Source organism: Oncorhynchus keta, chromosome 2, assembly GCF_023373465.1.
Source record: "Oncorhynchus keta strain PuntledgeMale-10-30-2019 chromosome 2, Oket_V2, whole genome shotgun sequence".
NCBI classification, from domain to species: domain Eukaryota; kingdom Metazoa; phylum Chordata; class Actinopteri; order Salmoniformes; family Salmonidae; genus Oncorhynchus; species Oncorhynchus keta.
This window is the reverse complement of record NC_068422.1, coordinates 44049097-44310008: the sequence shown is the minus strand read 5'-3', so window position 1 is coordinate 44310008 and position 260912 is coordinate 44049097. Positions and strand designations below refer to the sequence as shown.

Below are 260912 nucleotides of genomic sequence, written 5' to 3'. Positions count from 1 at the left end.
GCTTCACAGGGACTTTAGTACAGCCCCACACCTGGCAACAATAAGAGGTCATTTGTCAGAGACAAATGTACACATTCCTGGCATGTGAGGGTTTTTTTCCCGTGGAAAAAAAAAAGACAAAAAAAGGCAGTGTAATTGGGAAACTCCACAGAACTCACCAATCAGAAGATGGGCGTTGTGAGCACACGAGCCAATGAGACACTAGAACCGTGCTCTTTGAAACCACATCGAGATTCATTGCAGCCCTCAAACTATAGAATGGTGGGGTAAGAAACAGGAAAATATGAGAGTGAGAGGGAAATGAAAGGATATTCAAGTGTGGTCAATGAAAAAGCATGTTAAGACTAGAGAGAAGGAAGCGAAAGTTATGAAATGACTGAAGTGTGTGTGCCTTCTGATTATCAATGTTATGAGTGTGCTTATACTACAGAAAAACTGCCGATGTTTGTGTGCAATGTGTTCCGAACTCATGAAAATAAAAATAGAGTACTTAGGTCACAAATACATGGAAATACACGGAAATGCCAAATTGTATCTAGCTAGAGCAAAAACAATGGCATTTTGTACTGGGGAGTGCCCTAGTCTGATCCCTTAATACCATTAAAATCCATTTGCTGCAGGTTAAAACAGGTTTAATATCTCCTGGAGTCGCGTCCTGAGGTGTACTGGTCTTATTTCATTAAACGTCACCACTTCCTATAGTGATGTGAAAAGAAGAAGCACCTCTCCCTGACCTCATGACATTACCATCACGACCTAGTTAATATAATATGCACACACAAACTGGCCCATCATGTCTCATACAGTAATTTGGCCAATTTGTCCTTTAGTAGTCTTACTGGTTGACACACTTCTCTTCCAGAAGCCCCTGGAAAAGAGCTGTGGTTGATCATTGCTAGATTTCTAATTTAAGCAAGCGTGGTGGACTGTGTGTGTGTGTGTGTGTGTGTGTGTGTGTGTGTGTGTGTGTGTGTGTGTGTGTGTGTGTGTGTGTGTGTGTGTGTGTGTGTGTGTGTGTGTGTGTGTGTGTGTGTGTCCGACCCCAGGGGTGATCTTATCTATTTACTCAGGGTAGAGTCTACAGCAAGGGGGTCGGTAATTCCCTACACAACTAACACCAGTTTAGAGGTAGTAAGGATTTACAAAATGAAACAGCTTTGTATAGCAAGGATGCAACATGTGGAGCCCACTGAGGCTTGCGGTTGGACACACTCAATCTCAAATGATTAGTGATAGATCTACATCCAGACGTCAGATTGGGAGTCACCGGTACAGATGTGACACGACATCCTTCTTCCCTGACATCCTATGGCTTCAGGAGGACACCCATAAAACACACCAACGTGCATTGTCTAACTACAAGGGACACGGTCTGCCTTGGTGTTCATTCCTAAAAATTGGGCTGTAGTGGTGTATGACTTTTACAGTCTCTACAACTGCTAAAGTCTGCAAAATAAATGTCAAGATATTGTGCAGGAGAATGTAAGGCTATCTGTCCGCCAATTGAAGCTCAACACAAGTTGGGTGACGCAACAGGACAACGACCCAAAACAGAAGTAAATCAACAACAGAATGACATCAGAAGAAAATACGCCTTCTGGAGTGGCCCAGTCAGAGTCCTGACCTCAACCCGATTGAGATTCTGTGGCATGACCTCAAGAGAGCGGTTCACACCAGACATCGTAAGAATATTGCTGAACTAAAACAGTTTGTAAAGATGAAATGGTCCAAAATTATATGGTTGAATCGTCAGCATACATGGACACACATGCTTTATTTAACGCCAGTGAGCTGCCCTGTGGTACACCACACTTTACATGTTTGACATTAGAGAAGCTTCCATGAAAGAAAACCCTCGGAGTTATATTAGATAGATAGCTCTGAATCCAAAGACACGTTTCTTCAACAACAGGTTATGGTCAATAATATCTAAGGCTGCACTGCCATCTAACAGCACAGCTCCCGCAATCTTCTTATTATCGTCAATTTCTTGCAACCAATCATCAGTCATTTGAGTCAGCGCAGCACATGTTGAGTGCCCTTCTCTATAAACATGCTGAAAGTCTGTGGTTAATTTGTTTACAGAGAAATAGCATTGTATTTGGTCAAACAATTTTTTTCAACAGTTTGCTAAGAGCTGGCAGCAAGCTGATAGGACTGCTGTTAGAACCAGTAAAGGCCGCTTTACCACTATCGGGAAGCGGAATGACTTTGGCTTCCTTCCAGGAATGAGGACAAAGACTTTCCTCTAGGCTCAGATGAAAGATAGGCGTGGTTATAGTCAGCTACCATCCTCAGTAGCTTTCCATTTATGTTGTCAATGCCAGAAGGTTTGTCATTATTGATCGATAACAATTTTTTTCACCTCTCCCAACCTTTGAAAATTGAAACTTACAATGCTTTTCTTTCATTATTTGTTTTTTTTTGTGCATAAGTACGATTGCTCACTGTTCGTTGTTGGCATTTCCTGTCTAAGTTTGCTCACTTTGCCAATTAAGTAATCATTAAAATAATTGGCAACACCAAATGGTTGTGATGAATAAGTCATCTGATTCAATGAAAGATGGAGTTGAGTGTCTTTCTGCTCATAATTTCATTTAAAGTATATTTTTTTCTCCATAATTCTTTATATAATTAATCTTGGCTCCATAATACAGTTTATTCTTCTTTTTGTTGAGATTAGTCACATCATTTCTCAATTTGCAGTAAATCAGCCAGTCAGATGTGCAGACAGACTTATTAGCCTTTTGCACCATCTCTTTCAACCATACAGATTTTCAATTCCTCATTAATCCATGAAGCCTTAACAGCTCTGATCAGGCCCTACACCCAAACAAGGGCACTGCGTTCATCCACCTCTGGCCTGCTCGCCTCCCTACCACTGAGGAAGTACAGTTCCCGCTCAGCCCAGTCAAAACTGTTCGCTGCTCTGGCTGTATCAAGTGTATCAAGTGCAGCATCTGGATGTTCCTTATTAATCACATCAGACCAACATTTTTTTTTTTTTACATCATCCACATAAGAGTCACAGCAAAATCTTTTGTATGATTGCTCATACAATATTTTAGGCCCAGCTTTTAGATGTTTGGCTTTCCTGGATATTAGCCAATATATTATGATCACTGCATTCAATGGGCACGGATGCAGCTTTAGAACAAAGTTCTGCAGTATTAGTAAAAATGTGATCGATACATGTGGATGATCTTCTTCCTGTAGTGCTTGTAAACACCCTGGTAGGTTGATTAATAACCTGAACCAGATTACAGGCAGTGGTTACAGTAAGAAGCTTCCTCTTGAGCGGACAGCTTGAGGAAAACCAGTCAATATTCAGGTCCCCAAGAAAGTAGACCTCTCTGTTTACATCACATACACTATCAAGCATTTCACACATTATTTAGACACGGAGTGTCAGCACTTGGTGGCCTATAGCAACATCACAAAAGAAAAGGCTTTAAATGTGCCAGGTGAACCTACAACCACAACACTTCAATAACACTTGACTTAAGATCTTCTCTAAGCATTATAGGGATATGGCTCTGAATATATACAACACCTCCCCCATAAGCATTTCTGTCTCTTCTATAGATGTTATATCCTTGTGTTGCTACTGCTGTTTCATCAAGTCAATTATCTAAGTGAGTCTCAGAAATGGCTAATATATGAATGTTATGTTAGCAAGTTATTGATTTCATGAACCTTATTTCTAAATCTCCTTCCGAAATCATGGGCATTAACATGGAGTTGGTCCCGACTTTGCTGCTATAACAGCCTCCAGTCTTTTGGGAAGGCTTTCCACTAGATATTGGAACATTGCTGTGGGGACTTGCTTCCATTCAGCCACAAGAGCATTAGTGAGGTCGAACACTGATGTTGGGAGATTCAGCCTGGCTCCGCAGTCTGCATTCCCATTCATCCCAAAGGTGTTCTATTGAGTTGAGGTCAGGGCTCTGTGTAGGCCAGTCAAGTTCTTCCACACCTACCTTGAAAAAACATTTCTGTATTGAACACACTTCGTGGGCAGAATCGTCTAGAATGTCATTGTATGCTGTAGCGTACAATGGGACCTAGCCAGAATCATGAAAAACAGCCCCAGACCATTATTCCTCCTCCACCAAACTTTACAGTTGGCACAGTGCATTGGGGCAAGTAGCATTCTCCTCGCATCTGCCAAACCCAGATGGTGAAGCAAGATTCATCACGCCAGAGAACGCGTTTCCACTGCTCAAGAGTCCAATGGCGATGAGCATTCCACATGGTGATCTTAGGCTTGTGTATGGCTGCTCTGCCATGGAAACCCATTTCATGAAGCTCCCGACGAACAGTTCTTGTGCTGAAGTTTCTTCCAGAGGCAGTTTGGAAATCGGGAGTGAGTGTTGCAACCAAGGACAGACAATTTATGCACTACGCACTTCAGTGGTCCCATTCTGTGAGCTTGTGTGGCCTACCACTTCACAGCTGAGCTGTTGTTATTCCTAGAAGTTTCCACTTCACAATAACAGCACTCACAGTTGACTGGGGCAGTTCCATCAGGGCAGAAATTTGACGAACCGACTAGTTGGACAGGTGGCAACCTATGACGGTGCCACGTTGAGAGTCACTGAGCTCTTCAGTAAGGACATTCTACTGCCAATGTTTGTCCATGGAGATTACATGGCTGTGTGCTCAATTGTATACACCTGCCAGCAACGGGTGTGGCGGAAATAGCCAAATCCACTCATTTGAAGGGATTTGAAGGGCCCACATACTGACTGGGATAAATTATTTCCTCTTCTGGCACACAGCTTCAGGTTAGTCCTCGTTGAGGAAGATGTACATTCCTCCCAAGTTCTTGGCTCTTTCCAGAACAGCTACGTTGTCCTTGAACCTCAGGAACTGGACCACTATCGGCCTGGACCTGTCACCTGGGTTGGTGGTGGGTTTTCCAGTCCTGTGGGGACACTCCATCTCAATCTTCCTGTGGTCCATCTTCAGTTTCTCCAAGATTATTTACCTCACTTTGTCCCCAGACTCCATCCAGGGCTCGTGGAGAGTCTGAAATTCCGTTGTTGTTGTTCTGCCTGGACTGTCCCTGGAGATAATCTGATTTCTCTGTCATTGTTATCATGAATTCACATACAGAACTGATGTCCTCGCTCAATGATTTACAGATTGCTGTCATCTTGCCATTCTCCTGTTTTAACTCATCGAGTTAAAACAGGAGAAATTTTCAGGTCGTCTTTTATTAGTTGACTCCACTAGTATTTGGACAACACTTGAAGCCATTTTCTTCTTGTTGGAACAACTGCTTGTAGAACTATTTTTGTTTGTTTAAAAGATCCTTCACCTGTGATAGAGAGACACCACTGTCCTCAATGATACTCCCGCCGGCTTTGGTCATGGTAGCAACGTACTCCTCGCCGTTCCAGAGGAGCAGGTTACAGGGAAGATGGGAAACAACAAACGGCAGGGATCTAGACAGCCACAAGCCCAGGACACGGTCCCAGCCACAACGGCTAACTGCGGCGTGGGCTGCGTTCAAGCCCTCAAGAAAACCCTGCTAGCTTGATAGGCAGCTAGGCTAGCTATTTTTTAAATTTATTTTACCTTTGTTTAACTAGGCAAGTCTTATTTTCAATGACGGCTTAGGAACAGTGGGTTAACTCCCATGTTCAGGGGCAGAACGACAGATTTTTACCTTGTCAGCTCGGGGAATCGATCTTGCAACTTTTCGGTTACTAGTCCAATGCCCTAACCATTAGGCTACCTGCCGCCCCTGAACATGGCAGTTCCTCAGACCCGGCCTTGGTCGGCAGTATCACTGGACAGATAAGAGAGCCGAGCAACTTATGCTAACCGCGTTGCACGATCCAAATTCAAAAAGGCAGCTAGCTAGTTACGAAACTTTTTCAATAGACTTTAAAAACTTTCCAAAACAACAAACTGAGCTCTCCCTCGTTCAATGATGTGCCATAAAGAACCTCAGAATCAAGGCAAAGGTAACAATATCTGGATTAACTATCTAATGTTAGCTAAATGTAGTTATGAATAAATTGGCAAAATGTCTTTAAATTGACAATTCTGTGAACCTGACGTGCAGGAGCTTGCAGGGATTTGTAGTTTTGCATGATGTCTACTTTGATGCTAAGTAGCATTTTTTAATCAGAGTAAATAGAGACAAATATATTGATAAAAGTCACCTTGTCAGAGTAAGATTTACATGGTTATCAAAACGTCACACTAGGGTAAGCCTACACAAAACACAGACCTTATTTTAAGTGTTTCTAAAATCCCCTATGGAAAAATGAATGGAACCATTTCCCTGTTTGGCCGCTAGGTTTTATGGGTATTATGACACCTCCACTGTGGGGTTCTATTCTACAAATGCAAATTAACCCTCTATGCTACCACATAATTCACTGTACAGGATTACAAAAGTATTGACATTTAGCTTTAAATTAACATCAAGAAAACAGGGCCATGTTCAGTAAGAGAACGTTGTGGAGGTTGCAGATAGAAATGCCAAGACGAGAGCTGATGTGATTCCTTATTATCAGTGGCAATTTTAGCATGTAAATCTAGGTGGGGCAAACTCAACATATTTTTTTATTTTATTTTTACCCCCTTTTCTCCCCAATTCTGTGACATCCAATTTGCAGTTACAGTCTTGTCTCATCACTGCAACTCCGGTACGGACTCGGGAGAGACGAAGGTAGAGATCCCCTAACCCGGACAGGGCTGGGTCAACTGTGCGCCGCCCCATGGGTATCCCGGTCGCAGCTGGCTGCAACAGAGCCTGGACTCGAACAAGGATCTCTAGTGGCACAACTAGCACTGCCTTAGACCACTGCGCCACTCAGGAGGCCAAACTCAACAATAAACAATACATTAATTGCACTATAACGGTGACAAACAGTGCCTACATAAAGCTGTTCCATAAAGATGTTCTTTTCAGCCCCATGGAGTGAATCCTTACCACCGCTACAGCTGGCTATCAGCGGATCCTTGTCGAAAGAGTTCATTCAGCCTCATTTACTGCCTTTTTAAAAACATAGCTGATAAGGCTGACTTTCTTAAACAAATGTGGTTTCTACTGACAATTGAGATGTACAAACTATGGCATAAGGGAACGATGAGCAATGCGTAATTTTGATTAAGATATTAATGAGTGAGCTAAGACGGACGGAGTCAATGTAACAATTTGTTTAACACTTTTGAACGTACAGTGACAGAATTCAGAACATGGGCCGTTCTTACAGTATTCTCCCTGTACACCAAGTCAGAACCGTAGTATAAATAAAGGGGGCCTATAAGCAGACAATGAAATCTCTTACAATAGTTGATGATGACATTTCTCTAAAGCAGGCTATAGGCTACATGTGCAACACCAAGTCAGAACAGTAGGCTAAGTTATGAGGGGAAAGGGACCAAATTATTAGGGTGAGGCACATGGGCTACTAACAGCTTACTACACAACATAGACTTAGTATTACTTTCTTTGCTACAGTACACATATCACATAATTTATGCAGTAGCATACATGACATTTTCGGACCCTTGTTCTATGTGCTCACTTGAACAGGAAGGTGGTGCAGAGGTCCTTCTTGTGGGAAAATTGTCATCAACTTTGTCATTCTCTGGATTTATAGTGCGTTCAAGACAACTGGGAACTCGTAAAAAAAAAGTTAAAAAAGGAAAATCATGACATCAGTGATCTTCAGGTCGGAGCTCTTGAAAGACGCTTGAGTTCCTGACTTGGATAACCGTTTTAGCCAGTCTGACCTCGTTTTTCCGAGTTCCCAGTTGTGAGTTTACAGTTGTTTATTCAACCCTTTCTGGTCCATGGGGTTGCATGTGAATGTGTATCCTTTAAAGCTTGAAAAAGACTTGAACCACACACCCTCTCTACTAAATAGCAGGCTAGTGATTGCTTTGCAACATTTGCAGTTTGCCACTGACTCCAAAATATGAGTGACATAACACTGAGCCAATCACAGCGCAACTAGAGAACATAACCAACCAAAACTCTGTATGTTTCTGCTGGCTGCTCCACCACCACAGATAGGACTGAGCTAGCCTGAAACACCTGCATTTTGGAGCTGCCTTACTCTAGAAAGCAAAAAAAGATACCATGTTTTTATGCGATTTCAATAACTCAAATGTTTTTTGTTACACTGTTTGCAAACTGATATGTAACACCTTTAATGCCAAAATAGCATGCAAAACAGACAGGTGGGGCTCAAAACATGTGGGGCTCTGCCCTGTAATGGGGTATTCATTACGCCGATTCTGTTGAATCGGTTTTCGGTTTCTTAACCGAAAGCAAACTGAACGAAACTGGGTGGAAACTACCTGAATTTGTCCAAAATAAATGATTGTGCTAGTTGCAAAACGGAACGTTTCCAATTGTTTGGCTAATAATTCACCACTACACACCTGCGGAACACTTCCCAGGGAGCGGAAAAATGTGTCGCGGAGACGCGCATTACTTCGCATGCGCGTTCAAGTGGAACCCTCCCCAGTGAGGTGCGCATACACACAAACACGCCTGTTCTCTTAAAGAAGCGGAATGCACGACTGCTGTCAGATCAGTACGAAACAGGACCAGAAGCAGAGCAGTTGTCTCGTTACACGTTTGGTTTCCCCCTACCCATTTCATTGTCTTCCCCTCACTTTGCTTTAAGTTTCATTCGTTACTAACGCCTTAACTCAGTGAAAAATGTACAGGTATTTCGGAGAATTACTTACTCGTGGAGCAAGCGGTGCTCTGGCCTCGGGATGTGTCAAGTCGGCTCTTCCAGTTTCCGCGTCGCTGATGCGGATGCGCCACTACAGCGAGGTCGCAGGAGAGAAAGATGCAGATGACCCCAACTTCTTTGGAATGGTGGAGGGATTCTTTGACCGCGGTGCAAATATCGTTGAGGATAAACTGGTGGAGGACCTTAAGAACAAGGAGACGCCAGTGCAGAAGAGACACCGAGTACGCGGAATTCTCAAGATCATCAAGCCCTGCAACCATATACTGAGTGTATCGTTCCCTATCAAGCGAGACGATGGCGAATGGGAGGTGATTGAGGGATATCGTGCCCAGCACAGCCAACACAGGACCCCCTGTAAAGGAGGTAAGCCGGCGAATGGGTGGTGCTGAAGCGGAGTATAGCTCGCATGCTATCTAGCCTATCAAGTTGAGAAGCGGGTAGCTGCAAACAAATGGCCTAAGGTGTTTAGAACTAACCCAACTGGACTACACCCTGTCAGTTCCAATTGGAACAAATGAGCCATAGTGGGCAGAACTAAGCACGACCTAGCGAGATCCTATTGGCTCGATCTACTATCGTCTGCATAACAACGCTATTAAATTTTAAAAAAACTTTTTTTTAAAAACTTTTCATAACAGATGTTTTGGGAACATCAAACTGTATTGAGATCAAATGTTTCATCGTTGAACATTTGCAGAATGTCGGCCAAAATCCAACTCGTTTCACCTTTTCCCACTTCCATATTTGGCAGTGAGTGGAAACGCCAATTGGATGCTTCACATTTAAACATCCAGTGAAATATCTGTCTCATTGTTCTGTCTGTGATAGGGCGGCTGGAGTACGGGCGAGTGGGTGTGTCGAAAGAAAAGTAGTGGGTGTGTCGAAAGCGCTCCGCTATAGAGGGAGTTATTTTATGCTGTCCAGGTTTGAACCGGGCAATGGCCCATGTCATCTGGCGAAAAGGGTGGGTGCGGAGCGCCCATCTCAAACCGTAATCTTTGCCTCTAGGTCATGTTGTCAACCAGAAACATAAATCTCTTTTGTAATAAAATAAATGTTTGAATTTTCACTTGGAAGTTCTTTATCTGCCTTATCAAAAGCGGTCACTTTTGCATGGGAACGCAGAATCCTACTAATTACTATAGTGCTTAATTATTTAACGTTTGGTTTGAGAGGACATGGCCACCTGACAGACCGGGGCACCAAATAAGATGTTCAGTTTAAAAAAGGTTAAGGATACAAGAATATGTACATATCTGGCTGTGTTGGCAAAATCATTACATATCCCATCTAGCCAGGCTGGGAGAGGCTTCCTGTTGTCACAGTTCCAAGACAAGTCATGCCGTGTTCAAAACAACTGGGAACAGGGAACTCCGTAAATCTTCGGGCCTCTCTTTAGAGCTCTGACTTTCAGACCTAGAGATCACTGACCTCAGGATTTGACCTTGCATTTTTCTGCGTCCCAATTGTCTTGAAAGCACCATAATATCTGAAAATGTAGCTAACATGTGTAATAGGCTGACCACACCGCTCGCACATGCTTTGCAAAATAAATTTAGAAGTCTGTTATTCAATTATTGCACCCACACTGCTCGTGAGTGTCTGCGTTGCCAAGGGCTAAAATAGAACTCCTTTCTATTTCTGACCTAGATCGCGCTGCAAGTCCTGCCTCTCCCATCTCCTCATTGGTTTATAGAAGCAGGTACCCACATGCCATCTCCTCATTGGTTATACCCACGTAGGTGATTGAAAGATGAACTGTGTTGCTGGTTGTCGTGGTAATGCCATGAAAGTTTAGATGCCAATCACCATATAAATTCAAGGATGAAAGCCTGGAAGGAGGAAACATGACTAGAAACGATTCGATTGACTGTTTTTATGTGTGGATTAACCTCTCTAGGATATGTGGTACGCCACCTCGCCAACGGCCAGTGAAATTGCAGGGTGCCAACTTCAAACAACAGAACCTTTGATCTTCACCGGATGGCACTCCCAGGACTCCATTTTAGACCACAAATGTGTGTTTTGTTCGATGAAGTTCATCTTTATGTCCGAAACCTCCTTTGAAATTGGCGTGTTATGTTCATAAATGCATTGTCTCAAACAAATATCTGGTGAAAGTGCAGAGAGCCACATCAAATTACAGAAATACTCATCATAAACATTGATGAAAGATACAAGTGTTATACATACGATTAAAGGAACTTCTCCTTAATGCAACCGCTGTGTCAGATATCAAAAAGGCTTTACGGCGAAAGCACAACCTACAATTATGTTTGGTCAGCTCCTAGCCACAGAAAACCCTACACCCATTTTCCAAACAAGGAGAGGTGTCACAAGTGAAAACTAACATTAAAATGAATCACTTACCTTTGATGATATTCATCTGATGACACTCCCAGGTCTCCCATGTTAGACAAATGTTTGTTTTGTTCGATAAAGTTCATCTTTATGTCCAAATACCTCCTTCTTGTTGGAGCATTTAGTCCAGTAATCCAAATGCACACTCACAAATAAGACATTTTTTTAAATGTTCAATAATATTCCAACAGGACAATTCCTTTGTCATTAGAAAGGAAAGGGAACGGAGCTCGCGTGCGATAAACAACTCTAGGCTTTCAGCCTGACCACTGGTTGAAACAGCTCTTATTCGCTCCCCCTTCACAATAGAAGCCTGAAACAACTTTCTAAAGACTCTTGACATCTAGTGGAAGCCGTAGGAAGTGCAATCTGACCCCATAGACACAGTATACAGTACACTACCTCCAGATTTCCCACTTTCGGGTTGGATTTTCCTCAGGTTTTTGCCTGCCATATGAGTTCTGTTATACTCAGACATTATTTTAACAGTTTTGGAAACGTTAGTGTTTTCTATCCAAATCTATGCATATTCTAGCTTCTGGGCCTGAGTAGCAGGCAGTTTACTCTGGGCACCTTATTCATCCAAGCTACTCAATACTGCCCCCCATTCCCAAATAAGTTAATTGTCGGAGTAGAGGACATTGTGCATTTCAGGTAAAATAACAACCGAATGTTTATATCCCAGGACAAATTAGTTAGCAACAGCAAGTTGGCTTGCTAGCTAATTTGTCCTATTTAGCTAAATTGCCATAAATGTTTAATGCTTTTTGACCTGTCCCCAATTTATTGTCATTGGTTCAGAGTTTGTTTTGATATTTTAACCTGTGTGTCGTGATCGCATTTGGTGTAGGTGGACAAAATGCATTTATGCACGATGGCGCATGCGCGTAGCCGGTTTGGATTCCGTGTTGGCCCTTGGCAATGCAGAGCCTCGTTGGCGCAATAATTTAACATAGATTTCTAAATGTACGCGACGCAAGCGGTGTAGTCAGCCTGTTACCCATATACCTGGATGAACTCTTCTCCTCTGTCATGGATGCCATGGTTGCCCTTAGCTAACCAACTGCATTCAATGTTGGCTGGCTAGCTAACATTAGGCTTTAACTAGCGATGTAAATGGCTTTCTGAGATACCAATAATATTTCTACACAGGTTGTAGAAAAGGCCCATGGAGTTGGTGGAAGAATCCCTTAAGTCATGGCCACTTGCTCAGCTAGGCCAGGGGCTCTTTAATTAGGTCAGGTGGAAATGTCAGACAGATCTCAACTCATTAAAAAGAGGAAATCGCCATCGCCCGATCTCGCTGCTTTCTCTTCCTTAACTCCGTCCGTCTAATCCAAACGTTCTGTGCGTCCATGAATCAACAGACTACCCAGTAAATATACCACTTCATGGTTAAAGGAATTCCTGCCTCAGTCTCATCCATTCCTGTCACCTGACCTGTGACCACCTGTTCACCTTCACTGTCAGTCGTCCTACCTGTCTACTAATCTTTCAATGGTCCTTCGAGCAGGATGATGACTGAACCAAAGACGGGTGAAAAGGAAATGGAGAAGGAAGAATTGTCTGATTCCGTACTTGATCAAGTACAGAATCTCCTGTCCAAAGGGGATTTCAAGGTCCGACAATGGGCGAGTAACAGAGCGAGGTTATCCAGCACCTCCCGCCACAAGCCAGGTCCAGTAGTAGTGAACTATGGCTTTCGCAGTCTGGCGCTAACCCACAAGAGCCCACTCTAGGACTGAGATGGAGCTGCATACCAGATACTGTGGGGCACAAGCACTGCTCAGCCCTGAGTACGGAAACCCCCACTCTGCGCACCATCTATCCGAACCTGGCCAGTCAATACAATCCCCTTGGGTATATCCTGCCATACACAACCCAGGCCAAAGTCTTAGTCCAGGACCTGTGGCAGACCAAGAGGGACTGGGATGAACCAATCCACCCGGCTGACCTAGTAGAACGATAGATCTGTTGGGAAACAGAGTTATCGGAACTCTCTGAAGTCCAAATGCCAAGATGTTATGTACCACCCTGTGTTGACCAACTGGGATCATGCTTGGAACTGCATGTGTTCGGTGACGCTTCGGAGTGCATCTAAGAGTGGAGGATAAGGCAGGCCACACCCATGTCTCCTTTGTCATGGCCAGGTCCAGTGTCGCACCCAAGACGCAGCTGTCAATGCCTAGGCTGGAACTCGGTGCTGCCCTTTCCGGAGCCCAGTTGGCCTCTCGGAGTCCTGCAGGTATAAAGTGTTCGTCGGAACTCGCATTGTGGAAACCCAAGACCTAACAGAAGTCCAGGACTGGGGGTATGTTGACAGCATAAACAATCCTGCTGATGACGTTACTTGTGGTAAAACCCTTAAGGAACTGGCTCAACCCCATCGCTGGAACTTGGGACCACCATTTCTGTCCCAACCAGAGAACGAGTGGTTGACAGCTCTGTCGTGCGGCCCCTCTGCAACCAACTGAAGCTCATGAGTTAAGGAAGTCCGCCCAATGCTACAGAGGAACCAACAACCGCTCTCCCTGACCCAGCACAATACCTAACACTGCCGGATCTGATCGCCGCCACAAACCGGACCTCAGATGGGGTGGCTTCCATACCCACCTCCCTCGCGGCAGAGACACTACTCCTACAGCATGCACAGGCAGTTAGCTTTCCTGAGGAGCTGAAAGCCGGTAGGGAAGTGGCTAAGGACAGCCATCTTCTCTCTTGCCCCAGAATATGACCAAATCCTCGGGGTGATCAGAGTCGGAGGGAGGCTGCACATAATGTTAGCCAGCGAGCCAGCCAGCTAATGTTAGCTAGCTAGCTAACAGTACGCCTTAACTTGCAATAAAATCAACTCTCTGACCAAATTAGAATGTATAATATCTGAAAATGTAGCTAGACTCTTACCCGTATACATGGATGAACGCTGCTCCCTCTCTATCATGGATGCCATGTTTGCCCTTAATTTGAAGATGAAATCCGGAGATTTTATACGACAGCCGCCCGTGTTCTCTTTTCGAATCCCACCGCATTGGCAATCATACTCTGATTCAAACAAGCATTCCACTGATTTCAAAACTTGATCAACTTCCTCCATGACAACACTGTTGATAGCTGTTTCTTCCCCATCACTGACATCAGAAGACTCTGCAATGTTTGATTCAATGGAAATGTTTTTACCTAAATCGGATTTCCTCATTGTCTGATTCATTCAGAGTAAGAGAGTCAGCAAGGCATGATCATCCTCCAGAAAATAGTCCATCACAACATTTTCCCACTGCACTGATCTTTGTTGATAACACCTGTTAAATACAGTTGTGAGCAGCAGAAACACTTTTGCAGTTTTTTATGATATCTTTTTTTAAAGCTGTCGTACGCGGCCTCCTGAGTGCCACAGTGGTCTAAGGCACTGCATTGCGGTGCTTGAGACGTCACTACAGACCTGGGTTCATTCCCAGGCTGTGTCACAACCGGCCATACCAGGAGTCCCATAAGGCGGTGCACAATTGGCCCAGTGTCGTCAGGGTTAGGGGAGGGTTTACGTGGCTCATAGCACTCTATGCCTCTCCTGTGAAGTAGGGACGTGCCTCATACGCCTAGCTTCTGAAATGGGTTGCATTTTGTCTTGTGCTCTTTCCAGGGGTCACTCGTAAACAAAGGGGGAGAACAGATTACATATTGTCCCTGGTGGCCTTTATGACCTAGTCATATAATGAAACCCATTCTAGCTCTGGTGACCAACTCAAAGGCAGGAAGGGTGATCCCGGTTCCCGTGTTAATGTGTAATTGTAAATCACCCCCGTTGTGCATGGCCTCCTCATGGGCCCTCGAAACAACACCACATTACCTACAAAACCGACACACACCTGAGAGCGAGGGAGAGTAACACAATCACCAGATGGTGCCACAAAGTACTATGGGTTGCAACTCCGTCACTAGGTCGCATCATTGCCATTGTTATCATCGTTCCACAGACGCTGCAGCCACATTGGTGTCCAAAAGTAGAACGGGGGCTAATGACTGTTTCGCCTAGTGATGTAGTCGAGTCACTAAACCTAGAGTCCAAATCAATTCCCAAGTCCCCTGTACTCAAGACCAAGTGACTCGACCATTGGTGACTGACAAGTCATAGTCCCAGTGCTCGAGTCCTGGTCTGAGTCACTGGATCCACATGAACTCAAAATAAAGTCAGATATGTTACCAGGCCCACATTCAGTGGCGAAACGTTCTTGAACGTTACAGGTAGAAATACCATGAATAGAGCCAACGTTATTTCTTATTCAACATGTCAGAAGTATGCTTGTTCAGATAGAAATATGCTATGTAGAACATTAGTCTTGCTGACCGCACCCCAGGTTGTTAGCTATAGCTAGCTAATGAGGTAACATGACTGAACAAGGTGTAGCCTAAACCAATGATTAATAGTCCAGTCCGCAAGTAGCTCACTTTTAGAACGGACCACGATATGCTTTATGAATGTAAAATGCAGTGCCGCTATTATGGGTCATATATTTTGAACGTTAAGGGCTAGCCCTTAACGACGTTTTCAACACGTTTTCTCTTAGGAAAAGAGGAAGACTTTGCTACAGAACCTGGCTATGAAATGTAAGGGGGAGGGTTGAACGCGACTACAAAGTCTACTTTTCTATACTTAAGGGAGAGAAACATAACTAGACAGTTGTTTTACTATTAAATCCAATGCATTTTCTTTTGTTATTAAGTATAGCAGCTGGTGTTTCTTAACCAGGCGAAGGGTAGCTAACTAGAAGGCTGGTGGTGACAAATTTTAGTCACAGATAATTTAGTCTTGTTTTAGTCAACTAAAATGAAATTATATATACTTTTTTTTCTGGATCTATTTCAGTTAGTCTCGTCAATCGCCATTGAAAAATAGGTGTTTGGCGATTTTTATTTATTCGCTGTTTTTGTTTGACGTAATCATCAATTAAGGTATATTGTACTGAACATATCTACTTTACAATGCTTTACTGTGCTGAATTGTCTACAATGGGAACTCAGTAGTCACAAACCACAGTTGGGTCACTTGTCCATATGTCAACTGACATACAGTAGGTGTATGCCTATTGCCTATGGCAGATTGTTAAGTATGAAATCTGATTTTGTTGAAGAAAAGTGGTGGTGACAAATTAAACTAATCACACCAAACCACAATTATTTCCCCAGGGGAAATGCATTAATCTCCTTTCAATCCTAAATCCTGTTTGGTCTGCTTTTGAATAGAACACCTTTCCCAAAATCTGTTCTCTGCATCAATTTTTAACCATTAGCTTCATATTGCACGAATTAGAAATATCCTACTTTTTATTCAGCTATTAAAAGCTTCAGTGTCTTCAGAAGTAGAAGGGTTTGTGAGGTAATATGTGTAGTATATAGTGGTAGTCTGTGAACAAGACAAACCTACCAGGACCACACCCAGTTTCCATCTCACTATGTTTTTCCTCTTTGTGGAGGAGAGGAGTGGAGGGGGCCTGGCCTGTGGTCTCAGGAGTGAGGGAGTTTTTTTAAGCTGGCCCCGGGTGGGTGGAGTTTGCACTGGGTGAAAAGTGATTGATGGTATTAGCTGTAAAACCTGGCTGCCTTCCAGGTGTGAGCAGGGCGCCCCATTCAAAGCATTATGGTGAAGTCTACTCAACAAAGTGACGTATGTCAGACACATGGAGTAGTGATTTAGGATTCTGAGCATGCGAAAGTGTTTTTGTTTTTGATTTAAAAAAAGGGGGGGGGCTTTATCTGCCTTCACGAGGAAAACTAGTTTGAAAGTTTAAGCATACACTTGTGTTTCTGAACAATGCACCATACTGCCTGGTTGATAATAGGACTGGGCGGAGCAGATTACTGTTTGAGAAGGGCGCTCCTACCTCCCTGCTTTTGCCCGGTCGCATTACAGGCCATAGCCTAGTGCAACCCGGTTCAGCCTAATTGAATCCCCTCAGTGAGTCATAGCGCAAGGCGGTGTGTGTGGTTTCTACCTCCCTCAAATGCAAGCGTCTCCTCTCCTACGGAGCTCTAGTGTAACTCTCAGACACTGGGCAGCTGCAACCATTTTGTGCATTTCCTAAAACTGCCTCCCTGCGATAACTACAAGAGGCCTAGTATGAAATGGAGTATTTGGATTTTGTAAAATAAACAATATGGAGTCTTGTTCCAGAGCTGACTGGGCTGGCATAGACAAGGGCAAGCCTACATTGGACAAATTGTGCCCTCATTTTCTCTCCCGCTCATACTCCTCTAAACAAGTTCATTTTTTTTATGAGTGGTTCTGAGACCAGTTAAAGGCTTAGTAATCAGGGCGCAAAATACCCCCGAGCTTGTGATTGTGTGCGAGTAGGCTAATTGCATTAATCCACCTCCTTGTGTTGGAGAATAAAATCCCAACCTGATGAAGCTAGTGGGATCGCTGGTTTTATTGTACAGCAACTTATTAAGACATATTGTTTTCGTCATGCAGAAAGTATAAAGTTAAAGTATACCATTTTCCTAATATTCTTATACACACGTACTCTAGCTCGAGGTGAAAATGGGAAAACGAAACTTTTTTTTCAGCCATGTTTGATATCACAGGTTTCGCTCTACTAACTCTGTCATGTTGTGTTTTTCCAGGTATCCGTTACAGCACCGAGGTGTCTGTCGACGAGGTGAAAGCCCTGGCCTCGCTGATGACATACAAATGTGCTGTCGTGGGTAAGGGCTTTTTCTAAGCCTACACAGTATATTCTAGACACAAGTCCTCCAGACATAAGTAATTCTTTATATGGCCTATTGCTGTTCTTTCTGTTGCAACCCCGTCCATTTAAATCCTTTACAGATGTGCCGTTTGGAGGAGCCAAAGCTGGAGTGAAGATCAATGTAAAGAATTACACTGTGGGTATTCGTGTGTTTCTGGATTCGCCAGAGTATTTGATGACATACTTATTGTTGATGTCCTTTCACCCAGTCACGTGTCACTTTCACATTAGCTTTTAGGGTGTGTTCCCTTTCAACAAGGCCATTTGGTCTTTTATTGTGAAATGGTTTATCTGTGATTCTCAGAGCTTAGCATACAGGCTCACATTACCAAGTCATCTAAACCAGTGATTAGAGTGTTGTCATGGCATTTAATTTTTACCTCACTTGGTTCGTTGCTCTGTATTTACCCCTAGTGCAGGATGTTCTATTATGTGACCATTCAGTGGGGTTTGTTTTCGCAGTGATAGGAACAAGGATGCGGGAATCCTCCACCTTCAATTTTGACCCCAAAATAGTTGGATTACTTATAGAAAATATGCATATCCTGCACTTAATAAGGTTCTCTTTTGAATTTGCAAATGACATGATTAAGTGCAGGTTGTACATACTGTATCAGAAGTTAGTAATATATTGAATATCTTGTGTAAAATAATAGATCGCCCCATTCAGTGTTCTATAGAGCTCTACACAGGAAGCTGTTAGTCATTGGGATCTCGCTCCCCTTCCTGTTGCCAGCCCAGTGCTGACCCATCCCGTCTGTTGTTGCCAGTGGCCCCAGGGCTCCATTAGGCATTGGCAGCTCTGCTCTGGGGGAGAACTGCTGAGCCATCAGCTGGTAAACATCATGACTGGGACACCCACCCCCCTCTTATCTGCTAGGCTGCTGGCTCTGAAAGTTGAAGAATTTTAGTCACTGATACTCAAGGGCTTTCTGTCCTTGAGCCAGGTGGATGAGTCACTTTTGGTGTTCTTTTGAATAAATTCAAGTAATCTCGCTTTTAACTTAGTCGTATTAACTTACCTGAAGACGATGTTGCTTCTTAATATTTGAGTAGGAAGTTTTTGTTCTGTGATAGTAGTGCCTTTACTTCTTTTGTCTGGCTTTACTACCAGTGAAATATGCAATGCCCTTTATCATACTGTTATACTCTGTGCAGGACAATGAACTGGAGAAAATCACCAGAAGATTCACCATTGAGCTGGCCAAGAAGGGTTTTATTGGTGAGTAGTGTCCAGGGGAACATTGAAGGCTGCTGGTGAAAGATATCTGGCGGTAATGTCTATGGCCGCATTAACACATGGTCCCCTGGAATGGGTCTGCCTTCCCCCTAGCGCATACTGTCAGAGTCAGGGTTTCATGAGCCCAAAGTGCAGTACACACAAATGGCCACAATGCGAGAGGGGTTAAACAAAAGGCTTGACAAGGCATGAAGGCAGCTTGACCTTCCAGGAATCACAAGGGGAACCTCTCAGGATGGGAATACAGGGAAAACGGGTACACCAGAAACGATCTAAAACGCAATAATCGCCAAAATATTTTTGGGGGGTTTTGACATCGCAATTAGAGAAGAAGTTCACATATATATATGCCATTTAGCTGACGCTTTTATCCAAAGCGACTTACAGTCATGTGTGCATACATTCTACGTATGGGTGGTCCCGGGAATCGAACCCACTACCCTGGCGTTACAAGCGCCATGCTCTACCAACTGAGCCACAGAAGGACCACAAGGTCACATTTCCTTGTAACAATTCCCTATCACTCCCGAGGTCGTCCGCTTGTTTAAGAGTTATTTTAGGGTTATGCATTCAATGCTTGAAGTGCCTGTGACCTATTAGGGGCTTCTAGCATGACAAGTCCACATTGTTTCAAAAGGCAATAATTGCTCTCTTTGTCGCTATGTGTTATCCAAAGCTGTAAATGTGGTCCACATGGTCACTAATCAGCAAGGTATCAGACCAGTCCAGAGGAGGCTGTTATTAAAAGGCATCCCCAACATTCTCCCATAGAGGGAGGAGGGGACTGTTTGTATAGCTACATGTTTTCGAATAGACTGACGAGTTTCAGAAGAAAGTCCTTTGTTTCTGGACATTTTGAGCCTGTAATCGAACCCACAAATGCTGATGCTCCAGACACTCAATTGGTCTAAAGGCCGGCTTTATTGCTTCTTAAATCAGAACAGTTTTCAGCTGTGCTAACATAATTGCAAAAGGGTTTTCTACTGATCAATTAGCCTTTTAAAATGATGAACTTGGATTAGCTAACACAATGTGCCATTGGAACACAGGAGTGATGGTTGCTGATAATGGGCCTCTGTATGCCAATGTAGATATTCCATTCAAAATCTTTCGTTTCCAGCTACAATAGTAATTTACAACACTGTATTTCTGATCAATTCAATGTTTTAATGGACAAAAACAAGGACACTTCTAAGTGACCCAAACATTTGAACGGTAGTGTGTGTGCTTAAGGGGTGTGTAACCCTGCATGGCAACCATACCCTCTGGCACTGTGTCTTCCGTACACTGCCATAGCTTCAAAGTGGGCCATGAGTGCCTCTATTGTTTCACAGCAATATATTTAGATGGTTCTACATGTTTCAGTAAGAGTTTGTTGGTGTATTGGTTGTTTCTTCTTTACTGAAGCCATTTTAGTTATCCTATAAGTTTACTTTAAAATGACATTATTATTTTGTCTTTCTCCTGTCAGGACCTGGCATTGATGTCCCTGCCCCTGACATGAGCACTGGAGAGAGGGAGATGTCATGGATCGCTGACACCTATGCCAACACCATGGGCCACCATGTACGTGCTCCCTGTATAAACCCACTGCCCTCTCCAACAATAGACATTGAGTTTTCCCCAGAACTTCCTATCAACTCAGTTAAATGGCTTTTAACAATTACTGTAAACCACTGAAATGAATGAAAAATGAAATGTGTATACAGGTAACTGCCAAAATACAGAAAAGTGGCAACACAAACGTGTCTTATCGGGGTGTTGGTCCACCGCGAGCCGTCAGAACAGCTTCAATGCGCCTTGGCTTAGATTCTGCCTGGAAGGGATGCAACACCATTCTTCCACAAGAAATTCCATAATTTGGTGTTTTGTTGATGGTGGTGGAAAACGCCGTCTCGGGCGCCACTCCAGAATGTTCCATCAGTGTTAAATTGGATTGAGAGACACGCATACAACCATTAAACCACCTATGCTCCTTTGAGACCCGCTTTCAACGTCACCGAGATCTCCTCTACTAGCAACTGGCCATTTTTATACATAACCCTAAGCATGATGGGATGTTAACTGCCTCATTAACTCAATAACCACACTTATGTGGAATAACCTGCATTCAATATACTTTGTATCCCTCACTTTCTCAAGTGTTTGCTTTATTTAGGCTAGTATATACGTAACTTTCTCAGGTGTTCCTCTGCTTTGCATATTTTATCACCATTAATCTGTTCATGTCTTATCACCCTGATAACGAAGCGATTGTTACACAACCGCAGACCACAAAGCTGAGCTTATCTGTGTACGGTTGCTAAGTAGTGATTCTGTTTGCACACTAGCCATCCCTATTGTCTTTGCTGAGTAAACATCTCCACTATGTCACTTTTTTTTCCCCTATCCCTTTTGTTGATTAGTGTTTTTCCAGGAAGTTCTGCTGGCCTCGTAACCCCCGCTCCTTGGCTCCAGACAGTATTCTGAGATCCATTTCCAATCGCCCTGGCGGTAGAGGAAGTGCTTTTTGACTTTCCCATAAACTGACACTTCTACCAGTATTTTTCTTGTCATAAGGCTACTGTTCCAGTTCTCATGACAGCGTTTCGAAAGACGAAGCTCAACCAGTCTCTTGCTGGATTGCATGCTCATATATGTTTTGTTGATTGTCAGGGAGCACTCCAAAAGGTAAAGCATTTCAACTGTACACTACAACTTCTACCCTATAGCCTCGTCATAGAAGTTGGTCTCAGTCTAAAAAACAGCACTATGAAGAGATGTGTGCTCTTGTGCTGTCTAGGATTAGGCTTATCACAGTTTGAGGACAGGACAGTGCTGTGGACGATACCAGTATTGTGATATTTGTTAGTATCGTGGCAAGGAAATGCAACACGAAGCGGATTTAACTTCTTGAAGAAAACCGAGAAGAGGGCACAGTGACTTTTTTGGGGGGGGGGAGGCATAGTCATCGACTGCAGATTGCTAATTAGATTTGTTTCTGAGTCAAATATTTCTTTAGTGGAGTCTCGCTAGATCCTTATCGTTTCCCCTTGAAAGACTTGTCTTCAGTAGATCCCAACATATGTTGTCTACACTGTCCAGAGTACCTAATACAAGGTTTACAAAATATGTATAATAAAATGGCCGACTTGAGGAATTTGTTTTCTTTGAAGTTGCTAATTCCACCACTAACCAATCACACGCTCCTCTCCTCTGTGTCCAGGACATCAACGCCCATGCCTGTGTGACTGGTAAGCCCATCAGCCAGGGGGGCATCCACGGCAGGATCTCAGCCACCGGGCGTGGAGTATTCCACGGCATCGAGAACTTCATCAACGAGACGGCCTACATGACCCAGTTGGGCCTGAGCCCCGGCTTCGCCGACAAGACCTTTGTCGTCCAGGTACACAGACACGGCACTTATTGATTAGGAATGGCATTTCAAAGCGTCTTTCATCAGGTTTCAAAGCAATAAGAGGTTTGGCTCTGCACCTAACAGTGTCTTCTGTTATGGCAGCGCTGTTTAATGCAAGGTATGCATCTACTTCAGCACTGCTTATATGTCTACAGAATGACTGTACCTTTTGGCACTGAGACCAAGCATTAAACCTTTATGTTCCACATATAGATTCCCTCCCTCATGTTGACAAGATATCAGCTGTACGTGATTCAGTGCAAAATTGGCCAGAGAATCAATTGCTCTGTTCTGCAGCCTTCTAATGTAATTATGGGAAATGTCATTGGGAAAACATCTTGGAGGCAAGATTTAATTTGATCCAGATGCCTTTTTAAAAAAAAAATGTGTCTAATCTAAAGCATACTTATCCCTTGAAATCCATACCTAACGAGCATGTTTCTGCTCGACCTGGAAAGACCGGGGGGAGGGAGTGCCGTCAGTAATCTAGGTTGCTGACTTGTCTTTCTATTGGCCGCTGCTGTAGTGGAGCTGCCTACTTTCCTCATGTCATAAATAATTGATATCTGAGTGATGTATGAATATGTTCCGGATGTTAACAGGTATTGGAATATCCACTCTGCATGGTCATCAGATCAAGCACAACATGTATTTTCGTTTTGTTTAGAGGTAGCAACATTCGAGAGTACTATTAGATGGAACCCACGAGGTCGGTATAATCACGAACAGACGGGATAATGGCTCGTTAGCAAGGTGTTCCATTTGGATGTGTAGAGGACTGTCCTCCCTCCTACAGTAGAACACATTGCTACTGCTAATTACAATCTCTACTGATTACTGTGTCCTCATTAGCGTTAGCGAACAATAAACTCATTGGACCAGAAGACGCTACATGACATGTTTACTGTGCCAACCGAGCATGTGTCTCATGAACAAGAACATAAACGTAAATGGACATTTGGTGCAAACAAGCGGAACAGGCTTAGCAACTCGTGAATGATCTACCACAGGGCACCCAGGTTGGAACCTCTTTGGCCCATTTTCTCTATTTTATTCTGAAGCGTGTCCTTCTTCCTCTTCTCCCAGGGTTTCGGTAACGTGGGCATGCACTCCATGCGTTACCTACACCGTTTCGGTGCCAAGTGTGTCGGTGTTGGAGAGATGGATGGAAGCATCTGGAACCCCAATGGCATCGACCCCAAGGAGCTGGAGGACTACAAGCTGGTCAGTACACAACTCCTAGCTACGGTCAATAGCCTGCAGGTTGCCCGACCTCTGGCTGTTCCCTGTCCTTGTGGGGAGCACAGTGGAGCGTACTGTCTAAGGCTACCACCTAGAGGACGTACAGTGTCCCTACACTTTGAAAGTCCCCCACAGCCATACAGCCATCTGAGACTGATGACAAGTGGTACTGTCTACTTTATCTCTCGTCTCTCGTCCTTCTCACCAGCAACACGGCACCATCGTGGGCTTCCCCAACTCTACACCGTACGAAGGCAGCATCCTGGAGGCCGACTGTGACATCCTGATCCCCGCCGCCAGCGAGAAGCAGCTGACCAGGAACAATGCGCACAAAATCAAAGCCAAGGTCAGACCAGCATTGGGCGATGTGCAACGATTCCACATGAATGTGTTTGTTCCAGTCAGTTTGAACCGGGCAGGCTAATTGGGGGGTGTTTAGTCATGTTTATGTAAGTTAGGTAAAACGTACACAATCATCACTAATAGTAAAAACACATTTGTGGAGAGCTGGATTCTGTATGTTGATTGTATTTAAATCCTCTGTTTGTTCCAGATCATTGCTGAGGGAGCCAACGGCCCCACCACTCCGGACGCTGACAAGATCTTCCTGGAGAGGAATATCATGGTGATTCCGGTAAGAGGCTGCAATCATATTTCAGACTGCATATGAATTAATTATCCACTTGTGTAGTTGGGAAATATTTATCATGTTTGTATATTATTTATACCTCACATGCGACCCGTAATAAGACTGTAGCGTGTATGCTAACAAATTCTATTAAGTTAATTATCTGACTCCATAAAGATGATTTAGCAATGTGCAAGAGACTGTAGTTGAGTTAAAGTATTAGAAAGGTCTGGGAATGGAATTCTAAAGGCTAATTGGTTTAATTACATTGTAAAATGAATGAATTCACATACAAAGCTTAAAGGGATACTTTGGGATTTTGTCATTGAGGCCCTTTATCTACTTCCCCAGGGTCAGATGAACTCGTGGATACCATGTGCTAGCAGTTTGAAGGGAGTTGCTAACTAGCTCTAACGCAATTGCTAACTAGCGTCAGCGCAGTGACTGGAAGTCTATGGGTATCTGCTAGCATGCTAGTAGATACCCAGTTTTCAGCTGTGCTAACATAATTGCAAAAGGGGTTTCTGATCAATTAGCGTTATCTTAAAATGATAAACTTGGATTAGCTAACACAACGTGCCATTGGAACACATGAGTGATGGTTGCTGATAATGGGCCTCTGTACGCCTGTGTAGATATTACATACAAGATCAGCCATTTCCAGCTACAATAGTGGTCATTTACAACATTAACAATGTCTGCACTGTGTTTCTGATCAATTCGATGTTATTTAAATGGACAAAAACATGTGCTTTTCTTTCAAAAACAAGAACATTTATTTATAAGTGACTCAACTTTTGAACGATAGTGTAGATACAGGGCCTCATTGCCAAAATCCTGACATATCCCTTTAAGTTACAAGGCATTACTAATATTTCAAAGCATTATTCAAGGCATGAGAGGGAGAGAACGAGACAAAGAATCCATTGCTTGTGCCTTAGCTCATGGGAGAGGGAGACAGAGAGAGACAGAGAGAGAGAGACGTCATAGCCTGAAAAGCCACGCCCCAGGTATCCCTGGGGTGGCGAGAGAAAGAGAGAAAGAGGGCGAGTGTATCTCACCAGCGCAGGTCAGGAACAAAGAGACACAATGAAGCTCAGACCCTTTTTCTAACCCTTTGAATATGTTTATATATAAATCCGAGTTAACTCAACAGTAATCCTATTGGTCAACTTCCAATCAGATAGCAGACCTACTGGATGTTTTCACAACAGAACCTACTGCTTCAGAGATGTGAGAAAATGGGGAAAGGCAAGAGCAACGCGGAGAATGCTGAATTCTTGAGAAGACAAACCCTCTTACTTAGAGTTGATAAGAGTCCCTTCAGGGGCTGGCCCGCCCTACACCTGTAGCAGGTTCCATTAGATTCTGTTGGTCCTGGAGACGTAGATATTTTTAGTCTGTTTCACAGACCAAGATCAACAGCAGAAAAATAGCCTGGAAGTAGGCCAGATTCTGACTTGTTAAATCTACATGAAGACTGGGATTTCAGGAACATTGATGAGTTGGATTGCATACCTCTGGGTTCCAGAGTCTGACTCTACTTCTTTGATTGGAGATGAATCATAGTCCAGGGATATTTTAAGACAATGCATACAATAACAATTATCATATATTTGATTTAGAAATCAATGTAGTGCGGATAGTTGCTTCATCTGTCTCTGACTTCACAGCTCTTGATTCGCCCTCTCTTGTTTATTCAGGACATGTACCTGAATGCTGGTGGAGTGACTGTCTCCTACTTTGAGTGGCTGAAGAACCTGAACCATGTCAGCTACGGTAGACTGACCTTCAAGTACGAGAGGGACTCCAACTACCACCTGCTCAGTAAGTCTGACATTTCTCTACCTGTAGCGAAGCACTCACTCCTACTAAGTTCAGCCTGCTCTCTGTTATGTCACAAAGATGGATGTTGTTGATATTGTATTATACTAAAGTGTAAATCTTTAATTACTTCCCCGTGTCAACGGGGAGATTTGTTAGAATGGGAATGAGAACTATTAGAAATGTCAAACCCAAGGCTGATTAAACACAATGTTGTTTTTTTTACAGCTGTGACTCATGTTGCACATAAAAAATGTATTAGACTGCAGAGTAGGCACACGCGCACGCACAGCACACAGAGTACAGCACACAGAGTACAGCCCCTCCTCCGTGCCTGGTGAGGGAGAACATTGTCAGTCCCTTTATGTAGGGTTTCCAGGAAGAGGTGGATGCTGACTGTCTGCAGGCCTTGTCTAACACTCACCCTCTTTCTCTCTTCCCGGTCTATCAGCAGCATCAATGAGGCAGTCTGATATTGTGCACATGAATTTTCACACAAAAGCCCCTCAGAACATGTATGTAGATTCGGTTTTCACATTGCAGTGGAGGACTGAGCTGGGGTTAAGCTAGTCGCTGAGTGGGATGGTTTCTGAATATTTTAGAAGCTGAAGCCATTCCCTAGTCTCACGAGAGTGGCAAGACTGGACAGTGTTGGAGACATGGAAAAGAGCTCAGAATAGATACGGCTGTGAATTGCCAAACCCATGAAGTTTTTGTAGAAAAATAACATTTATACCAGATGATTAATGCAGGTGAACTAACTAGAAAATGACCTAAAATTTAAGATTTATGAGCTGTATCCTTCATGATGGTTCAATGAGGATTTAGTCAGATTCATATCCATATTCACTACAACATAATATACATCATCTAGTCATATACATATGAACTGTCTGTGGTCTCCCTCAGTGTCCGTCCAGGAGAGTCTGGAGAGGAAGTTTGGGAAGCACGGAGGAGCCATCCCTGTGGTCCCTACCTCTGAGTTCCAGGCCAGGATCGCTGTGAGTACAACCCTCCCCACACTGGCCTTTCTATGATCCTGGATTACTCTCCCTTCAATCAAACAATATTGTATTAAGATATGATATACACTATATTTACAAAAGTATGTGGACATCCGTTCAAATGAGTGGATTTGGCTATTTCGGTCACACTCGTTGATGGCAGGTGAATAAAGTTGAGCACACAGCCATGCAATCTCCATAGACAAACATTGGCTGTAGAATGGCCTTACTGAAGAGCTCTGACTTTCAACGTGGCACCTTTCCAACAAGTCAGTTGGTCAAAAGTATGCCCTGATAGAGCTGCCCCGGTCAACTAAGTGCTGTTATTGAGAAGTGGAAACGTCTAGGAGCAACCGACTCAACCGCAAAGTGGTAAGCCAGTGTAAAAAGTTTTGTCCTTAGTTGCAACACTCTACATGGTCAAAATGTAGCACTACATGACCAAGAGTATATGGACACCTGCTGGTCAAACATCTCATTCCAGAATCATGGCGGTGAGCTCTACATCACTCCAGCCGACACTTGGCATTGCGCATGGTGCCCTTTTGTCTTGTGTGCGGCTGCTCGGCCATGGAAAACCATTTCATGAATCTCCCGACAAACAGCTTTTGTGCTGACGTTGCTTCCAGATGCAGTTTGGAACTCTATATATCACAGTTAAGCTGCATTTCTCCAGAGATGAGTAAGGGTTTAGTGGGCTAAATGTGAGCTCTGAGCCCTATTTTCAATGTATTTTTCTCTGTTTGATTCCAGGGAGCTTCAGAGAAGGACATTGTGCACTCAGGACTGGCCTACACCATGGAGAGGTCTGCCAGGGTAAGAGGCCGATTGCTTAAATATGGTTATCTGGGCTAAATGGTTCCTCACAGGTCCAGGGACAGAGGTTTTATTCAAAGGAAATGCTGTGTTAATCCAACACAAGGTCCTGAGGCATCCCATTACTCCTGTTCGGGGAAATGAATTCTTGAAAGTTGAAGTCATGCTTCAACGGTCCAGTGACAAGCTCCATTTCTGTTTTCACATCTCATTACCCAAACAGCACTAAGCTCATATTGCCTTTTCACTGCTATCTTGCCACCATTTTTTTTGTTCCTCATTCATGCTCATAAAATAAATCTCTCTCGAACATGGTACACACACACACACACACACACACACCCACATCCACACCCACATCCTCTCTCACTGGTTTGCTGTGCGTGTGAGCAGTGGTAACTGGAGCAGCTTTGTTAGTCTCTCATCATTGCTAAGGCCCAGCACTGATGCCAGAGAGAGCAGAGATAGGATGAAGATTCAGACCGTTACCCTGCTCCCCTCTCCCATTAACACACTATCTATCCCACAAACACAGATGACTTTAATGTCACGTCTGACTGAGGATCCAGCCTTGGTGGAATGACATCCCCCTGCATCATATGGGGTTGCCTATACCATCTCCCAGGAAATATCGTACTCTGTGCAGACATACTGCATTAGTGTCTGCTGGTTTGTTACTTGCTTATTGCTCCCTGGGGGTTATTTCTTTAAAAGTACACATAGAGATGCTTTATTATCCTGTGGGAATGGATCACTGCATTGATAATGGAACAATAGTGGTGTATTGCTGTAGGTAAGAAATGGAGGAGGGGAAAATAATGATTACTTGAAGGGACACTGAGATGAATATCTTGGTTGAGTTTATATTCTTTGTTTTCTCTCCCCTTTTTAGCAAATCATGCGCACCGCTAACAAGTACAACCTGGGCCTTGACCTGAGGACGGCAGCATACGTCAACGCCATCGAGAAGGTCTTCAAGGTGTGCAACGAGGCTGGTGTTACCTTCACATAGGCGGCTCCTCACCACCCCGCCCGCCTCCTGTCTGTCCGTCCACCCGAGCAGACCCAGGCCCAATCACACAACATATCAAGTGTTTACATTTTACACATGACCATTAGCTTTACTCGTTGTATATGTAAAACCAGCCAAGCAATATGCACCTTCTTTTGCGTTCTCATGTCTTCAAGAGAACCCATGTTCTAGCTTGCCTTAAATCCAGTAGGGCTGTTCTATGATGCTACTGTGTCTATGGTCATTTTTTTTCCCTTTACCGTAGAAACCTCATTTATTTTCTCAGTCATTCTATGGACTCCAACCCATTTATTCCTGTTACTATATTCTTATGTCAGTAAACACCAAAAATTCTGGTTTACAGCTTTCACGGGATACTGCTTTTATGAATCAGTGTTGTGCTTTTTCAGCATCTGTTATGGATCTACAGACAGATTTGAGTAAGTTAGTCAATATAATAGAATGTAGAGCGTATCAGAAACACACTTAAAGCCTTAATTGCACCGGTTTCTCCTGTGGTGAAATGGAGCAAATGTTTACCTAAATGGAGAAAGTTTTCTTACCTACACCAGAATGTTCTTTCTATTTAAAGTCTCCCAATAAGACTTCAGTGCGTTTATAAAGCAGTGCACAACGTGTGCTTCTACACTATTCAAGATTATATCATAAAATACATTTGTTACAAATACAGACTTATTACATGTTTGTAAGTAGGTTGACACAACACTAAAACGCTGAATTCCAGAAGATTGTTCTGTTCACCGTTTCGGTGTCTTTGTTCTAAACCTGAACGCTTTGTCTTGCGTCAGAATTGGACCCATATCAGAATGGTTTCTGTGCTGAAGGCTACTGGAAGGGGAGATGGGAGGGAATATGTGAGAACGGCCTTTATTGACTGCTTTGGGATTCTATGTAAGAGAATTTGTACTGCCTTTTTGTTGATACAGAATTAAACTTTCAAATGCTCAATTGTTTTTATTTAATGTATTCATTGATTCAAACCAGAAACCATGATTTCCCCATGAGGTATGGGAAGATATTTCCATTGAAGTCAATTCTGCGTATTTTGTATATCAATAGCTAGGTTTTGGTTGTGTAATCCCCACTAAATATTTCATCCAACATTGGCCTACTCAACAGACTTTTGAAATAAACATTTTTATTTATTTTTCAAATATAATACATAACATTAACATTACACAATGTAGCATAGTGACAGTAATAGATTATGATGGTAAAATAATATATTCTTCATAGGCTATAACCAGAGGTCTGACTGACAATGAGAAGAAGAGAAACCGCTTCAAAGTCTGACTCAGCCGAAGAGACTTTTCCCAAATGACAGCACTTGGTCTGCGGCGCTGTTGTCCTTAGATTTGTCATCACTCTCACCAGACATCTCTCCTGCAATTTCTCCCAGTGTGTCTGTCAGGTCTGAAGGATAAGCAGAGTTTAGCAGGATTGTAGAATGTATAGATGAAATGACCGGAGTTGGTGAGGCTACAGATGGAGCTCAACATGAATTATTGTCTAAACAGCAGCAGCAAAAACAGCTGCAAAGCTTAAATCAGACAATATATTTACATTTGAGTCATGTAGTAGAATATCTTATGCAGAGCGATTTAGCTAGGTGATACAACCATATATCACTCTCTCCATCCAATTGGCAACACATTTTCATGCTGAACATTCTAAATCTGCATTAAAACAATAGGCCTATGCACATTTTCCCTTCCAGAAATGTATTTCCATCAAATTGACCTGTTGCGGATAAAAGCCTGTGTTTGACAGTGCACATAAAAGGTTGGAGACAGGTTTTCAGACGTTTTCGGCCGTCAGATGACAGGCAGGGGGTGCTGTTTGGAAGCTTCATCGCAGCCATTTTGTACTCCTCCATTGTAAAAAAAAAAAAAATGCTATACTTTGGAGCTTTTTTGAAAAGACACCTTAATGCAGACTCTTAAAAGATATTATGTGAACTAAACATAAACATGTTATATAAAAACATTCCATTTTTAGAGAGTACTAATGTTATTGTCCCCACTACAACAAATACATACTTAAATACATGTCATTTTGTTACTTTTTTGAAATACTGTTGAATTCCATTCATTTCTATAGAGGGAGGACTGCTCCTAATGAGGGTTACCAATATGGCTGCTTGTGGCTTCAAAGCCTCTCATTGGTGACAGTAACATAATCAATCCAGGGTTTATACACATAGTTGGTCCTGACATTAGGGGGAAGTGTTTTCAACGATTTGGGTGCCAGGTCAGAGAAGAGTTTTGACAGGGTTTTGTTTAGAAGGGATACAGCTTTTTTCTAGATGGACTTTTCGTGGCCTTAAGATAAGGGTTTTTCTAAATTGACTTTGAATAGCCTTAAGCAAGCAAGGGGCAGTTCCCCTTGCTTCATGTGGAGAATATACAGGAAATACAACATACTAAGGCACACCTGAATAGGATGCATGAGGTTTGTACTTCATAGTACTATGTCATTTGTACATTATTGTACTATGTAATGTAGGGTATTTATTTATTACCAAATGTAAGTTGATTTACCTCTGTTACCTCCTCCGGCCCCACCTGCTCCAGTACTTGACTCTTCTTTCTCATCCTTGCCAGAGAAGAGACTTCCGAAGCCGCCTCCCTCTTTGTCTTTGCCCTTGTCGTCATCCTTTGATCCTCCAAACAATCCTCCAATACCCCCACTGCTGCCCCCGCTGGACTCCTCCTTCTTTGAATCATCCCCTCCAAGCATGCTCTTCACCTTTTCTTTGGCAACTTTAGCTGAGAAACATCACCAAGTGAACTGTTTAGAAATCTGACCAGAAACATATATGATGCATGAAACTAAAATGTGATTATTGTTATTATTATTATTATAATTATTGTTGTAATGACACCCTTCTACTGTATTTTAAAGTTTAATCAACTGTGTGATGTCGTATTTGAAGATACTTCAGAGACAGCAACAGTCTACGATATAAAATACATCTGTGGTTTTATTTATTTGGTCGCAGATGCCACATTCACGATGACCTTCTATGGGTGTAGCTTTACATAGTGGACTGGCAGCATTGTCAGACAACATTACAAGCAAACATTTCTTCGGCCTACATGTTGTTGACATCTCGGTAATTACACTGTGATGCAGCTAGTTTCAAGGATATGCACATTTAACAAACAGGAAATGCATATTGGAACATAATTGTGGCCTAGCTTCCAGTACATTACTAAAAGACAAATGCCATGTATTGCCTTTTGTATGCTTCCCGTCATGAGCTGTCCATAAATGACATGGTTAATAAGCACAAGTTGAGGCTGATGCCGAGGTTCCAGTTGCCAGTCAAATCCAGAAGGATTCATCTCACTTTCTCTGTTAACATCTAATTAGAGTAAATGAGAAACTGTGAAAACAGAGGATCAGATTGATTCAAAGCGTGCTGACATGCTTACAAAGAGTTTAGAGGAGAGATGGTCGGATCATTATTTACTGCAGCTGAAAGAGGAATGTCATTGAGCTGAGTTTACACGCTGATCTGAGCGCAGAGGCCAAGGCGATGGAAAAAATGACAAAAACAAGTCAGGTCTGTCCAAGCCTAGCAACCGCCCTTAAATGCCAAGGTTTGTATGACAGAGGCCCAACTTATACCAAAGGATGCTGAGTTTTAAAAGTAAACGTCAGTTTGTGTGTGTTTATGTGTAAAAGTGGATATTTAGAGGAAAGTGAAATGAATCTACGTTTAATCATTTCCAGCTGCTACCAGCCTCACTCCAGCCTATGCAAAGTAGGACAGTGGAACGCTCCACAGAAATGAATCACGCAGAACAAAAGTCAAACAAACCAGTTCCAGCTGTGCGTCACTCCCTTCTCCTCACTCAACCCCATCTCCTCCCCCTTTCCTGCATCCCCCCAATGCTCACCTGCCGTATCCACTGCCTGGTCCACATATTTGTCAGCCGAGTCACCCAAAATGCCTGAGAGGAAAGACATGTCTCTGAAGAGTAGTCAGCGTCTCAGTGTGTATGAGTCTGAGAGAGTATGTCGGAGTGGTATGTGGGGGCGGAGGAGGGCATGGAGTCTTATAGAGGTTGGCACTCTCAGTCCCTAAGCCTACGCCTCTCATAGCTCTACCGATTGGCCAGAGAGTTCAGGATATGGCAAGAGGGTGTAACTCAGGACGGTAGGAAGGGGAAGGGAGGGGGGCTGGCTTGCTTGCTTTTGAGAGTGAATTCCATGACTGCTTGCCTTTCCCCCCGAATAAAAGCTTCTTTGTAGAGCTCGGTAGCTACAACACAGCACAGGAGTGAGTAGCCTGTGAATGTGTGTGTTGGGGAGGCTGGCTCTTGGAAACTGTGAAAGGAAAGTTTGGCACGCTGCCCTGTCTCCACCCTCAGTAGGAATGCTTGAAATGACCATAATGATACTCTCTGTCACAGACGAAGAGATGAAAGGGGCCTAAATGCAGTAGCCAAAATACAAGTCTGCCCATTGGAGCAGAGCTCTGTTTTGAGTCTGTCTTCAAAGTGCACCATGAAGAGTGGTGGGAAAAACAAGAAACTGTCCATCTGCCATCATTCGTGTGATTGGTTCAACATTCCACAAGCTCATGAGTAACCGAAAAATACTGCATCCACGAGACCTGTGCTCGCAATGAACAATGTAACAAAGTAAGAAATCAATCGGCCATGAGGCTACTTACCTCTCATCAATATTTGATGATGCATTGTTGTGGATTCTATTTCTATGGTTGTGCCATATGACTCATCAATTTGCAATGTACTAATATCCGAGTTTGCATAGGATCTGAGGTGGGATGGTGCATTCACAATTTCCTTTATTTTTTTTATCTCAGACATGCTTATCCTGACTTTATCTATAATTGTATAAGAGCGCCTTCTTTTTGAGTAGATGTAGACCTACAGTGTACACATAATACAAGACAGTTAGACAGGAAGGGGGATTCGACACCAGTGGGAGCAGAACATATTTTGGGTATCTCAGATTGTTCTGGCAAATCTCACATATGATAGTAAATTGTCAAATACGGAGTATGTCCAGATAATGAAACACCATTTCCACATTCATTTATTCAACATTACAAATATGAATATGAATATCTCTAAACTACCCTTCTTTACTATTTTTAGATATTTCCTAGTTCCGACTAGCACATGAATGCAACATAAGTCTCAAAAGCCAGACCCTAGACAACACAGTGACTAAAGTTTGGTTTCAATGATAGACCCTCTTGGCATAAAGGAGCGATGTCACTGCCTACGTCGATAAGGGAAAATGAATCATCACGAGGTATGTCTGCCAAATCACAAGGCAGACATGCCAGAACATTGCAATTCAAAACACAGGTTTGCAGGCAAAATCTTTGCAGTGGTTTTAGTTAAGGAAGTTGTTGCAAACTAGCCATTTGCCAAAAGCACTCCATAAAAATAACCTTGATGATCTGCATCTTGCTAGCTTTATTACATTTTTTACCTTTATTTAACTAGGCAAGTCAGTTAAGAACAAATTCTTATTTTCAATGACAGCCTAGGAACAGTGGGTTGACTGCCTGTTCAGGGGAAGAATGACAGATTTGTACCTTGTCAGCTTGGGGGTTTGAACTTGCAACCCTTCGGTTACTAGTCCAATGCTCTAACCACTAGGCTACCCTGCCGCGCCTAGCTACTACACTGAACAAAAATATAAATGCAACATGCAACAATTTCAATCATTTTACCGATCACAAGGAAATCAGTCAATTGAAATAAATTCATCAGGCGCGAATCTCTGGATTTCACGACTGAGAAAACAGATATGCATCAGTTGGTCACAGATTCCCTTTAAAAAAAGCTAGGGGTGTGAATCAGAAAACCAGTCAGGATCTGGTGTGACCACCATCTCCTTCGCATAGAGTTAATCAGGCTGTTGATTGTGGCCTGTTGTCCCACTCCCGTTCTGGATGCGCAAAGATGCTGGATATTGGTGGGAACTGGAAGACACTGTCATACACATCGATCCAGAGCATCCCAAACATGCTCAATGGGTGACGAGTCTGGTGAGTAGGCCATGGAAGAACTGCGCCATTTTCAGCTTCTAGGAATTCTGTACAGATCATTACGACATGGGACAGTGTATTATCATGCTGAAATATGAGGTGACGGCGGGGCGGATGAATGGCACGACAATGGGCCTCCGGATCTCGTCACGGTATCTCTGTGCATTCAAATTGCCATCAATAAAATGCAATTGTGTTTGTTGTCCGTAGCTAAGGCCTGGCCATACCCTAACCCCAGCGCCACCACGGGGTACTCTGCTCACAATGTTGACATCAGCAAACGTCTCGCTCAAACGAAGCCATACACGCTTTCTACCGTCTGCCCAGTACTGTTGAAGCTGGGATTCATGTGAGAAGAGCTAACTTCTCCAGCGTTCCAGTGACCATTGAAGGTGAGAATTTGCCCATAGAAGTTCGTTGTGAAGCCGAACTGCAGTCAGGTCAAGACCCTGGTGAGGACGACGAACACGCAGATGAGCTTCCCTGAGACAGTTTCTGCAGAAATTGTTGTGCAAGCCTACAGTTTCATCAGCTTTATTGGTGGTGGTCTCAGACAATCCTGCAGGTGAAGAAGCCGGATGTGGAGGTCCTGTGCTGACATGGTTACACGTGGTCTGCGGTTGTGACGCCGGTTGGACATACTGCCAAATTCTCTAAAATGACGTTGGAGTCGGCTTATGGTAGAGAAATGAACATTGTATAGAACAAGAAGGCCCGCAAACCGTTAAAGCTCCGAATTCACCGCTTTATTGCCAACGTTTCAATCCGAAACAACAAATGAACATACCCTTTTCTGGCAATAACTGTGGTGGACATTCCTGCAGTCAAATTAAATCAAAATCAAATCAAAATGTATTTGTCAGATGCACGAAATACAACAAATGCAGACCTCACCGTGAAATGCTAACTTACAAGCCTTTAACCAACAGTGCAGTTCAAGAATAGTTAAGATATTTACCAAATAAACTAAAGTAAAAAATAATAACAATGAACAGGCTATATACAGGGGTTACCGGACCCGAGTCAGTGTGCGGTGGTACAGGTTAGTTGAGGTCATTTGTACATGTAGGTAGGGGTCAAGTGATATTAAACAGTGAGTAGCAGCAGTGTACAAAACAAATGGAGGGGGGGTGTCAATGTAAATAGTACGGTGGCCATTTGATTCATTGTTCAGCAGTCTTATGGATTGATGTTAGAAACTGTTAAGGAGCCTTTTGTTCCTAGACTTGGTCGCTCCGGTATCGCTTGCCGTGCGGTAGCAGAGAAAACAGTCTATGACTTGGGTGACTGGAGTCTCTGACAATTTTATGGGCTTTCCTCTGACACCGCCTATTATATAGGTCCTGGATGGCAGGAAGCTTGGCCCCAGTAATGTGCTGGGCCGCACGCATTACCCTCTGTAGCGCCTTACGGTCAGATGCCGAGCAGTTGCCATACCAGGCGGTGACGCAACTGGTTAGGATGCTCTCGATGTTGCAGCTGGAGAAATTTTTGAGGCTCTTGGGACTCATGCCACAACTTTTCATTCTTCTGTGGGGGAAAAGGTTTTGCTGTGCCATCTTCACGACTGTCTTGGTGTGTTTGGATTATGATAGTTTGTTGGTGATGTGGACAACAAGGAAGTTGAAACTCTCGACCCGCTTTGTATTTTATTCAAGAGGGGAAAGTAGTAACATAGACAGTGACATAGTTTTTCTATGCCAAAAGAGACCATCATTGAAACCAGTCCCTAGTCCCTGTGTTGCTTAGGGTCGAGTTCTTGAGAATATTTACCAGTTACCACTGTGTTGGTGGTGCTCATAATATGTGATGTATATTGTTCAAAACAATATAATTGAACAAAATAAAAGTAGTTTGAGATATTCATATTTTTATGTTGAATACATTTAGGTGAAAAATTGTTTTTCAGAATCAAGACATACTTTATATTTTAGAGTATAATGACACCAAGATGTTGTCTGTTTCATGTACGGTTCACAGATCAAAGGGTCTTATAGGAAGCGTGTATGGGCCTAAAATGGCCACTTTCATCATGCTTTTCTCAAAAATGGTTTGTGATACAAATGTAAAAAGGATTTCAAACATCCTTCTCCCAATGAAATGTATATGTGAGAATTGCCAGAACAATCTGAGGTACCAAAAATATTTTCCGCTCCTGCTAGTGTGGAATCGACCCCATTAAGCTCATGTTATTGTTTGGTGATGTAGGACGGCTGTGTATCTATTTGGCCCTGATGAATATTTGATAGTAGGGAGCAGATGGACCTGGGCACAGGGAGAATGAATAGGAGGGTGAGTGCTGTGTTGTACATTAGGTCCTGAATGTGTCATCTCAACTGCTGTTGTGCTCTCATCATGCCGGAGGTTCAGATTGGCGGTGTCGGTATCATCAGATGCACCGCCTGGTAACCACCTTAGTGCAGTGGTGCTAAGTAATACCTTAAAGTACTACTTAAGTGTTTTTTGGGGGTATTTGTACTTTACTTTACTATTTCTATGTTTGACTACTTTTACTTTTACTAAACGACATTCCTAAAGAAAATATTGTACTTTTTACTCCATACGTTTTCCCTGACAACCCAAAATGGTCACATTCACGCACTTATCAAGAGAACACGTGGTCATCCCTACTGCCCATGTTCTGGCGGAATCACTAAACACAAACGCATCTTTTGTAAATAATGTCTGAGTGTTGGGAGTGTGTACGATGTTTATATCGTAACACTAGATATTTTAACATTAAAGTTAAGAAACTGCTTGTCTCAACCTTGATTCAGTGTCATTTTGATTATGCCTGCTCTGCTTGGTATAGAGGGCTATCGAAAAAGCAGAAAAAGATCATGCAGGCAAAGGTTTTAATTTGGATAAGGTTGTCTAAGGGAAACCACTCCTCTGCCCCTTGTGCCCCCTACTGCTGGTCAGGTGTATTTATTTAAAGGATCGGTATGATGTGAAATGAATATGGTTGATTTTTAAGGTTAGGGAGAAGTGCAGTGAATAGTGTCACTTTTTAGCATGTCAGTATAAATACATGTATTTATGGTTGTTTGTCATTTTGTCTTGTGGTTTAATCATTATGTGTTGTTGTTTTTATTAATAGCTTTTTAAGTGATATCCTCTGGGTCCACATTGTCCATTTGGTTGTATATGTCTGTTGCCAAAAATACATTCACTTCAATTTAAAAAAATATATATAATATAAGACATTTTAAATTATTTACACTGTTACTTTTGATACTGAAGTATATTAGCAATTACAGTTACTTTTGATACTTAAGTATATTTAAAAACAGATACTTTTACACTTTTAATAAAGCAGTATTTTACTGGGTGACTTCCACTTTTACTTGAGTAACTTTCTATTAAGGTATCTATACTTTTACTAAAGGACTTTTCTCCAACACTGCCTTAGTGCCTCGTGACCTGACCAGAGAATAACTACAGAAGCACTCACAAACTTCTACAGGTGCACAATCGAGAGAATCCTGGCGGGCTGTATCACCGCCTGGTACGGCAACTGCTCCGCCCTCAACCGTAAGGCTCTCCAGAGGGTAGTGAGGTCTGCACAACGCATCACCGGGGGCAAACTACCTGCCCTCCAGGACACCTACACCACCCGATGTTACAGGAAGGCCATAAAGATCATCAAGGACATCAACCACCCGAACCACTGCCTGTTCACCCCGCTATCATCCAGAAGGCGAGGTCAGTACAGGTGCATCAAAGCTGGGACCGAGAGACTGAAAAACAGCTTCTATCTCAAGGCCATCAGACTGTTAAACAGCCACCACTAACATTGAGTGGCTGCTGCCAACACACTGTCATTGACACTGACCCAACTCCAGCCACTTTAATAATGGGAATTGATGGGAAATGATGTAAATATATCACTAGCCACTTTAAACAATGCTACCTTATATAATGTTACTTACCCTACATTATTCATCTCATATGCATACGTATATACTGTACTATACATCATCGACTGCATCCTTATGTAATACATGTATCACTAGCCACTTTAACTATGCCACTTTGTTTACTTTGTCTACATACTCATCTCATATGTATATACTGTACTCGATACCATCTACTGTATGCTGCTCTGTACCATCACTCATTCATATATCCTTATGTACATATTCTTTATCCCCTTACACTGTGTATAAGACAGTAGTTTTGGAATTGTTAGTTAGATTACTTGTTGGTTATCACTGCATTGTCGGAACTAGAAGCACAAGCATTTCGCTACACTCGCATTAACATCTGCTAACCATGTGTATGTGACAAATACAATTTGATTTGATTTGATTTGACCATATCAAGGGCCCTGAGTTGGTCAGGCCTCCTGGGACGACCATCCTACATTGTCCACTGAGGGATGAATGCTTACACATGCTAAAATCAGGACAAGAATACACAGAAGTGTCACTGAGGGAACAGAAACAGCCCCTCTGGTAAACAATGTGTGTGTGTGCACAGTATGCGTGTGACGCAGACGGACCCGTGTGTGAAAACATTCTCACCGCCCTGTCTCCTGTGTATGTTTGTGACTTTGTGTGTGTGTGTGTTTGTGTGTGTGTCCTCTCAGTGGCTGCCTTTACTGATCTTTTTTTCCACTAATTGGTCTTTTGACCAATCACTTCAGATCTTTTCATATCAGATCTTTTCAGCGCTGATCTGATTGGTCAGAAGACCAATAAGTGAAAATAGATCAGAATTGGGCTGCCTGTGTGAACGCAGTCTTTGTTGCAGACTTTAATTGGTGTTTGTTGTTTCCGGCTGAGCTGGTCCAAACACTGAAACAATGAATAATATGCATAGCATAACAAGCATAAACATGTCTGAAGACGAATTGTGATAACCAGGTTGAAGGACGGGGCAACATCAATATTATTTCTAGGAATGTCTCCATAGCAACTTGATTCAGGATCGGGTTTTGCAACAATGTCAAACACTTTCTATGTCAAACACTTTTGTTATATTTCTGTCTTCTGTGATGTCCTGTGTGGCTCAGTTGGTAAGAGCATGGCACTTGCAAGGCCAGGGTTGTGGGTTTGATCATTCCCACAGAAGGCCATTAAAAATGAAAACCTGTCCATTCACTACTATACGTTCCTCTGGATAAGAGCTTCTGCTAAATGACTAGTGTATATGAAGCGTAATATTGGGACTCAAAGTACATTTCAACTCTAGTTCTGACATGTTTACGTGTGTGTGTGTGTGTGTGTGTGTGTGTGTTTGCTATCCCTGGGGAATCACTCTCGGAAGCAAATGGAAGGGCAGGGCATGTGGCTTAAATAAGTAATTGCTCTGTTGTTGTTTTCAACTAGAGCCAAGCGGACCACTCTGCTTTTCACAAATCAACACCAGGTGGCAGTCGAGAGTCTGTGACGACGTTCTGTCTATTACGGCAGCTGCTCTGCTGTTCGTCCCTCTGCAGGTCATCAGTACACCAGACAAAGAGTCAATAAAGAAAAGAACCCTGCTTCAATAGCATTGCAGAATGACCATACAGTTTACAGACCATTTCTTTCTAGAGGCATTCATTAGGCTCCACTGCACAGATAGTCTGGTGAGTATGGAAATAGAAAGGGAAAGAGAGAGAGAAAGATGGAGAGAGAGAGAACAAGAGAAGACAGAATAATAAAGGAGTAGCCAAGAATATCATGCATGAGAGAAAATGTAAATAATTAAATGAGCAGTCTATTGGTGTTTGCCCCAATTTTGTATTGTGTCAGGCTTGAGAATAATTATTATCCCATAATGAAAGAGAATAAAACAAGACAGATACAAACAATCATTTTGGATTTAAATAAAATTGTATTTATTTCAGTTCAGTTGTACTGTTTATAAAAGAAGCAGTCTGCTTTGATGCCAACATATATATTTTGCATTTTTGGATGAACGTGTGTGTCAGTGTGTATGTAACCTCTAATTCTTGGATACGTGTGTGCAATAGGTGAATTTGAATGTGTCTGAGGTTGTGTTTTTAGTCCCAATGAATGTGTGTCTGAGTCTATGTGTCTGGATGTTAGTAAGGCAACACGCAGTCTCGTTTGAGACGGCTTCAAAAGGACAAACACCGCGATGGTTTAAAAGACCTGTTCAAGTCACCGAAAGCAGACAGACAGGGGGGAGGGGGGCAGAGGGTACACTGTTGAGTGACCTGTAGCCGTCGCTTGAATGAAGGATCAGAGTGAAAGCATGATGAGGGGGCGGAGAAATTGTATTCCTCGAAGACCAGATGTACGGGATGTCAAGGTATTTGACCTGTCGACTACTCGTATTCACGTCTTGAGGTAGGCATGTGCGAGACGGCCTGGGTCATGTGATGGGGGAGCTGTTAATCCATAACTTCACCTTCACTCTGACCCTGAACCCTGTTTCGCAACACTTTATTTGGATAGTCTGTAGAGTATCGACAGATGGACAATCTATAGACTATCAGTAACATTTCAACTAACTATCTACTAAACCCTAACCCGTATTCTAAACCTAACCCTAGCAGTAACCTTAGCAAGATAGTTTGCTGATCGCATGGCCATCTGTAGAGCGCCTACAGATGGAAAATCCGGGCTATCTAAATAAAGTGTCACCCTCTGTTCTGTCACAATAAGGATGAGGGGGCGTCAGGCATTAAGACACAAGGGGTTAAATGAACTCACTTCAACACACATCTTCATCAACAAACCTGACCAACGCATACACTGACATAAGTACATCTACTGTATAAGTACCGGTGTTACATTATCTGACAGAGTGCACACTACCAGGAAGTCTCACATTGCCAACCCTCTCGGAGAAAAGTATTACTAAAAGTATTGTTCTGCCAAGTCTTTCTCAATGTCCTGGTGTGTATGCATGTGTGAACTGTATGTTTGTGTATGTGTATGTGTGGTATCGTGTAGGATGACCTGGAGTGGTGGGCAAAGGGAATGGGGGGGTGGGGGTCACAGTGGTAAGGTGGGTAATAGTCAGGGGTGAGGGACATGGACGGTAAAGGTATACGGGGCAGGAATGTGTAGCTTGTATGGTGAGGGATGTTGTGGATGGGGAGGATCTTTCAGAATGTTTAGTTTCCATCGAGTCACACAAAGAAAGCATCAGAGGGAGGGGGGCACACCGGGGTTGGTAGTCCTCCCCAGAAACAAGAGTTGGCAATGGGAAACGCAGGTCGAGCAGCATCTAACACGGTATTTCTTCCGGAAGAGAGGACGAGGGAGGCTGCTGCAGATCACTGATGTCAGAACCAACACTCCTGAGGTAAGGAGAGAGAAAGAAAAAGGAAGAAAGAAAGAAAGAAAGAAAGGGTAAATATTGTGAATGAGAGGAGCAGAAGTCACATATTTCCACTGCAGATGGTACACATCAGTACACTTTACGTTCCAAATGAAGTGATTATAATGGATAAAGACTATCCAATGTGTCTGTTTAGGCAGAGTGTTGGATTATCTGGCAGTTTTGGGTGCCATCCTCGTTTCGTGCCCCATTTTAGACAGTGGACGTAATATAAATACAGTATATAAAAAGGTCTGCTTCAATTTACGAGAGCATATGGTTCCTGCTATAGGGTATGAGTGAATGATGCACAGGTGTACCAAATCCCCCAGCTCACATCTAACCCCATATCTGGAGCTGTGGGGTCATCATAACCGCTTGGGTCTTTGAGCTAAGGCTTTTTTCCCCACGGCCCCTCGAGTAAAACAAAACCTTTTCACGTTAGTAGATCACTTCTGTTATTTGAACACTAAATCAAATGTCACAGCAATATTAGAACCCCCTTAAAGTGGCAATCAGCAGTAGAAATAATATCAAAGCAAGCTCCCCAGCCCTGTTTCGGTAAAAAAAAAAAAGCTGAGGGATGGGGCTGGAGAAATGTACCCACTCTCAAATTCATAGGCAGAGCTATGGGCGCAAGGACTGACCATCCATGATATCAAAATGATAGTTTTAACCATGTTTTGAGACTGTACAGTGTTTGTTTACATGTCATTTGTTTACAAACGCTGGAGTAAAACAAGCTGATATCTTGAGTTCTGATGGGGTACGACAGTTGAACGAAGCTCACGATGCGTCTGTCTATAAGTTATGTTCTTCAAGAATCAATGGGTACATATGATTCATTTCTAAGTCCCAAAGATTGATGTGGCAACCGCTGATTGCCCCTTTAATTAAGCAGTTCACATTAGCATATGGCTATTCCAAGAGGAGATGGGTGTTATACCACCTTACGCCTGGTCATACATAAACACATGAACATAGGTAATACTTCAACACGCAAAGCACACACAGAACCCACCCCTTTATACACCTACTGTACAAACAAACACACTCACCTACTGTCCTGCCTGCTCAGCTCCCTGAGAGAAGTCACTCTGTGTGGTACAAACAGAGAATGGGGATCAGCATGTGAATGAATAGATACCGTCTCTACACCTATCGCTGCGGCAGCCGCCTGTTGCTGCTACAGAGGAGGATGGCGATGACAACTTCCTCTGATGCAATATCCAGCTGAGCATGTGAGTTATGGATTTGGAGGAGGGTTAAACTGGAAAGAAATACAGATGTCCGTGTATTTAAACCACGGTTTTTGGTTAATGGACATGCACGGGCATCTCTTTAGTAGGGGAGTTGAGGCTTCAATGGGAGAACATGCATTGCGATATTACGGGCTCAGGCACTTAGGAAAAAAGATACGTCCTAGACAGTTTCCTCACGAGTTTATTCATGCCCATCAATTAGCTTTGCAATCATCTCTACTAGGATATCAATTATAATTATGATTCCCGGCATGGTATTATGGTAATAGTTTGGTGAATGGTCTAAAGTTTGATAATCAAGTTTGATTCTGATCATTCATTGCAGTGGCAATATTGCCTGATTTGGTTGTAGAAATGTTAATATAATTAAAGTTATTGCTGTGGGAATAAATATGACCTCAATCCCCAATATTATAATGATTATAATTCATACGGGCAATTCTAGCAGGAACTGACTTTAATCATGTCCTAACCACATAATATATCAGAGACTGAGATTGTGAAAATGAGAGTGATTGTAGCATGTCATCGGGTATGGATATGGTTGTTATACTTGACCTTGCCCCTACTGTACTCTCTCCCACAAAAGGCTTTTAAGTGCCTTTGAAAATGGCACATGACAGAGCTGTGAGAGCGAGACGGAGAGATAGGAGATTGAAAAAGGGAGGGGGTTGAATGTATGTTGTGGAGAGGAGCGATGGACAGATGGTTTGAGCTGTGGATGTAATTGCAGATGGATCTTCTTGATTTACATTATAAAGAGCCTGAAAGAAGAAAGGACACACACACACACACACACACACACACACACACACACACACACACACACACACACACACACACACACACACACACACACACACACACACACACACAGGCATGCACAGCAACCTGGTCTCGGGGCTCAGGGCATTCATATTATTCTGTACGTAAATCAGAGACACTCCATTTAGTATGATATATTACGTTTCGTATAGTAAGTATTCATTTGTGGACGTCCATCACCCATTACGTGAAGGGTTAGCTATAAGGGTTAGGGGAAGGGTTAGCTATAAGGGTTAAGGTTAGGGTTAGGGGAAGGGTTAGCTATAAGGGTTAAGGATAGGGTTAGGGGAAGGGTTAGCTATAAGGGTTAAGGTTAGGGGAAGGGTTAGCTTATGGGTTAAGGATAGGGAAGGGTTAGCTATAAGGGTTAAGGTTAGGGTTAGGGGTTAAGGTTTTAGCTATAGGGTTAAGGGTTAGCTATAAGGAAGGGTTAGGGTTAAGGTTAGGGTTATAAGGGTTAAGGGTTAGCTATAAGGGTTAAGGTTAAGGGTTAGGGTTAGGGAAGGGTTAGCTATATGGGTTAAGGTTAGGGTTAGGGAAGGGTTAGCTATAAGGGTTAGGGTTAGGGGAAGGCTATAAGGGTTAGGGGTTAAGGGTTAGCTATAAGGGTTAAGGGTTAGGGAAGGTTTATTATAGGGTTAGGGGAAGGGTTAGCTATAAGGGTTAAGGTTAGGGTTAGGGAAGGGTTAGGGTTAAGGAAGGGTTAGCTATAAGGGTTAAGGATAGGGTTAGGGGAAGGGTTAGCTATAAGGGTTAAGGTAGGGTTAGGGAAGGGTTAGCTATAAGGGTATAAGGGTTAAGGTTAGGGTTAGGGAAGGGTTAGCTATAAGGGTTAAGGTTAGGGTTAGGGAAGGGTTAGCTATAAGGGTTAAGGTTAGGGTTAGGGAAGGGTTAGCTATAAGGGTTAAGGATAGGGTTAGCTATAAGGGTTAAGGTTAGGGTTAGGGAAGGGTTAGCTATAAGGGTTAAGGTTAGGGTTAGGGGAAGGGTTAGCTATAAGGGTTAAGGTTAAGGGAAGGGTAGGGTTAGGGTTAGGGGAAGGGTTAGCTAGCTTAAGGTTAAGGGGAAGGGTTAGGGTTAGGGGAAGGGTTAGCTATAAGGGTTAAGGTTTAGGGTTAGGGGAAATAAGGGTTAGCTATAAGGGTTAAGGTTAGGGTTAGGGGAAGGGTTAGCTATAAGGGTTAGGATAGGGTTAGGGAAGGGTTAGCTATAAGGGTTAAGGGTTAGGGGAAGGGTTAGCTATAAGGTTAGGGTTAGGGGAAGGGTTAGCTATAAGGGTTAAGGTTAGGGTTAGGGGAAGGGTTAGCTATAAGGGTTAAGGATAGGGTTAGGGGAAGGGTTAGCTATAAGGGTTAAGGTTAGGGTTAGGGGAAGGGTTAGCTATAAGGGTTAAGGGTTAGGGTTAGGGGAAGGGTTAGCTATAAGGGTTAAGGTTAGGGTTAGGGGAAGGGTTAGCTATAAGGGTTAAGGTTAGGGTTAGGGGAAGGGTTAGCTATAAGGGTTAGGGGAAGGGTTAGCTATAAGGGTTAAGGTTAGGGTTAGGGGAAGGGTTAGCTATAAGGGTTAAGGTTAGGGTTAGGGGAAGGGTTAGCTATAAGGGTTAAGGTTAGGGTTAGGGGAATGGTTAGCTATAAGGGTTAAGGTTAGGGTTAGGGGAATGGTTAGCTATAAGGGTTAAGGTTAGGGGAAGGGTTAGGGGTTAAGGTTAAGGGTTAGGGGAAGGGTTAGCTATAAGGGTTAAGGTTAGGGTTAGGGGAAGGGTTAAGGTTAGGGTTAGGGGAAGGGTTAGCTATAAGGGTTAAGGTTAGGGTTAAGGTTAGGGGAAGGGTTAGGGGAAGGGGAAGGGTTAGCTATAAGGGTTAAGGTTAGGGTTAAGGTTAGGGGAAGGGTTAGGGGAAGGGTTAGCTATAAGGGTTAAGGTTAGGGGAAGGGTTAGCTATAAGGGTGAAGGTTAGGGTTAAGGTTAGGGGAAGGGTTAGGGTTAGGGGAAGGTTGGCTAACATGCTAAGTAATAAAACATGTGTAAGTAAGAAATAAAATGCTAAAGTTGTCAATGATGAGATTTGAACTCTCAACCTTTGGGTTACTAGACGTTCACATTATACGTCCACCCATCGACCCCGACCAACCATCCTACTTTAATTTTTGCCTTAAGTAAACATCTGTTAACATAGCTAACGTAACATATAATACTAATTTGAGTGTCTCAGATTGACATTTACTATGTTACGTCAAGTCTACACATGCACAAATGCACACATGCCCCCACACACGCATACCCACGCACTCAGGCATACATAAACGTACACTCACCCATGCCTGCATGTTCACCCACAAACACAGAATATAGATTTAGAGTGGAATTAGTAATTTTGCACCCGAGTGGTGCAGCGGTCTAAGGCACTGCACCTCAGTGCTAGAGGCGTCACTACAGACCCTGGTTCGATCCATGGGCTGTATCACAACCGGCCGTGATCGGAAGTCCCATTGGGCGCCGCACAATTGGCCCAGCGTCATCCAGGTTTAGGGGAGGGTTTGGCTGGGATAGGCCATCATTGTAAAATAAGAATTTGTTCTTAACTGACTTGCCTAGTTAAATAAAGGTGAAATAAAATCTGCATATCTAAGCATGCATCTTGAGCAGTCTGGATCCTCCTGACTGGTTATTCTTTTCTTTTTTTTAAGGAACATAATATGCTTCTCTGCATATCTGCTATGATCTCTGGGTAAAAGATGGGAGAAAGGAATGTGAGTCTTATTCAGTACATTTAGCTTCATTTTCCAAAGTCCGCCAACCTAGTTAGACAAGCTAGCTACTCTAACTTGATTGATAGCCTGAAATGTCTTCTTGGTAGCTAGTTATGAGGTTGTGAGATTGGATCTATCTGGGCGAGCTAAAGCCAACTTCATCACATTGCTAGGTGGCTATTAGTATTACAGAGAAACAAACAAACAACAAAAAATGTAAATACATTTTTTTAAACAAGACAAATCTGAGGGAGCACGTGCCCCTGTGCCCCTGTGCCCCCTCTGGGCATGATGCCTCCGACTGTAATATAGCGGGGACACAGCTGCTGTATCTTCACTGCAGTACAAACGACCACAACACAATAATGAATTGAGTATTCATACTCTACCTTGACATGTGTTGTGTTATTTCATGTATATTTCATGTATATTTCATGTATATTTCATGTATATTTCATGTATATGCATAGAAAACAATTACATGGTCTACATTCCTTTGAATTCATTGTATGATTTGTGATTGGAAATGTTTTCTCAATGTGAACATACATTCCCAGTTTGAGGAAATATTAGCTCATTTGGAGCTGACCGGTCGCACGCCCACCTGTCCACCCTCAAACCAACCAGCACCCAATCACCACTGCTGCCTACCTGCCAGCACCCAATCACCACTGCTGCCTACCTGCCAGCACCCAATCACTACTGTTGCCTACCTGCCAGCACCCAATCACTCCTATAGACGACTGTACCAGCCAGCACCCAAGTTGACAGCGTATTACTGCATATAAAGGCATGGTGCTTCAATGAGAAGAAGACAATAAAGGCAGCAAGCATCATGCCGTGCATTCATTCATTCATTCATTCTACGAAACTATCCACCACACACCCCTTCAGAACCAGAACCAGCCACCTCAGGCTCAGTGTCCAGAGCTACAGCTTCTTCCTGTTCCTGCCAGACACAACAGTTATGGGTGGAAGGAGAAGAAATTATACAAGTTACCAACAACACGCACAGACAGACAGACACAAACATAAAAGACACAAGTAAGCGTTGATCCTTTTCCTCTGCATTCCTTATAACAGAGACACTAAAATCAGAGATATGAACACAAACATTAATACGACAAGTCAACTTGGAAAAATCTGTCTTTTTGAGACCAGGATAAGATTGTTGAAGGATGGACCTGTTGAAGTCTCTACTCCTGTAATCACAAGGCTGATCTCAAGTCTGTTATAACTGTCTCTATTACAACCACCTCCAACCGTCCAGCCCACAGTTCCCCGTAGTGGAGAGGGGTTTGTAATAATGTTCACAATATGAAAAGACAGGATGTGACTCACCTGGTTCACCAATCCGGAGTTCACCGCTGCGTTCTCCATCCCTTCCACTGTTTGCTGAGACAGCTCATTGGCTCCGGCGACCGTTGCGTCCCCGACAATATTGGCTTGGTCAGTTGTTCTCTGGGCCACTGGGAGAAGGGGGACAGGGGGTTGTCACACTCTGTCCTCGGAGAACCGATGTTTCACCTCAGAATTTGTTTTGTGAAAAAAGCCTGATCCCTGTATACTTCTGCGATGTAGCGCAGGATACTTTCTGTGGGTAGTGTTTACCTGTGTTCACACCTGCTACCATTCCGTCCTTTGTCTTGTTGCCTGTAAAGGAGAGAAACAGATGCTAGATGATTTATGTTTAAATGACGTTTCTCAAACTCCAAGTACTGTAAACTCGGACAAAACGGAGTTGCTAGTTCTAGGTCCGAAGAAACAAAGAGATCTGCTTTTGGATCTGACAATTCATCTTGATGATTGTACAGTCGTCTCAAATAAAACTGTGAAGGACCACGGCATTACTCTGGACCCTGACCTCTCTTTTGACGAACATATCGAAAATATTTAAAGGGCAGCTTTTTTTCCATCTTCGTAACATTGCAAAAATCTGAAACTTTTTGTCCAAAAATGATGAAGAAAGGCTAATCCATGCTTTTGTCACTTCTAGATTAGACTACTGCAATGCTCTACTCTCCGGCTACCCGGATAAAGCACTAAATATACTTCAGTTAGTGCTAAACACAGCTGCTAGAATCCTGACTAGAACCAAAATATTTGATCATATTACTCCATTGCTAGCCTCTCTACATTGGCTTCGTGTTAGGCTAGGGCTGATTTCAAGGTTTTACTGCTATGCTACAAAGCATTACATGGGCTTGCTCCTACCTATCTCTCCGATTTAGTCCTGCCTTACATACCTACGTGTACGCTACGGTCAGAAGACGCAGGCCTCATTGTCCCTAGAATTTCTAAGCAAACACCTGGAGGCAGGGTTTTCTCCTATAGAGCTCCATTTTTATGGTCTCGACCATTAAGTCATTACTGAAGACTCATATTTTCCGTTGGTCCTATGATTAAGTGTAGTCTGGCCCAGGGGTGCAAATGTGAACCACATGGAAGTAGAGCGACGAACCACCCTTGCTTTCTCTGCCTGGTCGGCTCCTCTCTCTCCCCTGGGATTCTCTGCCCCTGACCCTATTATGGGGGCTGAGTCACTGGCTTACTAGTGCTCTTCCGTACCGTCCCTCGGAGGGGTGCGTCACTTGAGTGGGTTTTATCTTGGTCTTATCCTGGTCACAGACGTGATTTTCCTGTCCGGTTTTGCGCCTCCTCGGGCTCGTGCGGTGGAGGAGATCTTTGTGGGCTATACTCAGCCTCGTCTTAGGGTAGTAAGTTGATGATCTGTTGATATCCCTCTAGTGGTGTGGGGGCTGTGCTTTGGCAAAGTGGGTGGGGTTATAACCTGCCTGGTTGGCCCTGTCTGGGTGTATCGTCGGACGGGGCCACAGTGTCCCCTGACCCACCCCTGTCTCAGTCTCCAATATCTATGCTGTAATAGCCTATGTGCCGGGGGGCTAGGATCAGTCTGTTATATCTGGTGTTCTCCTGTCTTATCTGGTGTCCTGTGTGAATTTACGTATGCTCCCTCGAATTCTCTCTTTCTCTCTCTCCCTCTCCTGGAGGACCTGAGCCATAGGATCATGTCTCAGGACTACCCGGCCTGATGACTCCTGGCGGTACCCAGTCCAACTGGTCGTGCTGCTGCTCCTGTTTCAACTGCTCTGCCTGTGGCTAGGGGAATCCTGCCATGTTCACCGGACATTCTACGTTCGACTCTCTCTCTTTCTACCACACCTGCTGTCTCGACCTCTGAATGCTCGGCTAGGAAAAGCCAACTGACATTTACTCCTGAGGTGCTGACCTGTTGCACCCTCTACAACCACTGATTATTATTTGACCCTGCTGTTCATCTATAAACGTTTGAACATCTAGAAAAACACTCTGGCCTTAAATGGCCATGTACTCTTATAATCTCCACCCGGCACATCCAGAAGAGGACTGGCCACCCCTCAGAGCTTGGTTCCTCTCTACATGGATTAACATTGGATGGGGGGACTCAGCTTCCAAATCAAAAGGCAAATTGGAATAACTTAGCGAGGACACCAGGATCAACATCTCCAGGCTTCCCTAACACTTCAATACTTGATGAATTAGGCACAGAGAATCAGTCTCCCTCTCTAATGGTTATTACATAGGGCCAGATCCTTGTTGTCTGTTCTAAGAGCAATGGGTTCTGCTCAGCTGGTCCAGTATTGTCTGTTCTCTCCCAGGCTCTGTCACAGTGCTCTGCTCTGTCTCTCTGGGCCCTCTGGAGCTCAGCTCATCTCTGGCTCACAAAGACTCCTTGAGGAGAGAAAAGGTCAGCCATTCCTTCAGCCATAGAGCTGTATGGGTTGAGGCCTGCTGGCCGGCCAAACCCACTCAACCTCCTCAATACAACTGGCATGGAGCATTGGAGTGGATCTCTCACTCCCCCCCCCCTCTCTCTCCCTCTCTCTCTCTCTCTCTACCTCTCTCTCTCTACCTCTCTCTCTACCTCTCTCTCTCTACCTCTCTCTCTCTCTCTCTCGCTCTCTCTCTCTCTCTACCTCTCATGCAAATCACCAGCACAACAAGCCGTTGCTCTGTTCCCCCTGCTGACCCTTTGAGCTGGGCGTTTTTGAAAATCCCTCCCCAGTCCCCACACAAACACATCGCTCAAGTCAAGCGTGTCATTGTTATTTAACTCCCTACACAACAATGGGCTAATTTAGTACTAGGGACATGGAAATTGCCATGAGCTAAAGTCCAACTGTCCAATGTAGAACACAGGAAAAAACACAGACACAGGAGCCAGGCTATTGTATTGTTAATGCTGTAAAATCAATAGAGAGGTAACATCAGCAGGCAGCCATCAATGTTGTAACTTGATGTCAGTTTTCGTGAGGAATCTAACATGACTTCATATCAGCAGAGAGACATTGTGACTGTGGCAACAGTTACCTCCCCTGCACCTGAGATGGTAAATACTGTTACTATAATACATGACTACACACCCACAAAACATCCTGTTCGCGTGTTTATATTCAAAGATAACAACTGAAACACAGGACCTCATTGTCTCATCAGAATGCTATAGCATCTTTGATTCTGTGTGTAGTAATCTCGGCACTCAGAAACAAATCTCACATGCGTGCTGGCCAGCTAAATGTTTTGTCTGCCATGAGAGATGTATTGGTGGGTTTCATTGCATTTTCTTCTCCCTCTCTCTCTCCATCCAGTCTCTCTCTCTCTCTCTCTCTCTCTCGCTCTGTCTCTTCTCACTGCTTCTGATTCATCTACACACATCTTAATCCTTCTATGGTAAGATGGTGCTTATTCTGTAACCATAAGAAGAAAGAGGGAGTGGGAAGGCAGCGGACGAATGAGGAGGAGGAATAAGAAATATTGCATTTTAACATTGTTTATCAATTGAAAGACACACACTGTACAGCTCAGTTATCGTTTGATGAACAAAAGAACACTGTGGCTAAATTAATGGAGAGCAGTACAATCCAGACATAATAGGATCATTACTAACCATTGTGTGTGTGTGTGTAGACATACATACGCAACTGTGTGTGTGTGTGTGTGTGTACATGCGTACGTGCAACTGTGTGTGTGTGTGATGGCGGTAGTGGTGGTAGTATATTCACGTCTCAGCTGTGATGTGAGGGGACACTCTGGCACACTGTGACCTCTCATCTGTGATTGTAGGAGACAGCCTGTGCCCTCCCTCCCTCCTCTCAGTTCTGCACACTCCCTGTCCTGGAGCACTGGGCCTCGTGACTGTCTGCCACCCACCCAGCAGCAGCTGAGCATCACATACACACACCAATATAGATACATGCCTGCACCATTGCACACACACACACACACACACACACACACACACACACACACACACACACACACACACACACACACACACACACACACACACACACACACACACACACACACACACACACACACACACACACACACACACACCTACACCTCACGCCAATATATAGATACATGCCCGCACATACACACACACACATATATATATATATATATATATAAAAACAACACATAATGCACCTGGTCAATGCCTAGTATGTTGTAATAAGTCCATACCACAGGAGGCTGCTACCATTCCCCTGATTCCGCTCCAGCCATTAGCACCAGCATCCTGTGGACCACACAGTAGTGAATTCACACTAGATCGCCTCACACGATAGTACACTGCGTACAGACATCAGTCAATCCCGCACTCACTGAATAAAGTGCTCACACTCAAACAGATGAACGTAGTCAACGAACACAGGCACGGGCAGACATGGACACACACACACACACACACACACACACAGGATAAGGGCTCACTGAGAGGCTGTGCAGATAAACAGAGGCAGCAGATCAGGGTTCGGGGGGATTCGTGACAAATCTCCTCCTTAAAAAAAAAAACATAATCCATTCTCTCTTACACTCTGTAGATGACTCACACAGTAACGTGTGTGATGGAGGCCTGGTGGGGCTTGGCTGTGTGTAAAAGCCTCAGTATGCTCCGCACGCTCAACTGCTCCAACAGCACTGTCTCAGAGCACTCGGTTGTTTGATCACATATCTGATGGGGGGGGGGGGTAGTACGCTGCACCCTTCTCTCTCAGAAGAAGGGGAAAGAACAACGAAGATGAAAAAATAAAGGAGAATAGACCGACATGTAGCTTGGTCATGCTGATGAGATATCTGGCTGTGCAGTAGAGGTTCAATGATCTCTTTACAGTGCTGTGAAGATCAATACACCAATGAAATGTGATGGGCTCTGCCCTCTGTGGCTGAATGGCTCCACCAGGTCGTTCAGCAGAACGGGGTGGATGACAGACCGCCTCCGTGTGGTGGGGATGATTTATGATGATGGATGAAGATGGATACAGCCTCCTCTATCTCTGCTTATTGACATCCAATGAATGATAATCCCACGAACTGGATTCTGAGTGCACCACCCACTCATTCATAATCTCGTTCCCTCGCTCTCATTCTCTCATCTCTCTTTCTCTGCCTCTCTCTCTTTTTCTTTTTTCTTCCCATCCTCTTCTCCTCCCCCCAGGAATCACGTCACTCTCAAATGTTTCATTTATTAATTCATTTATCCTTTCCCTCTTGTTCTCCTTCATTCTCTACCATTTCCTCTCCGCCCCTCTTCTCTAGGTTGTTAGTGCTGTAATCTGGTACCCAGACACTTCCGCCCAAATGTGTGAAGAGTCTGGTGGACCAACTCGCCAAACTTGGCCTTCGTTCTCCAACTGGCGGCACTCAAGCCGAATTTGGCCAGCGGGTGGTTTCAGTTGGCCCTACAAGTTTCATTTTTTATTTTCTTATTTTCATTGATGGACATAAAATGTAAAAATATCAGGAAATTAAGTGATTTTAATTCAAGAAATCTCTTCAACTATTCCCACGCATAATATGGAGACGTGATCGTATACAAATGTAAGAATGGTTTGAAATTATTATATTTTAGCTTCTTGAGGTCCATTTGCAGTCTACAAATGATTTTGAATTATGTTCCGGACCCCCAAATGATGACAAATACAATATATATACAAAAGCATGTGGACACCCCTTCAAATTAGTGGATTTGGCTATTTCAGCTACACCCGTTGCTGACAGGTGTATACAATTGAGCACAAAGCTATGCAATCTCCATAGACAAACACTGGCATTAGAATGACCCGTACTGAAGAGCTCAGTGACTTTTAATGTGGCACCGTCATAGGACGAGTCAGTTCATCAAATTTCTTCCCTGCTCGAGCTGCCCCGGTGAACTGTAATTGCTGTTGTTGTGACGTGGAAACGTCTAGGAGCAACAACGGATCAGCAGCGAAGTGGTAGGCCACACAAGCTCACAGAACAGGACTGCCGAGTGCTGAAGCGTGTAGCGTGTACAAATTGTTGCAACACTCACTACCGAGTTCCAAACTGCCTCTGGAAGCAATGTCAGCACAAGAACTGTTTGTCGGGAGCTTCATGAAATGGGTTTCCATGGCCGAGCAGCCGCACACAAACCTAAGATCACCATGCGCAATGTCAAGCGTCGGCTGGAGTGGTGTAAAGCTCACCGCCATTGGACTGTGGAGCAGTGTAAACGCGTTCTCTGGAGTGATCTGGCAGTCAGACGGACTAATCTGAGTTTGGCGGATGCCAGGAGAATGCTACCTGACCCAATGCACTGTGCCAACTCTAAAGTTTGGTGGAGGAGGAATAATGATCTTGGGCTGTTTTTGATGGTTCGGTCTAGGCTCCTTAGTTCCTGAGAAGGAAAATCTTAACGCTACAGCATACAATGACATTCTAGACGATTCTGTGCTTCCAACTTTGTGGCAACAGTTTTCTGGAGGCCCTTTCCTGTTTTAAGCATGACAGTGCCCCCGTGCACAAAGCAAGGTTGATACAGAAATGGATTGTCGACGTCAGGGTGGAAGAACTTGACTGGCCTGCACAGAGCCCTGACCTCAACCCCATCGAACACCTTTGGTAGGAATTGGAATGTGACTGCGAGCCAGGCCTAATTGCCCAACATCAGTGCCTGACCTCACTAATGCTCTTGAGGTTGAATGGATGGAAGTCCCCGCAGCAATGTTCCAACATCTATTTGAAAGCATTCTCAGAAGGCTGTTATAGCAACAATGGGGGGAACCAACTCCATATTAATGCTCATTTTGGAATGAGATTTTTGATGAGCAGGTGTCCACATCATTTTGGTCATGTAGTGTACTTTTCTTAATAGGTCACGCCCATAGAATTCTATGGCCACTCCCACTAAGGCCAACTTTGAATTGTTGATATCTGTATGAATCAGTGTTCTAATGTGTCAGTGTTCTAATGTGTCAGTGTTCTGTATGAATCAGTGTTCTAATGTCTCAGTGTTCTTATGTGTCAGTGTTCTAATGTGTCAGTTCTAATGTGTCAGTGTTCTGTATGAATCAGTGTTCTAATGTGTCAGTGTTCTGTATGAATCAGTGTTCTAATGTCTCAGTGTTCTAATGTGTCAGTTCTAATGTGTCAGTGTTCTGTATGAATCAGTGTTCTAATGTCTCAGTGTTCTAATGTGTCAGTGTTCTAATGTGTCAGTGTGTCAGTTCTAATGTGTCAGTTCTAATGTGTCAGTGTTCTGTATGAATCAGTGTTCTAATGTGTCAGTGTTCTAATGTCTCAGTGTTCTAATGTCTCAGTGTTCTAATGTGTCAGTGTGTCAGTTCTAATGTGTCAGTTCTTTGGCTGTCCTCATAGGTGAATCCTTTGAAGAACCCTTTTTGGTTCCTGGTAGAATCATTTTGAGTTCAATGAAGAACCCTTTCCGCAGAGGGTTCTACAGGGAACCCGAGAGGGTTCTAGCGGGAACCAATAAAGTTTATCCTATGGGGACAGCCGAAGAACCCCTTTGGAACCCTTTTTTCTTAGAACGTATGTGTCAGTGGTGCTCAGGGCTGCAGAGCTGGGCTGTGCTATATTGTGCTGTGTTGGGTTGGGCTGGGTTGACGGGGGGTCCAACAGTGGAGCTGCATTAGTCACTCTGAGAATCCGAGACGCCCATGTTAAATCTCACTGCTGCAGCGGGCTGACAGCCAGGTGGGTGGTACAGCAGAGATGAGCTGATCTGAACTATACTCAGAATCATAGACCTCTCCCTAGCACCACTATACTGTATTATCACATACGCACCGATTGGGGAAAATATGTGAACACACACACAGTACAATCACCTCCCAGTGCTCTACAATAGGATTTTCTCATCCATATCCCCCTGTCACATTAAGTGGGTGTACTGTATGTGTAACAGGTGTACTGTATGTGTGTGTGTGTGTGTGTGTGTGTGTGTGTGTGTGTGTGTGTGTGTGTGTGTGTGTGTGTGTGTGTGTGTGTGTGTGTGTGTGTGTGTGTGTGTGTGTGTGTGTGTGTATGACCATCAATATTGTTTGTCAACGTTCTGTTGGTCATTACACTCTACATAATGAATAGAGTACCTCAGTACCACTCAACCAGACTTTTCCCTCTTTGAATAGAACATCTCTTGCCTGAGGCATATGCAATCTAAAATACATCAATATCTTTCTCTCCCTTTCTGACCCTTTTTTCTGCTTTTCTCCATTGTCTTTGCCATCATTCTCCTTTTCTTGTTCAACGTTCCCTTCCTATCTGTATCCATGTTTCCATCACCAGCCATATTTAGCCCTGCCTGGTTGTCTGTCCCATTTTATTCAAACCTTGCTGAACAATTAGTGCACTCACCCATCCCTCACACATCACTCATCCATCACTCATCCATCAAATACAAGCACCCCAGGAGGGCTTCACAGGATCAAAATGTAAGCCAGATTATCCCACATAAAAACTGTGATGTACTATTTTCAGCTAACCCTCTCCACCACTGTCTATCCTCCACACCTTTCCCCATCATCACTCCTGTACTCACCCACATACATTACCCCCTCCTTGGTTTTGGCAGCTGCCCCCTCCACCCCTGCCTTGGTCTTCTCCGCTGCAGCCACCGCGCCTTCCTTGGCCATGGAGAATCCCTTCTTCAGATAATCCATGCTGGTCTGCTGTTACAGGGCTGTGTCTTTTAGCTGGCTCTGGCTGTGTCTTGGAGCTGGTAGATGAGGTTGCTCAGTGTGCCCTTCTGTGCCTGCGTGTGTGTCTGCGTGTGTGTGAGCGCGCCTGAGGTTGTGTCTCTGCGTGGTAGGTGGGTGTGTGCGCGAGTGTTTGTGCATGCGTTGCTCTTATGAGAGAGAGAGAGAGAGAGAGAGAGAGAGAGAGAGAGAGAGAGAGAGAGAGAGAGAGAGAGAGAGAGAGAGAGAGAGAGAGAGAGAGAGAGAGAGAGAGAGGCTGGACTGATCTGTGCTGCTGAGGCAGATTGGGACACCCTTAACAAGGAGAGCAGCTGAGCGAATGAAATGGAGAGAGGGAGGGTAGAGGGGGGGGAGGGAGGGACATGGGGAGATAGATGGAGAGAGGGGGAGAAGAGGGGGGGAGGGAGGGACATGGGGAGAGAGATGGAGAGAGGGGGAGAAGAGGTGGAGAAAGAAAGAGCAAGTGGGTGAGGAATGCAGAGATGGATGCTGCAGTGTTGCTCAGTTATGCTGCCCCATTTCTTCTGCTGTCATGCACACAGAGGCACAAATACACTCACAGGTTTAGTGGATAATTCAAGCCTGGATTAATCTATCTGTCAAACCTGGAATGACACATTTTAAATGCTATTCAACACCAAAACTGCAAATTCTCTGCTCCCCCTCTTTCATTACCCCCTAAGATTCAATGACATGCCATCCTCAGCAGTATGAGATACAGATACTGATACTGATATGATGCAATGTAATATAGCAGTAAGATATATGATCTTACACTTTAATGCCCAATTTTATTTAAAAAAAATAGTTTTGTGAAGTTTACAACACATCAAACAGTGCATATAAATCAAAACTGGATAGTCTTCAGAGATGGGAGGGGTTGAGTGGAGATGAAGGATGGGAGGGGTTGAGGGGAGCTGAAGGATGGGAGGGGTTGAGTGGAGCTGAAGGATGGGAGGGGTTGAGTGGAGCTGAAGGATGGGAGGGGTTGAGTGGAGCTGAAGGATGGGAGGGGTTGAGTGGAGCTGAAGGATGGGAGGGGTTGAGTGGAGCTGAAGGATGGGAGGGGTTGAGTGGAGCTGAAGGATGAGAGGGGTTGAGTGGAGCTGAAGGATGAGAGGGGTTGAGTGGAGCTGATGGATGGGACTAAAAATAAACAAAAGATAACTCATGTAAAATAAGCTGTGTCTGAAAATGTTTTATATAATATGTAAACTCAGCAAAAAAAAAGAAACGTCCTCTCGCTGTCAACTGCGTTAATTTTCAGCAAACTTAACATGTGTAAATATTTGTATGAACATAACAAGATTCATCAACTGCGGGTAATGGAGTCGCCAATGACTAGAGTTTTCAATTTGTCAGAGCTAACGGTGGGAAGCTTCACGGGAGGAGTAGAGACCAGAGAAGACTCGGCCTCTGACTCCGACCCGCTTTCCTACAGCATTTCCTTCCAGAAACCGTGAGAAAGTTGTCCAGCTGTGGGGACTGTGCCAGGGGATTTATACTACTATCTGTACTTACTGGTGGCACAGACGCTGTTTCATCCTTTCCTACACTGAAATTACCCTTGCCTAACGATTGCGTCTGAAGCTGGGCTTGTAGCACAGCTATCCTCGCCGTAAGGCGAGAACAGCAACTACAATTAGAAGGCATCATGTTAATGTTACTACTTAGCTTCGGCTGTTGGAGGTCCTGACGAATCGTGTCCAGATAAAGCGTCCGGAGTGAAAAAGTTGAGGAAAAAATAAATAAATATATGAACGGTAATTAAAAAAGTGAAAACCGTAAAGTTGTCAGGTAGCAAAATAGGTTGGCAACAAAACGCACAGCAACTCGAAAACAAGCCTGCAACTAGAATGCTATTTGGCCCTAAACAGAGAGTACACAGTAGCCGAATATATCTGACCACTGTAACTGACACAAACTTAAGGAAAGCTTTGACTATGTACAAACTCAGTGAGCATAGACTTGCTATTGAGAAAGTGAGGGAGGAGGATGTCTTTCCTGTAACGCACAGCGTTGAGATTGCCTGCAATGACAACAAGCCCAGTCCGATGATGCTGTGACACGAGCCCCAGCCATGACGGACCCTCTAAATCGATCCCGCTCCAGAGTACAGGCCTCGGTGTAACGCTCATTCCTTCGACAGTAAACGCGAATCTGACCATCACCCCGGTGAGACAAAACCACGACTCGTCACTGAAGAGCACTTTTTGCCAGTCCTGTCTGGTCCAGCGATGGTGGGTTTGTGCCCATAGGCGACGATGTTGCCGGTGATGTCTGGTGAGGACCTGCCTTACAACAGGCCTACAAGCACTCAGTCTATCCTTCCTCAACCTATTGAGGACAGTCTGAGCACTGATGGAGGGATTGTGCGTTCCTGGTGTAACTCGGGCAGTTGTTGTTGCCATCCTGTGGAGGTGCTGTTACAAGCGGTCTGCCACTGCGAGGACGATCAGCTGTCCATCCTGTCTCCCTGTAGCTCTGTCTTAGGCGTCTCACAGTACGGACATTGGAATTTATTGGCCTGGCCACATCTGCAGTCCTCGTCTCTCCTTGCTGCATGCCTAAGGCATGTTCACGCAGATGAGCAGGAACCCTGGACATCTTTCTTTTTGTGTTTTTCAGAGTCAGTAGAAAGGCCCTTAGTGTCCTAAGTTTTCATAACTGTGACATTAATTGCCTACCGTCTGTACTCTGTTAGTGTCTTAACGACCGTTCCACAGGTGCATGTTCATTAATTGTTTATGGTTCATTGAACAAGCATGGGAAACAGTGTTTTAAACCCTTTACAATGAAGATCTGTGAAGTTATTTGGATTTTTACGAATTATCTTTGAAAGACAGTTTCTTTTTTTGCTAAGATTATAAGCTGGAAGTAGAAGCCTTATTGTTGTTGTCAATTAGTTTACTCCAATTAGGGGAGGGGTGGTAGGGTTGGTTGAAAATAATAAAGAACAAAAATAGCAAACAAAAGCAGCACAAAAAATAGCCCGTATACACACACCACACTTATTTGTACATTGACAGGCAGGTTTTCCCCTAATAGAAATCGAGATGCCACTGCGATATTTCCCATTAATAATACAGAAAACCATAGAGGCACTAATGAGATTTAAGTGGCCACTCTAATCCAGCTCGCTGTATTTGATCTCATTGGCAGCAGGAGGACAGGGATCATGAAGCCCAGAGCTATAATTAGCGCATGTGAAGTTAGTTACATATGGCTCCTCTCTACATCAAAGTGAATGGCAAAGAGAGCCCCTTTAGAGTGCTTTACCTGGAAAAGCTATCCATAATCATGGCACATACTAAAAGGTGGTGCAGATATAGTATCACATTTTTTAAAAATTATGTAGAGATAAATTGTATATACAGTAGATACGGTTTCGTATATTTATGCTTCAGTTAAATACAGCTCCGGATGTTCTACAAGGAGAGTTGAGGGAAAGACCAGAGAGCGTAGAAGTCAAAATCAAAATCAAATCAAATTTATTGGTCACATACACGTGTTCAACAGATGTTATTGCAGGTTTAGCGTAATGCTTGTGCGTCTAGCTCCGACAGTGCAGCAATATCTAACATGTAATATCTAACAGTTTTACAACATATACCCAAAATACACGTACATCTAAGTAAGGGATAGATTAAGAATATATACATATTTGTTAGAGATACAGTGACATAATATAGAATACAGTATATACATATGAGATGGGTGATGCAATATTTACACACAATTAAATTGACTAAAATACCGTAGAACAGTATAGAGTACAGTTTATACATAAGAGTGGCTAGTAATTCCAAATCTGTCTATAGGCAGTTGCTTCTCACAGTTGAAGTCAGAAGTTTACATACACCTTAGCCAAATACATTTAAACTCAGTTTTTCACAATTCCTGACATTTAATCTTAGTAAAAAAATCCCTGTCTTAGATAAATTAGGATCACCACTTTATTTTAAGAATTTAAAATGTCAGAATAATAGTAGAGTGAAGGATTTATTTCAGATTTTATTTCTTTCATCACATTCCCAGTGGGTCAGAAGTTTACATACATCCAATTAGTATTTGGTAGCATTGCCTTTAAATTGTTTAACTTGGTAGCCTTCCACAAGCTTCCCACAATAAGTTGGGTGAATTTTGGCCCATTCCTCCTGACAGAGCTGGTGTAACTGAGTTCGGCTTGTAGGCCTCCTTGCTCGCACATGCTTTTTCAGTTCTGCCCACATATTTTCTATAGGATTGAGGTCAGGTCTCTGTGATGGCCACACATACCTTGACTTTGTTGTCCTTAAGCCATTTTGCCACAACTTTGGAAGTATGCTTGGGGTCATTGTCCATTTGGAAGACCCATTTGCGACCAAGCTTTAACTTCCTGACTGATGTCTTGCGATGTTGCATCAATATATCCACATAATTTTTCCTTCCTCATGATGACATCTATTTTGTGAAGTGCATCAGTCACTCCTGCAGCAAAGCCACCTCCACAACATGCTGCCACCCCCGTGCTTCACGGTGGGGATTCTTCGGCTTGCAAGCCTCCCCCTTTTTCCTCCAAACATAACGATGGTCATTATGCCAACAGGTCTATTTTTGTTTCATCAGATCAGAGGACATTTCTCCAGAAAGTACGATCTTTGTCCCCATGTGCAGTTGCAAACCGTAGTCTGGCTTTTTTATGGTGGTTTTGGAGCAGTGGCTTCTTCCTTGCTGAGCGGCCTTTCAGGTTATGTCGATATAGGACTTGTTTTACTGTGGATATAGATACTTCGTACCTGTTTCCTCCAGCATCTTCACAAGGTCCTTTGCTGGTTGTTCTGGGATTGATTTGCACTTTTCATAGCAAAGTACGTTATTGCTCCCAAGGATGAACCAGATTAGTGGAGGTCTACAAATATTTTTCTGATGTCGTGGCTGATTTCTTTAGATTTTCCCATGATGTCAAGCAAAAAGGCACTGAGTTTGAAGGTAGAAATACATCCACAGGTACACCTCCAATTGACTCAAGTTATGTCAATTAGCCTATCAGAAGCTTCTAAATCCATGACATCGTTTTCTGGAATTTTCCAAGCTGTTTAAAAGCACAGTCAACTTAGCATATGTAAACTACTGATCCACCTGTACTGGCCTCACCTTCAGGATGATAACTGGATGAACAGGCAGTGGCTTGGGTGGTTGATGTCTTTGATGATCTTTTTCTTCCTGTGGCATCGGGTGGTGTAGGTCCAGGAGGGCGGGAAGTTTGCCCCTGGCAATGTGTTGGGCAGAACGCACCACCCTCTGGAGAGCTTTGCAGTTGTGGGCGGTGCAGTTGCCATACCAGGTGGTGATACAACCCAACAGGATGCTCTCAATTGTGCATCTGTAAAAGTTTGTGAGGGTTTTAGGTGTTAAGCCAAATGTCTTTAGCCTCCTGTCCACCCACACTGTCTGTGTGGACCATTTCAGTTTGTCAGTGATGTGTACGCCAAAGAAATTGAAGCTTTCCACCTTCTCCACTGCAGTCCCATCGATGTGGATAGGGGGGTGCTCCCTCTGCTGTTTGCTGAAGTCCACAATCATCTCCGTAGTTTTGTTGATGTTGAGTAAGAGGTTATTTTCCTGGCACCACACTCCCAGAGCCTTCACCTCCTCCCTGTAGGCTGTCTCATCATTGTTGGTAATCAAGCTGTACTGTTGTATCATCTTCAAACTTTATGATTGAGTTGTAGGCGTGCTTGGCCACGCAGTCATAGGTGAATAGGGAGTACAGGAAGGGGCTGAGCATTCACCCTTGTGGGGCCCCAGTGTTGAGGATCAGCAAATAGGAGGTGTTGTTTCTTACGTTTACAACCTGGGGGCGACCCGTCAATAAGTCCAGGACATAGTTGCACAGGGTGGGGTTCAGACCCAGGGCCTCGAGCTTGATGATGAGCTTGGAGGGTACTATGGTGTTGAATGCTGAGCTATAGTCAACGAACAGCATTCCTACATAGGTATGCCTCTTGTCCAGATGGGACAAGGCAATGTGAATTGTGGTGGTGATTGTGGATCTTTTGGGGTGGTAAGCAAATTGAAGTGGGTCTAGGGTGGCAGGTAAGGTGGAGGAGATATGATTCTTGACTAGTCTCTCAAAGCACTTCATGATGACAGAGGTGAGTGCTACGGGGCGATAGTCAATTAGTTCAATTACCTTTGCTTTCTTAAGTACAGGGACAATGGTGGCCATCTTGAAGCATGTGGGGACTACAGACTGGGATAGGGAGAGATTGAATATACTGTATCTGTAAACACACCAGCCAACTGGTCTGCGCATGCTCTGAGAACATGGCTAGGGATACCGCGGCTAGGGATACCATGGCTAGGGGCAGCAGGTAGCCTAGTGGTTCGAGTGTTGGGCCATTAACCGAAAGGTAGCTGGATTGAATCCCAGAGCTGACAAGGTAAAAAAACAAGGCAGTTAACCCACTAGTTCCCCGGGAGGCTGTCATTGTAAATAAGAATATATTCTTAACTGACTTTCCTAGTACATTTTTAAAATTAAAATACCATCTGGGCTGGCAGCCTTACGAGGGTTAACATGCTTAAATGTCTTACTCACGTCGGCCTCAGAGAAGGAGAGCCCACTGTCCTTGATAGCGGGCCGCGTCGGTGGCACTGTATTATCCTCAAAGCTAGCGAAGGTGGTGTTCAGCCTGTCCGGAAGCAAGACGTGGCTGGTTTTCCTTTTATAATCTATGATTGTCTGTAGACCCTGCCACATAAGTCTGGTGTCTAAGACATTGAACTGGGACTCAACTTTGTCCCTACACCGACGTTTAGCCAGCTTGATTGCTTTGCGGAGGGAATAACTACACTGTTTGTATTCTTCCACATTCCCAGTCGTCTTGCCCTGGTTAAATGCGGAGGTTCGCGCTTTCAGTTTTGCTCGAATGCTCCCATCTATCCACGGTTTCTGGTTGGGGTAGGTTTTAATAGTCACAGTGGGTACAACATATCCTATGCACTTCCTGATAAACTCATTAACTATTTCGGTATATGTGTCAATATTATTTTCTGAAGATACTCTGAACATATCCCAGTCCGCATGATCAAAACAATCTTGAAGAGTGGATTCTGATTGGTCAGACCAGAGTTGAATAGTCCTTACCACGGGTGCTTCCTGTTTGAGTTTCTGCCTATAGGAGGGGAGGAGCAGGATGGAATCGTAGTCCGATTTGCCGAATGGAGGGCGGGGGAGGGCCTTATATGCATTCTGAAAGGTAGTATAACAATGGTCGAGAGTTTTAGCAGCGCGAGTACGACAATCAATATGTTGATCGAATTTCAGGAGCCTTTTCCTCAAATTTGCTTTGTTGAAATCCCCAGCAACAATAAATCCAGCCTCAGGATATGTGGTTTCCTGTTTGCATAAAGTCCAGTGAAGTGCTTTGAGGTCCTTCGTGGTATCGGCTTGAGGGGGGGATATGGACTGCTGTGGCTATTATTGACAAAAATTCTCTCAGGAAATAGTACGGTCGGCAATTGATTGTGAGATATTCTAGGTTGGGTGAACAGAAGGACTTGAGTTCCTGTATGTTATCACAGTTACACCATATGTCATTCATCAGAAAACATATACCTCCACCCTTCTGCTTCCCGGAGAGATGTTTGTTCCTGTCGTCGTGATGTACTGAGAACCCAACAGCCTTTACAGAGTCAGACAGTATATCTCGAGACAGCCATGTTTCCTTGAAGCAGAGTATGTTACAATCTCTGGTGTCTCTCTGAAAAGCAACTCTCCCCATGAGCTCATCAATTTTATTATCCAGAGATTGGACATTAGAGAGTTATACTCGGGATGGGTGGGTGGTTTGCACGCTTCCTAAGTCGAACCAGAAGACCGCCCCGAGTACCTCTCTTTCGCCAGCGTTGTTTTGAGTCAGCCTCTGGAATAAGTTAATTGCTCTGAGGTGAGCAAACAAAGGATCTGCTCCAGGGAAGTTGTAATCCAGGTCGTAATGCTGGAAGTTCTGGTGAGTTACTGCCGCTCTAATATCCAATAGTTCTTCCCGGCTGTGTGTAATGACACAAAACAATTCCTGAGCTAATAGCGTGAAAAAAATAGCACATAAACAAACAAAATACTGCAGCATAGTTTCCTAAAAGCTAGTCATGATGCTGCCATCTCCGTCAGCGCCATCTTCACGGACGGCAGGCAGGGTGGGGTGATAGGTCACGGCAGGAAGAAGAACTATGCGTTGCACATTATGTGTATGTGCAGCTGATAGATAAGAAGCTCATGTAAGAAATTTGAATATGGTGTGTTAAAGTAGTGCTTAAGGAAAAATGTGTAAACATGTTTGCGTGTGTACCCAAGAAGTCTGGCTCAGGGACCCAGAGTTAGGCCTTTACCTGTAACATTCAGGACGGGGTTGAGGGTCATCATGACTCATCTCAACTCAACGTTATCAAGCAACAAACAGAGTTCCGTGACACTCCCCTCTGTGTCAGCAAGGAAGTAGGATGGGGATATTTTCTGCAGTGGTGTTACCGTTGAAGCTGATTCATGTCTGATTGTCTGTACTATGTACGTGTGACGTGAATGTACGAATGAAACAGACATTGAATGAGAAAGAGAATTAAGGGGGAAAGGAGGGGCTGAGACAGACATTGCTGAGAGATGTTGAGGTAAGGTGTATGGGAGATTGGGGACTTGAAGTCGGCTAGGTTCGGGGTTATTGGGATAAGAGGGAATCGGAGACCCATGGTTCTAGTCCCAGGGGTGTGGGTGTCCATTAGAGGGTAAAGAGGCACCATCCTCAGGAGTAATGAATTGGTTCTATGGACACATTCAGACAACCAATGATCTTGTCTATTAATGACAACCAGAGGATTGCCTCCACTGTGATGATGGGTTTTACTGTATTGCCGACTACAGCTCTGGCCTTTGATATACAGTGTTGGTACAGAAGGCGTGCCAGACATTATCCCCTAACCACATTTGACCAACATGTTATTTAAAGTTAAAAGTAAAAATGATAACATCGAAAATAAGTATCCACTAATATCAATGGAAAGAACATTTGAGTTTGAGAAAATATCTTTGGATCTTTTTATTCAGGGGAAGGTTGATCTTTGTGATCAGAAGAAGTGGCCAATTGAAAAGTGAATAAAGAGCTGCAAATGGCAAGTGATAATTGGATAATTTTGCACCATTATCAGTGCTGTTGTAAATCAGTTTGTTGTCTCTTCGGCTCCACTGCAGTCGTCCATTTAAACCCGAACAGGCTGAATAAAGCTGACATTTCACCCTGGGTTTGTTGGCCAGATGCCTTGCATAGTCCCGGTTTTACAGCTGTCTCCCTCCCCTCGTGTCCTGACTCCTGGGCAGAAAACAGGGTGACTCAGCGAATAACCTCTAGCAGTCAGCCCCAATACCCGACCAGCCTCCTCCAGCCAGCCACCTCTTTCTCTCCTTCATGCAGCCTCCATCTCTCCTCGGATTGGCTAAGGGCCAGCGCAGGGCTATTTTTAGAGGAGCTAATTTCTCGCATAACAATGATAAAATGTATAGTGACACGGGCCCCTATGGGTCTCTGGATAGCAGATCACCCACCCTACATGAGGTCAGAGGAGCAGTGACCAATACAGATCATGAGGCTCTCTGCGGTGTGTTGCTGTGAAATATCCCTCTCTTTACCCCCTCCCCATCTCTCTCACCAGCTGGGAGTGGCCACAGGAGCCAAGGCCTATTGACCAAGACAGGAGAAGGAGAGTGATGGATGTCCACAATCTCCACATCCACCACAGGCTGAGAGGAGCTGGCGATCAAGCAGACATACCGTGATTGCAAGTCCTTCATCAGGATCCAGTTCTCCCCGCCCTGTGGTCTAAGCCTTTTATGTAGCTCATATCCAGTGGAGCATTTCAGATACAGTGCAGCACCTCTGCGTTGAGAACCCCAGCATGTTCCCAGTCCAGTCAAGCCTGGTCACGAGACAGTATACTAGAACCAAGATCAGGCAGCTTTTGTTTTGTATTCTTTCTTCACCCAATTTGCTTGGAGAAGAAACAAAATGTTCTCAGAATATTTGTGCCAAAATGGGTCAGCAAGTCGCACTGAAAACTCAATACAATTGAAGACATTTGAACTATGTAGCACTTGCAACCTAAGTGACCTGTTTGGTCAAGTGGATTCTTTAGAAAATGAGGGTCAGAGGGCTGTTTTGAGTATATTGACGTATTAATCAGTATACTCTGTTGATTACGAGGGCCTGATTGAGGAGATTGTCCTGGTCAATTTATATCGCGGAAGCGTAAATTTAAAGGTAATTTCTGATTGAGCTGACGTAGGCAGCATTTACCGTGATTGCAGTCTCCACAAACACAGGAAAGTTGCCTTTAAATTTCAATCAAGCTGTAATGCTGAACTTCCGCTATATGGAATGAAGAGAGCCCTAAGCAGTGTTGGAAAAAGTACCTAATTGTCATACTTGAGTAAAAGTATAGATAACTTAATAGAAAGTTACTCAAGTACCAGAAAAAGTCACCCAGTAAAATTCTACTTGAGTAAAAGTCTAAAAGTATTTGGTCGTAAATATACTGAAGTATCAGAAGTAAAAGTACAAATAATTCCAAGTTTCTTATATTAATCAAACCAGATGGTACAATATTTTAAAAATATTATTTACATTTAGCCAGGGGCACACTCCTACAATCAGACATAATTTACAAACAATGCATTTGTGTTTAGTGAGTCCCCCAGATAAGAGGCAGTAGGATGACCAGGGATGTTCTCTTGATAAGTGTGTGAATTGGACCATTTTCCTGTCTTGCTAAGCATTGAAAATGTAATAGGTACATTTGGGTGTCAGCAAAAATGTATGGAGCAAAAGTACGTTATTTTCTTTAGGAATATAGTGAAGTAAAAGTAAAAGTAGTACAAAAAATATAAATAGTAAAGCAAAGTACAGATACCCCAAAAATCTACTTAAGTTTAAAGTATTTTTACTTAAGTACATTACACCACTGTCCCCAACCCACTACACTATCATACACTGCTAATGATATTCCAAAAGGTAGGCCTGCTATATGTAAAACCTCAGATTAAAAATTAATAATAATCATTTCACCTTTATTTAACCAGGTAGGCCAGTTGAGAACAAGTTCTCATTTACAACTGTGCCCTGGCCAAGATAAAGCATAGCAGTGCGACAAAAACAACAACACAGAGTTACACATAAACAAATGTACAACCAATAACACAATAGAAAAATCTATGTACAGTGTGTGTAAATGTAGAAGAGTAGAGAGGTAAGGCAATAAATAAGGCATAGAGGCTAAATAATTACAATTTAGCATTAACACTGGAGTGTCACATTCTGATCTGTTTCACATGTCCTTGTTATTGTCTCCACCCCCTCCAGGCGTCACTTGTTTTCCCCAGTGTATTTATCCCTGTGTTTCCTGTCTCTCTGTGCCAGTGTATTTATCCCTGTGTTTCCTGTCTCTCTGTGCCAGTGTATTCATCCCTGTGTATCCTGTCTCTCTGTGCCAGTGTATTTATCCCTGTGTTTCCTGTCTCTCTGTGCCAGTGTATTCATCCCTGTGTATCCTGTCTCTCTGTGCCAGTGTATTTATCCCTGTGTTTCCTGTCTCTCTGTGCCAGTGTATTCATCCCTGTGTTTCCTGTCTCTCTGTGCCAGTGTATTTATCCCTGTGTTTCCTGTCTCTCTGTGCCAGTGTATTTATCCCTGTGTTTCCTGTCTCTCTGTGCCAGTGTATTCATCCCGGTGTTTCCTGTCTCTCTGTGCCAGTGTATTTATCCCTGTGTTTCCTGTCTCTCTGTGCCAGTGTATTTATCCCTGTGTATCCTGTCTCTCTGTGCCAGTGTATTCATCCCTGTGTTTCCTGTCTCTCTGTGCCAGTGTATTTATCCCTGTGTATCCTGTCTCTCTGTGCCAGTGTATTTATCCCTGTGTTTCCTGTCTCTCTGTGCCAGTGTATTCATCCCTGTGTTTCCTGTCTCTCTGTGCCAGTGTATTTATCCCTGTGTATCCTGTCTCTCTGTGCCAGTGTATTCATCCCTGTGTTTCCTGTCTCTCTGTGCCAGTGTATTTATCCCTGTGTTTCCTGTCTCTCTGTGCCAGTGTATTTATCCCTGTGTTTCCTGTCTCTCTGTGCCAGTGTATTCATCCCTGTGTTTCCTGTCTCTCTGTGCTAGTGTATTTATCCCTGTGTTTCCTGTCTCTCTGTGCCAGTGTATTTATCCCTGTGTATCCTGTCTCTCTGTGCCAGTGTATTTATCCCTGTGTTTCCTGTCTCTCTGTGCCAGTGTATTTATCCCTGTGTATCCTGTCTCTCTGTGCCAGTGTAGTTATCCCTGTGTTTCCTGTCTCTCTGTGCCAGTGTATTTATCCCTGTGTTTCCTGTCTCTCTGTGCCAGTGTATTCATCCCGGTGTTTCCTGTCTCTCTGTGCCAGTGTATTTATCCCTGTGTTTCCTGTCTCTCTGTGCCAGTGTATTTATCCCTGTGTATCCTGTCTCTCTGTGCCAGTGTATTCATCCCTGTGTTTCCTGTCTCTCTGTGCCAGTGTATTTATCCCTGTGTATCCTGTCTCTCTGTGCCAGTGTATTTATCCCTGTGTTTCCTCTCTCTCTGTGCCAGTGTATTCATCCCTTTGTTTCCTGTCTCTCTGTGCCAGTGTATTTATCCCTGTGTATCCTGTCTCTCTGTGCCAGTGTATTCATCCCTGTGTTTCCTGTCTCTCTGTGCCAGTGTATTTATCCCTGTGTTTCCTGTCTCTCTGTGCCAGTGTATTTATCCCTGTGTTTCCTGTCTCTCTGTGCCAGTGTATTTATCCCTGTGTTTCCTGTCTCTCTGTGCCAGTGTATTCATCCCTGTGTTTCCTGTCTCTCTGTGCCAGTGTATTTATCCCTGTGTTTCCTGTCTCTCTGTGCCAGTGTATTCATCCCTGTGTTTCCTGTCTCTCTGTGCCAGTGTATTTATCCCTGTGTTTCCTGTCTCTCTGTGCCAGTGTATTCATCCCTGTGTTTCCTGTCTCTCTGTGCCAGTGTATTCATCCCTGTGTTTCCTGTCTCTCTGTGCCAGTGTATTCATCCCTGTGTTTCCTGTCTCTCTGTGCCAGTGTATTTATCCCTGTGTTTCCTGTCTCTCTGTGCCAGTGTATTTATCCCTGTGTTTCCTGTCTCTCTGTGCCAGTGTATTCATCCCTGTGTTTCCTGTCTCTCTGTGCCAGTGTATTCATCCCTGTGTTTCCTGTCTCTCTGTGCCAGTGTATTCATCCCTGTGTTTCCTGTCTCTCTGTGCCAGTGTATTTATCCCTGTGTTTCCTGTCTCTCTGTGCCAGTGTATTTATCCCTGTGTTTCCTGTCTCTCTGTGCCAGTGTATTTATCCCTGTGTTTCCTGTCTCTCTGTGCCAGTGTATTTATCCCTGTGTTTCCTGTCTCTCTGTGCCAGTGTATTCATCCCTGTGTTTCCTGTCTCTCTGTGCCAGTGTATTCATCCCTGTGTTTCCTGTCTCTCTGTGCCAGTGTATTTATCCCTGTGTTTCCTGTCTCTCTGTGCCAGTGTATTCATCCCTGTGTTTCCTGTCTCTCTGTGCCAGTGTATTCATCCCTGTGTTTCCTGTCTCTCTGTGCCAGTGTATTCATCCCTTTGTTTCCTGTCTCTCTGTGCCAGTGTATTTATCCCTGTGTTTCCTGTCTCTCTGTGCCAGTGTATTCATCCCTGTGTTTCCTGTCTCTCTGTGCCAGTGTATTTATCCCTGTGTTTCCTGTCTCTCTGTGCCAGTGTATTCATCCCTGTGTTTCCTGTCTCTCTGTGCCAGTGTATTCATCCCTGTGTTTCCTGTCTCTCTGTGCCAGTGTATTTATCCCTGTGTTTCCTGTCTCTCTGTGCCAGTGTATTCATCCCTGTGTTTCCTGTCTCTCTGTGCCAGTGTATTCATCCCTGTGTTTCCTGTCTCTCTGTGCCAGTGTATTCATCCCTGTGTTTCCTGTCTCTCTGTGCCAGTGTATTTATCCCTGTGTTTCCTGTCTCTCTGTGCCAGTGTATTTATCCCTGTGTTTCCTGTCTCTCTGTGCCAGTGTATTTATCCCTGTGTTTCCTGTCTCTCTGTGCCAGTGTATTCATCCCTGTGTTTCCTCTCTCTCTGTGCCAGTGTATTCATCCCTTTGTTTCCTGTCTCTCTGTGCCAGTGTATTCATCCGTGTGTTTCCTGTCTCTCTGTGCCAGTGTATTCATCCCTGTGTTTCCTGTCTCTCTGTGCCAGTGTATTCATCCCTGTGTTTCCTGTCTCCCTGTGCCAGTGTATTCATCACTGTGTTTCCTGTCTCTCTGTGCTAGTGTATTTATCCCTGTGTTTCCTGTCTCTCTGTGCCAGTGTATTTATCCCTGTGTTTCCTGTCTCTCTGTGCCAGTGTATTTATCCTTGTGTTTCCTGTCTCTCTGTGCCAGTGTATTTATCCCTGTGTTTCCTGTCTCTCTGTGCCAGTGTATTTATCCCTGTGTTTCCTGTCTCTCTGTGACAGTGTATTTATCCCTGTGTTTCCTGTCTCTCTGTGCCAGTGTATTTATCCCTGTGTTTCCTGTCTCTCTGTGACAGTGTATTTATCCCTGTGTTTCCTGTCTCTCTGTGCCAGTGTATTCATCCCTGTGTTTCCTGTCTCTCTGTGCCAGTGTATTTATCCCTGTGTTTCCTGTCTCTCTGTGCCAGTGTATTCATCCCTGTGTTTCCTGTCTCTCTGTGCCAGTGTATTTATCCCTGTGTTTCCTGTCTCTCTGTGACAGTGTATTCATCCCTGTGTTTCCTGTCTCTCTGTGCCTGTGTATTCATCCCTGTGTTTCCTGTCTCTCTGTGCCAGTGTATTCATCCCTGTGTTTCCTGTCTCTCTGTGCCAGTGTATTTATCCCTGTGTTTCCTGTCTCTCTGTGCCAGTGTATTTATCCCTGCGTTTCCTGTCTCTCTGTGCCAGTGTATTTATCCCCGTGTTTCCTGTCTCTCTGTGCCAGTGTATTCATCCCTGTGTTTCCTGTCTCTCTGTGCCAGTGTAGTCATCCCTTTGTTTCCTGTCTCTCTGTGCCAGTGTATTCATCCCTTTGTTTCCTGTCTCTCTGTGCCAGTGTATTCATCCCTGTGTTTCCTGTCTCTCTCTGCCAGTGTATTTATCCCTGTGTTTCCTGTCTCTCTGTGCCAGTGTAGTCATCCCTTTGTTTCCTGTCTCTCTGTGCCAGTGTATTCATCCCTGTGTTTCCTGTCTCTCTGTGCCAGTGTATTCATCCCTTTGTTTCCTGTCTCTCTGTGCCAGTGTATTCATCCCTTTGTTTCCTGTCTCTCTGTGCCAGTGTATTCATCCCTGTGTTTCCTGTCTCTCTGTGCCAGTGTATTCATCCCTTTGTTTCCTGTCTCTCTGTGCCAGTGTATTTATCCCTGTGTTTCCTGTCTCTCTGTGCCAGTGTATTCATCCCTTTGTTTCCTGTCTCTCTGTGCCAGTTCGTCTTGTAAGTCAACCAGCAGTTTTTCCCGTTCTCCTGCCTTTGCTATTCTCCTTTTTCTAGTCCTCCTGGTTTTGACCCTTGCCTGTTTCTGGGCTCTGTTCCCGCCTGCCTGACCAGTCTGCTTGCCTTGACCTCGAGCCTGTCTGCCACTCTGTACCTCCTGGCCACCCTGGCCACTCCTGCCACTCTGTACCTCCTGTACCTTCTGAACAGGTTTTGACCTTCTGCCTGTCCACGACCATTCTCTTGCCTACTCCTTTTTGGATTATTAAACATCTTAAACTCCAAAAAAGAGTCAGTCCGAGAATTGAACCCTGTGGCACCCCCAATAGAGACTACCAGAGGTCCGGACAACAGGCCCTCCGATTTGACACACCGAACTCTATCTGCGAAGTGTTTGGTGAACCAGGCGAGGCAGTCATTTGAGAATCCAAGGCTATTTAGTCTGCCGATAAGAATGCGGTGACTGACAGAGTCGAAAGCCTTGGCCAGGTCGATGAAGACGGCTGCACAGTACTGTCTTTTATCGATGGCGGTTATGATATCGTTTAGGACCTTGAGCGTGGCTGAGGTTCACCCATGACCAGCTCGGAAACCAGATTGCATAGTGGAGGAATTCGAAATGGTCGATGATCTGTTTGTTAACTTGGCTTTCAAAGATTTTAGAAAGGCAAGGCAGGATGGATATAGGTCTATAACAGTTTGGGTCTAGAGTGTTCCCCCCCCTTTGAAGAGGGGGATGACAGCTTTCCAATCTTTGGGGATCTCAGACGATACCAAGAGCGGTTGAACAGGCAAGTAATAGGGGTGGCAACAATTTCGGTGGATAATTTTTGAAAGAGTGGTTCCAGATTGTCTAGCCCGGCTGATTTGTAGGGATCCAGATTTTGCAGCTCTTTCAGAACATCAGCTGTCTGAATTTGGGTGAAGGAAAAGCGGCTTGGGATAGTTGCTTCAGGGGGTGCTGAGCTGTTGGCTGGGGTTGGGGTAGCCAGGTGGAAAGCATGGCCAGCCGTAGAAAAATGCTTATTGAAATTCCTCGATTATCGTGGATTATCAGTGGTGACAGTGTTTCCTAGCCTCAGTGATAGGAAAAGCTAGCCTTAGCTTTCCTAACTGACTGCGTGTATTGGTTCCTGACTTCCCTGAAAAGTTGCATATCGCGGGGGCTATTTGATGCTATTGCAGAACGCCACAGGATGTTTTTATGCTGGTCGAGGGCAGTCAAGTCTGGGGTGAACCAAGGGCTATATCTGTTCTTATTTCTACAATTTTTTAATGGGGCATGCTTATTTAAGATGGTGAGGAAAGCACTTTTAAAGAGCAACCAGGCATCATCTACTGACGGGATGAGGTCAATATCCTTCCAGGATACCCGGGCCAGTTCGATTAGAAAGGCCTGATCACTGAAGCCTTTTAGGGAGCATTTGACAGTGATGAGGGGTGGTCGTTTGGCCGCGGACCCATTACGCACGAAGGCAATGAGGCAGTGATCGCTGAGATCCTGGTTGAAGACAGCAGAGGTGTATTTAGAGGGCAAGTTGGTCAGGATGATATCTAAGAGGGTGCCCCATGGTTACTGATTTCGGGTTGCACATGATAGGTTCCTGGATCATTTGTGTGAGATTGAGGCCTAGACTGGGCCTAGATAATAATAGAGCTACAACACAAATCTTGGTGTGTGACAACCACTGCTTATTTCCAACAATCTGAAGGTGATTGATTGCTGGAGTGCAACCTGAAAAACTATTCCTTACTTTTCCATGATGCGCAACAAAACAGTTGCGTCTACACATCTGCTGTGTAAAAGTGTTATTGTCAAGATGTAAATTGGGGGTTCAATCATGTGGTTAAAAACTCCTGTGAACGTTTGTTGTCTGTCTTTGGGAGTTGGGCTGGGTTGCATGGGTTAATATATTTTTTGGGTCACGTTGTTGCGAAAACCAAAAATAACAAAACAGTCACATGGGGCGGCAGGTAGGCTGGTGTTTAGAGCATTGGGCCAGTAACCGAAAGGTTGCTAGATCGAATCCCTGAGATGACAAGGCAAACATATGTTGTTCTGCCCCTGAACAAGGCAGTTAACCCACTGTTCCAAGGCTGTTATTGTAAATTATAAGTTGTTCTTAACTGACTTGCCTGGTTAAATAAAGTTTAAAAATAAAAACATGGAAGGGCATCAATATAGGACCCATGCATCTGACGTCCCCCTCATGAAATGGAGAGGGAGGACCCATTAGAAGGTGGGTGCTAAATTACTCACAGTGGTGGGTTGTAGCATTCTGATGTCCTCACCCAGGAGTAACTACGCAGGCCTACACACTGTTACGGCCCAAGTTCACTGTACATGGATACTGATACAACTATCCAACCGACAGAGGCACTGTATCAGTCCCCTAAGTCCAACAAAACAACGGCTATCAATGAAAGAGTCATGAAAATATGTTAGTTAAGTTTTGATCTGGCAGCAGATAATAACAGCTGAGGCTGCAGGATGTCAATACCATTTGGACTAATCATACCACTTCACGACTGCCCAGAGGTTCCTAAACAGACCCGCTCACCATTTGCCCATGTTATATCAGCACTAATAGAGCCAACTATAGTCTCTGAACCTCAACTCCAGGAATCCATAGAGCTACATTATTGTGTCGGTAATAAGCTAAAGCCACTTCACAGCTATTACTCAAGTCTCCCCATATCATTCTCCACTTTCGACTCCACTTCAGGGAGTGGGAGAGAATAATGCAGTTCACGCTCACTGTAGTAGCTACTGTAAATTGGATAATGCAGTTAGATCAACAAGTATTTAAGCTTTCTGCCAATATAAGATATGTCTATGTCCTGGGAAATGTTCTTGTTACTTACAACCTCTTGCTAATCGCATTAGCCTACGTTAGTTCAACCTCATGCTAATCGCATTAGCCTACGTTAGCGCAACCGTCCGGTGGAAGGGACACCGATCCCAAAGAAGATTTCTTTTAAAGAGAAGACACCTGTACCATGTCAGATGTAGAGTTGAAATGTATTACATTTTGAGTTTGCATCCCAACATTAAACTTCATATACATCACAGAAGACTGAAATAATACAAAACTGTTTGACATAAAAACACTGTTTTTTTCCCAATTATGTTTATTAATGATAAAATTATGAAAAATATGAATTACATTCCACCCATGAGGCCACGTAGTAATTTGACTGCAGGAAAGGGCTACAATGCATTGGAATGTGTCATCAAATGTACACAATTCCCTATACAGTCATTAACACAATTAGACTCACACAGAGACCCAGACTACCTCATTAAACATATATTGCATTTAGGAATATATGAATGTACACTATGCAGTGAAATTAGTTTCCTTGAGAAACATGATGACAAGGGAAATAGGTTGCTTTCTCTATTGTGGGTCCCATGTGGGACGACCCCTTTGGGACTCCTGTGGGGACTCCTTCCTAAAGGATAACATCAGTAACCCGGTACAGGAGATGCATGAAATACCCCGAGGTTGTGTGACTCTCCCAAAAGTTTTCTAACATAGCTGGAGACAAGCTAAATGTCCAACTTTGATTCTTTGTAACAGGTTTCCTTTTGTTCCACCCATACTGATGGTGAGATGTCTGGGCCCCACATGAATTAGAGAAAAGCCTCCTCTTGGTGCCTTCGCTGTTTGGATGAGGAGGCCATGTGAGGTACTGGACCATTATAATCTAAATACATGAAAGCCCTCTAAAAAGAACTGTCCAATTATGCACATGAGCAGTTTTCAATTAGAACTGCAGTGTTAGTTCAGTATTTTATGGAAAATAATTGAATAGAAAAAGACAAGTAAAACAAATGGTTCAAAGAATTCTCACAAGAGAAGTTTGAGGGTAGCCTATATTAGATTATAGTTTCTCAGGGAGTGCTAAATAATAGGCATTTTCCAATAGCCATATCAATGTCACTGTCCATGTTGCTGCGTGGCGCAGTGGGACACCACTAGCAGACCGTGCTGGTGTCATGGCTGGCTGCTCTGAAGTAATATCTGTTGCGTCTCGTGTAAAACATTTTATGGCCTTGTCTGCCTTCCTCGCCCTGCTGTAGCCCTGTTTTGCTGCTGCTGTACGACTATACACAGGTGCATGATGGGAGGGACTGCAGCGATGCGCTGGTCTGCAGGGTGTGGTGGCTGCAGCCTTGGCATGGTGGGTCTGTCTGGAACGAGCTGGCAGCAGGCCCACTATTTGGGCCTTTATGTATCACTGCTCTGAATGCAGGAATTTGGTGGAACTGGGAATAGGGCGAGGATCATTTTCTTGCAACCCCGGGGAATTCTTTCTAGAGATCAGTTTGTCTTATTTGTTCCAGGAAATGAAATGTGTTTGAGTGGCTTGTTAGAGTGACACAGCACAGGGGCTGCTGGATCTCGTATATGTCTCAATACAGCTGCATCTACCACAAACACAAGCACACATTAACAGACATTAGGACACTTCTCAGATCGTTTAGGTGAAAGAATACCATGCCATTGTTTGAGGAGTACCTTTGTTTGAGGAGAGTGCACAATTTTGAACATGAAAAGTTATTAATAAACAAATTAGGCACATTTGGGCAGTCTTCATACAAATTCTTGAACAGAAATGCAATGTTTCGTTTGATCAGTCTAAAACTTTGCACATACACTGCTGCCATCAAGTGACCAACATTTTAACTGCACCTGAGCTGGAATAATACATTTTGGCCTTTCTCTTGCATTTCAAAGATGATGCACACACAAAATACAATAGAAGGGTTGTTTTGGTCTTTGTATTATCTTTTACCAGATCTATTGTGTTATATTCGCCTACATTCCTTTCACATTTCCACAAAATTCAAAGTGTTTCTTTTCAAATGGTACCAAGAATATGCATATTCTTGCTTCTGGGCCTGAGCTACAGGCAGTTAGATTTGGGTATGTCATTTTGGGCGAATATTTAAAAAAAGGGGCATGTGTATGAGGTGTATACATTTGTTTCAAAGTAGATTTGTTTAAGACAACCAAGAAATACTCTGTGTGACCCAGATGTAGCCCACTGCAGTAAAAGGTTAATGGGATACTTCATCTAAATTACACATTGGTTTCCTTTCCCTGTAAGTAGTTGGGGGCAAGGCACTGTTTCCAAATGCTAATGCTAACAATACCATGTATGTCATTGTACCGATATTAGCCAAATCATCTTTAAATGAATTTGTTGAGCTACACAATCAATTTGAGATATTTTATTATTTTATTTATTATTATTATTTATTATTATATTATTTTATAAGGATTTGGAAATAACGTGCGAAAAATGCTACAATAGGTACCATGAATTGCATCGGATTTGTGCCAAAAATTCTAAAATTCTAAGCATTTGAAAACACTGTCATGGAAACTAAACCATAGGATGGTTGCGGTCCAATATCCCTTTTTCATATCTACCATTGGAAACCCATGTAACATTACAACCACTGTTGATGGACAGGACACTATACACGACAGTACTGCATATACAGTTATACAGCTCTAAAAACATAATAACACAGAGATCAGTAATGACCAGAGCTCTCCCTCCTGGCCTGTCCCGTCTGGGCCTGTTGATCCCCAGCCCCAGATAGCCAAAGCGGCTGTCACCTCTCCCCCCAGGGTGTTTGGCAAAACAAGGCCCCGTCAGCTCTCTGCGTGTAAAACTAGTGCCACCTGCTGATGATACAGTGAACACTCACTCTCTCTTCATTTCTCTCTCAGCTCATAATTTACCCTGTGGTCCCTAGCTGCTTGGCTGCAGCCAATAACACCAAATTAAGTCTTTGATCACACGGACACCCGGCAGGGAGGGGCCCCACTACTAGAGCTCCACCTGGATGCAGACAAGGACAGTAAAACGATGTTGCTATGGAGAAGAAGAAAAAAATGTTTCCTTTCTTTTCAGTAAGAACCTAGTGCAGAATAGCTTACAGTGTCGAAGCGTCTTACTGTATTGTGCTGCGCTGTACTGTTTAATGGGCTACAGAGGTCCGTCTCTCCTCATACATAAGGGTGGGATTTCAGGTCCTGCTTCTACTAAAGAGTTACAGGGCTATCCACGTTAAAGCACCTTAAGGAGCACCGTAAATCCTACTATGGCGAACAAGTCTGTCCCAAAACACTGGGAAAGATAGTAACAGCAGCAGCACACATTACAATGTCAACTCTTTAAAGTTAGTGGGACACTGACACCGTCACCTCTCCGAGGTCCACGGGAGTAAGGTCTTTAATCAGGTCAACACCCCGCAAGGCTGTGGTGCCCGACGGTATTCCCGGGCGCGTTCTCGGAGCATGCTCGGGACATCTGGCAGGCATATTCATATTTAAGCCTCACCTTAATCTGTAATCCCCACGTGTTTTAAGATGACCACCATCGTTCCTGTTCCCAAGAACTCTTAAGGCTTCATGCCACAATGACTACCGGCCTGTAGTACTCACGTCTGTAATCACGAAGAGCTGTGAGTTGTGGCATGAAACTCCATCATCCCCGGACACCCTGGACCCACCCCAATTTGCATACCGCCCCAACAGAGCCATAGATGACGCAATGTCAAGTCCTCTCCACACTGCCCTCGCCCACCGAGATGAGATACTTAATACCTATGTGAGAATGCTGTTCATTGACTACAGCTCAGCGTTCAACACCATTGTCCCCTCCAAGCTCGTCAAACAAGCTTAGGACCCTGGGACTGAACACCTCCCTCTGCAACTGGACCCTGGATCCTGCCACGCTGGCCCACAGGGCTGTGTGCTTGGTGCCCTCCTGTACTCCCTGTTCACCCAAGACTGCGTGGCCACCCACGAATCCAACAGCGGATTGCTGATGACACGACGGCGGTGGGCCTGATCACAGCTTGTATCCCCAAGCCAGAAGACCACTAAATAGCTAACTAAAAATCCTACAATGTGATTTTCTGGATTTTTTTTTCTCATTTGCCTACACGGACTATCTGAGTTGACCGTTGTATTTTATTTTTTGCAATGTCTCTATGCACATCACAAGACTCTACACACACACACACACCCACCCACACCCACCCACATACAATCATCATATACGCTGTTGCTACTCTTTTTATCATATATCCTGACGCCTAGTCACCTTACCCCTATACATATCGACTTCTATCACTCCAGTGGCTCTCGGGGTGTGCAGCGGTCTAAGGCACTGTATCTCAATGCTAGAGGTGTCACTACATATCCTGGTTTGATTCCAGGCTGTATCACAACCGGCCGTGATTGGGAGTCCCATAGGGTGGCGCACAATTGGCCCAGCGTCATGCGGGTTAGGGTTGGCCGGGGTAGGCCGTCAATGTAAATAAGAATTTGTTCTTAACTGACTTGCCTAGTTAAATGTGCACATTGTATATATGGTACTGGAACTGACTGTCCCTGTATATAGCATACTTTCTTATTTATTATTTTTATTTCTTGTGTGTTTTTGTTCTACCTTATGCTATTTATAGTATTACATTGTTATTGATTACTGCATTGTTGGGTTTAGAGCTTGAAAGAAAGGAATTTCACTGTACTTTTGCACCTGACATTAAAAACTTGAAACTTAACATGGGAGTTACATCACTCAAATATTGGAACATCCATCGCCGTGGCAGCAGATGTATGATAAACCGAAAAACAATACAGTTTCAACTCACAACACTAACTCATCTGTGACCTAAACAACAATGTATAGTCATAACTAGGGTTTAAAAATTCTGGGAACTTTCAATAAATTCTTTGGTTTAATTCAATTTAATTTGGAGGATTCCCAGAATCAGGAGGGAATTAGCAGTACATTTGGAATCCTCCAACCAGGGAATTTATTGAAAGTTCCCGGAATGTTGCAACCCTAGTCATAACATCATTCATCTTCCCACTATCTATTTAAAAACGGATTACTCATACGGGTCAGTGTGGGGGTCTGTGTGTGATCCTGATGCATAGAGACAGAGATAACTAGAGGGAAAAGTCTCTCCTATGCAGATACATTTGACTGATTCCCTCTATCCTCTGGTCAACAACCCTTTACACCCCGTTAAAAGCCATCCAATCTCCCGCTCTCTCTCCGCCCTAACATCCCTTTCCTGCACTCCGCCAGTCAGAGGAAGAGAGACAGAGGTGAGGTGATAAGAACATAAGAAATGGGCCGCTTCCTCACCGGCCTGGCTGGAGTATGTGTGTCTGCGCGCGTGAGTGTGTGTGGTGAAGGTGGTGGTGGGAGGGGGGGTCCTAACGGCATCTCCAGCCTGCGGGCCTGAGGGAGGGAGGGGATGGGTCAGTAGGAGGCTCATTTCCGAGGATTGTTAGAGGGCTTTGAAAAGGGCTTTGGGTGGCTGGGGTGTGAGTGCATGTGTGTGTGAGTGAGGGGAACAGTGGGAGGGGACTCCTAGCCTGAGGAGGAGGAGGGTGACTTTTGAACATGGGGGCGGGGTATTTCCAAAACGTAACTCTTTAAAAACAAATAGCAGTCCCGGAGAGTTCTCAGACACTTTTGGCAACTAGCTAGTGTGGATAGATCAGGACCAGGCAGCGTAGCAGACATGACAACTGTGGGGGAACTGATGCTGCTGGTGCTGGGGCTGCTGGTGACAGCTCATTGTGAGGTCAGGGCCAGAGATCCAGAGGTGGAGGAAGAGGACCCAGGCCTGCCTCTGGAGAAAGAAGGCTTGGGTACCCAGGGGATGGGGGTAGGAGTCCATCCTGAACCTGGGGGGATTGACATTCCCCACCTCAGGACAGGACCCCGTGGCCATGAACCTGATGTGCCTGGATCTGCCCACCACCCTCTGGGGCATGGGCCACATGGACAACCCCATCAGGTTGGTCCTGGGAAAAAAAACCTGGGTCTGCTGCCCGAGGAGAGTGCTCCCCCACCAGGAGAGGGAGGGAGCTACCCAGCCCGCACTGGGTAAGTGATTATTCACAGTAGCTAGCCACCTCTCAGCTGACAGACAGCCTGTGCAGACACGTATTTATAGGAGAAGGAAAACACAGGGACAACCACCTGTGGATTGACAAACACACACATGCACTTCGCAGCATGCACATCAAACAGAATATTAAATGTTTGGTCTACCAGCATGTGTGTAATAACAGCTACCACCATAGCTGTGGGAAGCAGGGGTGCTGAGGGTGTTGCAGCAACCCCTGAAAAAAAGGAAAAAAATGTATGTTTTTCTTCACAAAAGTAGGCAACAACAACAAAAAATCCCAGCACCCCCAAACATCTTCCCGGTGGCTATGGCTACTACCCACGGTAAGAACGTGGAGCAGCTCACATATACAGTTGAAGTCTGAAGTTTACATACACCTAGCTAAATACATTTAAAATCAGTTTTTCACAATTCCTGTCATTTAAACCTAGTAAAAAATCCCTGTCTTAGGTCAGTTAAGATCACCACTTTATTTTAAGAATGTGAAATGTCAGTATAATATAAGGCAGCGCCTGCTGCCTTCCTTATACTATAGTATAGTATAATATATAATGCTTTTACAGTTCTGCCCACATATTGTCTCTAGGATTGAGGTCAGGGCTTTGTGATGGCCACTCAAACACCTTGACTTTGTTGTCCTTAAGTCTTTTTGCCACAACTTTGGAAGTATGCTTGGGGTCATTGTCCATTTGGAAGACCCATTTGTAACCAACCTTTAACTTCCTGACTGATGTCTTGAGATGTTGCTTCAATATATCCACATCATTTTCCTGCCTCATGATGTCATCTATTTTGTGAAGTGCACCAGTCCCTCCCGCAGCAAAACACCCCACAACATGATGCTGCCACCCCGTGCTTCACTGTTGGGATGGTGTTCTTCGGCTTGCAAACATCCCCCTTTATCCTCCAAACAGAACGATGGTCATTATGGCCAAACAGTTCTATTTTTGTTTCATCAGACCAGAGGACATTTCTCCAGAAAGTACGATCTTTGTCCCCATGTGCAGTTGCAAACCGTTTTCTGGCTTTTTTATGGCGGTTTTGGAGCAGTGGCTTCTTCCTTGCTGAGTGGCCTTTCAGGTTATGTTGATATAAGACTCGTTTTACTGTGGATATAGATACTTTTGTACCCGTTTTCTCCATCTTCACAAGGTCCTTTGCTGTTGTTCTGGAATTGATGTGCACCAAAGTACGTTCATCTCTAGGAGACAGAATGAGTCTCCTTCCTGAGCGGTATGACGGCTGCATGGTCCCATGGTGTTTATACTTGCGTACTATTGTTTGTACAGATGAACGTGGTACCTTCAGGCGTTTGAAAATTGCTCCCAAGGATGAACCAGACTAGTGGAGGTCCACATTTGTTTTCTGAGGTCTTTGCTCAATTATTTAGATTTTCCCATGATGTCAAGCAAAGAGGCACTGAGTTTGAAGGTAGGCCTTGAAATACATCCACAGGTACACCTCCAATGGACTCAAATTATGTCAATTAGCCTATCATTAGCTTCTAAAGTCATGACATCATTTTCTGGATTTTTCCAAGCTGTTTAAAGGCACCGTCAACTTAGTGAATGTAAACTTCTGACCCACTGGAATTGTGATACAGTGAATTATAAGTGAAATCATCTGTCTGTAAACAATTGTTGGAAAAATTACTTGTGTCATTACTTGTGTCATATACTTGTGTCATTGTACTAACCGACTTGTCAATACCAGAGGTGGGACCAAGTCATTGTTTTACAAGTCACAAGTAAGTCTCAAGTCTTAGCACTCAAGTCCCAAGTCAAGTTACAAGTCAAGACAGGCAAGTCCAAGTCAAGTCTCAAGTCAAGATTGTCAAGTATCAAGTCCTGAACTTTGAGTTTTGAGTCCTAAACAAGTCATAATGTGCTCTTTACCAAATGTAATACCATTTCATATTTTTAACAAGAGTACGTTAGTATATTACATTTACGCAAATCATGAATGCTTTTAAAAATATCTGTATATTTATTACTTTCCAAATAGACGTTATATTTCCATGGATATACATGAGTAGCTATGAGAAAGACCCCCCCAATAGTGATCGACTATCGAGGATCGCTGTGGGGAGCAATTCGGCAATGTAGGCTTGTACACAATTGCCCAACACACAAACACACACACACTGTGTGGTTATAGTAGGCTAATGTATGTCAATGGTTTTAGGAACAGCAGTAACATCAGCCAGGATTTAGGCTACCAACTGCCTAGCCAGTTGTAGCTCAATCTTGGGTGCAATGATCACCTTCCCGCACTGACTGACTGTGTGGAGGCTCATTGATTTAACGTTACGTTAACCTACATGCTACACTAGTAAAGTAATAACATATATAGCTGTCGACTATATTAGCCACAACTTACCGTTCTTTGTGCAGCTTCAAATATCGAACAAAGTTGGAAATTGTTGCGCCTCCGTCTGTAATTTTCTTCCCACATGTTTTGCGAGTTGCAATCCGTTTTTTATTGATACAGTGTCGTCTTTATATCTGAAAATAATAATTTGGGGTATCATCTTTCTAAGGGCTCCATCTGAATTCACCCGCCGACGTTCCTCTGCACTGCCACGCACAACTTTTTCTCAGCTAGCACAATTTGATTGGCTGCTGTCCGATTCTAACTGTAATCCGTTAAATGAAGAGTTGATGGGATGCACACATTTTTAATAGCATCATTTTTAATATTTGGGCTTGGAGGGTATCAGGTCCAAGTCACGAGTCATTGGTGTTAAAGTCAAAGTCCAGTTGCAAGTCATCATATTTGTGACTCGAGTCTGACTCGAGTACAAGTCATGTGACTCGAGTCCACACCTCTGGACAAAACTATAGTTTATTAACAAGAAATTTGTGGAGTGGTTGAAAAACTGTTTTAATGACTCCAACCCCAAGTGTATGTAAACTTCAGACTTCAACTTTATATGCAGTGCCCCAGAAATATGTTTTTTTTTGGGGGGGGAGGTTCTTATCTCATCGCTACAATCAGCATGAAGCTTGAGCTGATGGGGTGAACTAAACCAAGTCTTTTAGTAAACTTTTACATGTGCGCAGAACTGCTGGGATTTCACTGCCTTGGTTTGGCTGGGCTTCTTGTTTAATGTGCTCTCTCCAATCCCACCTCACCAAAGTGTCGAAAGTAGGCACATGGTTTTCCTTACCCGAGCTTAATCAATCGCAATTCATCTTAATTGCATAGAAAGCCATAAGAGAGCAATAGGTTTCCTGCAGTTTGTGCTCAGAGCCCAGGCTGCCGGCGGAGCCTGATCTTTGCTCCAGAGCTGAGTTACTGGACATTTCATTATTCTAACCTGGATACATACATTGCACCCTAAATTGCAGCGCAGCTAGCCTGATCCGCTGATAATGTGCTCCCTGAGGAGCTAGCTCAAACAGCTAGCGATTATCCCTCCTTAAGAGCGGCCATTTAAACGTTTACTTAACGACATCGTTCAAAGAAGACCTTTTTCTTATGTGTCACCATCATTACTGTAATGGAGTTCAGGTTTGGGCCGGCCAGCGTGTAGCCTGTGATATCTCTGAGGGTCAGGTTTGGGCCGGCCAGCGTGTAGTCTGTGATATCTCTGAGGGCCAGGTTTGGGCCGGCCAGCGTGTAGTCTGTGATATCTCTGAGGGCCAGGTTTGGGCCGGCCAGCGTGTAGCCTGTGATATCTCTGAGGGCCAGGTTTGGGCCGGCCAGCGTGTAGCCTGTGATATCTCTGAGGGCCAGGTTTGGGCGGGCCAGCGTGTAGCCTGTGATATCTCTGAGGGCCAGGTTTGGGCCGGCCAGCGTGTAGCCTGTGATATCTCTGAGGGCCAGGTTTGGGCCGGCCAGCGTGTAGCCTGTGATATCTCTGAGGGCCAGGTTTGGGCCGGCCAGCGTGTAGCCTGTGATATCTCTGAGGGCCAGGTTTGGGCCGGCCAGCGTGTAGCCTGTGATATCTCTGAGGGCCAGGTTTGGGCCGGCCAGCGTGTAGCCTGTGATATCTCTGAGGGCCAGGTTTGGGCCGGCCAGCGTGTAGTCTGTGATATCTCTGAGGGCCAGGTTTGGGCCGGCCAGCGTGTAGCCTGTGATATCTCTGAGGGCCAGGTTTGGGCCGGCCAGCGTGTAGCCTGTGATATCTCTGAGGGCCAGGTTTGGGCCGGCCAGCGTGTAGCCTGTGATATCTCTGAGGGCCAGGTTTGGGCCGGCCAGCGTGTAGCCTGTGATATCTCTGAGGGCCAGGTTTGATTGGATCCTCTCGTGCTGGAGGAGGTCAGTGAGAGGTTCACCCTGTGTGTGAATAACTCTTACTCTGCAACAGAAAAAGTGAACTGTCTTTTGCAAACTCTCAACTCAACCAGGGTTCATGGTTCGACTGGATGTGAGAGGTATGCATACAGTCCTTCCTCTTCAGTGTAAAAAGAATGAATCAATGTGCTTCGGCCTTGACGTCTGTAAACACATTGGTTGTTAACAAAAAGAAAATCGAGAAATTTCAATGACTGAATACCTCGGACATATGAAGAGCACTGACCGTGCAAAGGAAAAATTAAACTGTCGATAAACATGCAGTCCAACAAAGATGTATTAACAGATGAACAGAGTGGATATGTGAGAGGTATTCAGACACTCAAGGATGACCAATACGGAAGGCTGTGAGGCCGAAACGTCTCTTCTTCTTCTAAACCGCAAAAATGTTTTTTTTTTTTTACAAACTTCTATTTGTTCACCAAGTGTGTCTGAATAACTTTAGCATATGAATAACACTGATTTAAAGGTCAGATATATCCATTTATTTTAGTGCTGAATGGTTTTCAGTTTTGTTATTGGCATGTTTTCATCCCCAGGGTGTAACAGCCCCTGTTGTTTTGGTGAGTGCTCAGGGTCTAGGTGATATATGTGTATATATATATATATATATATATATATATATATATATATATATAAATATATATATAAATGTGTGTGTGTGTGTGCATGGGCGCGTATGTGTGTGTGTGTGTGTGTGTGTGTGTGTGTGTGTGTGTGTGTGTGTGTGCGTGCGTGCGTGCGTGCGTGCGTGCGTGCGTGCGTGCGTGCGTGCGTGCGTGTGTGCATGGGCGTGTGTGTGTGTGTGTGTGTGTGTGTGTGTGTGTGTGTGTGTGTGTGTGTGTGTGTGTGTGTGTGTGTGTGCTACAGTGCTAGGATAATTCCCTCCTGTGGTGTAGACAGTGCGCTTCACTGCTGAGTCCGAGGCTGTTTCATTCTGCACACTTTTGGGCCCCCAAAATGCATGTGTTAGAACCCAGGTGGTGGGCGAGGAATGTGGATATACGAGGGGCGTTGGGATGGATGGTTCACGGCTGACGTGAGGCATTGGGTCTTTGGTACGCATGGGGAGCTCTGAAAGGCCACAGACAGCGAGGGAGTGAACTTGTGTGGACTCCTACAATCTAGCTAGCAAAACAGAACTATGCAGAAGCAAAGAGGAGCAGACCCAGACATCAGGCTAAACAACTCGTTACAAGAACCCATGAAAACAGGAAGTATGAGGGAGTAGTAGTTTACTGCTTAAGCTGTTTTCAACAATTCTGCTGAGATATTTAAATGCAACGCAGCTCATTCTAGTGTGGGATGTTACACCGGTGACGTCATCGCTAATGGCGAAGCTCCGTAGACATAATGAACAGTCGCTTAACGGCAATTACACTTTTCGCAAATGTCGTTCATCAAGCACTCTCATTAAAATCAACATAATAGTGAGAAAAGCTAAAAGAATGAAATCAAGACATGAAAGTGCAGCCCATGTCTAAAGCCTGGCCCTCCTGCTGGGGTCCACCGTGGGGCTCGGAGGTTGTACTGATGACCGTACTGATGACATGTACCAGCTCCAGCTTCAAGAGCGGAAACCTCCGCTCCCTTTCCATCCCTCAGTGGCCCTTCCCGGACCTCTCGGAACAAGGTCATTCCCGACCCATCACCAACGCAGCCAATGGCTGTGTGTCCGGAATGGATGTGTGGAAAAGCCTGCTTGTTGCTGCTATGCTCTCACGTCTCTCTAAAACATGTCCTAAAGGAATCAGCTTCGATTCCCAGTGTGCTCGGCCTCGCCGCTCAGCCACTGGCATTGGCACAAAGGCCTTTTGTGAACAGTCGGGTTTCAGAGTCCATGTCGACTCAATGGCTAACAGGACCCCCATACCCATCTGGTTATTTTCTCTTTTCGTTTCTGAATCAACATCATCTGCAGCAGTCAGGGTCCTCTGCAGAATTGAAACACTTTGAACACTCTCCGACACAATGTGGCTTTTCTTGAAAGCAAAAAAATAAATCATAATAATGGCCACTAGTGCAGCATAAAGGGGATATTGTTATCCAGGCCAGCTGTACTGTATAAGAAACAAGCAAAGGGGAGTCCTGGCTTTGAAACCCAGCCAAAATAACATTGTAGATCTACTGTTAACATTAGTTCTTCATTTATCTTGCGAAAGGAGTATCTGGTCTGGTGTTATTGGTACTATAAAACATCTATGAATTAGTTAAATGACATGACTCTTCAACAAGACTACAGAGCCTCTTAGCTTAGCTTAGGTAGCCCTTTTTGGAAACCTCAGCTCCTCCAACCCAGAGGCCTAATCAACCACCCAGGACGCCATGATTGGACTGTGGGAGAGGACAGTGTCGCTGTGGGAACACAGGCCTAGTATCATATCACCATAATAGAGAAACTCACCACCAAAGCTGTATGACAGAGCTGTATGAAGGTTGGTCCAGTGGATTTGCAGTGGGTGTGTGTGTGTGTGTGTGTGTGTGTGTGTGTGTGTGTGTGTGTGTGTGTGTGTGTGTGTGTGTGTGTGTGTGTGTGTGTGTGTGTGTGTGTGTGTGTGTGTGTGTGTGTGTGTGTGTGTGTGTGTGTGTGTGTGTGTGTGTGTGTGTGTGTGTGTGTGTGTGTGTGTGTGTGTGTGTGTGTGTGTGTGTGTGTGTGTGTGTGTGTGTGTGTGTGTGTGTGTGTGTGTGTGTGTGTGTGTGTGTGTGTGTGTGTGTGTGTGTGTGTGTGTGTGTGTGTGTGTGTGTGTGGTGGAGTGTCTCAGGATGGAGTAGGTTAGCGCTGCGTGAGAGCGTCAGATGCTTCCTTCCTGGTCGGAGCCAAAGAGGGGTGATGTTCTGGGAGTTGTAGGCCTACAGGAGGTATGACGGCTATTGTGCTCTCCCAGAGATGGCCCTTCATGATTTCACAGCAGACCAGGAGGAAGCGACACCGGCAGCTCTGACTCAGATCTGCCAAGCTAGTAGCACAGTGGTGGGGTTGAGCATGGAAGGGACAGATATTGGACGTTGACAAATTTGAATTTCCAATGAAAAAGTTCAACTTTGCAAGCAGTCGGTGGGAACCCTAATTCCTAGACTGTGAAAGAACATTGCCATTGGCTGGTAAGAAGCTAGTACCCGCCTTCTTCTCAGCCAGAAAGGGAGTGCACATTTACCTTGGGAGGGCAGAAAGGGCAGACCTCAATGTTCTCACATTGTAAAAGTTTAATATTATTGTTCTACTGTGAAATATCAAAGACGGATCAAGCGCAGAACACTGTTTGTGACACACTAGAGGCCAAAACAAACTTAAAGTATCAGTGACCCTCTAGTCAATTCACCAGGCATTCCACTCTCTGAGTTTCCATTCAGTCCTGTTGAAGGAGGATATTGCTCAAAATGTCCTTTGTTTTTGTATGGGAAGGGACACAGTCTTTCCTTGTGTTTGCTTTCTTATTTGCTTTCGAATGGCAATCGTCATGTACTGAAAACTTGTTAGACGAGCTTGTTTGCTGTGGCACTGTTTAGTCTGTGTAAGGGTGGACACCGTCGTAGAGCTGGAGGCTGGTAGGGGGTTCAGGAGACCTTGTTCTCTCAGTTTATGAAATATAAACTTAGTACTGGGTTGTGACACCCCTCCTCCCCACTCTTTATCCAGCAGGAATTCCCCTCCTAAAGGGGGTTGTAGCTTACTGGGCCAAGAGAAAGACAGTCTTGGATCAGAGTGAGAAAAGGTGAAACATCTTGTAAACGCCAACTGTCTAGTTTCTACACATTCTCTGTCTCTGCAGTGTAAAGTAAGTCTCAAAACAAACCGCAGTGGTATGTGTGTCTGTACAGTACATGAAGGACTTCAGCAACACTCCAATGTCAGGGCCACAACGATGCAGCCACTTGCTTGTTGCCTTGGAAACAGATGAAGTATTTTGGTTTAATCCTCTCCTCTCCACTCCTCTGCAGCTGCACCCCTGGGACGTCAAGGCTCTTTGTTTGGTCTGGCCTGGGCGCAGAAGTGGTGGATTAGAGAGCCAATGACATAGACATGTTGAGAATTCCAATACAAGGTTAGGCTGAGAATGGCACACATACTGTACATAGATACGACTTAAGGTTCCTCTTAAGCTTGAATGGGTGAGCCAGGTCAGATAAAGATTGTCCTTTTTCGGGAAACTCCTACTCAAGCACACAGGGTTACTTAATTCAGCCTCCATACAATGCTACACACCACAGTGGAAGGGAGCGGTTTGGCAATCACTTTGCCTCGTCTCACTGGTTCAGCGAGGTAAGCCAGAAAAAACACCAAACCTGATATGTCACACTCTACCACGTCAGTTTGAGGGGCCCCAGGCCGACCTGTTCGCCTGGTGTTTAGTAAACTCTGTCTCCTGGTTGATGGGACAGATGGGCGTGAGGTTTGTCTCAAACAGACTGGTCGAGACAGGGCCACCCAGGAGCAGTGAAATTCATCCCCCTCTGCACCTGTCTCACCGGGTGTCAGGGGCGAGATGACCCCTGCAGTGTTGTAGACTGACCCCTGGCTATCCTATACCTTCTCTAATGGGTTGCTTGGACAGTTTGGGTCTGAAGCAGGTTAGCAAAAGCTCAGTGCAGGTTTGTGCTGGTAAGGGAGGGTCAGAAGGGGAGAGCCGCTGTAGCAAATGAAGGTCAATGGGGGCCAAATGGAATAAGAAGGCATAATTCACCTGAAATGGAGATGAATGAAAAGCTGTGGAATTCGTTGAAATCAAAATCTGCTGGTAAATTAAAGTGACTACAATTTCCCTGATTAGATATATGCAGACAGCAGTGTGAAGGTCCTGGCAGGAAAGACAGCCCATAGATGATGTCTTGGCCCAGTCAGTAGTTGTTATGTGCTAAGAAGGCCGAGTTGGAAGCAGGGGGGGGTGGTTCTTTCAGCACTACCCTGGAGAGAAGCCAGGCGGGTGACTCACCGTACCAGGCCTGGGCACTGAAGCTGGCAGTAAAAGACCCATTATATAGTAATGTAGGGTAGATAGGGGCCAGGAGGGAGACTGTCAAACATAAAAAGCAATTCTAAAATAGAAAAGGGTTAAAAACGTCATAAGAAATGTCGGCCACCGAAACAATACGTTCTTCAAGAGTCCGACAACACCCAAATAACGTTGCAACGACACCCAAATAAGGTTGGATGAAAAGGCAGATGCTGCTGAAATAGATGTTTATTTTTGGCACTGTTACAAATAAATCAAAATGACTGTTAGATTATGGGAAGTCCAGTGGTCAGTGCCGGATGCTATGTTTGTAGCCTTGACCTGTAGAGACAGGAAGGAAAACCACAGAATTGCAAACAAGCAAACTGTGAGACAGCAGCAGTAGCAGCAGGCGTTGAGGGAGAGAGCGCTGTAAGCCCAGGAGGAAGATAGACCTTCACCCCAGAAACCTACAATAGTAGAGTAGAACAACTTTACTGTCCATCCAGGATGGAAGTTCTTCTTTGGCATCACCTTACATTTAAAGAGTGACATACACATACAACCTCACATCACACACGTAAAACAGTCAGTTCAGCATACTGCATACACGTAAAACAGTCAGTTCAGCATACTGCATACACGTAAAACAGTCAGTTCAGCATACTGCATACACGTAAAACAGTCAGTTCAGCATACTGCATACACGTAAAACAGTCCGTTCAGCATACTGCATACACGTAAAACAGTCAGTTCAGCATACTGCATACACGTAAAACAGTCAGTTCAGCATACTGCATACACGTAAAACAGTCAGTTCAGCATACTGCATACACGTAAAACAGTCAGTTCAGCATACTGCATACACGTAAAACAGTCAGTTCAGCATACTGCATACACGTAAAACAGTCAGTTCAGCATACTGCATACACGTAAAACAGTCCGTTCAGCATACTGCATACACGTAAAACAGTCAGTTCAGCATACTGCATACACGTAAAACAGTCAGTTCAGCATACTGCATACACGTAAAACAGTCAGTTCAGCATACTGCATACACGTAAAACAGGACATGGATACATTCACTCACAACTGACAGCTGCCCCAACTGCACTGTTAAAATAGATCGACACGTACATATAGCGATACAATTGACATTGCATTTATTAGTCCATCACCTTCGTCTTCGCCATGGGCATGCTAAAGCGCCAGCCAGAGGGAAGCCTTTTGAACTGAGGGTGTAGAAGGTGGGAGGAGGTCGCCAACGATGCCAAGAGTGTGCAAAGCTGTCATCAAGGCAAAGGGTGGCTTCTTTGAAGAATCTCAAGTATAAAATATATTTGGATTTGTTTAACGCTTTTTTGGTTACTACATGATTCCATATGTGTTATTTCATAGTTTTGATGTCTTCACTATTATTCTACAATGTAGAAAATAGCACAAATAAAGAAAAACCCTGGAATGAGTAGGTGTGTCCAAACTTTTGACTGGTACTCTACCAGAATAATGGTAATCTGTCCAATCTCGCGTGGTAGATAGAATGGCCTGAATGATATGAGCATCTCATAGTCTCTGGTGAACACTTGTTCAATCACAATACACTGTGTGGCCCAAGTATTAACTACAAAGATACACAGCTGCCAGCTATTGATTTATGTGATGTTGTTTTGTCTTGATCTGCTCTGATTGCTGTGTATCCATCAATGTTCACATCAATATTGTCCTGCTTGAGCCACGTTTCTGTAAAGCAGATTGCTTGCTTTTCCCAAAGTCGTCTTCAAATTTAACCTTGGCCACTAACTCATCCAGTTTATTATTCAGTGACCGTACATTTGTCATGGTGATCACTGGGAGCGGGTGACGGCTTCCCCACATTTGACATGGTGATCACTGGGAGCGGGTGACGGGTGACGGCTTCCCCACATTTGACATGGTGATCACTGGGAGCGGGTGACGGCTTCCCCACATTTGACATGGTGATCACTGGGAGCGGGTGACGGCTTCCCCACATTTGACATGGTGATCACTGGGAGCGGGTGACGGCTTCCCCACATTTGACATGGTGATCACTGGGAGCGGGTGACGGCTTCCCCACATTTGACATGGTGATCGCTGGGAGCGGGTGACGGCTTCCCCACATTTGACATGGTGATCACTGGGAGCGGGTGACGGCTTCCCCACATTTGACATGGTGATCACTGGGAACGGGTGACGGCTTCCCCACATTTGACATGGTGATCACTGGGAGCGGGTGACGGCTTCCCCACATTTGACATGGTGATCACTGGGAGCGGGTGACGGCTTCCCCACATTTGACATGGTGATCACTGGGAGCGGGTGACGGCTTCCCCACATTTGTCATGGTGATCACTGGGAACGGGTGACGGCTTCCCCACATTTGACATGGTGATCACTGGGAGCGGGTGATGGCTTCCCCACATTTGACATGGTGATCATTGGGAGCGGGTGACGGCTTCCCCACATTTGACATGGTGATCACTGGGAGCGGGTGACGGCTTCCCCACATTTGACATGGTGATCACTGGGAACGGGTGACGGGTGACGGCTTCCCCACATTTGACATGGTGATCGCTGGGAGCGGGTGACGGCTTCCCCACATTTGACATGGTGATCACTGGGAGCGGGTGACGGCTTCCCCACATTTGACATGGTGATCACTGGGAGCGGGTGACGGCTTCCTCACATTTTACATGGTGATCACTGGGAGCGGGTGACGGCTTCCCCACATTTGACATGGTGATCACTGGGAGCGGGTGACGGCTTCCCCACATTTAGCATGGTGATCACTGGGAGCGGGTGACGGCTTCCCCACATTTAGCATGGTGATCACTGGGAGCGGGTGACGGCTTCCCCACATTTAGCATGGTGATCACTGGGAGCGGGTGACGGCTTCCCCACCTCCGTAGTCTGTTCCTGACACCACCGCTTGAGTCTCGCTTCTTCTTAGTTTCCGTTTTTGACTTTGTAGAACAACAATCAGGTAAGGCAAGGGTGTTTGAGGGTGCAAGCTTTATCTTGGAAAGAGAGCAGATTCTCACGGGTGTATAGTTAGGTGACGGTGGTTGTTTTACTCACTGGCTCCATACAATCTCCGTTTGTCATTGTAAAGCTTTTTGAATATTACATTTACATTACATTTAAGTCATTTAGCAGACGTTCTTATCCAGAGCGACTTACAAATTGGTGCATTCACCTTATGACATCCAGTGGAACAGCCACTTTACAATAGTGCATCTAAATCTTTTAGAGGAGGGGGGTGAGAAGGATTACTTTATCCTATCCTAGGTATTCCTTAAAGAGGTGGGGTTTCAGGTGTCTCCGGAAGGTGGTGATTGACTCCGCTGTCCTGGCGTCGTGAATATTACAGCAATCAGGATGAACATGCCATGTACAATCCACTTTCAAACTTGCGATGCACTTGGGACTTAACAAAACAAAATAGAGCGATATAACTATAAACAAACGAACAGGGTCTGGCAGCAGCGCCGTGCCCCTAGAGGATGTAATATCTCTCCATAGATTCATCTCAACGGTCTCCCAGTTTCCGGTGTCATTACACACAGAGATTGCACAGTATCAAAGGAATGGCGCTGTCTCTCTCTCTTTCAGGAACTGGTGTGCATTCGTGCACCGCCGCATTGTCACCACGGCCGTCTCCTGTGGCACGGAGGAATACACCATCAAGTCTCAGAGCCCCTGTCCCAACGGCACACCTGACTGCCAGCTTGTCATGTGAGTTCATCCCAATGTGCATTCAAACGTCAACTCAAACCACATACTAACATTACAATGCATTATATTACAGATTGCATGATGCACACTCAGATTCTCCAATCTCCCACACATTTTTTTTTACCTTTATTTAACCAGGCAAGTCAGTTAAGAACACATTCTTATTTTCAATGACGGCCTGGGAACAGTGGGTTAACTGCCTGTTAACTGCCTGTTCAGGGGCAGAACGACAGATTTGTACCTTGTCAGCTAAGGGGTTTGAACTCGCAACTTTCTTGTTACTAGTCCAACGCTCTAACCACTAGGCTACCCTGCCGCCCCTGCTACTCTTGTGTATTTTTGCATGTTTTATTTCAACTTTATTTCGTCAAGGAGTCAATACTGAAAGCAAGGCCTCTTTTACAGATGAGCCCTGACTGACAGAAAATACACATCAAAATATCAATACAAAATACAAAACACGGTCATAACAAACACACACATTCATTCATCCGTAATAAGGTCCTCAATCAGCTTTCTGAATTGCAATAGAGGCACCAGAACATCACATTTAAGAACATTTTGAAACTTGTTCCACGTATAAGATACATGAAAACTAAAAGCTCATTTACCTACAGTGCATTCGGAAAGTATTCAGATCCCTTCCCTTTTTCCACATTTTGTTACGTTACAGCCTTATTCTAAAATGGATTAAATAATGTATTTTTCTCATCAATCAACAAACAATACCCCATAATGTCCAAGCGAAAAGAGGTTTTTATACATTTTTGCGAATGTATAAAAAATAAAAACAGCAATACCATTGTTTATATAAGTATTCAGACTCAAAATTGAGCTCCGGTGCATCCCTCTCCATTCACAGCAAGCACATTAAGTCTGTGCCCTCAGGCCATTACTTTACTACCACATACTGTATCTACAACACAAAGTGTGTGTGTGTGTGTGTGTGTGTGTGTGTGTGTGTGTGTGTGTGTGTGTGTGTGTGTGTGTGTGTGTGTGTGTGTGTGTGTGTGTGTGTGTGTGTGTGTGTGTGTGTGTGTGTGTGTGTGTGTGTGTGTGTGTGTGTGTGTGTGTGTGTGTGTGTGTGTGTGTGTGTGTGTGTGTGTGTGTGTGTGTGTGTGTGTGTGTGTGTGTGTGTGTGTGTGTCTTCATAGTCCCCGCTGTTCCATAAGGTATATTTTTATGTTTTTACTGCATACATCAGTTATTTGATGTGGAATAGACTTCATGTAGTCATGGCTATATGTAGTACTGTGCACCTCCCATAGTCTGTTCTGGACTTGGGGACTGTGAAGAGACCTTTGGTGACATGTCTTGTGGGGTTTGCATGGGTGTCCAAGCTGTGTGCCAGTAGTTCAAATAGACAGCTCAGTGCAATCAACATGTCAATACCTCTCACATGTTAGGAAGTCAATCTCTTCTCCACTTTGAGCCAGGAGAGATTGCCATGCATATTATTAATTTTAGCTCTCTGTGTACATCCAAGGTCCAGCTATAATGCCCTGTTCTGAGCCAATTGCACATTTACAAAGTCCCTCTTTGTGGCACCTGACCACACGACTGAACAGTAGTCCAGGTGTGACAAAACTAGAGCCAATAGGACCTGCCCTGTTGATAATGCTGTTAAGAAGGCAGAGCAGCGCTTTATTACAGACAGACTTCTCCCCATTTTAGCTACTGTTGTATAAATAACGTGTGTTTTGACCATGACAGTTTACAATCCAGGGTTACTCCAAGCAGTTTAGTCACCTCAACTTGTTCAATATCCACGTTCTTTATTACAAGATTTAGCTGAGGTTTAGGGTTTAGTGAATGATTTGTCCCAAATACAATGCTTTTAGTTTTAGAAATATGTAGGACTAACTAATTCCTTGCCACCCACTCTGAAACTAACTGCAGCTTTTTGTTAAGTGTTGCAGTCATTTCAGTTGCTTTAGTAGCTAACGTGTATAGTGTTGAGTCAACCGCATACATAGACACCCTGGCTTTGCTTAATGCCAGTGGCATGTCGCTAGTAAAGATTGAAAAAAGTAAGGGGCCTAGACAGCTGCCCTGGGGAATTCCTGATTCTACCTGGATTTTGTTGGAGAGGCCTCCATTAAAGAACCCCATCTGTGTCCTGTTAGACAGGTAACTCTTTATCCACAATATAGCAGGGGGTGTAAAGCCAGAACACATACGTTTTCCCAGCAGAAGACGATGATCGATAATGTCAAAAGCTGCATTGAAATCTAACAAAACAGCACCACGGTATTTTTAGCGGCAGTCCTTTGTGTAAGTGCATGTTGAATGTCCTTCCCTTTAAGCACACTGAACGTTTCAATTTGTTTACTGTAAAATAGCATTGTATCTGGTTAAACACCATTTTCCCCCAAAGGTTTACTAAGGGTTGGTAACAGGCTGATTGGTTGGCTATTTGAACCAGTAAAGGGGGCTTTACTATTCTTGGGTAGCGGAATGACTTTTGCTTCCCTCTAGGCCTGAGGGCACACACTTTCTAGTAGGTTTAAATTGAAGATATGGCCTCCCGAGTCCCTACAGTGAAGCATGGTGGTGGCAGCATCATGCTGTGGGGATGTTTTTCAGTGGCAGGGACTGGGAGACTAGTCAGGATCGAGGGAAAGATGAACTGAGCAAAGTACAGAGAGATCCTTGATGAAAACCTGCTCTAGAGCACTCAGGACCTTAGACTGGGGCAAAGGTTCACCTTCCAACAAGACAATGACCCTAAGCACACAGCCAAGACAATGCAGGAGTGGCTTCGGGACAAGTCTCTGAATGTCCTTGAGTGGCCCAGCCAGAACCCGGACTTGAACCCGATTGAAAATCTCTGGAGAGACCTGAAAATACCTATGCAGCAACGCTCCCCATCCAACCTGCTAGAGCTTAGAGGATCTGCAGAGAAGAATGGGAGAAACTCCCCAAATACAGGTGTGCCAAGCATGTAGCAGCATACCCAAGAAGACTTGAGGCTGTAATCGCTGCCAAAGGTGCTTCAACAAAGTACGGAGCAAAGGGTCTAAATACTTATGTAAATGTAAAATTTAATTAAAAAAATATTTGAAATGTGCAAAAATGTAACAGATTTTTGTCGTTGTATAAAAATGGATAATCAACGAGGGCTGTGGAAAATAGTGAAGGTCATCACCTTCCATAGGCCTATTTATTTGGCAAGACAGCTGTGCATGGCTGCATCTCACTGTCGAAGACTATATGATATGTTTCGGTTATTTGGCTCTCCATTCACCTTTTGTTTGTTGCGTCTGTCTACTATTAATGTAACTAGCCTAAATATAGATTGCGTCATGACTTTATTGACCTTATATTGTGTACTTGTTACCACTGTTTTGTTCTGTTCACATTCATTTGTACGCATTCACAGTTATGTCGGTATTCAAAGCCAAACTGCTATTCAGTACTTTTGGTAAGACAGCTGTGTGTACGGCTGCATTCACATAGGCTGTTTGTAATAGGTGAATTACCCCATCTATCTTGTAGCGTATACTCATTACCAAAACGACCAAGCTGTAGGGCGCTGTCCATTGTGCTGATACAGCGCAGCATAGATTGGTGTGAAATCTGTAGTCTACCTGTCACTTCAAAAGCACTCCATGATCTCAGAGTCTCACCGTTTGAACTTTGTTTACTGTGATATAGTGTAATTATATAAGCAGAACTCAATACAATTCCAACGCAAGAACCCCCAAAAATTGTGCCCCCTCATCAGTTTCAACTGCCCCTTAGTCACTTTATCCTGGCCCTGGGTTTACTCCTGCGAGTACTGCCCATCACCGGCAGGTAAAATTAAATCAAACGCTGTGTGTGGTGCACCTTGGAAGGGACCACTTACTAGGGAGAATAGGGGGGTTTACTATTTGCCTGGTCCAGTGAGTGTGCCCACTCCGCAAAATACCGCTGACAGATTAAAAAATAATAATAATAATCTCAGGGGGCACTTGCCCTTGTGCCCCCTATGGGCATGAAGCCTCTGACTGTAACTAACACATATCATATGAAAACCCTATTACTACCACTGACATTACTACTGCCGCAAGTACCATTACCACTACTACTGTTATTTCACAACCATAAATATTTCAAGACTAGCACGCACACCACATTTACTTCAGTAAATGGTATTTTTCTAGTTTTATTTTGTTCTTTTATTAGGATCCCCGTTAGCTGTTGCTATTGCTGTAGCTACTCTTCCTGGGGTCCACACAAAACATAAAGTATGACACAATACAGAATATTAATAGGCAAGAACAGAGGTATGTACATGTAAAATAAGAATAAGGTCCTGTACGGACATAAAGCTATAAAAACACAGAGACCTATACTCTTGGCCTAGATTCAGTAGCATCTTCATACATACAGTAAACTGCCAAAATAAAGGAAACGCCAACATAAAGTATCCTAATAGGGCGATGGGCCACCACGAGCCAGAATCACTTCAATGCGCCTTGGCGTAGATTCTACAACAATCTGGATCTCTATTGGAGGGATGCGACAACATGACAAGGTGAAAACTCTGTCAATGTGCTCTTGAGCAAGGCACTTAACCCTAATTTGCTCCAGGGGCAGCATAGTGCTATGGCTGACCCTATAAAACAACACATTGTACTGCTGCTATCCGGTGTATGCGTCAATAAATTATATTTAGTATTTTTTTCCTAAAGAAATTCCATTATTTAGTGTTTTGTTGATGGTGTTGGAGAACGCCGTCTCAGGCGCCACTCAAGTGTCTCCAATAAGCGTTCAATTGGATTAAATTGGATATTGATCATATTCTGAACTCGATTAGAAAAGGGGACCGTCGTAAACAGCTAAACCAAAGGGACAGTTTTTGGATTTACAAACTACAGGCCACTAAATACCCTGGTTTAAATAAAGATATGGATTTCTCACTTTTCCTGTCGGGTCGTGAGAGGTTCCTTTGCTGTCATCTAGTGGGCATATTGCTCTATTGCCCTCTGGTATGTTTAGACGGCTGTGGTCCATGTCTGATCTAGTGTACTATAAAATAGATGGCTCTCCTATTCTTACCACTTTGCCTTGCATTTTGATAACGTTTCACTTTTTAATGTGTAAAGTACTGCTTACTGTGTGTTGTCCTTTTTAATGTGTAAAGTACTGCTTACTGTGTGTTGTCCTTTTTAATGTGTAAAGTACTGCTTACTGTGTGTTGTCCTTTTTCATGTTTAAAGTACTGCTTACTATGTGTTGTCCTTTTTAATGTGTAAAGTACTGCATACTATGTGTTGTCCTTTTTAATGTGTAAAGTACTGCTTACTATGTGTTGTCCTTTTTAATGTGTAAAGTACTACTTACTATGTGTTGTCCTTTTTAATGTGTTAAGTACTGCATACTATGTGTTGTCCTTTTTAATGTGTAAAGTACTGCTTACTATGTGTTGTCCTTTTTAATGTGTTAAGTACTGCTTACTATGTGTTGTCCTTTTTAATGTGTAAAGTACTGCTTACTATGTGTTGTCCTTTTTAATGTGTAAAGTACTGCTTACTATGTGTTGTCCTTTTTAATGTGTAAAGTACTGCTTACTATGTGTTGTCCTTTTTAATGTGTAAAGTACTGCTTACTATGTGTTGTCCTTTTTAATGTGTAAAGTACTGCTTACTGTGTGTTGTCCTTTTTAATGTGTAAAGTACTGCTTACTATGTGTTGTCCTTTTTAATGTGTAAAGTACTGCTTACTATGTGTTGTCCTTTTTAATGTGTAAAGTACTGCTTACTGTGTGTTGTCCTTTTTAATGTGTAAAGTACTGCTTACTATGTGTTGTCCTTTTTAATGTGTAAAGTACTACTTACTATGTGTTGTCCTTTTTAATGTGTAAAGTACTGCTTACTATGTGTTGTCCTTTTTAATGTGTAAAGTACTGCTTACTATGTGTTGTCCTTTTTAATGTGTAAAGTACTGCTTACTGTGTGTTGTCCTTTTTAATGTGTAAAGTACTGCTTACTGTGTGTTGTCCTATTTAATGTGTAAAGTACTGCTTACTATGTGTTGTCCTTTTTAATGTGTAAAGTACTACTTACTATGTGTTGTCCTTTTTAATGTGTAAAGTACTGCTTACTGTGTGTTGTCCTTTTTAATGTGTAAAGTACTGCTTACTATGTGTTGTCCTTTTTAATGTGTAAAGTACTGCTTACTGCGTGTTGTCCTTTTTAATGTGTAAAGTACTGCTTACTATGTATTGTCCTTTTTAATGTGTAAAGTACTGCTTACTGTGTGTTGTCCTTTTTAATGTGTAAAGCACTGCTTACTGTGTGTTGTCCTTTTTAATGTGTAAAGTACTGCTTACTGTGTGTTGTCCTTTTTAATGTGTAAAGTACTGCTTACTATGTGTTGTCCTTTTAACTCTAGAAGCATGTCCTCTTCAAATCAGGGCTAATTGTACAACACTGTTCAAAAGAGGACATTGTATTATCATATCTTTGTACTCCCTGGTGAAAGCCATGCAGCGAAAACACGTCAGTTATTCATCTTTGTTTCCATTGAACGCGCCATACAAATAAAGGCATTTTAATTCATTATATGAAGAGCGCCTTGGTCCTCTCTTCTTTCTGAAGAGTTCAATTGGATTGAGATCTGGTGACTGAGATGGTCACGGCACATGGTTTACATCATTTTCATGCTCATCAAACCATTCAGTGACCCCACCCTCGTGCCCTGTGGTTGTGGGCATTGTCATCCTATGGCGGCATAGCTATGGTAGCCAAAATAATGGCCTACCCAGCATTTTTTTATAGCACGATGGGATGTTAATTGCTTAATTAACTTAGGAACCACATCTATGTGGAAACACCTGCTTTCAATATACTTTGTAGCCCTCATTTACTTAAGCGTTTAATTTGGCAGTTACCTTTGTGTCAGTTTACATATACATACACCTTATTTAGGTCAGATAGGAGAGAGGCGTTGTGCAGTGAGTTGTTTTATTTGTCGATTAAAAAAACAAAAACATTTTGCTGTTTGCTTGAGTAATTTGACGAGATGGAAGGGAGTTCCATGTAAACATGGCTCTGTATAACACTGCATTTCCTTAAATGAGTTTTTTGGATTTGGGGACTACGAAGAGAGCGCTGGTGTCATGTATGGTGGGGTTAAGCAGGTCTGTCCGAGATGTAGGTTATTTAATTATACAACGTGGGATCTCTAACACAGTCATTTTTCACATATAAACAAGAAGTGATGCAGCACGTTTGTTCCTCTACTTTGAGCCTCTTGTTGCATCTTGTTGATATCGACCTTCCGTTTACAGTGAAGCGCAAGATGTGCTGCTCTGTTGTGGACCAGCAGCTGGTCTCCCGAGCAGCTCCAGACCATATAACTGGGCCGTAGATCTGGTAGAACCAGAGCCTGCAGGACTTGTTTGCTCGAACGTGGTGTTAAAGATGCACCATCACAGATAGAGCCCTCCTCATCTTCACAAGAATAAAATCAAGATGCCTTGACCGTGATCATTTACAGTGTACGGTAACACCAAGAAGTTTATTTGCCTCTGCTCAATATTCATGAGCAGATTCAGCTGAGGTCTAGTAGTTAGGGGATGGTTTGTACCAAATGCAATGCTTTCAGTCAGAATGTGACTTATACCGTCACATTCAGGGGTGTCTCAATTATTTTCAAGGGACCTCCTATGGCGCACACTTTATGTGCTCTAGTAAAGACGCCATGTAACAGTAATACGTTTTTTTTATTTAAGGTGGGTGGGTGGGTGGGGGGCATGAACACAACCAGTCATGATGTTTTCATCTTATTGTCAAACAAATCACTTCAAAAAGTAGGCTGCCTGTCCGTCCACTCAAAAAAAACTAATCCAGCATCCAAACCGTGCACTGGTGCCATTTGATGAATGGAGAAAGAGATCTGTTACAAAGCACCAAAAAGTGTAATGACTTTTTCACTGACTGTCATTGGGTCCACACTCTTGTAGGCGGAATTAACTGATGTTTCTTGCTGACAAAATGACCTTTCTTGTAGAAATAAAAGTTGGGGCACCTGAAAAGGGGCTGAGATATGGGACTTTCCTAGGATGACAAGTGCAGCCCAATACCTGTGCAGCCATATGGAATATATATATTTTTTAAACCATGTCACAGAGGTGGGGGTGTACGTTTAATATGGAATAAGTGTTTATTTTAAAATGTACCACTGTAGCAGTACAAATTTAATTTTAAACAAATAGGAGAATGATTCAATTTGCATTGTTTAGAACCCCCCCAGAAAAAAAAAGTTAAACTTCGCTGCATTTAGTGGGACTCATGTCTCATTAGGGGTTAAACAAAATTTGTTCGATAAGTTTACTGAGAACTGGCAGCAAGTTGATTGGTTGGATATTAGAGCTTAAGTAAGGGAGCTTTACCATTGTTGGGTAGTGGAATCACTTAAGCTTCTCTCCAGGTTTGTGGACAAACACTTCTCAAAAGACTCATATTAAAGATATGGCAAACAGGAGTTGTAATCAGGTGTAAATCCAATCTTTTTTGGTTTGTGTGTTTAGGTACAAGCTCTCTACCCGGCCAGTGTACAGATTAAACCCGAAGATCTTCACCGCCTTGTTGTGGAGGTGCTGCACGGGACATGGAGGGGAGAACTGCGAGGAAACAGGTACTGATACAGAGCTACACACAACTGATGCACACATTGTATAAGAAGTAACCTTATAGTGCAATATGCCTCCACAGCCCTGCTCTAAATTGTCTCCTTTATCACTTGCAGAGTTTGGCTCTTGTTATCTCAAGTAGATTTCCTGTGTGTGAAATGGCCCTTAACTCTGCGAGAGGAACCGGCTGGGGAATTAACGTGTTTACGAAAACTGTGGAACCAATAAAAGTAACATCCTCCCTTTGAGCTTCTGCTCTCTTCCTCTATCTCCCTTCCCCAGTAGCTGATGGCCATATATCTGACTCTGCAGACCCCACAATGGCAGGACAACCACATCCAGGAGACACCGGACCTCACCACACAGGTAGAGGTCTGCTCATCTGAGGGAGGGGGGGTGACTGGGTAAGCTGCCCTTAATCAAATGCCCCGTGACGCCCTCTCTGACTCAAACTGAATAAACGGAGGAAACGCCAGTGGCCCAGGAGAGCGAGTGTTTGGGTAAATGCTATAGCAGGCTGTGTGGGATGTTTGTCACTTCCCGGGGGGAGGGAGGAAAGGGTTTGTGAACCGTTCTCAGGACATCAAGCAAGGCCTTAAAAGGGGGTGTTGACCCCATCCCAGCCTGCCCTAAGCCCTTTAACTATGTCTCTCATGTGTAGCTATGAGCCCAAACACACAGAGTCACCAGTACACAAACACAATTGCAGGCATGAGAGAAAGACTGAAAACAGTCAGAAGCCTGAGACACTAGGGACCTAAAAAGAACCCTCTGCACTTTTGGGCCAGTTTTAGGTAACAAAGACGCAAAGTCCCTCGTTGTTGGCTGGTCCGCTTTCAGTCCCTCCGCGTGCGTCCCTTATTGAGAGGGCTTCCTAAAACGTTGAGGGCTCACATACTGAATTCTTTACCACCACTGGAGTCAAATAGCTATTGTATTACACACACTAATCAAGCACACCCACAGGGTTGGCTGAAGTGGGGTGAGAAGTGGTGGCCAGAGAGCAAACCTAAGGCTGTTTCTCAGGGTCGGGGGAGAGTCCAGTTCACATCAATAGATACAACAATGTGCCACTGGAGAAACAAGGATAAAGTGTGGTTAAACATATTTACCTTGATAAAAGCCATGGTTGAAATCCCCCCCCCCTCCTAAAATTCTATCCATCTGTCTGTTATCTGTCTAGGCGCTCAGTCTAGACTCACGCACCAGCCTGAGTGGGAGCAGAATGACTTCCAGGTGTCTGAGAATCCTCTGTACGAAAGCCATCCCTCAGAGGCTGACAACAACAACAACGACACACACACAGATTCCCGAGAGCCCCACTCATACCCTCGACAGGCCCAGGAGCACATCCCTCACCATGGCGATGACCACCCCCACCACCCGCACCCGCACCCCAACCACCGCCTGCAGGATTTCGATAATGGAGGTAAGTTGGGACCCTAGAATCACCATGACTGTACTAAAATCATGATAATCACACTAGGCAAAAGTTAGGGAAACGTTAGGAAGCCTGACTAAAATAAGTTGTTAGGACCTCCAAGACCAGGATGGTGACTGTGCTTTAGGAAGTCGAATGTTTTCACCACTGCCAAAATCAGGGCCATGAAAAGGAGGCACGGTCGTCATTGGCAACACCCCTAACACCATCTATCAACCTCTTTGGGACATGCAAAAACATGTTCACTCACTATCTCGTAAGCAATAACAAACCTGCAAGGAACGGCCCATTCAAGGTCAATAGAAAACAACTTTGAAAATCAACAGAACTTTCGGGGAGTAGCAAAATCATGTCTCTAAGCTCCTGTTTGGCATGTTTACACTCCCAGCTCTTATTTATGCCCTACTGTCTGGTCAATTGCCTGTCTCATCCACATCCCCTGAGAGAATTGACAGGCTTTAGACTAGTGCAGTAAATAATCGGAGGACGGCTTGACCGGGAGGGGTGGGGGGCATTTCCACAAACGCCTGCTTAGTGTCATCCCACCCCCTTCAATAGCTTCCTTCTCAGGAAATCCTCTTCCTTCTGGAAAAAATGTCCCCCCCTCCATACATTGTGTACAGATGATGTAACCCACAATAGGATGGTGGGTGACTTAAGGGGCCTAATACACCATAGTGTGAGGTCTCGTATTCTAGCCACACATGGTGACATTGCCACAGGAAGTGGCACTGCCAGCACCCCCTGGCAGTGAAATTGTAAAACTGCAAGGATTTTAAAAAAATAGAGATTTTTCATTGCATTATTTATATAAATTATCATAAAACCTGAGATATTTACAGCCTATTTGGGCCCCATTCTGCATGGAAAGCTCTCAGCTCTGTTTTGTAAGCAGTGCCCTCATGATATGCTATTATCTATTCAGTTGTGGGGGTTTGGAGTTTGATACGAGCTCTGCTGTACGGTGGACATTTAAGTTTGAGTCAGGTCTCTTTCGCCCCCTCTTCCATAAACAGCACGTGAGTTTCAAGTTTGGGGAAGCAAATGTTAATCCTAAAAATGCCTGCAACCATCTAATCTATCTAATCTAGGCATATAAAAACTGTCCTTCTTTAGACTATTTGAGAATCTGGAGCATCAGTATTTGTGGGTTCGATTACAGGTTCAAAATGGCCAGAAACAAAGAACGTTCTTCTGAGACTCATCAGTCTATTCTTGTTCTGAGAAATGAAGGCTATTCCATGCGAGAAATTGCCAAGAAACTGAAGATCTCGTACAGAGTGCTGTACTACTCCCTTCACAGAACAGGGCAAATGGGCTCTAACCAGAATAGAAAGAGTGGGAGGCCCTGGTGCACAACTAAGCAAGAGGACAAGTACATTAGTGTCTAGTTTAAGAAACATACGCCTCACAAGTCCTCAACTGGCAGCTTCATTAAATAGTACCTGCAAAACACCAGTCTCAACGTCAACAGTGAAGAGGCGACTCCGGGATGGATCCAGGGAGGGGGGCCCTGTTCACGTTGAGACTGGTGTTTTGCGGGTACTATTTAAGAAGCTGAAACCTCGCTGACCAACTCCCTTCTTACCTGATTGTTCAGTTTGACCGGGCGGCCAGCTCTAGGAAGAGTCTTAGTGGTTCCAAACTTCTTCCATTTAAGAATGATGGAGGCCACTGATGCTGCAGACATTTTTTGATACCCTTCCCCAGATCTGTGCCTCGACACAATCCTGTCTCGGAGCTCTATGGACAATTACTTTGATCTCCTGGCTTGGTTTTTGCTCTGACATGCACTGTCAACTGGGGGTCTGAATACTTTCCGAAGGCACTGTATATGTGGGTGGGGGAATTCAATGTCACATATTCACTCACACAGACGAGTATGCACGCACACATGCTTGTTTTACTATCGTTGTGGGGACCAAACCATTTATTCCTATTCAAAATCCTATTTTCCCTCAACTTAATTGTAAACCTGACCTCTAAGCCTAAAATAGCCCTTTTTCCATGTGAGGACTGGCATAATGTTCCCACGTGTCTGAATTTTCGTTTACTATTCTTGAGAGGACTTCTGGTCAAGGATAGTAAAACCTAAAACGCACACACCCCCACACAATTTCTAGGAGGAATGTGAGAATCCCTGCAGCCTGTATCTTATAACTCTAAAAGGAACTGCTTCCATTAGGGCCGTCTCTGGGGTGCACTAACACTGCCATGAAACAAACCCATCCAACATTAAATCACTCTGCTTTCTTGTAAACAAAGAGGTCCAGTCAGGAAGAACAATACATTGGGGAAATTAAATTCCAAAATATTGGTCAGGAAATAGGAATTAACACAGAGCATATCTATATTTGGCAACTTGGCATTTTACTTTGGCTACATCAGCAACAAAATAATAATTCAATTGCAGATTTCTTGGAACTAAAGCCTCTCATAACTGTTCCTGAGAACTAATGGCACAACTGATATGAATGAATAGCTTTTACAAGAGAATACATTCTAACAGGTTTTGAAAAGGAGCCTTGCTATGCTCCTATGCACATTGGTTGGTGTACAGTTGTGGCGTCATCTCAGCCTTGTGCACTGTTACGATTTACAAATGTAAAGTGGATATGTCTAAAACTGAAAATGAGTCTTGTTCTGAATCCTTCTACCGATTGACGTGAGTAAATATTATGCACTGACTTCCTGGTTTGTCTCTCAGATCCAATCATGGGTGAGGTGGATGCTGTCGCTCTACGGCCCTACGCAGACTCCCTGTCTCCCCTCCCTCTGCCCCATATGATGGCCCTGCTGATGTCCCAGCTCCAGCCCATGTTGGATGGCTTCAACCGCACCTTGGAGCGCCTGACCTCGGAGGTCGGGGGTCTGTCCCAGGATGTGGCCCAGCTCCGGAGCACCCAGTGGGAGGTAAAGGAGGAGGCCCTGCGGGGTGCAGGTGCCGGAGAGGGTCCCGAGGCCTTTGACGCTAAGCTGGAGCAGAGTTTCCAGGACATCAAGGAGGTGAGGAAGGAACTGGAGAAACAGAGAGCTGAGATGGCGAATCGGCTACACTCCCAGCATGCCATGCTGCACTATAACATCACCAACTTCAAGACAGACATCGACGCCAAGATCAAACACAACGACAAGATGTTACAGGTCAGTGAATCCCTCATGACGTGATGATGAAACTATGTAATAATTCTTAACTTTGAGACTTAGTTTCTCACTTCGGTGTTAGTATCATACACCTTTAGACTTTTTATGGGCATTAAAGTGAGAATGTTCTTCATGCCTTTCATATGTTTCCCGGGTAGGTTAATCTCGAGTCCCTGAATGCCACCCTGTCAGACATGAAGCTCGAGCAAGAGCATCTGAGTGAAGAACTCCAGAGGGACCTGACCAGCCCAGGGGACAGGAGAGAACCCAACCAGGCCCAGCACCCTCCAGAGGACTCGGCAGTGTGGGAGTCTATCGCTCGTCTGGACAACAAGGTGGTCAACAACACAGGGAGGGTGAATGCCCTGGTTGAAGACTTGGAGATGTCCAGGACGTTGTCATTGGCTCTGAAGAGGGGCTTCCGAGGCCTTGAGGAGAACATTGCCCAAACGTGGAGGAACAGCCAGATCCAGTTCATGGAGACGGGCCTGGAGGTGGAGGCGGCTAAAGTAGCCGTGCTGAACCGCGTCAATGAGCTGGCCAGCAACCTGACCCACCGCTGGGAGCAGCTGCAGGAGATGGAGACTGACATGGACTACCTGTACACACAGTTCTACAAGAACGCCAGCTCTGCCAGAGACTGTGACTGCAAGGCATTCACCGCCACCATCTCCCGCTTGGAGCAGGGACTGACCAACGTCACAGAGCTGGCCAACGACAACCGGCTGGCCCTGGATGGGAGTACCGATGCTGGGTCGGAGCGCTGGAGTCCCTCTGTGGAGGACATCTACCAGGGGTTGGATCACGTCAAGGCCTCCCTGGCCTTTGAGCAAGAGAAGAGCAGGACTCTCCACCACAATGTGACCCAGCTGCTGGCCTCCTTTCTGGGCATCCAGAGGGACATGCTCAGTCTGCGGGAGAGCGACGAGTGGTTGGCAGGTGAGATGAGTCACCTCTCCAGCTCCTTCTTTTCTCTTTTGAACGATGCCATCCGCCACACCGACGTGCTGGAGATGCTCCTGGGAGAGGAGGTGATGGGGTTTATGGACTGGCCCCAAAGCAACCAGGAGGCCCACTCCATCCCTGCACTGCAGGAGAGGCTTCGCCACATGCAGGAACAGATCAGGGGCCAGAACCTCAGTCTCACCTCCCTGCTGGAGGCCGCCCGGGCAGAAGAGTTCCCGGCCTCAGACGAGCCCTCTGTGCTGGTAGACTTGGCCTCCCGCGGCCTGAAGAGGAGGAGTGGAGACCAGAGGAGTGACCACCTCATGGTCTCAGCAGCCTCTGAGGACCGGCAAGACTACTCTGACAGTGACCTGTGGAGCCTTGAGAAAGCAGTGAAGGAGCTGGGGGAGAAGGTCCACAGGCTGGAGTACAGGCCTTGTACTGCCAGCTGCAACAACACCAAAGATGGCACCAAACTGCAGGCAGAGGTGGCCTGGCTGAGGAGGGGTTTAGAGAATCATTTGAGTCTCTTCAAGAACGTCTTCAGTAACTCGGAGGGATTGGCCGACTCAGAAAGCACCCTGGACTTGGACCAGCTGTGGGCCCTGATGAAGAGGAAGGAGGGGAAGAGACAGAGGAAGCGCAATAACAACAAAGAGGGAATCAAAGACCACATTGGAGAGAGAGATAACCTTCGCAGCAGGAGGGATACATCAGGTAGGCATCAATCTATGAAAGACAAAAACACTGTCAGATCTACCTCTCAATCAAGCTGGGCTACACTTCTTTCTAACACCCACTAAGACTGGAAGTTCACTTTAAACTCTTATCTATACATGTGAAACACCCTCAAGTCAGTTCTCGCAATGGGTTAAAACAGGGAGTCGCTTAGCATGAGAGAGAATCAACCCAAGACTGCCCCCTGGTGAACCACAAATGTTTTAGTTCAGGCTTAAGTGGTCTAAGCAGAAGTATAGCGAGTGTCTATGGGTTAAACGCATTTTGCTACACCCGCAATAACATCTGCAAAATGTGTATGCGACCAATATTTTTTCCCCCGATCTTTGATACCGCCCATGAAGTTAGCAGGTAACAACTGATAATTCCCTGTATGTTCTCTTTCAGTGCTATCTAAGCTGGGGGACAGTCCCCTTATGTTTCTGGCCAGAAGCATACAGCGCAGCAGACCAAGTGACAGCAGCCTCCTGGTGTTTGAGGACACGTCGCTAAACCCGGGCCAGATGTACTCAACTCACACTGGGATATTCCAAGCACCTTTGGCAGGAATCTACCTCTTCACGCTGACGCTGAACTTTGAACCTGGCCCCTCGCTGTCTGGGCTGAGGAGAGAGAACAGGGAGCTGGCTGCCACTTTGCATCAGGACAAGATGGCATTGTTGGGCCCCGTCACCCGTGTGTGTCTCCTACAGCTGCAGCAGGGAGAGGAGCTCCGGGTTGAACTGTATGAGGGGACTCTGGTGACTGATGACCCCAAAGACAACGCCTTCGCTGGGCTTCTGCTTTATCAGACCACCTGAGGACGCCGGGGATGCTCTGTATAGTCAGAGGAGAGATGTTGGCCTGAGAGCAATCAATCACTAGACTGACAGCTACTATGCCACCTGCGTTTCAATCTCTTACATTGATATGGGGGGGGTAGTATAAAACATTTGTCATATCGTACACCATTTAGAGCTATTCTAGGTAGTTGTAAGGGAAACAGGAACATTTGAGCATTCTAGACCATAAAACAATATTTATTAGAAACTCTGACTTTCAGAATATAAAGGTGGGCTTCTTTAAGATATCAAACTCCCCTCCATGCAACCACAATGCTGGCCTATCAAGCAACAAGGCAGTAACTGCTCATTTGGTCTGAAACGAGTTAGTCATTTTTGCTACATAAAATACATGCTTAATCACGTGGACAAGTATCCTGCCTCTAGTTGTGTTTTGGAGAAAATGGGGGTCATGTTAGCAGTAACTGTATAAAGTTACTGTGAAACCAAGGTAAATCAAATAAAATAATCTCAGTTCCTCGCTATGAGCAGTTCCTGCCTTTTTGCTTGGTAGGGCAGAATACAGGGCTGTCTGTGCTTTATGTCTTCAACATTTCTAATTCAGTGCCGTGAAAAAGTATTTGCCCCCTTTCTAATTCTCTACTGTACATATTTTAGATACTGAATGTTATCAGATCTTCAACCAAAACCTAATATTAGATAAAGGGAACCTGAGGGAACTAAATGATACATATTTTAATAAACAAAGTTATGCAACACCCAATTGCCCCTGTGTGAAAAAGTAATTGCCCCCTTACACTGAGTAACTGGTTGTGACACCTTTAGCTGCAATGACTGCAACCAAACGCTTCCTGTCGTTGCTGATCAGTCTCACGTCGCTGTGGAGGAATTTTGGCCCATTTTGCATTCAGAACTACTGTAACTCGGCGACATTTGTGAGTTTTCAAGCATGAACTGCTTGTTGCAAGTCCTGCCACAACATCTCAAATGGGATTAGGTCTGGACTTTGACTAGGCCATTCCAAAACAAAATGTGTTGCTTTTTAGACATTCATGTAGACTTTAATTGTGTTTTGGATCATTGTCTTGCTGCACTTCATCTTCAGCTCACAGACAGATGGCCTGACATTCTCCTGTAGAATTCTGACACAATAGAAGGAACCATGAATTCTGCTTTAAGGCAAGTCGTCCAGGTCCTGGGACAGAAAAGTATCCCCAAACCATCACACTACCACCACCACACATGACCGTTGGTATAAGGTTCTTACTGTAGAATGCAGTGTTTGGTTTTCGGCAGACATAATGGGACCCATGTCGTCCAAAAAAAGTGATACTTTTGAATCATCTGTCCATAGAACATTCTTCCAAGAGTCTTGATGATCATCTAGGTGCTTCCAGATGCCTTTTGGCAAACTTGAGTAAACATTTTGGATGACATGGGTCCAGAACTAATCCCAAATAAGATGTTGTGGCAGGACTTGAAATGAGCAGCTCATGCTTGAAAACCCACAAATACCACTGAAATAAAGCAGTTCTGAATGCAAAATGGGCCAAAATTCCTCTACAGTGACGTGAGACTGATCAGCAACGACAGGAAGCGTTTGGTTGCAGTCATTGCAGCTAAAGGTGTCACAACCAGTTACTCAGTGTAAGGGGGCAATTACTTTTTCCCACACAGGGGAATCGGTTATTGCATAACTTTAATTAAATAAAATAAGTATATTTTGTTATTTGTAAACGCATGTTCCTTTTATCTATTAGGTTGTTTTAAGATCTGATATAATTCAGTATCGAAAGGGGCAAATACCTTTTCATGGTACTGTACATGTATAAGGCCTCAGGTAGAGAAACAGACCCTTTTCTACAAGACACGGGCTCCATACTGACGAGTTTTAAACTCTTATTACAGTACATCAATATGCCGTACCATTCTCCTCCAGCAGATGGCAGTGCTAGACACCTTTACTGGTTTTAGGCTCAGTCTCCACAGTCAAACCAACAGTTAATTGGAAGGAAATGAAACAATAACCCAAGACCAGACCACAAAGTTGTGTACTAAAATAAGGTTATTTACTTTCAAATTGATACATTGGACAGGCTGTGTACAGAAACAGAATCGTTTTCTTTCCTTGGTAAACTCGAAAAAGGCACCTTTTAACCAGATGCTGTATAAAAACACATTAAAGATGTACATAGAGATTATTCTATATGGTTTTCTTGCATATTACAAAAGAGGAAAACACTAGTTACTGCTCAGGTGAAATATTTTTTAAATATCTACCATATGTACTGTTAGCTTAATTCACAAAGAAAAATGTCCTGACACACTAGGTTGCACGTGATTTCAGCGGGACATGCACACTTAAACATGTGCGCAAAACCCACAAGAACTGCAAGATATTTTTTTAAGAATTTGTATGGACACAAGGGAAGCAAAAGCAAACATTGGATATAGATGAAGAGGCAGACACAATAGGAGCAGGGACTTGGAAGACAAAGTTAAGAATACACTGGCCAAGACTTGGATCCTACGCAAGAGGGTTAAACAAAGGGCACGATCTGCGTCTAGAGTTGAGGACAAGTGGTTCAGCCAAGGATATTATTTATGTTGTTTTCACTTCATACCTGTATGAAGTTCTAAATGTAGAAATGCAGTTCCTCTTGTGCTAAATGCTCATAAATGGGCTTGCTCACCCCTCTGCACTGGCCCGCAGATAACATCACTGAGGAAACCTGCAAATATGTATATATTTGCATGTGTCCCAAAGCAAGCGGAAGTGGTTTCACTTCAGTGTTGCATCTACTGTATGTTCCCTCTGTACTTGACTGTAATTCTGTCACACAAACCCAAGGAAGCTTCATGGATCAACAAACGTCAATGGCATTACAGCTCTGGCTAACTAAATGTTTTTAGCACAAGTAAATATGCCATTTACCATAGCATTGAGTAAGCTATATAATTGTACATTAAGTTAGTAAAATATTGCATATTTTCTGAATTAATGTTGACTTGTGAGCCCTATGACAAACCTGACATGTAGGACCCCGGAAGACAAAAAATTACTGCACAATGGTACAGTTCAATGGCTGAGCTCACATGATGTTTGGCAATATGAAAGTTGGCCACTTAATGAATATATATCTGTAACTCAAAATGGAATGAAAAGCAAAAGAGCAGAGCAGGGGGGTCTATGAATGTGGGTAAGAAAGCGGGGCGTGGGGACAGCAGAAATGTCAGATTAATCATTTTTTAGAAAGGCCTAATTGCTGTGTGCCCTCTAAGCTGCACACTTTTGCATAGGCTTCATGAGGGCCAAAATATGCCATTTTTGTGTTCTGAACGTTCCTCCCAGAAGACATACAGAATATAACATATAGGAAGAAGAGGTAAGCATAGAGACATGATGGGACACAAACTCCCTATTCACAAATGTCATTTGAATACAATTTTGCGTTAAATATGTTTTTTTTTTTTTTAACCAGACGTCTTTTTTGACAAGTTACTGAGTTGAGGTTTGTTGTAGGAAGCACAGTGACAAGTTGATTTAAGGCAAGTCAGGTATCCCCTCTTACAACGTCCTTGGTTGACTGGATTGCTCATAGCTCTTGAAGCAGGTCCCGTTTGAAGCCCACTGGACGCGAATACCATTGCAGCATGTTTTTTTTTTTGAGGCACGGCATCTATCGATACAATATATTTACATATTAAATTCACATATAATTATAGTACCTTATTTCGTATTTCGTAATTACTCTACTTATGAGTCGAGAGACATTTTAACATGGCAGGAGAAGACTGTCCTGAAGAGAAAAAAATGTTGGCATAAAACGCTTACAGGCAAAAATTGAACATAATTGGCAGGTGGTGACACTTGCGAGGGCAGTGTCTTGGTTTGAAGTGAGGCTCTAAGGTTCCTCCATCATATTCCTTTCTGCCCATCAACATGTGAGCAGGAAAATGCCATCCCCTTCCACACACAATGTCATGTTTTGACTTTCACAGAAAGCATTCAATGCAGCACGATAACCACAAACTCCTCTGGCCAGGGAGGGAATAAGGGAAAGAGCCTCTGGCAGCAGCATCTGTCCGTTGTGGTGATAGAGATTCATGGAGGCTAAGGCTCTATGCCCAAGGCCCAGTGACAACAGGGCCCTTTTTCTCCCATACCCTGTTCCTCCTCCCCTGCCAACTGAACAGAGGTGACACATTCAGCATTAGGACACACTGGGGAGTTCTGTCTCTAGGTCAGGCTGTGTTGAGTATGTAGGGGGGAAAAGGATCAAATCTTGATGTCCTGCGATTCTACCATTTTGGCCAAGGTCTTCTTGACTCGTAAGATGGTGAGGCGCGAGGCGGGGTTGTGGGCCCAGCACTCAGACATCAGCTTCAGCATGGCTCTCAGACACTGGAGAAAACACACACACACCCCGCTTTAGGAGTTTGGTCTAATTTAAATAACCTCTAAATACACAGTATTGCCTAGGCAGATTTGTACTTAGTTTTTTTTAAAGTACTAAATGGAAATGCTTTCATATGGGTTACAACTGGATAAAAGACAACCTTTGCCTTCTTTACTCATTTACATGTGTTTATGCATTGATCTTCAGGTTCTTTCTCAAGGGTCTCGTACAGACAAAACCATATTTGCCCTGATAAATCAGAACTCACCTCGTCACCGTTCCACCTGTTGGACACGGTGGGCCGCAGCCCTTTCACACACACCACCTCCAGCATGTCCTCAAAGGACGGCTCTGCCGGCACCATCTCATAGTAGGGCAGCTGGTGGTCCTCCACTATGCCTGAGAGAGGAGAGGGAGATAGTGACACGTAAGCAAAGCGCAAAAGAACACCGGGTTCAACCATACCGTCAGTGTAGCGCTTTCCATAACCAGTTGAAATCTTAAGCCTATCTGGGGGGTTTTTCTGTAGCGGTTGGCAGGGCCTAAAAACAAACACCCGCAGGTAGATTTTTGGCATTGGCGTGTAAATATGTTTGTTTTCACAAGCCATGTTGGCGGGTGGTCGGGGCTCCACAGCATTTCACTCACATTTGAGAATAAAAATAGAACTCTGCGCTCATTTATAGCTAAATAAATGCTTCAGAAGCTTTTCTCTAAGTGTTTCTGTCTTTTTGTTGCATAGCCGGTAGCTAATCATCACGCAAATAACTACGAATCCTGTAGTATATGCTGCAGGACACGCATCAACACCGCCTGGCTGGGAAGCAGTGCGCACTGTGATTGAAGAGCTGAATATTACATTTTTAGATGCGCTATGCACAGGCATAATAGTTGGTCTAATTTATTCAAAAGTCTGCCTAAGTGAGACTTTGTCCTTGTGTTTCTTGTCTTTTTACATTGTTTTGTTCACATGCTAGGTTGTTTTGAATTTTTGAGTTCGCTTCAGCGAAGACACATCGGGTTCTAGTCAGATACTATCTGACAGGCACACGGTCACTGACAACTCCAGGGGCTATGTGCCCTCGTTGCCACGGTAACCTCCTGCCTTAAAGGGGCAGTTGAACAATTGTCTCATTTGTAAAAATGTTGGTTAAAAGCCTAAGGTAACAAAAATGAAATAATATTTAGCAATATAAGACCTACCTTCTGACTAGTAATACATTTATTGTTCTTGGTTTTGTTATTTTGTCAGAAAAAATATTTAGGCTGGTAAAGAATCGGAGTGGCTGGTAAGACTTTTGGTCCTGGTGACTGGTCTGGAATATCAGTATCAAATGTGTACACAAATGCCTGTAGATTCATGACTATAAGGAGTGTGTGCGTATATGCATCTATATCTGTGTGTATACACGGCTATGTCGGTGTGTGTGAGCATGCACGCACGTGTCTATGTCCCCATACCTCCCGTTACACAGCGGCGGGCCATCTCCCAGATGATGAGGCTGTAGCTGTATATATCAGCCATGATGTAGGCCTGGAAGTGGTTCTTGTTCAGGGTCTCGCCCAACACCTCAGGGGCCATGTACCTCCGGGTCCCCACCCGCGTACTCAGAGGAACGTCCACCTCGTTGGTATCACTGACGACAAGAGAAGAACAGGAATTCACAGGGAAATGGTCAGTTGCTCCAGAAACAAAACTTCAGCACTGTTTAGAAGAGCGGCCATAAGTGAAAACATGGGTGCATTCATTAGCACACACCATAGCAAAACGTTTTGCATCACAAAACGATTGTTGCTTATTGGACAAGTTCATGTACTCCCTCCCTGCGCGTCAGTTTTCTTACATTGAGTGCCTAATGAACACGACCTTGAGTAAAACATTCATTCAACCTGTTGAACTTGACAGCCAGACCCAGGTCAGCGATGCAGCAGGTTCCATTTTTCTTCATCAGGATGTTCTTGCTCTTGAGGTCTCGGTGGGCGATGGCCGGCTTGCCCTGGGTGCCGTAGATCTCCGTGTGGAGGTGGCACAGGGCACAGGCAGCGGAGTAGGCCAGTCGCAGCAGGCTCTGGGTGTCCAGCGTGGTGAACTTCAGGTAGTCGTACAGGGAGCCGTTCTCATGGTAGTCTGTGATGAGGAGGAGCTGCGTGAAGGCCCCGGTACCCTTGATGTCTGCTGCTATGAACCCTGAGAGGGGTGAGAAGAGAGTTGAGGGGTGTTTAGTGCTATATTGCCCTGATACATGACTGTTGACCTCATGTATTAGGGCAAATGTAGGCCTAAAACCACTCCAAGTCAATCAAGACTAAAAACTTAGATTCAGACCATTTTAGATGGAGACAGAGAAGGCAGTCTTCTTTACTACAAGCGAGTGGTAAGGAACAAAGCTTACCCAGTATGTTCTCGTGCCTCATGAGGACAGTTTGGTAAATCTCAGTCTCTCTGAACCAGCTGGCCTCCTCCCGGGTGAAGAACACCTTGACGGCCACCTTCTCTCCCCGCCAGCGGCCCAGCCACACCTCGCCGTAGCGCCCCTTGCCGATCTGGCGTACCATCTGGATCTGCTTGGCAATGGTACGCTGCACCTACACGACATACCAGGGAGAGGCATTGAGCATCAAGTGTGCCACAGATCATACCTACTACAACTTTGACCATTTGTTATTTTCTTCACGTGATATTCGCCGTTTCAAGCATAGATGTGTGCTAATGCTTTGTACGGCAGTGTTGTTATCATTTTCAATTTGACTGAACCTACTATAAATCTAGTTATGACCAAAGACACACAAAAACAGCCGTTACACTTTCCTGGAAAGCAGAAAAGTCACATTCCATACATAGCCAAAGGCTTTCCATCCAGGCCACATGCTCCAAAGCCCCTCCCTGTGTCGTGTGGGGGATCTTACCAGCAGGGGGAGCCCAGAGCCACTGCTAGAGGACTGGGACAGGTTAATGAGGTCTTTGAGAGACTCTCCCACAGGGATGAAGGCCTCGTCCTGCTCCAGGTCCCGGTGGTACCGCTGCCTCTCCGTCTGCCACTTGTACCTGGCAGGAACACACACAGATCAGTACACAATGCTAAAGTTACAATATGAACAACAAGTGCTGTGAGGCAACAAGTCAATCATTATTAGAAAAGGGGTGAAACCGACTAATCTCAAAGAAATGCTTAAATGGCACCAACAGTTGACTTGTATTCTACCACCACGACTCAAGTTACTGTATATTAGAGACAGGACATTTGGAATCGCTCTCTTTCTGTTAGCTAGTCTGTAATAGCCAGTCCTACCTGTAGTAACAGACTACCGTGATGCAGATGAGAGTGCAGCAGCACACAGTCATTGATATAAGGAAAGCCAGCCAATGGGCACTGCCAAAGTAGGTACCTGCAAAACAAAACAATTTGTGTTCCCAAATACAATTTCCGACCCAGACAAACTAGTAAAAGAATTCCATAGTGGAGCCCCTACACAGAGGTAAACACCAACAGTAGCGTAACAGTTGGCCCGGAGCCTCACCAGTGTCCATTGGGGGAGGTAATGTGGGCTGCAGGTCCCGATTACAGAAGTCTGTATCGCAGCATTCGATCGTTCGCCTTGTCTGAGCCCTGGGCGAATCCTGAAACAATGGTTTGTTGGCATAACAAGGGTTATTTAGAATGACTAAACGAGAACAAAATATGAACATTAGCTATAGACTCCGTGGCCAGTTTATGAGTTAACGTCTCTCCTACAGACAGTGAGTCAAGTGGCAGTGGCTTGCTATATAAAGCAAAGGCGTGATTGAATGTTAGAGTGTGGTAGGATTGGCGGTGCCAGGCACGCCGGATCTCAGCATCTCAGGAACGGCCACCATCCTGGGCTTTTCACGCACAACAGTGTCTAGGTTTGACCAAGAATGGTGTGACAATTTTTTTGAAATAAACATCCAGTCAGTGGCAGTCCTGTGGGTGAAAACAGCTCGTTGACGAGAGAGGTTGAAGTAGATTGGCAAGAATCGTGCAAGCTAACAGGCATGTCACAAACAGAAAAATAACTACGCGGTACAACAACTCGCCGATCCTTGTCATGGATGGGCTATTGCAGTAGACAACCACACCGGGTTCCACTCCTATCAGTTAAAAATGAGAAGAAACTGCTCCAGTGGGAACGCAATCACCAACCCTGGACAATTTGCCTAGTGGAAAAACATTGCCTGGTCTGACGAATCCCGGTTCCTGTTACTTCATACTGATGGTAGAGTCAGGATTTGGCATAAGCAGCATGAGTCCATGGACCCATCCTGCCTGGTGTCAACGGTACAGGCTGATGGTGGTGGTGTGGAGAATGTTCTCCTGGCACATGTTCAGTCCCTTGATACCAATTGAGCAGTGATTGGACGCCATGCCCCGAAGAATTCAGGCTGTTATGGATGCAGTGTCCAACCCGGTACTAAACTTGCTACTGAGTGTACATATACATTCAATAATGACATTCATGTAACATGACATAATTGACATCCATGTGTCCTTGTCTTGTCCTGCTCCCTCCAAACCGACAACATGCTTACCTTGCATTGAAAATGTGAGCCTTCATACTTCATGCAGCCAGAGGTCAGAATAGCTTCTCCATTCTCGTCCTCCTCGATGATGGCAAAACACTGGCCATTCGTCCTACAATATACACATTCAATGACTACAATTCCAAAACACACATAGGTTAGCGTTTTGACCAAACCTGTCATTCATTGACATTCATCACAGACCCAAAAGTCAGAGTTTGAACAAACATCTAAATGAAAGATTCTGGTAATGCTGAATACTTTTAGCAAAAAGCTCGGAAGGTTGCTCTCACGAAACAAAAGCGGTCCCCGAAAATTATTTGCAGATATGTACGCCACATCACATTCCTCTGTCTCTTGCTCTGCTGTGGGTGTATCATGTGCATCGTTCTAGCTGTCACTCATATGGCGAGGGGCTGAAGCTCATTTGTTGAACTCAAATTATTAGGGGCGGGCCCAAGTGGGGGAAATGTAGGAAAAATAGCGCAGCACAGCTCCCAGAAAAACAGTCGCTATCAAACTAGTGATTTCGAGGTAAGACCGTAATTCTGCTCATACATTTAGCATTTATGAACGACACGTTGACACATCCAGCCCAAAGCGGGAGGTAGAGATGCACGATATGTCGGTGAACATATCGGAATCGGACGATATTAGTTAAAAATGCAAACATCGGATTCGGCCCGATGTCTAGTTTAACGGCGATGTGAAAAACCGATGTCAAAGCTGACGTGGATACCTATATAACGTAGGTACATGACGTAATGACGCCACGTAAAATGTTGCGCTACACGTTCAACACAGCATTCCTAACCTAAGCCCACAATGTCTGCTGTGTGGAGTGAGCATTCAACAAGTCCAGCAGTCATTTGAAAGAGTAAGAACATTTCAGCGAGACAACTCAAAGGCGAAATCCATTAACGCCGGGATATTGGAATCCATTGCCTTTGACAATCAACCGTTCTCCGTTCTCTGGCGTTCTCTGTTGGCTTTCGCGACTGGTCGTGCACCGGTACACACTAACATTACCAAGTGTTCAGATGTTGCCCTACCTGAGTTGCACAGTAACAGCGTCACTGCTATTATCTTCACGACATACTATGGAACGCCAATTGGGTCTTTGCATGTCAAAAAGATAAACGTCAAATAACACTATTTGACGCTTAAAGCGTCAAGCTTTCAAAGCCTATAAGCTTTTAATTTGCCACGTCAAATAACACAGTTCTATTATAGAATGTTGTGTGTTCTGAATTTGCATGTGCAAGCCAAGCGCCAGCACTACTATCAGTAGCACTGTCAATGCTGTACAAAAAAAGTCTGCAAACACCAGCCACAAACGATATGTGTACAATACCACGTTGATAATAAAGCATTATGTGTTCGACTGCAAATTTGGGGTAGCTAGCTTTAGCTTGGTACCTACCCAGCACCAACACAACCAGCCTGAAAACAAGGTTACAATTGGTCGAATCATGCCATATTTAGACTAGATGTTAAACAAGGTTGGAATGTGAAGCAATGGAATTGGGTATCAGTCTACTCAGTGACACCCACAGAACACAACGGTGAAGAGTTTACGCAAATATTAGCGTTGTAGCCCTTATCACGGGACTGTGTCAGCTTATTGTGTGTATTGACATTCATATTCCACTGTATAGCTTTACCTAAAGATTGGGGATCAATGAAATGGAGTAACAGTCTACTCAATACCCAATATATTTTTTTCCCCAACGTCCTCAGAGTTATCAGACTCCAAAACATCCACGCAGTATTAATTTTCCTCTGGAATGGTGTTCAATACACATGGGTTGACAATAAATGTGGCTTCAATTCACCGTTGTTTCAGAGTCCCGCAATAAGAGCTACGACGCTAATGTTCACTGGGTGTCACTGAGAGGACTGATACCTATGGATTGTGGATCAATGACATGGGGTAAGGCTGTGCAGTGAAATAAGTATGCCCCAATGCAAATCTAAAGTATAATACATCCAGTGTGATTTCAACAGATTTGTTACATTTTCTATAACATTCCAACTTTCCGAATAGTGTTTTTTGACACGCAAAGACCCAAACGGCGTTCCATAGAAATCCTGGTTGAGAATGAAATGACTGAACAAACGAACAACAAAACAGCACAGCAAGTGAAAGAAAACAGTTTTGATGATGATGTTTTACTGGTAATGGAGACATACGTAAATGCCAACAAAACAACTTTTTGGTCAGTGTGGTGTGTGTGTGTGTGTGTAACCTTTATTTAACTAAGCAAGTCAGTTCAGAACAAATTACTATTTACAATGACGGCCTACCCCGGCCAAACAGGGACGACGCTGGGCCAATTGTGCGCCGCCCTCCCAAATCACAGCCAGATGTGATACAGCCTGGATTCGAACCAGGGACTGTAGTGACGCCTCTCTTGCACTGAGATGTCGTGCCTTAGACTGCTGCGTCCATGTGTGTGTTAACTATTTAACTGTACTAGAATGCTTAAAAGGACGCAAAATGTTAATATTGCTTATTGGCATCAGGTTTTTTGTCAAGGAAAAAATTGGATATCAGTATCAGCCAAAAATATAATATCAGTGTGTCACTTGCGGGAGGTTTAAAAAAGTATACTTAGTAGTCGCCAAAGTTACGGAGCATGTCTTTAAGGATTTGGCCTTTAGGAAAGTACAGAGTGTACAATGAGGTGGTTGGTCACTCACTCGCAGGTGTTATTTTTGTGGTCCTCTGGACAGTGGCCCGAGCAGTAGCAGCTCAGAAAGCGGGCGGCGTCCTCTGGGGCCACCGTGGGCCCGTCTCCGGGCTTCCTGGACTCGTGCTTGTGCCCGGTGCCATGGAGCATGTGGTCTGGATTCTGACCAGCTGGATGGACGGATTGAGGAGAGACAGAAAGGGAGGACAAGAGACAGGGCGAGAGAGAAAAACAGTTGTGTTTTATAATGACAGTAAAAATATCACAATCCATCATTCTTTCCTTCCATCTGTTTTAAGTGCACGCATCACCGTTGTCTGGCATACAGAACATATAAATACACTGTGTCACTTATTCCACCACGTCTGGTTTGAAGAGTTACAGTAGCCAAATACTAGGCTATGTAATCAGAGTAAACACAATAGCCTTACGGTTATTTTTAATCTGCTGTCCCACCCTCTATTAGTTTCTATCTGAGAGCGGTCTGCTCTGGTCCTGATTGGGTCCTCATCTGATGAACCTGATCCATATAAGGCCAGAGGGCTATTTATACACCGTACTAGTGTCCAGCCAGGGCCATCAACATGGATGAGTGTAAGCAGAGCAGACCAGAGTATGAAAGGGCCAAGCCAACCACTGTTGTTCTCTCAGAACAACTTTAGCACCGTTGCCAATCTGATCGCAATTACATATGAAATTGAAAACAGTGTGGTTTTATTGGCGGAAAAATCAAATATTCATGCAGGCTATGATGTTGTGGTTCTTAATAATGGCAAGGTTTAGTACACAGCAAACTTTTACGGGTAAACTCAGTTTACGGTGGTTAAAGTAGCCGAGCGCTCACTGCCAGCGCTCTGTATTACCAGCGTCTAGAAAAGGGCATCGGCAACAAATCTAGACACATATTAAGGAGCCAGTCAGAGCCATTAAGATTTGATACACGGCACCATGGGTACAAGGTCAGGAAAATAACATTTCACAGAGCAACACGCTCATTTTAGGTTAAGTATCTTATGTTGTATTAAATGTGAACGAGCTCACCGTGTTAATCCTCCTATTAGTCTGACACTCCTGCCACCTCTCCTCATGCCCTTTCTCCTGATCCATTTTCCTCTCTCTCCCCTTCTTTTATTTAACTAGGCAAGTCAGTTAAGAACAAATTCTTATTTACAATGACGGCCAAGGAACAGTGGGCTAACTGCCTTGTTCAGGGGCAGAATGACAGATTTTTACCTTGTCAGCTCGGGGATTCAATCTAGCAACCTCCCGGTTACTAGTCCAACACTCTAACCACTAGGCTACTTGCTGCCCCGATGCCCCCCTGCAATGTCGTGTCCCACTTTCCTTGTCATTTCACCTCTTGCCCTCTTTTTTTCCCAGTCCTACAACCTGTTATTCTCTTCCTTCTGTCCATATCCTGCTCTTCTTGACTTCCACCTCATCCTAACCCCCCCACCCATTTCTCTGCCCCCTATTTATTTTCCTAGCCTCCTTGTCCTTTCACCTCTGCCTTTTTCCCAGTTCCCTTCCTCCCCCATGCTGCTCAGGAGAGTGAACCTGGGCTGTGGGCCTCGTGAGCACAAAGAACAAAGTGATGTCTGTGTGTGGTGCTCGGCGCGGCTGCGGGCACTTCCTCTGGAGCATGACGCGACTCGAGCCTGCTCGTTCAGACATGTCTGCAGAGGGGCCAATCACCTGCAAAACCTACAATTTGAAACGTCTCGGCAGCAGGACAGCAACAGGGCAGACGGTTTTTTTCTCTCCCTGCTGCTGTTGTCTCCATCGCCGCATTCCTTTCCTAGACCCCATTAACTGGCTTCAGAGTTGTTGTTCTAGTCTTTCTCAGGGATATTTCCCTCGTTTTACAACCGAGTGTCCTGGAGGTTCTACATTCAGGCTGCATTCTCTGAGTAATTCCATTGGTAAATGACCATTAAAAAGGCAAGTGGAGCGATACAATAGCTTCTGCTGGGCTTCAGTTCCTTTTTACAGTTCATTTGTACACTGATCTCGTACATAGAGACTCACTGGCATACTGATGTCAGCTAGCCTAACTGCAGAAATAGACTACCACAACTACAAATGCTTCACTTTAGGTACTGTACGTCAGCCAAGAGAATTTCCAAGAAATGTAATTGAAACCCCAGAGGGTGGCAGGTAAAAAACCTGCCAGACAACTTGGTTTTGGGATCCTAAACTAAAATGATTACGAAACACTTCTACAAACACATGACAGCAGTATCGAAAAGGAAAAAAAAGCCCATTAGAACTCTATATTATTTCACTTCATCAACTAAAAGCAAAGCTGATCACAACTTTCTTCACTAAGATGTTCTGTGCATAGAGAAGGGCGACTCACTACAGTCCTCATTAATGTGTCAAGACGATATTTCACCAGGACAGATTTATGAAGCCCGAGTGAGAAGAGAAATCAGTGTGGCAGAGGTTGTGAGCACATAGCTGTATCGTTAGAGCTGGAGTCCTAGGGCATAGAACAAACCATAATGTGTTGAACAAACAAAGGTGGCGGGGGCTACCGGTTACGGCAGCACCACCCTGAAAATAATTAAGTGCTAATGGAAACCTGAGCAGTCCTACAGTGAGATAGCAGAGCTGGCCTCGGGAAGCTGGGAACCAGGGGCTTTGAAGTCTGCCTTCTATCAGTGAAGGGGGAAAACGACACACAGATTACAGGACTCCAGAGTTCCGACAATCTCCTGGGTGGTGGGAATAGACTCACGGTCTCGCGGTTTCTTCGCTCTACATCCGTCACAAACACGGTCTCACACACACACACACACACACACACACACACACACACACACACACACACACACAGAGAGAGAGAAATAAAGCTCAGAAAAGGAAGCAGATAGTCTAGACCTCTTGCCATTGATATTACACACAGGAGATTTAAATCAAAATCATATCAGAAATTGTTCCGCTAATAAACTACGCTTAAGTGGTGGCATGGCCCAGGGCCCAGTTTGAGCTGGGCTGTCCCTTGCTGATGTCAGAGCTGTGTAGGGAGGCAGAGTGGAAACTTATAAACACACAGCAGACTGGAACCGGATCAAATGGGCCAGGCCCCAAATAAAAACCAGAGCGCTATGGGTAGATGGCTCTTTCTCCCTTCCACACTCTCAGTTCCTTCACTCTTCTTTCTGGGAGCTGTGCCTGGTCTAGACTGGCTTAAGTCATGTTTGAGTGATGGGGGGATTCAGGAGGCTCCCGACGCTTTGATGAGGTGATGAAAGCCTCTGGTAGTCCACATAAAACTGACACGTTTTTACTGCAGTCACTGGGGTCTGTGAGGACTTAAGGCCTCTCTCTCCATCTCATTGGAGTCAGAGAAGGCCATGTTGACAATACAAGATTTAAAGTTCAACATCAATCCCCTCCAAAGAGCCTCAAAGCCCTTTTTGTTCCTATATGGCCTCGCTAGTGAAAAGCTGGAGTACCTCTTTCCCCCCTCGACAAGGAGGCCTGTGATTGGCTGGGGAGCAGTGGCTGTCAGTGAGGCTGGAAATGGCTGCTGCTCTCTCTAACTCTGCCTCCACATGTGTGCTTAATTCTGCCGCCAGTCACGGCGGAGTCTGAGGTCTGGCAGAGCACGCCCAGTAATGAGCCTTTCAGTCAGCCACATGCTGCACTCTTAAGGGGCCAGCACACTCTGACGCTAACGAGCCACTCCATCTACAGGCAATGTAATGCATGGCTCTTAAAGGGCCAGCAGCAGAATTGTTTTTATTGTCAGATCCAGCCTTAAGAGTGCCGCACCATGATCTAAACAGTGTTCTGAACTGGTTGTTCTACCAACAGGGGCCACTGTGGAGATGAGGCGACTAATATGTCCTATACCTGCAATAGTGGTGCGCGGTTCAGCTGTTCGTTCACCTGCACGAAATTGCTAATAGACCATGCGCAAACAACTATGTGATCAAGTGAAAATCTGAGACACCGCAACCGACCCTTACCCGCTATTATAGAAACGCGCTGTAGGCTACAGTCAGGCACGGTGGAAAGGTTATTTGACAGGGGTTGCAGGATTTTCTTTGCCTGATGTAGATATGTTTCTTCTTATAATTTCCGGCATTTTGGTAGGCTATTTGTAGTTAACTTGCCTATAATTAGATACATGCAGCTTCTCTTCTGTCATTGCCCTAGAAGACTAAATAAACCCTCGCTAGACCAGAATGTCAGAAAGCGATGGAACGAATGCTTCAATCTAGTTGACGTCCATAAAGTTCTTGGTCATCTCTGCTTCTTTCACGAAGCAGAAACTAAACTTTGTTGCTCCGCGAAAGCAGCAGCGATGTGAGAACTTGACCGGGGAGAAAATGACAATAACCAAACGGACATCAGTTTGACCGTTTATTAGAAAGCTATGAAAATGACCCAACATGTTTATGATAAGATTTCCGTTCGGCCTGGATGCATATTCAGTGCGCACACACACACACACACACACACACACACACACGGTTGAATTACTATAAGGTTTATTTCTATGCACAGGATGCATGAAGGAATAAAACATATGTATTCACCCCGTTCGAGTCTAATTTTAGTCTACATTTGGTGTATAATTTCACTGAAAGAAATGCTTAATTCTGCAGGAGTTAATATTAAGACTATGGGAGTGGTTATAGACCTCAGTCAGTGTCCAGATATCAGTTTCCATTTAACTCATCTGAACAGTAGGGCTAGTTTCCTTGACATGCCATAGGCCTATTTGAAGTTCCTGTCTTGTGACTGTCGAATTTGTACAGCGTTTCACAATCATCATAACCGACACTGATATCAAGATCGACCAACTGGCAAGTGTCTTCACTGACATTTTCAACCTCTCCCTGGCCGAGTCAGTAATACCTACATGTTTCAAGCAGACCACCATAGTCCCTGTGCTCAAGGAAGCGAAGGTAACCTGCCAAAATTATTACCACTGCATAGCACTTACATCTGTGGCCATGAAGTGCTTTGGAAGGCTGGTCAAGGGTCACAACACCATAATCCCGGAAACCCTAGACCCGCCCCAATTTGCATACCATCCCAACAGATCCACAGATGACGCAATCTCAATCGCACTCCACACTGCCCTTTCCCACCTGGGAGGAACATCTAAGTAAGAATGCTGTTCATTGACTACAGCCCAGTGTTCAAAACCACATTGCCCACAAAGCTCATCACTAAGCTAAGGACCCTCGGGACTAAATACCTCCCTCTGCAACTGGATCCTGGACTTCCTGACAGGCCGCCCGCCTGGCGGTAAGGGTATGCAACATCTGCTGCGCTAAGCCTCAACACTGGGGCCCCCCAGGGGTGCATGCTTAGTCCCCCTGTACTCCCACGACTGCATGGCCAAGCTCGACTCCAACACCATCATTGAACTTGCTGACGACACAACAGTGGTAGGCCTGATCACTGACAACAATGAGACAGCCTATGGGGAGGAGGTCAGAGACCTGGCAGTGTGGTGCCAGGACAACAACCTCTCCCCCAATGTGAGCAAGACAAAGGAGATGATCTTGGATGACAGGAAAAGGAGGGCCAAATACGTCCCCCATTCATGTCGACAGGGCTATAGTGGTGCTACAGAGGGTAGTGCGTATGGCCCAGTACATGGGCATGGGGGGCCAAGTTCTAGCCATCCAGGACCAATTAACTAGGCAGTGTCAGAGAAAGGCCCCAAAAATTGTCAAAGACTCCAGTCACCCATGCCATAGCCAAGTCTATGTCCAAAGGGTTCCTTAAGAGCTTCAACCCCAAGCCATAAGACTGCTGAATAATAAATAAAAAGGCAATCTAGACAATTTGCATTGACCCCCCTCCCTCCATGTTTTTATACTCCTGCTACTTGCTGTTTATCATCTATGCATAGTCACTTCACCCCTACGTACATGTACAAATGACCGACTAACCTGTACCCCGCACATTGACTCCCCGATACCCCCTGTATATAGTCTGTTATTTTGTGATGACATTTTTTTAACCAGTTTATTTTGTAAATATTCTCTTAACACTGCATTGTTGGTTAAGGGCTTGTAAGTAGGCATTTCACTGTATTCAGACCATGTGACACACAAATTGATCATCCTCTTTTACCACTTCCCCAAATCTTTCCCAAACACATTATTTGGCCATTCATTGTCTTTTTTCCCCCTCTCCATTTCGTACCTTTTCTCTTATTGAATTAAACGTTTTGCCTCCGTATCAGCGTGAAATTTTCCTGCTCTTCCCAAAAGCATTTGGTGTATAGGCCATTCGGCGCACATACAGGTAGGCCCTAAAGTCCAAGGCTTACACACTAATGCCAGACAGCCTCAAAAAATGAAAGAAAAAAAAAGCCTATAGCTTTAAATTGCACAAGAATTATACATTTTTTTAAAAGGGCATCGTTTTCTCTTTATTCATCCTGCCCGACACCCACCACCCATCTTCCACACAATATTTCATGACCTTAAACCAGCCCCACAGATATAACCCCGCGGGACTGTGGGTTATGAGTCAACCTGCGCATCACTAATCTGCATAAACACAGTAACTAAAACATGCCCTCCACTAAAATCTCAGGCAGGAGAAAATGTGTGCGCGCATGTGTGAGAAACAAATAGATGAGAGAATAATTATACATCAGTTCACAGCAACTAACCCCAGAGACTATCAATGTCACCTTTCTCTCAAACCTTGGGGATGAATCTGGACGGGGAGAGAGCTGCCTGAAATTAAATTACAGCTCGAGGTTGGTGATTCGGCAAGAAATAGTATGGAGGTATTAGCTGACAATTATAAGTCATACAACAAGTGAGGCACCCAATTTGAAGGCTCCCCTTTCAGCTCCATCATCACTTTCACAGTAGCAAAGGACACATATGTATACCGCTCATGTTGTTCCTCAGGTTTGTGATGCAGACAATAGAAAAATGACAGGTGTTACCGTAACCTCTTCACCACAGTACATTTCAACACCACAAATCGAACACATTTTGTTCATATTAATCACTACAAGGCTTTTGTCCAAAACGTGGCAGGGGGGGAGGGGGGGGGGGCGGACCCACCTTTCCTTCCATCTGTTCTTTGAGTGCTATTGGAGAACTTCCTGAGATGTTTATTCAACAACCCTTGCAACTCAGCAACAGTACCTTGAAAAATATTTAACAAGTTGCTACAACCTCACACATGGAAAACAACAGAAAATAAAACTAGACCTATAAAACATGCATCTTTCCCCCTTGGTGAGACAACAGTGGCATTTTAATTGGTTTGTTGACACCTTTGGAACAAAAAAAAAGTGAGTCTGAAAAGAGCATTCATAAGTTGGCACAGCAGGCCCCTTATACAGCCACCCTGGCAGCCTATTGCCCAGCGGGCACCTCTGTCCCTGCCCCCTCTCTCTCTCTCCGTAACGCTTGGCATATGCCAGACCCCACACTCTCTCTCGAGTATCAGCTAGTGTGGTGTAAAAAAAAAAAGAAGAAAAGCGGTGGAGAGAAGAGAAGAAAAAAAAAAACTCTTGTAGGATTTAATTATTTCCGGAGAACAATGAATGTTTGGAGTGGTTTCTGCCCTGTAACGACTGACAGTACAATAGAGGAAACGGTTAATGTGCAAAAAGGAACCCAGAGCACCGACAATCAGTTCAACAGCTTCCTGTAGTGGGGGGGGGGGGGTCCCCCGACAAGTCACTACTGTCGATGACTAAGCTGCAAAGGAGGAAGGAAGGAGAGGCTAACCTGGCCCAGTGGGTACAGAGGCACCGTTTCAATGTATGGCTGGGACAAGGGCGACAGAGTCAACAGAGGCTAATTAACAAAATAGCGTGGGCTCTGTGATAACAAAACACGGTCATAAATTCACAACGGATTCAGAGCTACGCTCTCTGAGACCAATCATCATACCTAACACTTGGACCAGCCTCGCCTTCCTCTTATCAGCTCGCTTGTTTGTGTGTGTGTGTGTACGCTCGCTCAAAGGCTCTGCTTTCAGAGTAATCAACTCCTGATACTTGCCTTAACATCTCATTGGCTGGTTAAAAGGTGACCTTTTACGAGCCTGGGAGCTGCATCTTTATGGTCATGGTTGGCTTTATGGCTGCCGGGTGAGTCACTGTGGAGGCCCAGCTGGGAAGGCAGTACGAGAGCAACAGTAGGAGCAGCTAGGGGAGCAGAGAGAGGCCCTTTTCTGAGCGCCATATCCTTCCGACATCAAACACGGCAGTACAAAACCAGCGTGATGCTTGAGTCTTCCGTGACTACAATTTTTTGTAGTCGGGGCATATTCCGTGTCTTTTGGACACACATTTGGTACATGTAGGCCTAATTTTCCAATTTAATGGCAAAATAAGGCAGAAAGCAAGCCCACAGTGCTGTGATGATCTATCCGCTGTATCCTGGGAACACCACATGACATTCAACATGTTCTAATCTCATTGAGAACAGTGCATTTTCCAAGTGGCGGGTACCATTCACTCCTCATGGGTGTTTCTGCACGTCATGGTAAACTTGGTATTGAGAGAAGGGACTGCGAGTTGCACCTATGGTGTTTGGTCCCATTGGTTATGTCCCATAATTAGAATATAAAACAGTTCGGACCACCTGGGGGGTTAGGGTAATATTCTTTAAGTAGGTAGCTTAGGCCATGCATTTCTAAAGGCCCTGCATTTGCCGCTAATTCACTCTAATCACGGCCATTACAACAGCTTAAGATACTGATCTCTCCATAGTGAGGGGTGGGGGACCATGGGTGACATGAAGGGGTAGCTTAAAGGCTGAAAAACCAAACGATTCATGATAATTTAGTTTAACAATGTTTATCAAGCCTCCTCCATATGTATTTGACAGATGAGTGTTTTATTATTATTATTATTATTATTATTATTATTATTTATTAACAGTACTATTGCCTTCTGAAGTTAGTCTGGTCTTGGATTCATAAGGGAGATCAAATTGGAAATTGCAGGACAGATTGGGTTAAATTGTTACTAGCTATTCAGTATTAATCATACGAGAACAATGGGCAAATTGGACAACTATTTATAATAAATATAAAATAATTGCCTTTTTAAAAACAGAGATTACGTTATAAATTCTCAAAGAGGACTGCCACAGAAACAAGTCAACTTTCCATGTGGCATGTGGACCAGATTCGGCCCGTTTATTCATTTATAATGGCCCTTTGATAAATCATGAACATTAAAAGCTGCACTATGCAGAAACAAAACAAGCAAATATGATTTAGAGAATCATTGTACCATCTAAACAGTGAAATATATTTTCCATAACCAAAACTATTGTATTTTCAGCTGGTGTACAAAACCGAAAGTAAAAGACGCACAAACGGGAAAAAGAAATATCGCTCATAGAAAATATCTACAGATTCTTAGACTTGCTTTCAATGATTGACAGATCTATAACTCACATTTCTATGTGAAATTGGTCAGGTGACCCAAAACGTTACATATTGCATCTTTAATGAAATAGCTGTAAAAAAAAATTGGCGGCAAAATATGGAGTTCAGTGCCAAAATGACAAGCACTATTGTCTCTCTAGTGTGCAGTTTTTAGCGTTTTTTTAGCACCTATGTGGCACGTCGATAATTTTTTTCATAATTTCAATTTGTCTCTAGTGTTTGAACGGTTTAAACTACAAAAGATTATGACCCAACACGTACGTCCCTTCTGTTTTCCTCTCTGAGGAAGGACTGGTTAGAAGAAAGTGGAACAATTTTTTTTATTGAATTCAAAAGCATACTTCCTTCAGACTGGAATTTGGCATTACCCGATTTGACATATCTTTTCATTATTTATTTAGATGATTCGTTTTCAGATTAATTTAAAATGACAAATTACTTTTAACCAACCTCTCTGCGCTAGCTGGCTGAAATTCCACAACATACGGTGGTCGCTACATAAATAGTCATATTAAACATTCGTGAAAATACAAGTGTCTCACCTGTATCGAAAGCCTAGAATCTTGCTAATCCAACTGCGTTGTCAGATTCAAAAAAGGATTTACTGCGAAAGAATACGATGCGATTATCTGAGGATAGAGCCCCATAAAAAACAACTATTTCAACCAGCACAGGCGCAACAAAATCACAAACTGCAATAAAATAAATCGTTTAACTTTGACGATCTTCGTCTGTTTGCAATTCCAATGCTCATTGTTACACAATGCATGATATTTTGTTTGATAAAATCCGTTTTTATAGCCTAACACAAAACATTTTGTGAACCGCTTGTGTAGTGAATTCCGTCTCATTCCATTTGACGACACATTCCAGGTAAATCACCCACACAGAACGTGACTTCTCCAGTCATGTTTGGTTTCACTGCAATCAACTGGTTTGTTTCTAACACAATCAAACTTGATGGCCCATTTCGCGGGACGTATTGACTGAAAGAAACCGATTTGAAGACAACAAGTAATGACATCATTGTGCACCAATGATTTGCCCGCTGTTTCGTTGATTGACTGTCTTTTAACCCAATGACCACTGATCGTCTTGAAATCTAGCTGGGTAGATAGCCAATGAGCTGAGCTAAACAGCAATACGCCATGTTTATGTGTTGCAAGACCAACCCATGTAGTAAGCTCCAGCGTAAAGAGAGTCATGCGCTATTGCATTTTCATACCGGAAGGAGAAACACATTACGCATTGCATTGTTTGGTGAACGCGCAGATTCAGCTGTTTATATATCAATCATTATGGCGACTAAGTCAAGTCTAGATATACAGATGTACACACAACCTTAGAATAAATTGATTGGGAAGGTGAGACAGAGATGGTTGTAGGACGCTTCATTGAGCGATTGTAGAGGAATATTTTTTGAACAGGAGAGGACATCGTTTTGGACTGGTAAGTTCTTATCATGCTAATGCCCTTGTTTGAAATTAATAATATAAAATATTATTTGTGATTTTTTATTTATTTTAGAAGCAATATATAAACATTTAACCTCTTGAGACTCTAGGGGCAGTATTTCATTATTGGATAAAAAAAATGTGCCCGTTTTAAGTGCTATATTTTGTCACGAAAAGTTGCTTGAATATGCATATAATTGGCAGCTTTGGAAAGAAAAAAACGGACGTTTCCAAAACTGCAAAGATATTATCTGTGAGTGCCACAGAACTCATACTACAGGCGAAACCAAGATGAAACCTCAAACAGGAAATTAGCCAAATTTTTGAGGCTCTGTTTTCCATTGTCTCCTTATATGGCTGTGAATGTGCCATGAACGAGCCTAAGCTTTCTGCTGTTTGCCCAAGGTGTCTGCAGCATTGTGACGTATTTGTAGGCATATCATTGGAAGATTGGCCATAAGAGACTACATTTGCCAGGGGTCCACCCCGTGTCCTTTGTCTAAATTGGTGCGTAATCTTCAACTGGAGGCATTTTCCATTGAGATTCAGAGGAGACCGCACACTTCCACGAACGATACATCATCGAAGAGATGTGAAAAACACGTTGAGGATTGATTCTAAACAATGTTTACCATGTTTCAGTCGATATTATGGAGTTAATTTGGAAAAAAGTTTGGTGTTTTGACGAATGAATTTTCGTTTTTTTGGTAGCCAAACATGACGCAGAAAACGGACCGATTTCTCCTGCACAAAAAAATCTTTCAGGAAAAACTGGACATTTGCTATCTAACTGAGAGTCTCCTCATTGAAAACATCCGAAGTTCTTCAAAGGTAAATGATTTTGTTTTCTGTTTTTTTGTGAAAATGTTGCCTGCTGAATGCTAACGCTAAATGCTAACGCTAGCTATCAATACTGTTACACAAATGCTTGTTTTGCTATGGTTGAGAAGCATATTTTTGAAAATCTGAGATGACAGTGTTGTTAACAAAAGGCTAAGCTTGAGAGCTAGCATATTGATTTCATTTTATTTGCGATTTTCATGAATAGTTAACGTTCTGTTATGCTAATGAGCTTGCGGATAGATTTACACAATCCTGGATACAGGTTTTTTTCTTAGCTAAACGTGACGCACAAAATGAAGCGATTTCTCCTAAACAAAACAAATAATCTTTCAGGAAAAACTGAACATTTGCTATCTAACAGAGTCTCCTCATTGAAAACATCAGAAGTTCTTCAAAAGGTAAATTATTTTATTTGAATGGTTTTCTGGTTTTTGTGAAAATGTTGCCTGCTGAATGCTAACGCTAAATGCTATGCGAACGCTAAATGATGTTACACAAATGCTTGTTTTGCTATGGTTGAGAAGCATATTTTTGAAAATCTGAGATGACAGTGTTGTTAACAAAAAGCTAAGCTTGAGAGCTAGCATATTTATTTCATTTCATTTGCGATTTTCATGAATAGTTAACGTTGCATTATGGTAATGAGCTTGAGGCTGTATTCACGATCCCGGATCCGGGATGGCTCGACGCAAGGAGTTAATGTCATGAAATGTGAGATGCGCGTGTATGCCGCCCCACCCCAACCCACATGAAATAGCCTATTTGAGGCTGTTGAGGAGAGGGCAGGACCACACCATTGGCCAAAGTGAAATGGAGACAGTAGATACAGCTGGTCTGTTGTAATATAATAAAGACAGTAGATCTAGCTGGTCTGTCATAATAGAGACAGTAGATCTAGCTGAAATGTCATAATATAAAAGAGACAGTAGATCTAGCAGGCAATAATAATATATTCAACCTTCAACTCTCTCTCTATATATATATATCTGTTTATTATACCTGTTGATACAGGGCTCATATGTGAAACTATTCTAACTGAACATTTTCTTTCACAGTGACACTGACTCCGAATGAGAGTCTTATCCGGTGTCCTGTGTGAATTTAAGTATGCTCTCTCTAATTCTCTCTTTCTCTCTCTCTCGGAGGACCTGAGCCCTAGGACCATGCGTCAGGACTACCTGGCATGATGACTCCTTGCTGTCCCCAGTCCACCTGGCCTTGCCGCTGTTCCAGTTTCAACTGTTCTGCCTGCGGCTATGGAACCCTAAACTGTTCATTTTTACTCGAGGTGCTGTCCTGTTGCACCCTCTACAACCACTGATCTCCACCCGGCACAGCCAGATAAGGACTGGCCACCCCTCATAGCCTGGTTCCTCTCTAGGTTTCTTCCTAGGTTTTTGCCTCTCTAGGGAGTTTTTCCTAGACACTGTGCTTCTACACCTGCATTGCTTGCTGTTTGGGGTTTTAGGCTGGGGCTATATAAATAGATGTGATAGAGGACTGAGGGTCTTCCAAATATTTAAAGTGTGTAAATAGTTACCCCATGTGAGAAAAAAGAAAAATAAATAAATATATATATATATATATATATTTTTTTCCCCCTCATATTTTTGAATCAATAATTATTATGTTTTCATTTTATTATTATTTTTTTCATTTATTTTTGGGTGTGTTAGAATACCATTTTGGTATTTTATATATAGTTATTTGTTTCAAAATGTATACCTACATTTGGGCGACTTGTGTGGGACACCTGGGTGACTTCATAATAAATGCCATGTAGCACACTCATTTTGGAAGTTATCATTCTGAAACTTTGCACAAGTACTGTTGCCCTCTTATATTTCTCACTGAAATGGTCCCCATCATCCTATCTGAATGTTTGTTTTATCTTGTTAATTTTAAAGATGATACAAAAATAAAATACGTATATTTTTTTCCATTGTTTTATCTAAACCAGATCTATTGTGTGTTATTCTCCTACATTCAATTCACATTTAAACAAACTTCAGAGTGTTTTCTTTCAAATGGTACCAAGAATATGCATATCCTTGGTTCTGTGCCTGAGCCACAGGCTGTTAGATTTGGGTGTCTTCAGGCGGAAATTGCACAAAGTAGGGGGGAGCTGCAAGAGGTTAATGAAGCTTTTAAATAGCTGTTTTGAAATTAATAGTCTCACATATACATATTTGGGTTGCACCTCGACTCACGTTGGTTGAGCGCCCTCCGATTCTTTCCTAATTCATTTTTGCAACATTTAATTTTAAGAAAAGTGCTTTACTGGTGTGTGCGCGTTGCCTTTTTTTATACATTTCTACTGAAGAATAATCACATGTAGAAAATGTCTGGCACCTATGCAATTCACCATTTACATGTTTTTTTATAGTTTTTTTTTACACCCTTTAAGAATATAGTTAAATCGCTCTGTATTAGAGTGGCCATCCAACTAAAGAGAGTGGGAGGCACAGTGTGAGTTTGGGTGCAGTGGGACAACAGAGGACTATAATAACAGAGGAGCCAGTCTTACTTTGAATACCTTCAGCTCTGATCACCAGTAGGATGCAGAATCCCACCGTGGAAATGTAAGAGGGCAACCCTGTCATCCTGGCACAGTGACTTGTGGAGACTGGGCTGGACTGCTCTCTGTGGGAGCTTGTTGGTCACCTCTGTAGGCTGATGGTGGGCCTAGTCCTGTCCCTTCCTGGTTCAGCACAGGTCGAAGAGGTGCAGAGTAGTTTTCCCCCGTTAGGGGGGAGTGGAGGTACGGGTGAATATGTATGGGTACGATGGCAAAAAAAAAAAAAAAATTCAAATCTTCTTTCTCACAAGCTCCCTCGGACCAAAACCCTGGAAAATCAGAGAGAAAAGGAAAATATTGTTATAGGAAGTACAGTGTAATCACACAATTCTAGAACACTTGATCATCATTTTATAGGCTGGTTTTCCTCACGCGTGTCACTGCAGAGAGTGGCATGCCCTCACAGCAATGTCATGATCAAGTTTAGAGAGGGCAGCGGGTTTGACACCGACAACCGACCACTATTTGTCTGTGAGCCCTCGGCTGCAAGTTATCAGATTTGCTGAGCAATTTAGCACAACTCGGGAGGAAACATACAGGACTGCGGTGGATAGAGAATAATGGTCAGTGGGGGCATCATTGCTCCTCTCAAACCGCACTGAGAAGAGCGACAGCATGAAAAGAGGGTAACATTACTCCCAACCAACAAATGGATTTTCCACTGGAGACTTTCAAGCCTCCAATCCTCCCAGTCAAGTAAAAGCAGAGTTTAAAAAGGACAAAATGGCAGACTAATCAAATAAGGGAGATACAGAGCACATCTTATTTAATCTAAAGACGGGTTACCGTGCCAGAACAGAATTATGCAGCAGCGACTTCCCAACCGATTACATATCAGCTCCTTTGGCCACAAACAGAAGACAGAAAAGCCACATATTTGATGCAAATAATAGCTATTATGGAAAAAGTACCTAGCTGTCCTCTCTTTTAACTAAGCAGATTGCTTCCGATGCGATTCAAATCATGGCATCGTATGTCTGATGCAGAGGGTGCTGGGGAGGGGTAAATGGTGAGAAGGGTCTGAGGCTGATGTGTGACCCTGCTGACTCCTAACCGTACGCTTGGTTGATCAGAGGAAGACAATGCCAATGGGGCAAGGCAGGGCTCTCGGTCGCTCTAACCTCTAACGAACATGTGGGGTGACAACCAGCCTTGGACGATAACCCTCAAGAACCCAAAACTTCACTTGTTCATCCATTCTCCCCTTTTTGTTTTCCTTCCATTAGTGTGTGTGCTGTCCATCTTTGCCCTCTTGTTTCTTGCAGGCTTGACCTCGCAAATCCCGGTCAGGCTGGCGCTACTCTTGAATGGCTAAACATTCCCAAATTATTTGTTGAAGGATGTTCCGCAATTACCCGTGTTGGCCTCGCCCAGCGTTAATAACGAGATGTGTCTGTTCCCTTGTAGGCATGTGCGTCTCGCTGCAATTAGCGGCGCTGAGAAGGGGCCATTCGAAGGGGGGGACAAATTAGCGGCGGAGCGGGCCGGTGTCTGTCACTTTTGATTTGCCCGAGGGGGACAAAGAGCCCCGACCTGTGCTCCACTTTTCACACATCCCTGACTGGGTAATGAGGGAACAAAGAAGGGCTCCTCGAGGCTGGGGGACAAGAGAGCCAACCAAGGTGTGTGCTCTCTGTGTGTGCGCTCATTACGTGAGGGATCGAGTGGGATAGATAGAATGGAATAAAAGGGAGAAGGAACAACTGTTAAGGGATGATGGTCAGGATGACAACTGTAGCAAGCAGTTCGTATCTCTTCGAGTAACTAAGCGTTTTACAATTCTTTCAATAACCGGTGTGCAGACCAATACTGAGAGAAATCAAGGGCCTAATAAAATGTATAAGCAAACACATTGCATTAGCCCAAACGACAAAACACTGCAATGCAGTTATAAAACAAACAATCTCAGCCCTGAGAGAGGAGTTGCTACCCCTATCAGGTGGAGGCAAGATGAGGCATGCAGGGGAAAGGCCTGTTGTGAGCCCCCAAGCCAGGAAGCTGTCCCCATCACCCTTGACACGTACACTTCCCTTCCCAAACAAGAGATGAACAGGGCACACACACACACAACAGCTGGGGCTGCTGATTGACATGGAGACGCACTATCAGTTACCCATTCAAAAACAGCAGCTGGAAACTAGAGTAGCTGGCAGCTTTTCTCTAAGATTAACACAAGCCAACAAACAGAGGAAAACTGACTAGTAAATCAACAAGGGAATAGACTACAGTTAAATAAGATACTTTGGTATGAATATGGCATTTTATAGAATGGTCCAGACAACTTTTTTGTCAGTTCACATGTTTGAGAAACTTACCCAAAACAGCAAATCAATTCCTCTACCTCAGTGTGTAGTACGGGGGCACTGAAAAACCTGAACAAAGGTGCCAAAAACGCCCAAATGCGTCCTTTCAGAAACAGCAAAGCTCTCAGTATAGTGACACAGGTGTTTAGATGTTGCAGACATGAAATTGTCATAACCGAACTTCAGCTACAATGTTATATTCCCTATTGTGCGACTTGAAACGTTTCCCCTATCCAGCTGTTCCATTATTCTTGTAGCCTGCTGCTACATATAACTGCCAAAATAAAGGCAACACCAACATAAAGCATCTTAATAGGGCGTTGGGCCAACACGAGCCGCCGGAACAGCTTCAATGCGCCTTGGCATAGATTCTACGTGTCTGGAACTTCCTGTGGAAGCACCCTATGCTTTCAATGTACTTTGTATCCCTTGTTTACTCAAGTATTTATTTTAAATTTGGCAGTTAAAAATAAAATGGACAGAGAGAGATATCACTCGAGTCGCAACCAAATTGAATATAACTTTGCGGATAAAGTTCAGAATGACTATTTAATGTGTACAACATCTAAAAACTTGCGTCACCATATTTGGGTGTTTTTGGAGACTTTGTTCGTGTTTTCAGGGTCCCCATACTACACAATGAGAACGGAAAAAGTGATTTGCTGCTTGGGGTCATTTTCAAAAAACATTTGAAATCACAAAAAAGGTGCCTGGACCCTTCTATAACATGCAGTTTCCATCAAAAATAGAGATTTGGTTGTAAAACAAAAAAGAAACATGGTCTTTAAGACAGGCAACAAGTAAAAAATAAATAAATAAATATTTTAAAAAGCATCTACAATCAAAGGAGAATGAGTAACATTGAGGTACTAAAAGAGTGGGCTTGGGAGGCTGAAGAGTTTGTTGTCCTGTAGTCTTGGATGATGCTGTCAGGTAACTTTCCCTGCAAGAGTACAGACGTCCTAGGCCAGTACCACCTGTACTCTTATACATGGCTCAGGACTCAGCAAGGTCTTGTTGTGACTTGTCAGAGGCAGAGCTAGCAGACTATCAGTACAAAACAAATCCCCTTTTGTCTGGGTGAGAGCACTCGAGTCTGGGTTGATGTGGTGAATCATAATTAACACAGCATATGTTTACCTGGTATTACTTATTTTACCCTCACACCTCAATTGTGGCCATCCAGGTAAAGCACCTTCCCCTAAAGAAACACTACTACCAAGAGCTACTGAAACGTGCAGACCTATAGGTAGTTGGAAGATTGCGTCACCATTGTCTTCTACCTTTTTGGGAGAGCTAGCCCTGTGCTCACTCCATTCCCATAGATGATGAAAGGGACATTGTCATGTGATGGTGGTGCCACCTGCATAGAATAATAACCCTTACACCAAAACCATGATGGCCAACTCCTTGGGAAAGGAATTCTGGGTCGCACCACTCAATGAATGCCAGGAAATCCAACGGGCTGGAAATCCAAGGAGCGGCTACAGGCTGGACAACATTTTGAAAATGCTCCTAATAGGTCTTTAAATCCCTTCTGGAGACTGACGTGAACTGATAAGGATCACTCCATTAGGTCAGAGACAACAATGGCCCTATTCCAACAATGAGAGATGAAGGCCAGTCTGAGGAACAGAGGGGCAAAAGAGATTTTTTTACTTTCCAATTCACACTACATCCTTGCCTTACCATAAGTTGTGGCTGGTAAACGCAACATTCTTGGTCAGCAGCTAAAATTTACCATAAATATCATGTTAGCCACTAAGCACCGTTTCCTCTAAAAACACATTACAATATTGAATAATGAAACAAACCACAAGCATTTGCAGACAATTAAATGTTTTATTTTCTTGTCCATACACACTAATCTAGCTCATCAAGGACAACCACCACCCGAGCCATTGCCTGTTCACCCCGCTATCATCCAGAAGGCGAGGTCAGTAAAGGTGCATCAAAGCTGGGACCGAGAGACAGAAAAACAGCTTCTATCTCAAGGCCATCAGACTGTTAAATAGCCATCACTAGCACAGAGGCTGCTGCCTACATACAGACTTGAAATCATTGGCCACTATAATAACATTTACATATCTTGCATTACTTATCTCGTGTGTACAGTTGAAGTCAGAAGTTTACGTACACTTAGATTGGAGTCTTTAAAATGTGTTTTCAACCACTCCACAAATGTATTGATAAAAAATGATAGTTTTGGCAAGTCGGTTAGGTTAGGACATCGACTTTGTGCATGACAAGTCATTTTTCCAACAGTTGTTTACAGACAGATTATTTCACTCTATCACAATTCCGCTGGGTCAGAAGTTTACATACACTAAGTTGACTGTGCCTTTAAAAAGCTTGACAATTCCAGAAAATGGCTTTAGAAGCTTCTGATAAATGATGTCAATTAGCCTAAGTCAATTGGAAGTGGACCTGTGGATGTATTTCAAGGCCTACCTTTGCTTGACATCATGGGAAAATCAAAAGAAATCAGCCAAGACTTCAAAAAAATAATTGTAGACCTCCACAAGTCTGGTTCATCCTTGGGAGCAAGTTCCAAACGCCTGAAGGTACCACGTTCATCTGTACAAACAATAGTACACAAGTATAAACACCATGGGACAGCGCAGCAGTCATACCGCTCAGAAAGGAGATGCGTTCTGTCTCGTAGAGATGCGCATACTTTGGTACGAAAAAGTGTAAATCAATCCCAGAACAACAGCAAAGGACCGTGTGAAGATGCTGGAGGAAACAGGAACAAAGTATCTATATCCACAGTAAAACGAGTCCTATATCGACATAACCTGAAAGGCCACTCAGCAAGGAAGAAGCCACTGCTTCAAAACCGCCAAAAAAATCCAGACTTCAGTTTGCAACTGCACATGGGGACAAAGATCATACTTCTGGCTGTTGAAATAAAAATATAACTGTTTGGCCATAATGACCATTGTTATGTTTGGTCCTCCTTTTCCTAAAAGGGGGATGCTTGCAAGCCGATGAACACCATCCCAACCATGAAGCACAGGGGTGGCAGCATCATGTTGTGGGGGTGCTTTGCTGCAGGAGGGACTGGTGCACTTCACAAAATAGATGGCATCATGAGGGAAAAAATTACATGGATATATTGAAGCAACATCTCAAGACAGGAAGTTAAAGCTTGGTCGCAAATGTGTCTTCCAAATGGACAACGACCCCAAGCATACTTCCAAAGTTGTGGTAAAATGGCTGAAGGACAACAAAGTCAAGGTATTGGAGTGACCGTCAAAGACCTAACCTCAATCCTATAGAAAAGTGGTGGGCAGAACTGAAAAGGCTGTGCGAGCAAGGAGGCCTACAAATCTGACTCAGTTACACCAGCTCTGACAGGAGGAATGGGTCAAAATTCACCCAACTTATTGTGGGAAGCTTGTGGAAGGCTACCCGAAACATTTTACCAAAGTTAAAACAATTTAAAAGCAATACTACCAAATACTAATTGAGTATATGTAAACTTCTGACCCACTGGGAATGTGATGAAAGAAATAAAAGCTGAAATAAATATTTCTCTGCTATTATTCTGACATTTCACATTCTTAAAATAAAGTTGTGATCCTAACTGACCTAAGACAGGGAAATTTTACTCTGATTAAATGTCAGAAATTGTGGAACACTGAGTGTATGTAAACTTCCGACTTCAACTGTATATACTGTATTCAATTCTATCTATTGCATCTTAGCCTATGCTGCTCTGAATTGCTCATCCTTGTATTCTTATTCCTTTCCTTAGATTTGTGTGTATTAGGTATTTTTTATGAAAATTGTTAGATATTACTCGTTAGATATTACTGCACTTTCGGAAATAGAAGCACAAGCATTTCGCTACACTCGCTATAACATCTGCTAAACATGTGTATGTGACCAATAAAATTTGATAATACACAGTTTACTAGCTCAGTAACATTGTTCATGATCAAGTAATGTTAGCATATCAATATTGAGCGTTTACCCCTCCCAAACAAATATAACATGTACAGTAACATTATCATACAGTGTCATTCATATAATATAGGCTACACAGTTAGGTAAGGTTAGCAAGCGAGCTAGCTCGCTCAACAAAATACCTGGTCATGTTTAGCTATACCATTGCTAGATAGGCACAATTAGGATTACTGTAAAATTTCAAATAAACACCTCAGAAAAGAATTGCTTAAATCACTGAACACAACAGGTGCTTAAATAAGCTAATATTGTCTCTAATATTAGAGACAGGCTTCTATTTGAGCCAGGCGTCCATTTCCTCCATTGTTTAATTCCAGCATTTTAGTAAGATTCTTAATTTCCTGCACTGTGTTATCATTTTTACACCAGGTCAAATTTATTTTGTCTTGGTATGTCTCTATTTCAACAAAACACTTTCCCTTGACAATAATTATTCTCCTCTGACTGTGCATTTTCATCAGTTCTTTGACGATTTCTAGCGGTCCGAAGTTGACTGTTTTTGTGTTTGTCCGTTACATAGCAGTTCTCAGCTGTTAGCAGCCAATGGCTAGCAGTTTCTTTCTGGCAATAAAAACAGATGATTGCCATTACTGAATTTCTTTATTTAACAAATCAAACATGAAACCTCAAAACAAAATCATGGTAACCTCAAACAATTACTTTAGACCCACCGTTTATTTGAAATAGGTGTTTATTTGCTGAAATGTGTGCAATTGCATGGCTATTAAGAGGGACTGGCGCATATTTGAGGCTGAATAATTGAAGTTTTATGCTACACTAGCTACAGTATTAAAGTTACCTTAGAATAAACCAGGCTTAACTTTATCAATATCATGGAAGTCATGAGGTAAAAGCAAATTGCGACTTAAAACGTTGATAATTCAATGGGGAATTGCTTCTTGCCTGGATCTCGGTGGCAGCTCAGTGCAGTCAAGCAAACAAAAAATACTGTTGAGATTTAAAGCTACGATGACAATTTCAGAACGTAACTGGCTGTTACAACAATTTCAGGTAAAAACTCAATAAAACCGGTTATAAAAAAAGAGGAAAATGTCTGTACATTTCAGCCGTTTCAAGAACATTGCTATGCTATTACAATTTGTACTGTAAGAGTGTTGGCTCAACAAGACATTTATGTTTACACTGCCTTGTTTAGATGGGAGCAACTGTCAAGTGAGTGTCCTGCGCTCCGGAGGTTGCGGTCGAGATGTTACAAGTACGCTAGTTTACATTCCATTATGTAGCCGAGAGTATTTTTGCGAAAAGTCTAGTAAATGTGGAAATCCTCTGATGGAAATGATAAAGAAATTGCCGTCATTCCAGAACACCGCACGGTGCTTATTCTCAGGACAAGAACTAGCACATCTAGAAACTGTCTTAACATGAGGTGAATTTGAAGTGATAGTGCACTCCCAAAGTATGAAACTCACTGACACATTTTGAATTTCCGACTGAACAATCCCTTAAAGCTGAACATGGCCGTATGGTAGGGCCAGAGTCCGGAAGGATCTTGTCCAACCCTTTGCCAAATGTATACAACTTTACAAACAACAATCTCAGGATTCTCTTTCATGTCAGCATATGAATGAATCCACTCGAACTGAGACCTGGTATAGAAACAACAGATGCTGCACCCCCACTTCCTCATATAGTAATAGCTCTGTAAAATGAGCCTGGAGCTGCATGCCTCCTCTGTGCTTGGGGGTGGGGTCGCAGACATCAATAATCCAACTCTAATGCCTCTCCGCTTCCTCCTCTGGAAAGCTGCACGGGAGACCAGACATCAATAACCAACCTTAATGCATCTGCACTTCCCATTCTGGAAGACAGCAATCTAAATGAAAACAAAGCGGCCTGGTTGACTTCAATGCTTACTTTCCATCTCCTAAGCTTGAAAAATAAATTGACTAATATTCGGCGATTTAGTGGAGGGTAATAAGATAAGAGACTTGAGCAATATGGGCCTGGTGAATGGACAACAGAGACAAGGGGGTGTAAATGAGAAACACTTAGGTACAACTAACCACTCTTGCTACATCCCTCTCACAGCCTTGGAAAGAGCTCTTCACTACAGCCCTGCTGCCATGTCATTTGTCCCCCCCCCCCCATGCTCCTGCTCTTACACTCTCTCTAGCTCACACTACCTTGGCCCAGATCCCTGGCCTCTCCTGGGGCCCCTCCATGCAGGCAGCCCTCTCCGTGCTGCAGGCAGCCTTCTCCCAGTGTCAGCGCCCTGCCCACATGCCTTTCAAGGCCTGCTTAGACTGCAGGGCAGACTTTCTGGCTCCACTGCCATTGTTTGCTTGGCTGCTTTGCACCTCATCCAGGGAGTGGATTAGCATAAGAATACCCATCCACACTGAGCTGCCGCCTTTCCCTCCTTATCCATGACGTACTCTTCATCCTCTTCCTCATTTCCCTTCTCCACACTCTCCAGCATCTCTCCCTTCCTCATTGACAAATTTCAGAAGACAGTGCGTGAGTCCCTATTGGTAGGGAGATTTAATTCTGTGAGTAGGAGAAACAAAAGTTAATTTGCAGGGCAAAATAACACCTGCACTTTTGAACCTGTTTACACCTTAAACCTGATACAGCGAAAAAGATAGTTCAAACATCTCTACCGATGTTGCTCAAACAGAGTGTGTGAGGTAGGGTAAGTGTTTTATCATGACACTATCACTAAGGAAACACTTTGCCTAACCTATGTGTCATAAAACATACATTGCTACCATAAACATGACAAATTATAACATCAATTAGGTTAGGGAGGACCACTAGAGGTACACAATGTCATAAGAATTGAGAAATAAGAGAGTGTGCGTCTAAAGTACACCACAAGATAGAGGCCTCAACTGTGATCTGACGCGTCACACCTTCCATTCCCATTTCAGTCAGTGTGACGAGTGCAGAACTTATGAAAAGGAGCTTGCAGAGGCTTTTTAACTCTAAAGATAGGCTAGGAAAATGTTTAAACAAAAACTTAAAACTAAAATTAAAATCAGAAACCAATGTCATAGTCCACAGACAAATCCATTTGTTCAACTGTTGACCAAACTGAACTCAACATGTGTTTAGCTTTAACTGACTTTCCAAGTTAAATAAAAAGGTAGAAATAAATAATACTGATTTCCGATTGTTATAAAGAATAGAAATCGGCCCTAATTAATCGGCCATTCCGATTAAATCGGTCGACCTCTCGTCTGAAGTTTGCCAATGAATATCTGAACGATTCAGAGGACAACTGGGTGAAAGTGTCAGATTTTGGTGTCAGATGAGACCAAAATTAAGCTTTTTGGCATCAACTCAACTCACCGTGTTTAGAGGAGGAGGAATGCTGCCTATGACCCCAAGAACAACATCCCCACCGTCAAACATGGAGATGGAAACATTATGCTTTGGGGGTGTTTTTCTGCTAAGGGGACAGGACAACTTCACCGCATCAAAGAGATGATGGACGGGGCCATGTACCGTCAAATCTTGGGTGAGAACCCCTTTCCCTCAGCCAGGGCATTGAAAATGGGTCGTGGATGGGTATTCCAGCACGACAATGACCCAAAACACACGACCAAGGCAACAAAGGAGTGGCTCAAGAAGAAGCATATTAAGGTCCTGGAGTGGCCTAGCCAGTCTCCAGACCTTAATCCCATAGAAAGTATGTATAGGGAGCTGAAGGTTCAATTTGCCAAACGTCAACCTTGAAACCTTAATGACTTGGAGAAGATCTGCAAAGAGGAGTGGGACAAAATCCCTCCTGAGATGTGTGTAAACCTAGTGGCCAACTACAAGAAACGTCTGACCTCTGATTGCCAACCAAGGTTTTGCCACCAAGTACTAGGTCATGTTTTGCAGAGGGGGTCAAATACTTATTACCCTCATTAAAATGCAAATCAAGTTATAACATCTTTACCATTAAAGTTATAGACTGATAATTTCTTTGTCAATGGGCAAACGTACAAAATCAGCAGGGGATCAAATACACCCCCCCCCTCACTGTATATATTTTTATATATCTTTCTTCGCATATCTTTATAATATTTTTTTCTAAAACTAAACTTCAAAATACTCTCCTGCAACCCGCCTCACCCAATGTAGTGTGGATCTGTTTTTTCTAAAGTAGTTTTATTAAAGTAGTCTTAATCACCGTGTCTCCAGCCAGCCCAACCACTCACTGGACCCCTATTGATCTCCTGGGTAGGCATGCCTCTCCCTAATATCAATATGCCTATGTCCATTACTGTTCTGGTTAGTGCTTACAGTATTATTTCACTGTAGAGCACATATGTCAGAGTCAAGGCCCGCGGGCCACATCCGGCCCGCGAGAAGGTTTTTACGGCCCCTGGGATGATCTTGATTTATTATTAGAACCGGCCCGCAGACCGCAGCAAGCCGGCAGCCCGCAGATCTTTTACACGCACCAATACTACATTTCCCACAATGCAACGGTGACGCACCGAGCAGTAGGCTGCTTCATTTCAATATTTATTGGCACAGCAGTTGTCAGCATCACAGTAAAATTAACTTTCAGATACCCATCAAAAATGGCAAAACGGAAGGTGGACACTGAGAACCGGGGTTTCAAACAAGGTGGGAGTCGGAGTATTTGTTCACGGAGGTAGCTGGAAAACCTGTGTGTCTTCTGTGTGGAGAAAGTGTGGCGGTACTGAAAGAGTATAATCTGAGACGACATTATGAAACGAAACACGCGGACAAAAACAAGAATATGGACATGGAACAAAGGCTACAAAAGGCAGAGGAATTAAAACGAGGCCTCAAATCTCGACAGGCTCTGTTCAAAAAGCCAAATCACAAGGCCAGGCTGCTGTCAAGGCCAGTTTTATTTTGGCAGAAGAGATCGCTAAATCAGCCCGGCCATTTACGGAGGGGGATTTCATCAAAAACTGCATGATTAAAGTTTGTGACGAAGTTTGCCCAGAAAAAAGGCAACTCTTTTTAAATGTGAGTCTGAGCAGAAACACCATTGCCGAGAGAGTAGACCAGTTGTCCATCAATCTAAAAGAGCAGCTTGTGAAAAAGGGAAAAGATTTCATTGCATATTCCTTGGCTGTGGATGAGAGCACCGACATTTCTGACATTGCCCAGTTGTCAATTTTCATCCGCGGAGTGGACTCCAGCCTAAGCGTGACAGAGGAGTTTTTGGCTTTACGTCCTATGCATGGCACAACTACGGGGCATGATTTGTATGAAGAGGTGTCAAGATGTGTAAATGAGATGGAGCTGCCTTGGGAAAAACTTGTGGGTTTGACAACCGACGGAGCACCTGCGATGTGTGGACACAGGAGCGGACTGGTGGCGAAGATACGGGAAAAGATGCAAGAGGAAAACGCGACAGGTGAGCTGACAGCTTATCATTGTATCATACACCAGGAAGCGTTGTGCGGTAAAGCCTTGAAAATGGAGCATGTAATGAGCATCATCACGCGCACAGTTAACTTTATCAGAGCCAAAGGTTTGAATCACCGCCAGTTCAAGGCATTTCTGACGGAGTTAGAAACGGAGCATGGTGATTTGCCTTATCACACAGAGGTGCGATGGCTAAGCCAGGGAAAGGTGCTTCAAAGATGTTTCGAGCTTCGTGAGGAGATTTGTCTGTTCTTGGACAGCAAAGGGAAAGACACAACACAACTCCGAGACGAAATGTTTCTGTGTGAAATGGCTTTTCTGTGTGACATTACGAGTCATCTGAATGCAATGAACTTGCAGCTGCAGGGTCGGGATCGTGTCATCTCTGATATGTACAGTACAGTGAAGGCATTTAAAACCAAACTGACTCTGTGGGAGACGCAGATGCGGAAAGAAAATTTGAGCCACTTTCCCAGCTGCCAGACCATGAAAGAGAAGCTCTCTACCAGTGCGTTCCCGAGCGCACAGTTGGCTGATAAAATAGGTATGCTTGCCGCTGACTTTCGACGCCGATTTGCTGACTTTGAAGCACAAAAAAGCAGGTTGGAACTGCTCGGTAACCCATTTGCTGTTGACGTGGAAAGCTCACCACCAAACCTCCAAATGGAGTTGATTGACCTCCAATGCAATGATGCACTGAGGGCAAAATATGCGGCAGTGGGTGCTGCGGAGTTCGCCCGTTTCCTCCCCGACACAATGCCCCAGCTGCGCATCCAGGCTGCTCAAACGTTGTCTATGTTTGGCAGCACATACCTGTGTGAACAACTGTTTTCTTTGATGAACTTGAACAAAACATCACACAGAAGTCGACTTACTGCTGAACACCTCCACTCAATTCTGAGGATTTCCTCAGCTCAGAGCCTTACCCCGAACATTGATGAACTTGTGGAAAAGATGGGACACCACCAAGTATCACCCTCAACCTCAAACAAGTGAACATTACTGTGCAATCACATATTTAGAGTTTTTACTCAGTTCAAGTTTAAAAGTTAAAGTTTAATATTTGTTTTCACTGCATGTTACTTCTCCTTAAACAAAGTGTTGTTTTTGATTAATAGATTTTTGCACTTTATTTTATTGTATTTCAATCCAATTATATTTTTAAAATATTTCAGTTGAGTGGATGATAGAAAATTGCTATTATTGTTTTTTTCTTTGAAGTAAATTTAGCCCACTTTTGCTAAAATAGAAAATATAGGCTACTGATGGTGCCTTGAATACCGGTTTCTTTCATTTAATGTTCATGTTATGGGGATTTTTATATAAAGGAAATTTGTCTTTTGTGTCTGTTGAAAATTAAAGATTACTGACAGAGCCATAAGAAAATATTGCTTTATTTATCTGATCATATTGGAATATATTTGTTAGGTTTTCAGTAGGTTCAATTAGGTTCACTAGACTATATGCGTCATTTAAAAATTGTTCAATGAACATTCGAACAGTCCGGCCCTCGGCTTGTAGCTAAATTTTTTATTTGGCCCTCCGTCCATTTGACTTTGACACCCCTGCTGTAGAGCCTCTAGCCCTGCTCAATATGCCTAAACCCACCATTTAGTTCCACCTCCCACATATGCGGTGACATCACCTGGTTTAAACATCTCTAGAGACCAAATCTATCTTATTACTCAATGCCTAGGTTTACCTCCAATGTACTCACATCCTACCATACCTTTGTCTGTACATTATGCCTTGAATCTATTATATTGCGCCTAGAAACTGGCTCCTTTTACGCTCTGTTCTGAACGTAATAGACGACCAGTTCTGATAGCCTTTTGCCGTATCCTTATCCTACTCCTCCTCTGTTAGCACACTCTGCCAACCTGGATGTCCTAGCCATGTCTGAATCCTGGCTTAGGAAGACCACCGCAAACCCTGAAATTTCCATCCCTAACTGTAACATTTTACAACAAGACAGAACTGCCAAAGGGGGAGGGGTTGCAATCTACTGCAGAGATAGCCTGCAGAGTTCTGTCTTACTATCCAGTTCTGTACCCAAACAATTCGAGCTTCTATTTTTAAAAATCTACCTTTCCAGAAACAAGTCTCTCCCGGTTGCTATAGACCACCCTATGCCTCCAGCTGTGCACTGGACACCATATGTGAATTGATTGTCCCCCATCTATCTTCAGAGCTCGTGCTACTAGGTGACCTAAACTGTGACATGCATAATACCCCGGCCATCCTACAATCTAAGCTTGATGCCCTCAATCTCACACAAATTATCAATGAACCCACCAGGTACAACCCCAAATCCGTAAACACGGGCACCCTCATAGATATCATCCTAACCTACTTGCCCTCCAAATACACCTCTGCTGTTTTCAACCAAGATCTCAGCGATCACCGCCTTATTGCCTGCATCCGTAATGGGTCTGCAGTCAAACGACCACCACTCATCACTGTCAAACGCTCCCTAAAACACTTCAGTGAGCAGGCCTTCCTAATCGACCAGGCCCGGGTATCCTGGAAGGATATTGACCACGTCCCGTCAGTAGAGGATGCCTGGTTATTCTTTAAAAGTGCCTTCCTCACCATCTTAAATAAGCATGCCCCATTCAAAAAATGTAGAACCAGAAACAGATATAGCCCTTGGTTCTCTCCAGACCTGACTGCCCTTGACCAGCATAAAAACATCCTGCGGCGTTCTGCATTAGCATCGAATAGCCCCCATGATATGCAACTTTTCAGGGAAGTTAGGAACAAATATACACAGGCAGTTAGTTTTCTTAAGGCCAGCTTTTTCAAGCAGAAATTTGCATCCTGCTGCACAATCTCAAACAAGTTCCGGGACACTAAAGTCCATGGAGAATAAGAGCACCTCCTCCCAGCTGCCCACTGCACTGCTAGGAAACACTGTCACCACCGATAAATCCACTATAATTGATCATTTCAAAAAGCATTTCCCCCCTGCAGCAACTCACCCAAGCCCCCCAATTTCTCCTTCACCCAAATCTAGAAAGCTGATGTTCTGAAAGAGCTGCAAAATCTGGACCCCTACATATCAGCCGGGCTAGACAATCTGGACCCTCTCTTTCTAAAATTATCTGCTGAAATTGTTGCAACCCCTATTACTAGCCTGTTCAACCTCTCTTCGTATCATCTGAGATTCACATAGATTGGAAAGCTGCCGCGGTCATCCCCCTCTTCAAAGGGGGAGACACTCTAGACCCAAACTGCTAAAGACCTATATCTATTCTACCCTGCCTTTCTAAGGTCTTCGAAACCCAAGTTAACAAACAGATTACCGACCATTTCGAATCCCACCGTACCCTCTACGCTATGCAATCTGGTTTTAGAGATGGTCATGGGTGCACCTTTGACTCTGTCAATCTCAACATTCTTATTGGCAGACTCAACAGCCTTGGCTTCTCAAATGATTTCCTCGCCTGGTTCACCAACTACTTCTCTGGTAGAGTTCAGTGTGTCAAATCAGAGGGCCTGTAGTCCGGACCTCTGGCAGTCTATGGGGGTGCCACAGGGTTCAATTCTCGGGCCGACTCTCTTCTCTGTATACATCAATGATGTCGCTCTTTCTGCTGGTGATTCTTTGATCCACCTCTACGCAGACGACACCATTCTGTGTACATCTGGCCCTTCTTTGGACACTGTTAACTAACCTCCAGATGAGCTTCAAAGCCATCACTACTGTGGACGGTTCTGACTTAGAATATGTGGACAATTACAAATACCTAGGTGTCTGGTTACACTGTAAACTCTCCTTCCAGACTCACATTAAACATCTCCAATCCAAAATTAAATTTAGAATACGCTTCCTATTTCGCAAAAAAAGCATCCTTTTCTCATACTGCCAAACATACCCTCGTAAATCTGACTATCCTACCGATCCTCGACTTCAGCGATGCCATTTGCAAAATAGCCTCCAACACTCTACTCAAATGGGATGCAGTCTATCACAGTGCCATCCATTTTGTCACCAAAGCCCCATATACTACCCACCACTGCGACCTGTATGCTCTCGTTAGCTGGCCCTCGCTTCACTCGTCACCAAACCCACTGGCTCCAGGTCATCTACAAGTCTCTGCTAGGTATAGCACCGCCTTATCTCAGCTCACTGGTCACCATAGCAGCACCCACCCGTGGCATGCGCTCTAGCAGGTATATCTCACTGGTCACCCCCAAAGCCAATTCTTCCTTTGGTCGCCTCTCATTCCAGTTCTCTGCTGCCAAGGACGGGAACGAACTGCAAACAAACAATAAAAAAAAAAATCACTAAAGCTGGAGACTTACATCTCCCTCACAAGCTTTAACTTCTTCGGGCTAGGGGCAGTATTCGGAAGTTTAGATGAATGAGGTGCCCAAACTGCCTGTTACTCAGGCCCAGAAGCTAGGATATGCATATAATTGGTAGTATTGGATAGAAAACTCCAAAGTCTCCAAAACTGTTAAAATAATGTCTGTGAGCATAACAGAACTGATATGGCAGGCGAAAACCCAAGGACAATCCATCCAGATCTTTTTTTCAGCTCACCCTTTGGTTACTATGGCTGTCAATGGGAATATAAAAGGAATACCTCCCAGATTGCAGTTCCTAGGGCTTCCACTAGATGTCAAGTCTTTAGAAAGAGTTTCAGGCCTGTTTTTTGAAAAAATTAGCGAGAATTTGTAGTTTTAGTAAGTGGCTCCCATTTTGGCTGTAGCGTTTGTTGCGCGTTCCGGTGAGTGCGCGTACTTGGTTATATATGCGGTAATGGTCTCCGGTATTCTCCGTCTTAGATTCTATTGTTTACTTTTTTGGGATATAAAGAAGGACTTTATCGAACAAAAGGGCAAATTGTTATGTAGCGGGGACCCTTGTGATTGCAACCAGATGAAGCTCTTCAAAAGTAAGTAATTTATTTTATCGCTATTTCTGACTTTCGTGATGCCTCTGCTTGGTTGGAAAATGTATGTAATGCTTGTGTGTGGGGCGCTGTCCTCAGATAATCACATGGTGTGCTTTCACCTTTTTGAAATCTGATAACGCAGCTGGATTAACAAGAAGTTAACCTTTGAAATGATGACATCATGATATTTTCATAAATGTTTAATATTACGATTTCTGTAATTTGAATTTCGCGCTCTGCAATTTCACCGGATGTTGTCGAGGTGAGACGCTAGCGTCCCAATGATCCATAAGAAGTTAAGCACCAGCTGTCAGAGTAGCTCACAGATCACTGCACCTGTACATAGCCCATCTGTAAATAGCCCATCCAACTACCTCATCCACATACTGTATTTATTTATTTTTCTTGCTCCTTTGCACCCCAGTAACTCTACTTGCACATTCATCTTCTGCACATTCTACCATTCCAGTGTTTATTGCTATATTGTAATTACTTCACCACCATGGACTATTTATTGCCTTTACCTCCCTTATCCTACCTCATTTGCACATGCTGTATATAGACTTTTTCTACTGTATTATTGATTCTATGTTTGTTAAGTCCATGTGTAATTCTGTGCTGTTGTATGTGTCAAACTGCTTTGCTTTATCTTGGCCAGGTCGCAGTTGCAAATGAGAACTTGTTCTCAACTTGCCTACCTGGTTAAATAAAAAAATGAAGTGAGCCAGTGTTGTTCTCTCTCTGTGACCAGGCCTCCCAGAATCTGAGGTTATCCTTCACAGACACAGTCAATTACTGCAACCACAGCTAAAGAATCTCTAATAAGGCATGCTTACACACACACAGTGAACACACACCACGGCTCACACGCATATGACACCCATGGACGAGTAGGATATACCCTATGATTAAACCACTACAGGGTAATTGACGTTTTACATCATGGTTTCAAATTGATATTAGGGTTGCCTGTGATCTTGATATTACCTCCTGAAATCTACTGAACACCCTCTGAACAAAACAGTGTTGACACCCTCGTTAAAATAGAGGCCCCCTTTAAGAAAGCAGAACATTTTAGAAAATCCACAAGCATGCCAACTCAAAACCACTGTTGTTCAAATATTGTTTTTACGTTGACTACGGCTTGGCTCCGGCAAGGTGCCCACTATTACTCCAACAACTCCCAGGAGATGAGATATTCTGCCTGTTTATTTTCCATTACCTGCTCACACATTCCACTGGCAAGGGAGGGGAGAGGGGGAGTGGCAAGGTGCTGGGGAGAGGGGGAGTGACAAGGTGCTGATAAGAGCTGGGACCAGGCGGCGCTCCAGCACAGCAATCCTCCTGTGAGAAACCATCCACCCTGAGAGAGACAGATCCTCCCTACCAGAGCATGATCTGAACTAAGGCTTGTCAGAACAACAGGATCTGCTAGTACTCTATGTCAGGAAAGCATCTCTCCCGTGGTCAATAGACTGACCTTGAAGATGGGAGAATGTGGGGCAAGTGATGCGTTTCATTACAACACACACTGGATCGTCATCAGGAATATAGTGGGTATAGGCCTAGCAGTTCAGTGGTTTGAACTGACCACACCACATAGGCTAATCAGTTTAAGCTAAGCAAAGAGATGTATTCCATCCACCAACACTAGGCTTGTGCATTTAACCTGCTCTATTTTTAGGATTTTGATATTGAACAATATTTAGAGGTATGGGCAGAGCCATCTTGAATTGTGCAACTTGTGAGTTTTGGCAGGGCACTGAATGCTAACGCTGCCACCGGGAGGCACCTCGCCTCACCTGGACCTGAACGGTTTGTCACAACTTTGTCTGAGACCAGGACAAATCAAATCAAATTTATTTATATAGCCCTCAGCTGATATCTCAAAGTGCTGTACAGAAACCCAGCCTAAAACCCCAAACAGCAAGCAATGCAGGTGTAGAAGCACGGTGGCTAGGAAAAACTAGAAAGGAAGAAACCTAGACAACAATATCAATGCAATAAATTGCATACAATTAGTTTGTTGCTAATTATAATACTTACATTTTAGAGTATTTATTTTGATTGATAAGATGAGTCTGAAATTAACTTTGATAACAAGCCTAGTAGACAGTCAGCTAAAACGAGGTAGCTAGCTATCTATAGCTAGAAGACTCATGATATATCTCCAGGAGTGATAAGTAAAATTTTTGTCTTCATATTCTGTTGTCTAGTATTTTTGCTAGTTGGGGCCATCTACTAGAGCCACCCATCTTCCCAGTAGCCAACTTAGTAAGTGAACTGCTGACTGCTCATAACTCGCAGATGATTGTTGACACGTCCAGGATTAAGGGGCAGGGCAATTTGTGACTTGTTTTTGTTAAATCAGTGGCTGTATTGGAGGGGGAGTCGTTTCCTTTCTCCTGGGCAATCAGCAATTAGTAGAGGGAGGTGTGCTCTTAACCTCTGCTAGGCAATTCGTGTTAGTACTTTAGCCTCCCCTGGTTTCTCAGCAACAGCTGTAAGCGGCGGTCATGTCAGTCTGATTGGCAAAAGTGAGAACATCGCAGAAACTAAGGACAGTTCTGCCAAGTTGTTCTGTGGAATGCTCCACAACAATCTCTCACTTGAGTATCTTACCTATTTTTTTTTTTTCCTCTTTGCCCGCTTTGGCAAATATGCATGTTTTTTTCTATACCCGTTCGCTCTTCTCCCTGTAGGCGTTACAGACGCTCCCCACCCCTTGGCTGCAATCCTAATTTAGTGTACCCTGCGCAACCTATGTGGAATTCTGAGTCTGTCAGCGTTTGGGAAACTGCTGATCCGCAGTCAAGAAAGTAGAGTTCATCTCAGCATATGCTGACCTTCAGTCCCTTGACTTTTTGACCCTTTCGGAGACATGGATTACCACAGAGAACACTGCTCCTCCAGCTGCTCTCTCTTCATCTATGTTGTCTCTCATAGTCCAAGAGCATTTGGTCATTGCAGTGGTGGCACCAGGCTTTTTTCTTTTCTCCCTCTCTCACCTGTCCATCTCCTCATTTGAGTTCCACGTGGTCACTATTACTTGTTCACTCAAGCTGAATAATGTTGTCATCTATTGCCCACCAGGTGCTCATGGAGAGTTCCTCAATGAGCTTGACAAGCTAATTTCCCGACGATGGCTCACCGCTCTTCGTACTTGGACTTCAACGTCTGCCTTCAAATAAATTATTTCCAAAGCTCTTTCGTCTCCTTGCCTTTTTAGCTCACCCTTCGCCAATCCCCCCCCAACTCACAACGCAGGCACTTAGCTTGACTCATTTTTACTAGAGGCACTTCGCCTACTAATCTCACTGCAGCTCCCCCTTCCAGGTCTCTGATACCTACTTTGTTTTCGTTGTCTCCCTTTCCAACCCTGGCCGCTCAGCCCCTACCCAGATGGTCATGCGCTGTCACAATTGCTCCCTCTACTCTATCGTATCATCTTTCCCTTCTGTTAAATCCTACTCCCTCCAGTCTCCCGATTCTGCCTCTCTAACCCTACTCTCCCCCCTTTCCGCATCCTATGACTCGCACTGTCCACTGTCAGGGCTGCGGTTAGCTGAGCAAAAATTGAAAACTAAACTTCCGGAGGACCCATCATCCTCTCACTCCCTCCGCTCTACCTTCTCTTCCACTGTATCCGGTAATAAAGCCACTTTCTGTCATTATAAATTCAAGTTTCTACCTCTAACCCTAGGGAACTACGTTCCACCTTATCCTCTTTAACTTCCCTAGGATAGGAGGCAGCATTCGGAATTTTGGATGAAAAGCATGCCCAAATGCTACTCATCCCCAGAAGATAAGATATGCATATAATTAGTAGATTTCGGTAAAAAACACTGAAGTTTCTACAACTGTTTGAATCATGTCTGAGTATAACAGAACTTATTTGGCAGGACAAACCATTCAGATTTGTTTTGGAGGTCACTCGTTTCAATGGGTTTTCATTGGGAATCTAGATTTCTAAAAAGGGACTTTCTTGCAGTTCCTACCGCTTCCACTGGATGTCAACCGTCTTTAGAAATTGGTTAAGGTTTTTCCTTTGTGTAATGAAGTAGTAACAATGTTCAGAACGAGGCTAGAGTGAAGAGGACTCTTTGTTAGAGGCGTTTGACCTGAAAGCTAGCTACAGTTTGTTTTCCTCCTGTATTGTACACAGATCATCCAGTCTTCAATTTGATTGATTATTTACGTTAAAAAAAAATATAAAGTTGTATTACAAAAGTAGTTTGAAATGTTTTGGCAAAGTTTACAGGTAACTTTTGAGATATTTTGTAGTCACGTTGCGCAAGTTGAAACCAGTGTTTTTCTGGATCAAACGGGCCAAATAAATGGATATATATATATCGATGGAATTAAATCTAACAAAATAACCATTTGTGATGTTTATGGGACATATTGGAGTGCCAACAAAAGAAGCTCGTCAAAGGCATGAATTATCTTTATTTCTGCGTTTTGTGTCGCGCCTGGAGGGTTGAAATATGTGTGTCAGTGTTTGTTTACTATGGCTATCCTCAGATAATAGCATCGTTTGCTTTCGCCGAAAAGCCTTTTTGAAATCTGACATGTTGACTGGATTCACAACAAGTGTAGCTTTAACTTGGTATCTTGCATGTGTGATTTCATGAAAGTTTGATTTTTATAGTAATTTATTTGAATTTGGTGCTCTGCATCAGCCTAATAATTAGGAAAATAAAAAATTCCATTTTACTAGGCTATTTAAAATCATTGTAGGGTAACTCTTTAAGCTGCCCTGCACAATCAATGAACCAACATCACCTAGGCCTATGAGTTATTTCGCAGACTCATGAATAGAACGTGTGGAGTGTAGCATAAGGTAACCAGTACATCCAGTATGCATAATAACAGCCCACACAAAGGCAATTACTAGAAAGAGTGCCATTTTGAAGTATAGGCTCCATCAATTATGTACCAAAGACATCTTAAAATATGTAATTTTTTCCTGACATGCGTAATATGTGGCAGGCTATATATTGTATAACGGCACAATCCTTATTTTAAGTCAGGTTGGGGGGGCTTGGGATGTAGGCTTATTCATATGCATAAGCTCTGTGGGTGTTTTAAAGTAATCACCATCTTAGAAAGCACTGTCCATTTCAATTTTTTCCACTCAGTTTCAACCTGATGAAATTCTTTCTTCAAATTGATCAATCACAGTGAGAGGAGTTTTAAAATCACTACTGTTTTGATGCGATTTTCAACTGCATTTGCATTGATGTCAGTGGTTAGAGGGGAAATAGTAAACTGAGTACCATCAGCGAGTCTACCAACCCATGTACAACTATTTGTTTAAATGTGCTTAGTCTCAAATGTAAAAAAAAATATTAAAAAATCTTGAAGATAACGTTAATTTGCTTTGACTATAGTGTTCCATGTGCATGTGGGGCACAACAAAATAGAAACCAAACAAAGCATGTTCTCCATGATTCCCTTTCCCCCTCAGTGTCTCACTCACTCAATTGTCTTCTGACTGCTCCCTCTACACACGTGTGCTGAGTGTGCACACAAGCTCCCATTAGGCCTACAGAAAAGCCTATAAAAAGTGGGTATACAAAAAAGATCCTCTAACTGATAAGATACACACTGTACATTTCCTTGCCAAATGATGACAGTTTTATCACAAATTCAAAATGGACTGGTTGATTGAAGTAGGGAAATGTGTTCCAACAACTAGCTGCAGATTTGGAATAATTATATCCCGCCCATTGTCTGCTTATATTAAGTTACTTTGTGAACTGCTAGCGTCAATTAGAATGGGTTAGCCTAGGCCACAGCCCACTAAACATTCAGGTTCCACACTGAAAATATACAAAAACAGTTTGATAAGGACATAGGGTATTTTCATCAGAATCATTAAAAGCCACAATGTCACTTTTTGGGTGACCAGACCAAATTCACATAGAAACGCAAGGTATACACTAAAGAGGCTGTAACTCATTCACAGTAAAAAGTATTATTCTAATTTCAGATGTTAATGGCAGTTGGGGGGGGGGGTTATTTTCGTACAGGATACACATTTTCACAGGTCTTTTTTCTTGACTGATTACCATTTGATTTATGATATATATTGTATATCAAATCATTGTTTCAGGGCTGTTTCTCAGCTTTCAAAATATGCACAATGTTCTCATGTACAGTGCTTTCAGAAAGTATTCATACCACTTGACTTTCTTCCCATTTTGTTGTGCTAGTCAGAATGTTTTATTTTTTTGCTACTGGCCTACAAAGAAAGCCCCATAATGTCAAGGTGGAATAATGTATATACAGTACCAGTCAAAAGTTTGGACACACCTACTCATTCAAGGGTTTATTTTTACTATTTTCTACATTGTAAAATAATAGTGAAGACATCATAACCATGAAATAACACTGAATCATGTAACCAAATCAAAATATATTTTATATTTGAGATTCTTCAAATAGCCACCCTTTGCCCTGATAACAGCTTTGCACACTCTTGGCATTCTCTCAACCAGCTTAACCTGGAATGCTTTTCCAACAGTCTTGAAGGAGTTCCCACATATGCTGAGCACTTGTTAGCTGCTTTTCCTTCACTCTGTGGTCCAACTCAACCCAAACCATCTCAGCTGGGTTGGGGTCAGGTGATTGTGGAGGCTAGGTCATTTGATGCAGCACTCAATCACTCTCCTTCTTGGTCAAATAGTCCTTACACAACCCTGGAGGTGTGTTGGGTCATTGTCCTGTTGAAAAACAAATTATAGTAGGGCTATCACTAAGCACAAACCGGATGGGATGGTGTATCGCTGCAGAATGGGGTGGCAGGTAGCCTAGTGATTAGAGCATTGGTCCAGTAACTGAAAGGTTGCTAGATCAAATCCCCGAGGTGCTAAAGTAAAAATCTGTCATCCTGCCCCTGAACAAGGCAGTTAACCCACTGTATCCAGGCCGTCATTGTAAATAAGAATTTATTCTTAATTGACTTGCCTAGTTAAAGGTTAAATAGAAATAAATAAGAATGCTGTGGTAGCCTTGAATTCTAAATAAATCACAGACAGTGTCAGCAGAAAGACACACCCACACCATCACACCACCTCCTCCATGCTTCATGGTGGGAACAACACATGCAGAGATCATCCGTTCACCTACTCTGCATCTCAAAATACACCACGGTTGGAACCAAAAATCTCAAATTTGAACTGATTTCCACCAGTCTAATGTCCATTGCTCGTCCAAGCAGGTCTCTTCTTATTAGTGTCCGTTAGTAGTGATTTCTTTGCAACAATTTGACCATGGGGGCTTGATTTGTACAGTCTCCTTTGAACAGTTGATGCTGAGATGTGTCTGTTACTTGAACTCTGTGAAGCATTTATTTGAGCTGCAATCTGAGGTGCAGTTAACTCTAATGAAATGATCCTCTGCAGCGCAGGTAAATCTGGGTCTTCCTTTCCTGTGGCGGTCCTCATGATAACCAGTTTCATCTTAGGACTTGATGGTTTTTGCGACTGCACTTGAAGAAACTGAAGTCCTTGAAATTTTGCAGATTGACTGACCTTTATGCCTTAAAGTAATGATGAACTGTTGTTTCCCTTTGCTTATTTAAGCTGTTCTTGCCATAATATGGACATGGTCTTTTACCAAATAGGGCTATCATCCCAGACATCCTGGACCCAAACCAATTCACATACCATAGGGCTGTGTGGTAAACCGTATTTTACAATATACCGGTATTGATGCACGGACCGGTTTGGGTTTTTACTTTACATTCTATAAATGGTATTTGAATGTTTGGTTTGTTAAACGTGATACGCTGTGTGTACCTTACATTTTTATAGTTTACTTTGCTACTTGAGTCATCCCTCTCCATGCCACTTTCCTCACAGACCTAGCCCTGCCCCATCACTCAAGGAACGCATTTGTTGTTCATCCATGGTCAATGCAGCCCATGCAACAACGTTGATGACAACAATGCTGTTTCCGCTTTGCTTCTTAATATAAACCCACTAGTATTCTATAATTACACTATTATTTTGTTTATTACATCTGCAAACAGTTACTTTGTCTTTTCTTAGCAAGATGCACCTGAATACTTGTTAGCTAATAAATGTAATAACTAGCGATTAGCATTTACGGCTAACTAGCTAGCAAACTGAGTCAGAGCAAACGTAATTAGCTATACAGCCTGATAATTCCAGTGATGGTGTAGACCTAAATCAGCATGTTGTTTGTGCAACAGTATCTTCTAAATCAAAGAGGAATGTGCAAAGCAAGAATATGTTAGCTACGTGAAGTCGCTAAGAGAAAACATGTAGCCAAAGTTTATAGGGTCCTCTATGAAACACTTATCAACACTTTGTTCCCTACCCCATCAATAACTCTTCCCTGTTAATTGTATTCATTGTTATGTCAAACCCTGTATTCAAAATTATTTTCAATTATATTCTAACTATAGAATTGGAATAATCACTCTCGTTCCATGATTCCAACAGTTCACCCAAGTGTTTTGCTCTAAATTGTAAGTCAAATCACAACATTTGGTTAAAAATAAGGCCTAGATTGTTTTCCCATACCGTACAGCCCTATGTGACAGTGTGGAAATTAACTCAAATTGGGTGCAGGAAATGCAGAAATGGATGAAAATGCTGAAAAGTATTTTTTGTTGAAGTTGAATTGAACAGTATAAAACAAATCAGAATTGCAGAAAGACCCATTGAAATGTACTACTACATGTAGAACTTGTATTATTCAAAAACATAAAATAACTTCAAATACAGGCATACCATTAAAAAAAATATATATATATATTTTTTTTAAATACAGTGATATATTTTGGCCATAATCACCCAGCCCAAACTAGCATACCACCTCAACAGATCCACAGATGATGCAAAAGGAACACCTGTCAGAATGATGTTCATTGACTACAGCTCAGCAGTCAATACCATAATAACCTTGATAGGACTGATCACCGAAGATGAGGAAGCCTCTAGGTATGTCAGAGACCTGGCAGTGTGTGGTGCCAGGTCAACAACCTCAATGTCAGCGAGACAACGGAGATGATTGTGGACTACAGGAACGGAGGGTTGAGCACACCCCCATCCACATCGATGGGGCTGTAGTGAAGTGAGCCGAGAGCTTCAAGTTCCTTGGTGTCCACATCACTAAGGAATTAACATGTCCCACACACATCGACTACTGCGCAGAGCGAAGGTGGGCTAATCTAATCTATCCGGATAACTGCTAGCTTCTTCTGTCAACAAGTCAGACGTCACAGTGACCTCTGGAATTCACATATTTTTGGGAGCTTCCCAAAAAACAAGTACTGCATACCCGTCAGGATAGGACCACATTTTTTTAGAACCAAACCATGATTGGCTGTGGTTTGTCTTTCAAATGGGTAAAACAATGTGTCATAGCGGACAGAACAAGCAAATTGGTGGGCAGAGATGAGCACGAGCTAGAGAGATCCTATTTGCATGTTCTATCATTAATTTGCATATTTCTGTTAGTGAACACCAACTCTTAAGTGTATGTGTGAGATACCTCAATATGCCTGCCTTCGCCCTCCTAAACAAATACCTTTTTACTTTGGCAAAGGGTAAAGTCTACAAAACTTAGTCCACTCTGTTCGTAACAGATTGTAGTTTTGTTGGGAACAGAAAACTGTATTGAGAACAAATGTTTCATCGATGAGAAAATGTGCAGTGTCGGCCAAAATCCATTATGTTCCATCTTCTCCCACTGCCGGCCACCTCTCACTACCATATTTGGTAGCGAGTGGAAACACCAAGCGGGTGCTTCACATTTATACAGCTAGTGAAATAGGAACACACACACCCCCCGACTAGCGTTGTCCCCCTAAAACATTACCTCGGTTTCCTCACCTATCAACAAGGAGAGAAGATCCCGCCGCTTCCTTTAGATCACACCATGCCTTAGAGCAGGGATGTGCAAATTCACCGCAAGAAGCTCAAACAGATATAATATTTGACTAAAACATAAAACACATTTCCAAAATTAAAATCACTTGGAGCCGGTGATTGCTGGTGTTTTCATTCTTACGTCCAACAGTTGAGGACACCTGCTTTAGAGTCCATGAGTGACGATTCAGGGGCAAAATGTCAGACACAAAACTAGAGGCACAAATTGGGAAATTCACCCGCTCGCCTTAGTGTTGTTTAAAAACGAGGAGGTGAAAAACATTGGGTTCAACATTCTCTGTGAACATATGGTAGTAATTTGCTCGAGTAGACTCCCTGACTCTGAAAGTCTGCCGGTGGAGTGCGTAAGCTCTCACAGTCTTTTCTCTCTCTCAAACAAAAACAAAATAAAAGAACACATGTGCAACCGATCAGTTTATGATCTAATCTTTTATACATTTTTAAATTGAAATAAGACTAGGTGTCTTAATGTCAACAATACTTAGACCAAAACAAATAAATACATAAGAAATACTCCAGAAATGCCATTCTAGATCTCTTATGGCGGGTGTCACTCTACCCAAAGCAAACTTACAGATGTCTAGCCTAAAACTCCAGGAGCATGTGCAATCAGGTCCTTTCCTTCTCTTATTCCTCCTGCTATTAATCACATCAGTAGACAGCTCCAATAACCCAATCTGTGCCTGCAATTATGATGCAGGAAACCACCTGATTGGCCAGCTCTGCTGGGAGAGGTCAGGGGTTCATCTCCTTAGAGGGGTATAATCAGGTTTTGGAGTGATCACCGGTGCCCTCCAGAGAGAAATTAACATTTGTTTGTTAGGTAAGATTTTTTTTTTAAAGGCTGAGATGGAATCAAAATAGAGATGCATTCACCAACCAAGCATGTGACCACAACACATCTTGCACAAATTACACACTGTATGGGGCTGAACATGCATAATCCAGAGCAGGAGTCATCTCTCTGATTCACTGTAACAGCCATAGAGAGCAGTCTTACCTCACTGGGGGATCCATGGTGCAGGAGCATGTTGAGGATGCTTGGAGAGACCAGTGTTGGTGCTGGGGGTCATACAGATCCATAGGGATAAAGAACATAGACGCTGGAGATAGAAATCCAGCATGGCACCATGGAGACCTGAGCAGGAGAGGGTAAGAAACTCAAATTAGTCATGCACCAAGAAAATTGGAATTGTGTCAATGTCAACGGCAGATGGGAACCACAAAACATGTCAGGTCGGGAAGGCTATTGATTGCATACCACAAGTCTTGGGACGTCTGGTTGAAAATAAAAACTATGATTTAGCTAAATATATATATTTTTGTTTCTGCCAAGAGATTGTGCGCAAAAACCCTTTGGGTTAAGGAGGCTGGGGGGTTGCTGGGCAACCCGAACGGTGGAGAGGTATCATCGCACAGCGCTGCAGACATCCTGTCACCGGGCCAGGAGCCCAGGGACCCAGCCGCAGTACACTACGACCTCCAATGAGGGAAAGGAATTACACATCACTGCAGCCTATAACTTAGTTCTCACAACTTTAGAAGTCATTAGCAGTGCCGGATCAGTGCGCGTGTGGAATTACCAGCACTTCAGCATCACCGCCAGAAGGACGCTGCCAGAGAGAGACCGAGGCAAATTCCAACAGGAATATAAGAGATAGGCCTACAACAAAGGTAGAGGACTATAGTGTCTGAAAACTAAAATGTGGGCGACTCATACATTGACTCACTTGTGTGATTAGTCAAGTCAATAACCTCGAGACCCACAGTAACACTGGCACGTTTTGGACTTCTAACCCCTTTTAAACAGTGTGTTTGAGCTACAGGGTTGTTGCAGTGGATTTGTCCATTTGTTCCATTAGTCTATGATTAACGGGAGTTAGAGTGGCATTTGAGAGACAAGGGCGGATCGCGAAGACCGTTCTTCTCACAAAACATCTAAAGTCTGAACGGTTGGAGTTAAACTATTATGACCCATCTATGAAAAGCGGAGACGCTCACGACCACGTAACCAGTTTCGCTCTAAGACGCTAACAAGCCACACAAGAGTCGTTAGAAAGTACGAGGTTCTTCTCCATAGAAGATCATAGGAAATCCCAGGACAGTGTCTATAATACTGAAAAAAGCTCACATAGTTGCTGTCAAACTCCAGTTGTCACTCACAATCTGTACTTACAGCATCCATATTAATACATTTTTTTGGGGGAAAGGGATTACATAAAATGTATTTAAGATTAGCCTTTCAAAAACAGATTTAGGCCTAGCCTACATGAACCAGAAAACATACTGAGGGGCAAAATGTTGGTCAATAGCTGGTATGATACCAGGAAATCCTCATCTAGCTGACAGAAATATCAGCAAAGACATCAACAGCACATTGGGACACACAAACATCTGATTTTAGACCGGGGATGTGTTATTCCAAGGGGTGGGGGGAGGACAAGGGTGTCCCCATAAAGCCTCCAATGAGTGGGCCACTGCAGGCCAGAGAAGCCCCCTACTGTGGCTGGGAGATAAGTGGAGCAGCATGGTCTGGATATGGCCCAGCAGCCAAGAACAGCTCTCAGCACCAACACAGGGGCTATTCTTCCACCAGGGAGAGCTCCTTGAGACTCAAATGGGCCTTTATTTAGCCAGGGATATCAAAGTGAGTTTACATTCAAAACAGACAGCACGCGACAAACTCTTGCAGGGAAAATAAATGCACTATATCAAATAGAAATCTTAAATTCCTGCAAGCAAGAAACTCTATTCTGTTAGCTTAAAGGCATTTGAGGGCACCAGAGCAAAGTCTAAAACACCCTCGTAAAAGGAAATATCTACTTTTAGGCCAAATTACAAGAAACCTGCCATTTGAAAGTGCTAGAGTGCAAACGGAATACAAATTGAAGAGAAAAAAAAAAATCCATGGACACAGTGAGCAAGTTCAGGAGAGTGAAAAGGCAGCAGGGGGAGATCAGCTGTGCTCATCTGTTTACAATACTGCCTCTGCCTCTAGACTCAAATGTCTCCTCAACATGCCAGGGTCACTTAAGGGTGCAGCCGATAATTGGCAACTAACCGCGCTGGCTATTTATAAAGTCCTGAGAGAATGCAGGAATATATTATGAGGTTGGGAGGTCTGTCACAGTGCAGGGGCATGGCTCCGGGGAAAGTTATTTTGAGTAAAAGCAACAATGCAGAGAGAAATGCAGGAAGCATTAAAATAGAGAATGAAAGTACTAGCTAGACATCTTGTAGTTCTACTCAAGTTTAAGTGCTATCATTAAGTGAGAGTTGGTCTCACATCTGTTGTGAAGTGGGAAAAGCTTCAAGCGCCTTGTCACGTCATATGCAAATTTCTCACAAGCACTAGGTGTCAGGTGTTAAACTTCACTGTCTGACAGGATAGTTGTGCAACCGTCTTTGTCCTTCCTTACATAACAGAACTGTCAGCCAGGAGAGGGAACACTGCTGCCCAAAAGTGTGAGGAATCCCACTGCACCGAAAAAAAAAAAAACTTTATTGGGCTGATGTGTGAGTTTGTGTGCGTGTGTGAGACAGAGGCTCGAAAAAGGAAGTCGAAGTGAAGCATTTGGAGATTCCATCGCTGCAGTTAATTCCGTCGGCTTTAGCAAAATCAACAGAGTGGCACGAGAGCAGAGGCAAATGTGTCGAAGCTCAGAGGAGCGACTAATGCCATCAAAGTGAACGATCAGCCATAGCTAATTGAAATTAAGGACCATACAGGGGAAGGAGAGTGGCTCCGGTCCGTTCACAGGGTCATCTCTGTGTAGGGGGTGTGTATGGGCCTACGCCAGCTCCCCCCCCCTCTCTCAGCAACTCACCTTAAATCAAGTCCGCTTCCTTACAGGAATAATCAGCCTCCTGTTAACTAGCTACTTTAACCAAAGTCCTAACCTACATCTAGCTCAGTGTTTTCAACAAGCATACATTCACTTATTTTTCTCATATGCCTGTGAGTAGTGCCGCAAATTGACTGAAAGCCTAAAGTGATATAATATTTGACTAATGTCAAACCTTGATTACATTTGGGAACATTGTCCTGCGTACGGTGCCGTCTTTCGACTGGGACTTTAAAACTGGTGTCCCGACTGCATGTGGTCATTCAAAATCCTATGGCGCTTATTGTAAGAGTAGGGGTGTTCAACCCGGTGTAATGGCTAAATTCCCAACCTGGCCACATTCCATCATGGCCACAAAAGTATCCCCATCATTCCTAATTGGAATATATCACTCTTCACCTCTCCAACTGATAGTTTATGTGTGGTGAGAGTTCTGGAACAAAAATGGTTGCCGTACATCACTGAGGTGGGTGCTACACATTGACGGTGAATGAACTGAGTTCCCCCTCTTTTTTGATAAGAAAACTTGGGGACCGCAGGCCACTAGTTGGGGAACCCTGAAGAGCTGAGTGAAGGATACATTTTTTTTAGAAGCACTACTCACAGGCATAGCAGGTCTAATTTACTTGAAATAAAGTATTGGGGTTTGTCCTTGTGTTTCTTGGCTATTTACATTGTTTTGTTCACAATGTTATATTTCAATATTTAAGTTTTAACTGCTAGGGAACAGAAGACAACAGACTACTTACTAGTCAGACTCAATCTCAAAAGGCAAAAAAGTGACTGGAGTCATGTTACAGGGTAACCTTAGAGGCAGGTGAACGTGTCAACGTTGATATTTTGGTTAAAAGACTCCGGTGACAAAAAATTAAAACAAAACAATATGCCACATTAATTCTTACTAGTAGTACATTTATTGTTTTAGAAACAGAAAGCATGCTCATCGTTTGTTTGGTTGGTGTCATTTTAGTGAAAAAATATATTTGGGCTGGTAAAAAAAAATCGGAGTGGCTGGTAGATTAAAAGAAAAGATGTATCGACCTGCCACACGGCTGATGGACCAAAGAGTTAATGTTAGGACCTGCTCCTTTCTCTGTTTTTATCCAATTTCATGTGTCATATTTTAAGACAGACATTCTGGTTGGAGTGGGTCTTGTGGGTTGATGAGTCTTCCCACTGCATGTACCATCCATTATTGCTCAGGGGAAGAAAACAGAATTTATGCAAAAAGAATACCCCTGCACTTATCTTATTGACATTCAATTATACTCAGTTGTGAGCATACCAGCTGACATTTGGACTAGGCTACCAGCTGGTCTAAAATCAGTGATCAAGTTGTATTAACATTAGGCCAAACCGTCCTTCATGAAGAGTATGGAAAATATATCACAGGTCAAACTGAGAAACAATGACAGGCGACTGCAATTTGAAAATTAAGCTGTGAAAATGCAGGGCTATAGTGAACTTACTCAGCAATGTTTTTGTGTGTTTATCCATTTTAAACACTTGCCCGCCTAAATCGCATAAACAAGGTCCTACTAGATTTGTACTGCAGTGGTTCCTGACATAGCAATTAAAAGACGTGTGCATTTAACCTCTCAAAGAGGTAGTACAGCAAAGAAACAATAACCAGTACTACTTGTCAACAATTTTGGGGCGGCAGGTAGCCTAGTGGTTAGAGCTTTGGGCCAGTAACCGAAAGGTTGCTGGATCGATTCCCCGAGCAGAATCTGTCGTTCTGCCCCTGAATAAGGCATTGTTCCCGGGTAGGCCGTCATTGTAAATAAGAACTTGTTCTAAACTGACTTGCCTAGTTAAATAAAGGTGAAATAAAAATATAAACTAGGGATGTTAAAGGTATTAACTATTAAATTATGGGTTCATTTGCTTAATTCGTGGAATTAAATTGCTGTGTGTGTATTTTCATTAGTCGTTATGCATGTTATATATCACATGAGTTTGAGGAGAGGAACAGATCTGCGAGAGCAGATCCTCAAAAAGCTGGTACAGGAGTGAAACGTGCTTTTGTAAGCTCACAACAAATATAAATTCTAAATGCAATCGCATGTTAAAAACAGTTGATGGCCAGGATTAAAAAGAGCTAAAACAAATGTATCTCACTCAGAATTAAAGGGCACCTCCCATTCGCCATGCCAGTGCTTAGTCAATGGTGGGAAGGCCATCAGTTTGCAACCACCACTTTGTGAGCTTGAGGCAGGATAAAATCAGGGCTTGACTAACTTCTTTAGCCACTTATCTTTCAGACAAGTAGTAGATTTTTTAAAATGAACTTGTCCAAAGGCTCAAATCACTTACCCCCCCCAAAAATTAAATTAAATGTAATGCTATTTTCCCCCACTGTTGTATGACGCAAGGAACCACTTTACAAAATAAAATTCATATTTTTTTAACCTTAGAGAATCAAACCGAAATCTAGGCTAAACTGCCTATTAACTTTTTTGCATATTCAAGCCAGTTTCAAAATACAACACTGTTCCTGGAGGATGGTTGGCCACCCTTGGCACCCTATAAAATATTGCAACACTACAACACTACGGTAGCGTCGGGAAAGCTCGGGGGATGGGGGTCTCTTCGCAACAGCTGGTGCACAATCTCTAATATTAAAGAAGTCTCAAGGTTGAGATAGAATACCTTATGATAAACTCTTGGTAAATTGTAAATTGTATGGTCTACAGTTTATCTATATTTTTCATAGCTGTCTCTTTACCATCACAAACCGATGCTGGCACTAAGACCGCACTCAACGAGCTGTAAAGGACCATAAGCAAACAAGAAAATTCTCACCAGAGGCGGCACTCCTAGGGGCCAGTGATTTTAATGCAGGAAAACTGAAATCTGTCTTACCTCATTTCTACCAGCATGTCACCTGTGCAACTAGAGGCAAAAAACATAAACTGTAGATCACCGTTACTCCACACAGACACGCATACAAAGCTCTCCCTTACGCTCCATTTGGCAAATCTGACCATAACTATATCCACCCGATTTCCGCTTACAAGCAAAAACTCTGAACTGGAAATACCAGTGACGCACACGCTCAATATGGAAGTGGTGTGATGAAGCAGATACTAAGCTACAGGCCTGTTTCTCTAGCACAGACTGGAATATGTTCATGGACTCATCCCATGGCATTGAAGAGATTACATCAGTCACCAGCTTTACTAATATGTGCATTGATGACTTTGTCCCCACAGTGACCATATGTACATATTCCAACCAAAAGCCATGGATTACATGAAACATCCACACTGAACAAAAGGCTAGAGCTGCCACTTCTTTTTTTCACTAATCAGAAGTTTATGTGAAATCCCCCTACGCCCTTTGACAAATCACCAAACAGGCAAAGCTTCAATACAGAACTAAGATCGAATCCTACTACACCGGCTCAGACCTCGGATGTGGCTGGGCTTACAAACTAACAATGATTACAAAAGGGAACCCCAGCAGAGAGCTGCCCAGTGATGCAAGCCTACCAGATGAGCCAAATGCCTTCTACGCTCGCTTCGAGGCATGCAACACTGAACTATGCATGAGAGAACCAGCTGTTCCAGGACGACTGTGTGATCACGCTCACCGTAGCCGGTGTGAATGTCAACCTGTCTTACAAGGCAGCAGGATGCATACTCAGAACATGCGCTGACCAGCTGGCAAGTGTCTTCACTGACATTGGGCATAGTCCATGACCCCAAGAACACCAAGGTAACCTGTCTAAATGACTATCGCCACATAGCACCTTAGCCATGAAATGCTTTGAAAGGCTGGTGATGGCTCACAACACCATCATCCCAGACCCACTCCAATTCGCATACCACCCCCAACAGCTCCACAGATGACGCAATCTCTACTGCACTCAACACTGCCCTTTCCCACCTGGACAAAAAGAACACCTACGTGAGAATGCTGTATTTAACCAATGAGTAATGTGCAAATAACATTCAAATCTTGACACAGGGCCCTACAGTTTGCTGTGCGACCTGGAATTTTGATTTAGGAGTACTCGTGATCCTATCAAAATGTAGGATTCTAATTTTATTATCTCAAATATTTGTCATCGTGCTCATACATTTTTCAACTTGGGCGCACATGTAGTCCTGGTAAAGAAAGGTTAGCATAGAGCCCTGCAACATTGCATCATATCACAGACCTTAGGCATATTACTGAGGTATATCAACTGTTTTTACAAAGACAAAAGACACTAAAAATCTTCTTACCCATCCTCGGTTTACTGAATCCTCCAGTATTTGAATTCTCCAGGAACGCCATTATTTTAGCTGCCTTCCACACATTATTTCAGATGCTGATCGGCCTCCATCACACAACGCATGTTTTTGGAAATCCCAAGGCCCAAAATAATCATATTTTCTTGGTTCACAAACAGGAAGGGATTTCCCCCAAATAAAACTAAGTAAACAAACTGACCTTTTTCACTTTCTCCATTAACAAAAAATTACCATCAGAACAATCTGTCCCTTGCCCTATTCACATTAGCTCTTCTAAAATTGTCACTCAGGTGTCTCTGTGTATTTAAAAGAAAGATCAATACCATTAAAAAGGACAACTGCAGCCTGAATGTAAACATCATCAAGACCAGTCATCCAGCAACCGTATAGAATAGGGGTGTCGTGTCAAACATACAGCAAGCAAGTGGTTTCAGTCTGAAATAGGCAGGTCAACGAAAGGCTGTTTTAATCAAAATGAATGAAAAACATTTGCACGTCTAGGTGTTCCAAGAAAATCCCTCTTCAACAAGCGCATTGAAGATGTAAACATTTGAAGACCTAATAAAATGGTCACCTGCACACTGTATTCTGGAAAAAACAAATATGCTATTCCTTTACAGGCAACATGTTAATTGTTATACTATCTTTAAGTTGCAAGTAATTAAGCAGTATTTCCAAAAGCCAGCGGGAGTTGGTGCAGGTTTATACAGCCTGTGGTAGCAGAGCACCCCTAAACCTCCACAGCTGTCTGAAACAGTTCTCTGGTTACAGTCTAACGGTGACAGGTTAGAGTTATAGTCTTTATCTGCTCTTCTAAGTTGGAGTCGGAGGTGGATCTGAGCGGTAGATCTCAGCTTGCATTTTGACTCAGTTATCTTGACTCAGAAAAGGTTGGTGACCACTGCTCTATCCTGATTGCCTAGTCACTTTTGACCCCCACCTGCATGTACATATTACCTCAATTACCTCGTGCTGCTGTTACATTTTTTTTTAAAATAATTAAATCCTACTTTTTAACTCTGCATTGTTGGGAAAGGGCTAGTGAGTTTTCTTCCACAGCTCAGCCACCCTGTCTCCAGGCTTGGGGTGGTAGGAGTGGGGGTTGACTCAGGGAGGCACAGCAGACAGAGGAACCCATTGGGATGTGAAACTTGATCCGTGTGCTACCCCCTCACTCTATCTCCACCACCTCGCCTGAGAGCCTTGGAGACTCCCTGAGCAATCTGATCCCTCACTGCCTAGGAGATTGGAAATGCTTTCAGAGGAGAAAGATGGATGCAGGACAACAGAAGCAAGGCAGGGGAAAGACACTCTTAAACTTAAAGGGATGTTAGAAAAACAAGCATTGTAAATTTAAAAGTGCTTGAGAATGTTTTGCTTCTCTCTTTCACTGCACTCAGAACACTTGAGGCAAGTTCTGGTTTACGTTACAGACTTCAGTACTGAAAAAACGTCAATTCTAGGAAATAAGTATCAATATTACCCACACCACCTACAACACTAAGCATGGACTTTACGGAAACCATGTAGGTTAGCCTATAATGAAAGTACATTCAAAAACATCTCTTGATTTCCAACATGTAGACTAAGCCTACTTAAAAGTTCAACTGCAGTGGCAGCTGTCAAGCAGAGGCATGGGAGATAAAACAAAAGGCCCATCATGAGTGATAATCATTCCATTATAAAAGGAGAAGATAATTCCAGCTAGCTACATCCTCTTGACAATGAGCAGTCCTCTGATCTGTGCATCGCGTGTGCATAAATCATATCTGAATTATGCACAATTTACTGAACCCCATCCCCATTTCTGTCTAACCCTCCATTATGTTCTCTCCAGACTTCAGGCAGTTACAGAGCTCTGGCTAATTAATCACACTCAGCTCCAGAGCAGGGCTAGACTCCTGCTATAATCACTGTGTTAGCCCACTGATCAAGATACTGTGTACACAATCATTGCTAGAGAGACTAGGCATAGGTCTATATGAACTATGAAGACATTCAGCTACATTTAAATAGGGACAATTTGTCATGTGCTTGATTATAGTTTTAATACCTGAAGAAATCCTCATGCTTAGTTTGTTAGCCAATCTTCCTGGCCTAGTCTCACCCCCCCAATATTGGCCTGTTTTATGGAGTATCCCAGTACCCACAGAAGGTAAAGATGTCTGGCATATGTATAATGTTAGACTTCAGACGCAATAATTTTCCCCTCCACCTTTAGAAATCCACTTCTACCCCATGCCGCTTAAAGTGAACAGTTTCAGTCAGGGCTTCCATCTGGTTTTTGACCCCGCTATTTTCCAGAGCCCATTCACTCCAGAGTTGCCTTCAGCATTGGACGGTGGGGAGCACAACGCATCGCCCTCTCACTCCAGGCCCAAATTAAAACCAGCTTTTTTCAGACGAGAAAAGCATGGCCAAAGATGGCCCATTCGTATGCAACCCATGAGACGAGACACTGGGTATTTTCCCTGTAAAAAAAAACAGACATCTTGCTACTGACGTAGTGTGTGTACGGGTGTTTGTGTGTGTATTGCCAGATTTGAACGTGTCTCACTGCCTCCCAAACTTTCACACCATCAGCGTGGACTATATCACATGACGATGATTGACCAATTTACGATGTGCAATGATAGTAAACAGGGAATAAAAATCCATTAAATCTTCATGGTAGCCCCCCAGAAACCCCTTTAATCAAACTATGTGTGGTTATTGGCAGAAACGTGAGAGCTGACGAAGTCTAATTAAAGAGCAGGATGAATGCTCATTTGGGCGATTTGTTGAATCAACTTAATCCTTGTTATCAGTACGTTGTCTTAAACACTTGTTACAAAACACACTTACATTACAACGAGGCCTACCATGAGCCAATGTAGTTGTAATCCGTTAACAACTAACGTTAGTTAACTATGTATAATAAATTAAGTTAACACTAGGCTAGCCTACTAAGCTTTCAAGTAGTACAATTCATATATATGATTTATAACTTACTTTTCAGAGGGAAAGTGAAAAACGTTATATTGTCATCTAATTTGATACAAATGATTCCAAAGCTCATCGCATTCAATCACTCAGTAAAATATGTTACAATGTCTCTAGAAGCGATACTTAACGTTAGTTACATGATACCGCTCTGTGCTAGCTAACTAGCAACCCACTAGCTAACAACTTTCATTGCGTAATGAGTGAATTGATTTGTAAAACAATTTAAACTTAGCAACTAGCAAATAATACCTTGGCTAACTATATACTAACCCATTCGGTCAATATAAAAGTTCAGTGTCAGGTTTGCTAGAAGTACTTGCAAACGAGTAAGCTAGCCAAACAAATATATCTCGATTACTTAGCTAGCTCGCTAACTAGCAAGTGGCTACGCTAAAATTAGCTAGCGCTAACAATCTAGCGAGGTAGTTCTCGCTTTCAAAAAAACTCTCGGACACAAGTGGCTGTATTTAAACCGAAGCTACATTTTTTAGCTAACTAGTTAATAAATATAAACGTAATACACTTCCAAAATGAAGCCAGTAGTTAATTTGTGTTTTTTAGTTTTATTTTCCAGACGCAAAAACAAAACTTTTTCCAAGACAACAGCCAAAGCGAGGGCAGAATTAACAGGAGTATGACCTAGCCTGGATAGATTTCATTCCACCTCACCTTTTTCTTCAGCAGATGTGGCAATCCTTTTGGTTCCGGGCGAGCACTCCTCTGTATCTTTCTATTTCGTCTTGAAGTTGCAAAAATGTGGTGTACATTTCCCAAACATGCAGTTTAACGTCGGCCCTGCTCTACTCGCTCTGTTTTTTGCCTCTGCCTATGTCATTTGATGAAACACACGTAGACAGACCAACATTTTCCAATCACTGCAGCGAATGCACAACCATTTGAGGGGGACCGAGTTGCGGTAGGAGTATTTCTATGGAGAATTCAAGTATGTTCCAATTACCTCAGTGACGCCCCCTGGTGTAAATGGACATACCTATTATTTTTCATTGCTCTAATCTACTACAGTATATTCGTATTTGTTTGACACATGCATACAATAGTCTACTCACAAATATAAGAGCGTGGAGAGTAAAAAGTCGGGGAAGAAGCGAGGTGAGGAGATGAGGAGCTTGAGAGGTATATAGAGAGAAGCTGGTGAAAATTGAGAAAGAGGTGGACATAAGAGGGATTGAAAAACATGGATAAAGGAGAGATGATATGGAGAATAAAAAGGTGGAGGAGATAGATGAAGAGGAGGATAGGATATGAAGAATAAAGGTGAGAAGGAAGTGGAATAATAAATTAAAGTGAAAGACAATGTTGTGAAATAAAACGTTTATTGACACATTTCAAAGATTCAAACCATCCTAGGGTCATTCCACCAATTCAGTGCCTTTTGAGAAGTGTAATTTAACATTGTCAAGCGCACATGTTCAAATTCATAAAAAACATGTTCTCATCTCAAGATGTTTTTTAAAATAACACAAATGACTATAGAAAGGGCCTATTAAAGTGCCAAACAAATCTAATCAAAATAAAGTAACTGGGTTGATGATTTCTTCTTAAATCAACCATAAATCCCCTTGTGACAAGGGGAATGGATGCATCTGTGCATGAGGGAGTGGCAAGTGAATATCAGCTTCATGAAAAAAAAAAAGGCTAGAAATGGTTTAGCTATCTATGGGTAACAGTGTTGACATGTTACGTTCGGCCCGCTCGGTTTCCCACCACAAAACACCAGAAAATGGCCAAGAATAGTCAAACCATATCACCTGCTTTTAAACTACGATTTGACAATTAATGTTCAAACTTTCCTTAAAAAAAAAAAACATATTTTAAAAGAAATAGTTTCACCATATTAAAACAAAAGTTCAGTTCACATAACAGGGATCACCAAAATGAGGGACAGGAGTATGAATCAATAATCACATGAAATAAATCATCTTCAAATTACTTTGTAAAAGCAACAAAAATAACTAGGACAACGATGGTGACACTTGGAGAAATGTTTTGAGTAAGTGGGTTGAAATCTTCCTAGAGGAAGTGACACGGTTGACGGAGGGGCGTCAAAACGCTGAATTTTGGCACCAATGCTTGGTGTTAAAAGGGCACTTCCTTTAATATAACAGGCTTTTAAAATGTAATATTGTTGCACAAGTTCTACTTAAATATCAAACGGATGCAAGAGGCACCCATTTTGTGGAACGACCCCCTAGAGATACCAGCAGCCTCTCAACATTGACTCTGGTAATACAGGCATACTTGTGGTTGTAAAACAAAAACAGAATGGTGATTCGTAGTCTTTGCTGAACAATATAAATTAAGGTCATGGTATTTAATAGGCTACAGCATGCATAAATTAAGGCCCTTCAAACATTGATCAATCCAGGAAGTTCTCAAGAGAGACGAAATCAAGCACATTTCCTTCCCAAGATAGATACACACACACACACACACACACACACCGATAGACTCCTGTTAAATTCTTCAATCGTCAAGGTATATCCTTTCTCCATGTAACTCTGTTCTGATAGCAGTCAGATGCATTTCACTAAATAAAGCAATGCATAAAACATGTTCCTATTTCTAAGTATAGTTCGTGTTATGGTAGGCCAGGCAGGGTGAGTCATTTGAAATATGGGGTTTACAATCCAAACACATCAACGTTCCACATAAAAAACAAGACCTTGTCTATATAGACGATAGGGTTCTAAGTACAAATGCAGCAAGAGATGAACCACTAATTCAGGTGTTATTAATAAATGTACAACAGAACAATGACAACAACTCCATTCCTCCAACACAGTCCATGCCAAAGAAAAAAAAAACATTGACGCCCTACAACTACTCAAAGATCAAAGCCATATTTCTGTTGCTGCTTCAAAAACACGAGTAAATCAACGATCCGATTTAAGAGTGGCGGTTGTTATCTCATGCCAAGTATATACCATCTATTCTAAAACACAAATACTACTCTAGAAAAAAAAAACACTTTCCCCGATCAAAACACAGAACATGGAAGAAGAAGCAATCCCTTTTGCACATTGGATATAAACCTTGCAGCCTCACCAGTGTTTACTAAACAGCAGTACAAACAGAAATCATGTGTGAACCAACATCTAAAAGACCACTCAGCAGCCTGAAATGGAAAAGGATGGTCTTAATACAGTGTCATTGCAAAGTAACCTGTGTGCCATATGTTTAGCCAGGAGGGAGGGACGTGTCAAGAGTGAAGAGAACGATGAAGGCTACTTAAGTCTCTCGTTACAGAGGACAGAGATGCACCAGAGACCTCTTACCTAAATGGAATGAATGCCTGACGGCAGAGAGAAGTTATAGTCATTTGGGAATGGACTGTGAAATTCTATAAAACTGGGTCCTCCTTAATTTTGTCCTTAACTATTCTTTCATAGTGTTATTAGTGCCAATGTTGACTACAGAGGACACGTGTGAGCATTGGAACCAGCGATATTGACATTTTGGGCTGCTGACATGGTCCTTTAGATACCAGGTAACACAAAAACCACTACGTTTGATTGTCTAAGACTAGCCTCAATGGGAAGCACAGCATTTCTATCATCATGTTGACGCAATAGTCTTTTTTTTTTGTTTTAAAGGGGAACCATCTAAATAACCTAACAATTGTTTTCCCTGTGCTGTCCACAATTTCTGATTATGGAGTTGGTGTAATGACATGGCTGGTTGATACATGGGGCCTGGATAAAAAAGCTTGACATTGAACTGTTGGATACGAAGTCCACAGGGGTGACAAATGGCTTTGTAGTGTTTGCTGGAGTGGGGACAGAGGGAACATACAGTGAGTGTACTATGTAGTGACTTGTATCTGAGGCATGCCAAGTAGCAGAATGGTGTCAACACTCTGTTGCACTCTAGTGGTTGGAAACTATACAACTAGTTTCAAGACACTGAACTTTCAGTAAACAACTATTTAGCAACAATTCAAGCCCGTCTTCATTTCCCTCCAATGGTACTATGTAAGGTTTATTCTTAACTGGCACGGACTGTGCTTTTCTTACCAGTTGATCTACACACATACAGTATGCATATCAAAAGTACTCAGTGTTATGCAAAATCACAGTATGCTTGGCTACTCTAGTGGCACAGATACATAACTAATACTGATGTTGCCTCAGTAGACATGCACTGACAATCATGTACAAACTCATGCATGCAGACACACTTACACAAATACAGAACATATACAAAGATGTAGAAAATAAACTCTGAAAGTATCAAGTCTGTACACAAGCTCACTGTCTCAACTGACCTTTAAGGTGTGTGTGCTAGTGAGAGAGAAATGATTGTGTTTGGCTGTATTTATTTATTATTATATATATATATATTTTTTTACCTTGACAGACATTTCCTATATATTCTTGTTTAAATGAAGCGCTTCATACAGGTGTATGGCATATCACCAGGCATAGACATCTGTTGTGTAAAATGTATCTGTAAGACCCCAGGCCAGAGCTCGTCTCCCTTAAGCGCAATTCAGAGACACAATAGTCCGGTGGCCCACTGTGACATATCTTTCTGGCTCTGGTCCACCAATCTGTGCACCTCCCCAAAATTCCCATTACATACTACAAAAGACACAGAGTGGTTCCTTGATTTCCAGTCAGGAGCAAATCCAGTTTATGAGACACATTCCAAAAACCTGACTTCCCTACCTCATAAAGTGTTCAAATATATCCAAAGTTTCGTCTCATCTTCTACCTGGATCCCCAAAGTTGGTATAGTATTACTGTATCCTAATGTAACAGAGCACCATCTTTGTATATCATAAATAAATAAATCCAGGATGAAAGAGTGAGTGACAGGTTCTTCAGATGATACTATGAACCTCTGTATGATGCAACTGCATGCATAAAAAACTAAATAATTCAGCAAAAGCCCAAATATAACTGTTTTGTTTTACCAGCAATATAAACATCCATGGACGTTATACTTCCGTTTTATTCTATGTAAAATAAATAACACTTTGCCAAAGATGCAATAAATATCACTTACTAAACTGTCACTTTAATAATACCTTTGTGAAATCAAACAGCATTTCGTAGGCCTGCATGTGTCATGCTACAGTATACTGTATCGGTTCACGTTCTGTGCTCTGTTGGTCGGCGTGAGGCATCATCATGTTAAATCTACTGTATTTGATACTAAAACGATCTTATGACATTCACTGCAACCTATTGGGGTTTTTACATTCAAAACAAAGCACACAGTGTTCCTGTGAAGTAAGGCATCTTATTTACTGATTGCCCTGCTACTCCACTCAGTCTGCCTGTGTCTGTAGGCTGCTAAGGCTTTTGCTCCAGCCTCACTGGATTGAGGCCCTCCAGGATCTGAGTGGAGTAGCAAAGGATTTACATCAGAATTCTCTGACATACAATATAATTAATTTGTAAGTGATATTAATAAATACAAACGTAACACATGTTTGGGGGGCTGCAGCATTTTAGGCAGTTTGTCTTGAATTTCAGTACTGATGAAAATACTTAAAATGTTGTCACGCCTGATTGATCGGTTTGCTGAACAGTCAATCTTGCTGCTCTCATCTTCAGCTTTTTCAGCATTTTGACTGGCATCAATGCCCTCTACTGGGCTCTTTGCCAAGGCTTGGGCATAGCTATGTAAGCACCTGCCCACCACCCTATAAAACTGCAGATGGAGCATCTACACGTTGATGGCGTGAGCGTGCTTCTTGCACAGTGGCTTGTCCTTCTTGGAGTAGAAGGGCTGGCCCTCCAGGTTCAAATTACACACCTGTGGGAGACGGACACAATTGTGAATCTCACAAACCAATATTTTTTGGAACAGTCCAAGAGTAATAACCGTTTTATACAGCAGGGACATGGGTTATTGTACAGCGCTGTAGCCATTCTTACCGCACAGACAAAGCAGGTGTCGTGCCAAGTATGACCCAGTGCTTCAATGAACTTGTCTCCCGCTTCTACTGGGAAGTCACAGCCATGGCACTTAGTGCTGAAGAGTGAAATGTAGTCTGGAAGACAAAGCATAGAGTGTGAAAACAATAGCACAGTACAAACGGTTGCAAAGTTACATGCGTAATTTAAAATAAAATAAAATTGTCTCTGTATATAATTCAAATGTTGTTCAGTTGCAGAAGAGGACATTATGACAAACATACAGGAGCTAGTTTGGGCTCTGAAGGAAACATTCAACACTTGAGGCGTTTCATTATGTGCCATGCTATTCCATTGATCTAAAGTACCTTTCTCGCAGTAGGGCTCCCCATCCTCCATGTGGAAGAGGCTATTTCCAAAGGCCTTGCCACAGGCAGCACACACAAAGCAGGTGGTGTGCCATGTCTGCCGCAGAGCATGCATCACCTCCTGCACACCAAAAAGAACGCAGGCACAAAAAGTTATTGTGTGGGTATATGCTACGCACAAAGTGACTTCGTGTGTGTTGTACTTGTCTGCGTTTGGGTCCGTCATCTTACCCCCATGATCTTGGTGTTGCAGCGGGCACAGGTGGGGGCAAAGAACTCTCCGTAGCAGTTCTCACAGTACACTGCGTTCTGCTCCTCCACAAAGCTGCAGTCTGCCAGCGATGTGTGGCAGTAGTGACAGTTGAACTCCTCTGGGTGCCAGGATCGACCCAGGGCCACCAGGAAGGGTCCCCTGTAACGACAGAAAGCAGGTGAAAGCTATGATCCCTTATTGATGTCACCTGTTAAATCCACTGAAGGGGAGGAGGCAGGTTAAAGAAGGATTTTTAAGCCTTGAGACAATTGAGACATGGATTGTGTATGTGTGCCATTCAGAGAGTGAAAAAGCAAGACAAAAGATTTAAGGGCCTATGAACGGGGTATGGTAGTAGGTGCCAGGCCCACCGGTTTAAGTATTAAGAACTGCAACGCTGCTGGGTTTTTCACACTCAACAGCTTCCCGTTTATCAACAAGGGTCCACCACCCAAAGGACATCCAGCCAATTTGACACAACTGTGGGAAGCATTGGAGTCAACATGGGCCAGCATCCCTGTGGAATGCTTTCGACCCCTTGTAGTGTCCATGCGCTGATGAATTGAGGCTGTTCTGAGGGAAAAAGGAGAGGGGGGTGTAACTCAATATTAGGAAGGTGTTCTTAATGTTTTGTACACTCAGTGTATCATTGTTGTTACCTGATCATGTTGTTGCAGGCTCCACAGAGGGGTGCTCTGTTGCTGTTGGCAGCGAAGCGCTCCGCCCTTTGGGCCACACCCCGGGCAACGGGATTGAAAGGGGCAGGGGTGGGGTTGTAGGGGGCAGGGCTTGGGTTATAGGCAGGGCTTGGGGCAGAGTGAGGGGTGTGGGCAGAGCCAGGGTGTGGGATATAGGCTGGTGCTGGTGGGGCACTCTGAGGTAGAGCAGGCACTTTCATGCTGGTGCTGGTTGTCTTGCTGGGGTCAAACTTGTTCGCAAAAGAGTCGTCAGTGATCCAGGGGGGCCTGCTGGAGGGGGGTTCAGGGGTGGCGGCTTGCGGTGTAACAGGGGCAGGAGCTATGACCCAAAGAGACACCCGGTTAAGTAAACACTATCCATACTTACCGTATTGTTAACACACATACAAATGTCACAGAGCGCCACCTGCTGTAACTACCTGGCACGATGCAGGCGGTGCTGACCACCTTGGGTGGGGGAGGGCCCACAGGGATCTGGATGGAGCTTTGCTGCATGTGAGAAGGCTGCTGCATGTGAGGAGGCTGCTGCATGTGAGGAGGCTGCTGCATGTGAGGAGGCTGCTGCATGTGTGGAGGCTGCTGCATGTGTGGAGGCTGCGGGGCCTGGTGCATGGGGGGCCCCTGGTACATGGGAGGTCCCTGCTGCATGGGAGGCCCTTGGTACATGGGAGGCCCCTGCTGCATGGGAGGCCCCTGCTGCATGGATTGCCCCTGGTACATGGATTGCCCCTGGTACATGGGAGGGGCTTGTTGCATGGGGGGAGCCTGGCCATATTGGCTGCAGAAGGATAAAAAAAGAAGCTGAGTGACATCATCACCACCAAGATGGAAACATATCTACTAGTCTGATCATCTGTCTAGCTGTTTTCTGAACTGTCATAGTTTAGACAATATAACAATCCAAACTGGGAAACTGTACTACAAGTATCAATTACTAATAAGGAGACTGTTAGCACTATGCCTCACGATTAAACCTAGTACGCTGAATGCTGGACAGCCACCTCTCTCCTTCCTGACTGAGTGTCCACATATGTTTCGAGTCTTACCTGGAGCTCCTCCACTTCACCAGACACGTTTAACTCAAAGGTTAGTGGGGGTTTAATATAGCAGAGACCCACACAGAGAGAGAGAAAGACAGCCTGGTATCAGAGAAACAGTGTTAGAACAGAGAGCCTCAGTTATGGCAGTGAGAGATTCACAGAGTCACCAACAGATTTCATTTGAGCGGGGAGAGGAGCAGATTTTGACATATTTGTAAGAAAGGGGAGGTTAAAACGCAGGTTAAAACGAACACTGTCAAAGCACAATTTTCATCCTTCGAGCTAAAAACAGAGGGAGGGGAATAAGGGTGTGTTATTCCGGAAGTGAAGTTATGTTGACAAAAAGGGAAGGAAGCACACTATCCAGATGTTCTATGGACAGTGGCATCTGGATAAACTTCCCCACAGAAGTACCTGGAGACTGAGGATTTGTACTGGGAGCTGTAACCAGAGGCAGACTGTTGCAGGCTGTAGCTATAACGCATCAGAAACAAAAGGGGTCAGGCATCAAAAACAGGGGTCAAAAATAGCTCTTTGGATGAAGGCCATGTACACCTATACCTGTATGATGCCGTGCTGCCCAATGAGTTTGTTTCCGGTTTTTAAATATTGCATGTGCAGATGTAACTTTTCTCCACTGTTTACTGAAGGAAAGCAAGAGTCATCGGATTTCTCACATATTGTAACATTATCAGATCACAGCAGTTCCTTTCTAACTGCTAGTCAGTCAGCCTAGTTTGACCACAGAGTCAGCTGTGTAGCTTTTGAAACAAAGGGCAGCACACAATCAGTCTCTTTGAAGTATAGGTGAACTTGGTTTCATAGCAATACCTTTGTGAGAGCACACATTCACACACACAAAGGAACAAAAATATTTATCCTAGAGAGAAAATTAAACTGGTTCTGAAAACCATGATCCTAACACTGCCAAACCAAATTGATACACACCTAAGCTCCTATACACCAGATCTCTATTTATCCCCATCAATCAAGGAAACTATATTGATACCACACACACACACACACACACACACACACACACACACACACACACACACACACACACACACACACACACACACACACACACACACACACACACACACACACACACACACACACACACACCTGGCTCCACTGCACAGGCCAACACTCCTGGTAACATCAGTTAACACATCCAATCCACATTGAAAAGAAAACAATGACACAATTATTAGGAAACTATTAGGAATTATTAGGAAACGTTCAAGTGGGCCACAGGACCACGTCTCAAAAACACACTAACATGCTGGCGAGATGAATTCACTTCAAACCACCCTTCACTGCACATCATGAGTCGATATAGCCTTCACAGTTTCAAGCAACTGTGGTAACCACACTGGCTCCAGGAGATCTCTATAAAATACCACTATTATATTAAAGGTTAGATTTGATTTCCTTCGTTATTTAAACACAGCTGTTGATACAAAACAAAAAAATGGACCCTCTACAATGGTTGGCTGAACCAAACAAACTTGGGGATCATTGAGTCATACGTACCATAAACCCCCTTGTTATGCAAAGCAAAACAATGAAGGTCATTTCATAACATCCCCACTAGACACTGACAAATCAGAGGGTATTCTACAAGCACAGAAAATAGTCATCTTTTGTGATAAGTGTCACATTTTGAAATTGTGTTCAATTTGTGTACCGAATTCTATAGCATTCTAGAGCACATAATATGACCCTTCCAGCTACTGCACTATGAAGCATCACATCGATCAACAGCTGCTAATAGCCTGTAGCCACTAGTTAGCCATTCAGTAGTTGACTTGAATGGTGCATCACAGCCATAGATAACGATATAGTACATCACTGATTTGCAGGATACAAATGATTGTGATCGACATCCAAGTGCTTCACCCTTCTGCTGTTCTATGACAAACAACCCCCCTCCCCCAGATGATAATTAGTCAAGCCAGTGTGTGAGCATGCAGTTGAGCAGTGACGTGCAGAGTGAGCATGGGAGAGCGTGGGATAGAGGAGCTACCGCCATCACACAAGGTGGTACAATCACTAACTGGACTACTATGTGCACTACCAAGTGAACTACTCTCATATCACTAACTATGTGGCCGTCGCAGGTTGAAGAGAGCCCATTAATACCAACTCTGAGAGTAGGCTGTTCCTTACTATGACATGCAAAGGTCCAGACTTGAACGGGCCTGTGGGAATTTTGTGCGTGTGTTAAATGGAAGAAACAGGGTGACCTGCAAATTCTAGATGAGAGATGGAATGTAAAAAAAAAAGTCAACTTCAGAGTGATGTTAGCCACATTCAGCATTAAAATGGGATTTTTTTTTTTATATTGGGGTCAAACATATCTAACCATTAATAATTGTGAAGGGAATATTGACATTGTGGAGAAAGAGGTGCAAATTAGTCAAACAAAAACTTAGCAAATGCTGCCAAACCCCCACATGAGCTTACATTCCTCCGCTTGTCCCTTGAGACAATCTGCAGTGTACCGTCTGCACATCAAGCCTCATGGACGTTTTCCTATCCATTCAGCTGTAATGGAGAGAGCTAATGCAAAGAGCTTTTGGAGAGAAGTTGGACCCAGTGCAGGCAAGCAAAAAAGTTGCACCGACCTATTGCAGTCCCATAAAATAGCAAGTATCCAATTGGGTCTGTCGCAGTTCATTTTGCACCACTTTTCATGCTGCGACAGATGTAAAATAATCCGATAGTCTTATGAAACACGGCCAATCCGAATGAAGCAACGCTGCAGTCATGGCCTTGCTCCTTTGATCCGGCTAGTGTCCTAAAATTCGTTTTTTATTACCCTCCTGTCCCCTATCCCACGTACCGAAGCAACTCTGCACACCACCGTCTGTGACGTGGTCAGTCTCTCTGTCACTGTGTCAGTCTGTCCAGGTGTGTGTGTACCTCAGGTGCTTGGGTTTCCCAGAGGGCAGGGTGCGCTTTCGTTTGGGCAAAGTGCTGCTTCGGAACACTGGGGTGATTGACAGAGCCTCCAGCGCAGAGGTGGGCGGTGGCCCTTGCTTATAAACCTTGTTTCTTAACGAGAGCCAACAAGAGGGGTCTGAGAGACGGTTTAGGGCTCACTCCAATTTCCTCCACATACACAATGAGAACTTAGAATTTCTTATGCCATCTTAAACCCTCTGAAATACTACACTGTAATGCAAAATAGAGGGTAACACTTTAGTTGGATAGTCCTTAGTAGATGTTTTATATATGTTCAACTAACTGTCAACAAATTGTCCTCTAGCAAAAACTATCCTATCTGCCCAATCTCAATACGTATGGCCTTTCATGGTACCCTGCAAGTAGATGGGACCCTATTTTTTTCACGTGATTTTTGATCCTACTGACAAACCACCATTCATGGATACAATATGATATACTTTATTGTCCATTTACATGGAAATTCATTTCATCTGCTGTGATGGTCCAAAATAGTTTTCGGAGGGTCCAATAAAGTAGTATAGACACCATGCCTCTCGATGGTCCAAAATCCTAATCCAGAAGTCCAAGAAAATGATCTCAGGCATCGCCATTGAAGGTGCAAGGTCCAATGGGGTGATCTGGGGTATTTCACCAAGATGCAATATCTGGCTCATGTGATTATGTCGAAGAGCGTTATACGCCAACCCTAGCAAGCTGTTGCATATAAACTGACTTGCAGTTGGTAGTTTGCTAATAGTTTGAGCATCTATAGATCATCTATTGTGGACAATCCAAATAAATCCCGTTTGACACCCTGTATACTCTTACATCCACTATTACAGCATCAGAAAATAAAGTTCTCCCAACCCAATCCATATTCATCACAAAACTCTTCTCTGGCACCCCATAAAATAGCAAATATGTACTAGCATCTGTACCTGCTTCTGCCCCTCCTATCTCAACCAAATCCACACAACACATTGGCCTAGCTCCTGACTGACATAAAAAGGTAGAAACTGTGACAGGGGGAGTGATTGAGTGACAACTGTACCTAGACTGGGTAATCAAAGCAGACGAGATATGGGAGGCTGCATGCGTCAGGTGGCGAGGTGCCCCAGAGGGGACTGCAGGGGCCTCAGGGGCCACTGGCTGTGTCTGGGTGGCTGGGGGTGGCTGCTCGCTGCAGAGGACAGAGTAGAGTTAAAACAGCCAGGAAGGATCAAGAGAGGGAAGTCGGGCTCTGGGGGAAACTATGAAAGGGAATTTTGGGGAATTCTTTGTGTGACATATTGACTGTGTTCACCCTGCAAACTCTCTCTAGATTTGACAGAACTGTCTGCTTCCTATGTGGGGGGGGGGGGCAGCAATAATGACCAACCATAAAAGCAACAGCTTGCGCAGCCCCAGGTCATTGTTATATTGTATTAAGGCTGGTCTAATAAAAAAAACAGGTTTAAGATGGATGGATCGTTATGACGATGAGGACGTTAAGGGTTAAAGGATGATGGGTTTGGCAGACATGCTCTGCATGACTACAGTACTCCACTGCCTTGAGGCTCTCTGTTCTCACACCGCTCACAGACATGGCAGGTCTTCCCGGTGTCTCTCTCCTCACAGTTTCCACGCAGTCCAGATGATCACAGCATCATCAGACCGTTTGACTTACCTTGGACACTCTCCCCTGTGAATGTACTAAACCCAAAGCCATAAATGCATACTGCTCATGAAACCTTTCACCTAACCACTCATGGAGTACAATCAATGTTTTCCAAGTCTAATTGGAACATAAAAACACATTTCAATAAATGTTCAATCAATCACATAGAAATAGTCGAAACCGAAAAAGTGAGACAACATCAGAACAATACAGTCACTCTCAATGAAACACACAAATATAGGGACATGCCAAAGACAAGGAAGATCACTCAGTTGGCGGAGGACAATAAAACCACCACAGACAAACTTTCAACCCACACAGCATTACCTCTCAGGGGTGGGTTCAGGGGCTACGGGGGCGGGCTCTGGAGACTGCGAAGCAGCAGGTGAAGCCACCTGATTGGGCAAAGCAGCGCTAGCGGGCAGAGCGACAGGTGCGGGGCTGATAGAGATTGGAGCATGCTCAAAAGGGCTACTGCATAAGAGGTTAGGTAGCATTGAGAGAAAACTGTCAGCAGTCTGAGGCCGAAAATCATATATACAAACAGCCCACGTAGGGCTAGGTGTATATGAATTAGAGAGTTAATGTCAGCACAAATAGACCTGTAAAGGTATATGGCCTCAATCACACGCAAAACCAAAAGCCTTGATATTGCTCAGCCCAACGCAAGGATGTCCATCCAGGAACAAATTGAAAAAGCATAGAAAAATAAATCAATTACAATTATTTACGAGTCTTATCTTTCAATATAAGGAGTTGGAGCTCGAGGTGAGCAAAAACCCCTATGCAGGAAATAAAAACCACACAGAAAAAGAAAGCAATCTGCTCATAAGATAAAATGGACATTTGCACTATTGGTTTTGGGTGAGTCACTGGAGAACGTATAGAGACTGGCAGTGGGGGCGAGTGGGGAAATATCTGGTTGTATCATGGAAAGCTGCCTAGCTGCTACTGCACGAATAGATTGTGCATAACGGGGAATGATTAAATAACCGTGTCAAGACAAGAGAGCTTCATCAATCATGTCCGAGGCCAGAGAGAGAGAGGGTTTACAGAGGGTACCATCTCACTGGGATGAAGCAGGCTATATTGCTTGATATGTACTTCGTCTTTACTTTACTAACACATGTGCATTAAACAGTGATTTGTAACGGTACAGAATATCATACTAATATAATATAATCAGAGACAATCTAAGGTGTCGGGAGAGTTTCAGCCGTAAACCCTGCTGGGGAAAGGATTAAACAGAGTATACAACAGAAAAAGCAAAAAAAAAAGGAGAGAAAAATGTGAACACTCAGTCAGCATGGCATAATCAATGAGTGGACACACTACAGAACATTTGTGAATTGACTTTTAAACCTAAGTAAAAACTAACAGATGTTGACATTTAAAACACAGCCGACTTGGACATGAGACCAAAACATTGAGTGAATGACTGAGGGAGAAGGTGGCGTTGAGGTTGCCCCACTCCGGACTGGGGAGAACGGAATGAATGCAATGCCCAGGGGGAGCTGCCCAGGCTGGAGGACAGACAGAGGATGCCAGGCATCTAGCAGCAACAGGCCTGATGGTGGTAGACCGATGGCTGACCCCTACTCACTTCCAGCACCCTGACCTCTTCTCCTGGACATCTCTCTGACCCCCCCATTCTTCCCTTTTGAGATTTACAAGCAGGTATAGAAGGGATAGTTGGAATGCCATATGTCAGGGAGGTGGTATGGCACAGAGAGAGGTCAGGTAGACAGTGGTCTCAGGTGGTCATTTAACCCTTCATCACTTTCTTTGGTGAACCCGTGAGGTTAGCAAGTGCTCCTAGGTTGTGGTTGTAGTATGTCTTTCTATGGTGTGTCTCACGGCTAGATGTGTGGAGTGCGGAGTGGAATGTTGGTGTGTCGGCAGGGGAGACGGAGGCTGGGTACAAGGACAGGACAGGCCACAGTCACACAGATACTAAAGACACTATTATTTCTGAATCCAACCAACCAAGTTTTCAACAACAAAGTTTTGTAGCGTTAACTGCTTTCATCTAGAGAGACCGCTACAAAGTCACTTTTATCTGATGGGAGTGTAGGGCAGGGTTCCCCAATAGGGGTCTCGCGGGCCAAATTCGGCCCAGGGGTGATGTTATTTGGCTCCCCCAAGTTTTCTGAGCAAAAAACAAACAAAAAAAGCATTTTTTTAAAGGCCCCTTGCAGTCAAAAACATGATTTATCTGCGTTTTAAATATAATTCCCATACAACGAGGTTGAAATAATACTGCCCTTTTAGTATAAGAGCAGTTTGAAAAGACCACCTGAAATTTCAGCCTGTTGTGGTGGGATGGAGTTTTGGCCTGCCTGGTGACGTCATCAGGCAGTAAATTAGTAAATAGACCAATAAAAAAAGAAAGTTCCAAAGCGCTCTGCCAATGACAGCTAGCTAGTTTTCCCCTCCCACTCAGACCACTCCCAGACAGTCCTAGCTAAATTCTTGCTTGAGAAAGAGCTCTTTGCTAAGAAGCTATTTTTGTTCATTTTTGAACATTTTAATTGAAAACAATCAACGAACATTTTTACACAGAAATGATTTGATATTGAGATAAAAATGGCTGCAATGGACCTTTAATAAAATACTAAAATCACCAGTAATTGAGCTCAATGTGATTTTAATTTAGGAAATATGTTCCCCCAAATTGTAAAATCACAAAAAAATGAGCTCAAAGGGATTTTAATTTAGTAAATCTGTCCGAAGCATTCCCACACAAAAATAGAGAAGCAAGGGGCCTCCCGGGTGGTGCAGCTGTGCCACCAGAGACTCTGGGTTCGCGCCCATTCTCTGTCGTAACCGGGAAGTCTGTGGGGCGACGCACAATTGGCATAGTGTCATCCGGGTTAGGGAGGGCTTGGCCGGTAGGGAAATCCTTGTCTCATCGCGCACCAGCGACTCCTGTGGCAGCCCGGGCGCAGTGCACGCTAACCAAGGTTGCCAGGTGCACGTTGTTTCCTCCGACACATTGGTGCGGCTGGCTTCCGGGTTGGATGCGCGCTGTGTTAAGAAGCAGTGCGGCTTGGTTGGGTTGTGTATCGGAGGACGCATGACTTTCAACCTTGGTAGTGATGAGACAAGATAGTAGCTACTAACAATTGGATACCACGAAATTGGGGAGAAAAAAAGGGGGTAAAATTCAAATTCAAAAAAAAAAAAAAAAAAAAAGAAGCATGTCATCGTATCCCAATTTAATCAAGGTTGGAAATTATACTTTTTTTTGTCAAATATTATATCTGTTTGGGATTCTTGTAGTCAATTTACAGTTTACAAATGATTTATACCTACTGATGTTCAAAATCAGCCCACGGCTGAATGTAATTGTGGACCCCTGGTGTGGGGTATAAGCCTATCTGGCATAGGTACAGACATCTAACTTCAATACTACTGGATCTCTATTTGAACTCAGACAGCCATGTACACAGACACACACATAGGCACAGACAGACTTCCCTCACAACAAGTGGTTTATAGAAACAGACATTCTGTGCAGCTCACTTGGTACACACAGAGGACACTGGCCTTCAAAAAACACAATAACCCTCTCCACGCCGTATCAATAGATTGCATTGACAGAATTGCTGTGATGTATTTCCAGATGTATTGAGGGAATGTGTTCCAAGTTAGGGGCATAGGAAGGATATTGTGCTTTGAAGGCTGAATTCAAAATCTGTTACCTCCGATTAACAACATAAGGGGAAGGGGGAAAGAAGAGAGAAGAAGAGAGAAGAAGAAAGAGGCCACACCTGACGGAGAGATGTTAAAGATAGTTGATAACATACATGCACCACTCTTTCATCTGCCCATTACCTATAAACAGCTAGGAATTTGAACGACTTAATATGTATACTAAAGCCATTTCTCCTCCACTGTGGAAAGGAAAAGGAGAGTTTTGAAGAGCAACAAATCTATAGCTGGTAACGTCTGCTTGGCACAACTGTCAACATAGGGACATTGTTACTGCTCCCGCTAAAGCAGCTGGGTTAGTAAGGCAGCGCCATGGGCAGGCAACCTTCTCCTGCGACCCAAAGACCACTCCTGGTTAGGCAGGTAAACACTGGCATGTGTTTGCATTGACAAGGGCAGGCGATTGAGAGACCAGTCCATGCACTTACAGGCAATTTAGGAGGACGATAACTGAGATTACAGCTAGTCAAGTTAGGGGGAAATGGGTCTAGTACCACAAACAGGTATGTATATTACCACGTTCAGCTACTTCAAAGCAGCAGTGAGCTCTAACCATAGAGGTTTAGGATTTGCGAGTGGGGCTTGAGGTTGAGGGAGGGGGATGGCTTACTGCAGAGCTGTAGTAGATGAGGAAAACACTGACTAACAGGTGCTACAGGCAAGACTCTAAGACAAGGGAGCGCAATGAGTCAGACACACAACATGAAGACTGACACAAACACATACTGTAGCTGTCAACAAGTACCCCCTCACCTTCTGTACCCTTTACATGATTCTCGAATGGTACATAGGCCCGAATCAACTCTACCTTCTTGACGGACCGCACTGTGATTAGTCCCATGGATTAAACCTACAATACAACTTCGCATCGCCGACCGTCACAAGCTTATCTATAATATCGAAACAACCTCTACGGTCCTTGACGCTTTCGAAAACAATATCATTTTCTAAACATGACGATAAGAAGATGGGAAGTCACATGGGCACTTGGCCCCTAAAATGGGCCCTAGAAGTCACCAACTGCAAAAAAAAAAAAAAAAACACATGGGAACTGAGCACACACACCGAATGGCCTTCCACTAATTTGGCGGTGAGGGTGGGATGAGAGAGTAGGATAGCCATGTAGTGACGTGCCAAAATTTGATGTGAAGCAATGACGCCTGTCCTGATGTTTAGGAATGTTTGGTGTGTCAGTTCTCAAATCTGTGATGGAAATTAAGAGAGGGAGTCAGGTACAGGCCTAGAATACTCAGTGGAACTGAAGTGGAAAATGAGATTTTGTTTTGGGGACGGAGACTGAGGCCGGTGTATGATATAGGAGGATGAAGAGGAGGAGCGATGCAGGGCGAGAGGGGGTCAGCCACCCAGAGGCACTCCAGTGCAAACACACTGTCTCCCTGAGCATGCATTGCATGCAGGTGGAAATCTCTCTCAGGGGAGGTGAGGTGAGGAGGAAGGGCAGTTAGCAGAGGTTTCTAACAGTTACAGACGGGCATTAAATAATCCATTCATCAGCCCACAGCAGAGCTAAGTAACAGCAGCTCCCCTATGTGCCAACCAAACAAGCAGAGTTACCTTTCAAAGGGCTTTCAACGCCTTCAAACATGGCCTAGTCAAATCTCACTACTCACATATTTGACTTCCTGTTCTCCTCTCTTACGCGGGAGGACGGGACGACGCCCAACAGGGTGTTGTCTGAAGGCTGTACTTCCCTCCTGATATGATGGTTCCTTCAGCCACATCTGACCTATCCTATAGTAGCAGCTAGAGACTCTTGCCTCGATAAGGCCTAAATGGACAGACCATTGACATAATACTGCTTTCTATGTAATAACAGACAATCAACATAATATTGACCTCTGTTTAGGGAATCTCACAATTGATGGCATGATTATATGAGAGCGAATGATGGCTGAGCACAGTAATAACACAGTCATCGCTCTGTGTAACAGACTAAATGGCAGGTGTGGAGAAGATCAAAGCCTTGTTTTCTAAATGGTGTACCAATGAAGCAGGTCAGTTCATCTTTCTGTGGGTAATATGAAAATTAGCTTGGTTTATTTCTACAGTCTTTCTAAAGAACTTTTCGGAATACAATCTCAAAGTGATTGAACGATGTTATTTGTCATAAATATCTTATCACACTACCAGCGGTGTAAAGTATTTAAGTAAACATACTTTAAAGTACAACTTAATTAAGTAGTTCTTTTTTTTTTTTACTTCACTACATTCCTAAAGAAAACAAATGTACTTTTTACTCCATACATTTTCCCTAACACCCAAACACACTCATTACATTTTGACAGGAAAATAGTCAAATTCACCTACTTATCAAGAGAACATCCCTGGTCATCCCTTTTGCCTCTGATCTGGCGGACTACCTAAACACAGGTGCTTCATTTGTAAATTAATGTCTGAGTATTGGAATGTGCCCCCCAAAAAACGACTTAAGAAGTACTTTAAAGTATTTTTCCTTAAGTACTACGTAAATAAAAAATATATAAACATTGTGCCGTCTAGTTTGCATAAGTACCGTAATTTCCGGACTATAAATCGCTACTTTATTCCCACACTTTGAACCTCGCGGTTTATACAATGACGCGGCTAATTTATGGATTTTTCCCGCTTTCACAAGATTCATGCCGCCAAAAAACTGAGCACCGTCACATAATGTGATGAAAATTGAGCGCGCTCAAACTTCCCATCATTCTGATTGCGGTAGTAATTTTGTCACCCTCATCATGGCAAAGACACGGAGAAATGCATATGATGCAGCTTTCAAGTTGAAGGCGATCGATCTGGCTGTTGGAAAAGGAAATAGAGCTGCTGCACGGGAGCTTGGCCTTAATGAGTCGATGATAAGACGTTGGAAACAGCAGCGTGAGGAACTGACTCAGTGCAGAAAGACAACAAAAGCTTTCAGTGGGAAGAAAAGCAGATGGCCCAAAGTATTTGCAGCCACTCGACATCAGTGTAAATCGTGCATTTAAGGTGGCACTCCTTGTTCAGTGGGAGGCTTGGTTGACAAGTGGGGTGAAATCCTTCACTAAAACGGGCCGCAGGCGAAGAGCATCTTATGGTCAAGTCTGCCAGTGGGTCCTGACAGCGTGGAGCATTGTCAAAAAATCCACTATCATCAACGGGTTTCGAAAGGCTGGACTGCTGCACAGGAGGAGGAAGATAGTGACCAATGACTTTCTTGGTAGGCTACTGTTTTCATTTTAGTTACAAGCCGTGTTTCGTTAAAGCCTATTTATTTTTGTTTACAAGCCGTGTTTCGTTTAGAGGCTGTGTAAAGTTCATTTGTTTCAATGTACCGGTAGGCACCTGCGGCTTATAGACATGTGCGGCTTATTTATGTACAAAATACATCTTTTTTAATAATTCAGTGGGTGCGGTTTATATTCAGGTGCGCTTAATAGTCCAGCAATTACGGTATGTTTTAGCAATTCCATTTACTGTTGATACTTAAGTATATTTCAAACCAAAATACTTTTTTGACTTTTACTCAAGAATAATTTTTACTGAGCGACTGTCACTTGAGTCATTTTGTATAAAGATATCTTTACTTTTACATTTGGATACTTTTTCCACCACTGCTCTCTATGAGGCAATGTAGCTTGGTTATTAGATATCCCAAAGCCATTTACATTATATAAAATATCTCTGTCTTGTCTAGGTCAAACATCTCAAAGGCCAAAGTACTTGAGGCACAAGGCCTTGACCTTTGTTGGGGGCTTCTGTGAAAATCAAGCCTTCACACCAACTTCAATTTACAAAAGACCTGCTTGAATAGTGAAGTGCCTCTACCCTTGGTAGTTGAGACAGAAATTACTATTCAAAACGTTCAATACCAATGATGAAATGTAACAGAAAATGGATGAACTTCTCCCATTGAAGTCAAAGGAAACTCATAGTCTACATATAATCCAATAATGTTCCCTCTGATTGAAGTCATACATAATCGTGTGGCCATCTGGCCATTAGCCAGACTGGAGCCTATCCTTTAATCGTTTTAAAAAGTCAGTGCAATGCACAATGCAGGCAGCACTCCTGATTATCACTGCAATAGTCCACTTTACTTCATGCCATTCACTCTCTCTGGGCAATTCTCTAATTCCTCACTTTATCATAGGCCGCAAGGGTTTGCTGCTCTCCACACATTCCAAATGAGCCAGAGCCCGAGGACAAGGAAACAAACAAGCCATCTTTCATCTGTGAGTGATTCATATTAAGAATAATTACGACTTCGGTTGATATTGGGGAATTGTTGATCCAAAATTGGAACCTTGAGATCGCTGTTACGTTCTATGTAAATGGTTTCTTGGGAGCGGCTTTGAAATTCTAAACAAACAACTGATTTTATTTAGAGTTTTTGATGAATCATACAGATGTAGGATCTCAATTTGACCAGTATTGTCACAGCAAAATCATCCTGCATCAACAGGATTTGAACAGTTAGTCCACATAATGTTGCTTGATTGGTGGTTAGGTTATTAGTTGGTCAAAATTGGGCTACATGAAAGGTGCAATACTGTTAATATAACTGTGTTATTGAGTGTTTTCAGGTCATTTATTTAAATCATGAAGCATTTCCTGCAGTGCAGGAAAATTCTCAACAACAAAAGAGTGATCAAATTAAGATCCTAGACCTGTATCTATAATTTTTTTATGGTCTCTAAGAGGGTGTTATGCTGCTATGCCTTAAAGGTAAGCAACTATTTCCTCTATAACTTCCATTTAAAGCTTATAAACTGCTACATCAAAACTGAATCTGATAAATATGATACGAAAGCAACCAAAGGAAAAATGTGTTTCGTTCACAGTGGTATCGTTTTTATTCATACTTATATCACAATGTCAAACTCAAATAGTGATAATTTAATGTTGAAATACAATCCAACTTTTTATACAGCTGCAATTAATTTTGAAAACTAGGATCAACTTTCATTGCCAGAATAAGCGGGAAAGATGACATTGGGCTAAAATCTCCATTACAGCATGTGATCAACAAGTATTGAACAAACCTCTTTCCACTAACTCACTTTCCAGTATCTTTAGGCTGACCTTCTCCTCACTCACCTGCTCTACCCTTCTCTGATTGCTACAGTTAAATTCGGTCTGACACTTCTTTTAAACCAGGGTTTTTTCTGGCACGTTAAGGATTTGAGCAGACAGGCCATTGTGCCAACTTTTCAATTTGGCAAAACGTGGGCCTTTAAATTCTGTGTCAAACTTTTCCCTGTGGCATGAGGAAAGACAAAAGGGAAAATGGGGGGGAAGAAAGAGAGAGGGAGAAAAGGGGGGGATTAGAGATGGGTTAGGGACTGTGGCCTCCACTCCCCTGCCTGAGTCCTGTGAGGGTAAGAGTGCACTGGGGGCTCCCAAATTCTTCACAAACACAAATCAACCCAACTCCTGGGTGGGGTCTATGATGTCCTGCACTATACTGTATCAGGGTCCCTGATGAATTAGCTCAGGCATGAGAAATTACTAATGAGAAAACAAAAAAGTTAAACACGTTCTGTGTCATTTCAGCTGGAGGAGTCTAACAGACTGCTGGGAACTTGTGTGAGGTCATCATGAGGGCTATTTGTAATCCGTGTGAGGGGAACTATCGATACACTTCAGACTATTCTTACTGTTGGCTCAGAATGACATGAGTCACATGCTAACCTTCAAGTTCAGCACAGAAAGGGGTGTGGAGTTGGGGCCTGAAGCAGGGCCGAGTGACCCTGTGACCCTTGACCCCTTAGCTCACAGCAGGAACTCTGCTAAGGGCTCATATGTTCTGGAGCAATGTCTAAATACAGCTTTTCTGCTAGGCCACCGGTCGCTGCTGCTAGATGCCTACCTTGATTTCCTCAGATGTTCCACGTCTGGGTCTTGCACTGTAGGAGACACAGAGAGAGAGAGAGAGACAGAGAGAGAGAAACAGAGAGAGAGAGACAGAGAGAGAGAGACAGAGAGAGAGAGACAGAGACAGAGAGACAGAGACAGAGACAGAGAGAGACAGAAGAGGAACCATCAGTAAGTGTTTGGCAGGGTAAGAAGGGTCGACTAAAACTAAATGAAACAGAACAGCGCTACTTACTGAACTCCGTTCCCGTGATGTGGGCGAGGAGGCGGAAGGACTTGGACTGCACCTGGGAGGAGCTGCGGGCCCAGTCGTTCAACTCCATGTCCCTGTCTGCAGTCTTGATGACAGCCTGATACACTGGGGAGGCACTGTCTACCTGAGCGTCTTTTACAGGGAGTGAACTGGAACCACAGAGAGAGGGCTGGCTCGTCACACTGGCACTAATTCCTACCCCACCATCGCCATCAGGGCGTATAGGGATTGGGGTCTGTTATTCGGGTTTCTGATCACGGTGTTCAGAAACTGCAGCCCGGTGGTGATGATTTATTATTGGGGCATGTCTGAGGTTATACATATACTATAACTAACTTGTGTGGTCTGCTTGGATGACTAAGGAGCATTTAGGGGAATTGGCATTTAGGGGGTATAACTATTTCATAGTGTGATGTAAAAACCAAAATTGGTGTTGCATAAGGGGAGCTGCATGAGAGGGGCTTAAAAACTGGACATTAAAAAGGAGCATCCGCCTAAAAAGGAGCATCCCCCAGCGTACGCTCACACAAACCAGTGATGGAATGCTAAAGAGATGTCTAATAGTTTCCTATTTTCAGGAGCTTGCATGTGAAGCATTATGGCTGCATAGCTACTAGCTAGCTTGGACCCTGTGGTATCTTTCCTCAACAGCATATTATAGAACTTTAATTTCAAACAATCATTTTTTTTTTAAATGGTGTACCTTCAGCAGGAGGAGGAAAGAGCTCAGAACATTCCGTTTAGTGTCGTTATTAAACCAGTATAGCTCCTGGTACATGGCATAACTATTGCTGGTCAGCTGCGCATTCCCTGAGCACTGATAGTTCTGGCCACCTAGCTGAGGCCGGCACTTCAATGTGTCCCTCCTCCGTTCATTTCCTTTTTTATATCCATATAAATCATGCAGTTTTTTTTTTTTTTTTTTTGCAATTCAAGAGAAAATGGAGTTTTGATAACATCCCAGCAGACAATAAAACCTATGTGACAGAGAGCCTTGAAACATAAAGAATCCCTGTGTAGCCAGCGCCGGAGTGGACACCCTCTAAGAAGCGGTTTGCAACACCATGAGCAGAACATTATGGAGAATGGAGGAATGAGCGGAGCGGGGAATGATTGATGGAGAAACTGCCAAATAACACAATTATGATTCTGTGGTTGATCTTTAGGCAATATCGGTTTGCACCTCACTCTGTGCTTTTCTAAAAACTCTAATAATGTATGGCATGAAAACGTCTGAATCGATGGATGTTTTCGATACATTTCAAAACAGCACAATTTCAGCACAATTTTCCAACTGAATGAAAAATTGTTTGTTAGTAATCAGATAGTCAGTGATATAGAGCCACACACCATATAGTGATGTTCTCTACAAACAGCTGCTCTGCAATCAACTTCCATCAAACTATGACGTCATCATTGGATTAAGGGTGCAGAGGCAATATCCGGCAATTCTAGACGTCCTTCCATCAACCCACAAACTACGCCAATTGGTGGCGTGTGTCGAAAATTGCCATGGGTAGAAAAAGCAGACCCTCCATTCAGTGTGAGGACGTATTGGGTTAGCAGAGAGAAGGTTTGGGACGAGCGAGGTGAACAAGCAAAGAGTGGTGAGGGAAACGGACATGGAGGAGGCGGCGGAGGGATATGAAGACAGCACACAGGCTGGGCTCCGTAGGTTGTCACAGAGCGGTCTACTTACGCCAAGGGGGAGCCGGCTGGGACTTCCTCTCTGTACAGCAGGGATGGGGTGGGGCAGGGCAGGGTCGGGGGGAGCAGCATGAGGGAGGATTAAATATGAATCCCATAGGGGATGTCAGAGTGAGAACCCAGAAAAAGGACACTTTTCTCCACATACAAACAAAACAATTTGCCTGGAAGCATGTGCGTCTACATATTTACATACACTGATACAAATCAAGAGCTTACGGTCCCTTTCATGAAATTATCAATTTTGCAACGGTAACTAGCTGAATATGATGTGTGTACTGAGATCTCCAAGTATTTGAAAGGTAATCATGGGTGAGGATATGTAAATGGATCAGGGAAGGCTTGGTGACTAACCTGGTGGTTTCATGCTTGAATGTGAGCACGGCATGGAGACGTTCAGAGAACGAATGGAAAGAATCTAACAAATACACTTGAATACCGCAACAGGTGACCTGCCTTTGTAACAAGGAATACGCCTTTATAAATACACTACATCTGTGCCTTGGCGCACAAAACCAAACCCCTTCCAGCACCAGACAATTCAGTAGTCAGACAACCACAAAACTAACAGTCAAAACCTGAGCACTGCACCAACACACAACCAACAGCACCTTTGAACACACAGATCTCCCTGCTACCTGTTACAAACCATCCGTGTTGCATGTATGCTCCTTCTCGACACATACAGAAGGCACTTAGGACATTCAGAACTGTACAACCATTTTTAAAAGGATGGTAACCATCCTAGGTCATTAGACCCTGATAAGGCATCCTGGTGAAGTCGGTCTGCGGTTTTAGTTTCTCCAGCACAGCACGGCTACACTATGCTGCAGTGCCAGACTAGTTCAACAGCCAGCAGAGGAGAGGAAAGGAGGGGTAATACCCTCTTAGAAAAAACTTTGTTTTTAACCTGGAACCAATAAGGGTTATTCAAATGGTTCTTCCTATGGGGGACAGCCAAAGAACCCTTTAAAGTTTGAGATTTTTTTTCTAAGAGTGTATTAAAGTCATGCAGGCTGGGTAGGAACGCTACAAAGAGTGGGTGGGGGGAGGAGACAAGGAAAGGGAGTGAGAGAGGGAGTGCAGAGGAAGGAGGGTCTTACCCGCCCTCGTGGCCCTTGGACTGGGACTGTCCGGCGATGGCGTCCATAATGGCGTCCTGGGAGTACATGCTAATGGGGGTGTTGTACTGGGCATGGATGATGGTGGCCTTGCCCCCAGGACCCTTCACCTCGATGGGCTTGTGGGTGGACAGAGCAGTGTCCTTCAGTGCATTGGGGTTGAAGTTGGGGATGTACTCGTTGCTGTTGTGGAGAGCGGTGGAGGGTCCCGGAGGAAGGCGGCAGGGTTGTGACGGGGAGGGTGAAGAGGAGAAGGAGGGAAGAGACGGGGGGGAAAGAGGGGAAAGGAGGAGGGTGGCAGTGGAAGGAGAAGTTGTGTGAGATGGAAAGTTCAACAGTGTCATAGCCTGCTAGCAGATCAGTTTGTGCTTCAGCCAACTCCTCTGTCGTGTGTACTGTCGTGTGGAACATGATCATGCACGGCACAACAATGGGTGGCACAAACAAAAGAGTTGGCTAATGCACAAGAGATCTGCTACGTGACTACTACAAGAGTGTGGGGCTTTGGAGAGAAAGGCAGATCAGTTGCCATCGAGGCGCTGTATGTCACACAGCAAACATGCTCTCTACAGTAAATCTCTCAGTAGAGCAGGCACAGCACAGCTCACATATCTGCGCACACACACACACACACACACACACACACACACACACACACACACACACACCGGTTTCCCCTCAAGACACACAGGTCAACCCTCCCAGGTATGTGGCAGCATCAGCCTACAGGATGGTGTTATACAACTGGCCCACAAGTAAACTGATCAAGATAAAAGAGTAAATGGAGATGTTAATATAAGCATGCACTGTCGAGTTACAAAAATGTAAAGGCTCATTTATTGAACCATTGCATCGTGCAGACATTCAAAACTGATCTGCAAATCCTCTACATAGTATTAGCCATCTTTCAAATGGGAAGCTTCACACTTCCACACTCTCTACCTAAATGTCATATGTACATGGTTGATGGCTTATGGGGGAATTTAGCATTAAGTCAGAAAATGACCGTTATTCTCGAATAAAAAAAAATACATCCCAAAAACACTATTAATGAACAAGGGATCTTGTCTGTGAGAGTTCGAAGGCAACGTTTTTTTTCCCCTCTTCTCTTCTCTTCACGAGACCGAGGTTAGGATTCATGAGACGTTCTCGGGCGGACGTTGACGACCTTTACATTGCAAGCCGAAAAAGGTCATTACGAACACCGACGCTAGAACTGCGCATCCATCCCAAAAGGCAGAATCACTACACAACAAGCCAAGGCAATGCACATCCACTTCACACCAAAGAGACTGACACAAGAACAACGACATCACACCACACCACACAGCTAAACCGCACAATCGTTTGGACACACGCTACAACACCACAACCAGGAAGTACTAACTTGGCAGGAGTGTTGAAAATAACCTGAGGCAGTGGAGAAGAGAGAAAGAGACAGTGGGTCAACGACACAATTACACTCCACAGTACACCTACACAAGGCTGCTCGTGTGGCGTGAAATGCAAGCCGCAACGCGTGTCAGAGATGAGCGAATAGGACGGGAGAAAATGGAGGGATAGATAAGAGGTGGGTGAAGACTGACCCCGAGTTCACTGGGAATCACACAATGCAACAGCGAAAGTCATCAATGACAAAGATGTTTTCACCTTTTGTTGACGTTCATCCTCGACTATGATTACTGAGGCTTGTCCGCCACTGATATAAAGCCATGGCATTGCAGGCTCCTTAAATATATAACACACACACACACACACACACACACACACACACACACACACACACACACACACACACACTCTGCTTATGTCAGAGCAATGGTACGACGTGACAAAGAGAAAGTGGGAGAGAGAGTGCCACAGGGGAGAGAGCGATATTTCCGTACTCCGTGTGTTTTAGATGAGGACAGAAAGCGAGATAAAGAGAGAGAGAAAGGGGGAGAGTGAGAGGCGAAGCGAGAGGGCCAGATGAGACAGATATATATTGGGGTAGTGTATGTTTAGCACAGCAGAAGAGAGAGAAACCTGAACCCAGCCATTACAAGGCCTGTTAAAGAGATGACAAGAACAGGTGCTTGCCCTGAACCATCGGCACGGTGACAGAGTAATCTTATAGAGAAGTCTTGTTAAGATTAGCACTAGAGGAACGCTAGTGCACCGTGTTCACCACAAAGGCTGATACAGCACTGCACTTAGCGATTCCCCTCGGACTTTCTCATATCCATGTGACGCTATTAGCATTTCATTGAAACATCAGACGCGTACTTAAAAAAACGATCCTCACTGTGCAGAGTCACTTCAGCCACCCTGGCCACGTTTAAAGCAATGGTTTGGTTGATCTCTTCAGATACACCCGTACTGTAAGGCTCGTCTGGGACGTTGCGGCGTGTATTTCGGCAGAGGGGACACCTAATCTCCTGTGGGCTCTTTTGTATCACATGGAGGAGGGCCACAGGCTTGAGCTAGGGGGCTTTACAAGAACTGTGCCTCTCCTGGACATTCCCCGCTGGGGAAACCTGAATCACTAGGACCAACTGGGGTCAACAAGCTGTCTGGAGGCCAGCTCAGGATGAGAATACACAGCTAAATCTGAATGTTCTGAGACTCTTTCTATCCTTCTGTCCCACGAGGGCAGAGTAGCAGGGACTGGGTGGAGTAGGCTGGAACCCCTTAAGAGTAGACTGAAGTTAGACATAGACACTGATCTATGATTAGTTTTGTGTGTGTGTGTGGGGGGGGTTAGCTGATCCTACACCTGAGCCTACAGGCAACTTCTACCCAGAGCTTGTACCCCAACCCCCTCCTCTCCACTATGGGATTGAACAGGCCTAGCCACCCCAGGCTGCTGCTGCTACTACCAGGCTCCCTGGCCTGTTCCAGTTGGTTACATACCCCACTGAGAGGCCTGCTGCAGAGGCCTTTCCTCTGTGGCTCTCCTGGAGCTGAGCCATCTCTCGCAGGGTCTCAGCTGAGTACAGCCCAATAGGGGTGTTATACTGCGCCTTCTCTGTGGGGGTCGTCTTGCCCCCGGGGCTTGGCGTTTGCCTCTTGGTGGGCGACCCTGAGTAGGAGTTTGTCTCGCCAGACGCCTCTGGTGACACGGAAGAGGTATTGCAGGCCGAGAGGCCACCATTGATTTGAGTTGTTTGACCCTTCAGGAGGGGAGAGATGTGGGTGAGGTGGATGAGGGGGAAGACAGATAGAGGGGTGGTCAGAGAGAACAAAGCCAAAGGTACTCTATCAAATTCAAAAATAGAGTTGTATGAAGTTATACTTGGAAGGCAGGGGTGGGTGCTGCGTTATCACCAATATCACCAGTAGAGGGCAGTGAGAGACTTCACATAGGCACCATGCACATGGCTCCCCAAAGAGAGAGTACAATTCTGAGAAGATCAGACCAGCAAGGTCCAGGGCTGTTCTCACAGACCCCAGAGCTGGACGTGCTGCCTCTGTTGCTCCTTAAACCCCTAATGGAGGAGCTTTGCATGGAGCTTTCTGGAGCTCTCTCCCCTGATGCCTCTGGCCTGAGAGGAGGTACTGGTTTCACTGAGAGTCCTCAAACCACTCGATCCCATATGAGTGTGACTGAAAAGTGTGTGTGTGTGTGTGTGTGTGTGTGTGTGTGTGTGTGTGTGTGTGTGTGTGTGTGTGTGTGTGTGTGTGTGTGTGTGTGTGTGTGTGTGTATCTTCTCTTTATAAGCGCACGCTACTGAAATTCTACAACTCGGGAAGTATGAAAACTGAGCATTCGTTGTGCTGAATATTTTGGTAGAGTGAGACCGAACAGAGTGCTTCTGGCCGAGTGTGTGATGTCTCTGAAGGTGCTGTCATGCTTACCTTCTGGTGAGGGATCTGTTGCATGGGAGAGTCGATTCTTGGGATGGCACTTTGCAGAACTGGGCGCTTTGACCTGCAGCAAAACAATGAAAATCAATAAATCAATGATCAATGAAAATATTAGAATTATAGCAGGGTGACTTGGAATTCTACCACATGAATAACACATTAGTGGCTGTCAGAAAAGGTGTTCTGCACTGAAACAGCTTTCATTTCAACCAAGGTAGTCCCGCCAACGCCTGAAGTATAAACTTGGCCTTTCATTTTATTGCCATTCTATTGGTTGTTAGACATCAAACTTACTTTTACTGCATTTATTCTTTCCATTTAAGTTGATGTAGTTCTGTCCTTGAGGTGCTCTTGTCTATGTCACAGAAAAGCTTAGGCATTTATCCTGATGGAACGCAGACTGCCATTTTCTTATTACTAGAGATATCGGTTATGTAATTATTACCCCAGGATGTGTTATGCCAGAGGACAATTCGCACAGGATTCGTTATTCCAAACGCCTCCCTGTAATTCTTCATTCTTTTTTTTCTCCATTCAAGTCAGTCTTATAAAGGAAGCCTGGACGGTTCTATTCTAGGTTTGAAGATATTTCAACAATTTTTAGACGATTAAAGGCTACTCTCGCGCTTGGTTGCCCAATGTGTAGGTGTCCACATAATATAATATTGAGGAAGTGTGATCGTGATCATTATTTTAGCGATCTACAGTAGACGTCCCTCCTAAAGAAAATGCCCCCCCCCCCATCCTGCTGATGTGAGCTGCTGAACAACAGACTTGCACTTGAGATGAGAGATGAGTTAATAGGTGAGAACGTGAACTTCCCATTTCCAAAAAATGTAGCTCAGTGTGTGTGGGGGGGGTCAATGCTTTTCTATCTAATTCCTACATCGACAGCTAGGCCAGGCAACATACTTTTTTTTTATTGCACATTTAAACAAACTTTGGCAATGTTCAACTTATATTCATTAGCACAAAGCATATAGGCCTAAACAAAAAGGATTCACTGTGAAAAGTGATACTTGTAAGGCTATTCATTGGAAATATATGCTTTGTTTTCATCAACAAATTATCAAATCAGTTCTTGTTTCTCAAGCAACACCTGTCAAACTCTGATGCATCAGAAAACACAGGGATGTCAAAAAGCACGGGACTAATATTATCAGAGGACTTTAGAGTTTGCCAAAAAACAGTAGGTTATTCCTCTCCTCCCTTACATAATAATTCAATAATAACATATATATTTTTTTTAAACGTAAGAAAAGTGAGATTTTCACGTGTGGAATTGCACGTTCACATTTGGAAACATTAACATGTGTAAATCACATTTGCAGTTTCACATGTAAGAAAAGTCCACCCACTGTGTACACACTGGTAGAATTAGAAAAATCCCCCCCCATGTCATTTCAATGAAATGATGATGAACCAATGTTGAATAGACTCTGAATTGACGTCTGGGCCCAGTGGACACGTGTAAATGTCACTTTCACATGTGAAATTGCAAGTTCACACATGGGGTTAAAATAGTGCTTTCCCCCTCGCCTGTGTAAAGGTGCTGATAACATGTTGCGGTAGCAATGTTCCCACATGTGGAACGGCAAATTCTGTAATGCCACTCTGTAAAAGGTTACTTAGCGTACCCGAGTTGAAATAGTTATTTCCTCATTCTGTGCCATCCACTCCATTATAATTAGTAGTCCTCCATGGCGATGCATTGATTAGGGCTGTGGGCTGCGGTCACGAAATCTCGTCAGCCGGGGGAATGTCAAGCAAATAACTGCCAGTCTCACGGTACTATCTCCTGGCTTCCACACGCAGCCTACAAGCCACCGATGCAGACCATTGGAACATCTACATTTTAAAAAGACTAATAAATCCATGTAATATAATAGCCTACACCTTCACAATTAATCCATTCTTTATTTTAGACAGGTCTAAAGAAACATGACATGAAGAGAACGGAGACTATTAAATGAAGAACAGAATAGCATACTCTGAGTTCGTTGTCCTTATATTAGGTCCCGATGCTGCTATGCCATATGGCTGTGGGTTACACTACTTCATTTAGCAGACAAGATTTGCTTAGAATTCCGTGGCATTATTTTATAGTATGAAGAATTCAATTGAACAAAGCTCAATAAAATAGAAAGGATATTTTCTCCAAACGATTTGAGGGAGTGCGCACATGCGGCTATTATATGTTGAGCGGATAACAAAGAAATAGGTACTCCTATATGCTCAATTTAGAGTTATTAATGTAACTTTAGTTGTTCGTTGGGCTATACAGTGCCTTCGGAATGTATTCAGACAACTTTACTTTTTCCACATTTTGTTACGCTACAGCCATATTCTAAAATATATATATTTTAAATTCCCCTTTATCAATCTACACATAATACCCAATAATGACAAAGCAAAAAAATAAGTATTCAGACCCTTTACTCAGTACTTTGTTGAAGCACCTTTGGCAGCGATTACAACATAGATTATTTTTGGGTATGACACTACAAGCTTGGCACACCTATATTTGGAGAGTTTATCCCATTCTTCTCTGCAGATCCTCTCAAGCTCTGTCAGGTTGGATGGGGAGCGTTGCTGCACAGCTATTTTCAGGTCTCTCCAGAGACGTTCGATCGGGCTCTGGCTTGGCCACTCAAGGACATTCAGAGACTTGACCCGAAGCCACTCCTGCGTTGTCTTGGCTGTGTGCTTAGGGTCGTTGTCCTGTTGGAAAGTGAACCTTCACCCCAGTCTGAAGGCCTGAGAGCTCAGGAGCAGGTTTTAGTCAAGGATCTCTGTACTTTCCTCTGTTCATCTTTGCCTCGATCCTGAATAGTCTCCTAGTCCCTGCCGCGGAAAAACATCTCCACAGCATGATGCTGCCACCACCATGCTTCACCGTAGGGATGGTGCCAGGGTTCCTCCAGATGTGACGCTTGGCATTCAGGCCAAAGAGTTCAATCTTGGTTTCATCAGAACAGAGAATCTTGTTTCTCATGGTCTGTGAGTCTTTAGGTGACTCCAAGCATGCTGTCATGGGCCTTTTACTGAGGAGTGGCTTCCATCTGGCCACTCTACCATAAAAGCCTGATTGGTGGAGTGCTGCAGAGATGGTGACCTTCTGGAAGGTTCTCCCATCTCCACAGAGGAACTCTGGAGCTCTGTCAGAGAGACCATGAGGTTCTTGGTCACCTCCCTGACCAAGGCCCTTCTCCCCTGATTGCTCAGTTTGGCAGGGCAGCCAACTCTAGGAAGAGTATTGGTGGTTCCAAGGGGACCTTCTTGGGGACCTTCAATGCTGCAGAAGGTACCCTTTCCCAGTAGCCTTTTTTGGTACCCTTCCCCAGATCTGTGCCTCGACATAATGTTGTCTCGGAGCTCTACGGACAATTCCTTCGACCTCATGGCCCGGTGTTTGCTCTGACATGCACTGTCAACTTTGGGAACTTATATAGACAGTTGTGTGCCTTTCCAAATCATGTCCAATCAATTGAATTTACCACAGGTGGACTCCAATCAAGTTGTAGAAACATCTCAAGGATGATCAATGGAAACAGGATGCACCTGAACTCAATTTCAAATCTCATAAGAAAGGGTCTGAATACTTATGCAAATAAAGTATTTCTGTTTGTCATCTTTTTTTATAAATGTGTCAATACAGGGTATTGTGTGTAGATTGTTGAGGAATTTTTATTTAATCCATTTTAGAATAAGGCTGTAACGTAACATTGTAAGGCTGCATGATCATCTACTGATGATTTGAAAAAAATTGCATTAAAAAGGCATGAACTCTGCTTTTTTTGCGCAGGCTGTACACACTTCATCAGTGTCTTATTCAAGGTTTGACAAGCACTTGATAATGCCTCAAATATTTTGGCGGCATCCCCTTTGTGTGGCCATAATGCCCCCTAAACAAATCTGTGCCTTTTGCGGCCAGTGGCTGTTGTGCCCTTGGGTTGAATATAATAATTCTAATTATCTTCTCCCCGAATGCTGTGTGCTCCGAAGCACCTCCGACTCACATGGCTCTCCATCACGTCTTTCTCACAAAAAAGAAAACCCGTGTTTCTTGCCTTACGCTGGGCATCATCCACAAGTGATAATATATCATTCACATGTGATAGGCTAATATTGTCACCCATCAGACTATTCTTGATTTAATCTGGTCTTTACATATACTAAATAATAGTGTGACATTAGTTTTGATTTAGAATGGACCATTATCATGCACCTGTCTCTAAACAGGGGCAGCGGATAAAATATAAATAAATATAAATAAATAGAATGTCATCTATGCACTTAAATAGCGAACAAAGGACGCTTTTCCTGTGGTTAATTGTCATACCAGCCAATACTCCTGTTGTAAAGAGAAGCAATATATTTAATATTAGGAAAGTTGACAAAATAAATATAGTAGCCCTAGCCTATAGAAAGGTGATGGGATTCTCCCCTTTTTAAATGGAGGCCACCACTCTTGTTCTCACACAATTGCATAGCCTACAGAAATGTTGCGCAACATGAGCTCATGGGCTCTCATGAAGTGCTTAATTAGATGTTTGATTACATTTGCATTGAGCTCAGAGTGATCAGAGGGAAAATAGAGTGCTGAGTACCAGGCAGTTAGCATGTTTGGTGGGCTACTAATGACCATCAGCAGCATCAGAGCACGGAGAAGCCTAATTACCGTGACTAAACGGTCAAGTGGAATTTGACTGCCTTCATGACTTGTCACCATCGGTTTGGCAGTAATAGGGTCACCGTAACAGCCCTATTATTGATACACATGTATACAGTGCCGGCAGTTCATACCCCTTGATTTATTCCACATTTTGTTGTGTTACAGCCTGAATTCAAAATTGATTAATTACACCCATTTACACACAATCCCACAATGACAGTGAAATCATGTTTTTAGAAATGTTTGCTAATTTATAGAAAACTAAATACAGTCGAGGTCGGAAGTTTATATACACCTTAGCCAAATACATTTCAACTCAGTTTTTCACAATTCCTGACATTTAACCCTAGTAAATATTCCCTGTCTTAGGTCAGTTAGGATCACCCCTTTATTTTAAGAATGTGAACTGTCAGAATGATAGTAGAGAGAATGAATTATTTCAGATGTTATTTCTTTCATCACATTCCCAGTAGGTTAGAAGTTTACATAAATTAAATTAGTATTTGGTAGCATTGCTTTTAAATGGTTTAACTTGGGTCAAACGTTTCGGGTAGCCTTCCACAAGCTTCCCTCAATAAGTTGGGTGAATTCTGGCCCATTCCTCCTGACAGAGCTGTTGTAACTGAGTCAGGTTTGTAGGCCTCCAAAAAGTACGATCTTTGTCTCCATGTGCAGTTGCAAACCGTAGTGACTTCTTCCTTGCTGAGCGGCCTTTCAGGTTATGTCGATATAGGACTCGATTAACTGTGGATATAGATACTTTTGTATATGTTTCCTCCAGCATCTTCACAAGGTCCTTTGCTGTGTTCTGGGATTGATTTGCACTTTTCACACCAAAGTACGTTCATCTCTAGGAGACAGAACGTGTCTCCTTCCTGAGCAGTATGATGGCTGCGTGGTCCCATGGTGGTTATACTTGCGTACTATTGTTTGCACAGATGAACGTGGTACCTTCAAGTGTTTGGAAATTGAACTAGACTTGTGGAGGTCTACAATTGTTTTTCTGTGGTCTTGGCTGATTTCTATGGATTTTCCCATGATGTCAAGCAAAGAGGCACTGAGTTTGAAGGTAGGCCTCGAAATACATTATTATAATTTTTTTAATGTATTTGTAATAATGACAACAATACTGAATGAACACTTATTTTAACTTAATATAATACATCAATAAAATCAATTTAGCCTCAAGTAAATAATGAAACATGTTCAATTTGGTTTAAATAATGCAAAAACAAAGTGTTGAAGAAGAAAGTAAAAGTGCAATATGTGCTTTGTAAGAAAGCTAACGTTTCAGTTCCTTGCTTAGAACATGAGAAAGCTGGTGGTTCCTTTTAACATGAGTCTTCAATATTCCCAGGTAAGAAGTTTTAGGTTGTAGTTATTATAGGAATTATAGGACTATTTCCCTCTATACCATTTGTATTTAATTAACCGTTGACTATTGGATGTTCTTATAGTCACTTTAGTATTGCCAGTGTAACAGTATAGCTTCCATCCCTCTCCTCGCTCCTCCCTGGGCTCGAACCAGCAACACAACGACAACAGCCACCACATCGAAGCAGGGTTACCCATGCAGAGCAAGGGAAACAACCACCAAGGCTCAGAGTGAGTGAAGTTTGAAACACTATTAGCGCGCGCTAACTAGCCAGCCATTTCACTTCGGTTACACCAGCCTCATCTCGGGAGTTGATAGACTTCAAGTCACAACGAAGAGCTGCTGGCAAAATGAAGAGCTGCTGGCAAAATGCACAAGAGTGCTGTTTATATGAACGTTTACGCGCCTGCTTCTGCCTACGACCACTCAGTCAGATACTTAGACACTTGTATGCTTAGTCAGATTATATGCAACGGAGGACACGCTAGGTCATATTCAGTAATATCATCAACCATGTGTAGTTAACTAGTTATTATGATTGATTGTTTTTTATAAGATAAGTTTAATGCTAGCTAGCAACTTACCTTGGCTTACTGCATTTATGTAACAGGCAGTCTCCTTGTGGAGTGCAACGAGAGAGAGGGAGGTCATTATTGCGTTGGACTAGTTAACTGTAAGGTTGCAAGATTGGGTCCCCCGAGCTGACAAGGTGAAAATCTGTCGTTCTCCCCCTGAACGAGGCAGTTAACCCACCTTTTCTAGGCCGTCATTGAAAATAAGAATGTGTTCTAAACTGACTTGCTAAGTTTTTTTTTAAAATTAAATAAAGTGTGTAAAAATATATATCTATATATATTTTAAATCGGCAAATCAACGCCCAAAAATACAGATTTCCGTTTGTTATGAAAACTTGAAATTGGCCCTAAATAAATGGACATTCCAATTAATCGGTCGACCTCTAGTAGCAATAGATGGATATAACATCTGCAGAAAATACAAAAATGCCAATTGGGGCGGTGTTGCAGTCTATACTCAGAACCACAATTCCTGTAAAGCTTTGAGAGGATTGAAAGTTCAAATACTGTTGAAATAATATGGTTACAGATTAATCTGCCTCACCTAAAGCCCATTCTTGTGGGAAGCTGCTCTAGTCCACCAAGTACTAACAGTCAGTATCTGGATAATGTGTTTGAAATGTTTGAGAAAGTATTTGATATGAACAGAGAGTTATGTTTTCTGGGTAATTTCAATATACTGACTGGCTTTCATGAAGCTGCCCACTCAAGAAAAAGCTTCAAAAGCTGTAATGCAGTGCCTGCATCCTGGATCAGGTTATCAGTCAAGCTACCAATGTAGTTACAAACAGCACAGGATTGAAATCAACATGTATTGATCACATCTTTACTAATGCTGCAGAAATTTGCTTTAAAGCAGTGCCCAAATCCATTCGACGTTGTGAGCACAATATACAGTTGAAGTCAGAAGTGTACATACACTTAGGTTGGAGTCATTAAAACTTGTTTTTCAACCACTCCACAAATTTCTTGTTACAAACTATAGTTTTGGCAAGTAGGACATCTACTTTGTGCATGACACAAGTTTTCCAACAATTGTTTACAGACAATTCCAGTGGGTCAGAAGTTTACATACACTATGTTGACTGTGCCTTTAAACAGCTTGGAAAATTCCAGAAAATGTCATTGGTTTAGAAGTTCTGATTGACTCAAATGATGTCAATTAGCCTATTGGAGGTTAACACCATGGGACCACGCAGCCATCATACCACTCAGGAAGGAGACGCGTTCTGTCTCCTAGAGATTAACGTTTGGTGCGAGAAGTGCAAATCAATCCCAGAACAACAGCATTGTTGTGAAGATGCTGGAGGAAACAGGTACAAAAGTATCTATATCCACAGTAAATCGAGTCCTATATTGACGTAACTTGAAAGGCCGTTCAGCAAGGAAGAAGCCACTGCTCCAAAACCACCATAAAAAAGCCAGACTACAGTTTGCAACTGCACATGGATACAAAGATCATACTTTTTTGGAGAAATGTCCTCTGGTCTGACGAAACAAAAAAAGAACTGTTTGGCCATAATGACCATCGTTATGTTTGGAGGAAAAAGGGGGAGACTCACAAGCTGAAGAACACAATCCCAACCGTGAAGTATGGGTGGCAGCATGATGTTGTGGGGGTGCTTTACTGCAGGAGGAACTGGTGCACTTCACAAAATAGATGGCATCATGAAGAAAAAAAATTATGTGGACATATTGAAGAAACATCTCAAGACATCAGTCATGAAGTTAAAGCTTGGTCGCAAATGGGTCTTCCAAATGGACAATGACCCAAAGCATACTTCCCAAAAGTTGTGGCAAAATGGCTTAAGGAAAACAAAGTCAAGGTATTGGAGTGGCCATCACAAAGCCCTGACCTCAATCCTATAGAACATTTGTGGGCAGAACTGAAAAGGCGGGTGCGAGCAAGGAGGCCTTCAAACCTGACACAGTTACACAGCTCTGTCAGGAGGAATGGGCCAAAATTCACACAACCTATTGTGGGAAGCTTGTGGAAGGCTACCCGAAATGTTTGACACAAGTTTAACAATTTAAAGGCAACGCTACCAAATACTAATTGAGTGTATGTAAATTTCTGACCCACGGGGAATGTGACGAAAGAAATAAAGGCTGAAATAAATCACTCTGCTATTATTCTGACATTTCACATTCTTAAAATAAAGTGGTGATCCTAACTGAAGACAGGGAATATTTACTAGGATTAAATGTCAGGAATTGTGAAAAACTGAGTTTAAATGTATTTGGCTAAGATGTATGTAAACTTCCGACTTCAACTGTAGTAGCCATATCTAGGAAAACCAACATTTCCAAAGGCTGGGGCAATTATAGTACATTTAAAAAAAAGAGGTCATACAATACGTTTTGTAGTAATTCTTATGTTGATGAAAAATAATATAAAAATAATAATATTTGCTGGTCTGTGGTGTGTAATGAGGAGCAACCAGACACTGCACTTTACACTTATGAAATTGCTTATTCCAGTTACTAATAAGCATGCACCCATTAAGAAAAGTATTGTAAAAACAATTTAATCCCCTTGGATTGATGAGGAATTGAAAAATGGTATGGTTGAGAGGGCTGAGGGAAAGGCATGGCAAATAAGTCTGTCAGCACAACCGATTGACAAACGTATTGCAAATTTAGAAATCATGTGACTCTACGGAATAAAAATAATTAGAAACTACAATATGAAACAAATATAAATGATTTAAAGAATGATAGTAAAACGCTTTTAAGCACCTTAAATACTCCGCTCCATCATTCATTGAATCAGACAGCTTATTCATCACAAAATCCACTGATATTACCAACTATTTTAATGATTTTTTAAATTGCAAAGATTAGCAAATTTAAGCATGACATGCCAGCAACAAATGCTGACACTACACATCCAAGTATATCTGACCAAATTTTTGAAAAACAAGCATTGTAATTTTGAATTCCGTAAACCAAGTGTGGAAGAGGTGAAACAATTATTGTTGTCTATCAACAATGACAAGCCACCGGGGTCTGACAACTTGGATGAAAAATTACAGAATAATAGTGGAAAATATTGCCATTCCTATTTTCAATGTAAGCCTACTAGAAGGTGTCTTCCCTCGGGCCTGGAGGAAAGCAAAAGTAATTCTGATACCTAAGAATAGTGAAACCCCCTTTACTGGCTCAAATAGCCGACCAATCAGCCTGTTACCGAACCCTTAGTAAACCTTTGGAAAAAATTGTGTTTGACCAGATACAATGCTACTTTACAGTAAACAAATTGACAACAGACTTCAGCATGCTTATAGGGATGGACATTCAACAAGCACAGCACTTACACAACTTACTGATGATTGGCTGAGAGAAATTGATTATAAAAAATATTGTGGGGGCTGTTTTGTTAGACTTCATTGCGGCTTTTGACATTATTGATCATAGTCTGTTTCTGGAAAGACTTATGTGTTATGGCTTTACACCCCAGCTATATTGTGGATAAAGAGTTACCTGTCGAACACAACAGAGGGTGTTCTTTAATGGAAGCCTCTCCAACATACTCCAAGTAGAATAAAAAATTCCCCAGGGCAGCTGTCTAGGCCCCTTCCCTTTTTCAATCTTTACTAACGACATGCCACTGGCTTTAAGTAAAGCCAGGGTGTCTATGTATGCGGTTGACTCAACAATATACACATCAGCTACTACAGCAACTGAAATGACTGCAACAATTAAAAAAGAGCTGCAGTTAGTTTCAGAATGGGTGGCAAGGTATAAGTTAGACCTTAATATTTAAAAAACTAAAAGCATGTTATTTGGTGACAAATAATTTACTAAACCCTAAATCAACTAAATATTGTAATGAATAATGTGGAAATTTGTCAAGTTGAGGTGACTAAACTGCTTGGAGTAACCGTGGATTGCAAACTGTTATGGTCAAAACATCTTGATACAACAGTAGCTAAGATGGGGAGAAGTCTGTCCATAATAAAGCGCTGCTCTGCCTTCTTTTAACAACACTATCAACAAGGGAGGTCCTACTGGCCCTAGTTTTGTTGCACCTGGATTACTGTTCAGTCGTGTGGTCAGGTGCCACAAAGAGGGACTTAGGAAAATGTTAATTCAGTCAGAACAGGGCACCACGGCTGGCCCTTAAATGTACATAGAGAGCTAACATTAATGATATGCATGTCAATCTCTCAGGGCTCAAATTGGAGGAGAGATTGACTTGATCACTACTTGTCTTTGTAAGAAGTGTTGACAAGCTGAATGAACCGAGCTGTCTGTTTAAACTACTGGCGCATAGCTCGGATACCCATGCATACTCCACAAGACATGCCACCAGTGGTCTCGTCACAGTCCAGAACAGACTATGGGAGGTGCACAGTACTACATAGAGCCATGGCTACATGGAACTCTATTCCACATCAGGTAACTGATGAAGAAGTAAAATCAGATTTAAAACACAGATAGAAATACACCTTATGGAACAGCGGGACTGTGAAGAGATACACACAAACGCTAGCACACACACTCTACACACACACATTGTAATATTGTTGTATGGTGGTATTATACATGTTGTATTGTTGATATGTAGTGGTGTAATAATGTTATATGATGTACTGTTTTATCTTTTGTTTCATGTGTAATGTAAGTGTCTTAATGTGTTTGGACCCCAGGAAGATGGAGATCCCAAATAACTAGCTGCCAAGAATCCATTTCAGGCTATTAAATAAGTTAGAATAGCTTGCTTGTCTAACTGGCATGCCTGATGTCAAGGTTGGTAGGCTTTAGAAATGGAAGCAATAACTAAATATACTGAATAAGGGTGTGTTCGTAAATTCATTCTGGAGTGCCCGAGTGCGCTCGGGGGTTCGTAAATTCAGAGCTTTGTCAGACTGTCCTTTCGCAAATTCAAAGCGTTTTGCTCTCTGCGCGTGCAGAGCGCACACTGGATGCTCTGGCTGAGGAGTAGGGTTGATCTGAGATTTCTGACCTCACAACAGCATTCAAGCACCCAAGCTAACTGGCTAATGTTGGATAGCTTGCTAGCTACTTCTAGGCACAATGAGAGAACACTTCACGGCCATATTCAAAGGGTGTTTGAGAGTTCATAAATTCATCAGTTATTCTGCGCTCTGCCACACTCAGGCGAGAGTGCTCTGAAAATGGAGTGAACAAAGACTCACATTCCCTTCAAATGATTTACCCAGATTTTTGTTGGAGATGCAGAAAACAATTTTTAGTTTCTTAATAAAACCAGGCTCAAGATGTATGCTTATATATGCAGCTGTTTTTTTTAACACTTACAAGGCTGCCGGGCCAGAGAAAACATCAGGGCGCGTTCTCAAAGCATGCGCACCCCAGCTGGCAAGTGTCTTCACGGACATGTTCAATCTCTCCTTGACCCAGTCTGTAATCTCAACGAGTTTCAAGCTGACCACCATTGTCACTGTTCCCAAGAACTCCAAGTTAACCTGCCTAAATTACTATCGCCCTGTAGCACTCACATCTGTAATTAAGTGCTTTGAAAGGCGGGTCATGACACACATCAACACCATCCTCCCAGACACCCTGGACCCACTCCAATTCGCATACAGCCCCGACATCCTGACGCGACGGCCCCAGGTGGTGAGGGTAGGCAACAACCCCTCCGACATGCTGACCCTCAACATTGGGGCCCTTAATGGTGGGTGCTTAGTCCCCTCCTGTACTCCATTCACCCACGACTGCGAGGCCTTGCACAACTCCAACACCCTAATCAAGTTTGCTGACGACACAACAGTGCTAGGCCTGATCACCGACTGCGATGAGACAGCTTACAAGGAAGAGGTCAGAAACTTAGAAATGTGGTGCCATGACAACTACCTCTCCTTCAACATCAGTTAGACCAAAGAGTTGATCGTGGACTCCAGGAGAAAATGGGATGGCACGCCCCCATCTACATCGATGGGGCTGTAGTGGAGATGGTCGAGAGCTTCAAGTTCCTTGGCGTCCACATCACTAAGGACTTAACATGTTCCACACACACCCGCACAGTCATGAAGAGGGCACAACAGTGCCTCTTCAAAAGATTTGTCACGGGACCCTGGGATCCTCAAAAAGTTCTTTACCTGCACCACTACAGCTCCAGCGCTTAGTATGGAAAATGCACCACCTTCAACCGCAAAACACTACAGAGGGTGGTGCGGAGAACCCAGTACATCACTGGGGTCGAGATCCCTTCCATCCAGGACCTCTATATCAGGCAGTGTCAGAGGAAGGCCCAAAGAATTTCCAAAGCCTCCAGCCAACCAAGCCATAGACTGTTCACTCTGCTGCATCGGCTCTCAGAAAAACAGGCTCAGAGACAGCTTCTACCCTCAAGCCATAAGACTGCGAAATAGTTCATTAATAATTACCCAGACTATCTGCACAGACCCCATCATGCACTGACTCTACAGTGTGCACACTGAACACTATATAGTGAGCTCCAAAGTATTGGGACATTGACACAATCTATGTTGTTTTGGCTGTGTACTAACGCACTTTGAAATGATACAATGACTATGAAGTGCACACTCCCAGCTTCAATTTGAGGGTATTTTCAACCATATTGAGTGAACCGTTTAGAAACAACTGGACATTGTCCCTCCATTTTAGGAGACCAAAAGTATTGGGTCAAATTTGCTTATATGTGTATTAAAATAGTCAAAAGTTGAGTATTTGATCTCATATTCCTAGAATGCAATGATTACATCAAGCGTGTGACTCTACAAACGTGTTTCATGCATTTTCTGTTTGTTTTTGTGTTTCGGATTCATTTGTGCCCAATATAAATGAATGGTAAATAATGTATTGTGTCATTTTGGAGTCACTTTATTGTAAATAAGAATAGAATGTTTCCAAACACTTCTGCATTAATGTGGATGAAACCATGCTTACGGATAATCCTACATGAATCGTGAATAATGATGAGTGAGAAAGTTAGACACAAAGATCATACCCCAAAAAAGCATGTCTTGGGGGTATGATATTTCTGGGTCTGTAACTTTCTTACTCATCCTTATTTAGAAACATTCTATTCTTATTCACAATAAATGTGTCTCATTTCAAATCCAGAGTGCTGGAGAACAGAGACAAAACAACAAAAAATGTGCCACAGTCCCAATACATTTTACACACTACATACACGCACACGCGCACGCGCACACGCACACGCACACGCACACACTACACTGACACTCTCCCACAAAACCCTGCCACATTCACACACTACAGGCATAACGACAACACAAACACGCACACACTTTTAGTCATCATATGCTGCTGCTACTCTGCTCTTCATTTGACTTGTATTATTCTCTACGTGATGCCTAGCCACTTTACACTGCCTTCATGTACATAGGTACCTGAAATACCTCATACCCCTGCACATCGATGTGGTACTCCCTGTATGTAGCTAAATTCTTGTGTATTTTAATTTGTCCTGTTTTTATGTATTCCATTTTTTACTCTGCATCATTGGGAAGAGCTCCTAAGCAAGCATTTCACGGTTACAGTAAGTCTACACCTGTTGTAATTGGCGCAGGTGACAAATAAAATGTATTTATTAAAATAGACGGCGACCCATATCGGCCCACCCTTACACCCACTCATCAATGGTGCCCTTACAACAACACAAAACATGTCCAATTTGAACATTTCTCCTGTGACCTGTGAAACCATATTTTCAGATGTATAAACTGTAGAGTTCACATGTTAACACCACCTTTTCAAATGTGATTTAAAAAACATGTTTTCACCTCACATGTGAATTACAGTTGCACATGTAAAATTGGCATTTTCACATGTTAAAAAGTTAACATGAAAATTGAATGTGCAAAAACTTATGTGAAAATCTCACATTAGCATGTGGAATTGCAGTTCACATTTTTAACCTTTATTTAACGAGGCAAGTCAGTTAAGAACAAATTCTTATTTACAATCACGGCCTACCCCGGCCAAACCCTAACGACATGCGCCAATTGTGCGCCACCGCATGGGACTCCCAATCACGGCCGGTTGTGAAACAGCATGGGATCGAACCAGGGTCTGTAGTGACGCTGTGATGGAGTGCCCCTGTGCCACTCAGGAGCCCACATGTGGTAGTGAAAGTGTTATTCTCCACATATGTGAAAAAAGTGGTGTTAAAGGATAAGTACAATTTTTTACAAGTAAATCTCATTTTTTTAAATGGAAATGTTATATGTTATATATCTCTTTTGTTATATCTCTCTTTTGAAGAACATATCAAGACCATTTCGAGGACAGCTTTTTTCCATCTACGTAAAATTGCAAAAATCAGAAACTTTCTGTCCAAAAATTATGCAGAAAAATTAATCCATGCTTTTGTCACTTCTAGGTTAGACTACTGCAATGCTCTACTTTCCGGCTACCCGGATAAAGCACTAAATAAACTTCAGTTAGTGCTAAATACGGCTGCTAGAATCCTGACTAGAACCAAAAAATTTGATCATATTACTCCAGTGCTAGCCTCTCTACACTGGCTTCCTGTCAAAGCAAGGGCTGATTTCAAGGTTTTACTGCTAACCTACAAAGCATTACATGGGCTTGCTCCTACCTATCTCTCTGATTTGGTCCTGCCGTACATACCTACACGTACGCTACGGTCACAAGACGCAGGCCTCCTAATTGTCCCTAGAATTTCTAAGCAAACAGCTGGAGGCAGGGCTTTCTCCTATAGAGCTCCATTTTTATGGAACGGTCTGCCTACCCATGTCAGAGACGCAAACTCGGTCTCAACCTTTAAGACTTATCTCTTCAGTGGGTCATATGATTGAGTGTAGTCTGGCCCAGGAGTGGGAAGGTGAACGGAAAGGCTCTGGAGCAACGAACCGCCCTTGCCGTCTCTGCCTGGCCAGTTCCCCTCTTTCCACTGGGATTCTCTGCCTCTAACCCTATTACAGGGGCTGAGTCACTGGCTTACTGGGGCTCTCTCATGCCGTCCCTGCAGGGGGTGCGTCACCTGAGTGGGTTGATTCACTTTTGTGGTCATCCTGTCTGGGTTGGCGCCCCCCCCTTGGGTTGTGCCGTGGCGGAGATCTTTGTGGGCTATACTCAGCCTCGTCTCAGGATGGTAAGTTGGTGGTTGAAGATATCCCTCTAGTGGTGTGGGGGCTGTGCTTTGGCAAAGTGGGTGGGGTTATATCCTTCCTGTTTGGCCCTGTCCGGGGGTGTCCTCGGATGGGGCCACAGTGTCTCCTGACCCCTCCTGTCTCAGCCTCCAGTATTTATGCTGCAGTAGTTTGTGTCAGGGGGCTAGGGTCAGTTTGTTATATCTGGAGTACTTCTCCTGTCCTATTCGGTGTCCTGTGTGAATCTAAGTGTGCGTTCTCTAATTCTCTCCTTTCTTTCTCTCTCTCGGAGGACCTGAGCCCTAGGACCATGCCCCAGGACTACCTGACATGATGACTCCTTGCTGTCCCCAGTCCACTTGACTGTGCTGCTGCTCCAGTTTCAACTGTTCTGCCTTGTTATTATTCGACCATGCTGGTCATTTATGAACATTTGAACATCTTGGCCATGTTCTGTTATAATCTCCACCCGGCACAGCCAGAAGAGGACTGGCCACCCCACATAGTCTGGTTCCTCTCTAGGTTTCTTCCTAGGTTTTGGCCTTTCTAGGGAGTTTTTCCTAGCCACCGTGCTTCTACACCTGCATTGCTTGCTGTTTGGGGTTTTAGGCTGGGTTTCTGTACAGCACTTTGAGATATCAGCTGATGTACGAAGGGCTATATAAATAAAATTTGATTGATTGATTGATATGTTATAGAAGGGTCCAGACAGCATTTTTTGGTGATTTCACATGTTTCACAAATCCCTTCCTTTGTGTCGTATGGGGCCATGAAAATATATTAACAAGGACTCCAAAAACACCTAAATACATTATTTTAGAAACTGCAAAGTTCTCAGTATAGTGATGCAGGTCTTTAGATGTTGTACACATGAAATTGTGTCATTCTGAACTCCATCTGCAATGTTATATTCCCTTTTGCGCAACTCAAGCTCTTTTCCCTATCCAGCTGTTGCATTTCGCTGTAGCCTGCTGCTACATATAACTCAAAAGAAAAGAAACATAAAATAGGGCGCTGGGACACCACGAGCCGCCATATCAGCTTCAATGTGCCTTGGCATAGATTCTACAAGTGTCTGGAACTTCCTGTGTGGAAGCACCCCATGCTTTCAATATACTTTGTATCCGTCATTTCCTCAATTATTTATTTTATTTTGGCAGTTACATGTATAAGAATGGAGGAAGAGGTATTGCTCGAGTCTCAACAAAATGGAATATAACGTTGCGGATAAAGTTCGGAATGACTTTTTCATGTGTACAATATCTAAAGACCTGCATCACTATACTGAGAGCCTTGCAGTTTCTAAAAGGACGCATTTGGGTGTTTTTGAAGGCTTTGTTCATGTTTTTCCATTCCAGGTGACTACCTCATGAAGCTGGTTGAGAGAATGCCAAGAGTGTGCAAAGCTTTCATCAAGACAAAGGGTGGCTACTTTGAAGAATCTCAAATATAAAATATATTTGATTTGTTTAACACTTTTTTGGTTTCTACATGATTCCATGTGTGCTTTTCATAGTTTTGATGTCTTCCCTATTATTCTACAATGTAGAAAATAGTAAAAATAAAACTCTGGAATGAGTAGGTGTGTCCTAGCTTTTGACTTGTATACAATCTGTATATATTTTCTTACCTGTGAAAGATCACTTTCTTTGTTGCAATTGTGCCAGCATGAGCATGTGAGGCTCATGCTTATCCTGGCAAGAAAGTAGTAAAAATGGGACTGTTTGAAAGGGGGTCGTATAAACATTGCACAACTTAAAAAATATAGTAAAAAATCTTTACACACAACATACTGTAAATCTTGTGTGAAAAGTGTATGATTGGTGAAAAAAACCCATTGAAAAAAATGCTTTGAGAATAGAAACAATGCAAATGGATTTTTACTGGTTCCTCTGACACTTAGTGACACTTTTATAGATGCTTCATGACTGCATGGCTCCAGACCCCTTCGCACTCTTTTCGCTCTTCTCTTAGTCTCCGCCGCCACTGGTTTTTAGTTTAGTATATTAATTTGACCGTTTAAAAAAAAAAACAAGCACACATAAAACTTAAAAGCCATACATGTCCATTAATAAAATTGTCGAGGATAACACACAATAAAGTCTGGGACTTATTTCCATTGTGGTCCTCTTGAGACAAGATGGCTAGACAAGATCGAACACAGTACAGCAGTGAAATAATAAAACAAAAACTGAGAAGAAGAACATCTATCTCATCCTTCCAGTTACATCATAGGGGTTAGTCATATATGCACAGAAGACATTAAACATATTTTTACTTAATTTTTTTAAGCTGCCCAGAGAGGACGTTGCTTTTATAGGCAGAGGCAACTCATTCCATTCTGAGGCTCCAGTACACAAGAAAGTACCTTTCCACTCTGCGATATATTAGATTTATCAGACACCAATATTATGTCAATTGTACTTTGCACTGTTTCACATACCCTGGTGGGATCTTTTATCATTTGGGTCAGAGCAAGTCATCTACAAAAGTGCATAAATACATTGTGGGTTGGGCTTTTCTTTTTGCAGACATCAGTATTGAAATCCCCGAACAAAATGATTTCCTTCAACAGTGAATCATTACAGTTTGACAACACAATTTCAAGACCTTCATAGAATGCATTCTGCTTGGGCGGCCTATAACACACCCCCAACAAAATCGGCTTGGTTTTGGGAAGGCAGATATCCAGCCAGACAATCTCCAGATCAGCGTTTAAATCCGATCTGACGTTAAAAGCAATGTCAGATCTTACAAACGCACATATTCCCCCACCGTTCCGATTCTGATCATTCCTGACAAGAGTAATTACCCATCTCAATTTCGGAGTCACAAACAGATGAATCCAACCATGTCTCAGTAAAACATAAGACACCCACCCATCTCTGATTTGCAACCCAACAGGCATATCTCATCGATCTTCGGTAGTAGGCTTCGGACGTTTAAGTGCATAAAATGTAAGCCCTTCTTCCCAAAGGCCTCATTGAATTCCCGATCCACTTGTAACTCGCCTCCCACTGCTCGCCTCTGGTTGCCTCCGCTCTGCTGTGGACCCCCTCCTCTGGTGCACTCTCCACCCTCGGTAAGTCCTCTGGTCCCACTCCAACTTCAATGCTCACACACCCAACGGGTACAGCACGCAGATGTTACACTACTCTCACATCGCCACACATTATACAAGCAGAGGTCATATCCAACTCCATCCACTACACCCTCTTATCCCAGCAGTCTTTTTCCCTGTTTTCTGGTGAGTGTTGTTTTCAACCCATTTTTTAAAACATGGTCTCTGTAATGGGGGGGGGGTTCGGCAAAAGAAAAACAAATTAAGAGTAAATGTGTTTCTTGGGAAAACAGAGAAGAAAGGAAGAGGAGAGGTGATAGAGACAATGACATGCTCTACAAAGGCACGGCAGGAGGGCCTCCTCTCGTATCAATCACTCAGTGGGAGGACAGGCACGTCATCGATCCAGCCTACACTCCCCGTTTTACAACAAACAGACGGCTGATGAAAAACAGCATGTGGAACCACACAGGAGATGAGGGGAGGGAGGTTGGGGTGGTTGTGATGGGGTGGTGGTGGGGGGGGGCAGCTGAGGCTGTTCTGAGGGCGGGGGTGTGCAACTCTATATTAGGAACGTGTCAAAAACTGCTACGGAGAGCAGCCTGATTCTGACACCAGCCACAGTACACAGACGTCTGGGAGTGTGACCCTTAAATGACTCACTAGTTTTTCCTTTTCCTGTCCACTGCATATGCCATTTGAAGTAAATTTTCACATACGAAGCATAGTGCAGGCCATTTGTTTTTGTGGCTACCCCGAGTGTCAGAATGGAACATAAACTGACAGGCAATGACTGGGATCTGAGGTGAACAAACAAACAAAAAAAATCTCCCAAAATAGAGAGGTAGAAAGTCAGTAGGGACTAAGACGTGAGACCTGACATGCTTTCGCCACTGACCTGAGTGATGCAATGCGGTACAAACAGGTAACAAAGAGACTCGGATCAGCAAACATGCTGAGTTCTATCATTGCAAATCTACTAAAAAAGTGATGGGATTTCAGTCCTGGCCCACAACAGGTAACCCTCATTCACTCTTGTTTTAACTCTCGTTCCCGTTAGAGGCATAGGCTAATGGTACAGTTCTGGGAAATCTTAAGTAGGTACAGTCCTACTGTATCTACTTAACATTGCATGGTTGTTTTAGAGATTCCGTCTGATCTGAAATCCCGCAGCTGCAGCCTGGCTGACTCATGTAAGTGCAAGAAGTTCGATTTCGAAAATGATTTTTATTGTAACTCTGGCTTCTCAAACCAAAGTGGACATATTTCGGATTATTACTGAATCTTGGTTCAAGTCTATGCCGAATTCTGATGTGTCTCTGACTTGTTATAATGTACACGTTATGCACAAAACAAAGTTAGGATCAGCTTAAAGAAAAGCACACAAAACAGCAGAAATGTTCAGAAGTACATAAGACCGCTGCAGCGCCATCTTCAGGTACCTGGTCAGTGGTGCACACGCAAATCTCTGAGTAGCCTAGGTTATTCTTGTCTGATTTGGAGTCTGTGCCATCTGTCTCTGACTCAGATCAGGCCCTTAATTGTTTTACTTCTCTGTTTAATGCTATTGCAGATAAGCATGCTCTGTATAAAAAAAACTAAGGGTAAAGGACAGAGCTAATCCTCGGTTCACACCCGCATTGTCTGAGAAATGATGGGAAATAAAAATTAGCCCAGGCTAAGTTAGACTGACTGATTGTATGTCTGAATGGCAATCCTTCAGACCTTAGAGAAACAAATGTCCATCTCTGGTTTGTAAAGCAATATCCACATACTTCTATCTGAGAGTGGTGGTTAATCCATCTAACTTCTGGAAAATGGTCAAATTGTTGAAACAAAACTCCACCCCCTCATTGCCACTGCAGGTTATGACAGCCTCTGGTCCCATAATAGACACAATGGACATGTGCGGTGATTTTAATAACCATTTTGTCTCAGCTAGCCTAATTCTTTTTTTTTAAGAATAGTTTATGAGAATTCCTAACATTTCTCTACAGGGAGTTTATGTAACTCAAAACAGATTGTAGAGAATGATGTACTTCCAGTTACACAATCTTGGTTATTTTCAATTCAACCATTTTTGTTGTTGTCTAGATTGTATTTAAAGATCAATGTAAAAAGAAATTCCACAGGGGCTGATTCACTTGACCCCTTCTTACTACAGCTCTCTGCCCCACTCATTTTCGAATCTTTGACCTGGATTTTTTTACTTGATCATTTCTACTGATGTTATCCCTGAGATCTGGAAAGCGGCACATGTTCTCACCCTACATAAGGGTGGAGATCCTGACTTAGGTAACAACAGCCCAATCTCCAAGTTATCTTGCCTAGTCAAGATAACAGAATCCTTGACCAACTCCCAGCTAACAACTCACTCTATTCTAAAATGGGAACTAGTTTGGTTTTATCAACCACTATGCTTGTTTTAGATTGTGTCAAATTGTCTCGATCATAAAAATCATTATGCTGCCTTATTTATAGACCTTTCAATGGCCTCCGACGCCATTGACCATTCCCTACTCATTCAAAGACGGTTTGAAATTGGATTGGATCCAGAGTGTTGCAAATGGTTTAAGAACCATCTATCTGACAGACAGGACACAACGACTGTGTCAAGTCTAATTTCCTCAATATTACCAAAGGTGTTCGGCAGGGGTCGGTTTTGAGACCTGTTCTCTTTACTATTTATATCAATAATAATGTTCTATGTATTAAGTCCTGTAATAGTCATCTGTATGTAGACAATAATCTATGCCATTGCACCGACTGTTGACCAAGCTATGTTAGAGCACCAATCTGATTTTGTTACATTACAGAAAACGGGTACTTTAATGCGGGCAGAACTTAATAGATGTTGTTCTCTAATTCATTTAAAAATGTCTCAGATGGACAAATATTTACTCATTGGATGGTTCTCTTATCGAGCGGGATCCTGCCTATAAATATCTGGGTGTTTGGATTGATAAACGTTTAACTTTTAAAGAGAAGAGCTAGTTTTTAGAAATAGATCTGGACTCTCTCTAAACAGCAGGAGGCAGATTGTATAATCAACTATGGTGACACCATTTATCAAACCGCAGCAGACAGCACTGAAACGTTTGGATGCAGTCTACCATAGCACACGTAGCTTCATCATAGGTGACAGGTTTAATTCTCATCACTGACTCCTGTATCAGAAAAGTCGGCTGGTCTCACTAAAGTCCCGTAGATCACCTCCCGTTTTGTTTACAAAGCTCCCTGAAAAAGCCTCCAACCTACCTCACTTCACTGTTGAAATAGGAAATATGAGACACCAAACCAGTTCACAGGGATGGTTAACTCTCCAGGTTCCAATAGTCCTTACCAATCTAGGCAAATCCACTTTCAGTTTTAATGACCCCATTCTTGGAATAACCTGCGGAACTCATTGCATCTTGTTTCCCTGATACTCCCAGGGCAGTTTAAGACTAGTATTAGATGTGTTGAATGAGAGCTGCAGTTGTTTTGATTGAATGAAGAGATTGTAATGTACATTTTTTTAAATCTTTGTTTGGGTGATAATTCTCTACACTTGTATTGCTGTGCTCAGGGCACCTTTAAAATGTGATTCTGGTCTCAAATGGGATTCCCCTGACTAAATAAAAGAAAAAATCTATCTATCTATCTATCTATCTATATATATATACACAGTTGAAGTCAGAAGTTTACATACACCTGAGCCAAATACATTTAAACTCAGTTTTTCACAATTCTTGACGTTTAATCCTAGCATAAATTCCCCGCCTTCAGTTAGGATCACCACTTTATTTTAAGAATGTGCAATGTCAGAATAATAGTAGAGATAATTTATTTCAGCTTTTATTTCTTTCATCACATTCCCAGTGGGTCAGAAGTTTACATACACTCAATTAGTATTTGGTAGCATTGCCTTTAAATTGTTTAACTTGGGTCAAACGTGTCAGGTAGCCTTCCACAAGCTTCCCACAATAAGTTGGGTGAATTTTGGCCCATTCCTCCTGACAGAGCTGGTGTAACTGAGTCAGGTTTGTAGGCCTCCTTCTTCGCACACGCTTTTTCAGTTCTGCCCACAAGTTTTCTATCGGATTGAGGTCAGGGCTTTGTGATGGCCACTCCAATACCTTGACTTTGTTGTCCTCAAGCCATTTTGCCACAACTTTGGAAGTATGCTTGGAGTCATTGTCCATTTGGAGACCCATTTGTGACCAACCTTTAACTTCCTGACTGATGTCTTGAGATGTTGCTTCAATATATGCACATAATTTTCCTTCCCTCATGGTTTCATCTATTTTGTGAAGTGCACCAGTCCCTCCTGCAGCAAAGCACCCCCACAACATGATGCTGCCACCCCCGTGCTTCACGGTTGGGATGAGGTTCTTCGGCTTGCAAGCCTCCCCCTTTTTCCTCCAAACATAACAATGGTCATTATGGCCAAACAGTTCTATTTTTGTTTCATCAGAAACAGAGGATATTTCTCCAAAAAGTATGATCTTTGTCCCCATGTGCAGTTTTTTTGTGGCGGTTTTGGATCAGTGGTTTCTTCCATGCTGAGAAGCCTTTCAGGTTATGTTGATATAGGACTCGTTTTACTGTGGATATAGATGCTTGAGGAAACAGGTACAAAAGTATCTTCACAAGGTCCTTTGCTGTGTTCTTTTGCACTTTTTGCACCAAATAACATTCATCTCTAGGAGACAGAACGCGTCTCCTTCCTGAGCGGTATGACGGCTGAATGGTCCCATGGTGTTTATACTTGCATACTATCGTTTGTACAGATGAACGTGGTATCTTCAGGCGTTTGGAAATTGCTCCCAAGAATGAACCAGACTTGTGGAGGTCTACAATTATTTTTTCTGAGGTCTTGGCTGATTTCTTTTGATTTTCCCCATGATGTCAAGCAAAGAGGCACTGAGTTTGAAGGTAGGCCTTGAAATACATCCACAGGTACACCTTCAATTGACTCAAATGATGTCAATTAGCCTATCAGAAGCTTCTAAATCCATAACATCATTTTCTGGAATTTTCCAAGCTGTATTTAATCATTTGCTAAAGGTTTGATATAGGAAGTGTTCATATCACACATGAACTATTGAGATGCTTTTTTCCCCATGATCACTTTATCTAGTCTCTGAAACCTTGGGAGTCGAGATTGTGTGTGAAGGCGTGCGTGTGTGAGTAATTGAAGGCATCCCCTGTGTTTGCTGTAGATCAATGGCTGGGGATGATTCAGCAGGAGTCATGCCTTGCAGCAAAGCAGATTAAAATGAATGAGAATACGACATGAGCCAATGTGAAGGACGGCGAGAGCTGTCAACTGCTCTAACTTTCCCGTTTGTGTGTGACAGAGTAAACACACGGAATTTGCAGACAGATTAGGGTTCGTGGTTTGTCTTGCCTTAGGTTTGGTCATGAGATATGAGTCTGTACATAAGCATTTATTCCAAACTAATAAATTCAAGCATGGTCCAGAGACATATGCTGCTTGCTTATAATATTGTTACACCGATTAGCTTTTCATAGAGTAACATTGATAAACATTCACTGAGTGCACTTCTGGTTATTTGTATGGACAAAATACCGTGTCAACAGAGCAAGAAAAGTGACATCGTATTTATGCTTGTCCTGTGATAAAAGTACACGAAAGCCATCTTTGGTTCTCTAGTTTTAGCCAGGACAGGTGTGAAAATATCATCATTTATGTTCCCTCCCTCCATCCATTCCCTCGCTCCTCAGTCCTCAGATGACAGTGAAGCCACATCTGTACCTCTAAAATCGGCTCCAGGTCTGTCCATCCAGACAGGGATAAGAGGCAGCCCACTCCGTCACTGTCCCTTGTTCCTTTCTAAAAATGACACCTAATCTGTCTAAATCTTCAATTAGACCACTATTAAAGAGTTGGCCGTCACAGAAAGGTGGAGGGGGGCACAGAGAGACTCTTTATTCTGTGTGTGTGCGCACGCATGCGACTGTGTGTGCTTGTGTGTGGTACGTACTTCTGCATGGTCAGGGCCAGGTTAAAGCTGGCACACTTGATCTTGTTCTGGGCCTCCAGGTGGGTCATGCCCTCAGTGCTGACGCCGTCGATGGCCACGATGATGTCACCCTGGACCAGGTTGCCCTGCTGTGCCTTGCTCCCAGGGGTGATCTGTGGATGGTCAGCACACACACAGGTCAACAATCATAATTCCCTTCAACAATGAACACTCAATGGTTAACATCAAATCTTAGGGTGCGTTTGTAAATTGCCCCCAGTGTGTCAAAGTGCGCTCAGAGCGTTGTCAGATTGCCCGTTTGTTAATTAAGAGCATTTCGCTCTTGGAGCATTCAGAGCGCACACTGATGAAGAGTAGGGTTGATCTGAGCGTTCTGACTTCACGACGGCAGTCAAGCACCCAAGCTAACTGGTTAAAGTTGGCTAGCTACTTCCAGGCGCAAATGAGAGAACACCTCACTCTGAACATTTTACTCTCCCTAGCAGAGCTGGTTTGGCTGTTTACATGTTATCTAGAGGGTTAATGACTAACTGTGTTACTGGCAACAATTTACACAGAACAAAAATAAACGTAATCTGCAACAATTTCAAAGATTGTACAGGTCATACAAGAAAATCAGTCCTTTTAAATAAATTCATTAGGTCCTAATCTATGGATTTCACATGATTGGGAATGTAGATACACATCTGTTGGTCACAGATACCTTAAAAAAGGTAGAGGCGTGGATCAGAAAACCAGTCAGTATCTGGTGTGACCACCACTTGACTCATGCAGCACGACACATATCCTTCACATAGAGTTGATCAGGCTGTTGAATGTGGAATGTTGTCCCACTCCTCTTCAATGACTGTGCGAAGTTGCTGGATATTAGCGGGAACTGGAACATGCTGTTGTACACTTTGACCCAGAGCATCCCAAACACGCTTAATGGGTGACATGTCTGGTGAGTATGCAGGCCATGGAAGAACTGGGACTTTTTCAGATTCCAGTGCATTATCATGCTGAAACATGAGGTGATGGCGGCAGAAGAATGGCACGACAATGGGTCTCAGGATTTCGTCATGGTATCTCTGTGGATTCAAAAAAGATGCATTGATAAAATGCAATTGTGTTTGTTGTCCGTAGCTTATGCCTGCCCATGAGCTTGTGCAGAAATTATTCAGCTGTGCAAAACCACATTTTCAGCAGCTCTCCGGGGGGCTGGTCTCAGACAATCCTGCAGGTGAAGAAGCCAGATGTGGAGGTCCTGGGCTAGCGTGGTTACACGTGGTCTGCGGTTATAATGGCCGGTTGGACGCACTGCCAAATCCTCTAAAACGACGTTGGAGGCGGCTTATGGTAGATTAAACGAACATTAAATTCTCTCCCTCAAAACTGGAAACATCTGTGGCATTGTGATGTGTGGCAAAACTGCACATTTTTAGAGTGTTTAATCTGCTTCTTGATAATCTAACCACCTGACAGGTGTGGCATATCTTGGCAAAGGACAAATGCTCCCTAACAGGGTGAGAAATAAGCTTTTTGTGCGTTTGGAACATTTCTGTGATCTTTTATTTCAGCTCATGAAACATGAGAAAATATATAACCTACCACCAGGAACATTCTGTCATTTTCTCAATTGTAGCACAGTATGTTATCGGTGTGAAAGACTGAAAGTGGACGATCCGTTCATCAGTAGTCACCAATATGCGTGAAGCGATTCATGTCTCCGTCGCCCAAAATATCCCCCATGCTAAAAACCCTTAGCTCAGCGCAGTCTTTTACCCTGGTCTTTTACTCCCAAGAGTAGTATATAGTAATACGTTGCTTCCTGTTCAAACTGCATGGCATTTCTTATTTACTCCATTTTCTTCTTTCCTCAATCATTTCTGCGATTCAGGAAGAGAGAAAAGAGAAAGAGAGAGAGTTCATAAAATAAAGCAAATCGAACTGACTACATTAAATCCCCTGAGAGGATATTGAAAGTCAGGGTGGCTTATTCATTATTACTGTTAATAAAGGGAGTCTGCGAGATTCTGGTACTTTACTACTTGCCCAGAGTCAAATTAATCAAATGTATTTATTAAGCCCTTTTTACATCAGTCAATGTCAAAGTACTATACAGAAACCCAGCCTAAAACTCCAATCAGCAAGCAATGCAGATGTAGAAGCACGGTGCCTAGGAAAATGAATTTAGGGATACCATTTTTCAATATCGACATGCAGTATGAAGGACGTTGAAGGTAGTTTCACGAGCCAATGCTAACCAGCATTATCACAATGACTAAGTCTACGGGTACAATCGCATACGCCACGTAATGACATCTCAACAATAGGGTCCGCATGCACTTTAATCATAGTAGCATAATGGGGAATTTTCACAATCCGCGATCATTCGGATAGCCACACTAGCTTCACCCTTATGTGGGTGCTAGAAGAGAAGGGGCGAAGATATAAGATCTTAATTTGACCATGCTTCTCACAGCAGGAAAATATTCCTGCAGCAACATAAAATGTGAATTATAATTCATATTCATTTTTGTAGGGATTGATCAAAATGTTCCTTAGGGCACATCAAGTCTGACATTTTAATGTGGAAATTTCGAACTTTAGAAGCCTTTTTACTTTTAATTACACCACAATTTGCATTTCTAGTGAGCCGGAATATTCTCAGCAAAAAAAGAGTGATCCAATTAAGATCCTACATCTGTATCTGCCCTCTCATTGGCTATAACCGGTCCCACCTGATCTCGCCTCCTACTCACTTCCTTCCATCTTTGAGGACATGCATTTCCATTGTTAGAGCGATCACTCGACTATCTTGTAAATATAATGGAAGATCTGGTGCTAAGTACATACGTAGGATCTTAATTTGAGCCAGTTTGCTACAGAATTTATTTTATCCTGCAGCAACAGGAAATGCTAATTATAATATGGATTAGAATTAATGGGGTCGATACATTTTTTGTAAGGGAAAATCAAGTCTGTCATTTCCACTTTGAAATGTCAAACTTCAGAACCCTTTCGAAACCTGAAATACACTACACCCAACAGTCCCCTGCCCACTTCGCTTCTCCTCCACTGAAAATGAATGGCTTTCCGCAGTATCATCGCCCACATCATCTTCAGTTAACACGCACCATAAGTGAAGAGAGTGAGTCGGCTGTAGACAGAGACACACTTCATTCATTTAGGCCTAAGTGATAATTAGAAAGAGATGAATGGGAACTGACTTCACAGAGTCAGCATTAAACGGTTTAGCATCTGTGATTGCTACATGTACAACCATTTATGGACTGTTCAATGAATGATATACACTGAGTGTACAAAACATTAAGAACACTCAGCTTTCACCTGGTCAGTCTATGTCATGGAAAGAGCAATGATCCCTTATTGATGTCACATGTTAAATCCACCTTCAATCAGTGTGGATGAATGGGAGGAGACAGGTTAAAGAAGGATTTTTAAGCCTTCGAGACAATTGAGACATGGATGTGTGCCATTCAGAGGGTGAATGGGCAAGATGTAAGTGCCTTTGAACAGGGTATGGTAGTAGGTGCCAGGCGCACCGGTTTGTGGCGAGAACTGCAACGCTGCTGGGTTTTTCACGCTCAACACTTTCCCGTGTGTATCAAGAATGGTCCACCACCCAAAGGACCCAGCCAGCCAACTTGATACAAATGTGGGAAACATTGGCGTCAACACGGGCCAGCATCCCTGTGGAACGCTTTCAACACAATGTAGAGTCTGTGCCCCGACAAACTGAGGCTGTTCTGAGGGCAAAAGGGGGGGGGGATGCGACTAAATATTAGAACGATGCTCCTAATGTTTCATATACTCAGTGTATAGCCATTGATTCCTAAATAAATGACTTAGAAATGCCTCATGAGCTCAGTACAACTGCCGTACCCCCATCAGAACCCAACATATAAGCTTGTTTTTTGTGATTGTTACAAAGAAACGTTGTGTAGCGTCAAAGCATGGCTAAAAATGTCATTTTCGATCGTCAGTCCTCATAGCTTTGTCTATGAATTTGAGAGAGGTTACATTTCTCTAACCCCATCCCTCAAGCTGTTTTGTTATTTCTCAAACTGTAGATTGCCTGTTCAACTCAGTCAAGTCATTGACAAAGAACTGTTCTGACAGAGATGGAATATCAAAACCAGTAAAAAAAAAAATTGCTTTGGCTTTATTTTTGAAGTTATTCTATAACGATCACCTTAAGAAGTAAAATTGAATAATCATGCATTGTTGCAAACCTGTGAGTGTGTTGTTGACATTTCTCCACCAAATCAGTTTAATGCAGGTGGGCTTTTAAGCTGTGCATTTTGGGAAATAACCAGGCCACCAGCGTCCGGTCTGGAGTGTGAAGTCACAAGCTCTGCTGGTCGGCTACTGCGTAGCAACCTAGCGGTGTGGAAAGATGGCCGTTTTGGCCTCTAAAATGTGTTTATTATGATCAAGTTCGATCCCCACTGTGAATTATTTCAAAGTTCGCTACAAAATCGAAATATTTAATTAAACAGTGATCCATTTCCGACTACTACATTTGTCGTCACACAGGACCACGTGCTGACACAGACCAATCGCGGCAGGCTGCGAGGCGGCTCCTGGTTGACCGTCTCTCAGGCAGGAAGAAAAGGACTACATCGACCATGATCCTGTAACAGCCACTTTCACCATGATCCTGTAACAGCCACTTTCACCATGATCCTGTAACAGTTTTTTTGGGGTGTTGTGCCATTCAGCCCGATTCAGTAATATGGCGCACTTCAAATTCAAATACTTCTGGGCGCCCCGGGGAGCTCCGTTACCATGAGGAGCGTGCCAGACAGCCGGCCACTAGCTGCTGAGACCAGTGTTAAGAGCTAATTCATTTAAAACACACCAACAAGGTACTGGAACCAACCAGTGCTGGACAAGAGATTAGGCAGCTCGGGGCACTGCAGCACCCAAGAAATGAACAACAAACCTTCTGTCGCTTTTGCCAAAGTTTAAGATTTGATATTGCAAGTTGCTTCTCTTTTAAGGAAATAATCCCTCCTGATAAGAAAATGTTTAAGCTTACAAACTTTGTTGCTTTTTACAAACGTTTTCCTTTTCTTTAAACTTTCTCTAGCAAATCCTTCTTCTATACTTAAAAAGAGTGAAATATCATACTTAATCAGCTTCTCAGCTTTGTGCATGAAAGAAATGCATTCAATGTCACATTGAAATGGAACTGCAACAAACTGTTTTATTGAAAAAGATTTTCTGGATTTTAAATTGTCTACAATGATGTTATCGGCCAAATCTGCTTCCTCGTGTATCTCACATCTCTTCCCCCTGTTCCCTCCCTCTCTCCCCCTCCCTGTTCCCTCTCTCTCTCCCCCTCCCTGTTCCCTCTCTCTCTCCCCCTCCCTGTTCCCTCCCCCTCCCTGTTCCCTCCCTCGCTTGTTCCCTCTCCCCTTCCTTGTTCCCTCCCTCTCCCCTCCCTGTTCTCTCCCCCTCCCTGTTGCCTCCCTGTTCCCTCCCCCTTCCTGTTCCCTCCCCCTTCCGTTCCGTTCCCTCCCTCTCCCTGTTCCCTCCCCCTCCCTGTTCCCTCCCCTCCCCCCTCCCTCTCCCCGTTCCCTCTCCCTGTTCCCTCCCCTCCCTGTTCCCTCCCCTCCCCTCCCTCCCCACTGTTCCCTCCCCTCCCTGTTCCCTCTCTCCTCCTCCTGTTCCCTCCCTCTCACTGTTCCCTCCCTGTTCCCTCCCCCTCCCTGTTCCCTCTCTCCTCCTTCCTGTTCCCTCCCTCTCACTGTTCCCTCCCTGTTCCCTCTCTCCTCCTCCCTGTTCCCTCTCTCCTCCTCCCTGTTCCCTCTCTCCTCCTCCCTGTTCCCTCTCTCCTCCTCCCTGTTCCCTCTCTCCTCCTCCCTGTTCCCTCTCTCCTCCTCCCTGTTTCCTCCATGTTCCCCCCCCCTGTCCCCCCCCCTCATTTCCTCTCCCTCCCCCTTCCTTGTTTCTCCTCCCTCCCTCCCTCCCTCCCTCCTAATCCACTGCTTCTCTGCCACTATGAAGATAAAAGGAGGTTAGTGGTCTGTGTATGGCCCAGACAGCAGTGTTACATAATATCAACTCCTTTCAGTGGTTGATGGTGTCTGGCATCTTGCACCAGGTTGCCTATCAGCTTCCGATTTATGGCCCTGCTTCTGTATTTAGCGGGGAGTCCTGAGTATCGCAAAGGAAACTGACCATTGAGACAGGAACCGATGACAATCTTCTGTGTGCGAATGGAAGTAATAATGACATTCCTGGTGTACAGTATGTTGGACAGATGTGTGTCACTGATACAACAATATTCTAAAGGCCCCTTCAACTCGCAAAATCAAAATCCATTTAGTAAAACTGACTTTCTATTCTACTGCCAAACACCACTGCTGAATCAGGGTGGTTTATAACACAGCGTGTTTAAGAGTTTTTCCTGGGCTATTCATAGTGTATGACTGGAGCTCCTTGACATTGTGTCCATGTGGCTTGTCACATTAATATTGAGGGGAAAATAATGATAGCAGTCATCATTAATGACAGGATCCAGGATGATTGTCAGGGGCTTATTAATTTAATTTACCCTTTGCTATATAAAAGGCCATGATTAAAAGAATAATTAGAAACAGAGACTAAAACGCCTCAGTGTTTTAGTGCAACTACAATAGTTTCCTTTCAAAGTGTTTTTCTGATCAAACCCCTCAAAATATTTTGTGATAAATCAAACAGTATTCAGTGCCTGTGCGGACATTAGTCTGAGGGAATAAATCCCACAACTGTGGTGCATTGTGGCAGCAGGGTCTCTCAGACACACACACACAGAAAGCGAGGGAGAGAGAGAGAGCGCGAGGGAGAGAGAGAGAGAGCGCGAGGGAGAGAGAGAGAGAGCGCGAGGGAGAGAGAGAGAGAGCGCGAGGGAGAGAGAGAGAGAGAGCGCGAGGGAGAGAGAGAGAGCGCGAGGGAGAGAGAGAGAGAGGGAGCGAGGGAGAGAGAGAGAGAGAGCGCGAGGGAGAGAGAGAGAGAGAGAGCGAGGGAGAGAGAGAGAGAGCGAGGGAGAGAGAGAGAGCGCGAGGGAGAGAGAGAGAGAGCGAGGGGAGAGAGAGAGCGCGAGGGAGAGAGAGAGAGCGCGAGGGAGAGAGAGAGAGCACAAGGGAGAGAGAGAGCGCAAGGGGAGAGATGGGCAGGATCAAAGCAAACTGACACCCTCCCTGCCACTTATTTTGGTCCATTGTGACCCGGGCTGTCTGAGTCATTGGATGGGTGTAAGATCTCCCACTGGAGACGGGGCCTGGCTGGGTCCTATAGCTGGGCTCTCCGCCCACACTGTTAATGAGACTACTCAAGTTCTACCAGCACCACTCATGAACTTTCTGTGGGTACCCCTTGAGACTGAGGTTAGATTAGGTAGGCACTGGCCATTCATCAGGAAAAGACAGGCTAAAATTTGTTCTCAATGACTTATATGGAGAGTTAAAATCAACAAAGTCAGAAATAAACCAAATTGGAGTAAGGCAAAGTAACAAAGTACTTTATATCAAACATAAATAAAATTGAAGTGTTGATATTTTGTGCTCGAGGGGTCGAGGGTGTGGCCTGTGTTGGCCAGCTCTTCTGTAAAAGACAGCTGCACCGAGTCTCTCCCTCCCTCCCTCCCCATGTTCTCTCTGGCTGGCGGGGCCTGGCGTTGGCAATGGCCCTTCCTCCACAAATGCCAGCTCTAATTGGCAGACGGGGCTGTTGCAGAGTGTCTTGACATACAGTATAAGCAAAGGTTGCCGTGACGATGATGCCACTGCCACTGGGGCCAGCTGCGTGGTTGATGACTCAGATCAGCCGCCTTGCTTCACAGGAAGGGCCCAGGGCCACCTTTGACCTCTCGACTCAGACCTTAGCTGTAGATTAGGCGCTCTCCCTGGCTCAGGTTCACCTGAGGTGGCCTGGTAACATTCACAAGCCTCAGCTGTTCCAAACCTATTTCTGCCATGACCGCTTTCAAACTCATTATTCTCTATTTGTCAAAACAACTTTAGCTAGGGTGAAACAATGAGGAGACATTAGACGTCACATGCATTTTGACTGTGGACCCTAAGGGATTTCGTCAAGTCAACTCTATTACAATTGGCATAGAGCCGGGATGGGCAACTTTGATGGGGGTTGAGCCCCCCAATAATGGCACACAGGAAATGAGATAGCAACACAGTGATTACATTGCTACTGGAGTCAGTGGAGTAAAACATGCAACACACATTGCTCCGATTTGTTTTATTTACTTCATTGTGGACTACAATAAGAGACTCTCTCCATCAATCATGAGTAGCATTTCCCCCTGCTGACTAAATAAGCCCAGTCTAGCTACAAAATCCAAGTTCATTGAAACGTTTGTTTTTCACTGGACCCACAAAGCAAATAGCAGGAAATGGAGGGGCACCAGGAAAAACAACAGGGCATTGAGGGTGAGGAGTGGATTACCAACTGGCTCACAAAACCTATATTAACCCTCCACCCTGACTCGGGTCTATTGATGTCTGGGTGAATGGCTGGCTGATATGCCAAGCTCAAATCTCCTGTGCACTCACACCACACAAAAGAGCCCGTTCTACGGGCCAGGCAAAAACCACAGGGAAAAGTGGGGCACAGAGAGAGAGAGAGAGCCTGTGATAAAGAAAAAGAGGGAGCGAGAGGAAGAGAGAGAGAGAGGGTGAAAGAAAGAAAAAGTCAGAGTTGAAGGGAGGGAGAGAGAAAGAGAAAGTCAGAATTAGAGGAGCTGCAGCAGAAAGTCAGAAATACAGTAGCCAACTAAAGAAAGAGTGACTGCCAGCCAAGAGTCATTTATACTGTAGACTGAAAGGAGGCCCAACACTTGTATCACAGCCTCACTGGCCTGCTGCGGACAAGATGGAATCTCTTCATCAGATCATGGTTTGATGAAGATTTTGTTCATCATGGGTTTGTCCCATGATCTGATGAAGAGATTCCATCTTGTCTGCAGCAGGCCAGTGAGGCTGTGATACAAGTGTTGGGCCTCCTTTCAGTATGACACTTTCATGACACTTTCTACAGATGTAGGATCTTAATTTGATCACCGTGTTGCAGGAGAAATTTCCTGCAATGTAGTACATTTAAAACTTGATTTTCCCTTATGAAAAATGTCTCAACCCCTACAAAAATGTCCATCAATTATAATCCACATAATAATTCACATTTCCCGTTGCTGCAGGATTATTTTCTTCTGTTACAAAATGGCTCAAATTAAGATCCTACATCTGTGTACAGAACTTCTGATTTGATTCATCCATATTTTCCCCAACAAAATCCTTTTTACATTCAAAATGCTTTTTCACAAGATCATTCTGAAGTTAACAGTACACCCAATACTTTTACATACATTAACAACAGGTTTGGGAAGCTCTTTTTAAAAACGCACCTACCGTTTCCAGTAGAATTTATTTAGGTGTCTAACTACCAACATCCAGAAGGTCTCTTGCTAGAATGGTCTTCATTCAGTGGAAAATAGGGTCTAGTGTGTGTTTATATGTAATTTCAAAAGCCATATACTTGAAGAAACCCTATGGGTTAGAAACTTAAATTAATAGCCCGGGCGTTTATTTGCTTAAATCCTTGAACACAACAGGTGCTTATTAGAGACAGGCTTCTATTAGAGCCAGACATCTATTTCCTTAAAGCAACTTTTGTTAATTTGAATAGTTAATTGTTTAATTTCAGCATTCACTTTCAAAATTAATACATTTCTTACTTTCCTTCATTTACACACTGTCACATTTATTTTGTCTTAGTATGACTCTATAAAATAAAAATAAAAATTTAATAATTCCTTGACAGAATAATTATTCTCCTCTTTATTAACTGCGCATTTGTCAGTTCTAACTTTTGCCACTAGAGGGCAATCTCCCGATCTAGGGGTCTGTACTCACACCGTTTTTGTGCTTGACAATTAGCTAGCAGTTCTCAGCTGTTGGCAGCTTACTGGTGATAACTTATTATTTACATCATTTTTTTGATTAATTACTGAATGATTTAATGTAACAAATCAAACATGAAACCTCGTAAATAATTCAGGGTAATTCATGGTAACTTCATAAACAATTAATTCAGACCCGGCATCTATTTGAAACAGCCGTTTATTTACTGAAATGTGTGCTGTTGCACACAAAAAGGGACAGGCAACCATTTCAGACTCAACGTTTAAAATATACGTTTTACGGTAGTTTCTGCTAACAAGCGCGAAAATAATCTGACACCCCATATTGAACGCAGCAGTCCTAGAGTCTGCCCTGGGAATGCATGACTGCTCATGCAAAAGGTTAACAGTCCAGATCACCTCTCAGTGACATCAATAAAATACCATGAGAAGAAGAACATAATAGGCTACTGGAGACATTAACTCACTGATGACACCAATGGGCAGCTAAAATAAACTGAGTTACAGGGAACCCCAGGCTCTAAATCCCAACCCGGTCTCCGGACCCCTGCAGTGGGTCCATGGAAGTAGAGACGGAGAATTAGAGGGGGGGGGGGCACTTCTGGTATCTATAGCCCTCACAATTTCCCCCAGTGGCACTGACCTTCTGCGGCCTGCTAAAAACAGCCTTGCCTGTCAGCAGCGCCAGCCGTTGGCTCTCATACCACAGGCCTGGAATGCCGAGGCCTGTAAGACCAGGGATAACATAAGAGACACTTTATCAGACTGAGTCGACAGCCTACGACTGTTCAGGACCTCAATCTTACAGTCTGCTACTGTAACTCAAAGGGATATGGAGGGTGGGGGGGTTAAGGGGCTGGCATCAGGCCGAGTGGACGCCAAGATTTCCTACAGCATGGCATCATGTACTAATGGTAGTGAGAGAGGCCCTTGCTGAGAGTTACATGTGGTTTTGAGTCAGGGGTGAAAGTAAGGCGGTAATGGTCTGTACGGCAAAATAAATAGTGGGGGTAGGTCGTACCGGTAAAACGTGAGCATACAACATGCCCAAAAAAACTTTAGGCTATTACACCATTATTTAACCTTACGGTCAAATTAGTGAATTGACTGGAAACCGGGTGGTATAAGCTCCGAAATGCATTGTGGTTTGAGGAGAACAGTTACATTTTGGGAAGGTGGAGATGAGTGAACGAGACCGAGGCGCGCGTGGATTACAGTGGATGCATCAATTCAGGCTACAAGTGTAGGCCCAATGACAATCACAGAATGTTATTACAATACACGTAGGTGCTTTGTAACTGGTTGTGTTTTTGCCACATTCTAAAAAAGGCATAGGGGGCATGTCCATAAGGCTAGGGGAAGATAAGCTTTCCCTAAAATAAATTGAATTAAAACTTCCAAAGTGACCATAGGCCTAGCCTAATTAGCCGTCTATACAGAAATAAATCAAATCCTTCTAAAGAGGCTACTACACCAGAAAGCATGACTAGGCCGCAAACGATTCACTAGCTTCTTAAATAAAATCGCATAGCCTAGAGTCAGAAAGGCCCGCAATTTGGGTAGTGCGCACTGCAAATACGAAATAGATTATTGTTGAGTTGAGACTGTCAGTGAAAAGAAGAGACCCATCCATGCCTATCGCAATACTTAAAAATACAAAATCGCAGAAAAACTGTTTGGAAAGCAAATGGCTCTTGCGGTAAAGCTCCAGAGTGTCCCAGCGGTCTAAGGCACTGCATCTCCGTGCTTGAGGAGTCACTACAGACACCCTGGTTTTATTCCAGGCTGTATCACAACTGGCCGTGATTGGGAGTCCCATAGGGCGGCGCACAATTGGCCCAGCGTCGCCCGGATTTGCCAGGTGTAGGCCGCCATTGTAAATAATAAGAAAAAATTAAATAAGAAAAAAAGAAAACATTTCCGGATGGATTGTCCTCGGGTTTTCACCTGCCATATCAGTTATGTTATACACACAGACATTATTTTAACAGTTTTAGAAACTTCAGTGTTTTCTATCCAATACTACCAATTATATGCTTTGGGCTCTGAGTAACAGGCAGTTAACTTTGGGCATGTCAGGCATCCGAACTTCCTAATACTGCCCCCTATCCCTAAGAAGTTTAACTGACTTGCCTAGTTAAATAATGGTTAAATTACTTGTAAAAATAAAATAAATGTTTTTCTAAAGAGATAACAAGACTCCAATCTGTCTTTAAATAATCAAAATTCTTAACTTAATTGAGCGAACAGTAGCCCATCTTATTGGCACCAGTGGAGAACATTAGCCAAAATCCCCAGAATGATTGTATATTCACTGTCTTTATCATTGGGTCAGTGCCATTTTTTGTTTGTTTTTGGACGATAATCTCCTCCTCCATGTTAGATAGATCATATTGTATTTGTGTCTGCCCTTTTCGTAGGCCAATTATATCAACCAGACAACAATTGTTTTTATTGATCCGTTTGTCAGTGTCAGCAGAGTAGGCTACACTGTCATTTTTGTAGTATTTATTTTTTTAAAGTGTGTCCCCCATACTGGTAAGAAATTAAATCTACTTTCACCTCTGTTTGAGTTGCATCGGTTACATGTGGTTTAGAGTCAGAGGGTTTAACTGAGGAGGACGATACGGCCCATAAAACTATACCTAAACCCATTATTTCCGTATAGATTGGGTCAGGTGAATTCAGACCACACAGTACATTGAAAGGGGTTGAAACTGCATCATACAGACCTTGTTACATCCCAGGGCCAAGGGGAGAAGATTGAGATTCATCGAAGATACACCAAATGGGTTTCGAGGGTGTGTCTCGCTTGCTGGTTCTAAGACAGCTACAGTTTATACTGTAAGTCTGTAGTGCATGACACCGATTTATGTCAAATCTACAAGGTTGACAACTCAGCTGTCCAAGGGTAAAACAGACCGGTAATATCCATTGCAATCCCATGAAAAACAAGCTGTACTTCATCTCCACAAAAGGTTACATTTAGCCAACTTCATGATAATTAGATGTGTTTAGTGATGTACTGCATTTCCTGATCATCTTGAATCATTTAAATGAGTGAATCGGCTCTTGTCAAATCCATCTTGTCACAAACAGGGTCACATACCCAACATGAGGACCAGTGTATGAGAGGCAATGACTCGAAAGTTCGGACTCAAGGCCCCATTTGCCCTCGGGTCTTGGGTCTCGGCCTGACACAGAAGGTTCTTTCAAAACAGAAAGAACACAACCACCCATATCCACTCAAGGGGATGTGTTCATCTGTAAATATCAATTTCACAGCCAGACCAAAGGCTGAAAGGAATGACCACTTTACCACAACATACAGTATTCAAAGTCGGGTCGCGACTAGTGGGGTCGCGCGGGAAATGCAGTTTGCTTCGCCAAAGTTAAAACCACTTTTTCTTGTGTGTGTGTGTGTGTGTGTGTGTGTGGGGGGGGCGCAAAAGAAAATTAAGTACAGATTATTTTATGGGTATGGGACAGTATACAAATGTTTTTGAGAAAGATAATTTGAAAAATAAAATGTTATTCAGTAAATGTATTTAATGGTTTCTTTTCACTTTGATCAGAGATGAAAATGTGATGAATTAAACGTTATTTGTCTATGTAAAAATTGAAATGTACTAATTTTAAGGTTGTCATCATCATATTTGGGTTGTGGTCGTGAAAATGTAAAAATGTAAAAAAAATTATAATAAATTCAGGTGGTCCTCGCTGTTTGAATACCACTGTACTTGAGCCGAGAGGTGTTGACTAAAACGGCCCCCAGAGCTTTCCTGTCTACTGTCCGGGCGAGGAGAGGACACAAATAACAGCATAACACTGCGGAGGGCACAAACTACTAACAGAATTTCCTAAAACAATTAATTACAGATCAGATGAAACTCAGTAGTGAAACTTGATGTTCTGGGGCTATATTGGAGGGCAGTTGAAGAAGCTCAAATAAATGCCAAAAGAATGAGGCTGCTTTCATGAATCCAAACAAACTTCCTGATAACAAGAATTGTTGCGAGCCAAGGTGTCCTAACAGGCAACACAAAATAGAAAGTACCATATCACAACCAGCTGTTATGCATGTGGCACTCTAATACAGTGCTATTATCCATACTGGACTCCAGAGGTTTGCTAGGGACACATATCGTATTCTGAGTTGGTGGATCTCCGTGCTGACATTTCCCTCAGACATCTTAGAAAAAGGCCAAATTAGTTTTTAATGGCAGTCCAGTCTTTACGGAAATGTCATAATGCTCCCTCTTAAATATGGGGGGTTTATAAACCAATAAATGGTGACTGGCACATCAGTGTGTGAGACAGTGGCTGATTTCTCTCACAAAAGAAGCCAAGTTACACATAAGCCAGGCCAAGACAATCCTTTCAATGTGGACAAATTAAGTGCCTCACTTGAAAATGGAGAAAAGACATTTTGTTTTGTTGAAAGGCCAAAAGAGGTTTATTTTTATCCCAACCTCACAGTGAGGTATTTAGAAATAGGGTCTGCTGCTTGCCATTATAGCAGGGTTTCAGGTCCATGCCTTCCATACACCATCTTTCTTTTATTTCGGATTTCACCTCCACATAACTCTCAATTTGATCAACCAGCCAGACAAGTTATCCAATGTAGCCAGCCGCAATTTCAGGAGGTACAAATGTATTTTGTCATTGGAACCACCACAGTAGTCACGTAGTATTTGTGTACGGGGCCGAAGTTGTGCAGTCCAGGCCAACAGGTGAGTGACACGAGCAGCAGCTTGGTCGTCGGCAATTTAACAACCCAATCCCCAGCCTCTAACCTCCCTTTCGATCACGCAGTGCCCACACAGTATGTAGGCTACACCACACACGTTCTCTCTCGCTGTCACACCTGGCGCTATTTTGTTTTTTTTTAAAGGAAGAAAAAGGCAGCAGTCATGAACCACCCAAACCATCAGCATTGTTCACCGGTGGGAAAGAAAGTATTTTTAGAAGGGAGCGATAGAGCAGCAGCCCAAGGCAGGCAGAAGTTCCTCCCCACCTGTCAGAGTGCTGAGTGACTGAGCCTTGTGCTCCTGGGCTGCAGACTGAAGGCCCCAGGTCACAGGCCTTCTCAATATAAAAGACTGCATACAGTCAAAGGGGATTCAATGACCAGTTGTAAAGGTTCACTGAAATAAATAAACGTGCAGGCTACGCACTTATCCATACACACTTCCTGTAGATCTGAAAGGACTGTAATTACCAGTTGTGATAGCTAAACCCTTTGCCTTTTGAAATGCTACAATAGGTGGAATTTTTACTGTGTGGCTTATACTCATCCTCTCATTTCAGATCAAGTAAGGAAAAGGGGCTATAGGTTGATTTATTGGTCAAATAGCCTTCACAAAGCCTGGAGGTGTGTTTTGGGTCATTGTTGAAAAACAAATGATAGTCCCACTAACCTGCTGGGATGTTGTGTCGCTGCAGAATGCGGTGGTAGCCACGCTAGTTAAGTGTCCCTTGAATTCTAAATAAAAAAATCACTGACAGTGTCACCAGCAAACCACCCCCACACCATCACACCTCCTCCTCCATGCCTCACTGTGGGAACCACACATGTGGAGATGGTCAGTTCACCTACTCTTCGTCTCACAAAGACACGGCAGTTGGAACCAAAAATCTCAAAATTGGTCTCATCAGACCAAAGGATATATTTCCACCAGTCTAATGTCCATTGCTCACGTTTATTGGCCCAAGCAAGTCACTTCTTCTTATTGGTGTCCTTTAGTAGTGGTTCCTTTGCAGTAATTTGACCATGAAGGCCCGATTCACGTCGTCTCCGCTGAACAGTCGATGTTGAGATGTGTCTGTTACTTGAACTCTGTGAAGCATTTATTTGGGCTGCAATCTGAGGTGCAGTTAACTGTAATGAACTTATCCTCTTCAGCAGAGGTAACTCTGGGTGTTCCTGTCCTGTGGACCATGCAGCTTGATGCTTTTTGAAACTGACCTTCATGTCTTAAAGTAATGATGGACTGTCGTTTCTCTTTGCTTATTTGAGCTGTTCTTGGTCATTGGTCATTTACCAAATAGGGCCATCTTCTGTATACCACTACTACCTTGTCACAACACAATTGATTGGCTCAAATGCATTAAGGAGGAAAGAAATTCCTCAAATGAACTTTTATCAAGGCACACCTGTTAATTGAAATCCATTCCAGGTGACTACCTCATGAAGCTGGTTGTGAGAGAATGCCAAGAGTGTGCAAAGCTGTCATCAAGGCAAATGGTGGCTACTTTGAAGAATGCCAAATATAAAATACATTTTGATTTGTTTAACACTTTTTTGGTTACTATATAATTCCATGTGTTATTTCATAGTTTTGATGTCATCACCATTATTCTACAATGTAGAAAATAGTAAAACATAAAGAAAAACCCTGGAATGAGTAGGTGTGTCCAAACTTTTGACTGGTACACACACACACACACACACACACACACACACACACACACACACACACACACACACACACACACACACACACACACACACACACACACACACACACACACACACACACACACTGTAAAGGTTGTCTTACAAGTGAGTTACGCACGTATATCCAAAGATGCACTCGTTATGAACACATAGGCTTCAGGCACACATACACACCAGGGCACACACCAGGGCACACACACACACCAGGGCACACACACCAGACTCATAATATTATTATTCCAGCCAGCTTCCTTTCTTTTCTTCTAATAAATATCTATTCTACAAATATCTCTTCTAGGAACATCGACAGATTGAGGTTCTTGGAAGAGATGTTCATAGAATATACTCTTCTTACCAGAAAATAACTTGTGATATTCAGGCAGCAACACCTCTCTCACTTTCAGTACTAAAATAATGTGGAGAAATACACCTCGACACCTTAAAATACAGGGTGAGAAATCCAAATATCTATTTTCAGTCTCGGGGAGGAAAGGAAAGGGGCAATGAACTCGCATATTAGGTCATCACAGCACAAACGCAGCACACAAAAGGCATAATCACACCTGAATTAGCGACTGAAGTAACTACAGGTACTGTAACTGCCAAAATAAAAGGAAACACTTGAGTAAATGAGGGACACAAAGTATATTGAAAGCAGGTGCTTCCACACAGGTGTGGTTCCAGAGTTAGTTAAGCAATTGAAATCCCATCATGCTTAGGGTTATGTATAAAAATGCTGGGCAGGCCAATATTTTGTCAACCATGGCTATTTTTTTTAGAAACTTTATTTAACTAGGCAAGTCAGTTAAGAACAAATTCTTATTTTCAATGACTGCCTAGGAACAGTGGGTTAACTGCCTGTTCAGGGGCAGAACGACAGATTTGTACCTTGTCAGCTCGGGGTTTGAACTTGCAACCTTCCGGTTACTAGTCCAACGCTCTAACCACTAGGCTACCCTGAATGAAAATGTCCCCATCCACAGAGCATGAGTGGTCACTAAATGGTTTGACGAGCATGAAAACAATGTAAACCATATGCCAGGGTCGCCCAACTGGTGGCCTGTGGGCCGAATTTGGCCCATGGGTGATTTTATTTGTCCCCCCAAGTCAGAGCAAAAATAAAAACGTTGTTTGAATTTTTATTGTTCGACATAAAAGACTAAAAAAACACCAACAAATCAGCGCCAAGTGATTTTAATTTTGGACATCTGTTCCAAAGTATTCCCACAGATAATAGACAGATATATGTGATCATATACACATTTTAGCAAGGTTTAAAATGACTATGTTTTAGTCAAATGTTATATCCGTTTGAGCTTCTTGAGGCCATAGCCATCTCAGTCACCAAATCTCCCCCCCCAAGAGATCAGTTATGGAAGATTACTGGAGCGGTGCCTGAGACTGAGCTTTCCACCACCATATTAAAAAATACCAAATGATGGAATTTCTCGCAGAAGAATGATGTGGCATCCCTCCAATAGAGTTACAGAAACGTGTGGAATCTACGCCACGGAGCATTGAAGCCGTTCTGGCTAGTGGTGTGGCCCCAAAGGCATATTAAGACACTTTATGTTGGTGTTCCCTTCATTTAGCCAGTTAACTGTATATTTACACTATAGATTTGGCAGGTGACAGCATGCCATGATTCCAGTCTGAAAATACATACGTAGGCCTACATTCTCACCATCAACTGTGGTGTAACAATTTTAACATCACCTACCCCCTAACTCACAGCTCCTACCACCATAAACCAACCCAGTCTTTAGGCCTTTACAATGTGTGAGGTGAACATACCACTACAGGATAAGGTGAACACAACATATTCTCAGACTTTTTTTTTTTAGCAAAGGCCAAGCTTAAAAATCAATGAATTTTCCAAAACCACACAATGGATACCAACCAGTGAGAAAACCTATTGAAACTACTGTAATAAAACTGCATCCCAAACAATCTAATATATCAACCAAACATCCCAAAATGACCACCATGTTTAACAACAACACACCTACAAGTAATATATGCCATTTATCAGACGCTTTTATCCAAAGCGACTTACAGTCATGTGTGCATACATTCTACGTATGGGTGGTCCCGGGGATCGAACCCACTACCCTGGCGTTACAAGCGCCATGCTCTACCAACTGAGCTACAGGGACCACACAAGTACTGTGCTAGTACCGTAGTAGTAATTCAATATTTGATGTCCTATAAGGGTTGGCTGACGGTTAGTGCTAGATGAAATCCTTGGGACTTCCCTACCCTAAACCCTAAACCCTAACCTTAACCACTACCCTTTACCTTCGTCTTTTTGAATTTAAACTTCAATGGGATGACGTCAGAGTTGGGCAGTCCCAAGTATCCAGTTTCAAGCACGGAACATTAAACAAACCCCAACATCTAGATTCAAGCTTAATGCAAGAAAAAGGATGATCTCATTGGTCAAAAGACACATCAGATATGGGACGTGGAAATCTCTGTGTGTTTGTACAAAGTATGGATGTATGTAGACTGAACTGGATGAATTGATCTCTTACCCTGGAGATGGTCAGGGGCATGTTGAAATCTTTCCCTCCCTGCAATCGGAAGCCCCATGGGGCCGACCCACTCAGAGAAATGTTGTAGGTACTCATTCTTCCAAAGGCTTTGATTGCTTGTTTGGTTGAATCTTCTTTTTTTAAAAGGAGGTAGAGGGGGGTGGGGCAGGAGCCAAGTAGCTTCTGAAAGCAGAAAAAAAATGGTCAAAAAAAAGTACACTTGAGAACTAAACGAAATGTCAAATGAGACTGAAAGCACCGCAAACAAAAACCTAACCCACTACAGCCACAGACGAATATGTAATTCACGACCCACCCCTTTTTAAATAAGGAGAGAAAGACAGACAGAAAAGACTAGAGAACCAGAGGAAGAGAGGTCTTGCCTGCTCAGATGAGCTGAAGTGACAGCCTAAGAATAGCCACTCCTCTGCAGAAAGTGATACCACAGTAGCATTGTGGGGGGTGGGGGTGGGGGGGTCCCCTTATATGGCATGTAAGGGGACACCCGGTATGTCAGTCCTGCCATGATTCACAGGGTTAATATAGCCCCTTCCTAGGCCAACTGATTTTTTTCAATACCCCCCCCCTAACTCCAGACTAGGGTCTTCCTGAAACAGTGTCTCCTCACACCTCACACTGGGGTTGGCTTGAGGAAACATCTAATTAACATCATGGTAGCTGTATGCAGTTGACGAGAGAGAGTTGATTCTCTCCGATTTCTCCATGTGTTCCACTTCTGCAAAAATCTACCCCAGTTTAGTTGCTTAACGGTTGGGTAACAGGATAAAACTGACCAGAACCAGAGCATTTTAGCCAGCAGACACTTTTTGGTCCGTCATATTTGGAATCAGGTCAGGTTATCAGACCTGCAAGGTTAATGTCCTGTAAAATGTACCCGGAGGTCAATAAGACCTGTTGCATCATACTTTATAAAGCCAGGACATAGAGTAACAGTCATTTCACTACAGGCCTCGTATACATGATTGACAGGTAGGGTGTAATTTGGTACCGTACATAGAGGGGTGACCTGTCGGACGAGTAAGAGGCATTGTTTGTGCGTATACATGCTTGCGTGTTTATACGTAGCTCACGGTTGTCCTCAGCCGCTGAGTCAACCACAGTGTGACGGGGTTACGATATCAATTTGGTGGGGCGTGTCTAGAAGTCCTCTGAATAGCCATGACATAATGTAGGACCTAAAACGAGGTGAGATTCCAGCTACGTAAACTAAACCTGAGATGCGGCTTTATCCACTCTGGCAAAACCTATCTTGACCTTCCAGAAAACACGTTTCCCACTACCAAGGAACCTCGAGACCTCTTTGAGAAGCAGATCAACCCAACACAAAAGGGGACAAGCTGAGAGATGGAACCCCAATATCTGGCTCATTATTCAGGTATGTTATCATTGCACAATCATGCAGCCTAGCCTATGGCTATGATGCTGCATTCAGCATAAGACAATGATGAGGATAACCCTCATGTTTCGGTACAAGGAACAAGATTTCTATTATTGGCTATGGTCCAGGACATTTAAATATGGATAACACCAGGCCAATTAATGAACAATATTTATTTGACCTTTATTTAACTAGGCAAGTCAGTTAAGAACAAATTCTTATTTACAAAACCCTCCCCTAACCCGGACGACGCTGGGCTAATTGTGCACCGCCCTATGGAACTCCCCCGATCACAGCCTCGAGAACTGATATGCCTTGGGGCTCCCGAGTGGCGCAGCGGTCTGAGTGCATTCAGTAAATTCGGAAACGATTCAGACCCCTCGACCTTTCCCACATTTTGTTCATAAATTACAGCCTTATTCTAAAATGGATTAAATCGTTCTTCCCCCTCATCAATCTACACACAATACCCCATAATGACAAAGTAAAAAAAGCTGACGCTACAAGCTTGGCACACCTGTATTTGGGATGTTTCTCCCATTCTTCTCTGCAGATCCTCTCGAGCTCTGTCAAGTAGGATGGGGACTGTCGCTGCACAGCTATTGTCAGGTCTCTCCAGAGATGTTCGATCGGGTTCAAGTTCGGGCTCTGGCTGGGCCACTCAAGGACATTCAGAGACTTGTCCCGAAGCCACTCCTGCATAATCTTGGCTGTGTTTTTAAGGTCATTGTCCTGATGGAAGGTGTACCTTCACCCAGTCTGAGGTCCTGAGTGCTCTGGAGCAGGATTTCATCAAGGATCTCTCTGTACTTTGCTCCGTTCACCTTGCCCTCAACCCTGACTAGTCTCCCAGTCCCTGCCGCGGAAAAACATCCACACAGCATGATGCTGCCACCACCATGCTTCACCGTAGGGATTGTGCCAGGTTTCCTCCAGACATGACGCTTGGCATTCAGGCCAAAGAGTTCAATATTGGTTTCCCCAGACCAGAGAATCTTGTTTCTCATGGTCTGAGAGTCTTTAGGTGCCTTTTGGCAAACTCCAAGCGGGCGGTCATGTGCCTTTTACCGTTTGGCCCCTCTACCACAAAGGCCTGATTGGTGGTTGTCTTTCTGGAAGGTTATCCCATCTCCACAGAGGAACTCTGGAGCGCTGTCAGAGTGACCATCGGGTCTTGGTCATCTGCCTGACCAAGGCCTTTCTCCCCGATTGCTCAGTTTAGCTGGGCGGCCAGCTCTAGGAAGAGTCTTGATGGTTCCAAACTTCTTCCATTTAAGAATAATGGAGGCCACTGTGTTCTTGGGGACCTTCAATGTTGCAGTCAGTTTTTGGTACCGTTCCCTAGAGCTGTGCCTCGACACAATCTTGTCTCGGAGCTCTGTGGGAAATTCTTTGGCCTCGTGGCTTTGTTTTTGCTCTGACATGCACAGTCAACTGTGGGACCATATATAGACAGGTGAATGCCTTTCCAAAGCATGTCCAATCAATGGAATGTACCACAGGTGAACTCCAACCAAGTTGTTGAATCATCTCAAGGATGATTAATGGAAACAGGATGCACCGGAGCTCAATTTCGAGTCTCATAGCAAAGGGTCTGAATACTTATGTAAAAACATTTGCAAAACTGTATTGTGGGGTATTGTGTGTGTAGATTGATGAGGGCAAAATGTATTTAATACATTTTAGAATAAGGCTTCAACATAACAAAATGTGGAAAAGGGGGTCTGAATACTTTCCAAATGCACTGTATATGGATCTTACAGCTATCCTATATTGTTTTACTGTTTAGGCATTAAGGCTTGCATATCTGTCGTATCTTATTTTTGTTTTCATTCTCATAATATTTTCTTCATTACACACCCTTACTCATAAAGTGTTCTAACTTAATTGTTAAGGTCTGAATTGGTAGCTTATTTTGTTTCACTTTATTATAATAATAACGAGGCATGTCAGTTAAGAACAAATTCTTATTTACAATGACAGCCTAGGAACAGTGGGTTAACTGCCTTGTTCAGGGGCAGAACAACAGATTTTTTTTACCTTGTCAGGTCGGGGATTCAATCAAACAACCTTTCGGTTACTGGCCCAACGCTCTAACCACTAGGCTACCTGCCGCCCGAGGCAGGAATTATGTTACTTAATGATAGCACCTTGAATCTCTCAATATATCAGAGACTGTCACTGCTGGCACACAGCACTGCTGCAAAAAAAATGTTGCTCTTAGATGGCAATTATCTCACGCGCTCCCAATTCACCAGTGGATACAGTTACTATTAGAAGTTATGACATCAGAATGATCAAACAGCGAGAATGAATGGTGCTTGTCAAGGAACAATTGCCGCCTGGAGAAACATACTAATCTCAGCCAAAGCCCAACACATACATGCAAACAATATATTAACCCATTTTTTTTTTCTTTCTCTGCTTTCAGGCCCACAGGGAAGGGTGCTATTCTGAGGGTTATTTCTGGTCGCCAGGAATGGAGCCGGGGGATGGGGGGGGTAGTGGGTGACTGACAAGCAACCCTAGTTGCTAAGAGGGGTGGGAAACATGGTTCCCGGGGGTGGAGTTGGATGAAGACATGTTGGCAGGGTGGAGTTGGAGGAACGGGATGGAAGTTTGGGGATGGAGGCCGCCACCTTTTTTGTTCTATTTTCCTGTTTATATTTAAATTATTATCACTTAAACTATGTATTTGTATTATTTTATTTTGAGTGGCAGCCTTTAGAAACTTTAAAATGGATAATGTAAGCCCCCAAACAAAAAATAAAACAAATAAAAATGGTCAAAAACAAAAAGCTTTTAAAAAGGAAGGTTCCACCTGAGTTTCCATATACCATTGTGTATTTAAACCCAATGTATCTCCCCCAGGATCCCTATCCACACACACAAAATCAGACTACTGACCACTTGCTCTGATTCGCCGAACCTTAGCACACATGCACTCACAAGTAAGCATTTTCGTTAGACGGTGTGTACCATGTGTATCCCTGTACATACGACTAATAAAACTTTAAAACACCCTTCCGGGCTGGCCCACCATCCAGGACAAACACAAAAGGGAGGAGGGCTAATCCTAAGGGTGCCCTCCTGGATCTCACTCTCTTAAGAAACCCAGTGCAGAGCTAGTACCAGTGGTCCTATTCCTGACAAGTCAAACAAGCTCAGAGCTATAGTCTCTCAATCGGCTGTGTCTCTGAGACTCTCTGAACGATAGGCCACCTGCTGTTTAGGCAAAGGTAATTGTGTCTGACAGACACGTCAACCATAACACACACCATTAAAAAAAAACTGAAGCTTGCTAATTCAGGTATTCCTTTCTGGAAGTATTTTAAGAGCAAACCAAAATGCCTTTTTATGTGACGTATACCTCACGTGAGTACTATATCTGTGACTTAAGTAGAATGTGATCATAAAACAAAATATACAAACTGGGCTGTTGCACTTAGCTACGCTAATAATAGAGACATCCTCAGCATCAGAATTATCTTGTTAGCTGGACTGGAAAATATCTCTGTTACTTAGACTGAGGCACATGATATGATAGTTGATTAGGTGGATATAGTATTCGATGACATAACACTCGCTGAGTATGAGCACAGCTATTGGCTCATTTATGCAGAACATGAAGTTGTTTGCGAGCGCAGCAAATCTTCTAGCAACTCTTGTCCTCTCCTGTTATAGCAACCCTCTGGTCAGGCGAGCAGCGATGGGCGTGTGACAGCCTGTGAGGTCATCCACAATGAGGTGACTTTATCAGACAGTGAAGGCATGAAGGCATGCGATGGTAGACGGGTGGGGGGGGGGGCAAAGGGGTGATGCTCAGTCTCTCTTGGACTGCTAACTCCTGAGAGAGAGCCAGGAGCAGATTCTTTAATGTGGGAGTGGGAAAGCACTGGCACTGGTCTATCTACTTGACTGCCTCTTTTTGACTAGAATTCAATAGCTCCCTCCACATTGCACAATCATCGATCACTATATTCATGTTCCATTTCTGTCTGCAACGACTGGCGGTCTTGTCACTCAGAACCTCTCTGCTTATAGTTACAAACATCATGTAAATCAGTGGTCACCGACGTTTTCTGAATTAAGATCACTTTGGGTCAAAAGGGAAGACAAGATCAACCGCTCTGATTCTTTTTTTAAACATTACTTAAAAAAACATAAGACTATAAGACATTAACCAATTAAAACCAGTTCTGTAGTAATGAGGTTTGTGCAGTAGGATATAAGCCCAATACATTATCACTGCATATTGGCTATGCTTGAATTGCCCTGCCAATGTTCTTCTCAGACCAATTTGAATTTATACTTAGAAAATGTACTGTATATGATCACACTGGTAATAGAAAATATATGCATTACTTGTGAGGCACAGATGAGTGAGCATAATAATTATTTTTTGTCAGTCTGAGTGGGAGGGAGCAGCAGTCAGGCTGTTCCTCAGCTCTCCCTCCGCTGAGAAAAGGGGACACAATCTTCCAGCTGATGGCAAAACTGAAGTCGCATTGCATTATTTCTGCCTCATGCACCAATTCATGTCGTTACTTCTATAAGTAAAATATTCTTCGATATTAAAAAAGACACAAGCCGCTAACAATAACAACGCAAGCTTATCGGAACACTTTGCTATACTCACTCATTGCAGCTGCAGTGCTGGTTGTAGCATAAGTGGAAGTAGGGAGAACGCACATTTTATGGCTTATAAAAGTGTAGACAGTGCTGAACAACAACTTAAACATGACCTTACTCATGAAAACAGCAGCTGTTTGCGGTATGCATTGAGTCTATCTCTAGTCAGGGTTTTAAAAGTGTTGAAATCTCACAGTAAATTCAATTGATTGGACATGATTTGGAAAAGGCACACACCTGTCTATATACGTTCTCACTGTTTACAGTGCAGGTCAGAGCAAAAACCAAGCCATGAGGTCGAAGGAAATGTACGTAGAGCTCTGAAACAGGATTGTATCGAGGCACAGATCTGTGGAAGGGTAAAAAATGTCTGCAACATTGAAGGTCCCCAAGAACACAATGGCTTCCATCATTCTTAAATGGAACCACCAACAAAGTACTGAGTAAAGGGTCTGAATAATTATGTAAATGCTATTTTATATTTTTTATAAATTAGCAAAAAAATCTAAAAACCTGTTATTGCTTTGTCATTATGGAGTATTGTATGTAGATTGATGACGGGGTAAAAAAAACAATTGAATCAATTTCAGAACAGGGCAGTAATGTAACTAAATGTGTAAAAAGTCAAGCGGGCTGAATACTTTCCGAAGTATTCAGAAGCCATAGATAACAGGCAACATCCGCACTGAGCTAAAGGGTAAAGCTTCCGCTTTCAAGGAGCAGGACACTAATCTGGACCCTTTCAAGAAATTCCATTTAGACCCCTGACGAGCCATCAAACAGGCAAAGCTTCAATAAGACTAAAATGGAATCCTACCACACCAGCTCTGACACTTGTCGGATGTGGCAGGGCTTGCAAACGAACACTGATTACAAAGGGAAACAGAGCAGAGAGCTGCCCAGTGACATGAGCCTATCAGACAAGCTAAATGCCTTCTATGCTCGCTTCGAGGCAAGCAGCAACGAACCATGCATGAGAGCACCAGCTGTTCCTGACAACTGTGTGATCTTGCTCTCCTTAGCCGATGTCAGTAAGACCATTAAACAGGTTAACATTTGCAAGGCCGTGGGGCCAGACAGGAATATCAGGACGCGTACTCAGAGCATGCGCTGACCAGCTGACAAGTGTCTTCAATTACATTTTCAATCTATACATGACCCGGTCTGTAATACCAACTTGTTTCAAGCAGACCACCACTGTCCCCGTGCCCAAGAATGCTAGCGTAACCTGCCTAAATGACTATCACCCTGTATCACTCACAGCTATAGCCATGAAATGCTTTGAACGGCTCACATCAGCACCATCATCCCAGTCACCCTGGACCCAAATTTGCATACCAACCCAACAGATCTGCAATCGCTATTGCACCCAACGCTGCCCTCACCCGTCTGGACAAAATGAATACTTGTGTAAGAATGCTGTTCATGGACTACGTCTCAGCATTCAATACCATAGTCCCCTCCAAACTCAAGACCCTGGGACTGAACACTTCCTTCTGCAACTGTGTCCTGGACTTCCTGACGGGCCGGCCCGAGGTGGAGAGGGTAGGCAACAACACATCCACCACGCTGACCATCAACATGGGGGCCCCTCAGGGGTGGGTGCTTAGTCACCTCCTGTACTCCCTGTTCATCCATGACTGCATGGCCATGCACGACTTCAACACCATCATATTTGCTGACGATACGATGGTGATAGGACTGATTACTGACCGATGGTGAGGCAGCCTATAGGGAGGATGTCAGACTGCCAGGACAACAACCTCTCCCTCAACGTCAGCAACACAAAGGAGCTGTTAATGGACTACAGAAAATGGAGGTGCGAGCATCGACATCCACATCGATGGGGCTGTAGTGGAGCGAGTCAGGAGCCTCAAGATCCTCAGTGTCCACATCACTAAGGAATTAACATGGTCCACACACACAGTTGTGAATAGGGCCCGACTGCTCCTCTTCCCCCTCAGGAGGCTGAAAGGATTGCTCCCTAGCCAAAATATGTTCAAAGACTCATGCCAACCAAGCCACAGACTGCTCTCTCTCTGCTTTTTTAAACTAATTATTTTGCACTGACTATATGCACACACTGCACATACTTACACTGACACCCCAACAAACACATAACATGTGCACACATGCATAATGACACACACTTTCACACTCCACATATGCTGCTGCTCCAGCTCAGCCTATTATCTACCCTGTTGCCCATACCTATATGTACATAGCTACTACTTCAATTACCTCGTACCCCTGCACATCGACTCAGACTCAGAAATAACATGTATATAGCCAAGTTATTTCTATTGTATTTCACTGTGTATTTATTCCTCGTGTTACCATTTCGGTGTTCTATTTTTCATCTCTGTTTTTAACTCTGCATTGTTGGAAAAGGACACATAAATAAGCATTTCACTGTTCGTCTACACCCGTTGTCTATGAAGCATGTGGCAAATTACATTTGATTTGCAATGCACACATGGTTCAACCCCGCTCAAGAAGTGCCCACCCCACCGTAAACACAATTATTCCATACTGAAGGAGAATGCACAGTAATGCACATTACATGCTGACCACATGGCATGCAACACAGTGCCAGAGCATGACAAAATAAATGTACACATACATGTTAATCAATCATTGCATCTAAACTGCCAACGCCCTCTGCCCAGCCAGGTGCTAAAATAGAGATTGGTTCTATTTCTGAGGCGCTGCAAGTCCCACCTCTGCCATTGAAAGATGAATTGAGGTGCACACTCCAGTCCAGTTGGTGGTGGTAACGCACCTTATTAAAGTTGTTTGCCAACCGTCATAGAAAGTCAACAAAATAGGTTCCCCTGTTTACCTGTGGATCAATTGTTGAGTAGAGACCACAAGATATTGTGTTGACTCAAAATGGGTCAAAAGTCTACAAAGATCCAGTAAAAAAAGACATCGTGCATTTCAGGTAAAATAACAAGCCAATGTTTATATCTCAGGACGAATTAGTTAGCAACAACATGCTAGCTAGCTAAATGTCCATGAACGTTTCATGCGCTTAGACCTGTCTCCAAATGAATATAGTTGGTTCAGAGATCGTTTTGATATTTCAACCTGCATGGCTTGATCGCATCTGGTGTGGATTAACAAAATCAACCTGCGTGCCCGGTCTAGTCAACATGTAATACTGTTATGTACACCGCCATAAAACCCCAACGAAGAAGAATATTACACACTGAAAGTTACAGGTGGCACGTGCACCATCCCACAGTTGGTGACGCCAAAGAATTCCTAAATGAGATGCAGCATAATAGGAATAATTGAATGGGATTTTCAGTTCTAACTCTTGCATGTAAAACAGGAGAAAGTGAAGGTTTGTGGCTGTTGTGAGAAACAAACATGAGGTCCGGTGCAGTGAGCCTGTTGCATACGCGACAGATTATTGTAAAGAGCTACAACTGCTTCAAATTCCATTCAATTAATGGCTCACGGTAAACGCTCTAAACACGCTGACGGCTTTTACTACCTGCCGTTGTTATTTGCGTTTCTCCTCTCCGTCCCCTCTTGTGTCGCAGCTATGTCACTCGGGACAGCCTCATCCGATCCCCGGGACCACGGGCAACGTGAACTCCTGGTAAAGGGGAGGGGGATTAACTGGGGATTTTGATTAAAGTGGAATTATTAAAGCGACAGTCGTCCTTTATCTATGTGCCAAATCAGAGACACATGTTGAATGAAGCACCAACACATACATGCAAAAAGACGCACACTGTTGATATAGATAGAAGTCAGACAATTTCACACCTATCAAATGACCAATAAGATTTAGGACTAAATTGCTAATCCCAATAACCATGCTTCAGATTCACTGTATACATAATCTCGGTTACCCAGAAGTCAAATTCTCTCGCGAAAGTTAGTCATTTACTGGTTTCATCTGTCCACGAGAATCTGTTCAGAGAGATTACAGTATGCAGGTTTGGTGTTAATGTTGTCAAATTAACAGTAGGCACTAGGCAGGTAAATTCAGTATAGGTATAGATTCAAGTATTTATTCATCTCATTGCAGGGGAGATGACTGTCAGCTTGATGAAAATGGTATGTCAAGAAAATGCTGAATATTTTCTATTCTAGGTGTGATAATGACATAAAATAATGCATTGATTCTGTGTAGCTCACCTCATAAATGCCAGCAGAACCCAGAAGTGTCAGTCACAGCAGACCTGGGATCAATGAGGAATGAAAGTGCACAGGGGTCTGATCTCCTCCATGTCAACCCTGGATGCATCACCTGCCTCGCAGGCACTGAGGTCTGAGCTCCTCTCTGTGGGGGGGAATCCAAACAGAGAAGGAAGGCCATGATTCTTCATGGTTGTCAATTCCACCGGTAAGGAAAATCATTATAAATGTATTTTTCCTGCTTCATAGAGAGTGAGGGTGTAAACACTAGAGCTGGGCGATATGGACCAATATCCATATCACAATAAACTGACTGAATTATCACGACAACGATAAATGGAACGCTAAGTTTATAACGGTGTGCACCACAGTTATTTTTTTATATTACCCTTAAAACTACTAGCTATCAATTGTCCCATTAACAATCACCCATATTAACATAGTTATTTAATTTCAAACTTCATATTTCTCTAGCAGGGCCCTCCCTATAGGTTATTTATCGTAATGAATGATATCAGCAAAATGTCTACAATAAGTGGTCGGTTTGTTCGGTGTCAGAAATGTTCACTTTATCGTCCCAGCTCTAGTACAGTAAGTGCAGTGGTATGCTATACATATAACCATTGTAAAGGTACACCAATACAAACATACCCCCATCAAATGAGGCATGTTACTCTCATGTTACTCTCATGTTACTCTCATGTTACTCTCATGTTACTCTCAGCCTCTGTCCAACCTTTTATATTGACCTTGTTCTGGGTTTGCATGAATAGCTCTGGAACACTGTAAAATTCACAAATGGACCCCGAATCTACAAAAACAGATACAAAATATGTGTGATAATGTGTCACAATATGATAAATGCCCTTGGATGAGAGTGAGGCTAGATAGCCAACAACAACAGAGGCAATTTGCACTGCAGAAAGAGCCATATCACACATATTTATCAATTGTCCTCAGTCCATTGCTATCATTAAACTGTAAATAATAACTGCATTAAATAACAGACCAGGGGGGACTTCAGTGTATCACAGATACATATGTAATTTTGTTTGCCTGGAGGATACTGTCTAATTTTTCAAAACACCTAAAAATGCTGAAAAAGCGTATGAAATAACAAGAGTCATCACAGACAGGCAAGAACAATCTGTCTGTTCAGTGAATAAGAGCCTCTATTTACACTACATCATTTAGCAGACGCTCTTATCCAGTGACTTACAGTAGTGAGTGCATACATTTTCATACTGGTCCCCCATTGGAATCGAACCCACCACCCTGGCATTGCAAGTGCCATGCTCTACCAACTGTGCTCGATGGGATGCTGTCTAAAATGAGCTTATTTCCTGTAGTCAAAGATAGCGCATAGAGATTTCAGCTGAAATTGCAAAACCATTGTGTTACTTGACACACAGAAAAGTAGTGTACCGAGGATGTGCAGTTTGTCAGTCGAGGCATGGACTTCAACACCTTTGGACTCTGTAATGTTCTTGTTGATCATTCTTCATGTGTAATCGTGCGAGTTGGAGCTATCCTGGAGTAGCTGTAATTGTCTTGTTCTTCTAGGCCTATGGGCATAACCACTTATTACTGAGCATACCATTTTGAATGTGGAAATAATTACTTTTAAAAAGAACATCCCATGGTAGTCGATATACATATGTTATTTGTCAAAGGAAGTGTTCAGTATATCTTGTGTGCAGGGCCGTAGCCAGGGTCTGAGTTTTAGTGAGGTCCAGATATTAGTTGCTGTAGCTTCATTCAACTTAATTCGCCTCAGTCGATCTACAAACACATAGCCTATTAGCTGTACAATTAGCCGTTATACATTAACTCAGCCCCGGGATAGAAAAAAACTATAATTTAAATCATACTAAGGGATCCGGGAGCAAAACAATTATTTTATTAACAAAAGATCAACAAATTAGTTTGAGAACAATAGTTTAGAGAACAATTTAATTTGAAATTTTAAAGATAATTCTCCTCAGTTCTACACATTTTGCCATGATTTTTGATGGGATAATATGATATTGTAGTGAGGGGGACTGCCAAAATCAATGGGGGGGATCAGGCGAATCAGGCGCAGAGAGCAGGGTTCAGTAGATTGTCAATTTATTCTCCGGCGCACAAAAACGGTCACGCCAACACACAGGGCACATACAATTGACCAGCCCAAACACAGGACCAAAATAGTCCGGAGAATAAACACACGAAAACCACCATACAACAGAGTAACAAAAAACAATCCCGCACAAAACAAGGGCGGGTCAAACTACTATATATAAGGACGCTAATTAAACTAAAATACACACAGGTGAAACTAATAAGACAATACCAACAGACAAACGAAAAAGGGATCGGTAGTGGCTAGTAGGACAGTGACGACGACCGCCGAGCACGGCCCAAACAGGCAGGGGAGCCAACTTCGGCGGAAGTCGTTACAGGATAGCTAGCTAGACTAATTTGCCAATCTAAAAATGTTTAGCTGACATTGGCTAATTGAGTGACTGCCTGTGAGGAAAACTGCTACAACCAATTTTCGAAAATTGCACCTTGTGTATTTTACTATTCTAACTCTCAACACTAAGATCTTAAGATGAGACCAATGTTCTCAGTCATTTTTTTCCGTCACTTAGCAAATTTCAGGTCTGCTGAGCGCAAACATGAAAGTTGTGAAAATTCTGTGCAACTTCCAGCGTGCGCTTACTGTGAACACTGAGGCTGTACGCGCTTTAAGTTACAGTTTTAAGAGTGGCCAAGTAGCCTACTGTGGCTATTTGATCATAATGTAGGCTTACCAGAGTGGCCTACCATCAAAAACAATGGAGAAAATGCATCCCATAACATTTTAACATGGAAATAGCTGTTCTATCATTCAGCCTACACTAGCAGTCAATGTGTAGTGTTCAATGTAGGCCTAAATTCCATGAGACTTTTGGGAAAAAAACATGCAGGGCTTGACATTAACTGTTTATCCACTTGTCCTTCAGACAATGAGGTGACTGAAAATGCTGTGTTGTTTGATGCAAAAAAACACTACAAAACCAAATCCATTATTATTCCCATATCATTATTACAGAGAATCAGACAAATTATGCTACCCTCTGTCTATTGGCTAATTATCTTATGTCAAGCCAATATATCTCAATATACAACACCGCCCCTTTAAGACAAAAATAACTCTTTACCTGACCTGCTTTTCAAAGATGTCTAGAAATGTACATGTTTCGTGCTCTTGTAAGAAGCAATCACTCCCCTATTGCTGACTACAAACCATCTATAACTGGGATAATAACTCACTAACTAGCAAAGGAAATGAAGAAAATGTGCACATGTGGCTACATGCAGCTTTTGCTTTGAACTCAAAACAAGCCCATCTACTCACCACCACAGCTGTAAACACAGTCCAGTTCCAAGTAAATGGCACAGATCCATATATGGCAATGGTCTATTTGCATATAGACCGACTCCAGTTCTGATTGGTTATGTCACACCGGTTTGTGTATAGTATGGGCTGAGTTGTGTGCAATGGAATCCTACTCTGATGCGTTCTGCCTACAACACAATCTCTTGCAAAGTTTGTTTTGTTTTTGGTTTGTTGCATTGAAGGTGGCTAATATTGTGTTGATTCGATCACAACTGCCACAGTAAAGGGAAAAGTTGATAGTGTTAACTTAAAGGAAAAACTTTAGAAAGTTGAGTGATGTTCAGTCCCGTGCTTCTCTGTTGGCTGATATTTCTTCTGCACTCTGCCTCGGGCAGTCTCTGGGCTACTGCACCCCCCCGCAGGCGCGCAGCTTAGGAGGGAACATTGGTTGAGATCCCAACTGACTTCCGAAATATGAGGACCCTCTGTGTCCTTGTGTCCGTCCATTCTTACATATAAATGGACAGTTGATTGGGAGGTTCAGCCCTTAGGCAATCTCTCT

General features: G+C 43.4%; 6 protein-coding genes and 3 long non-coding RNA genes across 14 annotated transcripts in view; 5 read left to right on the top strand and 4 right to left on the bottom strand.

The window, feature by feature from the left end:
- Positions 1-8528: 8528 nt before the first annotated feature.
- Positions 8529-29971, top strand: LOC118400972 (glutamate dehydrogenase, mitochondrial-like). Its single transcript, XM_035798036.2, has 13 exons — positions 8529-9098; positions 17715-17795; positions 17920-17975; positions 18998-19061; positions 20551-20645; positions 22285-22464; positions 23563-23700; positions 23927-24064; positions 24272-24352; positions 26050-26173; positions 27080-27171; positions 27928-27990; positions 28883-29971. Exons 1-13 carry the CDS (start codon positions 8696-8698, stop codon positions 29000-29002), a joined length of 1635 nt encoding a protein of 544 aa, XP_035653929.1. The 5' UTR covers positions 8529-8695; the 3' UTR covers positions 29003-29971.
- A 170-nt stretch (positions 29972-30141) lies between these two features.
- On the bottom strand, positions 30142-33096 carry LOC118400978 (RNA-binding protein cabeza-like). Its single transcript, XM_035798046.2, has 3 exons — positions 32929-33096; positions 31564-31791; positions 30142-30436 (listed from the first exon to the last, which is right to left on the bottom strand). Exons 1-3 carry the CDS (start codon positions 32996-32998, stop codon positions 30318-30320), a joined length of 417 nt encoding a protein of 138 aa, XP_035653939.1. The 5' UTR covers positions 32999-33096; the 3' UTR covers positions 30142-30317.
- Positions 33097-40859: 7763 nt separating this feature from the next.
- On the bottom strand, positions 40860-57363 carry LOC127911080 (synuclein-like). The gene is made up of 5 exons (XM_052477348.1): positions 57045-57363; positions 48788-48829; positions 48518-48645; positions 43400-43438; positions 40860-42321 (listed from the first exon to the last, which is right to left on the bottom strand). Exons 1-4 carry the CDS (start codon positions 57163-57165, stop codon positions 43400-43402), a joined length of 330 nt encoding a protein of 109 aa, XP_052333308.1. The 5' UTR covers positions 57166-57363; the 3' UTR covers positions 40860-42321.
- Positions 45677-46557, top strand: LOC127911083 (uncharacterized). Of its 3 annotated transcripts, none has more exons than XR_008077590.1 (3): positions 45677-45816; positions 45861-46070; positions 46348-46557. It is a non-coding gene; the product is annotated as an uncharacterized LOC127911083 (long non-coding RNA). The 3 variants fall into 3 exon arrangements; XR_008077591.1 differs by having other exon boundaries at positions 45677-45891; positions 45960-46070; XR_008077592.1 differs by having other exon boundaries at positions 45686-45742.
- A 23840-nt stretch (positions 57364-81203) lies between the features above and the next one.
- Positions 81204-112505, top strand: LOC118400957 (multimerin-2-like). Of its 2 annotated transcripts, none has more exons than XM_035798024.2 (8): positions 81204-81626; positions 94512-94634; positions 103156-103262; positions 103543-103623; positions 104441-104686; positions 107406-107842; positions 108001-109504; positions 109913-112505. In XM_035798024.2, exons 1-8 carry the CDS (start codon positions 81259-81261, stop codon positions 110323-110325), a joined length of 3279 nt encoding a protein of 1092 aa, XP_035653917.2. In that variant the 5' UTR covers positions 81204-81258; the 3' UTR covers positions 110326-112505. The 2 variants fall into 2 exon arrangements, with proteins under 2 accessions (XP_035653917.2, XP_035653909.2); XM_035798016.2 differs by having other exon boundaries at positions 103540-103623.
- On the top strand, positions 85278-86460 carry LOC127911079 (uncharacterized). The gene is made up of 3 exons (XR_008077587.1): positions 85278-85389; positions 85435-85659; positions 85705-86460. It is a non-coding gene; the product is annotated as an uncharacterized LOC127911079 (long non-coding RNA).
- Positions 112355-174688, bottom strand: LOC118400949 (bone morphogenetic protein receptor type-1A-like). Of its 3 annotated transcripts, XM_052477341.1 has the most exons (14): positions 174430-174688; positions 163690-163827; positions 152015-152120; positions 136173-136492; positions 121951-122110; positions 119257-119359; positions 118227-118326; positions 117998-118094; positions 117615-117753; positions 117101-117293; positions 116598-116895; positions 116169-116344; positions 114976-115106; positions 112355-114712 (listed from the first exon to the last, which is right to left on the bottom strand). In XM_052477341.1, exons 4-14 carry the CDS (start codon positions 136246-136248, stop codon positions 114587-114589), a joined length of 1599 nt encoding a protein of 532 aa, XP_052333301.1. In that variant the 5' UTR covers positions 136249-136492; positions 152015-152120; positions 163690-163827; positions 174430-174688; the 3' UTR covers positions 112355-114586. The 3 variants fall into 3 exon arrangements, with proteins under 3 accessions (XP_052333301.1, XP_035653888.2, XP_035653897.2); XM_035797995.2 differs by lacking the exon at positions 152015-152120; XM_035798004.2 differs by lacking the exon at positions 152015-152120 and having other exon boundaries at positions 136182-136492.
- Positions 174689-175077: 389 nt separating this feature from the next.
- Positions 175078-247110, bottom strand: LOC118361374 (LIM domain-binding protein 3-like). The gene is made up of 18 exons (XM_052470354.1): positions 246801-247110; positions 227882-228033; positions 203108-203180; positions 200658-200680; positions 199253-199453; positions 196425-196591; positions 196185-196221; positions 195465-195572; positions 186944-187057; positions 186011-186139; positions 184936-185067; positions 182419-182478; positions 181384-181742; positions 180926-181283; positions 180245-180425; positions 180014-180134; positions 179667-179782; positions 175078-179544 (listed from the first exon to the last, which is right to left on the bottom strand). Exons 1-18 carry the CDS (start codon positions 246894-246896, stop codon positions 179455-179457), a joined length of 2517 nt encoding a protein of 838 aa, XP_052326314.1. The 5' UTR covers positions 246897-247110; the 3' UTR covers positions 175078-179454.
- Positions 247111-255653: 8543 nt separating this feature from the next.
- The window catches only part of LOC118400936 (uncharacterized), a 16703-nt gene continuing 11444 nt past the window's right edge, over positions 255654-260912 (top strand). The window contains exons 1-3 of the long non-coding RNA XR_004829140.1: positions 255654-255775; positions 256877-256905; positions 256982-257194. This is a non-coding gene — a long non-coding RNA (uncharacterized LOC118400936). The remainder of the gene's footprint in view (positions 255776-256876; positions 256906-256981; positions 257195-260912) is intronic.

Bases quoted from the DNA above. Each gene is read 5' to 3' on its own strand.
- LOC118400972 (XM_035798036.2), top strand. From the start codon at position 8,696: ATGTACAGGTATTTCGGAGAATTACTTACTCGTGGAGCAAGCGGTGCT. The intron at 27,172-27,927 runs GTGAGTACAACC...GTTTGATTCCAG, and splicing joins AGTTCCAGGCCAGGATCGCT to GGAGCTTCAGAGAAGGACAT. The intron at 27,991-28,882 runs GTAAGAGGCCGA...TCCCCTTTTTAG, and splicing joins CCATGGAGAGGTCTGCCAGG to CAAATCATGCGCACCGCTAA.
- LOC118400957 (XM_035798016.2), top strand. From the start codon at position 81,259: ATGACAACTGTGGGGGAACTGATGCTGCTGGTGCTGGGGCTGCTGGTG. The intron at 103,624-104,440 runs GTAGAGGTCTGC...TTATCTGTCTAG, and splicing joins CACCGGACCTCACCACACAG to GCGCTCAGTCTAGACTCACG. The intron at 104,687-107,405 runs GTAAGTTGGGAC...TTTGTCTCTCAG, and splicing joins GCAGGATTTCGATAATGGAG to ATCCAATCATGGGTGAGGTG.
- LOC118400949 (XM_052477341.1), bottom strand. From the start codon at position 136,248: ATGACAGGGTTGCCCTCTTACATTTCCACGGTGGGATTCTGCATCCTA. The intron at 118,327-119,256 runs GTAAGCATGTTG...CCATTGTTTCAG, and splicing joins GCTCACATTTTCAATGCAAG to GATTCGCCCAGGGCTCAGAC. The intron at 114,713-114,975 runs GTGAGTTCTGAT...TGTTTTCTCCAG, and splicing joins ACAGGTGGAACGGTGACGAG to TGTCTGAGAGCCATGCTGAA.
- LOC127911080 (XM_052477348.1), bottom strand. From the start codon at position 57,165: ATGGATTATCTGAAGAAGGGATTCTCCATGGCCAAGGAAGGCGCGGTG. The intron at 48,830-57,044 runs GTGAGTACAGGA...TCTCCTTTACAG, and splicing joins GGAGGGGGTAATGTATGTGG to GCAACAAGACAAAGGACGGA. The intron at 48,646-48,787 runs GTAAACACTACC...CCCTTCTCCCAG, and splicing joins GGTAGCAGGTGTGAACACAG to TGGCCCAGAGAACAACTGAC.
- LOC118361374 (XM_052470354.1), bottom strand. From the start codon at position 246,896: ATGAGTACCTACAACATTTCTCTGAGTGGGTCGGCCCCATGGGGCTTC. The intron at 199,454-200,657 runs GTTAGTACTTCC...TCTCCACAACAG, and splicing joins ATTTTCAACACTCCTGCCAA to CAACGAGTACATCCCCAACT. The intron at 179,545-179,666 runs GTAAGAATGGCT...CGTCTCCCACAG, and splicing joins ACACCTGCTTTGTCTGTGCG to GTGTGTAATTTGAACCTGGA.
- LOC118400978 (XM_035798046.2), bottom strand. From the start codon at position 32,998: ATGTCTTTCCTCTCAGGCATTTTGGGTGACTCGGCTGACAAATATGTG. The intron at 31,792-32,928 runs GTGAGCATTGGG...GATGTTTCTCAG, and splicing joins CCAGGCAGTGGATACGGCAG to CTAAAGTTGCCAAAGAAAAG. The intron at 30,437-31,563 runs GTAAATCAACTT...CTTATCCTTCAG, and splicing joins GGCCGGAGGAGGTAACAGAG to ACCTGACAGACACACTGGGA.